Source organism: Aedes aegypti, chromosome 1, assembly GCF_002204515.2.
Source record: "Aedes aegypti strain LVP_AGWG chromosome 1, AaegL5.0 Primary Assembly, whole genome shotgun sequence".
In the NCBI taxonomy this organism is placed as follows: Eukaryota; Metazoa; Arthropoda; class Insecta; order Diptera; family Culicidae; genus Aedes; species Aedes aegypti.
In genome coordinates, this window is record NC_035107.1 from 17,670,674 (window position 1) to 17,905,154 (window position 234,481).

At 39.4% G+C, this 234,481-nt stretch overlaps 14 protein-coding genes and 1 long non-coding RNA gene across 17 annotated transcripts; 8 read left to right on the forward strand and 7 right to left on the reverse strand.

Moving 5' to 3' along the window:
• Nucleotides 1-30,791: 30,791 nt before the first annotated feature.
• On the reverse strand, nt 30,792-32,747 carry LOC5565007. Its single transcript, XM_021857468.1, has one exon. It carries the CDS (start codon nt 32,745-32,747, stop codon nt 31,329-31,331), a length of 1,419 nt encoding a protein of 472 aa, XP_021713160.1. The 3' UTR covers nt 30,792-31,328.
• A 9,480-nt stretch (nt 32,748-42,227) lies between these two features.
• On the reverse strand, nt 42,228-44,117 carry LOC5577924. The gene has a single exon (XM_001656659.2). It carries the CDS (start codon nt 44,115-44,117, stop codon nt 42,228-42,230), a length of 1,890 nt encoding a protein of 629 aa, XP_001656709.2.
• Nucleotides 44,118-46,723: 2,606 nt separating this feature from the next.
• Nucleotides 46,724-48,591, reverse strand: LOC5565008. The gene is made up of 2 exons (XM_021857528.1): nt 48,016-48,591; nt 46,724-47,953 (listed from the first exon to the last, which is right to left on the reverse strand). Exons 1-2 carry the CDS (start codon nt 48,589-48,591, stop codon nt 46,730-46,732), a joined length of 1,800 nt encoding a protein of 599 aa, XP_021713220.1. The 3' UTR covers nt 46,724-46,729.
• A 216-nt stretch (nt 48,592-48,807) lies between these two features.
• LOC5577926 lies at nt 48,808-50,906 on the forward strand. The gene has a single exon (XM_001656661.2). It carries the CDS (start codon nt 48,829-48,831, stop codon nt 50,692-50,694), a length of 1,866 nt encoding a protein of 621 aa, XP_001656711.2. The 5' UTR covers nt 48,808-48,828; the 3' UTR covers nt 50,695-50,906.
• Nucleotides 50,907-67,280: 16,374 nt separating this feature from the next.
• LOC5577927 lies at nt 67,281-69,297 on the forward strand. The gene has a single exon (XM_001656662.2). It carries the CDS (start codon nt 67,300-67,302, stop codon nt 69,151-69,153), a length of 1,854 nt encoding a protein of 617 aa, XP_001656712.2. The 5' UTR covers nt 67,281-67,299; the 3' UTR covers nt 69,154-69,297.
• Nucleotides 69,298-70,204: 907 nt separating this feature from the next.
• Nucleotides 70,205-72,040, forward strand: LOC5577928. The gene has a single exon (XM_021838644.1). The coding sequence runs from the start codon at nt 70,245-70,247 to the stop codon at nt 72,033-72,035; it is 1,791 nt and encodes a 596-aa protein (XP_021694336.1). The 5' UTR covers nt 70,205-70,244; the 3' UTR covers nt 72,036-72,040.
• A 433-nt stretch (nt 72,041-72,473) lies between these two features.
• LOC110681531 (acidic leucine-rich nuclear phosphoprotein 32-related protein-like) lies at nt 72,474-73,173 on the forward strand. Its single transcript, XM_021857556.1, has 2 exons — nt 72,474-72,702; nt 72,929-73,173. Exons 1-2 carry the CDS (start codon nt 72,474-72,476, stop codon nt 73,171-73,173), a joined length of 474 nt encoding a protein of 157 aa, XP_021713248.1.
• A 57-nt stretch (nt 73,174-73,230) lies between these two features.
• Nucleotides 73,231-74,045, forward strand: LOC110681533 (chromosome partition protein Smc-like). Its single transcript, XM_021857559.1, has 3 exons — nt 73,231-73,416; nt 73,515-73,640; nt 73,716-74,045. Exons 1-3 carry the CDS (start codon nt 73,231-73,233, stop codon nt 74,043-74,045), a joined length of 642 nt encoding a protein of 213 aa, XP_021713251.1.
• Nucleotides 74,046-74,566: 521 nt separating this feature from the next.
• On the forward strand, nt 74,567-75,312 carry LOC110681543 (chromosome partition protein Smc-like). Its single transcript, XM_021857585.1, has 3 exons — nt 74,567-74,683; nt 74,782-74,907; nt 74,983-75,312. Exons 1-3 carry the CDS (start codon nt 74,567-74,569, stop codon nt 75,310-75,312), a joined length of 573 nt encoding a protein of 190 aa, XP_021713277.1.
• Nucleotides 75,313-75,546: 234 nt separating this feature from the next.
• LOC110681551 (putative protein TPRXL) lies at nt 75,547-76,496 on the reverse strand. The gene is made up of 4 exons (XM_021857602.1): nt 76,455-76,496; nt 76,264-76,339; nt 75,785-75,953; nt 75,547-75,709 (listed from the first exon to the last, which is right to left on the reverse strand). Exons 1-4 carry the CDS (start codon nt 76,494-76,496, stop codon nt 75,547-75,549), a joined length of 450 nt encoding a protein of 149 aa, XP_021713294.1.
• LOC5577929 lies at nt 76,469-78,481 on the reverse strand. The gene is made up of 2 exons (XM_001656664.2): nt 77,151-78,481; nt 76,469-77,088 (listed from the first exon to the last, which is right to left on the reverse strand). The coding sequence occupies exons 1-2, from the start codon at nt 78,470-78,472 to the stop codon at nt 76,593-76,595; spliced, it is 1,818 nt and encodes a 605-aa protein (XP_001656714.2). The 5' UTR covers nt 78,473-78,481; the 3' UTR covers nt 76,469-76,592.
• A 3,709-nt stretch (nt 78,482-82,190) lies between these two features.
• Nucleotides 82,191-87,840, forward strand: LOC23687389. The gene is made up of 2 exons (XM_011495420.2): nt 82,191-82,599; nt 87,487-87,840. Exons 1-2 carry the CDS (start codon nt 82,310-82,312, stop codon nt 87,815-87,817), a joined length of 621 nt encoding a protein of 206 aa, XP_011493722.2. The 5' UTR covers nt 82,191-82,309; the 3' UTR covers nt 87,818-87,840.
• A 3,745-nt stretch (nt 87,841-91,585) lies between these two features.
• On the reverse strand, nt 91,586-199,069 carry LOC5577930 (NADPH--cytochrome P450 reductase). Of its 3 annotated transcripts, XM_021839037.1 has the most exons (9): nt 198,817-199,069; nt 188,666-188,766; nt 117,544-117,735; nt 117,285-117,477; nt 117,060-117,209; nt 106,179-106,303; nt 92,792-93,887; nt 92,512-92,669; nt 91,586-92,447 (listed from the first exon to the last, which is right to left on the reverse strand). In XM_021839037.1, the coding sequence occupies exons 3-9, from the start codon at nt 117,714-117,716 to the stop codon at nt 92,303-92,305; spliced, it is 2,040 nt and encodes a 679-aa protein (XP_021694729.1). In that variant the 5' UTR covers nt 117,717-117,735; nt 188,666-188,766; nt 198,817-199,069; the 3' UTR covers nt 91,586-92,302. The 3 variants fall into 3 exon arrangements, with proteins under 3 accessions (XP_021694729.1, XP_021694731.1, XP_021694732.1); XM_021839039.1 differs by lacking the exons at nt 188,666-188,766; nt 198,817-199,069 and adding an exon at nt 143,086-143,401; XM_021839040.1 differs by lacking the exons at nt 117,060-117,209; nt 117,285-117,477; nt 117,544-117,735; nt 188,666-188,766; nt 198,817-199,069 and adding an exon at nt 106,402-106,764.
• An 8,917-nt stretch (nt 199,070-207,986) lies between these two features.
• On the reverse strand, nt 207,987-209,200 carry LOC110674764. The gene is made up of 2 exons (XR_002499173.1): nt 208,580-209,200; nt 207,987-208,495 (listed from the first exon to the last, which is right to left on the reverse strand). It is a non-coding gene; the product is annotated as an uncharacterized LOC110674764 (long non-coding RNA).
• A 6,242-nt stretch (nt 209,201-215,442) lies between these two features.
• Nucleotides 215,443-218,307, forward strand: LOC5578729 (acyl-CoA-binding protein). Its single transcript, XM_021839041.1, has 2 exons — nt 215,443-215,608; nt 217,680-218,307. Exons 1-2 carry the CDS (start codon nt 215,603-215,605, stop codon nt 217,932-217,934), a joined length of 261 nt encoding a protein of 86 aa, XP_021694733.1. The 5' UTR covers nt 215,443-215,602; the 3' UTR covers nt 217,935-218,307.
• The last annotated feature ends 16,174 nt before the right edge of the window (nt 218,308-234,481 follow it).

A 234,481-nucleotide genomic window follows, 5' to 3' on the forward strand; every position in this document is an offset into this window, starting at 1 on the left:
GAAGGAACTTCTGATGGAATCTCTAAAGGAACTCGTGATGCAATGCCAGGAGGAATTCCTGATAATATTTCCCGATGGAAATCCAAATAGAATTCCTAGAGGAACTACTTATGATATCCCTAGAAGACATCCTGACGAAATTCCTCGACGAACTCCTGATACAGTTTCTGAGGAACTCCTGACTGAATCTCTGGAGGAATTTTAGGTGTAATCTCTGAAGGAACTCTTGATGGAACCCCTGGAAGAACTCCTGATGGAAACCCTAAGGGCATTTCTGATAGAAGCTCTTATAGGAACTCCTGATGGAATCCCTGGAGAAACTTCAAAAGAAAATCCTTGGAAAAATTCCTAAAGATATTCTTGAAAAACTCCTGATGAAATCTCTGGAGGAACTTCAGATGAAATCCCTAGCAGAACTCCTGATGAAATTCTTGGAGGAATTCCTGATATGATTCCTGATGGGAAATAAGAAAGACTCTTGGATAGAATTCCTAGAGAAATTTACGATGGAATTCTTAGAGGAACTTCCGGTTTAATCCCTAGAGAAACTTCCAATGAAACCCTTATAGGGTCTCCTGATGAAATCCTTCGTGGAATTCATGATAGAATGATGAGAAGTAGGGGGAGATCCCCCAGTACCGGACACTAAGCCACTAAATTCATAATTCCGAAAACTATTGATATATGGTCTCGTGTTACCCATTTATGATAAAAATTATCATTTTTATAGTGTACAAAAATAAATTTGAAAATATGAATATGAATTTTGACAATGTATTTTGATGGTGTATTTGAGTACCAAATTGATCGATCTTGAAAGGTGGCACCCAATACCGGACACGATCTGGAAATGCCTCGAATTCTGTAAATTGAACATCATTGAATGTGTACACTATAGGAATAGTTTATAATTACCAATTCAATGCATTTGCAACATTTACAAGAATAATTGAGTTTTTCTTAGTTTGCAAGATGCTTATCAAAAACCTCTTCCATATATGATGAAAATAGCACATTTTACGATGTTGTTCTGAATGTTCATTCTTCTTAATTTTATTGCATGTTTGATACCATGATCGTCGGAATCCATGAAAAATGAAAGTATTTTGAGACACTGACGCAATAATTACAAAGATATCATATAACAAATCAAGCTGTCCTAAAACTGAGGGAAGGAGGTGCTTAACGAAAATAGGGTCCTAAAGCCCCGAACTAAAACCCCTGTGGTGTTTTGTCGACTAAGCAAACGTCAAACATGATCAAAAGTGTCAAGGTTCATTTATGAACCAATTTTTAAAATTAAAGTTTAAACATGTTATAGCCATTATTGAGCGGGAAAAATTGCTAAAGTAGTTACAATAACATGCTTTTTCGTGTTATTAAATAAAAACAAGATTTCATTAAAAATTTAGGACCCAATTGTAATTTGTCCATATTTAGTTCAATTATGGTACAAAATACATTCATACTATCAAATAAGGAATTATTTCCGATCATGCTTGCGTGATGCAAAGTATTTTTTCATATTGAAAATAATTACTTAATCGGCTCAACATTAAGAGAATACGTCAATTTTTTAAAAGATTTTCCAAACTTTTCTACGTTTTTAAAAAGGCATGCATATTTTCAAAGATGTGTTATTCTACGCAAACAGTAGTCTACATAATAGCTTTCTTTTCTACTAATACACCATCTTGATTGGACCATGATTTCTCAATGTTTCGACTTTGTCCGGTATTGGGTGCTGTCCGGCACTGGGGGGATCTCCCCCTACTCCTGATGGAATTCCTGGACGAACTCGTGTTTAAATACCACAAAATCTCCTGACCCCTAGAAGAAACTACTGATGGAATCTCAGTAGGTACTCCTGATAAAGAATCCTTACAGGAATTCCTAATTAAATCACTGGTAAAAATCATGATTGAAGGAATTACCAATGAAATTCATGAAGAAATTTGGATAGAATTTCTAAAGAAATTTCTTGCAGCGTTACCTGTAGGAATTCCTGGTGAAAATTTAAGGGTCGTTTTCGACCCGAAAATTCAAACAGCTCGCAAAAATCAGTGTGTTGACCGAATTTAGTTCTGTTGGGCTTAAATGAAGGGCACACATGTCTAGTTTCAGAAACCCTCCCGGAGATCCGGATTTGGTCACTGTGGCCACCGGGAACCTGCTACATCTGAAAAAAGTCCCTTTAGAGACCCTTACTTTGACGACCTGTAGTTTCGTAACTAAACAAGCAATCTGAACCGTTCTCATATTGTTGAATAGGTATTCACGTGGACTGGGAATAGAGATTCTCAAATCACTTAGTTATCCATACCCGGTTCCGGAAACCCGGAACATCCGAAAAGTAAGTTCCCATCGCAGTTCTGTATATGTAATTCACATCGGTACTATTCGGTTGATGGATATTTTGGCATAATTTTTTTCTGTAATCAGGAACCAATTACCGGCGCACATTCCCTGAAAAATTTGGTCCAGTATGGTCCATTCGGAACCGGTTCCTGGAGTCCCGAGAGTTGGCCAATCTGGACAATTCGATTAAATTACTAAGATTTGAACCCCAAAATCAAATGAATTGTGTCCAATTCTTTAGGATGTTAGAGATTCTAAAGGTTGGGAACCTCTGTTGTCCCCAACCGGGCTTTTGTCCTGGGCCTCAGGGTCGTTTTGCGGGCTCCAAGAGGAAATTGGGAAATGGGCGGAACGACTTCCCTTATAAAAGATTACTTGGCGTAGTCCTACGTCGGAAAACACCGTGGTCAAAGTGGACCGAACAGCGAAGAGTGAGAAATAAGGGCTTAGCGATTCAATAAGAAAAAAAAAGAAGGTAGCTAGTATTACATTTTAGACGTTCGTTTTATAATTTCATTATTTTAAATTCCACAAAAAGTGATAGGAAGGGATTTTGATCGGATTACACACCTTTTATTGTTGATTGGTGGCTGCAGTCGGCGCTGGACAGCGCAGGGATCGGGCTCCTCCTTCCATCCAGTCTATCCTTGAGACGAAGACGAACATCATCCGGTCAATCGTGGTACTTCCTCAAAACTGGGCACCCCTTGGAATGGCGAAGAGGGATCTGCTGGCACGCCGGCTTCGTTCGGAGAACTCCGATGGGAGGGATCTTGTTGTGCAGGGGCAACTTGGACGTCACACACCCTGATGGCTTCCGTCGCTCACACCGATGGGACCCACGGACCACTTATGGCCCACTGGAGACTTGTGGCACTTCACTTCCCCGGCTGGTTACGGCGAAACCGGTGCTTCTTCGTGGCCTTCACTTTTTCCGGCGAGTAACGGTGGAACCGGTGCTTTATCGCGGCAAACACCACCGACGGAGTCACGGCAACTTTTCACGCGGCACAACTGGCACTACAATGGCCGATTTAGGCCCAACTTTTGGTTCACTATGGGGAGAAATCAGAGCGGTTAAAAACGCGCACCACTTTCGGTGATGAAAACTGTTCACCTTCTAGAGACCGATCCATCGGTGACAAACAGTTTTATCTCCTAGCCGTCTTCGTCATCGTCATCGTAGTCGTGTCCCGAGCGTTCACCAACACAATGACGCGGACGGTTTTGCTGAACTGTGGCTGTGTGGCTGGATGTGACAGCCGTTACGGGAGGTGGGGAATAGGGATGTTCAAGGGAAATGGGAATTGGAAAATCGGTGTTGTTTTTATTAATTCAAATTCTTGTTTTCTTTAAAGTTCTTAAATTCATTTTCTTGATTATTCTTGCTACCTTATTAGTAATAGTAGAAATGATAATAAAAATAATAAAAATAATAAAAATAAAAATACCAATAATAATAATAGCAATGGTAATAATCAAAAGAAAACTATTTACAAGGAATATTTACAATAAAAAACAAATGTAACCTTTTTGGGAGGTTACATTCATCCCCCACTTCGGAATAAAAAAAAACTTGTAGTTTTTTTTTTTTTTTTTTATAAGAGAAGTATGGAATGGGAATTTAGGATAATGGATTTTAGTGGCCCTCCTCTCATTGAATGTAATTTGATTTTGCGAAATGATTTTTCCGTACAGGAGCTCTTTTCCGCGAAATCACTTTACATTCAATGATAGAGACTGTCCACTGGAGAGGAAATCAGTCAGGGAAAAAGGTCAGTGTGGCCCTCCTCTTGTTAAGTGTTAGATTGATTTTGTGCAATGATTTGTCCATGAAGAGGAGCTCTTTTCCACAAAATCACTTAACACTTAATAATAGAGACTGTCCACTAGAAGGAGAAGGTCAAGTAAGGAGTTCTTATTTTGGCAGCTCTCTTTTAGCTGAAGGTTATTTTGATTTAGTGGAATGATTTTTCCGTGCAGAGAGGAGCTCTTTTCCACCAAATCACCTAACTTTCAACCATAGAGTCTGGCTGCCAAACTACGAATCTTATTTCCTCTTAGGGTAATTAGTTCGCAGTAAACCTTTTTCTCTTGTTGGTGACTTCCAATCTGGAAAAGTGATTGATTCCTCGGTGGGAGCTCTTCTTTTCGAGATTAGTAGTCACTGTTTAAGATCAAAGGAATTACCGGGAGAGGCGAACTTTCACGATCCACGATCAAATTAGAGAAGCAGGAGTCCTACTTCTCGAATTCGTGATAGATTCACTGAAAGCTAGTTCTCCTACAGTGGCTCTCTCCCCTGCAATTTAAGTGATAATTTGAAGCAATGATTGATCACGAAAGGAGGCTCTTTTCCTTCAAATTACATAAAATTGCAAAGCGAGCCTGACCACTGTACTCTCTAATTACCATAAGCTGAAATAAGAGGACAATGATTGAGTTGTATCGAAATAATAAGTGAATCTGGAAAATACAGCCTTCCAGAATACAGGTTCGTCAGAATAAAAGCGTTCTGATCCATCCTCTCATCATCAAATCTTTATAAATTAAACTTTTATTTTAAATTAACTCAATTATAACCTATTTTAAAACTAATCTACTATTAGGAGAGAAAATAAACTTTTCGGAAATCTCTTCTAAGAATCATCACCGAGATTTTCTCGGGATTAAAAGTACGCATTCATTCACACATTCATTCCCCCCACCTTTCATACGAATTCATTCATACATTCCTCTCATTCATACGGTTGTCTGGGATAAAACTTGATTTCCCAAGACAACATACAATTCATTCACACGCTATATATGCTAAACTAAGATTCTAGGGTACCCTATTCTAAATAATTTTGAGGAAGCCTAGCGATATCGCTGCAGACCTCTCGGTTGGACCGACGAACTAATCGATCGAAATCCGCCACCGGGGAGGCGTTATGAAAATGGTAAACATTCCCCTTAGTTCGACCCTTGTTAAAAGGGTAAACATGGGGAACGAAAGAAAGAGGAAAAAAGAAGTGGATGATGCGAACTATGTCGACGAGGAGGACAATCAAAATATTATGGTTCTGACGACGACGACGGACAGGCATGAATGAATCAGAAACAAAACAAAGCAAACAGGTGAGTATTCGGATATTTTCACCGATTTATTGAATCCTTGTTAGGGGATTTGAGATTGGAGGTCAGGGAAGAAAGGCGATGCAGATGTTCACCCGGGTTTGAGATGGACGGCTGGCCAAACCCCCAGATTTTTTCCATTGAGGTCTTCCAGCTCGTAGGAAGACGAGCCAATCTTGGCCTTGATTTTACAGGGTAAATACTGCCGCCCTAATTTGGCATTATAGTTTTCAGCAGCCGAAGACTGCTTCATGTTCTTTCGGTAAACCAATTGACCTACCGTGAACGACTTGGCGAAAGTACGCTTTCGCAGGTTATAGCGATCCCTGGAAACCTCATGAGATTTTTCAAGGTTCTTGCGAACAATCTCATGGATTTTTGTGAACATCTGCTTGCGTCTTTCCTCCCTGTCTTCCGCAGAAAGTTCCTCACCGTGTCGAGAAAGACGATGGTCGGATCCCTGTTCCGCTAGCTCTTGTCCGTGGGTAATGAAATACGGTGTGAATCCCGTGGAGGAGTGAACACTTGTGTTGAGCATCAGCTCCACCTCCGGGATCTTGGTGTCCCATATTCGCTGGTCCTCTTGGACGTAACTGCGGACGGCCGCGTTTATACTACGGTTCACGCGCTCCACGGGATTCGACTGGGAATGGTAGCGGGAGTTCAGCCAGTGCGTGATTTTGAAGTGGTCTATTAGTTCCTTGAACTCTTTCGAAACGAAAGAGCTGCCATTGTCGGTAATTATGATTTCAGGGACAGAATTCCTATAGAACCACTGATTTTTCAAAATCACACACATGGCTGAACTATCCAGCTTCTTCACCGGCTGAATCATTACCCACTTGGAAAAATAGTCACAAATGACTAAGATATGCTGATTTCCCTTTCGACTACGTGGCAGTGGACCAATGAAGTCCATGGAAATAATCTGCCACGGTCGGGAAGCACAGCGCATTTTACCCATTTCCGGGGTAGTTTGGACATAAGAAGGCTTGACCTCCTTACAGGTTGAACAGGCCTGTATATAGGCTCTAATATCTTTGGCCATTTTGGGCCAGTAATAGCGCTGTTGGACAAGAGCTAGCGTCTTGTCGAAACCGGGATGAAACTTATCATCATGAGCCTGTTTAAGCACTCCGGAAACTTCCCCGGTTGGCAGAACTTGCTTCCACTCAAACCGAGAGTCGTATGGCACATTTTTGACGGCGATAAACTTGTAAAGTTTGCCGTCTTCGACCTTGAAATCGACATAGTCGTCAGGCCGGCGGGTAACCTTCTCCATCAGAGAAGTGTACCATACTGAAGTTGGTGAATCTTGAACTACAGCAATGCTACGCGACAGGGCATCCGGAACGACATTCTCCTTTCCTTTCCGGTGTACCACTGTCATGTCAAACTGCTGAAAGTCCAAGCTCCACCGACTACATCGAGAGCCGACCTTCCACTTCGTTTTAAGAATGTGGGTGAGGGCGGACGAATCCGTCACCAAGGTGAAGTGGTAGCCCTCGATGTAGCCCCGGAATGCTTCGATGGAGAGGAGAGCGGCCAGAGCCTCTTTTTCAGCAGCGTGGTAGTTCTTCTGCGGGGTGGTGAGCTTCCGGGAGAAGTAGGATATCACCCTCTCACCATCCTCCTGCTGCTGAGTGAGAACTCCGGCGACAGCTACATCGCTAGCATCCGTCTGGATAGTAAACTCCCGGGAGAAGTCCGGGCTACCCAGAATCGGTGCACTGATGAGCTGCTCCTTGATGCGACAGAACGCCCCCTCTGCGGCTTCATTCCAGCCGATGATTTTGGTTTTCGACTTCAGGAGATCCGACAAAGGCCCACAAGTCTCGCTGAAGTTTGGGATGAACCGCCGGTAATAATTCGCCATCCCTAGGAATCTTCTGAGTTTTGTGATCGTGGTGGGCCTTTCATACTCGACAATGGGTCGAATCTTGTCAGGATTCCCACGAAGACCCTCAGAACTCAAAAGATACCCAAGGAAGGGAATTTCCGGCACCCCAAACTGAGACTTCTCCAGGTTTATCATTAGGTTGGCTCTGTTTAATCTGCGTGCAATTTCCTGAAGTAGCTGGACGTGATGCTCAAATGTCTCCGTTACCACGACGATATCGTCGAGGTAAACGAAAACATAAGGCTCCAATACACCGTGGCCCAGAACCCGGTCCATCAGTCTAGCCAATGTGGCCGGACTATTGACAAGGCCAAAGGGCATTCTGGTGTATTGAAACAACCCCTTACCTTGCACGCTAAAGGCCGTATACTTCCGCGAAGCCTTTTCAAGTGGAACTTGAAGGAAAGCTTCAGACAAATCAATCGTAGATAAATACTTCGCTTTTGGAAGTTGGCCTAAGATTCGACAGGGGTGCGGCAAGGGGTAAGCATCACGAACAGTTCTTTCGTTAATCTTGCGCGCATCCAAACAGAGCCGAACCTTATGAGGTTTGACGACTGGTACACAGTTTAGTGACCAATCAGAGTTACTGGGTTCGATGATACCCGCGTCGAGCAATCTTTGCAGTTCTACGGACACCAAACCTTGTGTTTTTGGAGACATGACATACGGGAACTGTCTAACCGGGGGCTTCTTCCGCCATTCTTCGGCGAGCTCAATTTTGTGCTCCGCCAGTGGAGTGGTAGACAGTTTCCCCGGACGAGCGGGAATGAAAAGAGATTTGATGTGATCGATTGTCTTCTGCTCGGAAGCAGCGAGGACAGATGGTGTACGCAACGGAGACGGAGTGATTTCTGCCCCGGTATATTCAACAGTAGCGCACCCTACAACGGTGGGTTGGATCCGGAAGGTCTTCCAGAAATCCATTCCGCAAATGCAATTGATGGCTAGGTTTGGAATAACGAGAGTCGGCACAACCCGGACCACACCGTTCCATGAAAATGGTAGATAGACCTTCCCACGGACCGTGAGCGCTTCTCCGCTCGCCGTTCGCAGGTTGGGTGGGTCTCGCAGTGGAAACAGTTTTTTTGTTTTGACTGTATTGTACACTGCATCATTGATGAGAGTGAGATTACTTCCACTATCTAGTAGGGCAGAAACAGTAATCCCATAAATGTCAACCGATATGTAAGGACGGTTGTCGTTCGCACGTGGGTACGTAATGGTGTACGACGCCGGAGTCTCCGGATAAAGATTCTCCGAAGCCGGTTGAAAATACGAAGATGAGTTTACGCTTAGTAGTTTGGGTTCAGCGGGCGGCGGTTTTGGCTCGCTACCAACGCGTTTTTTACGCAGTATGGACAGTTGTTTGACGGATAACCTCGAAAACCGCAGTTTTCGCACAGTACCCCTCTCGGGAGCCTGCATTGGTCCATCCGATGCCCAAACTTGCCGCAATTGAAGCAATGTCGGCTTGATAATGGTTGATGAGACTCGATCAAGTCTTCCAAAGTGGTTGGTGCCCGTGCTGATCCGCGAGGAGTATCGGTTCCGGTTTGGGAGCCCTTACGACTCTGATTGGTCTGTGTAGGAGGAGTGTGGGCCTTTGAATTTCTCGACGAGGCTTGTTGATGTGGAGTGGGTGGCTTGTTGGGATTATCCTGAGATGAGCCCTTTTTCAGTTCAGAAAACTCAACCGCATTAACCGACTTCTCAGGTCCAAAGACTTTGTTGTAAACTGAGAAGTTTACGGCATCTATTTTCTGGCCTGCAGACACAAGTGTCGGAAGGTCAGCAATAGGAATGAAATTAAGTTGCTTTTTATAATCAATCCTCATATTCTGAAGAAGGATTTGGACCTTTTCGTGTTCCGGCAAAGGAACACTCATTGTCCCAAAAAGCTCTTCCATGCCGTGGTAGAATTGAAGGAAGGTTTCATGGCGTGCTTGCTGCCGCTGATAAACCTTCATTTTTATTAAGGTGTCTAGGTCGGGATGCGTAAACGTCCGCCTAAGCTCTAGCACCAAATGCTGCCAGTTGACTAACCGGCCTGTAGCGCGCATGGTCATGTACCATTGCAGTGCTGGACCTTTGAAAAGGTGAATCGCTGAACCAAACAGTTCAGCTTCCGAAGCATGTTCAGCAACAGCCATCGCATGAACCATTCCAAGGAACTGGTTCAACTTCAGCCCTTGATCTTCACCATCATATTTAGCGATTGTCCACTTGGACACCGGCAAGGTGTGACGCACCTGATTGCCAGACGGAACTGGATTGAAAGGAACGAAGCTAGATGAAGAAAAGGCAGTTGTAGTTGAAGCCGAAGTCCCTATAGGATTGTTCCATGGATAAGTTGGCTGACTGACGCTTGGAATCGGATTCCCTAGCCACGGATTCGAAAACTGCCCACTATTCAAGACCGAAGTCCCGAGGCTCGGATTTGAAAATGGTACTGAACTTGCAGTTGGATATCCTAACCACGGATTGGTGGTTTGCGGATGAATGGAAGGATTATTCTGCAGATAGCTATGCCAGGTTGAAGGAGGCTGCGGCTGTGTAGAGAGATGGCTTTGCGGTAACGAGAAGGTTACACTAGTGATCGGCCTAGAAGGATCGACCGCCACCGAAGAACTCTGCCCCTGTGAAAGGTTCGAGTATATCGGAAGAGAGGGGAAAGAGGAATGAAGAGTTGGAGGAGCTTGATTAGCCAGCGGCACACTCACCACTGGCTGTCGACTTCCACTAGGGAGTTCGGATTCCCTGCGTTGAGACTCTTCCACACGCTGTCCTCCCATTCTGGCCATCTCCTTTTCTAACTCTTTAATGCGAGCTAGTAAAGAGCGCACACAGTCACTACCTTCAAACCGAGAAACCACCGAAGTATTTTCTGAAGTAGTATTCACGCCAGAAACTACTGTACCTAAATCTGCAATCGATCGGGGATGGGCATCAGGAACAAGCTCAGTACGGAACAAGTCCATTAAGGTTTGATCCTCCAGTCCCTCTCGATTATGAGATTCAGGTTCAGTTGTTTCAGTGTGGAAATACTGCTTCAGGAGGTTCACCACATCAACAAGCATTTCCTTGAGGAAGCTTTCTGTTTCCCCCGAATCCCTAACCTGATTCAAAAGAAGGACTATCCGATGACCGAAATGCAAAAGCTTTGCTTGTCCCCTCACCCTTAAGTTTTTGTCATTCTGCTGTAGGCCTGCCGATAATTCTTCGAAATTTTGTCGACAGAACTGGATTGTCTCCTCCCAGTTCACCTGTAATTCTACTTCAATTTGATTTGTGTCCTCTTTCTCTATTTTCATCAGATCCCGAAGGCTCCTTCGTCTTCGAGAGTAGGTGGGATCATCCCGAATAACGATCGAGCGAATTTTTAATTCAAAATCCAACTCCTCAGGTGACAAGTGGTCCACCCTTAAGCTGTGGTACCACTCCCGAATCTTTTCCACAGCGTGTGTGAATTGGATTTCAAGTGATTCAGCCATTTCTCACTTGAGAATAAACAACAAAATCAAAAAAAATGCTTAAAAATAAAAATTCAATCAAAAAAAATATGTACAAAAATTCTAAACCTACCATAAATTAAATCAAAAGCTACTTTTTGCTTAAAAATGCAAAAAAAAAGTAACAATAAATCACAGCTTATTCCTAAAAAAAATTTAAAAAAATGTACAAAAAGCAAAAAAATTCAAATAAATTAAGCATATATTAATGCTTTATCATTAAGCTAGGCACTAATAAATTTAAAAAAAAATAAATAAAATAAAAATTAAAAATTATAATTTTGGACCACTGTGTAAGACACAAAAACATTTAAAAATAAAAAAAAATAATAAAAATTAAAAAAATAATAATTTTGAACCACTGTGCAATTTAAATTTCACTAATTATTTATTTAACTCTACTATTCAGATTAATTTATTCTTTAGCTATAAAGAGATAAAAAGGTTAATTTGTAAAGATGAATTGAAAGGAAAAGAACGACTTACAGCAGCAGTTATCATCATCCGAACGATTCCACGAAAAGAAAACACTTTCACTTATCCCTTTCTTATCCCGATACAACTCAATACAATAAATCCTGTATAAAAGAACAATTGGAATAAAGGATTCCGATTCCTCCCGGAGCTTATCTGAAAAGGGTTCCACTTCAGTATTGAAGTGGAAACCTTTTCTTATATTGTTTTTGTTGGGCGCCAATTGTTAGAGATTCTAAAGGTTGGGAACCTCTGTTGTCCCCAACCGGGCTTTTGTCCTGGGCCTCAGGGTCGTTTTGCGGGCTCCAAGAGGAAATTGGGAAATGGGCGGAACGACTTCCCTTATAAAAGATTACTTGGCGTAGTCCTACGTCGGAAAACACCGTGGTCAAAGTGGACCGAACAGCGAAGAGTGAGAAATAAGGGCTTAGCGATTCAATAAGAAAAAAAAGAAGGTAGCTAGTATTACATTTTAGACGTTCGTTTTATAATTTCATTATTTTAAATTCCACAAAAAGTGATAGGAAGGGATTTTGATCGGATTACACACCTTTTATTGTTGATTGGTGGCTGCAGTCGGCGCTGGACAGCGCAGGGATCGGGCTCCTCCTTCCATCCAGTCTATCCTTGAGACGAAGACGAACATCATCCGGTCAATCGTGGTACTTCCTCAAAACTGGGCACCCCTTGGAATGGCGAAGAGGGATCTGCTGGCACGCCGGCTTCGTTCGGAGAACTCCGATGGGAGGGATCTTGTTGTGCAGGGGCAACTTGGACGTCACACACCCTGATGGCTTCCGTCGCTCACACCGATGGGACCCACGGACCACTTATGGCCCACTGGAGACTTGTGGCACTTCACTTCCCCGGCTGGTTACGGCGAAACCGGTGCTTCTTCGTGGCCTTCACTTTTTCCGGCGAGTAACGGTGGAACCGGTGCTTTATCGCGGCAAACACCACCGACGGAGTCACGGCAACTTTTCACGCGGCACAACTGGCACTACAATGGCCGATTTAGGCCCAACTTTTGGTTCACTATGGGGAGAAATCAGAGCGGTTAAAAACGCGCACCACTTTCGGTGATGAAAACTGTTCACCTTCTAGAGACCGATCCATCGGTGACAAACAGTTTTATCTCCTAGCCGTCTTCGTCATCGTCATCGTAGTCGTGTCCCGAGCGTTCACCAACACAATGACGCGGACGGTTTTGCTGAACTGTGGCTGTGTGGCTGGATGTGACAGCCGTTACGGGAGGTGGGGAATAGGGATGTTCAAGGGAAATGGGAATTGGAAAATCGGTGTTGTTTTTATTAATTCAAATTCTTGTTTTCTTTAAAGTTCTTAAATTCATTTTCTTGATTATTCTTGCTACCTTATTAGTAATAGTAGAAATGATAATAAAAATAATAAAAATAATAAAAATAATAATACCAATAATAATAATAGCAATGGTAATAATCAAAAGAAAACTATTTACAAGGAATATTTACAATAAAAAACAAATGTAACCTTTTTGGGAGGTTACAAGGATTTTTTCATGTTTGGATGTATTTTGCCAAAAGAATGAATGGATGGTTATTCTGGTCCTTTTGGAGCACCGGAATGGCCACCGGGAAACCCGTAATATGGGACCACTAGGTTTTAGCACCAAAACTAGGCATGCGACGGCTCATTCTTCATGATTTTGAATTCCTGTGACTCTGCTAGTTCAATTATCGATGAATGACCACTTTGGTTCTACTGGCCCACCGAAATAACCAAGGAATGGCCACCGGAGATACCCGTATTGTAAAACATTTCAGTTTTTGTACCAAAACTAGGCATGCGACGACTCAATCTTTATGATTTTGAATACCTGTGACTCTTCTAATTCAATTATTGATAAATGACCACTTTGGTTCTTCTGGCCTACCGAAATAACCCAGGAATGGCTACCGGAGATACCCGTTTTGTGAGACATTTCAGTTTTTGTGCCAAAACTTGGCATGCGACGGCTCATTCTTCATGATTCTGGATACCTGTGACTTTTCTAGTTCAATTATTGATGAATGACCACTCTGGCTCATTGTTACCACGAAATAACCCAGGAATGACCACCGGAGATGTCCGTATTGTTGGTCATTTAAGTTTTTGTACCAAAACTAGGCATGCGACAGCTCATTCTTCATGATTTTGAATACCTGTGACTCTGCTAGTTCAATTATTGATGAATGACCACTTTGGTTCTTCTGGCCTACCAAAATAACGAGGGAATGGCCACCGGAGATACTCGTATGGTGGAACATTTCAGTTTTTGTACAAAAACTAGGCATGCGACGACTCAATCTTTATGATTTTGAATACCTGTGACTATTCTTATTCAGCTATTGATGAATGACCACTTTGGTCTTCTGGTCCACCGAAACAACCCAGAAATGACCACCGGAAATACCCGTTTTGTGTGTCAATTCTGTTTTTGTACCTAAATTAGGCATGCGACGACTCATTATTCGTGATTTTGGATACCTGCCCAACTAACAATTCAGAGCCACAAACAAGCATGCATGTTTAATAATTGTTCAATAATGGTAATGGCAGCTGAATAAAAAATTTGCTCTATAATGAGCTGAGAAGGTGCTTTTTTTAACACAAACTTAGATCAATGTTCAACGTTATGCATTAGAATGAATAAAAGTTGAATCGCCACTTATTAAACGTTTCCAAAGATTCTCATTCGACTAGTCAAGATCGTTCTACAAATGAGCTGAACAAGACATGTTTCCCCCGATTAAATAGCCAATATTCCACTAAACAAATGTATATGTATAAAAGGATATTCAGAAGACGAACTACGTTTTACTTGCGTCGCACTTCAGCTATTCCCACATGTTTAACATAAGCATGAATAAGAGCTAAATAAAGATCTTATAAAATCCTAATTCAGCTTCAGTATATTATAAGAACAGTGGATCCAATAGAGGCCAAAATGACGATTAACGAACACATTGTTCAGCAATAAATAAGCCTTGTAAAAGCGATCACACTATAGCTAAATTTCATAAAATGGACAAAATATCCGAAATTCGTGTTGAATTCCCAATGCATTTCAAAGCTCATGAATTATGCTTTCTTAAAACTTTTGAAATAGCTGTTCAGAAAATAAACATGGTCAGTCTCCAGAAATGCAGAATTATTGTGAAAAACAAAAATAAACATTTAAGCTAAGTATTCCGAGTAGGAGCAAAGTACTGACAAACAAAGCGTGATATTGACTTGATTGACATAAGAGATAAAATATCTGAAGACAATATCAAAATTTTGTTCCTGGAACTTCTAAACCTATGAAAAATTTGATGTACGCAGATCTAATGAATAGCTCGCAGCTATTGGTAAAATCTTGCAGAATCTAAATATGACATACCAATTTTGTTCTAGTAGTTTATTTTAGATATCATATTCATTTTATATCATATATCTATCAAGTTAATATCACTTTAAGCTATCCATATTATATGTTCTATTGCTAAGCTTTTTTCGCCTGCTCGGGATGTTTTTCCGTACAAGAAAGATGGAAATTTCCTTGACAGAATTGATTAAATAAATTTCTATAGCCAGCTACATTTGAAATGACATTTCTTCACAACTGAATAAATCCTGCGCTCTAAGAAAAATGATTTACTTGGCCATTTCCGAAAATAAAAATTGCATCAAGATATTCGAATATTTTTCTATTCACGTGGGTTCTGAGGACTAACCCTTCAAATGATTCAAATATATTCATACAGAGAACTTTTACTTCAATGCATATGTAATAGTTTTATGAAAAATACAAAAAAAAATAATGAAACTACAATTTAGAAAAATAATTTAAGTTAATTGATTACTTTTGAACAAACTTATTATGAAGTTAGATTAATCATTTCAGACTGTTTTTACTTTGTGTAAATAAACATTATTTTGACCAACATCGACATAAATTTTCTCACTGTGCGCTAAAAATAGCCGACTGAACTCAGCTTGGGTCAGCACTAAACAGCAGCTGAATAATATGCTTGTTCAGTTGTAGATTAGCGTACCATGTGTTGATTAGACGTTGTCGAATAGAAGCTCGAACATGGTCAATATTAAGCTATGAGAAGTTTATATTTTGCACTGGACGATATAATCATCAATTCTAGGATAGCGCAGATGGCAAGGCATACCACTGACGATTGGAAGGTCTTGAGTTCGAATCCAGTATACAGGCGATTTTTAAATAAGATTGTTATGCTATCATAATAATAGTGGGACACTACATTTATAAAGTGCATAGAATATTTTTTTTGTTTTCATTAGTCTTTAATTATTTTTAGACCAGCCGTATAAAAGCTGACCTAAATGCTTGTGAAACGTTTTTAAAGCCGAAAAATAAAGTTGGTATTCAACGACATGCTTTAAAGTTTCTCCAAATTTGTGTGAACAATGCTTTAACAAAGGTTGGCCATGGAAATTATTAATATGTTATAAAACATGATGCTGGATAAAACTGCCATAATGGTGTTTGTTAAATGAGTGAATGTTAGTTGGGTGTGACTCTTCTAGTTCAATTATTGTTGAATGACTACTCTGGTTCTTCTGGCCCAAAGTGAATGGCCACCGGAGATACCCGTTTTGTGATAAATTTCAGTTTTTGTACCAAAACTAGGCATGCGACGGCTCATTCTTTATGATATTGAATACCTGTTTCTCTTCTTGTTCAATTATTGATGAATGACCTCTTTAGTACTTCTGGCCTACCGAAATAACCCAGGAATGGCCACCGGAGATGCTCGTATTGTATGTCATTTCAGTTTTTGTACCAAAACTAGGCATGTGACGGCTTATTCTTAATGATTCTGGATTCCTGTGACTCTTCTAGTTCAATTTCAGATGAATGACCACTCTGGCTCATTGTTATCACGAAATAACCCAGGAATGACCACCGGAGATACCCGTATTTTGGGACATTTCAGTTTTTGTACCAAAACAAGGCATGCGACGGCTAATTACTTATGATTTTGAATCCCTGTGACTTTTCTAGTTCAATTATTGATGAATGACCATTTTAGTTCTTTTGTCCCACCGTAATAACCCAGGAATGGCCACGGGAGATACCCGTTTTGTGAGACATTTCAATTTTTGTATCATAACAAGGCATGCGACGGTTCATTCGTCATGATTTTGGATACCTGTGACTCTACTAGTTCAATTTTAGATGAATGACCACTCTGGCTCATTGCTACCACGAAATAACCTAGGAATGACCACTGGAGATACCCGTATTGTGGGACATTTCAGTTTGTGTACCGTAACCAGGCATGCAACGGCTCAATCTTCATTATTTTTAATACCTGTGACTCTTCTGGTTCAATTATAGATTAATGATCACTCTAGTTGATTGTGACCGAGAATAAAACCTTAATTTCGTAGGCACAAAAGTCAATTTGGGCATATTGATATGTAAAATTTGTCAAAAATAATGGAATCGTTCTGGTGAGCTTCGATCCCACGACCCCAAATACGGTAGACTGGGCGTGTTAATCAACTACGCCACAGAACGGGTAACGATTCTTTAGCGTCGTCGGTCAACCTGAAACCTGAGGACCTGAGTGGTCATTTACTTATTATTGTTTGTGACAAGTCACATGCCCGAAAAATCAGGAAGATTGAGCCGTCGAATATCTTGTTATGGTACAAAAACTATTGTACCCCAGGATACAAGTTTCTTCTGTGGACATTCCTGGATTCGTTCAGCGACAGCAAAGGACTAGACTAGCCATCCATTCTTTATTATGTGAGATGGATCACGTGCTCAGAAAACTAGGAAAATGGAGCCGTCACATGTCTAGTTTTGTAACAAAATCTGAAATGTCCCACAATAGAGATAACTTCTTCTTCTTGGCATTGACGTCCTCACTGGACAGAACCTGCTTCTCAGCTAGTGTTCATATGAGCACTTCTACAGTTATTAACTGAGAGCTTTCTTTGCCTATGTTGCCATTTTCGCATTCGTATATCGTGTGGTAGGTACGATGATTCTCTATGGCCGACCGGGAATCGAACCTAGACACCTTCAGCATGGCTTTGCTTTGTAGCCGCGGACTCTAACCACTCGGCTAAGGAAGGCCCCATAGAGATAGAGATAACACCGGTGATCATTCCTGGGGGTTTTCGGTGGTAACAATTATCCAGAGTGGTCATTCACTTATAATTGAACTAGAAGTGTCACAAATTTACAAGTATTATAAATCAAGAAGAATAAGCCATCGCATGCCTTGTTTCGGTACAACAACTTAAATATTCCACAGTATGGGTACCGTAATTTCGGGTGAAATTGATCATTTTTCACGGTTTTTCTAGTCTGTTTTCTATAATGTTAACAATGCCAAACAACTAAATGCAGGAAAACAATTACGAAGGTGAGCCTCATCGACTTATGTACCGACATTTTCTAACAAATGTCATTTTAGTGTTAACAAATACCTCAAAAATAAAAAATCAGAGGATCTCATTTCGGGGTGAAATTGATCACTTGTCAATGCCATTATTGTTAGTTTCCAAAACAACTCTATATGATAAATTTGAGCTCCCTGAATCCGAATATGCTTGTAAAATTCTTAACAATGCAATATTTATATAAATAACGAATAGTTAAATTTCAAGAATTACGCGGAAAACGCCTAAATGTATGCAATATCCTAAGGAATTCAATGAAATCTAACAGAAATTCAATTATTTCAACCATATGAGCAAATTGGTACGAGTTTTGATGATGAAATCTGGTTTGGAGATATATCTCAAGCATCCTCACAAACTTTCAGGTTTTTACCATGTTCAAATCATTGCTTATAAATAGAAGTTCATAGGTGTTTGTCAATACTGCACCGTGCACGATTTTGAAATTTTACGTTATTTTCATAATAATAAACATTATTTAACGCAAAAACTTCACAACACACCATTCGACAATAGTTACGACAAGCAACGTTCATTTACTGCAACTTACATTGATATTTGTGCTTCATTACGAATAAATAAAATCGTGTGATACGATGATCAATTTCACCCTTCTGATCAATTACACCCGATTTTACGGTATCTAAGATGTAATTCTTGGGTTATTGTGGTACTAAAGAAGAACCAAAGTCGTGATTTATCTATAATTGAACTTGAAAAGTCACAGGTATTCAAAATCATGAAGATTAGATTAAGTAGTTTTTGTACAAAAACAGAAATGTCCCACAATACGGGTATCTCCATTGGCTATTCCTGAATTATTTCGGTGGTCCCGAAGAGCCAGTGCTTATTCAGCTATACATTACTGACGTGATTTTTTCAGCCCCCGATTTTTTCAACCTATTTTCAATTCGTCAAAACATTGTTTTTGTCATGTAAACGTAAACGTATGAATTAACTGCATTATATTTCACATGTAGTTTGATAAAAACTTGTTCACCATTTTTTTTTATTTGTTCTGATAGTTGTAGTTGCCTTAAAGCCATTAGTTCAGTAAATTTTAATATTAAAACTCATCCGCTAATTCTCATGATTAAACAATTGTTATTTGAACTTAATTTACTAGGCTTCATTATAAAATTTGTATGGGTTCCTGCTCATTCAAAAATTTATGGCAATGAACAAGCGGATTCTTGAGCTAAATTGGGTGTTCGCTGTGGTATTACATATAATCGTAATATTTCCACATTTGAATATTACTCAAAATTGAAAAGATTTTCCTTATTGAATTGGCAAGCATCTTGGGATTCTAGTGAAAAAGGACGTTGGTGTCACTCTATTCTTCCAAAAGTTTGTCTTAATCCATGGTTCAAAAATTTATCAGTTAGTAGAAATTTTATTTGCAGTATTTCAAGACTAATTTCGAATCATTATAATTGTAATAGTCGTTTATAACGCATTAACATAAAAGATTCCAATTTATGCGATTGTGGGTCTTTTTATGAAGATATTGAACATATAATTTTTCATTGTACAAGATTCATTGTACCAAGAAATACATTTTAATACAAATTCAAAATTTAGGTAGTCCCACTCCAATATCTGTTCGAGATATTTTAGGAAATATGCATCTTCTAATTTTGAAACTTTTATTCCAATTTTTGAATGACATCCCTTATTATGTATGATACTGTTTTTTTCCTTTTCGTATGGACATTTTCAACAATCTCTCGATCTTTCAAGACCTTGGCTCTGCTATGGATCAATGCCGTTTGAGCCTTTCATTTTTAAGATTGTTGATTTTGTAATGTTTTTTGAAAAGATAAAGAGGTTTTATGCCTTTTCGAAAAAGATTTCAGTTAGAAATCATTCAAAGGGGCTTTTCCCTCTTTCAAAATTTAAAGTTAAAAAATAAATAAATAAATAAATAAATAAACGTAAACGTGGTTGTACATTGAAACTGATGATGATGTTTGATGTCATGCACACATGGTCGTAGCCATAGGGGGTAATGACAATCTGTATGATTTTTAAACTACATTTAAGGAAAATTTATGTGGAAAACTCCGGATGGAACATTCTTTGAATTATACTTAGAGGAATTTCAAGAAAAGCTTGGAGGCAATTATTGCTGCTATTTTGAAAAAGTATCTAAAAATTTCGGTGTTTTGAGATAAATTCTTAAATAATTTAACGGTCATGTATAACTAGGAATTCAGGTTGGTCCCTTTTGTCTTACTGGCCATAACGAAATTGCTGATCAAACGGACCACAACGAATCGGATCTTCTGATTTTTTTTCCAATAATTATTTCTCCACGAATTAAAATGGTCCCATTACTCAACACTAAAACAAGACACATTTTGAACTTCACTTTACTTAGGTGAAAAATTGGATGGATATCTTACACAGCTTTATCACGTTTTATGTTTCATGCAAATAGGGTGCAGAGGTAGTGTATAATGGTCGATCAGGAGTGAAAATCGTGAATGAAATTTCAAGAACCGATTTTCAACCCCCCCCTTTTTCCTGATAAAAAAAACTTGGCTACACCCATGTCCACCGACCCTTTAAGAGCCCAAGTAAGTTCTTACAGCGGTTCATAAGCAAATATAAGCACGTCAATATTTGAATAACGAAAACAAAAAATTGACCCAATTTTGTCAGGTTTCCCATTTTGTCAGCCAAAAATGCATCGAGGGGCTGACAAAATCGAGTCCTTACTGTAATTGAATTAGAAGAGTCACAGGTATTCAGAATCATAAAGAATGAGCCGTCGCATGCCTAGTTTTGGCACAAAAACTGAAATGTCTCACAAAACTGGTATCTCCGGTGGCCATTCCTGGGTTATTTCGGTAGGCCAGAAGAACCAAAGTGGTCATTCATCAATAATTGAATTAGAAGAGTCACAGGTATTTAAAATCATGAAGAATGAGCCGTCGCATGCCTAGTTTTGGTACAAAAACTAAAATGAACCATAAAAAGGGCATCTCCGGCGGCCATACCTTGGTTATTTCAGTGGGCCAGAAGAACCAAAGTGGGCATTCATCAATAATTGAACTAGAAAAGTCACAGGAATTCAAAATCATGAAGAATGAGTCGTCGCATGCCTAGTTTTTGTACAAAAACTAAAATGTTCCACAATACGGGTATCTCCAGTGACCATTCCTGGGTTTTTTCGGTGGGCCAGAAGAACCAAAGTGGTCATTCATCAATAATTGAACTAGCAGAGTCACAGGGATTCAGAATCATGAAGAATGAGCCGTTACATGCCTAGTTTTGGTACAAAAACCAAAATGACCCACAATACGGGTATCTCCAGTGGCCATTCCTGGGTTATTTCTTGGTAACAATGAGCCAGAGTGGTCATTCATCAATAATTGAACTAGAAAAGTCACAGGTATCCAGAATCATGAAGAATGAGCCGTCGCATGCCTAGTTTTGGTACAAAAACTAAAATGACCCACAATACGGGTATCTCCGGTGGCCATTCCTTGGTTATTTCGGTGGGCCAGTAGAACCAAAGTGGTCATTCATCGATAATTGAACTAGCAGAGTCACAGGAATTCAAAATCATGAAGAATGAGCCGTTACATGCCTAGTTTTGGTGCTAAAACCTAGTGGTCCCATATTACGGGTTTCCCGGTGGCCATTCCGGTGCTCCAAAAGGACCAGAATAACCATCCATTCATTCTTTTGGCAAAATACATCCAAACATAAAAAAATCCTAAAGAATTGGACACAATTCATTTGATTTTGGGGTTCAAATCTTAGTAATTTAATCGAATTGTCCAGATTGGCCACCTCCCGGGACTCCAGGAACCGGTTCCGAATGGACCATACTGGACCAAATTTTTCAGGGAATGTGCGCCGGTAATTGGTTCCTGATTACAGAAAAAAATTATGCCAAAATATCCATCAACCGAATAGTACCGATGTGAATTACATATACAGAACTGCGATGGGAACTTACTTTTCGGATGTTCCGGGTTTCCGGAACCGGGTATGGATAACTAAGTGATTTGAGAATCTCTATTCCCAGTCCACGTGAATACCTATTCAACAATATGAGAACGGTTCAGATTGCTTGTTTAGTTACGAAACTACAGGTCGTCAAAGTAAGGGTCTCTAAAGGGACTTTTTTCAGATGTAGCAGGTTCCCGGTGGCCACAGTGACCAAATCCGGATCTCCGGGAGGGTTTCTGAAACTAGACATGTGTGCCCTTCATTTAAGCCCAACAGAACTAAATTCGGTCAACACACTGATTTTTGCGAGCTGTTTGAATTTTCGGGTCGAAAACGACCCTAAGTCACAATTTGTAACTTTTTTTATGGAAGCTCCCCTAGGGGTCAATCAAAACTTTTGTTTCCGCAAAAACAAAATTTCCCACAAAAAAATAATTGTCAGAAAGTTTCAAATTGCTGGGTTATACCAATCAAAAGTTACATTGATTTGAATTTTGAAATGGGTCGAAAAAGACCCAAGGTCCTTACTAAGGTTAAAATTGAAGGAGAGGCAAACTGCCCATAACTGCAAAACAGTCACATTCGACATTTTTGACAAAATGGAGTTAATACCGGGGAGAGTCAACAAATGGCAAATACTTTCGATCAACTTACTGAAATCTGTGAGATTGCTCTAGAAAATTCGAAAAAAATACCAAGTTGTTTTGTCACATTGGCAATTGTAACCGCATAACAGTCACATTGAGATTGTACATGAGCCTCATAATGCAGTAGCAACGAAATTTCTATCAGAATTTTTTTCTGACTATGCACCTTATATGCGATATGAGTTGTACAAAATTTCAGCCTCAAATAAGCACTTTTGAATTCTTAGTGATTTTTTGAAATATTAGTTTCCTCCCATACTGCGATAAAATGCAAACTTGGTATCCCATTTACTCAATGCCTACTTTTGTCGAATGTTACAAATATGCAGTTATGGGCAGCAAAGGTCTCAGTAAAGCTTAAAGGCAAAGAAGAAATGCTACAGTTACTGGTCCTAGACTGTGAAAATTAATTTTATCCCTTATTGGGGAGAACTTGGCTTGATGTGTTTTATCCTAATTGGAGGCAATTTTTCTCTGCATCCCTAGCGGTTAATAATTTAAAAGACGAATCCAGTAATGATACGGTGGAGATCATAAATCAACGTTTCAGTAATGTTTTTGAAAAAGATTTTGGGCATCCAATCAATGGATTTAAGGCAGAATTGGTTCTGAAAGACGAAACACCGATTTTTAAAAAGGCTTATGAAGTTCCATACAGGTTGAGGGATCAAGTGGCCGAATATTTGGACAAATTAGAGAAACAAAACGTTATTACACCAATTGACACCAGCGAATGGGCATCCCCTATTATCATTGTGATGAAGAAAAACAACGATTTTCGTTTAGTAATTGATTGCAAAGTATCAATCAACAAATCAATTTTGTCCAATACATACCCATTACCTACGGCACAGGATGTTTTTTCGAATTTATCAGGATGTAGCGTTTTTTGCGCTCTTGATTTAGAAGGAGCATATACACAGTTAGAATTGACGGAGAGGTCCAGGAAATTTGTAGTTATTAACACCATGAAAGGTTTATATGTTTATAATAGGCTCCCTCAAGGCGCTTCTTCAAGTGCTTCTATATTCCAGCAAGTCATGGACAAAGTTTTACAAGGCATAGAAAACATCTCATGTTACCTAGATGACGTATTAATTGCGGGAAGAACTCTAAAAGAATGCAAAGAAAAGCTTTCTTTAGTGCTAGAGAGGTTGGCAAAGGCTAACATTAAAGTTAATTTTGAAAAATGTAAATTTTTTGTTTCAGAATTAGTTCATTTGGGACATGTTATAACTGAAAATGGTTTAATGCCTTGTCAAGACAAAATATCTACGATAGAACAGGCAAAAGCTCCTAAGAATGAGTCGCAACTTAAATCTTATCTAGGTTTGTTGAACTATTATCACAAATTCATACCACATTTGTCATCAAAGCTTTATCATTTGTACAATTTGTTGAAAAATAACGTGAAATATGTTTGGGATGACAACTGTCAAAAAGCATTTGAAGAGAGTAAAACCCTGCTGGTTAATACCGATTTTTTAGAATTTTATGAATTTCAGACGCATCAAGCTATGGTTTAGGAGGATTAATTGCCCATGTGGTAAATGGTATAGAGAAACCAATCAGCTTAACTTCTTTTTCCTTGAATGATGCTCAGAAAAAGTATCCCATTTTGCACTTAGAAGCTCTGGCTTTAGTGTGCACTATAAAAAAATTTCACAAATATCTCTATGGACAGCATTTTATAGTTTATACTGATCATAAGCCACTGGTTGGAATTTTTGGTAAAGAAGGGAAAAATTCAATTTATGTTACTAGGCTCCAACGTTTCATATTGGATTTGTCAATTTACGATTTTGATATAGTATACCGACCGTCAAATAAGTTGGGAAACGCTGATTTTTGTTCAAGATTTCCACTACAGCAGGAAATTCCTGATGGTTTAGATACTGATGCTGTGAGGAGTATTAATTTTAGTAAAGACTTACCAATTGATGCAGAGAAGATTGCTGAAGCAACCGGAAACGATGACTATTTACAGAAAATTAAATATTTCATGCACAATGGATGGCCAAAAAAGGTAGAAAAGCGTTTCGCTGATGTTTTTGCGAACCAACAAGATTTGGAAATATTAGACGATTGTCTACTCTATAAGGACAGAGTGATTATACCAGTGATTTACCAAAAGCAAATATTAGAACTTTTGCATGGCAATCATGCAGGAATAGTTAAGATGAAACAACTTGCTAGACTTATGGTTTACTGGTTTGGAATCAATAGTGATATCGAAAAATATGTAGACAGTTGTCTAACGTGCAATAGTATGGCCATTCCCCATACATCTAAGGCGACATCTAAATGGATACCTACAATAAAACCGTTCAGTAGAAGTTTTTTTATTTTGAACATCGGACTTACCTGCTAATAGTTGACAGTTTCTCCAAATGGATTGAAATCGAATGGATGAAGTAAGGAACAGATTGTAATAAAGTTTTACAGAGACTAGCAGCATTTTTCGCTAGATTTGGTCTGCCCGACGTGTTAGTATCGGACAATGGTCCTTCCTTCAATTCTTTTGGGTTTAACAGTTTTCTTGAAAGACAAGGTATTAAGGAAATGAAAAGCCCACCTTATCACCCTTCTAGCAACGGGCAAGCTGAACGCTTGGTTAGAACTGTAAAGGAGGTATTAAAAAAATTTCTGCTAGAACCCAAAATTGCGGTATTAGATCTGGAAGACCAGATAAATCTATTTTTGATTAACTTTAGAAACAACAATATAACGAGTGATGGACACTTTCCATCTGAAAGAATATTCTCTTATAAACCAAAGACGCTGTTAGGATTAGTGAATCCAAAAAACCATTACAAAAAACAGCTTACTGTACCACAGCCAGAAGATGATATCATCCAGCAAGAGTTTGGCGGGAAACTCCAGAGGCAATCTAATGATGCACTGGACAATCTGATGGTGGAAGATGAAGTGTGGTACAGAACCAACAATCCCCACAGTCAGGCAAGATGGGTTAAAGCCATTTTTAGTAACAAGTTTTCTCACAATGTATTTCAGATACATGTTGGAAACGTGGGAATAATGGCCCATCGCAGTCAGCTTAAGAGGAGCAAGGAGTGTCCGGTGTGGTCCCTGCCAAACGTGATTATCAGAAGACTGCGAGATGACGAACTAGAAGGCCTAGAAGTAGGAGGATCAACAAATGTTGACGAGGTCATGGACGAGATGCAGACTGACAATGACCACGAACCAGTAGACACGACTCCAAAGGGAGGAACCCACAGCAGAAAGAGGAAGATGCCGGATTCCGGAACCGACGCCGAAGGGCTCCGTCGGTCCAAACGATCGAGGAAGACCAAGCGAGATAAAAAATATTGCTACGAGTTCTGATTAGGTTTCTGATACTTGTTCTATATTGAACGATCGAATTGTTTATTTTATAATTAAGTAATGTTGTACTAGAAGTTCATTTGATTTGAATTCATATTAAATTGGCTGAGGCCTAATCTGATTCATTAACTAAAAGGGGGAAGAATTGTTATACCCTTAACGATCATGCGCACTCCCCTGCGCATTCGAAATAAAACGTCAATGATCGTTTTTACTTCGGGAGTTCGATCTGCGATCGATCGGTTACCTATGACTATGAAATAAAGCAGAAAGGCAGAAAGTTGTGAGACTCTGAACAAGCAACAAGTGTAATATTTCTACTGCGTAAATATCACCGTGCTCAGGAAATAGTCCGCTGGTTATTCATCCGCTAGTTTCTAAGTCCGGTCGTTCTAAGTCTACCTTAAGTTAGTAAGGAGAAATCTTGAAAATTACGTAATACATGAAGTATCACTTTTGATTGTTTGGATGTTTCAATACTAGTCAGTACGATAATGATTGAAATTTGTGTTGTAAAAATTATTTGATTCCAATGTTTGTTTGGGTAGGTTCAACTTAGGGGTCATGCACAAATTACGTCACGCTCCAAGGGGGGGGGGGGAAAGGGTCAAGCCAAGCGTGACAAGCCTTACAAAATTTTCAGAGGACTCATACAAAAAACGTGACAAAGGGGGGGAGGGGGTCGAAAAAGTCGAAATTTAGCGTGACATAATTTGTGTACCATCCCTTATGAATGGATGTGAAGAAATTCGGGGTAATTTAGACCAATTAAGTTTTCATATATATAAATTATGTGAAGGTTTCAGGCGAACACTCCAGTTCGTTTGGATCCCACCGGGGACTACGACAAGGTGATGGACTTTCGTGCCTGTTGTTCAATATTGCGCTAGAAGGTGTTATGCGGAGAGCCGGGCTTAACAGCCGGGGTACGATTTTTACGAGATCCAGTCAATTTGTTTGCTTCGCGGATGATATGGACATCGTCGGCCGAACATTTGAAAAGGTGGCAGACCTGTACACCCGCCTGAAACGCGAGGCAGCAAAAGTTGGACTGGTGGTGAATGCGGCCAAGACAAAGTACATGCTAGCTGGTGGGGCCGAGCGCGACAGGGCTCGCCTAGGTAGCAGTGTTACGATAGACGGGGATACGTTCGAGGTGGTCGACGAGTTCGTCTACCTTGGATCCTTGCTGACGGCTGACAATAACGTTAGCCGTGAAATATGGAGGCGCATCATCAGTGGAAGTCGGGCCCACTATGGCCTCCAGAAGAAGCTGCGGTCAAAAAAGATTCACGCCCGCACCAAATGTACCATGTACAAAACGCTCATAAGGCCGGTAGTCCTCTACGGGCATGAAACGTGGACCTGCAAGCACTTGGAGTCTTCGAACGGCGGGTGCTAAGGACGATCTTTGGCGGGGTGCAGGAACACGGCGGCGAAGGATGAACCACGAGCTCGCCCAACTCTAATCCAGGCGTCGAAATCCAAGATGGCCGCTAGATTTTTTAACCTCAAAATGATACACCTGCGTTTCGGTATTACGTCCACATTAGAACAAAGCCTGCTTCTCATCTTTCAATTTCGCTATTTTTCACATGTATGTTGGGTGGTAGTAAAAACGATACTTGATAGCTCAGAAAATTAAGGATTTTTTTTTGCTCAAAAAATAAGATTTTCATTCTAAGTTAATGTACTTCTGGCAATGTTTTACATTAAAACTACAGATGCTATCACAAGACTGACTAATGTCCCAACGCGCAATCTATAAACTTCATTCAATGAACAACAATACATATGGTTAAAAAAATGTTTGTGTATTTCAATCTTTGTTTTTGGACGGTTTTCATTTATTGAATTTATTTATTCATTATTCCTGAATTCAAAGATATTCTGTTATCGAAAATCGCATTATAAAAGAAAATTCCTATTTGATAACCTGTATGTATAACTAATAAAGCTCGGTTCCGATAGGGACGTAACGTCAGGAAAATGAAGAATAATAATAAAAAGAAAATACGTAACCTTGTTTTTCTTGGTAGCCTTTAATTCGACATGTTGAGTGCTATCGCGGTGAAATATTCATTCTACTACTTAAAATCAAGATGACGTCAAAATGACGTCATGATTTAGAAAATCGTTCATTTCATAGAGTAAATACCATTGCTCACCTTGTTTTCGTAGACTATCTCACGCATTTTTTTCTCAGCTTTCTGATGGTGATCTCAGAATTTAAAACGAGCGGTGCACTAATGGTGAAAAAACGATTTTTCTATCGAAATTCAAGATGGTGGCCAAATTCAAAATGGCATTCAATTTTTTTTAACTTTAAATGAAAGCTATCCAGCTTTTTACGCTAGCATGCCATAAATGTTTGAATCACCCCCATTTGAAATTTGTTGCACACACTATAATTTATATGGTTTGATCAAAGCAAGCAAGGCAGTGAAAAAATTGTTATGTTGACATAGAAAAGTCAATCCTGCAATGTTATATTTTTGTAAATGGAAATCGATCCTTTTGAAATTGATTATATAATTCTGATCGTTTTACTATTTTAGGTCGATGTACAAAGGAAAGCCATCAGGAATTTTTGACTTTGGTTCACACTCGTGTTGAAGAAGCTCCAAATTGAAGTTTATAAGGATTCAACATCTTCAAATACATGCGGGCTTTCACTGCAAGAAACATATTTGATCACTTTTTGATAATCTGGTTTGAAAAGTACCGTTTAGTCTCAAATTCCGAACAGACTCATTTTCCGAACACTCGGTTTTTGTATGACGATGTGGTTGAAATGTTTCACTGAAATATGTCACCACATAACAAGAAAATGGCAGTCAATTGCAATTCAATTTTAACGTCTCAAATATAATTTATACCGCAGGAGTAGTGATGATGCTCTAGTTTGAAACCAGTAGAACAAGCTCAGATAAATTTATTTGCGAAATTATTCATTTGAATTCGATTTATTTGTGCTGTTCGGAATTTGAATCAAGGTGTTCGGAATATGAGACAGAATGAACACGGTGTTCGGCATTTGAATCAAAATGTTGTTCCATACTTTCAAGTAAAAACAATACTTAAACTAATTAAATCAACATTATTATCGATACACCCAACAACTAACAGTTAGACTTTTTGAAGAAATTGATATTCACACGAATATCAGCTAATTTATGCCAATTAGATGCATTTGAAGTCGCTGTTGGCCTTAAGTGTTCGGAATATGAGTCAAAACGGTAGTTGGGAAAAACTTGGAATCATCCAATGTGTAGTGTGCGAATAATATTTTTCTACATTAATCTGTTCTGTTTGTACGATTTTTGAGGTTCTCGCTCCCTTAGCCATCCATTATTGTAGCATGATATTGTGAAGAACCCTAACTACAAAATATTCAAACAGCCCTATTTTGTGGCGAAGGTTAACCAAATGTTCTCAATAGCAATCGTTTACATTTTCCGATCATTTATTGGATATTTATGAAGATAAGAACCCAAATCGTAAACCTTAATAGTTTCGTCAAGATTCCATGAACAAATTTTGATCTGGGTTAATCGCAGCTTTTGTTATTAGATCCAATTATGAAAAAATGTGTGTGGTTATTGAATAATAGAATTTGCAATGCACGGTGGAAGCTTCTTTACGTGCTCAACAAAATGTGAATTTGTGCTATATCTTGAACGTCGGGAATCTACAGCAGAAGCATTGTGTTTACTGTTGGCAACGACGACAAAAGATTTTTTCTATGGAGGCCACTTTTACAGCATTGGACCAAAAACGATGCATTCTTTAGAATCCTCTTGAAAAACCTAAAATTATTTGAAAGATATTAGTTATAAAAGCAAATATGAAACAAATGAAAGATTTCAAATGAAGCTCCTGAGTACGTTCCGAATGTTGTGAAAATTTTTGACATTTCAATCAACAAACTAGAATTACTGCCTACTTTGATTTAACTATAAAATCTGTACGCAAGAAATGCCAAATCAAATCACCCCTGGTTGTTTTATGGCTAGCCACTTAGTGAAAAAATACCCAATATTTATCAAAAAATGGACTTTTTCTCAAACTGTTTAGTTAGCTGGCGTACGAGGGGTCCACCGATTTGAGAAAACCGAAAGGACCATTCTTAAGTTTTATCGAAAACTAGCGATCAGTTACATAAAATTGAAATTCTAACGATGGGTGCCGATGGGGGCCTGCTTTCAGCGAGAATTGCTCCTATGCTACTTATTTAACGATATTATACAAGTTTCATATCAGTTCTCGTTTTGGATTAACATATTTCGGCGATCAATAGCATTTGTATTTCGTGTTGATAGATTGTGCTACTTTTCTCTGAATGCAAAATGTGACTAATGCTGCATCCATTTTAGATAATTTTAATTGATAACATAGTAGAATTTTATTGATCCAATTGTTAAAGTCATTATTGCTGGCTACCAAACCAACCTTTTTATTGAAGAAATCACAAAACAAAATTGATTGAATGAACGGTCTTGAAAACTGCGGGTGATTTATGATGGTCGGAAGCTATTAATCGATTCTAATTACAATCGACGCAAATCGTATCTAATAAATAGATCTGTAAACATGCAAGCGTTAATGTAGCTATTAGGGTAACGTGTATAATATGGGCATGCATACAATTTGGATAGATTTGTCATCATGTATTGTATTCGTTAGACGCTATGCTACTGATTCATGATGAACATTTTCATAACAATTAAAAAGTGGCTTAAGAATTAAGAACAAATACAAAGTAGCTTCGCGTCAAACGCGAACAAAATCAATGCTAGCGCTGTGGGTGGTGGATTGATCACTTACACTATAGTTGAATCCGCCTTTCAAAAGGTGGTCGATGGACAATGATGAGAGTGTGACGTCTGTTTGTCTGTGATATTAGTAACATTACGTGATAAAATATTGGTATCTTTTGCAGTAAACCGTTCGTTGTTTCCTGGCCTATCTTAAGCCTGTCCAACATACACGATTTACCTTATTTCTATGATTTGCTTTTGTCTGCCTAGTCAACCAAGAAATCAAAACCCCGCCTCAAAATGTGCACCCTCTCCGACAGCACCTCCATTGCAAACAGCCCACATGCCAGCACCAACATAGCAAGCCACGTTTCATAGCATCCCAACAAGTGCTCATTGGTCAGCACCATCGGAATGTGGTGATGAGTCTTCGGCTTCCGGAAGAACCGATATCCGATGTATCCGTGCAGCCAATGTTCGATCAGACCGGCTCGCTGAATCCTCCCGATTTCCACGTCAAACCGTGCAGCCAGACAGGATTTCTGCGGATAGTAAAAGCAGATCGGCGAAGTTATGAGCACGTCCTTCGCCACATGTACGATGCCTCGTTTGTAGAACCGCTCGTTAAAGGCCGCCAGGTGGTCGAACGCCGTTAGCATGGCCACCTGCAGGTAATTCACGCTTTGTTGCCTGAAGATCTCGAAGCGGTCCTCGGTCCTGTCTGGGATCAATGTTGTCCTAGAAATTATGAACTCTTATTGAAATTTTTGGAACTAATCTCAGGGTTTTCGGGTTACCTCTTGCGAATACTGGAAATATCTCTGACGAACATGATATTACCTTGCGACATTATGTACGGCATCTTCTCGGCCTCGATGCGCTTGAGCGAATCCACGTGGCTGAAATTCTTCGATTGCTGCAGGTACTCAAACAGCGATCCCTGGTACAGAGTCCGCATTACGAAACACTGAAGCAACCACAAAAACAGCAAAGCCCTCGCGAAATTTCTCCCCGGAGTTCGACTCATCGCACCACCGAAGAAGATATTCATAAAGTTCATGAAAGCCATCCCCGTACTCCGACCGTAGACAAAGTTCCGCACACTCCACGGGTAGAACTGCAACACGAGGATCACTCCAGCGCCAGCCAACGTGTACAAGGTCACCATCATCCAGGTGACAGCACTAAACGGTCGGAACATCTTCTCGAACGCCGTGTAGGGCCTTCCCGGTGGAACGGCAAACATCATCTTGATCGTGTAGTAACTCGCGCTGGACCTCATCACCGACATGCGTTCACCGCGCATCGAGAAACACCCGGTCGACATGTTGACAGAGCCTTCAACCACCAACTTTATCGCTCCAGTGAACGTTCCGTTCCCGTAGATTTGTCCCCAACGATCGTCGCCCGTCATCTCCACTACCTCGTACGTGAAGTTCAGCTCCGAGGAAATCATGTTCAGCATGTCGCCTTCTATTCCACGTAGTCTTCGGCGACCTCCAATCCATTCGATCATTGTGTACGGTGGGTAGTCGATGGCAGCGATACGGATCGGGCAACCGTGAAAGTTGGAAAGCTTCGGCGGAAACAAGTTCACGGATTTGTCGAGCTTCGTGGACGGGGTCAAGTTATATAGTAATACGGGGTGGGCATGTTCACAGTGATGTTCAACGTATGGGAAGTAGGTGAACAACTGTGTACCTTCAGGGCTTTTCGAACCGACAATACTGGAGGCTGCCAGCACCACGTTGACGATATTGTACGACCACAGATCAATGAACATCTGCTGAATGGTTCTGTTGAACACGGGTCGTGGTGCCGTCAAGATCAGCAGATAATATCCAGAGAAGTCGTACTTGTTTGGGTGAAGCTGGCGCAGAATGCTACGGAATGCTAGGTAGCCGTCGAACAGCAGTATGTTGAAGAACCGAGGTCGTCGCGGTCGGATCGGAGTGCTGAAGACGTAGGCGATTTCACCGGACGTTCGGAGCAGTATGCGATCGAGGATGTCTATTTGGAGATACTCCGTGTAGGTGTCTACCTTGGCGGATTGGGTGATCATCGTTGAAGCGTGATTTGAAACGAAATGTCGCCTCAGGATGGCAATGATGGCGTTGCTGAAGTCATCGGTGGAAGATTTCTTGGGCAGGAGTAAGTGCGATGCCTCGCACGAAACCACGCTTAAGGTTACGAGTACTGTGAGGAATCTCATGGTACGCGGATCTGGTGTGCGATGTAGTCCAACAGATTGAGGATTATTCTTATATAGGATGAGCTAATCAGCCAGTCATCGAAACTAATGCGGTTTGGATAGTAATTGACAACTGCCAACCAGCATGATAGACGAAATTGAAGAAGATGAATAATCATTTTTTTTTTATTTATAGAGGTTTTAAACCAACTGGTTCATTCACCTCTTTAGAAGATATTGTGTTTACAACTTATCATATAATTTACATTTTTTGAAGAATTTCAGTATCTTAACTTCTTCATGCTTGTTGTTTCCTAATGCTATTTTTAAGTCACTACTGATACCTAGCTCTTCACGGATATTGTCGTATTTTATGCAATTTGACACTATATGTTCGACTGAAAGTTCAGTGTGGCAAACGTCACAATTTTTCGAGACTAATTTGTTATACAAATGCTCTTTTGTCAACCTAGTGTGGCCGATTCTAAGTCGAGTCAAGACGCTTTGCTCATATCGATCTTCTCTATCGTTCCACTTCTTGGTTGTTGTTTTACATCGTTTTAAGAACGTTGGGCGGTGTGATTCCCAGGCTGCTTGGAACGCAAGTTGAAAAAGATGGTGGGCCCAGTTGATAACATCAATGGCAGGTATCTCAACTTGTGCTAGATGGGATATTCTTCCTCGATGGGCCGCATGATCAGCATCTTCGTTCCCGCTAATACCGGAATGTCCTGGAATCCAGCAGAAAGTAACGTCCTTATTGAGAGCTTCTCTTTCAACTGCTTGTATAAACGGATGTTTTGATTTTCCTTTATTCAAAGCTGTCAACCAACTTGCGGAGTCGGATAAAATAACAGTTGGCGAGCGGTCAGCTAAACAGACAGCGGTGTGTAACGCGGCTGCTTCGGCGGAATATACGCTACATTGAAAAGGTAAACTTTTTTCAACGGTTATGCCTCTTCCCACAACTCCGAGACCAACCAAATTGTATAGAATTTATCATGTTGGTTATATTTTGTGTGCAGAAGTTCATGCACCAAAGCGATTGCGTTCATGGAGTTCTGTCCTTTCTTAAATCCATGCTTAATAGTCCAATCAACTTTGATGGTTTTGTTGTGCCATGGTCTGATTGTATCACGGTGTAATTTGGCTATATTGGGAATTTGTTCCCCTGTTTCAGCAAAGAGTGCACTATTTGCTGCTTCTCGAAGATGTGGATGGGGATGAGATGTCGATTTTTCTTCTAATCTACAAAGTCTTCGGATAAGAATTTCAGACATTCGCAATTTAAGCGGTAGTTCACCTGCTTCGACGACTAGACTCATAACGGGAGATGACTGTACTGCTCCGGAGGTGATTCTCACAATTTTGTTGTATGTCGTTTGGAACGTGTTACATAGATCCAAACCAAATAGCTCTATTCCGTAAAAAAGCTTGGAAATGCAGGTGGCTTCGGCAATTCACCCGATCGTTGCTCTGTCAGCTTTTGGCGCTATAGCTTTCAAGTATGGTATGCGATTTTGCAGGGATTCCTTGATTTTCGCTCCATGAGCGGAGAATTCACCCCGTCGATTGATCCATACACCAAGAAATCGAGCAACGTTCACTTCAGGGATTCTTACTTTGTCAATTTTGATATGCAGACGGGAGTTACGCCATCTATGTCTACGTTTTTTACAACAATGTAGAATACAGGATTTTGCAGCTGACAGAGAGAAGTTCACACTTTTTGCCCATATGTCTACGGCCTCCACTGCCTTTTTCAGGGAGCTTCGAACCCTTGGAAGATGCTCTGATGTCGATATCAGTATGATGTCATCTGCGTACACAAGTGTGCGGATATTTCTGGGTACAGCATCGAAAACTGAATTGACGGCTAGTAAAAATAAGGTTACAGCGAGTACTGAGCCTTGAGGAACCCCGCTTTCTTGAATACGCTCTGTTGATGTAATTCCACCATAACTAACAAGAAATCGTCTGTTTTCGAGGAAGTCCATTATACAGCTGCGCATGCACTTGCCGATATTCAGCTTCTCAATCTGTTTCAGAATGTTCGGGCTCCAGGTTTGGTCGTACGCTTTTCTAATGTCTAGAATTCCAAATTCGACTGCTCAGCATTTGCTATAATTTCCCTTAGTTCTGCAAAATAGGAAGAAGTACCACGGCCGGCTCTAAAAGCGTGTTGATGATCATTTAAAACCTGGTTTTCTTCCAAATAGGTCATTAACCTATGATTGACCATTCGCTCATAGATCTTCCCTATACAGCTAAGTAGTGTTATTGGTCGGTAGCCATCGGCATTTTGCAGATTTGCCCCTGGTTTAGGAATGGGAACAACTAATCCTTGTTTCCAGCATTCTGGAAATCGTCCAGCTGACCAGACGGAATTATAACTTCGAAGCATTGCTAACTTCCCTGCTAGTGGAAGGCGTCGTATCACAGGGTAACCTACATTATCACAACCCGTAGAATGTCCTTTTGCGGCGTCTATGGCGCGGATAAGCTCCTGTAAGGTGAAGTCGCTGTCCAGATTTGAATTTTCTACGCGTGCCGGAATGGGCTGAGTGGGTTCAGTTGATTGGTGTTCTTTTGCTGAAGATGTTGAAAAGAAGTAGTCTGCAAAGTGCTCAGCTATTTGAGCTGGGTCTTGCACGTGTCTCCCATCGATCGTTAGGCCTCTTTGCACTGTTTTCCTTTGGCCGTTTAGGCGATGGAAGTTATTCCATAGGATATCCGCGGGTGTATTTGGATTGAACGATTGACAAAAGCTATCCCAAGACTCTTTCTTAGCTTTGTATATTGCTTTTCTAGCTAAAGATCGCGCTTCCTGGAATTCTTTGCGAGCTAATTCTCGTTGTGGGTCATTGTTTGAAAGTTTCTTCAGCATTCTGAGAGATTTTCGACGTGCTTTAATTCTCTGTTGTACTTCCTCCGTCCACCAGATTTGGGATTTACCTCTATAGACTCCTGTTGTTTTCGGGATAGAAGAATTATTTTTTCTCCCAGTTGTTCTATCGGTAAAGGCTCTTCACTTGAAAAATTCTCCAGAATTATTTGTTCAAAAGCAGCCCAGTCAGCATCTTTGTAAAACCATCGCTTACGGTGTAATGGTTTCGGGGAGTTGCTTTGGAGACGTATTTCGATGGGGAAGTGGTCGCTTCCGTATGTGTCATTCTCTATCGACCAGTAGAATTTGCTTGCCAGACTTTGAGAAGCCACAGTAAGGTCTATGGCTGAGGTGGTGCCATGCGCTGAGCTAATAAATGTAGGCTCTCCATTGTTTAAGACGACAAGCCGATGGTTGACGAACCACTCCAACAGTAACCACCCTCGCTTTGATGATTTTGTACTCCCCTAAGCCTCATGCGCTGCATTAAAGTCTCCTCCAATAACGAATGGTGGTTGGTGATTTGTTGTGAGATTGTCCAGCGTGCTGACTACTTCTTCATCCTCTGCATTAGGTGGAACGTATATTGAGACAATAGTGAGGTTGTACGGTGCATTCAATCTGGCGACGCAGGTAGGGATGGACGAGCTGATTTGATGCAATTGGTGAGGAATTTCATTCAGTATTCCAAGCGCTGCAGCTCCGCCTCCTTGATTGTAATGACGATCAGCAAGTATCCAGTTGTACCGATTTTTGATAGTATTGGTTAGCGATCTTGTCATCATTTCTTGCAGTCCTATTGCAAGAGGTAGTTCGCAGTCTACAAGCTTTATTAGCTCTGCTTGATTGCACCAAAAGCCACGAATATTCCGTTGCAAAAACAGCGTTTCCTTCTTCGAGTTTTCGTTGATGCTCGTTTCATTTGAAGATGCTCTGCTTCCTGGCGAGGGTCCACGACTGCCAGATATTCGGTAACAATCTGAAAAACGTGACTCGAAAGTATGGTTTGCAGAACTATGAAGTTCTAAAGATGGAGGAGTACTTTCCCAGGTTTGGCAAGGGTCCATGTCGACTGCCGCCATAGGCTCATCGGATAAATCCGGAACATCTCTGGTCAGGGTCGACATGGAAGGCCTCGCACTTGGCGAATCAGATGTAGTCCGATGTGGTTTCCGGCTTGTAGATGGATGCGTGGTTATGTGACGGAACCGATCGTAGGCAGTAGAGTTTGATTTCACGAATTCAGGTAGAGTTGAGTTCCAGTTGCTGGTCAACGGCTTGGATGGTTGGGCGTTATGATTTCGGGCCAGTTCCCGCGGCACCATTACTTCACAATAGGGATGAACAACCGTTGCCGGTTCGGAGGGCATCGCAAGGTCGGTAGTGATATGGGTTGAAAGATGTTCGATGTCATGTGCTTGGTCCATTATTCGTAGAGGTTGTAGAACCATACTCTGGTTTGATTGTGCCTTTTAAACCCAAGATGCCAAATGAACGTTGAATATTTTTCAGATTTCTGAAAGGCGACACGGCGGTAGTATGTGTTGCAGATAAAAACTTTTGAAATGAAATGATACTTGCCCGAGAGTGGCAGAGGTCCATGTCGACTGCCGCCAGGGGCTCATCGGATAAATCCGGAACATCCCTGGTCAGGGTCGACATGGAAGGCCTCGCGCTTGGCGAATCAGTAGGTGCCGGGTATTTATTCCAGCGAGAAGATGACAGAGTAATGATGCATCGAACGTGTTGATTAAATACATGGTTCAGCTTAACGGAGTTCAATAGATGAGTTCTTATTTCAAAAGCGGTTAAGTTGTAAGCTTGATAATCAGCGGAAAGACCAAGGTATCTAGAAGGGAGGTAACCCAATGTGTCAGATTTCCCATTCCGCCATTTTGAAATGCCAAGTGACAGCTGGCGAGTTTGTTTTGGTTGTTTGGATATCAGATGCATGGCGTGACAAAGAAGGTATAGAATGTTTCTTTTACACCCACATCTGTGTGGTATACGCGGCAAAGTATCTGAATTTACTTCACTGTGTAATGCACTGATAGTAGAATGACTTAACTTACGAGATAAAGTTACAAGAATACAACCGTCATCGTCAGACGGCGACCACGTGGCGCATCCTCTCTTTCATCGGTAGATCATCGCTGGTGGGTGGCTCTCACCCGCTGCACTATTCGAAATTTCCACATTTACATGCATTACATGCAATTGTAAACCAATTTTTCAAATAATCTGCTTTTCTTCGACACAAAACACCGGAATACTACATTATAGACGAAAATTTGATTCGCGACAAAATGCTGGAGAAAATTTTCACTTCACTGTGTTTATGTTTGTTGGAATAAACATTCCCTAACAACCCCATAGAAACGGTTGAGTACACAAACCCGCCAGCTAGCCAACTCGTTAGCTGTCACTTCCGCCTTCCCCGCAGCTAACCACACCGCGCACCCACTGACTGCTAAGATCGGTAAACCTGTCATTATAATAATCTTGGGAAAGACTGTTGACGTTCCAAACCATCTGTCCATACGAGCTCGCTGCCTGTTTTGGAAGCGGAATAGGCATTTCGCTTTGCTCTCCTTCAAACCGCTCTGATTGCAGAAGTATGTTGCTTTGTGCTACTTCCAATTGATGTTCAAAATCATTTTCCATGGGGGTTTCGCTACACAGAAAAAAATCCGTTCTCGTATCCGTGAACAGCAGACGTGAACTCGTCAACAGCGAAAATACACCGTGAACTAGATCATGTTTATGTGACCTTTGGTGGTAGTTCATGGTGTATTTTTGACAGTTCACGTTTTCCAGAACTCTTTTTTGAGCGTGTATAGTCTATGCCAGAGAGAGACTCGCAAAGAGGAAAAATATCAACGTCATATGCAGCCCAGATTCCCCTCTCACGAAACGTCAAATGCAGCCCACCGTTTTTATGGCTGAAAAAGTGAAAAGTATTGTGTTCAAAGTTAAATGTTACTAAAAACCTCAGTCAGCGGAGCAGTTTTTTCCAAAGTTGCTGATAAATCTAAGCAGAAGATTAATTATTTCTAATGTCTGCTACGTTTGCTGGCATGCAATTTCACTCAAACGGATATTTATGATTCGATGTGATGCAAACTCAATCATTTTTTGCTGAGAGGTCCATGTGAGGGATTGAACGGCTTGCGCATAATTGGTATAAACACAAAGTGGAATAAGAAAAAAACTCAGCAGTCACAGAAAAAAGAAGACCGTCTTCGCGAGTCTCGTCTCAGGTCTATGCCGTCTAATGATCGTTCTTCCATTATCAGTTCCAGGTACATTGCGTGGTCTGTGGTAGAAAAGTCTATTTTTTGTTCGTCATCCATCATGTGTTAGGACTGATGAGGTCATTTCTGATATGTTGACCTGAAAAGCGTTTACCCAGGTTGCTGTCAGCGGTAGGGGATATATCCATAGAACGTTTTACACTTTTGCTACGGTTTCGAAGGTCATAAGCAATGGCGTCGTTGCAATTAGATTTCTTTGCTGGTGGGGAGATGAAGCACTTGTCTTTTCGTGATAGTCTCGCGTTTGCATTTTTAGAGGATGAATCAGCTTTTGATCCATTCGACGCGGAGGGATTTTGAACTGATGATGGTTGAGAAGCTGAAATTCGAGCATTTGATGTTTTGGTGTTCCTTGGAGCCGGAGATTGGCTATGAGCTCTAGACCTGATAGCACTTTTAAGGTCTGCGAGTTCTTTGGTGAGGACCGCTACTTGTTTTTGCAAAGCTGTGATCATTTGATCTTTCACGGCCATCTCGTTGCTAATACGATCTTGGACAACACTGGCGAATGTTTCTTTCTTAAGTTCGTCTGCGTAGATTCTTCTGGCTTCAGGGAAAGATATACCTTGATCGACTTTGATCTGAATTATCTTTTGCTCAGACTTGTATTTCGGACAATCTCGTGAAGTAATTGCATGTCCTTTATTGCAGTGTAAACAATGTGGAGCGTTATTACATTACCCCCATCCATTTTGCTCATGCGACTGAGAGCAATGCAGGCAAATATCGCAATTTTGGCAATTCTTCTTGGAATGACCATATGCACCGCAGTTGAAGCAGATCATTGGGTATGGGTAATAGACCTTTGCCGGTATACGTAGAAGCCCAAAATACACGAACTTGGGTAGCTGAGTGCCATGAAACGACAGAACTAGCAAAGGTGTATTTTGTTGAAGATTGTTAACACGTTTTTTAACTCTCCGGACCGCGTGTACTCCTTGCGAATTAAGATATCCTAAAATCTCTTCTTCGCTCATGTCCTTCTAATCTGGATCGTACACTGTGCCTTGTACTGTATTCAATGTGGCATGCGAGATGATCTCAACTTGAGTTCCATCGGTGAGTTCTGTTATCTTCGTCAGTTTATTGAATACAGACTTAGAAGAGGTGCGGAGAAGATACCGCGTTCCTCGCCCTTCACGCGTAGCACCAACTTTCGATCCGATTGCCAGCTCAATGGATGTTCCGACAATAAACGGGTTCGGAAGAGGCAATTGCTCATTCCGATCAGCATTGCTTTTCGTGCTGTCATCGTTTGTTCTGCTGGATCTGCGCCGTAGCAGCAACACCATAGTACCTATGTCGTCCGCACTCCTCATCCAATGGGGTTGTCTGCTGCTTCCTGGTGGTTCATGTCTAGGCCCCCCAGGAGGGCCTGAAGAACTTCCGGTCATAAGACCGGAGCCTTGCAACACTTTGTTTCAAAATTGATTTTTAATTTGTCCGTTTCAAAAATACGTGCGATATCGAGATTGTGCGTTGATTAGTACAGTAAACCACTCGGGTTGATTCACCTTTTCACTGCACACTGTGTATAGTCTTTGTGGTGGTATTGTTCATGCGCCGCGTGATATGGCCACTATTTCTGTGTTATTCGGCACTATATCACTGTTTTTCGACCAAACTCAAGTTTATAATGAAATCTCTGGTGACATTTTTTACCGGCTATACCAAATTTAAATTTTCATCTAAAAATGGGTTCGAATATGAACCTTGAACCTTGACCACAAGGGTTTTACTTTTTAACGCTGGGCTTGTTCCTGTCTGACATTTTGGAGGGGACACGGAAAACAAAATACATTCAAAATTTGACTTTGAACCAAGGGGTATGACAAAACCTCAAAAACCAGAAATAAATGTTTGTTGGCCTTAAACGAACGAAAACCATTTGAAAATTGAGTAAACCTATGTTTCTGGCCTAAACTTAAGCGTTTGGTACTAAAATTGGAACAAGGCTTTAGAACAAGCAAAGTCTTCTAACGAGGTTGTATTTTGATGGACAAAGCCGTGGCAATAAGTGCCATCATCTGTTAGAGATTCTTAAGGTTGGGAACCTCTATTGTCCCCAACCGGGCTTTGTCCTGGGCCTCAGGGTCGTTTCAAATTCGCTCCAAGAGGAAATTGGGGATCTGGGCGGAATAACTTCCCTTAAAAAGCTCCAACGTAGTCCTACGTCAAAATTTAATATTCTAAGGGTACAAAATGGGAGGAAATTCAGGGGCTAGCTATCAATATTCAAATATCCAATTAGATTATATAATTCATTTTAATTAGCGTGCATTTTGTATTACAAAAATAAAGGTAAATTGGAATGGAAAAAGGAATGTCTTGTTACATTACCACATCTTCTGGAAGGGGGGGGGGCGTCTATCGTCGCGTTCGGATCTCAGCACCATCCCCCGCAGTGTTGTCTTCGTTCCATCGTGTACCGGGATCTTCAGTTGGTAGGTCGTATTAACCTCGGCCGGGTCAATCTTATTCACGCGGCCGCGTACTCGCAGGGCAACCGGACTAGATAGCGCTCCGGACCAACCACCGGGGAATCGCCTTTGGTTCCATGGCACAGGGGTTCCACAATGGTTCACTCGAACTAACACAACCCCGTCGGAAGAACTTGATCCTGTTGAGTGGCGCACGGATTTTTCCACAGAAAGCTTTCGAGTTTCCACTTTAACACTAGCCGACCGGGCCAAGAATAGTCAAAATGGCACACCGGGGCTTTATCTTTCACTGTGGGAGGAAAAAACAGAAGCGGGAATAAAACGCGCACTACTTGACGAGATGAAATTTGTTCACCTATTAGAGACCGTTTGTCTGTTGACAAACGGTTTTATTAGATCGCTGCTGTCGAATCGCAACCAACGTCCTGACAGTTGTCGCTGGTAGCGGTGGTGTGTAGTGGTAGACGAATGGGAATAGGGATGGTAGTAGAATGGGAATAGGGATGGGGATGTTCATGTTGGGATTATTTCGATGTTTTTTTTTTTTTGTATAATTAATTTTTTTGTAATTTCATTTTATTTCAGGTATAAGTATTTCAATTTCAAATTTTAATTCATATTATTTTTAACCAGCCATAATTTTAATACAAATGATAATAATAATAAGGGTAGTAAAAAGAAAAATAATAATGATAAGGATAATAATAAGAGTAATAATTGGAATAATAACAAGAATAATAATGAACAAAAAAACTATTTACAGGTAATATTTACAAAAAACAAATGTAACCATTTTGAGAGGTTACACATCGAACGTTTATTTCAAATCAATTGATTATATAAAATATTAGGTAAAAATCTATCGAACGAATCGCACACGCCGGCGGCGCCTTGGGCGCGAACGTTTCCATTTATCTATGATGCACTCGATCATCAACACAAGACAACTCGCGATCATTCCGAAAGCCAGCAACTCCAGACAGCCGACGATCTGTTCGACGGTCAACTGCCGAGGACCGTTGGGCTCGATCGACTCTATCAGAAAGATCGGCAACGAAAATGACGAAGCCCAATAGTTGATGAGCCCGGCCGTGTCGATCAGCCCCAGTATGTAGTTGAACGGTTGTAGAACAGGTGACGATCGTTGACTGTAGATGGTCAGTTTGGACGAGTAGACTCGATCGCCGCTGATCCGTAGCACTTTGCCTTGCTTGGTGAGTTGCTTGTTCAGGTAGGCCACCGTTTCAATCGGAATGAGTATTATGTAGCGAGTCGATGGGTCTTGGAGTTCGTTAACTTCGCTGGCCCAGAAGTTGGTCAGATTGGACTGCTGTAGTTTGGCATGAACCCTGGGAAAGGCTTCGAAGATGTAGCTGTAGTTGCGGGCCATCCGAATGTGATAGCCGGCGGAGATAAACTGCGGGATGTACTTCGGGAGGGTTTTGTTCGGTTGTGATTGAAGAAACTTGAAGAGGGAAGCGACATACGAAGTTCGAATTACAATGCTGTAGAGAAGCCAGAATGTTAGCAGAGTTCGGGAGAAGTTCCGTATCGGCAACCGAGAAAGCGATCCACCGAAGAAGATGTTGAATGTGTTCAGCAGAGGTGTGGTTATGGAACGTCCAAATACAAAGTGCTGCGCAGAACGTCCATGGAACTTGATTACGATGATCACCGATACCGCAATCAGGATTATTGCGCTTACACAGGACCATGTGTCAAGTGCGTATGGCAGAAGGAGATGCTCTGCTGAGCTGTAAGACGGTCCAGGAGGAATGATGGTAGTCATCAAAGATGTGTAGTACGGGAAGGTGTGACCCAAGTAACGATTTCTGCGGTAAGTCATCGACCAGAACCCCACAGTAAAGTTCACTATCCGTTGCCGTAGAACCCGAGAAGCACCAGTGCAACTGCCGAGCTTGTCCGTGATGCCCCATTCCGGGGGTTCCATTATGACAATACTTAAAGTGAAGTTCAACAACTGACTGAGAACCCGCGTTAAGATTCCATCGATGCCGTCTAATCCGGAAACCGTTCCATCAAACTCAGCTCCCATAATCATGAACGGAGGAACATCGAATGTAACCATCTTCAGAGGACATCCGTAGAAATTCTTCAACTTCTTGGGGTAGAATGCTCTCTTGGGATCCACGAACCTACCCTTACTGTATATCTTCCACAGCCACGGGTGCACTTGCTCACAGTATCCAGGGCTGAATGGAAAGTACGTATAGTAGAAAGCATCTTCCGGCGAATCGTCGAAGCTCAACAGCACGGCAACGTTGATCACGTAATGCGACCATAAGTCATCCATGATCTGCTGAACGGTGTTGAAGTTATTCCGCGATGAATCCGTCACGATTATCAAAAAGTATCCACTATAGTCGTACGTTTGGACTCTCATCTTGTCGTTGATTTCGCTGAACGCCCTGAAGTCATCCACGAAGAAGACGTTGTGAGCCCTGGATTGGTTCAACACCTCTGCACGGATGGTTTCCAGCTGTACGCGGATTTTCGGTTCGATCCGCGGAAGTATCGCTCCGAGCAGGTCGTGCTGGAAACGGACATTTCGTTTGTTGCTCGCTCGGCGTCGGATGTACAGCTGGCTACATTCAGGCGCGAAGAAATCTTCGATGATGGCGACCGTGGCTCCAACTAGCGGAGACGGTGAGGGGGAGATGGTGGTTGTCCAGTTATATGCCTGGGATGGTAATAACAGGATGGTTGTAATGGCGAACGGGAGCCACATGATTGATGGTGGGAGATTTTAGAATGGCGTGATGTTCTTTCGCAATGCCAGTTTTAAGGCGTCGCAGCTAATAACTGTTCGGTAGATTTTTTGTCAATTAGTAACAGATTGTCGATTAAGATCATCACGCGATATTATAAATGTAATTTGGGAGATACTGAGAAAGTGCGAGCTCACTTTAAAATCCAATGAAGCTTCCTCCTAAAATCCGAAAAAGAAGCAGTGAACAATTTCCTTCTGGGAGTCCACTCAGGAGTCATCCTGGAGTCCGAGTAGAACTATCACTTGAGTCCGAACAGAACTTCTACTGGAGTCCAAGCAGGAATTCTTCCTAGAGTCCAATGAGGACTTCTCCCAGAGTCCGAAGAGGACATCTTCCTAGAGTCCGAACAGGACGTCTTCCTGGAGTCCGAACAGAACGCCACAGAGGACTCCTCCTGGATTCCGCAGGGGACTCCTCCTGGAGTCCGTATTGGACTACTCTTCCTACAGCCCGCAGAGGACATTTCCTGGAATCCGCAGAGGACTCCTCTTGGAGTTCGAAGAGGACTTCCCCTAGAGTCCGCAGAGGTCTCCTCCTAGAGTTCACAGAAAACTCTTCCTGGAGTCTACAGAAAACTCCTCTTGGAGTCTACAGAGGATGTCTCCTGGAGTCCACAGAGGGCACCTCCTAGAGTCCACAGAGAGCTCTTCCTGGAGTCCACAGAGGGCTTTTCCTGGAGTCCAGAGAAGACTTGTCCTGGAGTCCAAAGAAGACTTGTCCTGGAGTCCAAAGAAGACTTGTCCTGGAGTTCACAGAGGACTCCTCCTGGAGTCCGCAGGGGACTTCTCCTGGAGTCCGCAGGGGACTCCTCCTGGAGTCCGCAGGGGACTCCTCCTGGAGTCCGCAGGGAACTCCTCCTGGAGTCCGCAGGGGACTCCTCCTGGAGTCCGCAGGGGACTCCTCCTGGAGTCCGCAGGGGACTCCTCCTGGAGTCCGCAGGGGACTCCTCCTGGAGTCCGCAGGGGACTCCTCCTGGAGTCCGCAGGGGACTCCTCCTGGAGTCCACAGGGGACTCCTCCTGGAGTCCGTATTGGACTACTCCTGCTACAGTCCGCAGAGGACATTTCCTGGAATCTGCAGAAGACTCCTCTTTGAGTTCGAAGAGGACTTCTACTAGAGTCCGCAGAGGACTTCTCCTAGAGTCCACAGAAAACTCTTCCTGAAGTCCGCAGAAGACTTCTCCTGGAGTCCGCAGAGGGTTCTTCCTGGAGTCGAAGAAGGTTCCTCCTGGAGTCCGAAGAGGACTTCTCCTAGAGTCCACAGAGAGCTCCTCCTGGAGTTCGCAGTGGAATTTTGCTACAGTCCGCAGAGGACTCTTGCTGAAGTCCGGGAAGGCTTCTCTTGGAGTCCGAATAGAACTCCTCCTGGAGTCCACAGAGGACTCCTCCGTGAGTCCGAAAATAACTTCTCTTGAAGTTCGCAGAGGGCTCCTCCTGGAGTTCGCAGTGGACTTCTCCTACAGTCCGCAGAGGACTCTGCCTGGAGTCCGCAGAGGCTTCTCCTAAATTCCGCAGACGACTCCTCCTGGAGTCCGAATAGAACTCCTCCTGGAGTCCACAGAGGACTCCTCCTTGAATCCGAAGAGAACTCCTCCTGAAGTCCGCAGAGGACTTCTCCTGGCGTCCGCAGAAGATTCCTCCTGGAATGCGCAGAAGAGTCCTCCTGGAGTCCACATAGGAATTCGCATAGGACTCCTTCTGAAGTCCGCTGAAGACTCCTCCTGGAGTACGCAGAGGGCTACTTCTAGAGTCCACAGGATACTCCTCCTGGAGACCCCAGAGGACTCCTCCTAGGAGTTCACAGAAGATTATTTCTGGAGTCCGCAGAGAACTCCTCCTGGTGTCCACAGAGGACTCCTCCTGATGTCCGTAAAAGTCTGGAGTCCGCATTAGACTCCTCCTGGAGTCCGCATAGCACTCCTTCTGGAGTCCGCATAGGACTCCTCCTGGAGTCCGCATAGAACTCCTCCTGGAGTCCGCATAGGACTCCTCCTGAAGTCCACATAGGCGGCGTCCATTTATTACGTAACGCTAAAATTTGAAATTGTTGACCCCCTCCCCCCCCCCCCTCCGTAACGCTTTTTGTATGATTTTTTTTAAATTTTTGTATGAGCCGTAACGCTTGAGCCTACTCCCCCCCTCCCCCTAGAGCGTTACGTAATTTGTGGATGCCTCCATAGGACTTTTACAAGAATCCGCATAGGACTCTTACTGAAGTCCAAAAGTAACTGCTCCTAGCCTCCAAAGAGGTTTCCTCATGGAGTCCTAACAGTCCTCCTGAGTTTTCCTGGAATCCGGACAAGACTCTCCCTGGAATTTGCATGGGATTACTCTTACATTTCGAACAGGACTCCTGCAGTCCAGACAGGTTTCCTCCTTGATCCGGGTAACACTTCTCCTGGTTTTCTTCAACTGGAGTCCAAACATGTCCTTTCCTACAATCTGTACAAGTCTGCTGTAGCCCAGACAAGGTTACTCCTGCATATCGTCTGATGTTCCTTGAATTCCCCACCCAGACTATGGATTTTCTCTCACATATCAAAACATGTCCAGAATACCCTCAACCATTCCTAACATTTCTTTGCAAGATAGTAACAACAAATCTCCATAAAAAACACCACGCAACTCCCACCAAGCGCAATCGCCCACAGCTGAAACGCCCCCAACAGCTGCCGTACGGTTAACTGCTTCCGCTCATCGGAAGCCTCCGGAACTACGGCGTACTTGTCGTCCACGTAGCGGTTAACCCACGCCCGCACCATCCCATGCGGAATCAACTCGAGCAGCGTGTCGTCGAAGGGCTTCGTGAGACAGGAGTTCAGCCGCAAGCCAATGCTGATCGCGTAGTTGTACAGCCGTTCCTTCAACATCCGCAGGTACTGCCCGTCGGCGAACCTCGCGTTGTCGTACAGGACCTTTTCGTAGTTGGAAATTCGCTCCCCGCGGAGCTGTCCCCGGCGAATGGCGTCGTCGTAGTGTTTAATTTCCGCGTCCGGAATGATTCGAACCTGAGGCTGCAGCTCAGGAAGATGGTTGAAGACATACTCTTCGCTGGATATCAGATAGATCGGGTAACGGCCGTCGATGAGTTGTTTGAGGGTCGTGATCGTCGAATGGTTCGTGGAGAGCTGCAGAAAATTGAACAGGGCTTGTTGGTAGACCGTGCGGGTGATCAAACCGTGGATAAGCCACAGAGTTAGTAGGAAGCGGGCAAAGTTTCGGGTAGGGAGAACGGAGAGGGATCCTCCGAAGAGAACGTTCAGGAGGTTTACGGCTGGCGATTGAATGCGGCTTCCAAACACGAAAGCTTGCATTCTGGTACCCATCCGACTGATCACAGAGATAACCAAAAATCCAACGGATATACATCCCAGGAATACAAACCAAAGAGTGTTGGTGAATGGCAACAAAAGCTTCTCGAAGGCTTCGTATTCCTCGCCGGCCGATACCATCACAACCAGCGCAGTGAAGTGATAGTTGTGAGACAGCGACATGAACTTCAGCCTTAGCTGGTTGTATCCGAAGAAACCTAGCGTAAAGTTAGCTTCTCCTTCGATGACCATCTTCATCGCTCCCGTAGTGGTTCCGTTTTCGAAGATCAATCCGAACCGCAAGCCATGTGGAACCTCTCGTAGAACGGTAGAAAAGTTCAGCTTTGCCGAAATATGCCGCAGCAGTACTGCATCTATCCCATCCATCCCAACGACGGTTTCTCCAGGTCCGTGCTGCAGACGCATGAAAGCGCCATAGGTATAAACTGCGGCGGTCAGTGGACAACCGTGGAAGTTGTTAAGCTTTGGAGGGAAATGTGGTCTCGACGTGAGGAAACGCCCTTCCCGGAAGGTGTTCCACGTACGGATTTGACCTTTTCGCAGGAACCTGGATTGAATGGAAAGTAGGTGTACATGCGGACTTCTTCGTAATCCAGGCTACCGAACAGCACGTCGACGTTCACTACATAGTACTGCCACATCAGTTGTAGAATACGCTCCGCAACGAACTCCTCCTCAGCTTGCTCATTCTCGTTCAAGACAATGATGATGTAATTCCCGGTGAAGTCGTACTGTTTGGGTCGAATCGTTGCGTGAAGTTCCTCGAAGGCTGACAGTCCGTCGACGAAGAATACATTGGTCGTCCGAGGACGGACGGTTTCGACTGAATTGTGGTAGATGATCCGCACTACAATGTGTTCCTTTTCCAACGATCGTAAGACTTGATCTAGAAGTTGCGGAAATTGTTGAACGGGATGATCGTTGGACGTTTCCCAGGAAACAAAGACCGTGTAAGGGACAGTGTCGTTAAATTCAGAACTAACGAAGATGGCTGTAGCGGCATGCACTAGAAGCTGAAGTGTTGGTTGGACCGCTGGTAGCGGAGTCAACGCTTCTCCGTAAACAGCGGACATCTGCAAGTACAGTAAAGTTAGTAACATTTCAAGGCAAAACTCAACAAATCCCACTGTTTGAGACCTTTTATAGATGTGAGCTTTTGCAAAGAGCAACAAAGGATCATTTGTACTGAATGAGCCGTACATCAATCAGCTACGAATCTGTAAAGGTCATTTATAATACCAGAGTGTGAAGCAGGAGGCGTGACAAGGCTGATAATTGCAAGTGTAGCGCCTAATAAATTTGCCACCCGGCTATGACAACCAACCAGTTTCGTCAACATGATATTCGTGTTTATATTGAGTGCGTTGGCCAATGGCTATGTCATAGTTCCATACCCAAAAACGTCAGAGGTTCTGCTCACGAAGGCAACTGCAAAAGTTCTGTCAGACAGTTTCTCTCAGTATGTCGATACCGTTTTTGTAACCGTACTTCTGCAAAGAAACAGAGTGAATCTTATCGGTAAAATACTCACTCATATTGATGAACCTTTGCCGGTGGCCATCCAGACTGTTCCCCAACGGACGTCACTTGCTTTTAAGCAACGATACAACCTGATTCTGTTGGACTCCTGGTTGTCGCTCGGACGCTTGCAATCTTTCCTAACCTCTAAGCAATTCGACTTCACCGGAACATACCTGATGGTCGTGACATCGTACAACACGGATTGCACCAGTTTGGCCGACGCCATCTTGGAATTGACAAGCAATAAGTTCATCTACGACGTGAATGTCCTATTCCGAAAAAATGAGTCTGTTATCATGAAAACGTACTTTCCATATGGACGTCCTGATCGTACCCGGGGTCACATTGCTAGGTGGAACACATATGACCTCCAGGGCTTCATTAACGACAGACCTCACTATCCGAAGAAATTGGAGAACTTCTACGGATCGCCTCTTCGAGTTGCACTATTCGAGTCGGTCCCGTTCATGAAACTGATCCGAAACTCGAACAACCGGATCATCGACTACGCCGGAATTGATGGACATCTGCTCAACAGGATCTCCAGAAGACTCAACATGACCATAACACCCGTCGAACCACCACTAAACGAGAAATGGGGAACACTCGAACCGGACGGGACTGCTACCGGTGCAATAGCCATGGTGATGAAGGGAACTGCAAACATGACCATCACCTTTTTCGGAAACAATCCGTTGAGACAAAAGTTCTTGGCACCTTCGATGAGCTACTACCAAAGTTCGCTGGTCCTGATCGTCTCCCCCGGTAGCGAATACGGAACGTTCGAGAAGCTTCTTCTCCCATTCCAGTTGACACTCTGGATCGGATTCATCATCGTGTTCATCAACGCCCTACTAATCATAGCCATCCTACAGAACTTTCCCCTAGTCGTCCAGCGGTTCGTTTTCGGTCGACGCAACAAAAATCCGATCCTGAACTTCTATCTAGCAACTCTAGGGTACCCCGTAGACCCTCCGCCAACTCGAAACTTCTCGCGCTTTCTTCTCTCGCTCTGGATCTTCGGTACCTTCATCCTGCGGACGGCCTATCAACAAGAAATGTTCGGTTTCCTCCATCGGCCGTTGAACCGCAGCACGGTCAGCGGATGGGACCAGTTCGTTTCTTCGGGGTATCACATCTTCACCGCTCCAACTGCGGAATATCTTTTTGACGACGCCCACGCGAAAATCAAGAGCTCTATCTCCGTTCTCCCAAGTTCGGACAACACCACCATATTGGAAGCCATTCGCTACGGCCGAGCACGTGGAGCTTGTATCAGCTATCCGGAACTAATCGCCTACCTGAACCAACAAGCCTTACTCGATGGAGGCCCCTTCTACCAACAGTTCAGCGAACGTCTCTACAGCTACCCAATCCACGTGTTCTTCCGCAAGAACTCCCCCCTTGTGAAAAGTTTCGATGAACAGATCCAGCCATTGGTAACCCACGGATACATACAGCATTGGGCCCACTCCATTCTGAATCGCAACCTGCTCCGAGGTATTGAAGCTCGAGCTCGCCAGGCCCTTACCGCCCAACCGTTGACGCTCGACATGCTGGCCGGAGTGTTTGGACTCTACGTCAGCGGACTGGCCTGTGCTGGATTGGCATTTATGGCTGAAAATTCTTCGGCAAATTACAGATGGGCAACAGTGCTTTTAACTGCCTTTCGCAAAAACTAACGAGTCCATTAGGGACGAAGCTTTTAACACAATATAAAAACATCGGCTTTGATTGACAGAAAAGCGCACTTGCATTTTATGGATACGCGCGTGTCTCCACGATGTGCAACGAAAACGTGCTCTAATCACGCAACAATTGAATACGAATTTGCCCACATTGTATCTATCTAATCAGTATCGGTTATGCAAGGTTCAAAAAACTATAGGGTAGAAGCACCGGTTTTGACCAACCACAGCCTAAGAGAAAATATTAAAAAAAAATTGAAAGTACTATATGTGCTGAAAATACGTTAAATTAAAACTTTCAATCTACAGGGTTATTTCTATTTCCTGTCAGTAAAGTAAATGAATATGGGAAAAAGATACAGCATTTAAACTTTCAGTGAACATCCTACTTTGTGTTCACAAAATATAGATAGAGTTTTTCTTCATTCACCTCAAATAGTCACACGCGTTGTTCCGAGGGTATTACAGCTGGCACGCACGTTTACCACAAAAATGAAGTTTTATTCAAATTTAAAATAATGATTATTCATTATTCGTTTTTCTACGGTCATTTATTTTTCTGACAGAAAATAGTAATCACGCTGTATATTAGGAACAGTAATATCGTAACTGAGCAAAAATCTTTTCTACGCATTGAAAATCTCGATTGTTAACCCGTATCCACTCAGCGAAGTTCAAATTGGGTTGTTTAGCGACGAAAAAGTATTACACAATTTTATTGCACTTCAATATCTTAGGGGTCTATTTTGTAAATCGAGCAGATTCATGAGACTCGTCTTTAGTCACTGCCGATCAAAGTAAGCAGCATATTTCAGATGTCACGTTACGTTAGCGTCCCATTTCATTTTGCTCCGTTCCATTCGTGATCAAACGTCAACATCCCACCGCAAAATCGCTAGTGTTTGGAGGTGATTTTAACCTCCAAATTGCCAAATAACCTCCAAAACATCACCTCCAAGTTGTTGGAATAGAGGTAGTGTCGCACCTCAGGTAGAAGAATCGTCGGTTGAGAAGCATGCGTCGTCGTAGGTAAAAGTGTGGAAGATTTATCGAGAGGTATGATATTTGGATAAGTGTGATTGAATTGTAAATATATACCTGGAATGAATAAAGAGAGTTGCAGCTGCTGATTGAGGTATCAGTCAGTTAGCTGCCCAGTTGAAGGAAACATCTACTGTATTGTATTTCCTTGTGATTTGAAATCGGATGTGGACGGGCTAGCCTCGCTAGGATCTGCGTGGTCTTAGCGGACTAGCCTTTCAACACAAGTTAGTTCTAATAAATTCCGTGATATGAAATATGGTGGCGCGTCGATCGTCGCAAGTTTATCGTTAAACAGTCAATGAGCTTAATAATGTTTGAACCAAGGTATTTAGAAGGGAGGTAGATCAATGCGTCAATTACAGCGTTTCGCCATATTGGAAAAATAGTTGACAGCTGGCCAACTTGTTTTGCTCGATCGGGTCAGCAAGCCATGAAATCCGAGAAACATTTTCTTCTAAACCCATTTCACATGAAGAAACTTCATTCAACATCTAGCTCTATCCATTTTTGTTTTAGATTCCAGATTGCATTTGATAAATCAAACAACTTTATGTTCAGCTATTCATTTTTATTCAAATATATTTGCATCATATGGAATCATACAACAAATTTAGTCTCAATTCCGAACATTCTAAACAGAGTCCTGTTGGCTTGTATGCATGACCAGTTCAGCCGGAGCTAGCGTTGTACATATTCAGGCATTCCACAATTGGGTCCTAAAATGTTGAATGAAATCTTGTTTTTATTTAATGACACGAAAGAGCATGTTACTGCAACTATTTTAGCAATTTTTCCCGCTCAAATGACGGCTATATCATATTTAAACTTTAATTTAAAAATTGGGGCCATAAATGAACCTTGACACTTTTGATCATGTTTGACGTTCGCTCAATCAACAAAAACACCACAGGGCTTTTAGTTTTAACACTGGGGTTGTTCCTACAGTGATACCTCCATGAGTCGAACAAAATTTTATGGTTACTATGATGGTCCCTAGAAGCAGCTTTCCAAAGGATTGCTGTTCCATGACTCGATATTTCCATGAGTCGATGGTCCCTTCAATATCGACTCATGGAGGGTTCACTGTATCTGACATTTCGGAAGGCACACGGAAAGCAAAATACACCCACAATTTAAGTTTAAGCCAAGGAGTGTGACAAAATCTAAAAAAATGTTTTTTGAACTCAAACAAAAGAAAAATATTGAAAAATTGAGTAAACATGTGTTTTTGGCCTAAACTTAAGCGACCCTATTCGGTATGTCTTTGCCATAGATGATCAGTCTTGTAGTGCTGAAAATGAGATAATACGTTAGTGGTGGGTTATAACTCTCATCTTAAAAATATAGCGAAACATCCCTCACTCAGCACTTGGTCTGGTCAATTCAGCTTCTATCTTCCGATGGAGAGATTCGCACAATTCCAGTCGGGTTTCAACACGTTTTCTTGACTACCCTACTAGCTTCCCAACTAACAATTCAGAGCCACAAACAAGCATGCATGTTTAATTATTGTTCAATAATGGTAATGGTAGCTGAATAAAAAATTTGCTCTATAAAGAGCTGAGAAGGTGCTTTTTTAACACAAACTTAGATCAATGTTCAACGTTATGCATTACAATGAACAAAACTTGAATCGCCACTTATTAAACGTTTCCAAAGATTCTCATTCGACTAGTCAAGATTGTTCTACAAATGAGCTGAACAAGACATGTTTCCCCCAATTAAAAAGCCAATATTCCACTAAACAAATGTATATGTATAAAAGGATATTCAGAAGACGAACTAACGTTTTACTTGCGTCGCACTTCAGCTATTCCCACATGTTTAACATAAGCATGAATAAGAGCTGAATAAATATCTTATAAAATCCTAATTCAGCTTCAGTATATTATAAGAACAGTTGATCCAATAGAGACCAAAATTACGTTTAACAATCACATTGTTCAGCAATAAATAAGCCTTGTAAAAGCGATCACACTATAGCTAAATTTCATAAAATGGACAAAATATCCGAAATTCGTGTTGAGTACCGAATGCATTTCAAAGCTCATAAATTATGCTATCTTAAAACTTTTAAAATAGCTGTTCAGAAAATAAACATGGTCAGTCTCCAGAAATGCAGAATTATTGTGAAAAACAAAAATAAACATTTAAGCTAAGTATTCCGAGTAGGAGCAAAGTACTGACAAACAAAGCGTGATATTGACTTGATTGACATAAGAGATAAAATATCTGAAGACAATATCAAAATTTTATTCCTGGAACTACTAAACCTATGAAAAATTTGATGTACGCAGATCTAATGAATAGCTCGCAGCTATTGGTAAAATCTTGCAGAATCTAAATATGACATGCCAATTTTGTTCTAGTAGTTTATTTTAGATATAATTTCCAGATATTTTAAATCATATATCTATCAAGTTAATATCACTTTTGGCTATCCATATTATACTTTCTATTGCTAAGCTCTTTTCGCCTGCTCGGGATGTTTTTCCGTACAAGAAGAATGGAATTTTCTTTGACAGAATTGATTAAATAAATTTCTATAGCCAGCTACATTTGAAATTACATTTCTTCACAACTGAATAAATACTACGCTCTAAGAAAAATGATTTACTTGGCCATTTCCGAAAATGAAAATCGCATCAAGATATTCGAATATTTTTCTATTCAGGTGGGTTCTGAGGACTAACCCTTCAAATGATTCAAATATATTCACACAGAGAACTTTTACTTCAATGCATATGTAATAGGTTTATGAAAAATACAAATAAAAAAATAATCAAACTATAATTTATAAAATTATTTAAGTTAATTAATCAGTTTTGAACAAACTAAAACTTATTATGATATTAGATTAATCATTTCAGACTGTTTTTACTTTGTGTAAATAAACATTATTTTGACCAACATCGACATAAATTTTCTCACTGTGCGCTAAAAATAGCCGACTGAACTCAGCTTGGATCAGCACTAAACAGCAGCTGAATAATATGCTTGTTCAGTTGTAGATTAGCGTACCATGTGTTGATTAGATGTTGTCGAATAGAAGCTCGAACATGGTCAATATTCAGCTATGAGAAGTTTATATTTTGCACTGGACGGTATAATCATCAATTCTAGGATGGCGCAGATGGCAAGGCATACCGCTGACGATTGGAAGGTCTCGAGTTCGAATCCAGTATACAGGCGATTTTTAAATAGGATTGTTATACTATCATAATAATAGTGCACACTACATTTATAAAGTAAAGTGCCTAGAAAAATATTTTTTTGTTTTTATTAGTCTATGATTATTTTTAGACCAGCCGTATAAAAGCTGAACTAAATGCTTGTAACACATTTTTAAAGCTGAAAAATAAAGTTGGTATTCAACGACATGCTTTAAAGTTTCTCCAAATTTGTGTGAACAATGCTTTAACAAAGGTTGGCCATGGAAATTATTAAAATGTTATAAAACATGATGCTGGATAAAACTGCCATAATGGTGTTTGTTAAATGAGTGAATGTTAGTTGGGTTGTGCACCTCTTGAGTATCGTGGAGAGTTCAGTGTCATAACGGTAGCCTGAAAACAGCAATATTGAACCAAAATTACAAAGATATGTACTTACTACCAAAATCTTTCGTAAAATTTTCCGGGTCAAGACGCAGCCATAAACAATAAACAATTGAACAATCCTATGGAAACGATAGCGGAGCAAAATCATTAGGACAAACTTGCCAGCTCGCTGACTCGCCTGCTGTCATTTTCCTCCCCCTCGCTGTTTACCACACTCCGCATCCACTGACTTCTTAGATCCTTTTACCTGTCTTCTAAATACCTTGGTTTGAACTAAAGAAACTATAAGCAAAGAAGCGAAATGTTCCAATTGGAATTCCAAGTTTACTGTCAATGTCATTCCAATCGAGCAGGAGACTTGTCAAACACTTTTTCACACAAGTTGAAAACGGCTCACACAAAAATGTTACCGCCCACGAAAATTTTACTTCTTCTGAAGTAGTATATTTTCTGAATATATGAGTGTCGGTTGCAATTTTCATGCTTTGCATAAATAATGCTCTACTCATTACATTGGTTTTCCATACATTCAGTCCATTTTTCATTCGTTACCCAAACCTGTGAAAATTCAACACATCAAACCTGTGACTCACTTTTAGCGTGGGAATCAACATTGGCAGTGCTGCGTAATAGATTTGGCATAGTTGCTAGCTGATTTATTTTAAATATGATCAGATTTCGTCTCTTTATAATTTAGACTCTTTAGTTTGAACCATTTTAAATCTGAACGATGTGCAAATTAGCAGGGTACAAACTGAAAAGCGTTCAGATTAAATGTGGTCAAACCAAAGGGGGTACCCGGTAATGAGTTGTGCAAAAGTTCATTGGAAAAAAAAGTTGGGGTCCTTTAACCCGACTTGACCCAGTGACCCACCGGAATAACTCCAAACCGATGGACATTTCCAAAAAAATCCAATCGAAAAACTAGACATCCAGACGATTCAATTCGACATGAAACCCAATCCGTTGCAATTTGAACCCTTTCCCATTTGTTGGGCGGGTACGGACTAATATAGGAAACCAGAATCAATAGTGTCCCAAATTTAGTACCGAACGCTTAAGTTTAGGGCAGAAATACATGTTTACTCAATTTTTAAAGGTTTTTGCTGTTCTAAGTCCAACGGTTTCCAATTTTGTTTTCCGTGTCCCTTCCGAAATGTCAGATAGGAACAACCCCAGGGTTGAAAAGTTGAACTCATGTGGCGTTTTTGGCGACGTAGTGGATGTCAAACATGATCAAAAGTGTCAAGGTTCAAATTTGGACCCATTTTTTAAATGAAAGTTTAAATATGATATAGCCATTATTTGAGCGGGGAAAATTGCCGAAGTAGTAGCAAGGACCCTATTTCAACCAGATATTTAAGGTGAAACATCTCGGTGTTCAATGATGGCCGTCACAATGGCCGACTGGTGACCCTACTCGCGTTTTCAAAGGTACAAAACTGGAGAAATAGTGAGCAAACGTTCCTGATCTTCTTATTTTAAGCTTTCTGCTAGTGCACAAAGCCAAAATAAAAAGTACGCTGTTGTTGGATGCTTCCTTCGCGAGATTAGTGCTCTCGAAGTTTCAGTGCAATCTTTGCAGTTAGATTCCAAACTGTTTCACCTTAAGGCCCAAGTAAAAATGGTGCAAAAGCCAAAACTGAAAAAGCAGTTTTCTCATCTCAAATAAACAAATCGAATAAAATAAAAACACACAGCTCTTTCATTTGGCAAATAAAAAGGCTGTGTGTTTTTATTTTTATCAATTTGTTGTTTTAAAAGGAGAAAACTGCTTTTGCAATTCTGACTTTTGTGCCATTTTTTCTTGCGCCTTAAGGGGGCAGGATCCGTCATTAATTTCGGAATTTTCACAAGCAGTTTTTTCGTTCAAAATCAATAAAAAATTATACGAAAATATGTTTACTGTATTCTATTCTCGACACGAAACACAGTGAACACATTTTGATCGAATAATTTTTAGTGTTGAACAGGAAAACTCAATACAGAGTCAAAATTAGGGCGAATGTGAAGACTAAACATTCTCAGTAAAATCGGTTTTAAGTTTAGAGGATGTAATTTTAATTCTATATTATGTTTCCGATCGATTTAATCGCATGATGCATTTTTGTAGGATCCATTACAATATTACTTTTGTAGCAAAACATTTAATTTATTTACATATTATGAATAACATGTTAAAATAGATAAAAATCCATCATGCGCCATTCATCAAAATTTAGATCTGTTGCGCCCCTCGGTTCTTCTTCAGTTTGACAACAGCGATTGCGCCTTTTGACCTCGTCCTTCTGGTTTGACTATCATCAGCTTCGCCGTTCTGCTACGCTCTGTAACTTGCAGGCCGTGTTACTCCCAGCCTAGATGAGACCCCCGTCTCCAAGCCTCAGGGTCGGCGCTACGCTCGTGACACTCCGCGAAAGAAAACACTTAAAGATCGGCTCTAGTAAAAATCCCTCTATTTCGTGGTCTATGTGCACTTTTATTTCCACTCCCTTGACGTCCTACTTCCTGTTCTACTCCTGACTCTCTCCTAATCTTTCCTTTTCTTTGCTTGCGTCCGTCCTCAACACCGAACGACGCCTCCCACTTTCTTATTCTATCCTACCTTACAGTTCCTTCACTTCTTCGGGGCCCCGCGCACTGCAGCACCTTCTCCACTCCTCTGTCGACCGCTTAAACTTCTCCTTCTCTCCTGGCCAGGGGCGGATGAATGGTCCTTCACTACTCTCCTGCTTCGGCTGCAGCCTCTCGTGGACCTCCTGCCTGTCCCGTGCGCCCCTTGAGTGTGGTGACGGACTCGAGGCTTCAGTGATCCGTGGATTCACTGGAAAGCCTGGGTTCCCAAGCGCACTTGGTGGTCGTTCTGGGGAACAGGGCTTCACGGACTCACTCCTGAATTAGCCGCCTAGGGTCAACGCAGGTAGGTTACGGTGGAATGGCTCAAACCGCAATGGCGTTTTTAAATAAAAACCGCGAGGTCCTGTGGGCACGACGGATTCAAAATGGTGGGAGTTAGACGCGGTACGGTCAGGCTAGGTTCGGGGTTATTTGGGGACGGAAATTTACCTGGATGTCCAGTTCAACTTCACTTCCTTTCTCCTCTTCAAAATATCAAGTCTCTTAAACTTCTTCAAATTTTCACTTATAACTTTATAACTTTTTGGAAAGCACTTCTGCTGTCTTCAACGATCACCAGGCTTATGATGTTTCGTTTTGGTGATCGTTGACCCCGAACCTCTGGCCGTTGACCCATGCCCATCTACGTCATCGATCATCCGCCTCATCATGACCACCCATTTCGCCACCCCCATGGCGGCCCATTCGTGTGGTTTTGCGCAGCCGTGGTGGTGACTAGCGGTACTACTCTCGTCCTTCTATAGGGTGGAACTGTGTTGGCTGCGTTCGTGGGAGCTTTCGGGATATCTTACTTAAACCTATCTACAAACGTTTTCTTTTTCTTTACAACACATTTACGAAACTAAACGCGACAAATCTCATCAACACTAGACATCACACTGACACTGGTTACAGCTCTCTCACACGAACCTTTATCACTATCGCCCTTCTGCACACTCAGTTTGAAATGCGCCCCTTTGTCACACTCAATCTCAAATGCGCCCGATTACCGCAGGGGGGGAAGTTGGGCGAAATTGACATCAGAGTTTGAATCGAAAGATAATGTAAAATGCGCCTTTATGCTTTCCTTACTTATTTCGTGAAAAACGTTATTTCTAAGGAACATATGTGCATTATATGATTGTGATTTATCAAATAAACTGTTAGGTCTTTTAGGTGAATAAAACTCAGTTTGTTTACATTTGTCAGTTAGGCCGTTAATCTGGTACTGTATTGAACTGCTCTAGAAGTTTTGATGATGACGATGATAACGATGACGGATCGTTGAACGTTAACTTTGGTTCCTAAATTAGTAAATCCCATTGATTTCTTAGGGGAGTGGCCAAAATAGGTGTATGCGAGTTAAAAAAGTTAGGCAAAACAATTATTTCTTGTTTGAATCGGTTCGTACGAGTAAATGAATGTAGCTCTATGGTCTACTGAACATGAAATGTTTCATACTGATTTTCTATCTAAAACGATGGAAAATCTACTATGGCTACAACTGATGATTCTGCCAACCCCCATGCTTCTAGCCTTAGCGGAAAAGGGCAAAGTTCAAGCGTGTGCTAGAATAAGGGCGTAAGTCGCATGGTCGATTTCTCTTCATAGATCCTCTCTTCTACGAATAAAGGTGACAAGGTGCAAACTTTTAAGAAGTTCTCCATATCAGGATACTAGACAGTGATGCATTCTTGCATCGGGGGTAGAAAAATTGGCAATAAAGTTGCGTCTTGTCACCTTTATTCACAGAAGAGAGGATCGATAAAGAGAAATCGATCATGCGACTTACGCCCTTATTCTAGCACACGCTTGAGTTATGGAATTTCACACACTAATGTGAAAAATGAAGGTTTTTACAGCACGAGGCTTTCTGAGTATGAAAATAATAGAAATATTTGATTCTATCCCTTCACCTCGAACACCATTACCCGCATGTGGTCACCCCAAATTTCATATCCCCGAACGACTCTAACCCCGAATAAATTTTCCCTTACTTCATAACGCCGAAAATAGCCATTTTTGACGCCATTTTGTAACACTTTTTATGGATATATTGATAATTTTGTATGACCTGTAACATCATGAGGACACCCACCCACCCCCTTTAGCGTTATGAAATGTGTGAATAGGCCCTAATTGCACGATAAATTGGCGTGGTAAAATGAGGCGTTAAAAAATGTTAAGGTTAGGTTTATTAATTCCTTCAGATATGCTTCAAATAAGTTCTCTAAGAATGTTATGTTTCTTCTGTAATTCCTTCACGGATTTCAACTTGAATCATTCCTCCAGAAATTTCACCAGCAGCTCCAACAGAAATTATTCAAAAACAAAATCGCCCGTAAAATGTTTAGGGAAAGTTTTTCTTCTGGATTCAAGGAATTTTGAAATTCTCCTATAGCTTCTCAAAAGATATATCTATAAATTCTGCTACGCCTTTGATAAAGAACCTCATGAATTAATTTGTCCAGGATTTGAAAAAGAATTTGACTATGAATTCTGCAAGTGATTATGCCTATAACTCCTTTAAATTATTTCCGGAGCTCATGTAGGGTTTTGTCTAGATACACCTTCGTAAATCATTCCAGCAATTTTATTAGCGGCGCGTTTCAGGAGCAATCTAGTAATTATTCGTGGAATGCTCTAGGAACTATTCAAAAATATCGTGCAGATATTTGTTCAAAAACAAAAACAAAATCCTCTCAGAATATCTACAGCAATTTTCAATATAAACTTCTGCAGGAATTTTGGGCTGCAAAACGGTGAGTCGACAACTAGGAAGGAGCGTTCAACACAGCTCTGGTCCTCACAAGTTCCTACCTCACGCTTCCACGGGTCAAACGATGACAAAGACCGCCAGCTAAGGATTGCGTACTTAGCTGGTAGTGCAGCCTGGGCACTGTTGTCCTTCTGACATCAGCTAGGTTGAGGAGGTACGTCTCGAGCGTCTGTTCACCAGGAGGTGCGGCTCAAACAGCGTCTGTTCTGGTATCCAGCGGCTGAGTAAGAAATGCTGAATCGCGCACAGCTAAATCCAAGGTGGTAGCCCCATCAGCGCGATCGTCCTAGTGTTAGTTGGGACGTTAAACAGAGCTGGCACGATGGCGCTCCGGCGAGACAGGAGTGTTGGCGTAGGCCCAATAAGCCACCCGTAAAAAACCTTATTGCGAATAACATAGGAGATAATACGACCCGGAACAATCGGCAAAGACCCACGCAACGAAATAAGGATTACGATTGGAAACTTGGAACATGGAACTGCAAGTCACTTGGTTTCGCAGGTTGCGACAGGATAATCTATGACGAACTACATCCCCGTAACTTCGATATCGTAGCGCTGCAGGAACTTTGTTGGACTGGCCAGAAGGTGTGGAAAAGCGGGCATCGAGCGGCTACCTTCTACCAAAGCTGTGGCACCACAAATGAGCTAGGAACTGGCTTCATAGTGTTGGGCAAGATGCGACAACGCGTTATCGGGTGGCAGCCGATCAACGCAAGGATGTGCAAGATGAGGATAAAAGGCCGTTTCTTCAACTACAGCATCATCAACGTACACTGCCCACATGAAGGGAGACCCGACGACGAGAAGGAGACGTTTTACGCGCAGCTGGAGCAGATTTATGACGGATGCTCTCCGCGTGACGTGAAACTTGTTGTTGGCGACATGAACGCACAGGTAGGACGAGAGGAGATGTACAGACCGGTGATCGGGCGGAACAGTCTGCATGCCGTATCTAACGACAACGGCCAACGATGCGTCAACTTTGCAGCCTCTCGTGGTATGGTAGTCCGAAGCACCTTCTTCCCCCGCAAAGATATCCATAAGACCACCTGGAGATCACCCGATAACCTAACCGAGAACCAAATCGACCACGTTCTAATCGACGGAAAATTCTTCTCTGACATTACCAATGTTCGCACATACCGCAGTGCGAATATAGATTCGGATCACTATCTAGTTGCTGTATGTATGCGCTCAAAACTTTCGACGGTGAACAACTCGCGTCGAAGCCAAACGCCGCGGCCTAACATCGAGCGGCTACGGGACTCAGAAGTAGCCCAAGAATACGCGCAGCAGTTGGAAGTGGCCCTACCAACGGAAGAGCAGCTTGGCGCCGCCACTCTTGAAGATGGCTGGAGGCACATAAGATCCGCCATAGGTAGTACCGCAACAGCAGCACTAGGTCCAGCGGTCCCGAATCAGAGAAACGACTGGTACGACGGCGAATGCGAGCAGTTGAAGAATGAGAAGAATGCAGCATGGGCGAGAATGCTGCAACACCGCACGAGAGCGAACGAGGCACGGTATAAACAGGCGCGGAACAGACAAAACTCGATCTTTCGAAGAAAAAAGCGCCATCAAGAAGAACGAGATCGCGAAGCGATGGAAGAGCTGTTCCGCGCTAAAGACACACGGAAGTTCTACGAGAAGCTTAACCGTTCGCGCAAAGGCTTTGTGCCACAAGCCGACATGTGCAGAGACTGTGACGGAAATCTTCTCACGAACGAACGTGAGGTGGTCGAAAGGTGGCGGCAGCACTACGACGAGCACCTTAATGGTGATGTGGCCAGTAGCGGAGATGGCACGGAAATAACTTTGAGAGCACGCGCGGACGATGAAAGACTTCCGCCTCCAGATCTCCAAGAGGTAGAAACGGAGATTAGACGGTTGAAAAACAACAAAGCCGCTGGAGTGGACCAACTTCCGAGCGAGTTGCTAAAATACGGTGGTGATGCACTGGCAAGAGCGCTGCACTGGGTTATTTCCAAGATTTGGGAGGAGGAAGTATTGCCGGAGGAGTGGATGGAAGGTGCCGTGTGTCCCATCTACAAAAAGGGCGACAAGTTGGATTGCGCCAATTATCGTGCGATCACAATTTTGAGCGCCGCCTACAAGGTACTCTCCCAAATTCTATGCCGCCGTCTATCACCAATTGCTAGAGAATTCGTTGGGCAATATCAGGCAGGATTTATGGGCGAACGAGCAACAACGGACCAGATATTCGCCATCCGCCAGGTGTTGCAGAAATGCCGCGAATACAATGTACCCACACATCATTTATTCATCGATTTTAAATCGGCCTTTGATACAATCGATCGAGAACAGCTATGGCAGATTATGCACGAATACGGTTTCCCAGACAAACTGATAAGATTGATCAAGGCGACGATGGAGCGAGTGATGTGCGTAGTCCGAGTATCAGGGACACTCTCGAGTCCCTTCGAATCTCGCAGAGGGTTACGGCAAGGTGATGGCCTTTCGTGTCTACTGTTCAACATTGCTTTAGAGGGTGTGATAAGAAGAGCGGGGATAGACACGAGTGGCACGATTTTCAGAAAGTCCGTTCAGTTACTTGGTTTCGCCGACGACATTGATATTGTTGCACGCAACTTTGAGACGATGGCGGACACGTACATCCGACTAAGGGCTGAAGCTAGGCGAATCGGACTGAACATCAATCATCAAAAATTGGGAGGCTGCGGTGGGCCGGGCATGTCACCAGAATGTCGGATACCAACCCGGTGAAAATGGTTCTCGAAAACAATCCGACCGGCACAAGACGACGTGGTGCGCAGCGAGCAAGATGGGTCGATCAAGTTGAGGACGATCTGCGGACCCTTCGCAGAATGCGTGGCTGGCGACGGGCAGCCATGGACCGAGTCGAATGGAGACGTCTCCTACGTACAGCAGAGGCCACCCAGGCCTTAGCCTGACTGGTAAGGTAAGTAAGTTCTGCAGGAATTTCTCCAATAATTTATTCAAGAAATACGTACTACTTGAGTTTCTTCAAGAATTCCATGTAAAGAGAAATCCTTCACTGATTCCACCAGCAATTTCTTAAGAAAGTTCTCAATTGGTTCTTCCGATAGTGTCTCCGGGATTTTTTTTATGGACGAATACAGATTTTTTTTATTACAAAAATGAATTCTAGGATTTCTCCAAAAACTGATAGAGTTCCTCAAATCTCCAAAAGAATACTCCCGGAATACCGCGAATAAGTCTAACAGCAATTTCTAGAATTTTTGATGGAAAATCCTTCAAAAATATTTTTTGATTTAATCGTCTTATGATTTCTTTATGAATTCTTTTTAACAATTAATTTAATAATTGAATTGGTCGGTGTTCAGACAGACCGGACTAGATGATTTTTTAGCGTTCTAAAGGCATCATCCATATATTACGTAACGCTAAAATTTGAAATTTGTGACCACCTCCCCCCCCCTCCGTAACGCTTTTTGTATGAAAAATTTCAAATTTTTGTATGGTCCGTAACGCTTGGGCCTACTCCCCCCCTCCCTCTAGAGCGTTACGTAATTTGTGGATGCCGCCAAAGATACGTTTAGAACTCCATCATTTCTGATTTTCCGATGCTATTTTGATGCAGATGTATCACCGAATAGATAAATTCCATTATTACAGCAAATAATGTAAATATTTTGATATTTCGAATGCCTGGGATACGTTTTTCTAAAACGATTAATAAACACTTGGTTCAGTCTATCTGAACACCGACCAATTCCTCACAGTAAAATTCTTGAGTTTCCGATATTAACTCCTACATAATTGTTTCCAGGATTCTCGCATTTTGACATTTCTTGCCAATTTTTTATAGCAAAGTCTTGGTAGGCCATGATTTGAGTTTATTGATTGGATTGTCAAAAGTTTCCACAATGTTTGTTATGATTTTTTCGGATAAGTATCTAACAATTAGATTTATTCTTTTATTATTTCAAGAACTTCATATTTATTTATATTTTTTTGGTTTTATGTGTCTAGATAATGAAATATCTTCGGCAGGGGTTGATAAATTTATAAAAACGGGATACTTGCCACATTGAAAATTGAATGATTATCTGGAATGGAGAGACAGTTGTAGACGACTCACAAGCTGACTTTGTCGAAGCATCCCTTTTGACTTTCATAATACGGGATTAGTGGTCTAATGGTTACCGCTTCTGCTTCATAAGCAGAAGGTCTTGGGTTCAATTTCAGGCCCGTCTCTTTCCTCGTACTTTGTTGTTGTATTTTTCACTTGCTTCTATCTTCCACTCTTAATCTATCACACTCACACTATGCTAGAACCAGAGACAGACAAAAAAACATAAGCCTTTGTACGTGCCATAAATTCTTTTGTTCTTTTGACTTTTACTGTGCGCCGTGTGTTGGTGCTGTCTCGCTCTCTCTGACGGACAACTTGAAAACAAGGCGCACAGTAAAAGTCAAACGTTTTATAGCATGCATAGGCTCATGTTTCCCTACGCTTCCATTCTTCCATAATTATAGCACGCCTTTCATTACGCCTGATACATAGGCAGTTTGCTAACCAAAATTAAAACCCTCTCTGGCATGCCTTTGCCCCAACCCATACACTCCTGCATTGACTGGCGTAGATGCAGTCGAACTCCACGGTCTATACAGTAGTATACAGTGGGCCAGCATAAGTGCAACATCAATTCCTTCCCCTTCTTTACTGGTCTACATTCTGACGTAGCAGAAGAGTTACATATTTCTCAGGAGTACATAAATGTAGGGGAAGTGGGGGCAAAATGATCAGGGGTGGTAAAATAAGCACCGTGCCTTTTACCGAGAAAAAAACAATTTGATTGAATTTTTATCACGCACGGACGATTTAGAGAATATATCGGAGTGTTCGGGTTGATACTGCGGTCAATTGAAGTGAAAATAGTAACGAAACTTAAGATTTTAGAAAACGACGTTTGAAAATTAGAACTGACGTAACTTCCCGACTAGAGGCATATAACAAAAATAAAATAAAATTTCATCAGAATATGATTTACATATCTTATTATGATATAATTTTGTTAGACACTGTTATCCACACAAAATATTAAAACAAAAATATATCATAATATGTTATTTTGAACATGATCCTATTTGTTTATTTTAAACAGTTTTATAATAAAATTGAACACGTATCAGTGCTTTTCAATAAGTTATAATATTTGGAAATTTACTGTTTTTCTCGACATACGATTGGTTGGTTTTAAGTTTTTTCATCCATTTAATTTCAGTCCTATTCTTAATTGTTTCAATATTTACACAAATATGTTGTTAATCATATCATATTAATTTTTTGTAAATATTTACTAACTTATGATAAAGATGAGTTGCTTTATTTTCATTTGGGGAGAATAAAAGAAAAATCATCCTGCATCAAAATTGTATCAAACCTTTATATCATAATATCATAAGGTGATATAATTCTGTTATGTATCCATAGTCGGATTTAAGCTTGGGAGTCTTGAGGTTTTTCAGTGAGGTTAATATCGTTATGATATGATGTCAAATGAATGTGCGCTTGCAAGCAATGAGACTATAATATCTTTTTACTATGCAGACGAAATTCTAAACATTATTGAACCATCTCTTTTTTTCACTCTTGATATACAAAACGACGAAACTGCGATTTTCAACTTTCGAAACTAAACCCGAAATTACTACGCTCTGTCATATGGAGAGACAATGCAACGTAACCACGAATTGAATTAGTCAATATGCCGAACTATATTTGGCGGAAGTTCGTTAGGTCAAACACGTTAAGCCGAATGGGTCATTAGGTCGAATCAGCTAAAAAATTCTAGTAGATATCTGCTATCATAATCGATTATCAAATGCCACATTTTTTAAAGCTATCTTAAAATAAGGGAAGGATTATAGATAAAACTTTGCACAAAAGGAGAAAGATACTAATAAATGCATGACAAACTTAAATTTCTATGAAACACTATGACAGCAAAGCTCTAAAGAACAGAGTTATTAAAAGAAGAAGTCTCTGAGTCACATGACGCCAGGTATAAAAACAAGGATTGTAACAACAGTGTAAATCCAAAAACTCTACTAAGTTGCTTTATAGTAATTTATTCTTCGCTACAGGTTTTCCATGAGGTTTTTTAGATTATTTCGGGAGTTCAACCAAAAATTCCACAAAAATATTAGAAATTCTTGAGAATTCTAGATTTTTTACTGAAGTAATGTTTGGACATTCCATACCTCGATGACCTTCCATTGTTCGATGCACTGATGGCCAACAGCAACTAAAACAGGAACTTCTATGCACAGACGAACTGAGCATCCTGCATATTGATCACTTCATTAACGATTTTACCTAATGTCATACTTTTTTTTTCTAGAGTCCAATGCTATTCACCTATAATATGCGCCGTCATATCCATAGTCTTAATTACTTCTATATGCTTTTACAGGTCCAATATAATACAAGCATACTCTTATGTTTGGTAGTTATGGTCGATTGTTCGCGTAATTCGATTATCAATTATCTTTTATGAAAAGGTCCAATTCCACTATTCTACTAAAGTAACTGTGCAACTATTAAAGATATTGCCAAGTGCTCTACTAATGAAGTTAGTATCAAACATCATGATGAATTGCCTCATCTTCTTTGCCTTGCTACCTACTATTCATCTAAACGCTGCTACCTCTGCTGTAGAGTCCTCAAAACGTACGACTTACGCCACAGCTTCGTTGATTGCGGAGATAATTGATGAGTACTACATATTGCATACCATGCCATTACTGGTCATCCGAGAGTACGAACCTGATCAAGCCGATCTGGTCGATCAGGTCATCCAAAACCTTCAACATCGAAGAATAGTCCAACTGGATGCTACCCTCATCGGTTACACGACCTGGTTCTACGGAATCTTTTTCTGTCAGAATTTGTCCAGTTTCCAGAAGCTCATCGAACTTTTCACATTGGAAAGGTACGACATCGTTGGCTACTATACGTTTGTTCTGATAGAGGCTAGTGAAGCCGAAGTCAATGAAGTGTTCAACACCGTTTGGAAACTCAAACTTCTTCGAACTGTGCTTATCGTAGTTAACGGAGATCACCCGCAGCTGTTCAACTACTCTCCCTATTCCAACAATACTTGCGGTGAACCGATAGTTCACCGAGTCCAGGAGCATTCGTCTACGGAGTTGTTCATCCACTTTCTGAATGATTTCTACGGCTGTCCACTCAAACTGGGAACCTTCGAAAGTCCTCCGTTCGTCCACATCCTCTCCGCGGATCAAGGACGAGATTCTCTCATCGATGGTTTCGAAGGGGATCTGGTTTCGACACTTGCCGGGAAGCTCAACTTCCGACTCGTGGTTATGACTCCTCCGGACAATGCACAGTGGGGCGTCCCGTCGCCCAACGGTAGTACCGGTCTGATGAGGATCCTTCAGGATGAGACCGTGGACTTTGGAGTTGGCTGTTTGGGGATTATGGCGCAGCGAAATGAAATTCTTCAACCTGGAAGGGCTCACTACAACTCGCGAGCTCTGTTCGCCATCCCGGAAGGCCAGCCCTACAGCCCGATTGAGAAACTATTGAGGCCTTTCGAGAGAACCGTTTGGATGGTACTTGTCGGCCAACTGATTAGCATTGCGTTTTTGATGCTGTGCCTGAAATTCGCATCGGACAACGTCCGGAACTTTATCTATGGAGAGGGTAATCAAACAGCACTGTTGAACTTGTTCAACGTGGTCTACTCAGGAGGTCTGCACATCTTTCCAAGGCGGAACTTTGCCAGGACTCTCTTGGTGTTGTGGATAGTGCATTGCTTCGTGTTGCGAACAGTGTACCAGGGATTGCTGTTCAGATACTTGCAAGACGAGTCCAGTCATAGCCCGGTGGATACGGTTGATGGAATCGAACGGTCGACCCTGCACTACCACATCAACAAAAACTCGGATCGCTTCTTTCAGCACAATCCGAGTTTGCTGAAACGTGTACGTTACATTCCGCCTGGAAACGACAGTATGGGAGCGGCACTGGACGCCGTAGCGAGCCGTAGAGTTCGAGACGGAGTCGTGCTGGTCACCCTGGAGCACATTGCGTATCACAACAAGCACCGCTTGAGCAGGGGTTTCCTGCGAAGTACTCGAGACAGTTTGAATGGCTTTCCCATGGTTATCTACTACCCTAAGAGAACCTTTCTGGTGCGAGTGTTGAACCGAGTAATTGGGAACATCGAAACCGCTGGACTCATGAACTACTGGGTCAGACGTTACGGAAACTACAATTTTCTACCGGCGAAGTTGACCATGGTTCAGCCGAAGCCTCTGGAGTTGCAACATATGATGGGCTGTTTCTTGTTCATCTGTGTGCAGTGGAGCATGAGCTGTGCGGTGTTCGGCCTGGAGCTGCTGTCGTCGAGGGTAGCATGGTTGCAGAGGGTATTGCAGTTCTTCGTTCACAGATAGACGGGACGCTTCAAGGACATGAAGATACAGGGAACTATTGCCATTGATTAAAACTACCTTGAAACATACTTGAAGCTATTGTACAGTTAACTGCTTATCAATTACTACTAAAAGGATTGAACATTGTTTCATTCGCATCCATAACTGCGGTATTACGTAACTCAGTTGACGCAAATGCACTATGGCTTATCAGGTGGCCAATAATCAAAAAAGTGATGTGCCCCAAATTTCAATTCTTGTTCGCCATTTCATTGTAAACATGTCTGTTAAGAAATCCCCAAAATATTAGGGCATGATTTGCATTGCACTCTCAGATATGAGGTGCCAAAGTTGAGCCTATGGAGAAAAACTTGTTTTTATTAACAAAAACTATGGTTTACTCAAATAAATATAACTTTTTTTCTATAATACTTACGTAAAATGTTTTTACATCATTTGAAAGCTTACAAAAAAAGCTTCCTAGAAACAATAAAAAAAAAATAAAAAAGATTCAAAATAGTGGCTTTAATGATGTTTTTTATAAAGCGGTTAAAAAATCGAATAAGCTTATAGTTAACACATCGAGTACTTTTTTGTCCTAAGTTGTCCCAGGCTTAAATTCAGTTCCAAGGATACTTTGAGATGTAAACTAAAGGATCGTGAAGAATTTAGCTGCACAAATTTGCACTTTTTTAATTTAAGTCTTTTTGAATTTTTCCAATATTTTTAACCATTTTCTATTGAAAACAGCTAAAAACTAATTCAGAAAATAACTGAATGTCGCTAAATCATTTATATCATCATTTCTATGTAATTTTTAATATTTATAATGGTTTGCACAACGTTAATCGCATAAATGGCTTATATGCATTATAAGTAACAAAGTTTAATATTTCGATATAGGCCCTATTCAAAAGTTAGTCTCGAAAACTTGTTTTTGAAAATACAACATCAAGTTTGTATCATAAAACTCATAAATACGACATGAGATGGAAAACATATTTTTGGCCGCCAGTCTGTATGGAAACCGCCCATAGTGAAATGTATTCAAAACTTGATGCGTCAATTATAGCGTTGCTCAATAGCAGTTCCAAACTTGCCTGGATAACATAATGTTACTGACGTTGTCAGTTGTCATAATTATTGGCACCGGCTGCATCTCGGTTTGCCGCACAACCAACGTCACGTCGAAGCTAATTACTGAGATTATCGATGAGTACTTCGTCTTTCGCCAGGTACCCCTTCTTGTCGTGAGTGGTGAGGATACAATGCACTTGGACCTGGTTGATCAGATCATCGGTAATCTGCACAAGCCCAGAGTAATCCAGCTTGGTCCAACGAGCAAGAACTACGCCTCTTGGTTCTACTGCATGTTCTTCTTCACCACTTACGAAGGCTTTGTCGCGCATATTAACGTGCTGAGCTCTGAACAGTACGACCTCTACGGATTCTACACGTTCTTTTTCAACGAAGTTACTGAAATTCAAATCCACAAAGCTTTCGATGCTATTTGGAAAGTCAAAATTCTTCGCGCCCTGATCATCGTCTTCAACGATGACCGTCCACAACTCTACAACTACTTCCCGTACAACATTCAGTCTTGTGGAAAGCCCAAGGTTCACTACATCACAAATCACCAGTCATCGCAATTGTACCTCCAAAAGTTGAACAATTTCTACGGATGTCCAATAACGCTGGGAACTTTCGAAACGCCGCCGTTTGTCCATTTCCAAGGCGATACCGTATATGGCTTCGAAGGAGACCTTGCCTCGACGTTAGCTCGGCAGTTGAACTTCCAGTTGCTCGTTGTGACCCCTCCAGACAACGCCCAATGGGGAGACCCACACCCAAACGGTAGCACCGGGTTGATGAAGCTCCTCCAAGAGGAAACCGCACACTTTGGAGTTGGCTGTCTAGGCATCATGCCCCAAAGGAACGAAATTCTACAGCCCGGTAGACCCCACTACAACTCACGGGTGCTGTTCGCCGTACCCGAAGGGCAACCGCTGAACTCGTTCGAAAAGCTGTTCCAACCATTCGACCGAACCGTTTGGGCTGCTCAAGGATTACTCATCTGCCTTGCGATCACCGTCGTCCTAACGCTGAAGTTCGCCCCGAACTCCGTACGAGACTTCATCTATGGCGCAAACAATCATACTCCGCTTCTGAACACGATCAACGTCTTCTACACCGGAGCTCTTCACCGCGTCCCTAGGCGTAACTTTGCCCGAACCCTTCTGCTCCTCTGGATCCTCCACTGCTTCGTCATGCGAACTGTCTACCAAGGTCTGCTCTTCAAATATCTTCAACAGGAATCCAACCACAAACCGATCGATATCATAGACGACATCGAGCAGTCCAAGCTGCACTACCACATGAACAAGAATGCAGAACGCTTCTTCGCCCACAAGCCAGGACTGTCGAGTCGCATTCGCCTAATTCCACCGGGAAACGACAGCGTAAGTCTAGCCCTGGACGCAGTATCCAGTCGCAGAGTTCGTGACGCGGTGGTCGTTTGTACCCTGGAGCATATTGCGTACCACAACAAGCACCGGCTGAAGCAGGGGTTCCTTCGAAGCTCTCGAGACAGCCTCAGCTCGTACCCGATGGTTATCTACTACCCGAAGCGCACGTTCCTGGTGCGAGTTTTGGATAGGCTTATCGGACAGATTGAAACCGCTGGATTGATGAACTTTTGGGTCCAAAGGTATGGAAACTACCATTTCTTCCCGAAGCGGGTCGAACGCTCGCAACCGTCGGCCCTCAACGTCGAACAGCTGATGGGATGCTTCGAGTGTATCTGCGTTCAGTGGATGGTAAGCTGTGGGATTTTCGTCCTTGAATTGCTTTCCTACAAAATAACATTTCTTAGAAGATTTCTAGCGTTCCTCACACATAACTAGATCGTTCAATAAAGGCACAATGTTCTACTAAGTCACTCCTCATCAAATGGTACAAAATCAATTTTAAAACAAACTTGGACTTGGATTTGGAGGATAGAGGACTTGGAATTGGATGACTTGGATGACTTGGATTTGAAGGATTGGTCTTCCAACTTGGAATTGGAGGACTTAGACTTGGAGGACTTGGGTTTGTAAGACTTGGAAATGCACTTGAACTTGGAATTGGAGGACTTGGATTTGGAGGACTTGGACATGGAGGACTTGGACTTGGAGGACTTGGACTTTGAGGACTCTGACTTGAAAAACTTGGGCTTGGAGGATTTGGACTTGGATTTGAAGGACTTGGACTTGGAGGACTCGGAATTGGAGTACTTCGACTTGTAGGATTTCAACTTGGAGAACTTGGACTTGGAGGACTTGGATTTGGATGACTTTGACATGGAAAACTTGGAAGACTTGGAATTCAAGGATTTGGATTTGGAGGACTTGGAATTGGAGGACTTCGACTTGAAGGACTTGGAATTGGAGGACTTGAATTCGGAAAACTTGGATTCTGACTTGAAGAACTTGAACTTGGAGGACTTGGACTTGGAGGTTTTGGACTTGGATTTGAAGGATTTGGACTTGGAGAACTTGGGCTTGGAGGACTTGGGCTTGGAGGACTTGGGCTTGGAGGTCTTCAACTTGGAGAACTTGGACTTGGATCACTTGGATTTGAAGGATATGGACTTGGAGGACTTGGAATGGAGGACTCTGACTTGAAGAACTTGGACTTGGAGGACTTGGATGACTTGGATTCGAAGGATTTGGACTTGGAGGAATTGGAATTGGAGGACTTCGACTTGAAGGGCATCGACTTGGAGGACTTGAATTCGGAAAACTTGGACTTGAAGGATTTGGGAACTTGAGCTTGGAGGACTCTGACTTGAAGAACTTGGACTTGGAGGACTTGGACTTGAAGGTTTTGGACTTGGATGACTTCGATTTGAAGGATTTGGAGTTGGAGATCTTGGAATTGGAGGACTTCGACTTGGAGAACTTGGACTTGGAGGACTTGAAATTGGAGGACATGGACTTGGAGGACTTGAACTTGGAGGTTTTGTACTTGGATGATTTGGATTTGAAGGAATTGAACTAGGAAAACTTGGAATTGGAGGACTTCGACTTGGAGAACTTGGACTTGGAGGACTTGAAAATGGAAAACTTGGAATTGGAGGACTTTGACTTGGAGAACTTGGACTTGGAGGACTTGAAATTGGAGGACATGGACTTGGAGGACTTGAACTTGGAGGTTTTGTACTTGGATGACTTGGATTTGAAGGAATTGAACTTGGAAAACTTGGAATTGGAGGACTTTGACTTGGAAAACTTGGAATTGGAGGTCTTGAAATTGGAGGACTTGGACTTGGAGAACTTGGACTTGGAGGACTTCAATTCGAAGGATTTGGGAACTTGAACTTGGAGGACTCTGACTTTAAGAACTTGGACTTGGAGGACTTGGACTTGGAGGTTTTGGACTTGGATGACTTGGATTTGAAGGAATTGGACTTGGAAATAGAGCACTTCGACTTGAAGAACTTGGACTTGGAGGACTTGGACTTGGAGGTTTTGGACTAAGATGACTTGGATTTGAGGGAATTGGACTTGGAAAACTTGGAATTGGAAGACTTCAACTTGGAGAACTTGGACTTGGAGGACTTGAAATTGGAAAACTTGGAATTGGAGGACTTCGACTTGGAGAACTTGGACTTGGAAAACTTGGAATTGGAGGACTTCAACTTGGAGAACTTGGACTTGGAGGACTTGAAATTGGAGGACATGGACTTGGAGGACTTGAACTTGGAGGTTTTGTACTTGGATGATTTGGATTTGAAGGAATTGAACTTGGAAAACTTGGAATTGGAGGACTTTGACTTGGAAAACTTGGAATTGGAGGTCTTGAAATTGGAGGACTTGGACTTGGAGAACTTGGACTTGGAGGACTTCAACTTGAAGGATTTGGGAACTTGAACTTGGAGGACTCTGACTTGAAGAACTTGGACTTGGAGGACTTGGACTTGGAGGTTTTGGACTAAGATGACTTGGATTTGAGGGAATTGGACTTGGAAAACTTGGAATTGGAAGACTTCAACTTGGAGAACTTGGACTTGGAGGACTTGAAATTGGAAAACTTGGAATTGGAGGACTTCGACTTGGAGAACTTGGACTTGGAAAACTTGGAATTGGAGGACTTCGACTTGGAGAACTTGGACTTGGAGGACTTGAAAATGGAAAACTTGGAATTGGAGGACTTTGACTTGGAGAACTTGGACTTGGAGGACTTGAAATTGGAGGACATGGACTTGGAGGACTTGAACTTGGAGGTTTTGTACTTGGATGACTTGGATTTGAAGGAATTGAACTAGGAAAACTTGGAATTGGAGGACTTCGACTTGGAGAACTTGGACTTGGAGGACTTGAAAATGGAAAACTTGGAATTGGAGGACTTGGACTTGTAGAACTTGGACTTGGAGGACTTGAAATTGGAGGACATGGACTTGGAGGACTTGAACTTGGAGGTTTTGTACTTGGATGATTTGGATTTGAAGGAATTGAACTTGGAAAACTTGGAATTGGAGGACTTTGACTTGGAAAACTTGGAATTGGAGGTCTTGAAATTGGAGGACTTGGACTTGGAGAACTTGGACTTGGAGGACTTCAATTTGAAGGATTTGGGAACTTGAACTTGGAGGACTCTGACTTGAAGAACTTGGACTTGGAGGACTTGGACTTGGAGGTTTTGGACTTGGATGACTTGGATTTGAAGGAATTGGACTTGGAAATAGAGCACTTCGACTTGAAGAACTTGGACTTGGAGGACTTGGACTTGGAGGTTTTGGACTAAGATGACTTGGATTTGAGGGAATTGGACTTGGAAAACTTGGAATTGGAAGACTTCAACTTGGAGAACTTGGACTTGGAGGACTTGAAATTGGAAAACTTGGAATTGGAGGACTTCGACTTGGAGAACTTGGACTTGGAAAACTTGGAATTGGAGGACTTCAACTTGGAGAACTTGGACTTGGAGGACTTGAAATTGGAGGACATGGACTTGGAGGACTTGAACTTGGAGGTTTTGTACTTGGATGATTTGGATTTGAAGGAATTGAACTTGGAAAACTTGGAATTGGAGGACTTTGACTTGGAAAACTTGGAATTGGAGGTCTTGAAATTGGAGGACTTGGACTTGGAGAACTTGGACTTGGAGGACTTCAACTTGAAGGATTTGGGAACTTGAACTTGGAGGACTCTGACTTGAAGAACTTGGACTTGGAGGACTTGGACTTGGATGACTTGGATTTTAAGGAATTGGACTTGAAAATAGAGCACTTTGACTTGAAGGAATTGGACTTGAAAATAGAGCACTTTGACTTGAAGAACTTGGACTTGGAGGACTTGGACTTGGAGGTTTTGGACTAAGATGACTTGGATTTGAAGGAATTGGACTTGGAAAACTTGGAATTTGAAGACTTCAACTTGGAGAACTTGGACTTGGAGGACTTGAAATTGGAAAACTTGGAATTGGAGGACTTCGACTTGGAGAACTTGGAATTGGAGAACATGGATTTGGAGGGCTTGGACTTGGAGAACTTGAACTGGGAGGACATGGACTTGAAGGACTTGGGCTTGGAGGACTTGGACATGGAGAACTTGGACTTGGAGGACTTCAACTTGAAGGGTTTGGGAACTTGAACTTAGAGGACTCTGACTTGAAGAACATGGACTTGGATGACTTGGATTTGAAGGAATTGGACTTGGAAAACTTGGAATTGGAGGACTTCGACTTCGAGAACTTGGACTTAGAGGACTTGAAATTGGAGGACTTGGACTTGGAGGACTTGAACTTGGAAAATTTGGACTTGAAGGACTTGGAGGACTCTGAGCTGAAGGACTTGGATTTAGAGGACTTGGACATGGAGCACTTGGACTGAAGCACTTGGAATTGGAGGACTTGAACTTGGAGGACTTGGACTTGAAGGTTTGGGACTTGGATGATTTGGATTTGAAGGACTTAGACTTGGACTTGGAGAACTTGGACTTGGAAAACTTGGACTTGGAGGACTTGGACTTGAAGAACTTGGACTGGGAGGACTTGGACTTGGAGGACTTGGACTTGAAGTTGGAGGAATTGGGCTTGGAGGTCTTGGACTCAGAAAATTTGGATTTAGAGGATTTCGACTTGGAGGACTTGGACTTGAAAGACTTGAAGGACTTGGAGGACTCTGGAATGAAGGACTTGGACTTGAAGGATTTGGGAACTTGGACTAGGAGGATTTGGATTGGAGGACCAGGACCTGGAGGACTTAATGAAATCAATGTGGATGTCATTCGAAGCAATCAAAAGCTGAATTACAGAAACATTTTTTTATCAAGATCAACCATGTTGAGCTCATGCAAGGCAAGATAGAACATCGCAAACATTTCTGTTGAACACCTATATGTAATCGTTACAGCATGTCCTCTCGAGTCCATCTAGCAATTCTCATACATCAATGCTTAAGTTCGAAAAACCCGACCTCATTCCCTGAAGTCCCCCATACCGCTCAATCGCTCCAGGACGCTCATCAACCACTCAACCTTCCGGGAGACCAACTCCAGCCCAAAGATCACCAAGCTGAGACCGAACAGGGCACCGCACATTTCGTACATCACCGCCAAGTGCCCATTGCTCAGCTGTCTCGGTTCGGATCCAGCGTTCGTCTGGACCCGTTTGAAGTCGTAGTCCCCGTACAGGTTGATCCAGTAGCTCATCAGCCCCGAAGCCATGATCCACTGGATTTGCCTGTTGAACTGTCCCGTCAGCATCGACTTCTTCGGGTAGTAGATCGTAACGGTGAAGGTTGAAATGAACTCCGGGCAAACGTCGACGCGTCCACCCTTGCGGCCCCACAGCCAATTGTGGTGGGCCATGTGGTCCAAACAGCCCTGAACTACGTCCGGGGAATCCGGATGATGAATCATCCATGCCAAGCGATTGATGATGTTGTTCTTCTCCTGAGGAAGATGTCGGACTCTAGAATGCGAAGAGGTGGATGATGAGATAAGTCAGGAAGTTGCTCATGATGAGGATGTTACCTCAGTAGACGATCCGGAAATGCTTCGTAGTAGCGTTCACCACTCTCTACCACGTAGTACAAGGCCTTCGTTTGGTCGATCTCGGCCATCGATCGCGATGGAGGAAACGTCAATTCCTGCTGAAGATACCGGAACAGTGCACTTTGGTAGAGCGATCTAATGACGAAGCAGAAGTAGATCCAGAAGATCAAAAGAGTTCGGGCAAAGTTTCGGCTTGGCAGCAGGTGCATTGCAATTCCGAAGAATATCTGAACCAGGTTGAGATACGGAGTGTGCGTCTGTTGACCGTAGACAAAATTCCTCACTGATTGGTTTCGGAGCTCAATGCTAGCGATAACGAACGCTGCTCCAGCAATCACAGTGACCGTAATCCACCAAACGTTAGCCTCGAAAGGTCTGAAAAGCTTCTCGAAAGCCGTGTACGAACGCCCTTTAGGCACTGCCAGCACCAGAGATGTAGTATAGTGTGCCAAACCAGCTTTCAATATCGCACTCCTAGCCACGGATATCCCCAAACAGGAAATTCCAAAATCGACCTCCCCTTCCTGGATCATGCGCATCATTCCGGTGCTGTTCCGAGGTAGCGCATAGCCCCACTGCTCACCATTCTCAGGTTCGAGTATTTGAACGGTGAAGTTGAGTTTCTCCTTCAAAGTGTCCAGCAGATCACCTTCGAAGCCACTCATCTTGAGCGGTTCCGTATCGGAGCGTTCCATGATCGTGAAAGGGCGAGTCTCGAATGAGCCCACCTTAAAGGGACAACCGTGGTACATCAATGTCTTGTCCGGATAATGCTTATCAGAGGGCTTCAAGGCCATCAGGTTCACCATAGCACAACGTCCAGCGGCGTATGGTTCGTACGACCACATGTGAGGTCCGCTGTCTCCGTGCCCAATCAGTACAACGTTGATGATCTGCAAGCTCCACAGATCTCCGAATATGCTACGGGCAAGCTCTTCGTCGACCGATACACTGCAGACAATCAAGTATCTCCCGGAGAAGTCGAACTTCTCGACCGACAAGCTCGCGTACAGTCGTTGAAACGCCTCATAGCCATCGATGAACATCACTGTGCGAATGGAAGGCCTTCGAATGCGTTGCTCAGATAATACGTCAAGCCGCAGCGTAACGGCTCCATCCAATCGAACAATAACTTGCTGCAGGATGACTCGTAGAAGCCGATCACCCTCGGAGCTAGTAGCAGCCAGTAGAATGAGCGACGGTGCAAAAGGATGCCGGAAGTCACGCAACATTACGGAAGCAGTAGATTCCCCTAGCGTCGAGGATTCTAGTTGTGCCACACGAAAAATCGCACATATCATTAGCAGTCTAACAAGCATAGTTACGCAAATGAGCCTATCCATCAATCACGGCAGATGCTTTTATACGGACAAGCCCGATAATTAATAGTAAAAGCAATGCCTAAATGGACTCGCTAATTATAGTAGAGGGCAGCAATTAGTCGAAAGCATTACACCACAACTAGGATGGCATTAATAAGGTCGACAAATTTTAGCAACAAAGTTGTCGTTGAGTTCAATCCACAAACCAAAGCTATTCGTTCATAAAGGAATTCTTAAGAACGATTCATTGGAAGCCAATGCGTTGGCCAACAATATTCATCAATTGGTTTTGTACATAATATTACAGTATGGCCCATAAAAAAATGCGAAAATTGTTTGAACGTGAATGTAGCATCCACAGGCGTTATTTTCATAGTTTTTGATAGTGAATGTAATTTCTGATTATTCTGACATAACTTCGCTATCCAGGACAATTGTAATTATATATAATTTTCATCATATTTTTCTTACTGTCCTAAATAATGTAATAAAGCAAATAAGTTCATATGGTTTTTCCGCCCAAAGCTAGAAACAGCGTCTGATTGTCGTATACTCTGGTGCAAGGATGGAAAAAAAAAATCAGCTCTAACGACAAACAACACGGTATCTGACTGGTCCAATAGGGCCGTTGCTCTTGCAGCAACATGATTTCATCACCTTACCACGCACGCTAATCATAGATATATCGAGCATCCGATGAACTGTTTGTCGTAGGACAAAGGGTTTGTCGGATATTGTAACATGTTGCGATTAATGCGAATTAATTTAAAATTCACGGATAAACTTTCTCACATACCATGCACGATTGAATTTCAGATTAAAAATGACAAGCTAGGAGACAAATCGTGGAGTGCAATCAGAAAAATCCCCCAAAATTATGACTGTGATTCGCGAACAATTGATCGTCAGCTCACAGGCCGAGCGATTCATTTTTCGCGGAGCGGAGTTTGTTGTGATGGCTTGACGACTAAGGGTTTATCGTTTGTTGCTATGATCGCATGATAAAGAACAACCACGATGCATCATTTGTTTTATCATGACCACTAGATTTCCATCCTTGCTCAGGTGATAAACATTCCACTTTCAAAAATCACACTTTGTTTTTGAAAATTTTAGTTTGTTTGGTATCAGAGGATGAAGGAGTTCTTAGAGAACGTGTTCTTCAAGATCACAATAAAATATTTTGCCAGGGTCATAGTTTTGAGGGCATTTGCGTCTTATAGGTTTGATATGCCTTTATTTTTTGTTAAAGTTGAATCAAAAATAAATACGGAGGCCTATAACAGATTGTTAAGGATAAAATTAGTTCCTTCGGTTAGAGACAACTTATATCAATACTAGCTCATGGGTTTTGAGCAAAACGGAGCCGCTTATCACACTTATATGAAGGTTCAATCAAAGCTCTCCGGAATGAGCCGTTTTTTTTTCGAAAATATGCTTAAGTCCCCAATTACCCAGGCATGAACCGATTCTATCGTTGATGTTTTAGAAGCTTTCATCACACAGATATTGAACTCGATGTCCGCATGATAAAATTTGAAGGTATGCTTCCAATTCCTCTCTGGTAAGGTGAAAGTACCAGATAAAAATCATGTCCAAAGCAAAAAACTGAGTCTAAATAGATTAAACAATACAAGTAATGAATAATATTTATGTTTCATTCTCATTTTCTATGTAAAAACTACCATAAAACATGATATGACGATTTCCGCATTTTTTTATGGACTGTAAAATCGGATAATAATTCATCAAGATTTGTAACTAAATTATTAGAAAGGAACAGGCTATTGGAAAATGCGTCCATTCAAGTCATTCCTTTAGGATTTCTTTATTGAAGTCCTCCAAAAATTGCAGAAATCGTTCCATCAATATTTTTACAAATTTGGAGAGGAATCCCCGAATGAATACTTGAAGGAAGCCTTTTAAGAATTGCTTAATCGCAAATGCATTCTATCAGAATGTGAACTGAATGGGTGTGCATTGGGCCGTCCCTTATTTTTCGAAAATGCGAAATGTTATAAGTTCGTCATTGTAAAATTCTCGTTTTGGTAAGAAAAAAAAAATCAGGTAAAAATTTGAAGTCAGTACGACGACGCTAAGTGGTCCCCCAACGACCCTAAATCTATTAGGTGTAGATGACCCCCGTGCGCCAAATCGAGCTCGCTGCTCTAGTGTACGCAGCATGATTACGAAAAGCCACTAGTAACAAATTGATAATCAGCATAGAATTTTAAGTAAAGTAATACTTTATACTGTGGATACCTTCATAACACTACACGCTAACATAAAATTCTGAACTACAAAGAAAACAAACTTCTATGCTGATTATAAACGCGCGCAGGACAATTTGTAACTGGTGGCTTTCTGTACTCATGCTGCGTGCACTAGAGCAGCGAGCTCGATTTTGCGCACGGGGTCATCTACACCTAACACCTTCAGATCCGTTGGGGGACTATTTAGCGTCCACGTACGGACTTCAAGCTTTTACCTGATTTTTTTTTTTTCTTACTAAAACGAGCACTTTACAATGACGATCTTATAACATTTCGCATTTTCGAAAAATAATTAATCATTTAATCGTTTCGAATTTAAATTGGAGAAAAAACGGTGAACTGGTTGACAGTTCGATCGATAGATTTGGTTTCACGCTTAGTGCAACTCTTAATTCATAAACTCTGGTTTTGGTAAACAAAAACGGAGTTTCAGTCAGCATGAAAGCACAGACAAACAGACGTAATACAAATTTCTTCAAATCCATCGCCCAGTTTACACCATCATCATCTGGTGAGCATGTTACACGAAAAGGTGTTTCGTGCTACAAGACCGGCAGATGGCGGTAATGTGAAACGTCAAACGCGAAGAAAAACGATGCGCCTCTAGAGGTCCCCAAGCAAACTGCCACGAATACCAACGCACAATCAATCTTACCCAAGTCGATTTCCTCAGAATGAAAACGTATCGATGTTTGTTTGACGTCATTGAGCTTTCGGTCAACGGCAGTCCAACAAGGAAGTGGTTGTTTTGCAGCAATTCTGTTTACATTTGGATTCTCACAGCAAACAAAAGCAATGTTGTGACAGTTCTCACAGCAAACAAAGAAAATTTTGTCAACATTGCACTACTACGCAGGCAACTGGATTGGTCTCTGGTAGTGAGATTTGTAACAGCGAATTTGAAATGACCTTTAAATGAGTGGTCGATAGAAATTTCGTCAGTGTTACGTCTGTTTGAAAGTGTCTCGAGCTGAGAAACGAATTAATCACTTCTCCAGTTGGATAACTCGTAGCGATATCGAAAAAAAAGTACGTTCTCGGAAAGATTGCTCTGTCAATAAAATCTTCCAACGGGAGTACTCTATTTTCGCTTCGAGCTTGTCAATGTAGTACTAGATTATTGTGTGAACGCAGCTTAATTTATGAACGATGCGAATATCAAAACCAAAACAAAAACAAAATTTCCTCAGCCCACCCTTCGTTTATCCCGTTTATCCAATGAGAATATATACCGAGGTGAGGAAGACGACATTTAGTGTGCGTGACATCCGTGTACGGTGCAAAATGTTTCACAACTACAAGCGGGCGAGCTCCCATAAGAAGCCGTGTAAATTAGTGACGTAGTTATTTTTGTTTACGTTTTTTCTCTTTACTAATACATAGCCATTGCTTCTTCTTCCACACCTTAGTATATATTCTCATTGCCGTTTATCCTTTACGAGAACGACCTGTCTGCGTTTTCGCGTGTTCTGGTCCAGACAGTAACATAAATTTCATTCAATTTCCATCAAAAGTTACAGTTAAGTTTACAGTTACTGTAAAAATGTCCCTCGATTTATCCGCGACCGATAGTGTTCCAACGGAGAAGATAGCCCTGGAAAAGCTGGTCACATTCTGCCAGCAACTGGCCCACACTTACAGCCAGATTCGTACCCTAACCGGCGCCGAGCGATCCAACGTGGACAAAACACTGGCCAAAGCTTCACGCTACGAACTGCTCCGGAAGGTGAACTCAGCGGCCGGCGCTTGCTACTCCGAACAGCAGGTGGAACAGATCCAGATCGAATGCCTCCATGAGATTAACAACCGGCTGATTGCCACCGGGCAGCTGATGTAAGTACACGGCAACGCGGATCTACTCAAATCTGAGTTGTTTCAACGCAAAACCGTAGTTGAGCCCAATAACCCAGTTTGGCTAAATTTCCAAGGCCTCCATTACGTACTTTGCCTTTGAAGCCATTAGAAAAAATTTCTTCAATTTGGTTTGATTCAACGCAAAATTGAGTTCATTCAACCCAAGCTTGAGAACAATGCATTTAATCAAATTTGGCTTATTGGGACAAACTACCCCCATTAGGTAGGTGCAGCTCTTTCTGTTTATGACAACATTGGTGGGGAAGAGAGAGAATACCGAGATATTTTGGGTTGGGAGAATAATCGATATACTTATTTTTGAGTAAAGTGAACCCAAAAATTAGGTAAACTGTTTTTTCCGTGTACATCTATATACAGGGTTGGTAGCAGGTCTCTTTTTAGACTGTTTTTAATTCTCTAGTAATTATTGTCTATGGAAGATCTCTGAAGGCACTATTTTTTCCTTTTAACGAATGAATGGTGATGCAAAATTATAGAGGCTTCGAAGATCCTTAGGTGGCTATCCATAGGTTATTCAGGATTTTTTCCCGGGTTTCTCGAGGAAATGTAGGGCTGGTAGCGAGTCGGTATTTAGTCACTAATGTCACTTTTCTCCGAAAGATGGTCACTAAAAGTTGCTATTTTCGTGATTTAATTATGAAGAAATTATAAGATGGGTTCGGCTTCTCAAACACAAACAGCAAGACATAATGTTTCGCAAAGTTTAGCTATTTAAAAGGCATCCATCGACTTCGTTGATTTTGAATTTAACAAAAGGTAAAAAAGGATTTTTCATTAACATCTGTCGGGAAGTCTAATTTTTTTTGTCGATGCTTTTAAGGAAGTTTAAATGAAAATCCGGGCAAAACCGACGCAAGGCTAAATTTTCTGAATGAATAGTTAGTAAAGTTTCTATTATAATCATCAATCTGTAACCTAGGTACTGAAAAAAAAATCAAAAATTCTTCGTAATGTAAGCCAAAAACTCAAATTTCCTACCAAACATTATTGAAAAAATACTATGCATATTTTTAAACTCTGCTAGGACTTTTCATTTACTTTTATTTAGGAGCCCAGTAAGCAATTTATTTAGTTATTTTTCTAGAAATTATTTCCGGAACTTCATTAGAAACCTAAATAAATGAGCAAACATTTATGCGCTTGCTAAGCCGTAACCCTTTCTATTCTGATCAACTATTTCTATACTCAAATTTCGTTTCTGTAAAGAATGCTTAAACAGAAGTTGTTGTACAATTGTTAAGCAATAGGAATAATTCGATTATTATTCAGAATTATTCTCTAATAACTAAAGCACAACCATCATCTGATTGCGTTTGCCTATATTTTGTTGAAAATCAATGGCGCCCTGGAAGAAAAGGTTAAATTTTACAGGAATTTTTCTGCTACGGATTTCGAAACAGATTCCTTTTTCATTGTAACAAGAACTCCATACAGAATCTTCTTAAATTTGTCCACATGTTTTCAAATAAATCCGTCTTCATACATTTTATCCAGAAAGTTCATCAGTAACAGAAAATTTGCCAGAATTTTCATAACAAGTATGACTTTTAAGAATTCGTGGATTTGCAATTTTGCAGTGATTAAAATCAGAGGTTTGAAATAGCAGCCTACAGCATAGTCGTAAAAATCTACAAACCCTAACGCATTTTTTTTTCCTAAGGGACATTAATTACGTAAGACAATTTTCGGGGTTTTTCAAAACCCCCTCCCGCCATGGTGAGATTTTGTGTATTGGAATTAAAAATGAATTGTATGACGTATAAGAACTCTTACACCGCCCCTCCCCCTAAACTCTTACGTAATTCATGGACAGCCCCTAACTTAGACTTTGCACTACGCACTGGGACAAAGAACAAATCAGATTACAGATTATCACTTACATATAACGACTTCTTCACCAAATCAAACACGACACTTCTACACTAATCTGCGGGTCGAACTGAAGTGAGATGGAACCGAGATCCTCGGATTAGGGAAGGTGTCATCGATCGAACTCGATAGAAGTTCGATATTTCCCCCGAACTTCTTCGCAATAATTTGGGAGTGCCACGGTTTATGTTGAAGGCTCGCTCAGGTTCGGCTTCGGCCGCGACTCATTTTCTTCCCCGACTTTCTCCGGAGATTCCAAATTTGCTTGACCTTCGCAGAACTCCTCCATGGCCGTTCAAGAGCTTATGAGCTTTTTATGACTGGTATCCTAGCTTTCAACGTAAAGGTAATTCATAATTCAAATATACTTCGGCGTACCTCAACCTTACTTGTTTTATAGGTGTCTTTTTATCTAATCTGAATTAATTTATTGGTTTCTAGCTTAATTCATGAATTTATCACGGAGCATAACTCCGTATAACTATAGTTAGGTGACATAATTTCTAATCAAACGTAATTTTTGGTTCTCTAATCTGCTAACTGATAAAAAAAATATTTCAAATTACTTCTGTTCACCACATTTAAATATCTTGTTTTATTGTATCTATAGTTTTGAGATCACTTTCTGATCAGTATTTTGATCATTTTAGTCAGTAAAGTCACTATTATTTCGCTACCAGCTTCAAAAGTTCTTCTTGTGATTTCTCCGATGAAGATTTCTTCTAGAATATTTTGAACTCCTCCAAGGATTTCCTCAGCAATATTTCTAAAAATTTATCTACCAATTCTTTTAACAATTCGTTCAGCATTTCCAGGAAATTCTTCTACATTTAGTAATTTTCGCAGAAATCACTCTAACAAAAAATGTCAGAATATTCTCCACTAATTTTTATACCGATTTTTCGAGGTTGTACAGGCGTTATCCAATAAAATCCGTAAATAATTTTGAAATTCGTTTACGATTTTTTCTTGCATCACTAATAGAAATCCCTCCAGGTGTTCCTACGCCTTTATTTTCACTCACTCTTCCAGCCATTTTCATAGTAATCTCTTCAAGAATTCATCTACATTTTCGTCCAGGAATTGCCTAAGAAATTCCAGCAGAAATTATTCAACGAAATCTAGAATATTATCCAGGAAATTAGTTGATTGTTATTTCAGTAATCAACTTATCTAGAATATTTTTTCGGAGATCTTTGCCGGAGTTCATAAGAAATTTCATCAAAAGTTCCATGTGAGATCAGTTTAGCATATTTAGAGATAGGGTGCAGAATAGACTGATGCAAATTTTGAAGTTTTTGCTCCCCTATGCTTAAACGATGTCAATTATGATGAAAACGATCCTCCCTAAATTTGAAGAGATTCGGAAGAAATTTGGCTGTGCACACGCTATTTGAAGTTTGTATGGATATTACTATGGAAAATGCAAACCTTTTGTGTTCAGTCCTCTAACTGCTCGTCATAATAATCTACGGGAAAGTGAACACACTCATCTCATGTGAAAACTTCCCAGCTACAACTTTGCCGAAGGCCACATTTCGATTAGACTTAAGGATAATTTGTTATTATTGATAACAAAGTCTGAATCATGCTGAGATGATCATTCAATTACTTTCAGAGCAACACTGCTTTTTTGCTGTAGAACATAGTAGCCTGGATTACTTTGATCTATTCTCCCCACCAGGAGCACCACTGTTGCCTGCCGAACAGTTGGTGAAGCATGCTACATGCAAACCAACTTTATAATGATGAATAATCATTTATCCTGACGTTCAATCAAAAAGTGGTCTTCGGCAAAGTTGTAGCTGGGAGGATTTCACATAAGAATTTGTTCACTTTTCCATAAAATTTTATGACGAAGAGATAGAGGGCTGAACACTAAAGATTGGCGTTTTCCACAGTAATCTCCATATAAACTTCAAATGGCGTGTGCACAGCCAAATTTCTTCCGAATCACTTCAAACTTTGGGAGGATGCTATTTTCCATATATAAAATCGTTTAAGCATAGGGGAGCTAAAATTTCAAAATTTGCATCACTCTAGTGCAGAACCACTTGGGCACTTCCATGATTCACTTTGGCATGGGTGGCCGAGTTGTCTGAAACTTTGCTATAAGAAGCGCTTCAGTACGACGCATATTGTGGCCAAATATGAACTCTGTGGCTTTCGACAAACCCCACTGCCGAAGTGAATCAAAAGTGCCAAGTATAGGATCCGGCTCCCTATGTAGTTCTCTCTCCAGATTTTTCAATAAAATTGCCTGCGATATCTGAACAATATCCTGGAGATTCGCTGCAGACATTGCTGGATAAGTACTTTGAAGGAATCTTATCTCTGGGGTGACTCATGAAGATACATATTCTTAAAGAAAGTCCTGGCTAAAATATAAGAGAAACTCTAAGATTTTTGTTTTATTTTAAGAAACCGGAAAAATATGTATTGAAATGTATTGGCAAAGTTGGAGGAAATTGCAGAAAAAAATCTTTGGAGAATTTTCTAGAGAAAAAATAACCTGAAGCACTTTCTGGAGCAATTTCTGGGATATACCTTGGGAAAAATAGCCACATTGAATTTTCGAAGGTATCTTGAACAAAATTCCTGGATCAATTCCTTAGAAAGTTTGTTTGAAGGAATCTTTGGAAAAGTACCTCAATTAATTTCAGACGAAATTCATGAAACAATATATACAGAGACACCAGCAGTGGTTCTGGTCAAAATGTCACGAGGAATTCACAAAAAACTGAAATATCATTAAAGTGATCAGATTTTATAAAAAACCTCTTGAAAACTTTCTTTTTATGATGGCTGTTAGATTTCTTTTTGTCTTATTGGTTCATGTTCGGACTCTTTTTTGGTTCCTGTCTGTCCTCTTTTTAATAAATTATTCAGACCAACTAAAGTTCCTATTTTCAAGACACTCAGTCACTACAGCCCTGTACATGTGATCGATTACATTCTACAATTATGAATTTGCAGAAACGAAACGGCAAATGACTTCTACAAGCTACAACACATCTACCAGGACCTCCAGCACACCGCCCAGCAACTGGACTGGACCAAGGAGACAGCCTCCAGTTTGATCAGCGGAAGCGAGAAGCGGAAACCACTCGAGTACTACCTCCAGCACGGATTCCGGGTTGTGTACCAGCTCAACATGGTGGTATCCCAGATCAAATTGGTATTCGGCGCCGTGGACATACAACGGATAGGATCAATTCAGAAACTACGCGACTGCTTGAAGATATCCGAGGAGCTGGATCTGTATCTACGGGAGTTTGTAACGTACACCGCGTTTATAGTAAAATAAATTGATGGCATTATGAGCATTTTTGCGATCTCTTTTTTCTCTTTTTTTTATTAGTATCATTTCAAACATTACATTCATTTCTTATATCTAGGTGTTCTGTGTTATTAGAAAACACTATCATCCTAATTCTTCCTTAGCCGAGTGGTTAGAGTCCGCGGCTACAAAGCACAGCCATGCTGAAGGTGTCAGGGTTCGATTCCCGGTCGGTCCAGGATCTTTTCGTAATGGAAATTTCCTTGACTTCCCTGGGCATAGAGTATCATCGTACCTGCCACACGATATACAAATGCGAAAATGGCAAGTTTGGCAAAGAAAGCTCTCAGTTAATAACTGTGGAAGTGATCATAAGAACACTAAGCTGAGAAGTAGGCTCTGTCCCAGTGAGGACGTTAATGCCAAGAAGAAGAAGAATCATCCTAATTTGGTAAAACAAATTTAAGATTTTATTAGCAACATATTACATTTCATTTGCCGTAGCAGTTCAGATTTTTTACAGGTGAGTGATTTCACCTGCTTATAAGAGAAAAAAAATTAACGTTTTAAATTTACTTAACCTAACTTAACCTAAAAATATAACGCATTAATCGTGGCAATAGAAGATTGCAACGATTTTTGCCTGAAATTATTAATGATTTTATTTGACATTCGTTCCAATGTTTCAACATTGGATATTCTATGTAACTCATTGGTACTATACCAGGAAGGAAGCCTCAGAATCATTTTCAAATTTTTATTTTGAATTCTCTGCAGAGCTTTTTTCCTGGTATTAAAACAGCTAGTCCATATTGGTACAGCATACAACATGGCTGGCTGAAAATTTGTTTGAATATCAAAAGCTTGTTCTTGAGACAAAGTTTCGATTTTCTATTAATAAGTGGGGAATTTATGGGAACCCCTCTCATCGTGACAACATGTCTACTTGAAGGTTTCAAATAAAGAGCTTTTGGTTTATGTGGGAATATTATTAGTTGAGTTTTGGAAGCATTAGGAGAAATCTTCCATTTCTGTTATCATCCATCCTGGTTTAGCATCCGATTGATCAATTATGGCCTTGTTTTCCGTTAAGATTCCTTAAGAACGGAATAAGGACTTGTATAAAACAGAGTATAACTATGATTTTAACTTCGTAGTCGCGAATAGAGAAAGAGGGTTACTAATGTAAGAAAAGGATGGGTGTTTCGTTGCACTTACCACTCACGTTGACCTCGAGCTTGGAAGGGAGTCCCTTTCAGATTTCAGCGTCCGTGGAAGATCGTAGAACAAATGTGAACATTAAGTTCTTAAACTGATCTGCCATGATCGAGGAAGAGTTCTTCAAACTTGCGATATCAACGTTCGAAAACGAGTCTATTCTCCATACCGTAAACGAACTCCCGAGCATTGGATGCCAGAGTTTCGGTGATGAACTCCGAGCTGTCTTACTAGTAATTTACAACATCATCTGCATCTTCATCACTACCAGCGAAAACAATCTGGGTGAGCTACGCACTCGGAGAAAATAGTGGATTACCGATGAAACCTGGAGGAAGATAGAGGAGCGGAGAGAAGCCAAAGCCGCGATAGAGCGGGCGAAAACCAGAGGAGCCAAGACACTTTCCCGTCAACGATACTCGGCTCTAGAAAGGGAAGTTAAGCGCTCATGTAGGCGGGACAAACGAGCGCAGCAACCGGCGACATTCGTCTTCTCTACGATATCTCACGACGCCTTAGCGGGGCAAAGATGAATACGACGATGCCCGTGAAAGACACGACTGGACAACTGTTAACCGACCCCACTGACCAGCTAAAACGCTGGTTTGAGCACTTCGAACAACTTTTCCAAGTGTCAACCCGGCCACCAACACCTCAGCATGATCCGCCTAGGGTTCGGCGTATTAGTCGCGTTAACACCGAAGCTCCATCACTGCATGAGATAGAAACAGCCATCCAAAGTATGAAATCCAACAAAGCCCCTGGGGTCGATCGCATATCAGCCGAGATGCTAAAAGCAGACCCCACAATATCCGCTCAACTGTTGCATCAACTATTCCGCAATATCTGGGACACCGCGACTTTTCCGGCCGACTGGATGCAAGGCGTGTTAGTGAAGGTACCCAAAAAGGGTGACCTCACTGTATGCGATAATTGGCGGGGTATCATGTTGCTATGTATTGTTCTCAAAGTTCTATGCAAAGTGATCCTAAACCGGATCCAGGAGAAGATCGATGCGACTCTCCGTCGACAGCAAGCGGGATTTCGTGCCGGACGATCCTGTGTGGACCATATTGTCACGCTCCGTATCATCTTGGAGCAAGTCAATGAATTCCAAGAGTCCCTGTACATGGTATTCATTGACTACGAAAAAGCTTTCGACCGACTCAATCACGAAAATATGTGGGGTGCCCTGAGACGCAAGGGTGTTCCTGAGAAAATCATCGGCATCATCGAAGCGCAGTACGAGGCCTTTACGTGCAGAGTATTGCACAACGGGGTCTTGTCTGAACTCATCCGGGTTGTAGCTGGAGTGAGGCAAGGATGTATACTATCACCACTACTGTTCTTCATCGTAATTGACGAGATCCTGATAGGCGCCATTGACCGTGAACAAAACCGTGGGCTGCTGTGGCAGCCTATTACTATGGAGCACTTAAATGATCTCGATTTGGCTGATGATATTGCTATACTAGCTCAACGGCGCTCTGATATGCAGAGTAAGCTAGACGATCTTGCCGAACGCTCCTCAGCGGCAGGTCTCAACATCTATGTCAACAAGACCAAATCGTTGGATGTAAACACGGCCGGCCCTTCCAGCTTCACAGTAGCCGGGCAAACAGTGGAGAACGTCGAAAACTTCCAATATCTTGGTATCCAACTGGCGTCTGACGGCGGTACCAAGATCGACATAGGTGCACGGATCAAGAAGGCGAGGGCTGCTTTTGAGAGCTTACGAAATATTTGGTAGAACAGTCAGATTAGTCAACGCACCAAAATTCGAATATTCAATTCCAATGTCAAATCTGTGCTGTTATACGCCAGTGAAACGTGGTGTTCATCAACAGATGCCTGCGGTATATAATTCGGGCATGGTGGCCACACAACTGGATCTCTAATGCTGACCTCCATCGTCGGTGCCACCAGCAACCGATACAAACCGAAATTCGACAACGAAAGTGGGGGTGGGTCGGCCACACTCTACGTCGGGGCGGAAACGAAATCTGCAAACAAGCGCTGGAATGGAATCCAGCAGGACATCGCAGCAGAGGCAGACCCAGAGGATCACGGCGGCGCAGCCTCAACAAAGAAATAAAAGAAGTCGACGGCAATTTGACCTGGCCGCAGGTCAAGGCGATAGCTGGTAATCGCCCAGGATGGAAATCTTTCACGTTGGCCCTATGCACCAGAATGGGTGCCCAGGACCCATAAGTAAGTAAGTAATCTGCATCTTCCAAACATTGTGTTCCGTCATCTGACGATTGTGATCGAAGATTTGCTGGGTTTTCTTCGTCTTCTTCTTGACAATACGGTTGAAAACTAAGACAGAGCCCTCTCAACTTAGTGATGTATATGCACTTCAGCATTTTATCTGAGAGCTTCCTTTGCCAACGTGGACATTTATGCATTTGTATAACGCATGACACTTTTCCCATTCATGTGTTTATCGTGGTGCTGCTCTCACCTTTCAACCGCTTCTATTTCACCCAGAAAAGATAGGTTTACTGTATTTCCTTCCTTCACATCCCTCTTTCATGGCTGTCATCCACGACCAAGCTTAATCACAAAACCACACACTTTCCACTACTTAACAGTAGACGAATACATATCTCCAAAATAGTATATTGCATCCTTCACATCCTTTCGACGTTTGTGTTTTAACAGCTAAGCAACTGCCGTTGCCTTATCTAGCGCACTTTGTAACTTCTCCTCTAGCAATAGCACTGTTCCACATGCTGTCTAACACCGTTTTTTGTTTGTTATCCATTGGGGTTTGTTGCTTGACCCTTTTGTTTCCCGTTTCACCTAAACATTCAACATGATTGTTTAAACGGAAGGGTTCCCCCATTTATTTTCCTAGCACTTTTAATTCCTCCCCCTTTCAAACGAGGGGGGCCAACATAAGCATAATGGAAATATTACTAACCTACAATTACTACAAATTGTTTTAAACTTTATCACTGTCGATCAAAAAAAGAAAACATCAGATTAACAAAAGAAGAAAATAAAGAAACCTAAACTTTGTCCCTTGCAGTTTGCTAAAGCTCTGTGTAGCGGTGCTTGTGTTTGTGTGAATGAGTTGAAAGATGATCGGGGTAAAATAACAACTAGGGCGACTGTCTGTGGGAGAGGATATCGGAATGAGGACAAGGGGACGACGAGATGATAATGGGTGCTGTGTGCGTGGGTGGGAAGCCTTTCAACCTGAGTTTTCATTTCGTTTTGGGATTATAGATAAAAGGGGGGAAGGAAGGGAGGGAGGGACGAGGGAGGTTTTTTTCAGCGGGAGATGGATTAACTCCACACGTCGGCCGAGTATCGCTTCTGGGCTTCCATCTTCTTGATGTACTGGATGGCTTCACTCTCGCTCATGCTGCCCTTGGTCTGCAGCACCTTGAGCAGAATGTTCCGCACGTCGGTGGCCATGTTCTTGGCGTCACTGTTTTAGTGGGGAAGAGAGGATTAAAACCAGTTGCTTCTATGACCAATGGTGACCAACTTACCCGCAAATGTAGAAATGACCCTTGTTCTCCCCTATCACATTCCACAGCAGATCCATGTCCTCCTCCAGCAGGTGCGTGACGTAGACTTTGTGCGCTTGATCCCGGGAGAAGGCCGTTCGCAGCTTCATTATGCCGCGCTGGACGTAGTCTTCCAATTCCTGTGGAAAAGAAAGTAATAGACGTTATAAACTTCCATTAAAATAGTGACCAAGTCTGTACAAAGAGACCTGGTACCAGCTCTGAATGCAGAACACCTAGATATAAAAAAGCGAAACATTACCTCTTCATAGATGTAATCCTCCGATCGTTTCCGACAGCCAAAGTACAAAATGGTCTGTCCCACTTCTTTTCCGTCCTTCTTGTTGAAGTCGCGCTCCTGAATGAACCCGCGGAACGGAGCCAGACCCGTACCGGGTCCAACCATGATGACAGGAGTCTCCGTTTTTGCAGGCAACCGGAACTGGCTCTTACGAATGAAGATCGGCACCCGTGGCAGGGGCTCCCCATCCAGGGGGTGCTTCTGTGATAGGAATGTCGTGGCCACACCATGGTTGACGCGTCCGGTTTTCGTTTCGTACTTGACCAGAACGGCCGTGACGTGAACCGTGGTCGGGTACAGTTTGGACGACGACGAAATCGAGTAGTAACGGGGCTGAAGGCGGGGCAACAGTTCACAGATGTGGTCGATCGGTGGCCGACACGAAGGAAGGTCCTCCAACACGTGCACAATGTTACGACAGCTGTCCTGGACCCATTCCTGATACTTGGCCTTGCCTTCTGGATTCGTCGAGCACATGAACCGCAGGAACTCCTTATCCTTCTCTTCGCTGCAGTATTCGGCCAACTCCTTGAGGATGTGCGTTCTTGGCAGGGCAGTGATCTCCAGGTAGTGCGTCAACGCGGTTCTGTACGTGGTCGGGCAAGGGAACGGATGCTTCTTGCTGCTGTCCGTGTCGGTGTTGATCAGCGAGAAAACCGTGTCCAGATCGGCATTGCAAAGCTTTCCCAATCTCAGCACCAGATCCTGATCGTTGACCGGGTACATGGCCAAGTGGTCACCGGCTTCGTAACGCATCTTGGACCCCTCAATGTCGAATTCAATGTGCATGCAGGACCGGCCGCCAGCTTTGTGCAGTTCACGGTTGACCTTGATCGGGGCCAGGAAGGGATTCTTTGCATCGAAGGGCGGTCGCTGAGTTTGAAGGGAGTGTAGACGAGCCACTTCACCGGTGTACAGTCGCTCCGTTGGAGTTTCCGGCTGTTCCAGCAAACGGTACTGACGCATCAACACCTCTTCGCCCGAGCTCTCGATTCCGAAGTGGTCGCAAACGGCTGGCCAGAACTTGTCCTTCCATGTGATGAAGTCGTCCTCAATGCTGTGGAAAAAAACAATCGATTAGTATGCAAAATTCTTTTAATGACATCCAGTCAAATCTCGCTGTTTCTAAAACCGTTTTTAACAAAAATGATCATCAATCCTGCATCCACTATTCGAAATATATAATATCCTAGAATCTTCTTTGTGAATTTGCAAATATTTCATTCAGGGAAATGAGCGTGATAGTGATTTGAAGACCTTTGATCATTTACCTACAAGGGATGTATTCATTTTTGAAAAAATCCCGTATGTTAATGCTAGTCTCTAAATAGTCTAATTTTATTGTAATGCCTCGAAAAGTCTTTATTTCAACCAAAATACGCTTCCAATCGCAAAACGCAACATGGCAGGTATACTCCTGTCGAATTTTTTCCTAGGTTGATTGATTGTGTAGGTAGTTATCTGGTGTTAGTATTTAAGGTAGAGAGATGCGACGATTTCTTCAGTGGATACGAGTAACTGACACTGAAGAAGACTGCAAGTGGTAGTCGAAATACGCGTATCTGTCAAAGATAAGCATTTAGGAGCGGAATTAAAAGGTACACGGTACTCCATCTACTTTTAAGTTTCTCTATTTGAGATTCTGCTCAGAGGATTCGAACATTCATTATAGAGATATGTGAGGTTAGTTTCATTGGAACTTTCGCCTGAGCGATTTTTGCGCTTGAATAAAATACGCTTCGGGACATTCTCCGCTGCCTCTAAAAATATCATTGGGTAGATAAATGAATTCTCTACCATTGGATCTCATTCAATTTCATACATAAGTGAAGTAAGCGGTGAAAATAAATATTTTGTTCCGAATGTTTTGAAACCATGAATGAGTTTGACATTGCTCTCGTCAACCATTCTCCAGAGTGTTTCGTCCTAAATACATTCAGAGGATCCTCCAGGGATCCATCCGGAATTTCATCTAGATATTCCTCCACCAATTTTCCGAAAAAATCTTCCTGCGATCTTTCAATAGAAGCTTAGAGGAACTGCTCCAGAATTTGCCCAGGAAATCCTTGGGTACTCTCAACGCTACTACATTCAATAATTTCTGATTATTCTGAACAATTTTCCCAGGGACTATACCGGAATTTTCTTCCAGCAATTTCTTCTTCTTTCTCTAGAAAGATCTTTTAAAGGTTTCTACATGGGTTCTTTCAACAAAATCTACATAGGTTTATTCCAGAGCTTTTGAAGACATTTTTACAAGAAATCCTGCAATGATTCCTACAATTATTTTTTCCCATTATTTTCCTAGACATTTCTCAAAGAATTTATTTAAATTTAATTCCAGGAATAGCCCGAAGAGCCCTCCATGGGTTATTTTTTATTATGGTATTCAGCTGGAGGAGCTGCCTGACAGCTTAACTTGTCAAGGCTGAACCCTCGGTCTAGCTTTTGCCAAGTTTCCCCTCTACCAGGACCAATACTCAGACGGACTAGGCTATAGTGCCCACATGAACACTGTTTTTTATTAGTATTGTGACGTGGTAGTTTTTTTTTAAATACCCATATTCCCTTGCTTCTGAGAAAAGGCAGCATTGTGAAAATCAGCAGCTCCATTAGATTTTTTGAAATAGTAGTGTAGTAGTGTCATTACTAATACTGTCTAGTCGAAATGGTTTTGAATAATTTGTCATTTAAGTGCTATTCTGATTACTCCTGTCTTTTACGTATGATTAGACTCTTAAATGTCATTTGTCGTCAAGTCTTAACAAAGTTAGGCTGTTTAGTAGTAGTTCTAGTTAATTTCATTTTTGTTGTTAAAAGTATTTACTGGTCATTACGTTCATATATCCTTAAAGAAAAAAGTCGCTTTCCTTGTCTGTTCAACAATTTTTCGAAACTAGCAAGTGTACCCTAATGATCGATCTCAGCGTCTTACTTCCCATAGTCATTTTTATATTCCTTTTTCAAGAGTAAAGTTACCTTAGGCTTCTATAACAGTCTCCTACAAGATTCACTTTTCGGTGGCAAATGCAATGCTTCACAACGCCTACTTTCTACTTGTAAATTTTGCGAAAATGAAGCTGGAATTAGATTATTTATACCGCTGTTACAAAAGAGGTATTTCTTATTATGGCAATGTAAAAACCATATTAAAATAAGATTGTCGCCACTTATCTACTCAGTGAATCTACTAGTCATTTTCCTCAGAGTAATATTCCCTACGTCGTACATGATAACGATGTGTATAATTAGCTAATAGTAAGAGTGGCTACGGATCATTCTGGTTAGCAAAGAACAAACTGAACGTCACCAATAGTATTAATGTCCACTTCGAATAGATTAATTATTTGAAATGGGCATCAATTCTATCAACGACGCAGAATGTCCGTTGGATCACATCCGAGATATTATTGCGTCTATGCCATATGGATTATGACGCGGCTTTAATCAAAAAATGCCAAAATGTGATACCACCACTACAGGTTACACCTTTGGTTTCTATCATATGGGCTAATGGATTATGTCCTCCCATCGCGGCAAGGTCGCATAACCAAGGGGAGGGTATTGTCCATTATGATGTTTTCAAAAGTTTTTTCATCCACAAACATAAGGACTGTTCATTTTATAAAATGGACACCTTGTACATGTTATATCTTTTTAATTTATCAATGAAATCGGAATCGGTTTTCTGTACATCGATCGACATATATTGTACTATATTATGATAATAAAAAAGCACAAAAATAATAAAATTTTACACTAATAAGGCAAAACGTTTAGAACAGTCTATTGTTTGAAGTTATCAACAACAATGGTTTTTAGAAATTGACTGGAAAATTCGACAATCTATATTTTTATTTTCAGAAAAGGCTTGTTCTTCGAAAGCATCATCAATCAGAAGCCTTCATAAAAATATTTGGTAATTTTTGGAGCAACAATTTTTCAGATATAATAAACTCATTTTTCACTGATTTTTCAAGAGAAAAATACCGTCGATGGGGGTGACAATGGGTCTGGGGGGTGAGATTGGGTCAAAACGGAAAAATATGATTTATGAAATATTTCAGCTAATAACGCTGATATTACTAAAATTAATAATTCATATGTTAGAGAACATATTTTTCCACATAATTCATCACAATGTACATTTTTAGAAATAGTAGTTTTTGTTTACTTTATCTATAAACTTGTATGTTGAAATTAGATAAAATTTACAACATTAAATTTGTCCTGTGCAAAGTATTACGCATGTACTTTCACCTCTATCGTTATATTAGTAGAAGGTTTAAAGTCTTTTCATTACACGTCACACGTATTTTCCGGAATCTATTTGATTTTTCAACAAAAAAATCATTTTTTTCGGTACGGTGTCTAAAACATCAAAAATGGGGGTGAGATTGGGTCAAGCAAGAACGACAGTAAATGAAATTGCATGTCCACTTTTTTGACATTTTACGGTGCCGGTAGTTCTCTTTTTCATTAAGATGTGTTTATTCTTTCAAAATACAGCATCTCTGAAACATCAAACTAGGCTTCTTGAGGATTCCGTGCATTGAATAACAATGCAACGCATTTTGACAACTTCTCAATCCAGCATCTGTGTTTCGTGCGCAGCAACATCGTAAAATTTTATCAAATGAATTGTTTTTTTTTTTTAATTTAATTATTTATCAGTGTTTTCATATTATAGAAACATCTCCTGGAAGTACAAATGAGTTGGAACACTGAAATATCGTGATTATGACGTCAACATCTGCCTGAAATGTATTGATCGTGGATTGTCGCTCCGAAATTCAACTATTTGCGAAGAATTAAAATAATCACTGTTTAAGTACGCCTTTGGGGAAACTGAATAGGCTTCATGGCAATGGGGATGAGATTTTGAAGACAATCCGAGGGGAAAAAATAGAAAATTTATGTAAACTTGACGATGAATGTTGTGTTTACATATTTTTTCTCATAGCTCTTCAATTTTTTGGAATAATCGTTCTTTTAAGTGGGTTTATCATACTTGTGAAACATCTTAGATATCTTTTCATCTTGTTTGCATCGTATTTCATCAATATTCTTCAGCTGTGAATGGTTTTGCAACCATATTACCAAAAACAAGTTATTTCAATTACAGTGACCCAATGTCACCCCCTCTATGGGGTGAGATTGGGTCATTTTTCATTCACTTGTGGTGCCGCTGTGAATAAAAAATTTTCTTCAATGTTTTGAACAGTCGTTAATGTACCATCAAAGTACATACACACCAAATTTGATGTTTATTGGAGTTAAATTGCGATAGTTATTCAATAAATAAATCGTTCACATCCCTTTTTGACCCATTGTCACCCCCAACGACGGTATTTCAAAATCTACTGGAACTGATATGAGTAGAATTTTTAAAATTTTAAGTACGTCCTGAAGTACTAATATAGTATTAATATGGAAAATAAACTACGCCTTCATAGAGTTACTAATCTGGTCCCCACGTAACATTGAAAGTGCAATAGAAAAACAAATGCTTTATTTCCAGAAGACCTTCCAAAGCACAATTACAATCATCGAAGTTGGCAACACTGCAGCAATGAAATCGATTTTTTTCATGTATTGTTTTCGTAATGCGTTATTCTAAGATTACCCATAAAAAAATGGGAGAAAAACGCTTACAATTTGCAGTAGATCAATAAATATCCGTACAAGAGTAAAAGTAAGAGACTTTTAATAAAATGTTTATGGTCATAAATTTATACCTAAAATGGGGTCGCGATATAGCTCTCTTTTAGACAAATATAGTTTTTTTTAGTAATCTAAACCAATTTTTAACACGATTTTTACTTTTCTTATTTGCTGAGAGTAAAAGCACAGACAAACAGACGTAACACCTAGAACAAATCTCGATCAAATTCATAGTCACGAGGACATGTACGCCCAATGCTAAAATCGGTGCGTTTGGCCGACAGGCCAACAGTAGCGGTAGTGTGTAAACGTCAAACACGAACAAAAACGATGCGAGCGCTGCGGGTGGCGGATTGGCCACCTACCATATTTTTTGAATCGACCGTTAAAAAGGTGGTCAATGGACAATGATGAGAGTGTGACGTCTGTTTGTCTGTGGTAAAAGGATGATGTTTTAACAAATTTGGCCATAAAGGATCAATCACTAGAATGACTTAGTGTCAAGGAACTTCAAAATACTTTTGGATTGTTCCGTGAAGTAAAACTGCGATAAGGATCTATTTTGCAAGTCACTGAATATCACCAAAAATGACTTATCTCAAAATTTGCTAAAACTGGTAGGTAAATCTAGATGAAAGTGTATTGATAAAATTTTTAAATATTTTTTTCAAAATTCGTTCGATTACAATGGTATAATGTTTAGAAATAGGAATGATTATTTTATTCGGAAATGGTTTTGGAGCTATTGATCCTTTCAAGCACGAGACAATAAACAATAATTATATTATGTTTTTCTAAGCTTTTTTTTGAAGAACTTCTCATGTTTTATGGCCATGTGCTTAGTGTTGTTGGGCATTAAGCGCATTGTGCTATAGAGTGTGGCATAGATTTCCGCTCCATACTAGAATACTTTTCGTTAGGATTTTTCCGAACATGTCACTGCATGCAAATACATCGTTTATTGTGGTGCTTTATTTACAGGCAAATTGACCACTTCATCTATTTAACATTAAAACATGTTGAAATTATCCTTACATAGGTTATTCACAAAGTTGCTCTGCACAGCTACTAGGATTCGGAAACTGCAAATATATGATTCTATTGCGGGCATTGTAGAATTCGCTCTCATTTGGCACAATAAACAACTCTCGAATTTCCGAGAGACCAGGTTTGGAGCTTGTTTAGAGGGATTTTATCATGCACTGCTATCCCCCCGATCTGATCAAAGTTGTAACAGTATACGATAAACCGTCTCTCGTAATATGCTGCATATTATGTAAGTTACAGAGAGTGATACATGAGAGATTCTCTCAATTTTCTCAGGATTCAATCCCTGTCCTATTGCATGCAAGTATAAAAATCATTCCAAAACAAATATACGATGTACTGAGAGCTTCCAAATAGAATTAATATGTATGAAAAATTTGGCAGTTCAAATAAAACGGTTTGCGTTTGTAGAAGTTCCGACTTGCATAATATTGAAGTAATATCAGGTTTAAATTGAACAATACCTATGAAATTGAAGAAAAGTATCTATGACCAAAATTATTGACAAAATATATAATGTTTTGCTGTTGACAAAATTTACTTTCATTTACAAAGCTCAAATTCCTTAATCACACATTTTCATGATTATCTCAGAAACCTGTCATAAGATCGCTTTCATTGTTATTGGATTTTTATATACACGCCGGAGGAATTGTAGGGCTGTATACTGTTCAATTATTGGCATACCAGAAGTTGCTCGAAAATTGAGTTGAAATTTTGTTCATCCCTTAACACCCCATTTTACGGTATTTGAAAAACCAAGCCAAATGTGCCGAGTGGTCTTAATTAGCGCCATTTTCTAAGATTTTTAACGGAAGAGAAATGTAGTCCAAATTTACAGGATTTGAACGGTACAATAATCTATTTCCAGTTTATATTAACTTAACATATAGATCGCTGTAAACATCAATAGAAAATCTAGATTAGTGTCATTAGTAATTTAGGGAGGAACTATCTCATGATTGACTTGCGATCCTCGAGAAAAATGACTCAAAATAAAATGAAAATGATTTACAAATAAAATGTTACTGCTTTTTATATTTCCCCGAACAATATTTTTGATATCAGTGACTATACAAACTGAACTTTACTGCTCTCAAGGAGAAGACGTGGATTTTCTGAGTTTTAAATAGAAATTTCCGTATTGTGAAATCACGCCTCTATGAATATAACTGCAATTTTTGTCGCATTTTCTGGGAAATCCGCGATTTTTGCGCCAGAATTTTATCCACCCGCGATTTTCGCGCTTGGCTGGTCAAATCCGCTGCAAATCCGCGAGAATCGCTAAATTCGCGCCTGTTGTAAGGGAGCTGTTTTTCGAACTTTATGACGGAACAGAAATGACCATAGAACTCACTGGATTTGAACCGTATAATTTTCTATTTCCAGTCTAACTTGAAGCCACTAACCTGTAGATTGCTTCAAATAATAATAGGACATTTGGATTTATCTCTTTTAGGTTTTAGGGACTACACTTCTCCAGGGCCCAGATAGCCGTAGCGGTAAACGCGCAGCTATTCAGCATGACCATGCTGAGGGTCATGGGTTCGAATCCCGCTGGTCGAGGATCTTTTCGTAAAGGAAATTTTCTCGATTCCCAGGGCATAGAGTATCTTCGTACCTGCCACACGATATACACATGCAAAAATGGTCAATCGGCAAAGAAAGCTCTCAGTTAATAACTGTGGAAGTGCTCATAAGAACACTAATCTGAGAAGCAGGCTTTGTCTCAGTTGGGACGTAACGCCAGAAAGAAGAGAAGAAGAACTTCTCCAGTATGACTAGCGGCCCTCAGGAAAAACGTCCCTGAAAAATTTAAATTCGCCTATCTCAGTAACAAGCAATCATTTCGAAATTTTTTAAAGTTGTATTTTGTGTTAACAGTTAGTTAGTTATCTTTATTAGGGAGATTTTCAGCCCTTGGCTGGTTCATCTCCGCTTGTGTTAACATATAGATGTATTACAAAAGGTACATGGACATTGATTTCTCATTGTTTTCAATGCGAGATCATCTTTCTAATATTTTACTGTTCGGATAATTTGCGGACACCCTGTATTAGTATTCCAAAATGGATTGTATCAGAATGAATTTCAAACACACTTAAATTGGAATGCCGAATCTCGGCCAATTTTAACCGAGATCCGCACAGCCGAGAAGTCGGCAAACTAATTTCCTGGGATCTCAGTAAATAAAAGCCGAGTATCAGTAAATCGTGCTTCGTTGCTAAGCAACCGGACAAATTGTTAGCTGAGTCTCGGTTAAAATCGGAAAACCGAGATTTGCACAGCCGACCTCGTGAAAAAAATCTAAGTGTGTATGATTTTTTTATTATAGATAATTTATAGAAAATAATTTTAGGCTGTGTTTGGCAGTAAACATGAGTTTAACAAAGATTTTATTATGGCAGATCGAAAAATGCTTATTAGCAGCCACGGTTCAATATGTTGTCGTACTATAGTACAAAGAATACAATAAGCTAATGAAAGTAAATCAATTCCAACTAGTGATGTGTATAGGGCCTCATATTTCGGATGAACGGTGAATGGCACCCTAAACTTGTATCATTCTCGTACATGTCATGTATAATAGTACCATACATTTTTCATATTTCAATCTTTTACCTACAAAAACGAATGTTGAATCTTGCGGCTAGTGCAAAAAGTTATCAAACAGCCGATTTGTGACAGAATTTTACATGTTGAAATGGTGTTAAATGAGCGATGAATGGCGTCCTTACGGTAGTATCCTAGCATCTTCTCCGTGAATTTGCAAATACTTCATCGAAGGAAGCGAACGTAATAGTGATTTGAAGATCTACGACCATTCACCTCTAGTCTCTGAAAACCCTTTTGTACTTGTTCTGCTTACAGTGAATCCTAATGCAAAATTTAAGAAACTCCAAATGAACCTTCAAAGTGTGTCACGATTATTCAGTTCTTCAAGAATTTCTTCACATTCATCAGGATAAAGCTTTAGGAATTCCTCTAGTGATTTCTACAGAGTTTTCTCTGAAATACACTCAGAGGCTGCTCCGAATATTCTTCTTGACATTCCTCCATCAATTTTCCCAGAAATTCCTCCTGCAATTTTTCGAGGGATGCTTAGAGAAATTTGCCCTAGGAATTCCTCGGGCACTCTCAACGCTACTATCTTCAATAGTTTCCACAGCGATTAGTTTTTCCCAGAAACTATCCCTGAATTTTCTACCACAAATTTCTTCAATTGTTACTTTACGAAGATCTTTCACAGTTTTATACATGAGTTCTTCCAACAAAATATGTATAGGTATTTGAAGACATTTTTTACAAGTATTTGAAGACATTTTTTTTCCAAGAAGCACAGCAATGATTTTTCATATTATTTTTCCAGGCATTCCTCCAAGAATTCACCCACGGTTAATCTCAGGAATAGTCTGAAAATCCCTGCAGAAATAACTAGCACATTTTTTTCTGAAAACAAACTTATCCAGAAATTCCTCAATAAACTCGATCCATATGAAGTTTCTTCAGACATTTTACTGGAAGTTATGCTAAACGTTTTTCGAGTATTTTTTTATATAAAATCCCCATCAGTTTCTTCAAAAGTTCATTTAAGGTACCATACTAGACAATACTACAACAATTATTCCAAAAAGTCCTCCAATCAATCCTCTACAAATTTCTTCAGGGTTTACGTCCGATGTTTTTCAAGAAATTCCTTCATAAAATCCTACAGAATATTATCCAGAGATTAGATTGATTTGATTGATTTATCATGTTAATGATTGAAGTGTCTTATCTATTTGTCTAAGATTGTCTTGACATTTACCTCAAGATATCCCTGGGAGCACGCCCAAAAAATTAAAGATTCCCTTGGGAATATTCTCTAAGAATATTTGGAGGAATTCCTGAAGAAATATAAGGAGAAATGTCTGGTGCATTTCTAGAAAGTATCCTAGAGGAATGCCAAGAAGTAATTTTAAAGAAATCCTGCACTACACTTGAACGTGTAGAATTTCGTCTGCGGATTGATAAAGTAAGTTGGTTTACTTTTCTGACTTGAGTCTGTTTGAATAAGTTTTCGAGCATTGAATTCTCCATACATTTCAACTAGGAATTCATCCAAAATTTCCTCCTGGCATTTTTTTTTTCAAGAGTTCGATTTATATATTTTTTAAATTACTCAAAAATTACAGTGAAAGCTCTATGAATTCCTGAGATTCTTTTTAATATCGCTCATGATTGTTTAAAGATTTCAGCCAGAAATTTCTTCAAAAATATCTTCAAGAATTGCCCCAGATTTCTCTTGATATTTCTTCAATAAATCTGTACACGAATTATTCCAGGAATATCTCCAATGAATTGTCATGGAAAATCGGGCGATATTTCTGAAGGAAATCCTAAAGTGGTCTTCGATGTAACTTCTGTAAATATTTCTGATGAACTCCTGCAATGATCTCCGAAATAAAATCTAGATAAATTACTAAGATTACATTTTTAGAAACATCGGCCGGCCATCGCTGGAGACTTACCTCACATAATCCATTCCCATTATCAGAATGCATTAATAGCCTTGAATACGCTCCACAGCCACGTGTAAAGAAGTTTTCTACAAAAGCAATTGCGCCCTTTCAAAATGCTGGTGCCGAATTGTTGTATTGAATATTTGCTGGTGCGGAATCTTAAAGAATGTAGACTATACTTAAGTAATTACTCGCGAAATGTTTGGAAGAACTGCATGTAAAGCCGGGCACATTCTTGGAAAAAGGGCTGGGGTAACTTTATGGGGCATCCCTGGTCTAAATTATTGAGGGCATCTTTGAAAAAATCGTGATACATTACACTAATGATCCGAATTTGTCAGCCCCTTTTGGAGGAAAGCTTTTTGTTGGCACCGTTTCAGAGACGATATTTTTTTCAGATCTTTTTTGATCCTGTTCAAGGTACTATGAATATGCATAACTTAGTGTAGAAAGAACTTCCATAAATTGTTTACATTTTAGAGGGGAACTGAAAAACGTTTTGATAAAGGAGCTGAAAAAATCGGGTCATCTATGTATTCTGCAAAATACCTAACGGATATTTTTAAGCAATTCCAGAAAGAAACTGTGGATGAATTCTTGGAGAAATCTTTGTGGAAATGCCTGGAAAAATAACTAAAAAATCGGCGTATGAACTGCTTAGGAGATTCTTGTTAAATATTCTGGAAAAATCTTAAAACTTTTTTTTTTCTCAATAAAATTAACTTTTGGTGATTTTTTTGAAAGAACTCCTGTACAAACTGGATAATCGATGGAAAAATAACTGGAGAAATAACATGAGTAAATCTTAGGATAGTTTATATGAAATTGTTAAGAGTTTTACAATACAAATTTGTAAAACAGTTCTAAAGATTTTTCAGTAGAAAATTCCTGGAAATTTCCTCTGAGCATTCCTTGAGAAATCGCTAGAGGAATTTCTGGACAAATTCTTGAGACAATTGATGGAGAAATCTCTAGAATTATTGCTGGAGACATCACTAAAGGAGTTCTTGAAAGTATTCTGAAAAAAGTATTAGAAGTATTATTAGACTGGGGAATATTCGTGTAAGAATCACTGAAGGTATCTCTGGATCATCTATAATTTGTAGCAGGGTTTATTCACAAGGCGGAAAAGGTAAAAAAAAGTCCTTGTTCGATCTCACACCGACAACGGCATCATCATAGCAGCACCCAAGCTAAGCGCAAATTGAACCATTCAATTTTTGCCCATTGTTTGGTTCTTTTGCTTCATCGCATCGTCAGCCCAACGCAACGATAGGCAGCATCCAGTGCACTGCTGTGCGCACGGGCTACATTGGTTCGTCTCCGTACTGTGTCGCCTATAAAAGGCGACAGTAGTTTGTATGTAATATACAGTTTCATTCCTTTTCCACCGAGTAGGCACGCTGCCTCTCGGTGGCAATAAAGTTTCAATTAGTTACACAGTTGAAATCCATCGTGTTGTTTCTTCGTCGCCGTCCCCGTCATTCCACCACACAACGTAGGGCTCCACCTTGGACGAAACAGTCCTTTAGAGGCTATTTTGGTAAAAAGAGTCTTCGGAGACCTTCCATTAAAATAGACTTGTTGGAGACTTGGGTTAAAATAGAGACCAAATATCTGGATATGAATATTACAAACCATCCACAGGTCTGGTTAATTTGGCATAAACGACATTTGGCATAATGATAATTTGGCAAAACAGTTTTTCCAAAAAACAGGCATCTTTTGAAAGAAGGGATATAATTCTTGTTATGCCAAAGGACCATTATTCCAAATGGCTTGATGTCGAATGGCTCGCTCCCCAAGAACACCAGTCAGTAGCCGCTCATGCCCCTATTTCCGATCACTAGTGTTAAATTGTGAGCGGCCATCAGGCCAGTACCGTGCCGTGAATCGCAAGTCATTCCCATATAAATTTTCGTCAAAATTGAGTTGAGTTCAGCTTTCAACACATTTTTCAGCTGCACTAATGAGATAATATGATTTGGGCTAAAAAGAGACTTTAGAAACCTTCCATTTAAAATAGACTTTTTAGAGACTGCTACCAGCCTTGCTAATGTTGAGTGCAAAATTGATGGTCATTCATTCTCGTTAATACATCGGTTTCAGACACACACGGTGCGAATTCCCCTTACTTGGCATCGTCATCTCCGAGTCCCAGCTCGAACACCCGGTTGGCCCCGAGCTCCTCCAGCCGTTTGTCCACATAGATTCCGACCTTGTTGTAATGTTCGTAGGTTTTGTTGCCAAGCCCGAACACCTGAAAGCGAGAAAGAACAAAGACACACATGCTTTAGTTTATAACTAGCTAACTCAATCTCTGTTATATAATCAGTAGCCCTTCGATCCCAACCACACCTCAATCAGGCTCCTTTTCCGCCGGAACCGGCCACTGGCTTTCGGGTCCTGCCCGATCCTCTTCAGGAACCACCGCAGCCAGTTCCACTTCCTGGCACCGACCCTAGACGAAGGCGGTATTGGCCATATTTCGTGATGTGTTGCAGACGGAGCAATGCAATAAGTGCTCCCCTGTCGCGTCAGAAGCCTCTTGGCTAACTGCGCAGAATTCCACCAGCGGGTCGCCATTGTCGTTCCGCTTCGCAAATGATTTGCGAATTCAGACGGAAATTTTTGAACGAAAATCACCTCATTTTCGCGAAATTCTTATCGCACTCGAATTCGAAATCGCGAAACGCAACAACACCACACGCGATGAAATCGGGAAGAACACTGACGAAAACGAGGCCGGCTGACAGCGAGAAACGTCAACGCAATGAGAATATATACTAAGGTGTGGAAGAAGAAGCAATGGCTATGTATTAGTAAAGAGAAAAAACGTAAACAAAAATAACTACGTCACTAATTTACACGGCTTCTTATGGGAGCTCGCCCGCTTGTAGTTGTGAAACATTTTGCACCGTACACGGATGTCACGCACACTAAATGTCGTCTTCCTCACCTCGGTATATATTCTCATTGACGTCAACGCAAAAGAGAATCGGTGAGAAGTGTTTGGATGTGTGCGTGATCGCTCGCAAGCACGAGGTGAGGTTCAGTTCCATACACACTTATCAGACGAAGTGAAGAATAGGGTGGGACTATATTAAGCGTCAAGATATTTTTTGCTCCAATCTAAATAAGGTTTATGGAAAAATTACTGAAGAATTTTCAGAAAAAAAATATCAAAAACACGGAGTTTTCGACTGCTTTTTAAACGAATTCTTGATGCAGTGAACCTCCATGAGTCAATATTGAAGGGACCATCGACTCATGGAAATATCGAGTCATGCACGCAGCAAACTGGACTATCGAATTTCATACATTTTGCCTTATGAAAGGTGGAACGATTATTGCAATACGAATGCTTTATGTATCGTTTTAGCATCACTACACATCAAGGCGTCGATTGGCGCGTGGTGCACGCTCGGGCCTATCGATCGCAAGGTTCTTGGTTCGATTCCAGGTTGCCGCGTGAAACGTTTTTTGTTTTCAAATTCTGGTTTCATAAGGCAAATTTACGAATTTCAACCCGATTTCTTGTGGCGAATTTTCATAAGGGGTTCCTATGTTTATCGATAGTCCATTTGCCTGAGTGTGGAACAGCAATCCTTTGGAAAGCTGTTTTTAGGGACCATCATAGTAACCATGACATTTTGTTTCTAGTATGGTTCCATGCACGGTAAAAAGAAGCAAGGTATTATACTCCGAAAAATGACATTTGGCATTGACGTCATTCCCATCGCAAACTCGAACGAGTGCAAAAGAAAGCAAGGCCTGCTCTCCTTTACTATCCTCAAGGCACAGACAAACAGACGTAACACTGACTAAATTTCCATCGACCACTCATTTAACAATCATTTCAAATTCGCTATGTTACAAAACTCACACCCAGAGGCGCGCGCATCGTTTTTCTTCGCGTTTGACGTTTCACACTACCGCCATCTGCCGGTCTTGTTGCACGAAACACCTTTTCGTGTAACATGCTCACCAGATGATGATGGTGTAAACTGGGCGATGGAATTTGAAGAAATTTGTTCTAACTGTTACGTCTGTTTGTCTGTGCTCAAGGCCTCATGCTTGACGACACATGTTTTGATGGAAAATCGTTGTTTACACGTGGGAATAGCCTACCTTGTTGTGTCTACCGTGGTTCCATGAGTCGATATCGAGTCTTGGAACATCGACCCATGGAGGTACCACTGTAAATCAAATACAGTTTTTGACAAAACTGGGTAGTTTAGAAGTTTAAGTTGAACTTCTCATAGAAAATTCGCTCTTTCTCGATAAATTTCTGACGCAAGGTTGTTTAAGAAGAAAATAAGGTGGTATAAGAAATTCTCGAAAAACTTCGTTCCACAGACTGTTGTCTGGGCCTTCAGAGTTCGCTTCAGAATCCTTTATTCTCTTCTCAAATTTCTAAAATGATTTTGAAACCTGCTGTACATCTCTCCTCACAGAATTTATTTACCGTGATGCTACCATATTTCACGCACGCTCCTAATTTCGCTCACTGCCATTTTATTCATATTTGATGATACCTATTGGATTACATAAATGCATGTTGGCTGAAGTAGAATTATTCAAAGCCAACTAAAATTTATTTCGCAAAATATGTTTGAAATGTCAATGAATGAAATTAGGAGCGCGCGTGAAATGTAGGTACTTTACGGTATGATCGATATCTTCACAGAAGTCTTAGTTTTAGGATCGTCGTTGAGTGCTAAATCATTCAAAGATTAGCATAGAAACCCTTTTCTATGGCAATTCTTTCTGGCAGAATCCTACGTTTTCTAGTAAAATTACGAGGGGATTTCCCAGGCGTTTCGGATGGATTTTTTACATGTACGAATTATGTCACAAAGGTAATGTGACCAGATGTATCCCGGAAAAAATCCGGGACGCTTGTCAGATCTCATCCCCAATGAAGCGCTGCCTGTGTTGGATGTGCAATTTACATTTATATTCAGTCTAGGACATGTACTACATACTAAAATAATTAAAATAAAAAGTATTGACACTGCACTGTCAAGTTAAAAATTGCTCTGTCCCGGATAATCCGGGACGTCTGGTCACTTTACACAAATTTAAAATAAGATTTCCATTAACTTATTTATGAAACATAAGGAAACAGGCAATCTTCAGTGCTAAGGACATCATTATTCCACATGAAATCATAATCAAGCCAACAAAAGATCATAAACCCATATTATTAAATGTTGGCTAACATCGATATATCTGCCGAAATTGAAAATTTTCAGCTAAAAGTGGGCAGAATAAAAGTCATATTTCGAATTCATGAGATTAATGTGTGAATCTTACAGCCCTGATAAAAATAGGCTTAGTCGACTAGTAAAGTCGTTAAGTATTGGTTTAGTTTAGATTGCAAAGCAGGATTACCGTTGAAAACTCTTTTGAATTCTCGTGGCATATTGAAGTGCTTTCAGTATTACTTTTCTCCAGGCTCTTCGCTCTTCACAATAGTGAAACTCTTGTAATTTTCTTCAGAACATACATGATCCGAGAGAATTCGAAAGAAAGGTATTTTCAGAGAGATATGAAGAGAATAATAAAAGCAGTTAAAATTGAATTGTTGGGACGAAAAAAAAGCTCAAAAATCTGATAGAATCTTGAGCTGAAGAAAATCTTAAAAACTTTAGAGAATTTTGAGAAACATTTCAAAAGTAACAAATGTACAAATTTAACACATTTTCAAATAGGTAAAATATAAGATTATTCGGAATACGACCTCATCGGCAATTTGAATTTGTCTTGGAATCCTCTCAGAATATGAATTTCTAGCGGTATTTCTGGAAGATTTCCGAAAAAAAAGGATTGAATTACTGATAGTTTTCAACGAAACACCTGATGACTTTTTTTATTGGAATTCTAGGGAGAATATCTAATGAGGGCCGTAAAGAAAGTCATAAGAATAAAACCTCAATTCCCACTAAACTTATCGTTTGAAAAATGTATTGCAAATGTGTAGTACACGATGCAATACATTTTCAGTACAGCAGTCTGCGGGAGTACTATTAAATATTAGCAAAATTTCCATTTAAAATGTTCACAAATCTTCATTCGAAATAATTTTGAAATTCCCTTTGTAATCTGCATAGAACTCCCATGAAATTCTCTCTAGCTCTTATGAAAACTTTTATTCAGAACTAGAGGTCCCGGCAAACTTCGTCTTGCCATCAAGTAGGCTGCTGAAAAATGCTTTTGACTGTCCCATATTAAATGACAGTTTCGTTCGCGCTTGTTTTTTCAACTTTCCCGGTGAATATCCTGGGATGTTTGTGTGTATAAAACACGTCGGAACCCTTGACAAACAAAACTAAGAAAGAATCATTTAAATCCGTTGACCCGTTCGTAAGCCATTTCGTGACATACAAACACCATTCCATTTTTATTTATATAGATAGATAGATTCTCCATTCCACGACATCCTCTCAACGTCTACTTTGGAATCCTCTAAGTTGTGTCTCTTCGGATTTTCAAAAACCTTCCTCTGATTACTGGAACATTGAAAATTTTGGACTCTTCCCTCACCACTTCTGTTTATAATCCTCCAAGGAATCGATTAAGAACCCTCTAAATCCTAAGTATTTTCCTCCTAACTCTTACAATATCTGTTTTTAAGTTAGCTTAGAATCATTTTTGAACTCGAGGTCCTTTTTATCTTAAATTTTATACCTCTATTTTAAAGTGTTCTCTGAAGGCTGCCCATTTAAATTTATTAAGAAAATCAAATTTGCTACAGAATTTCTCAAAATTCAAGAATTCAAAATAGAATCCAGATTGATTCGGAAGTGAATCGAATCGAAAGCAATTTGATTAAAAATTTTGAAATTGATCAAAATTATCATTCGGAATTCTCTCAAAACTTATATTTTAAAAGGTTTTTTAGATTGCTGTTCAGAATCTTCTAAAAACCTCTATTTTTTATTTTCTTGAAACTCTGCATTAAGGCTTTTTCTCTTAATGCTACAAGTTATTGTCGTAATTGTTTGTGAGCATAATAAAAACCATAATTATACGCAGAAACGTCAGTTATCTCCTAAGGATTTTCTTACGATCTTTGCTGCTTGAAGTAAACTGGAATCGAATCAAAAACAATTTGTCTTGAGCTTTGAGTTTAGGATAGGGAATAACATTTCTTCAGAACTAATATATGGGACTGCTTCAGAGCTTGCGTAACAGATACTAGAAAGACATAAGGAGATGTCGCAGAATTTGTTTTTGGAATCCTCTTAGTTTTCATCTCGCGTTTTTCCAAAGTTTACAGATTCTTATCAGGTTCTTTCTATGTTTTTCCGAAGTTCAAAAATCGCTCCATAACCAGGGCTGGCATCTCCTCAGTGAAAACAGAAAAACACAAAGAGCGCGCACTTTGTGTTGATCATGAATTTGAGTGCAGTGCGACAGCTACACTTTCTCACTGGTTCTTCCCTCTTTGACGCCTCTTTGTGTTTCTGCTCTCGCTGCAATGCATCCTTCGACACAAAGTGTTGATGGAAAATGGTGAACACACACTCTTTGTGTGGCTCATTGAGTACCTACCGAATGCTTCTATAGGAGCTTCTATTGGAGTATTGTTGGAACGGGACCGACGAGTAGATGACGGAAATCGATGTCTGACGCCATTTTGAAATCCAAGATGGCGACTTCCGGTTTGCAAAAATCCCTTCAAACCCATGCAATATGGGTATTTTTGGAACGGGACCGACGAGTAGATGACGGAAATCGATGTCCTTGTCGTTTTGGAATCCAAGATGGCGACTTCCGGTTTGTGAAAATCACTTTAAACGCATGCAATATGGGTATTTTTGGAACGGGGCCGACGAGTAGATGGCGGAAATCAATGTCTGCCACCATTTTGAAATCCAAGATGGCGAAATCCGGTTTAAAGTGATTTTCACAAATCTTGGATTCCAAAATGGCGTCAGACATCGATTTCCGGCATCAACTCGTCGGTCCCGTTCCAAAAATACCCATATTGCATGGGTTTGAAGGGATTTATGCAAACCGGAAGTCGCCATCTTGGATTCCAAATTGGTGCCAGACATCGATTTGCGTCATCTACTCATCGGCCCCGTTCCAAAAATACCCATATTGCATGGGTTGAAAGTGATTTTCACAAACCGGAAGTCGCCATCTTGGATCCCAAATTGGTGCCAGACATCGATTTCCGTCATCTACTCGTCGGCCCCGTTCCAAAAATACCCATATTGCATGGGTTTGAAGCGCTTTTCACAAACCGGAAGTCGCCATCTTGGATTCCAAAATGGCGTCAGACATCGATTTCCGGCATCTACTCGTCGGCCCCGTTCCAAAAATACCCATATTGCATGGGTTTCAAGGGATTTTTGCAAACCGGAAGTCGCCATCTTGGATTCCAAAACGACAACGGACATCGATTTCCGGCATCTACTTGTCGGCCCCGTTCCAAAAATACCCATATTGCATGGGTTTGAAGGGATTTTTGCAAACCGGAAGTCGCCATCTTGGATTCCAAATTGGTGCCAGACATCGATTTGCGTCATCTACTCATCGGCCCCGTTCCAAAAATACCCATATTGCATGGGTTTAAAGTGATTTTCACAAACCGGAAGTCGCCATCTTGGATCCCAAATTGGTGCCAGACATCGATTTCCGTCATCTACTCGTCGGCCCCGTTCCAAAAATACCCATATTGCATGGGTTTGAAGCGCTTTTCACAAACCGGAAGTCGCCATCTTGGATTCCAAATGGCGTCAGACATCGATTTCCGGCATCTACTCGTCGGCCCCGTTAAAAAAATACCCATATTGCTTGGGTTTGAAGGGATTTTTGTAAACCGGAAGTCGCCATCTTGGACTCCAACTTGGTGCCAGACATCGATTTCCGTCATCTACTCGTCGGTCCCGTTCCAAAAATACCCATATTGCATGGGTTTAAAGTGATTTTAACAAACCGGAAGTCGCCATCTTAGATTCCAAAACGACAACGGACATCGATTTCCGTCATCTACTCGTCGGCTCCGTTCCAAAAATACCCATATTGCATGGGTTTGAAACGCTTTTCACAAACCGGAAGTCGCCATCTTGAATTCCAAAACAACTACGGACATCGATATCCGACATCTATTCGTTGGTCTTGTTCTAAAAATACCCATGTTATAAGGTAAAAAGAGCCAAATTGTGTACACTTTGAGCATGTTTTGCCAACACACTCCGTCTGCATTACTCTTTGCGTAATCGCTTACACTCTCTTTCCTACTGCGTGCCCTCATTGTGTTCGTGTTGTTACACTTTGCGCGCGTCTGTCTCCTCTTTGTGCAGTGGTTAAATTCTGCTCTTTGCGCGCATTGTGCGAGTTGATGCCAGCCCTGTCCATAACCTTTGACTTTCTTGACTCTTACAGTCTCAAAGTTCAAGAATAAATAGTAAAAAAAATCTACGGAGATATGTATATAAGTGAATTGCAGCTTTCCATGTAAGTTATCTCAACAATACAGTAGAAGATGTCTCTGTTGTAGAAGTAGAAGATGTCAACTGTTGTTGTAAGTTTTAGACTTCTTCAAGAAGTGGCATACTTTTCAAAGAAGCAGTTCCAAGCTTTTCCAACTGGTACTATTTTTTTCGAGAAGTTGTCCTTAACTTTATTGTGAAAGCTGTCCACGATGACATTGCATGCTAAACTAAATACGTCTTGAAATTTGCAACCTGCATTGCTTAGAAGTTATCTAAATTGATCCATTGAAATAGTCATTAACCCTTTTCCAAAGGTTGTCTAAAAAATCGATATAAGTTGTTTTGAATTTCTTTTGAAAGTAGTCTGGAACTTTTCCAGGAAGCTGTTTCCAAAACTAACCTGAAGTAGTTTCGAACTTTTTGTTCACTATTTACTATGGAGATTGTATTAAACCTGTCCAACTTTTCTTCTCACAAATGACGGATTTCACGCCAACTCGACAAAGGGATTGGCAGCACCCCTTCAGAATTCAATGAAACTTTCTGGGTGTGAAGACTATGTGAAACTAAGATACTTTACATACTTTGTTTTTTTTTCAAAATCGATCTAGACTAACATTTGGAGAGGGTCAAAGTTTATTTTTACTTTTTTTATAAACACGTATAACTCGAAAACGGTAAGACCTACAAAAAAGTGTTGTATGGGGAACTGTCGTGAAACTTAAAAAATTCGATGTTAGAAAAACTTTTTTCTCTAAAATATGCCCAATTTGCAATGTATGGACGACTTTTAGTAAATTTAATTACGAAACTTTTTGCTTAAGGGTGATCAAAATCTGAAATGGCCGTTTTTTTTAAATCGACTTTAAAGTTTTGAATCATTTTTTTTTTTTCAGTGTAGAAAATGTGTTTTTATTTTTTCAATATTTTTCTCTAAAACGTCAGGAAATTGCCCCCCCCCCATACAACACTTTTTTGTAGGTCTTACCGTTTTCGAGTTATACGGGTTTATAAAAAAAAAGTAAAAAAAACTTTGACCCTTTCCAAATGTTAGTCTAGATCGATTTTGAAAAAACAAAATATGCAAAGTATCTTAGTTTTACATACTTTTTGACATCCAGAAAGTTTCATTGAATTCTGAAGGGGTGCTGCCAATCGCGTGTCGAGTTGGCGTGAAATCCGTCAAATGCACTGTGTATTATTTTTACGATTTCATGCGCTTTTTGAATAGCGCCCAAACCGTTGATTTTAGCGATATAGTTTGTTCGGAGAAGTTTCTTGGTATATTAAAGCGCAACTTTTGACGAAAAAAGTTTTGTGATCAATCTACCTAGCAGTGAGATAGAAAAACTATTTTTTCAAAACATTTAGATTTTCCGTTTTTCTTCGAACAAACTATATCGCTAAAATCAATGGTTTGGGCGCTATTCAAAAAGCGCATGAAATCAAGAAAATAATACACAGTGAAATGTGCCTTAATTTATTTCGAATTTTCCCTGGTAGTTACCTCTTTCCGATAACCTTTTTTCGAAATTGCCATCAAATTTTTTTTGTTTATAATTTGAATGTGACTTGTTTTGAAGTTTCTCCTGAGAGTTGTTCAAAATTGCTTTTGGGAGTTGCTTTAAATATACCATTGAAGTTGATTATGGTCATTGTAAAATAAATCTTCAAAAAAAATGTGCGAAAATTTCATTGAAATTAGTTTTTAGCATGCTTAGTAGTCCCAAAAACTGAAAATTTTCCTCAAAATGTTGAAGACATCCCCTTTTAGTTTTTCAAGCAATTTCTCAATGTTGCCTCGAACTTTCCTTAAAAGTTGTTCCAGACTTCCTCAGGCTATTGTTCTGAACAATCTGCCGTATATAGAGCGAAATGGAGCGACTAGGTCCGTGCTTTGAAAAAGTTGTCGCAAGCTTTTGCTAGAAGTTGTACAACTTCTCAGTAAATTACTAAAATCTTTACCTGGAGAATGTTGCCCAACAGAACCGTTGGAAACCAACTCATGTTTTTTCCATACAATTTTGTTTTCTATGGATACTTCCACCGAAATGTTCGTTCAACTTATATAGAAGTTGGTCCAAATTTTCCATGGATCTTTTTCGATGTCCTTAAGAAGATGATCTCAAACTTTTCCCAAAAGTTGTCTCAATATTCCATTTTAAGTTATCCCAACTTTTTATAAAAAAAAAATGTTCAAGTTTTCAAAATTATTTTAAATTTTCTGTAGGAGTTGTTCAAAACTTGAAGTTTCCAGGAAGTGGTCTAATTTTTCTTCAAGAAATCGCTCCAAACTTTTGGTGCAAATTTTTCTATCAAAATTTCTCTTGCATGTTTCGGCCAGTAGTTTTTCTAAAAGTGTCTTGTAGCTTTCTCTGTACATTTTTGAATAATGTCTCTCAAAGTTTGTTGTCTAAACTATCAACATTTGTTGATGCAAGCTAAGCTAGAAATTGTCTCAGACTTCACCAGAATATTGTGGCACGAGTGTTCTAAATGCTTACCAGAAACATAATAGATATTCGTACATTTCTTCTGAATGTGGTCTAAGCTTTTCCCCTAGAATTTATTTCAAACTTCAAACTTTCAAACTGTCTCTGGATGTTATCAACAACTTCTCTTGGAGTTTGACTGAAATATCTTCCGCAGTTACCGATGAAAAACTTTCTCTGGCAAATGAGTTCCACAATTCTATAGTTTGAGAATTGACCAAAATTCCAAGAAATTTGTCTTTTAATTTGCACTTAAACTTATCCAAAAATCCTTATGAAAGTTGTCTAAAACTACTGGTGGAAATTTTCATAAGTATTTCCTGGACAATGTCTCATGTATCAAACAGTTATGGACGTTGTCCTGAAAAAATTATGGTACGTTGTCCTGAAACTCATCCCGGAAGAAGTTCTGCTGAATAACTCCTGGAAGTATTACAAACTTCGCTTGACGATCTAGAAGTTATTTGAAATGTACTTTAAAATCTTGGCTTGAATTTCTCCTTTTTTCTTATAGTTTTTTGTAAAAAAAATATACCAAGCTTCTTATGGAGGTCCTTAAACTTATCTTGGAACTTGATTTAAACTTATTTTAGAATTTTTTTACGAGTTTCCCTTGGACCAAATCTCAAACTTTTTCCAAAATATCTTTTTAAGTTGCCTCTAATGGCTCTTAAAGTTTATCTTGGCATTTCTTCTGGATGTTACCTCAAACTTTCCTTTAAAACTATCACTAAAAAAAGTGCTTGAAGTGTATGTAATTGTAGCGAGCAAACGCAAGCCGCACCTAATACTTGAAATTCAGGTTTTGTGTTACTTTCTTGATTGTCTGATTTACGATCGAGTGTCATCTTCACATTCTTTGGCTAATAGGTTATGATCATGATGATGCAGACTCATTACCACACTCTCTCAGATTCCTCCCATAAATCTAACGAATTTTCTTCGGAATTCTCTAAAGACTATCTTCAAAATAGTCTTCAAATACACTCGTGACTCCACTAGGGATACTTTTCAGATCACTCACTGCACTCTCTAAGAAAATATTACAAGCGCAAAACCACACAACACTTACCGCATAATTCAGCCCGGAAAAGTCCACATCGTTGTTCTGAATCCAATCGTAAAACTCCATGCAGTTATCGGTGGGATCACCCTCGCCGTACGTAGCTAAGCAGAACACTGCCAACGACTTGTCGATGTCCTTCAGTGAAAGTAGCTCCTCCTACATGGAACGTACGGACAGAGAATCGTGGTTAGATCAATTGTTTCGGTTTCAAGGCACTTTCATGCAGCTTACCATATCGCACTCCTCCGGGTCGGCCACCATGCCCTTCATCTGGTAGCGCAGGCCCTCCTTCGCCAGACGGCCGGCGAACTCTTCCGCCGTGCCGGTTTGCGACCCGTAGAACACCACCAGCCGACGGCCGGACGATTTCAGCTTTTTGATGAACGAATTCTCCGCCATGGTCATCGTGTTGACGGTGGTGGGCCTGAAGCAAGAAATTCCCGAATTAGTTTCGATGACTTCAATCGATTTCTGACGACCGTGAACTTACTGTATCGAGTACGATTTGAACTGACTGGTCTGTGTGTCCTTCTTTTTGCTCTTCAGGAAGTACCAGGCGGCGCCGCCGATCAGCACCGCCAGCAGGATGATGTCCAGTGGGCCCAGGAATGGCTCGTCGCTAATGGGTGCCGGTGGCACCTCCGGTTCCGTCTGTGCGTCCATCGTGACTGACGACTAATGTCTGCGGAGGGGAAGAATCGTGAAATCGAACAATTCGATTAGAATGCAGGTCGCTGAACTACACAGTACTGGGTAACAGGTAAAGAACGTGGTGGTGAGGGGTAGGTTCGAAAGATCGATAACCGGATTTCTAATTCAGCAGACGTGCAGCGCGGCGGTCAGTATATGCGGTCAGTCGGGGCGCGAACCGGTTTTCGACTGCATTCTAAGACAGCTGATATTGGGTAAGGAGAGGAAAGTACTGACCCACCTCTTGATTCGGCGGCGAGTGAAATAATAGACAGACTGCCGGCTATATGTATCGATTGGAATGAAGAAGACGCGATAGTGCTAGGAAGTGCGTGAGACTGAGAACTGAGATCGATCCATCCAGAATGGAGGAAACTGATTTTATGCGCATCTCGAGATGCGAGTTCGTCGATAAGCGTAGGGCACGAGAATTGAAGTTGTTGGCGTACGTGCCGTTAGTTCACACGCGTAGACGGTGAAAGGTGGCAGGGCGAGTTCCACCATCAATTCTAGAACGATTGAGAACGCTTGTTGGATCTGGATGCGATGCGAAAGCATCTCATTATGATTGCTTCCTGGTGAAAATTTTCCAGCAGCTTAGCCTTTCAGATTCGGAATGATACTTTGTCATGGACTCATTCGATTCCTATAGCAAACCAGAATTCATTCTACAAACGAATTCTCAACGGAAATCTCGGAACATCAAATCTCGTATGGTGAGCGTTCGAAATTTATGCAAATTCAAACCATTTATGACTCTACTCGTAGAATGAGGCGAATCGATTGAGGAAGCTTATCCAGAGTGAGTTGAGAGTATTTTTCAAAATCAAGAAGATATGTGCAGAAAGTAAGCTGAAAGTGAATTAAGGTCGAATATATTGTGAATAAGTTGAAAGCAAGTCGGTAACGAGAAAGAGTCAATCAAAGTAAATCAAGAAGAAAATGAATGAGTTCAAAGCGATCAAGAGTATGTTGGAAATCATGAGTCGTAAGTCAGTAGTCAAAAGTGAATCGAGTCTAGGAGTCAAAAGATGCGCAAGTTAACAATAAATCTAGAGTGAGTGACAATGAGTCTAGACTCTAGACTAATTTAATTTCACTCCATATTCCACATTACACAGCAAATAAGAATATTTTAAAACGAGACGGGAATTAAAAGGAATATCAAAAGTGAGTGAGTAAAAGTAAGTGAAAAAAGGTTCGAGAGAAAGTCAGATTTGAATCGTTTATGAGTAAAATTCAAGATGATCTCATGAGCAAATTCTAGTGAAAGTTCAGCCACAGAAAACAGATGTTTATGCTAGAACAAAAATTTTCAGAAAGCCTGTGTAAATATTCAAATGGAAACTCCTTGCAATCACTAGTGCCGCCGCACAGCGAATTGCGTCAATCAGTGGTGAATATCAGTATTTTGAAATATTTCATATTCACCACTGACATCGTCATGGGAACTTAGCGATGACAGCGCCACCACGATGTTGCTACTTGTGTTGCCAATCAAAATGACCATTAATTGTCTTACACAGTTTTACAATCGGATTTCAACGTCTGTTATCTGTGGTTCAGCAGAATCGATAACAAATTGAGTTGAGCCGAGAATGAGTAGAATGTGAGACGTGGTGTGGCAAACGATGTTGCTACTAAGCTAAGACTAAATCGAAAAAAGATTTCGGGTGAGAAAAAATTGCGGTTTAAGAGTGGTTCAGGGTGTCTACTCATTTACAGAAATGAAATTCCCTGAGATTTCCAGGTTTTTCCAGGTAAAAAAATCCAGGTTGTATAAATTTTCCAAAATGCATAAATGATTAACGAATAGTTCATTTTACATGACTAAAATTTATTTTAAAAATGTATTTTTCATTTTGATAAACAAAATTTTTATTTTCTTTTTGTTCTAAACGTGTAAACAGCATCAGAAAAACAAAATTAAAATTCGATGATTTTTTTTTTTATTTCCACAAAAAACAATTATTTTTATCAAATGATCTAAAAATACCTCAAAAACAGAGATGAAGAAAATAGTCTATCCGAACTTAAGGGAAAAAATCTTTCCCTTGAAATGGGATTTTGAATTATGGACATCAGCGATACACCCACAAAAGTTCTCTAGAGGGCGTTTTGTTTTTTTTTTTTTTTTGGGGAAATTGGGTCTGGTAGCGTCTGTTTTTTTAGAATATATAACAGTCATGAATCATGAATACGAAAAAAAAACCAACTTGAACCACGTCATGAGATTTTGGTTCCTCATTTGAACGGCTTGTTTTACTGTGGATTTTTTTCATATCTCACTCCAACAATCTCACGAGAGAACTTTTTCAAGAAATTTCTAAGAAGCTTTTCCAAGAATTTAGTTTTGGATACCTTCAAGAACTCAATCTGGAGCTATTCTGGGAATAACCATAGAAACTACTTCGGAGATTCCATCAGGACTCCCTCCAAAGACCGTTGGAGAAATTTTCAAAGGAAGTCTGAGGTTCTCAAGAAATATATCCATTGATTTCCCTAAGACTTTCTTCAACATTCCCGTTTAGAGCATCTTCAAAATTCAAAATTCATTCAGTAATTCCTGTTATTTTTTTATTTCCCAAAGGAATCTAAAATAAAATCTAGTCTGTCTTCCAGACAGGAAAATGTGAAGGGTTTGATTCAGATTAGTTTGGTAGAAATTTTGAGGAATATCCGCATGGAATTTCTAAAAAAATTTTTTGTTAGTTTCCTAAGTATGCCTTGATGAATTCTTACTAGGATCTCTCAAAATACTACTGTATTCTTGATGAAATTATTCTTAGGATTTTCTAATACGAAACCTTGAATGATTTATTTATTTTTTTTTTAGAGTGATCTTTGTGAAAATTACTAGAGGTAATAATGTTGCAAAGCTCTACGATTTTCTTGACAAAATTCTTGAAGGAATCCATTTGAGCATTCCTTGAAAAATTGCTGATAGCATCCCTCGAGAAGTTTATAAAGATATTCCATAAATAATTACTAGAATACCTGAAGCATTCCTGGAAATTTCCTTCAGAATTTGTGGAATAGTCGAAAAACATTTTTCTGAACAAATTTAGATTGTTTTCAAACAAGTTTCATATGCTCACGAACAAAACCCAACTGTAAATGGGAACTGTACTTGCCTTTTCCAACTTTCTAATCTTAAGTTAGGATTAGAGGTAAGCAAGAAGTTAAGATAAGGATGCAATTATCTACGCATGTTTTATGTCGGATAAATAAAAATCGTTAAACAAAATTTGAAGACTCAACATATCTAGTAGCTTCTTGATAGCGGTGCAGCCGAAAATTTTTATGATTGCAAAGATTTTCTGTCACAAAAAGGATATATTCTACCTTGTATCACTGATTCAACTAAAGTTCCCTGATTCCCTGAGAATTCCAGGTTTTTCCAGGTTGAAAAAAACTCTCTGATAATTCCAGGTTTTCCAGGTTTTTCCAGGTAGTGGACACCCTGTGGTTTGACATTGAGTCGAGTAAAAATTCGAAGTCAGTTGGTAGTGATCGATTCACCTGGCACATGGTATCAGTGTCGTAAAAATTCAGCCGAATGATACCCGATCAGTGCGAAAACGAACAAAAACAAACTCCGCTAGCAAGAAGCCAATCTGACTTCGAGTGCGAATGCGACGATAAAGAGAGTGGGTGCAACACACGCACACATTCAGTTTCACCCACTGTTGGTGTCATTTCAAAATTCAGTTTCACCTAGAGGCACTGAAATTGAAAATTGAATGTAAAAAATTACAAATGAATTTTATATTACTGGTGTAAGAAAACGGCAATGTGATGCCTCCAGTTGATGAATCATGATTGTCTTTTAATAAAAAAATACAACTTTTGCAATTTGCGGATGTTTTGTGGGGTATTCTGACGGAAATGATTTTTTTCACTAGGGAAATTGAATTTGAATGTCATGAGAATTAGTGTAGCAAAAGTAATTGAAAAACTGAATGCACGTTCTACCAGATTCGTGCATGTATTGTCAAACAAACATTCACACAAAGAAGAATTCAACGATGACGGAGCCTACTGAGGATCGGCGTTGTTGACTGTATATTGAAATATGCAGACACTGCATGGTAGAATGAGATTATGCACCGAATGTAAAGAGCTGAAATTGTCCCAAAATCGAATCTATTGCAAATGCGTAGAAAGTGAGTCATGAAATAAATGGAGTGATCTGCCGAAAAACTATCATAAAAGTAGATTTGAGTAGGTTTATACTAGTAATCCTTTATAAGAGAGATTCGCGGAAGCTGTCATTTCTGTCAAAGTGTGACCCAATAGGCCTATTCAGATGACGTTCCAAATCAGCTGATCGGGAAGCACTTTGACATTTCTTCTATGAAAATGACAGGCCCGTGTTAGCACCGGTCCTCCACCGATGTAAACAAATGCATAGACGGATCTGTCACATGAAAAGGCCTATCGAGCAGCGAGAGCTGTCAAAGTGTGAGCCAAACGAACATGCGTTATGTTTGTTTTCAACTTTTCTTGAAGAGTAATGTAATCCGCTTGAAATTATTTCGGTAAAAGTAATTTTGCATGAAGCAAAAAAATGAAATATTTTTCTGTTTTAAATTTTTGTCAATGCGATATTTAGTTGTTGATTTTATCGGCTGTTTATTAATTTGGATATGTAGCTCAATGATCTATAACGAAACAAAATACACTTTCTGGCGATGAGGAAGTCATGTCCGTGTTACAATATTATTCAGAACGCCGAGCAAAATCAGCACTGTTGGTCTGTTGCCAAATCATTCCATTTTACTTCCGCTTATCTCTCTATAAAGGTCACTAGTTTATACCTGCTAAACAAGTAGATGCAAGTGGTAGTCGAAATTCGCGTATCTGTCAAAAGATAAGCAATTAGGGTGGAATTAATGGTGCAATACTCAAATCTACTTATTTGGCTCTCTTTACTGAGAATCTGCTCAGAGGGTTCAAATACGTAAAAGAGTTGATCGACGTGTGGGTTGGAAGCGCTACAAAACTGTGCTGAAAATATTATGATTTCATGATTCGTGAGTCAGCTGATCGAAAGCGAATCGGGTCTAGAGTGAATCAAAAGACGCTCAAGTGAGTTGACGATAAATCTTGAGTGAGTCAAGAATGAGTCTGAACTCGTTTTATCTCATTTTAAATTCCACTGTAAGCTAAAAGTGAATAGAGTATAAATTAAAATAAGTTGGGAATTCAAAAAGAAATTAATATGCGAGTGAGTTGATCACAGAATGAGTAGAATATGAGCAAAGCGGCAATTGATATTGGTGCGAGAGTGAATCAAAACTAAATCAGATTAATTCATTTAGAATGAAACGAGAAAAAGTTGCGATTCAAGAATGTTTTAAGTTTAGGTCGAGTAGGAATCCGGAGTAAGTTGGTAATTACCGATTCAGTTGTTCGTCGAATGAGTCGAAAAAGGGTGATTAGAAAGGAAATCGAGTGAGTTGAAAGCAATTCTGAAAAAAAAATCGGAAGTAGAAAGTCCAAATTTCATTGATTGTTCATGTGTTTAAGTTGAGTCGAGAAACGGATTGTTTGTTCTCCAGAGCCATGTAGGCATTGAGAGAGTCAATAGGGACCGATCAAGAGTGTGTTGGAAATCATGTGATTTCAATAATCGTAAGCCGTGGTTAATATGGATGGAGTCTCGAGTGAATCAAGAGATGAACAATTGACAATAAATCTAGAATCAATTTAAACTAAAGTTATCTTGATTATCGAGTTAACCTTAAACGCAGAGTGAGTACAAAATAAATCAAAAAGATCAATATCTTGAGAGAACTTAGATGAGTAAACAAAGACACAGATACAGGTCGTAATTGAATCGTAAATGTGTGAAATGTTGAGAAGTAGGCGATAGGAATGCCAAAAGCCAATCAAGGATAATTCGAAACATTAGTTACGAGTAACAACCGTTGAACAGTATCAAAATATTTAATATGAACCAATATAACCATCAGACAGCTGATGGTAGGTAGTAAACATCGAGAGAGCGTCAAATTTGAGTCGAAGTCTGGAAGTGGAATTCTAAACTCTGTTTCCGAATTTCTGTTTCCCTTTAAACTTAGTATGATTCAAGAATGGTTCGATGATGATCCAAAAGATAGATTGAAGGGAAGTCGAGAAGGAGTTAGAACCTGTCACTACTGGATGCGTAAAATGAGACTTATAGAAAGATGAGAAAGGGCGATTGGAAAAATGAGTGACTAAAATTAGGAAGGAGAATTAGAACTTGTCACCACTTTGTTGGTAAAATGAGACCTGTAGCAAGTAGGCGATTAAAAACCTCATGACCTGTATAAAAAAAGGGTGATAAAAAACAAAATGAGTGACAGTCGAGAACACATTGAGAGTAGGTTGAGTGGATCGAGGGTAAGCTTAAAATGAATCAAAATCGAATTACTTGCGAGTGAACTGAAAGGGAGCCGAGGATGATTTAGTATCATCTCAGAAGCAGGTTTAACAGAAACTCCTCTGCGATGCAAAAATGAGACGATTTCGAGATTTTTCTGAGGAGTAAAAATTTAACTCAAAGTTCACAACGCAATCCTCGAACAATTCGAGCAAAAGTGCAACAAATGGCGAAGATTCTTTCTGGTACTCTTTCGCTCTTACTCACACTTCAAAAGCACTTTTGAGTGACCCGCCCGAACAAAACAGACCTCACAGAGTTGTGATGGCACTCATTTTTTATGGAATTTTCTTCTGTTTTGTTTTCTGCCGCATCTATCTCACTCATTTTTCGTTGCCTCTCTTCTTAGTATCATTTCGCTCCCTCCCAAAGAGGCACATGCTCTCGAGCATATGTCCGAACTTTGGTGATGTTGAGGAGTATTATCAAGCCTGCTCAGAAGTACATTAGACATCGAATTAGTTGAGAGCGATCAAACATCCGTTGGAAATGATTGTGATTTCATGATCCTCGAATCAGTTGGTCAAAAGCGAAACGAGTCTGAACTGCAAATGAATTGAATACTAATGTAATTCATGCAACTCAACAGCCATGACTTGGCTCATCCGTTTGACTCACTGGCTTGGTATTTCCACAGTTTTTTCACTCACTGGTTGAATAAATTTTGACGGCATGAACGGTGAGCAAGTGATTTTGCATCGAAATCTCACGCGAAAGTTTTGCGAAGCTGATCTCAAATGAATTTGCCCTCGCGGTAGAACTCAATGATTGAGATTGGAGTGTGAGTCTACCCACCCTGTTCTAGAGTGAGTCGAGCACGAGTGTCGAGGTTAGTTTTATCACATTCCAAGTTCTCTGTCAACAGACAGTAAAAGTGAGAAAAAACTATTTTAACGAGTTGTGAATTCAAGAGGGCATTGAGAATGAGTAAAAAGTAAGTAGAAAAAATGTCCACAAGGTCGAAATTGTGTCGAAAATGAATAAACGTTGAGTCGAGGGGCACGCGATAGTAATGTGAGAATCGATCGACACTAAAACTATTAGTTGTGTGTGGATCGGACTTTGAACCTCCTCGTGATGGATCGAAGGTGAGTTGAAAGTGAGTCAAACTCGAATCAACTGTGAGTGAATTGAAAGGGTGTCGACAAGGAGTTACAATCATCTCAGAATTACAGAAGAAATCGAGTGAGTTGAAAGCGATCAAACGTCTGTTGGAAGTATTGTGATTTCATGAGCAGTGAATGCGTTTGGTAAAATGCGAAACTAGTCTAGACTGCAAGTTAGTTGACAATGATTCTAGAGTGAGTAAAGTACGAGTCGAGGTTCATTTTATCTCATTTCAACTTCACTCTTAACAGACATTAAGAGTGAGAAAGAATAATTCTAAACGATTCGGAATTCGAAAAAGAATAAGGAGTTAATAGAAAAAGGGTCACTAGGTCGAAATTGTGTCGAAAATGAGTAAAACGTGAGTCGAGGGGCTCGCGATAGAAATGCGACAATCGATCAAAAGAATAATTTGAAGTAACAAGTAGACAGAGGGTCCTAATTGATGAAAAAATCGAGTCAAATCAAGGTCAAAAGAGAAAATTTTAGAATGGCTCGAAAACGAAGAGTAATTAATAATAAACTGAGGCTGGTTCGAAATGAAAATGAATGAATAAATCGAGAACGAATATAGTGGGGTAAAATGAAGTAGAAAATGAATCGAAAAAGTTGTAAAATTGGGTTGAAGTGAGGCTAATTTGAGAATATGAGTCGAGAAACAATCGATAATGACTCAAGAATGGGCTTTGAGTGAGAGGAGAATGAGTAGAAAGTGAGTTGAGAATGAATCAAATGCTTTTTGATTTAACCAAAGGCCGGCGCGGTCATATATGACCGCAGTACAAAAAAGGCTGTAAAAAAGAACCAATGAACAAATGTATATACTGTCTTCGGCAAAGTTGTCCCAAATATACTCTTTTATCAGAGAAAAATATGAAGTATATGCCTTTATGACCTAATTGACAACCTAGAACATCCTGAACATCTTGAAGATTGGAAAATTGAACTATAAGTACATACGAAGCGTGAAATGCTGTTTGTGAACATAAATGATGTTCAGGCTAGATAATACAGAATTACTATTTTAACGAAAACACTATTTCACTTACTTTGCTATGTCATGGGATGTTCTAGGACGTCCAAACTGTCCTGAAGCTCACTCTTTGAAATCTACAACCGTAACAGTAATTGTTTGGATTAAAAACAATAACATTACAAATTCAAATAGAATCTACCAACCTCTGAGAATCTCAAGACCTATTTTAAGGAACGTTTGGGATATTCCAGGCCCTCCAAATTACCCTGGAGTTCAGAACTTCAGGTCTACACTTGTTCCAGTAGTTATTCTCGCTAAACTGAGTGAAGTTATATAATCTACAATGTTTACTGAACCTTGTCACGGATCAAAAGGCTACTTCAAGAAACGTTTGAGATATTCCAGGCCCTCCAAATTACCCTGGAAATCTGAATTTCATGTCTACATTTATTTCAGTAGTATTTCTTGCTAAACTGGGTGAAGTTATATAATCTACCATGTTCACTGAACTTTCGCACGTATCAATAGGATGTTTTAAAGAACGTTTGGAGTATTCCGGGCCCTCCAAATTACCCTGGAGTTCAGAACTTCAGGTCTACACTTATTCCAGTATTTTTTCTTGCTAAACTGAGTAAAGATATATAACTTACCAAGTTTACTGAACCTTGTCACGGATCAATAGGCTAATTCAAGGAACGTTTGGGGTATTCTAGGCCCTCCAAATTACCCTAGTGTTCGTAACTTCAGGTTTACATTTGTTTCAGTAATTTATGTCACTAAACTGAGTGAAATTATATAATCTAACATGCTCACTAAACCATCTCATGGATCAATAAGCTCTTTCAAGGAACGTTTGGGATATTCCAGGCCCTCCAAATAACCCTGGAGTTCAGAACTTCAGGTCTGCACTTGTTCAAGTAATTTATCTCGCTAAACTGAGTGAAGTTGTAAAATCTAACATGTTCACTGAATTTTCTCACGGATCAATTAGCTGTTTCAAGGAACGTTTGGGGTATTCCGGGCCACCCAGATTACCCCGGAGTTCAGAAATTCAGATCTACAATTGTTCTAGTAATTTTTCTTACTAAACGATAAAGTTATTTAATGTTCACTGAGCTTTCTCACGAATCAAAAAGATATTTCAAGGAACGTTTGGAGTATTCCAGGCCCTCCAAATTACCCTGGAGCAAGCATGGGAAACATTCACTCGAATATTGCATTTCTATCGCTCACATCCACAAGCGGTCAAGAGCGAGATTGCCGTTTCTCCGACCAAGCTGAGTGTTTCAATTTCCAATGCGCTTTCTTCTTGTTCGCCGAGTGACAAGTTAGACAAAAACGGCAACAGAATGATCACTACCGACTCCTTGTGCCGAAGCGAATGATTCTTTACATTCCGATTCCGCACGAGCGGCATTCGTATTTGAGAGCTAAAGAGCGTTCACTGACTGGTAATACACAAGGCGAAATGTTTCAGTGAACCCAAAATCTGTACATTTTGCAGGAAGCTTTCAGTGATCGAATGGCGAACGCGTTCTTTCGTGTCTCCAATTTAAGAGAGGATAGGTGCTCTCTCCGCTCCGTATAACTTTTCATTTTCGGTTTATCTCAATCGTTTACGATTCGTCGGGATTGCGCTCACCCTAGTAGCGTTCGGCAGTCATTGAACATTCGGTGGCAGCAGATACTTTGCAGATATTTTATCGGTAGCGTTCGGATGAGTGAGTGAATATTCCCATGCTTGCCCTGGAGTTCAGAACTACAGGTCTTCCCTTGTTCTAGTAATTTTTCTTTCTAAACTGAGTGAAGTTATATAATCTACTATGTTACTGAACCTTCTCATGGATCAATATGCTGTTTCAAGGAACGATTGAGGTATTGCAGATCCTTCAAAATTTCCCCAGGACTTCAGAACTTCAGGTCTACTATTTTTCCAGTAATATTTCCTTCTAAACTGAGTGAAGTTATATAATCAACCATGTTCACTGAACCTTCTCACAGACCAATTGGCTATTTCAAGGAACGTTGGTGATATTCCAGGCCCTCCAATTTACCCTGGAGTTCAGAACTTCAGGTCTACCCTTGTTCCAGTAACTTTTCTCGCTAAAATGATCAAAGTTTTCCCTTTGGGGCCGGCACGGTCATTTATGACCGCAGTCGGAAAATGGCTGTATAAAAAGAACCAATGAATAAAATTTACTGTCTTCGGAAAATTCCATGCAAATATACTTCCCTGTCAGGGAAAATTTTTAGGTGTATGCCTTAATGTCCTACTTGGCAACATAGAACATCCTGAACATGCAGAAGACTGACAAACAGAATAATTAGTATAAAAGTAGCTTAAAATGCCTTTTGTAAATACAATTGATGTTCGTACTTGAGAATACATACCTATTATGTCGATAAAAACGCTGCTTCACATGCCTTTTCATGTCCTGGGATATTCTACGACGTTCAGACTATCCCGAAGCTCAATTCTCGAAATTTACAGCAGTAGTTGCTTGCGCTAGAAATAATCAGCGATGCCAGATTTCTTTGGAAATCATTCCGTAGACGCAAAGCTCGAGATTTGTATGACGATTACCGGATCTTTTCGTAAAGGAAAGAGTCTTGACTTCCTTGGGCACAGAGTATGGGCGCATGTCTGCCACACGATACATCCATGCAAAAAGGTCATTAGCTGAGAAAGATCTCATGTAATAAATGTGGAAGTGCTAAACTAACACTAAGCAGAGAAGCCAGCTTCCTCCCAGTGGGAACGATATGCCAAGAAAAAAGAAGAAGATTCGTCGACAAACACATATATTCAAAACGTGTTTCTACTCGTTTACGCATTTAGACTCTACTGACGTTTTCACAAATTGTTCTCAAACAAAAGGTGAAAAGCAGGGGGTTGAAAATAGTATATTTTAACGTGACATAATTTATGGATGCTTCCCAATAGATGTCGCTAATTATGACTGGAAACTTTGTCGAATACACCATGTTTCGGAAGTGCTTCGTTTCGTGGTTATTAATTTATTACCACTAAATCCTGACTCTCATCGCGTTGTAGATCTTATGTACTGAACATCCTGACAAGTTAGATAATCTAGAACATTCGAAATGATCTGATAATATTTGCTGAACACTCAGAAGGTTCAGAATATACGGTAGATTACAATTCATCACCTTGTATGATGAACAAGGTTGTTATTACAAGCATAGACTTCAAGTTATAAACTCAAGAGCAGTTTGGAAGACCTAGCACCTCCCAAAAAAATATTTGTCATCATTTCTTGTTATGTTTAGCATTTTGAGCACCAAAACTATTGAAGGGCGTTCAAAAAACTGTATAATAGTTCTTGGAAAAAATCAGGCCCCAAAGGGTTAAGGTCTATAGTCAAAAATAAGTTGATAATGAAAAAATAGTGTTTACTGAGTGTCAATTTCAAATGTGTCTCTAAATCGAGTATAGGTTGAAAACGAATTGAAAGTATGTCGCGAAAGATTCGGGTCCGTGACGATTAAGAGAAAATAGATGAATGAAAGTTATTTGAGAGATTTGAGAATGCATCATGACTGAATAAAGACTGAGCCAAGCATAGATCTAGAATGCAACGATAAATATCAATACTAAGCTATCGTAATGAGCCGGAACTTGAACGAGCGCTATTATAGAGTGATTCAATAGAATGAATCGAGTTTGAATTAAAAATGAGAACAAATTGACAATAGGTCAAAAATAAGTCGGAAATAATCGTAGACATACACTCATGTTGAGTTGAGAGTAAGTTTGAAGAAAGTTGAGAGTAAGTCGAAACTGTGGCGAAAATGATTCAATCGAACAGTGTCTATTATTGAAAGCATTTTTTTAAAGTTAAAAAAGATTCAAGTATTGATTTCCAACCAAGTTGAGAGCTAATCGAGAACTAATACTAATCTACTACATCAACCAAAAGGGATTCAGAAGAGGGAGAGTAGGAACACAGAATTGAAGTAATATTGTGATTGAAGAGGAGGTAAGAGTGAGTGAACAGTATAAGCTAAAAGTGGATCATAGGTTAATCAAGAATGATCATGCCAAGTCAATAATTGCAAACATATCTGAGAGCAAGTTTAAAATAAAGAAGAGGAACTAGAAATTGATTCAGAGATAGATGAAAATTAATAAAATATGATTCTAGTCTAGTCAATTACAAATAAATCATCCAGAAACAGTCGAGAGTTGGACAATCGAGAGTGAATCAATCCTCTCAAAATGTGTGTAATGAAAGTTATAAAAATGGTTTTATCGTGTTTTACTCTACACTAAATTCACAACAAAATCAATAACAGTAAAAGCAAAAAGTCGAAATTCTCATCGATTTTTTAAACTAGACGTATCGCGCCCAATGCTACCGACTGTTCCAATCCAATACAAATAGCCCGTAATTACGGCCGCACGTTGTTGCCTCTGAATATAGTTTCGCATCGCATGCGCTGTTTTATTGATAGCAAAGCGTGACTTGACGCAAAGGAAAATAAAACCGACCGGACAGAAATTTAAATTTTCGCTAACGCAAGCTTGTCAATTATAAGTTCCGCGAATGTCTACCAGTAACCGTTGCATGCACCATTAAAGATCGACACTCACACACGTGTGCCGGTTTTTTCGTATGCGAGATTTGTTAACAATTGCAACATTCAAAATACTTGGTGACCTCAAGTTTGTTGAATAAAAATTATCAGCGCCAACTTCGATGAACGGTTATCGATTTTTTATCATTCGCATGATTTAAAACCGCTCGCGACCTTGCAATCAAACCAGATAAGATTCCACGAACGTGGAGCAAAACCCACTATTACAATATTATGGAGTTTAATTCTCAGACCTGTTCGAACTGTTCATCGCGCCGCCGCGGAGAAATGACGTAAAAATAGCAAGCCATGTCGCTCGCAAAAATGAGAACCCCAAGTAGGTACATAGTTGAGCAGCTAGCTCTCTATAGTAAATGATGCCGCACGTGCTGAGCCCGAACAGTTATTTAGTTGTAAACAGAGGAGCGGGTAATGTGTGTGTACACAAATTGTTGTTTCTGGAAAAGATGAATTGATGGGAACGTCACTTAGCAACATTGTTGGCGTAGTTTGTCATGTGAACAGCACTGATTTAAGTCTAGGGAATAATTGGAGTTGCAGGCCATTAAGATACCACTTCCAGGTTGCGTAGAAAGTTAACCGAGCAAGCTTTGAAATCAGATCGATTGTAGGTGTTACAACCTAATCAATCTTTATTCTAGAATTACTTCATCACGAATCGCCATGGAAACCTTGAACCCCAATTAAGTTTCGATTTCGCTCCAAAGCGTAATCCAGTGTTCTTTTTTTGGACTTCTATCAGAGAAATTCACGTATAGCTGTCTCTGTCACTAATGTTCACAGCTCGTGAGCAATCAATTTACCACTTTATGCTTGGAGCTTATTGTACTGCCCTTGTAGAACAGCGGCGGCGGCGATGACACCCGGCTCGCACCGGGGTGTCAACGATCATTGAACGGAGGCCAAGGTCTAGAGGTAGGATCTCTATAGAAGTTGAAGCTAGAAAATCAAGAGTAGATGGAAGAGGTGTACAGTGACGTCTCATTGTTATAGATTTGCATAAACAATTCCGATCTCCGGGAGCTGTTGATTGCCTTCGAAAGAGTCTGGAAACGTACAAGTACTTGTTCGGAGATTTGCCTAGATTTTTACGAAACAAGGCAATTGATCGAAAACCCAACATTTTCGACAGATCTGAGGCAAGATGAAAATGTATATTGTGAGAGTGAAAATTTAACGTAAAATATGTCAAAATCATTTCAAGGAGTTCTCAGGCCGAACATGTTAAAAAATCAAAACGGTTGTAAGGCTGGAATGATGGTTTGATCTTTGCGATTGTTAGGCCGAATCGGTCTCTAGAATCCAGTTTGATAGAATGATAACTCTTTCGGCCTACAGACATTTTTAGTTAATAATCACCTTTTCGGACAAATGACTTTCGAACTATCGTAACCCTGGTTCATGGCGTTCGGCCATACAGTTTCTTCCTATTACGATCTTGAGGCCTAGTGACGTCTTAGCCATTACTATGCTTTCTGTCTGGGTGCCTACGATAAAACCTGATCAACCCTCTCCACCTAACGTACTTTTCGGCCTATAAGTGTTCAGGACATTCACCTAACGGCCTGCTGAAACTGCAAACGCAAATTACCTGCAATGAGGCTCTGCACCGAAATCAGTCTCACTCTTTCACTCCTTCATAAAATTAGTAAACAACAAGGCCAGTAAACGTCAAAACCTCATACTAAATCAAAACAGTGCAGAGCCCCATTCTGTTTACATGACCATGAGTTCAATTCCAGACCCGTCCAATCTATAAATGACTGATCTGATCTGTAAGCAAACTTATTGTACCACCGTTCACCGTATCACTAATAAGCAACTCCATTAAGTAGGTTCGTACACTCCAATTTTTGTAAGGATATGTCCAGAGGAGCTTTAACAACTTCGAAGAAATTCGAAGAACGATTTAGAAGAAATTGAGAGAGCTGTCCAGAAGAACAATTCCAGACGAACTCAGGGAGCATTTTTTTGTGAAATACGCTGTACAATTTTGGAAGAATCTTTTTAGCGGTTCTGACGTGGAGTGATGTTGCAAAGGAATTATAACAGTAGTTTAATTTTAAGAGAAATCTGAGGATTTTGGGGAGTGATTTTTGAGGATTTTAGAGGATAACAAATTTAAAAGTACCTGGAGATCGATGTCGAAGGAATTCAAAGATTGATTCTTTGGAATTCAAATAGCGGAACTGGAGTGACAGTCAGGCAGAAACTGAATCGATTGGCTGATTGAATCTGCAAAGAAAATTCAACCAAACTTGCTATACAACTTGCCGAGAAATTCAAAAAGATAGCCAAGAGGAACCCGGAAAGTTAATTTTAGCGGACCCGAAGAGCATTCACGGAAGAATCTGGAAAGCTATTCCCGTAGAGTTCGGTAGACATTCCAGGGCTTGTAGCGACTAAGTGTACTGAAAATATCAACTTTAGAGGCCAGAAGGCGAGAAAATTGATCTCTCACTTATCGCTCTCTGTAACAATAATGATCCGCAACACGTCATGAGAGGTTGTTTGTCGTCTACTGTTGCATCTCTAATCAGATCGGGAGATAACAGTGCATAAAGCTTCAAGCCTAGAGATACTTTTGATATTAGATGTTCGGGGAGTATTTATCATGCCAGTAGGGTAAAACACCTACTCCCAATAATGCTAAATGAGCGAGAAAATGGGTTTTTATCATCGCGCTCTCTCTTTGAGGCTCTCCTTCGTTGCTGCTATTTATCAAGCTCGTTACAACTTGCGAAACATTGCCGATCATGCACCGGTACAGATGCGATGTTTTCCTTTGCTTGCTTTAATTGTGCTTCGAAATCAGTTGCCTGGGCCAAACAGAAACCAAAAATAAAGTCTGTTCCACTTAGAACTTGGCCGCACAAATTGAGTGATTTCTCCAAGAAGAAAAACCGTACAAAAAAGTCTCAGCGCATCATTTTGTAGCATGTTTAGTGAGCTTCATGGAAAGAATAGAAGAAAACAATATTTCTTAGCTTTTCAGTTGAGTTTTCGAAATTTTTGCTGGATTCAACCCATACGTTCTTAGCGTTAGCGTTAGCGTTAGCGTAGTTACGGTATACTTCGTAGATTGGATACTAGCAACATTCATGTTTCTTTTTAATAATCTCATTCTGACTACTTTCAGGAACAAGGCAGGGGAGTATACCTTGTTCAAATCATAAACAAGAATACTAAAAGCATGAATATCGCTATTCCCGGCCACGCCCATCTTTACCGTAACTTGGGATAGGGGAAGGAAATGTTGATGTAGCACTTACTTAATGAGAGGCCACCGACTCAGCGACACCCTCATAAGTGCTACGGAGTTGGAGGTTGGGGAAGGTATATTGTCAGGATTCGCCTAGAAAGCTGGCGATAGACCATAAATATTTGTTGTTTAAGCGTTTTCAAATTAATCTTTTGAATGCCGGCAATCAAAAGAGAAAAACAATAGCTTATTTATAGTATAAAGAGTATTTCGCGAAATGCTTGTCGATTGTGCAGTAATATTTTTGCTCAATAACCAGTAAAAAGCAAAACCGATCCCTCTAGGGTCATCGGATTGTATAAAATAACGATACGCGTAAAAAAATCACGCCTATTGAAAAACTGTATTGTGCCCATTGAAAAACTGTACTGGGTGGTACTGTATTTTTAGATAATCGAAAAACGAAAGGAAGCGCGTTCGAACTAAACACCCTAGGATAACACAGTCGGTTTTTCTGCTCAAAATTATACGAAAAGCAGAATCGATCCCTCCAGGGTCATCGAACGGTTAAGAAGCATCCACGACCGATTGTTAGTTGCGTAACACCCGCCCGGACAGAATGCGCAATCTGAACATAATTATCAAACTCCGAAAATAACATTTTCCGTTCAAGAAACGATCAGAAGTTCCACGACGCGGACAAAAACGATCCGGAAGGCTCACAAAAGTATCATACTGGAACAAACTCACCGGATTGATTCTCTAAATTTATGTGCTGCCTTTCACTTCCGGATGGTTCGATGAACTTAGGGCAGCCAAAAACCAACAGTACTGAGGACACAAATCAAACAAATCACTTTTCATTTTTCACTTTTCACTATTCCATTTCTGAATGTAAAAACTGTCCTGCTTGGGCCTCACGAAGCACTACCCAGCAAGACGCTCCAAAACAGGGAAGAAAAAAAAAATTCTCCGGCGACGAAAACGCGCGAAATCATGAGCAAAATTATCGGACGACGCAAAACCGAACTGTCCTGCTTGGGCCTCACGAAGCACTCTGGATTCAACCCATACGTTCTTGCATCATTAACTACCTTATCTGCCGTTTTTTCAAGAAAATGTCAAAAAACAGATTTTGACTTATTTAGCGTTAGCATTAGCGTTAGCGTAGTTACGGTATGCATCGTAGATTCGATACTTTTTTTCTGTTTCTGTTCGGGATGAACCACTGCGACCAGTTTCCTTTGATCTTTTATGGTATACCCGTGTCCTTTGTTTAGTGCATGTCAATTACTATTGAGAAATAATGAAGAAGTCGTTTTTTTTTTAAACAATTATCATTCTTTACCATTTTGCATAAATTCCTTCTAGATATCGAAAGATAATCTCTTGAACTCGGAAAGAACTTGTCTCATTAGTTAAAACCAACCTCAGATGCTGATTGAGCCATTTTTCCACTTCGACCTCCTCATCATCTAGGACAAATAGGTGGGTCTTAGTGGCTTGTTACTCTCTTATACTCTTCCGGCCGTACCTTATAAGTATTCACAAGAACAGATACAACAAGAGAATAATGTGGTAGATCTTACCCTGTAACGCACCTCGAAAAGGTGATCTACCCGCGTTACAGCTGAAGATTCGATACTAGTAATACTCATGTTTTGTTTTTTTTTTTTTTGTTTATCTCGATCAGACTGCCTTCAGGAACAAGGTTGGGGAGTAAAACATGATCTAATCTTGAACGAGAAAACCAAAAGCATGAATATAACTATTCCCGACCACGCGCATCTTCACCGAAACTTGGGATTGGGGAAGGAAATGTTGATTCAAAACCAGATTTTGACTTATTCGTTAGATTAACGCTTAATTATCACCAACATTTTTTCGATCTGTCGGATATATGGACTAATGGATTTTTGTGATAATTCAATAGACCATACTATTCTATGACGTCAGGCCTGTAATAGCAGCTGGCTTAGTAGGGTCAGAACTTCACGGGACCTTTGTTCGATTGAATGAATGGGAAAACTCTATTTTAAAGACACTTTTCTTTGTAAACTTGTCGATATTGTTGTTCTGGTGATAAAAATCAGTGATGTTTTCTTACATAACCGCAGATAGCTTTCCAGATCATCAACTTGCAAGTGAATTTATTTGCAAACTTCTATGACAACTGTTAGACCGACCAAACATTTCTCCAAAGATATTTCTAAAAGTTTTTAAAGGGGAATAGTGGTTCCGTTTCTAAGCTGAAAAAAAATCAAATACAGTTAACTCTCCCTTACTCGATATTCTGTATCTCGATATCGAGTTAGAGAAACATAGTAAAAGTTGGTTCTTATGACTAATTCGATGGTCCCTTGGATCGCAGTTGCACTGATTTTGTGTTATGTAACTCGATGGTTTCTTCAATATCGAGTTGGAGAGAGTTGACTGTTTCCGCATTTTAAGCAATTATACTGCGGAACACGTTTTTGTCTCAAGCACCGAAATATCGCTATTTACTAAATTAAGGGTTGCTTAATCCATTGCCGTTTTCAAAAATATCATAGCACGTCCAGTTTTTGAGATATTGACTATTGAAAATGCAAAATTTGACTATTTCAGTTAACTTGCCTGCAATTTTGCCAGCTTGTTTGGCAGTTTATTAGCTTAATTTGTCACAGAATTCAAACTTCATGTGTATAACAATTATTCTCAACAAATTTCATAATAATACTTTCGAAGCTCAAAAGTTATTTTTTGATGGCTTCGATAAGTATTGTATTTTGCCATATAAGAGAAACGAAGTAATTTGTATGGAGACTGCAAGCATGTTGGAAAAATCTATTAAATCTTAATTTAATTGTGCAATTTAAACCAATTTATGTCTGAAATGAAAGTCAAAGTCATATATTGCATGCTTGGTGGATTGGATCACAAAAAAGTTTGATAAATCATACCTTAAATCTCATGTAAACATCGATGAAAACAGTGTTTTATACAACTTTGGCGAATATATAAGATTTTCATCACAGAATCAAAGCTGCCATCTTCCTTGATGTTTTTTTAAATTCCACTTGAAAATACGACAAATATCACACCAATTATTACTAAATGTATGTTTGCATGTTTTACTCTCCCGGAACTTCATCAAGTATCAGCTCAAATTTTCCTCCAGACATTATTCCCAAGATTTCTTCAGAAGCTCATTCAGTTATTCTTTTACGCACTTTTGGAATTTATTTGGGAAATTTCTTATTGACCATTGTACGAATTTTTAGATTCTAATGAAATTGTTCATGTGCTAAATATAATTTGCACACTCCCTAACATCAGTAGGCTTATGCTTAGAAAGCTATTAATGACGTTTCAAAATAGTTCAAAGCAGTCAAACAAATTGCATCAAAATGTCTTTATTGTTATGTTTATTTAAAAGTAATCAGCATTGGTGCAGAAAAATATCCACCGTATTACCAGCTTCAGACTTATTTTACCGACGAACGGGCTTTGGAATCGTGAACGACAACCAATTGCCAGCAGCCGTAAAGCTAATCGGGAAGTATTTCCTTTGAGAAGCTGTTGGCTACTGGATCCATAATGACAGAAGCATCGTCTTCAGAATCAGATACGTTTCTACAGATTCGGGACGTAATCGATTAGCGATTCGGCATTCCTCCTAACGGAAGAACTTTCAGTAACTTAATCTTAGTCTTTGTCTATCGATTCACTTAGGTACTCCACGTTGAGAAATGAACTGAACTCTTCATCTAGAGGTCTTCTGGAGCATCTGGAACATTTTGCCGATGGCGTTGCTGGAAGTGTTCAGATTGCATTCCTAGACCGAGTGAATTTGCACCGGTGGATAAGTCAATTATGTCAGGGGTCATGCATAAATTATGTCAAAGGGGGAGAGGTCAAGCCAAGCATTACAGTTCTTACAATATTTTTGGAAGGCTCATACAAAAAACGAGACAAAAAGGGGTGAGTTTTCGAAAAAGTTAAAATTTAACATGACGTAATTTGTGTTCCATCGCTTATGCTAATCGTCGCAAACAATCAAAACAAGGATGAAAAAGTTAACGTCAAAGCACGCTGTAAAACAAGAATGTGAGTGTAATTGAGAGGTGTGCAAATGTTCACTGTGCAAATTTTCTGCACTGTAGTCTAATAAGGTGCAAAATGCTCAATAATTATATAAATTTTTCAAGGGCGTATAAAGATTATCTCCAGATATGCCTCCCAGTAATTGTAAAAAATTTTAGAACTTACTACACGGGAAAAAATTTTGTGGTAATAATTACTATTGTAGCTGACTACGCCCATTCTTGAAACTACCATGGAATTTTAGACCAATTTACTATGTTTGCGGTACATCCCACCATATTACTGGTACATTCGACAGAAATAATTTACAACAATCTGATTTCGACTACAAACATGGTAAAATCAAGCGCGTTGCTGGTCTGCTGAAAATTGCCGGTGCGAGCGCTTAAGTTAACCCCCTAAAATAGTAGTTCTTACCGCACAATTTTTTTGCGTGTATGAAACTTTTAATGAACTTTTGAAGAATCCATGAAGATTTGACTGGAAAAATTACTAGAGAAATGTTTGAAAGAATTTCAGAGGGAATCCCTGAACAAAATGCTGGTAAAACTTCTAGTTCGGTTTTCCGGAATAATCCCTGCTAGAAAGGTAGAAGAGGATTGGCTAAAGCGTTTCAAAAGGGGAGGGATGATTCTCAATTTTAGCGTTACGCATTAAATAGGTGCTGTCCTCAAGGATTTCCTGGACCAGTTCCTAGAATCAACTGTATATGAATTCTTGGAAGAATTCCTGTAGGAATGTTTGAAGATCTTCTAGAGTGACAACTGGAGAAATCGGTGGAAGAGCTAGTGTAAAAATTACTGAAGGACATCATGGGATAATTGCTTGGAAAAGGTGCTCAAGTTTTCCTTGAGAAATAAAGAAATTCCTTGAAAGACCACTGCAGGAAATGCTGTGCTAATAACTTTAAGGATAGGTAAAGGTATTTCTGGAATGATCCTCAAATCCTCTAAAGTTTTCAAGAAGAAATCTCTGGAGAAATCACTCAAAATATCTTTGAATCTTTTCCCAAAGGAATCTCCGCAGAAATTTGTGGAACATTCGCGTAAGAATCTAGAATTTCGTACCAGCATTCAATGCAAGCGAAAAAACACACGCGCAATAAGTTAACTAATTGAATTATTATTAGGATTGGTCTACCGAACAGCTCTTAATGTGTCAATATATGAAGAAAAAAGGAATAAGCGATTTTAGAGATTATTTCGGGTAAAAAGAGACTTTAGAGATAATACATTGACAATAAGGAATTTTAAGAGGGTTGCTTAAATAGTGATCAAGTCTCAAATAGTATCTTATTTAGTCATAGCTGAGTTGTATTTCAATTTCACAATCAAGAGAACCAGACAGCTGTTTGCGCTTAAAATTCAATCGATTAGTCATTACCTACGAGAGATCAAGTTTCTGCTTGATCGGTAATCTAGTTCTTTAGATTTGTGCTCTTGAAGACTTGTGGTGTGGTTTGGTTCATCTTCACCTTAAGACAAACCACGAAATTCGTGTAAGAGATGATCCGATAAGTGCTTTATGGCCCCATGGTTTAAAATTTGTAGAAGAAAAGCTGGAAAATGGTCGATTCATGTTTGGTTGTTGTCATTCTCAATTTCTTCAATATCGAGTAACAGGATAGTTGACTGTAATTGTAAATTAAGTACCTTTTAAAAATGTATGAAACATTTGCTTAAATGAATAAATAAAAATCCTTCACAACTGTTCAAAAAGGATGTAAATGTAAATTATTTTAAAAGCTAATCCTAAAGTAATCTCTGATCAAGTCTGAATAAATTCTTGATAAACTCCGGCAAGGATCTGAACGAACGCTTGAGGAAGTCTTGAGGATTTTGCTAGATAAATTTGGAAGATAATTTGTACAAAAATACTAAATCAAGTTTCTGAATTTGCAGGATTTTATAAAGGAATTCCTTGAAAACATTGGACAGAATCCATGAAACAGAATGTAAACTAATGATCTGAAGCATAATTGGAATGATTGCAGTAATATTAGACCTTATATAGTGTTAACCATACATGAACTTGCGAAGAATTAAAGAAGAATTTAACTTAAGGAATAACTCGGAAAAGGTTTCGAAAAACTGCGTTAATAATCGCAAAGTGGAAAGGCTAGAGGAATCCCTTCAAAAGTTTCTGAAGCAACTTCACGGAGAAGCCCTGGTCGAATTTATTGAGGAATTTCTTGTAGAGTTCTCAATAGATTTCATAGGAAAACACCTTAAAATAGACGCAAAACTCCTGGAGACAACGACCAGATAGACAACAGACCAGATCTTTATTGTACGGCAAATTCTCCAAAAAAGTCGTGAATATCAGATCCCAACGCATCACCTCTTTATCGACTTCAAAGCGGTATACGATAGTATCGACCGCATAGAGCTATGGAGAACCATGGACGAGAACGGCTTTTCCGGGGAGCTCACGAGACTGATAAGAGCAACGATGGAAGGTGTGCTGTAATTCAATGTTGCGCTAGAAGGTGTAATGCGGAGAGCCGGGCTTAGTAGCCGGGGTCCGATTTTCACGAGATCCTCCCAATTTGTTTGCTTCGCGGATGATATGAACATTGTCGGCCGAATATTTGAAAAGATTAAGATTCATGAAACCAAATCTTAATTATTTTAAACAGCGTAATGGCTCAAAGTTGAAAACTCGTCAAATTATGTTTGGCGCTGTTCTCATTCTTATTCTTACAATAAAGTATCTATATGAGATTTGAAAGCAATCATTGAACAACGTAAACAAATCCGCTCAGGAAAGGCTTAGTTATTAGCCCTTAAAGAAAGGTGTCCTTTTGTGGTCCTTATCGAACTCTATACGTTAGCTGTTTGGATATATTTGAAATCTTATAAATGCATCGATGGTTTGTTGTAGAAATCATTTACTATATTATAATTCGATCAATTTAGAAGAACAATTACATTGACAGAATTATTCAATAACAAGGCACAACGCAAAAGAATTACTCCTTTGCTAGGCATCACAACCTAACTGAAACAAAAATGATGTATGGTCAACTCTTCAAAGCTCGATATCAAGTTATAGAACCCTAGAAAAACTTGGTTTTCATGGCTACATCGTTGGCCTTTTGAACCGCAAATTGCTTTGATAAACTCAATATCACCTCAACTCGATGGTCTCTTCAATATCGAGTTATAGAGAGTATATCTATAAAATTGGATGAAACATTCGTTAAATGAAAATTCAATCACACTCTTTAAAAATGATAAAGTAAGTTTCCAAACTAAAACCAAGATAAATACTGTCGCAATTATATAAAAGAATACTTTCCCACGATCGATTCCGGACTCGATCTCAACCGGAACAGATCGCCCAGTACTACCCGCCAAACAAATAAACCACTCGTACTCGACGACGTCTACGTATATGCAAATTTGCGCATGCACGTCACGCTCCGCTCGTTCGTCAATAAATAAACAATTTGACTCATAACCCCACCCAATTTGAATAGTTTTCACCGATTTTAATTCTGTTCCATGCACCGAACGAAGGTACCGGGGGCCACCTTTGAGTTTCCGTTATCACTAGAGTTCCTTATCAGGGGAGGGTGTCCCACATCTGAGAGAGGGTGTAGTGTAATCTTCCTCGTTGCTTCACACAATGACCAACACAAACACACCAATATCACACGGGCACGATAAATGGAAAAATATAATAAAGCTGATTGGCAAAGACCTCGACCAAGACCTCCACACGGATCGCGCTCCGAATTCGAACGCAAGGTTACGCAACGCAACTCCAATCAATCGCGCACAGTCAGTCAGTCGGTCTTCTATTCACGCATAGCCGACATTATTCGAATCAAGATGCAAAATTTCCATTATGCGTAGGAAGGTGGACCGAGCGGTGCAGTTGCCCTACAGTTATGGATTCAGTTTTGAATTAAAAACGTAAACTAACAACTGCGGACCATTTTTTTTCGCAAGCACATAAATACTGTTATTTACTTAATTGAAGGTTGCTAATCTATTACTGTATTCAAAAATGTGAATATAACGTTGCCACGATACAAATTTGTATTATAATTTACATGAAACGAGCTCACCAGTTGGTAATCCATCCTCCACTGGACAGTCTCAACTTCGGCCTAAACACTCACTCCAATGGCCGAAAAATGAATTCGACAGTTTGAGCCTTCGCAAAGCGCTCTTCTATCAAACTATGTTCCATACAAAAGTCCTATATTCCATACTCTTTAGATTGAGTTACTCAAAAAATAAATCAATCATACCTTAAATTTCATGCAAACATCAATATAGTCAGTATTTCATACAACCTAGATCACAAAATTGTAATGTGCTGAAACATTTATGATAGCAGGAACGGTCTCAGCAACGCCATTAATTATCATTCCTTACTTGGATTCTTAATCAATTATAATCAACTTTTACAGACTTCTCATGGTCAATTGTCAACCATATTATTTTAGATATGTAGTATCAAAAAATGTGATTCCAAAAGAATCGCCAAAAAATATGCTTTCACTACAGCATCTTTTATTTTCCTCGCGGTTAAATTGCTGTTGTAGTGTTCTGATCCATAATCAAGGATAAGGCTGTTCTAGAAACGCCAAATCGTACGCTATCACTAATACACTTCGCGGATACATCGCTTTTGTACAGTTCATATCCACTTGTTTCATAATAAGGGACATCCTCTTTCATTGATCCACATCTGCAGGACGGAGAACTTTTGAAAATTGTCTTGAAATCGGCACTTTTTCGCATATAATCGTGAAAGTTGAGGTACATTCATAAAAACAATTATTATTCTGCAGTATAAGGGTAGAAATCCAGTTTAATGCAGAGTCACCATGATTTTCAATCATATTTTGTTCCGATACATGACCCATAGTTGATTCATAACTGTGGGTTGACTGTATGATACATACACAATTATCAGCGGATGTTTTACGGTTTAAGCTCTTCACGCAGCAGCTGAGCAGCAATGGAGATCGGCGATCGGCACTGGGGAAGGTCAAGTACGCACAGAGCGTAGGAAATGCGGCCACCGAAACGCAAAGCGTACGGCGGGATCAAAGATTCGCAAACGCGATCCACGGGCAGCACAAGCAGCGCTTTTCTTAGACACACTAACTAAACACACTACTTATGGGGCTCCTCCGTCGACAGATCCGGATCTGTCCGCGTGCGCTCTTTGCCTGACGAACACTGGAACAGTACTGACGGGCGGATGGACGGATTACGATGGAGCAGCGGCGCCCAACACACAGCACACGCTCTTCTGCCTGCCTACTACGACGAGTTATACGACGACCACGGGCACAGCACAGCCGAATGTAACGCAGACAGCGACGGCTCATTTTTATCGGTCGTCGTTTAGTATAAGTATATGGTTGCTGAGATGTGCCCCGTGTCGGTATTCCATGAGGTTGCAGAAAACGCGCCGATTCGCCGCTAGAGGGGGCGCCAATGGATGACGGACGAGGGGGCTCGTGTGTTTGTGGCGGCAATCACGCTGACGATTGGACCAGCAGAACAAACAAAGCACACGGTGGCCGCAGAGTGCGTGATTTACACGCCGGCACGGTACGGCTACTACGGGGCCGTTTGTTCGGGGACATCCATCGCTGAGAAGATGTGTATTGAGGATTCGCGCGAACGTGGAGCTTCAGTGACAGAAATCCTGTAGCGTGACGCAGCAAAACAGGTTGCTTGGATGAGTTGCTGTGATAATTCCGAGAAAGGTAAGTTGTTATGTTTGACCAAAGACGGAATAAAGACAGAAGGTGAACTAGATACATTCGATCACTTGGTACTACACTCGGTACCCAAGTTTGATAGATAGTAGTACACTTTACACCTCATTCCAGATTTTACTCTATTACCTCATGAACCAAGAAAAATTGGGCAACTGCAAAATATAAACGCTTTTTTCGTCATTGGTTTGACTCGCTGAATCGGCGACAGCTCACCTTGTTTGCTGATCAAGCGCTGTTAAACAAGAACATGCTAATGGATTGTTCGATGAAACTTTGACATCGTTGGGCTGAATTTTATGCCAAACATCCAGACAGCACACATTCAGAAATTTGCAAAAGACTTGGAATGACTAGGGTAGGTGTACCAGTTATGGACATAGTGGTTCCCTATTTCGCCATACGTGATTAATTTAATGTCTCCAAATTTTGAAAATTTTTGTGGGTTGTAGCAGTTAGATTTAAGATATATATTGATGTTAAAACATTCAAAAAGATTTAAAATGTGAAAGTTATCAAAATTTCACATATGGCCAAATAGGGAACCACTATGGCCATAACTGGTACACTTTCCCTATTTGTACTTTTCTTGGTACTAGCTTTCTAAACATCTGCGAGAGTCAGTGATTGTTACCGATCGACACTGAATTCCATTACCACATGGATTTATTGGATCCTTAGGATAGTTTTATGACGGCCACAAATAGAGATCATACAATAAGCCATGAAAAGCACTAAAATCTGAGCTGCGAAATCTTGGTTAAACATAGCAGAGTGTTTGTTTTGACGATCTTTTCGTTTTGTTTTGATTGATTTACTGCAATGATGACCCTAATAAAACCAATTGGAGGTGCCATTATTGTAGCACATTTATTTACTTTTAGTATGAATTGATTTTTTTTCGTATGTCGATAGTTAATAGACTGTGCAAATCAATTTACAGGTTTTCTGGAAGATAATTGGCATGGTGTCTACTCATTTACAGAAATGAAATTCCCTGAGATTTCCAGGTTTTTAAAAATAATTCAAGGTTAAAGGAATTCTCCAAAATATGTAAATAGTTAATTTTAGATTATTAAAAACTTTTTTTAAATGAAAGGTATCTTTGAAAATAAACTTATTTAACAAAGTATTTTTCACTCCAATAAAACAATAATATGTTTTGTTCTTAACGTGTAAACATATGAAAAAAAATCAAATAATTTTGTGATTTTTATTGAATTGACACGAAAATCAAGTGCTTCTCAAATGACCTGAAAGTGGTTTAAATTCAGGTATGAAAAAAATAGTCTTTTCGATCTTAAGAAAAAAATCCTTTCCCTTAAAATTGGATTCAGATGTATGGACATCAGCGACGGACATGCAATATTTTTTTTTTTCTGGAGAGCGTTTTGTATTTTTTGCTTTGGGGAATCAGGGCTGGTAGTATGATCGTATTGTAAATAATAACTTTAATGACCTCTTGCTTAAGAAAAATTAATAAATTGTGAATACTAAAAGAAACCTATCAGGAAGCACGAGATGAGAGTTTGATTCCAAAGTTGAACACACATTTTTCGAAGTATAATTCCAATGCCTTTTTTTTTTTTGATTTCTTATGACATTACGACAAGTATAGCAGCTCGATTTGCTTTAGCTTTTTTAACATATTATTTCGCTGATTTCTTTAAAAGTTTGTTTTGAGATTTTGCACGAACTTTCTAAATAATTCTTTCAAGAATTTCGTTTTATATTCCTTCATTAATTCAATCTAGATTTTTTCTAAAGATAACCACATCAGGAATCACCCATCCAAAAATTATTCCATTGATTTCTCTAGGACTACCTCCAGCATTCCCGTTTAAAGCATCGTCAAGAATTCAAAATTCCTTCAGGAAGTCGAGACGAACCAGCCAAGAGCTGAAAGTCTCTTTTATAAAGACAATAATAATAATTCCTTCAGGAATTCCTCCAACTTATGTTTTGGAAAAATTTCTCAATAAAATCATTAAATATTTTTTCAAGTCATTCATCCGGCGAAATTTCAAGGAAATTTTTTAGATTGTTTTGGAGAAATTTAAAAAAAAATCTGCGGTGTTGAATTTCGAAAGACAATCCTGGAGTAACCTAAGATGAAACTTGTGTGAGTTCTAAGTTCGTCTTGTTGAATTCCTACCAGGATCTCTGAAGGTGAAGATGCATCTAAGACAAATCTTGAATTTTCATGAGCACAAAACTAGAGAACCCGACAACCATTCACACTGAAAATTTGATCGATTGGTCACTTCCAGCGAGTAACCAGTGAGTCAAACGGCTCAAACAAACACAACAACACAAGCACAAACGGCTGTCTGGTTCTCTAGACTTGTACTCTTGAAAATTCGTGGCTGTGCTTCGATGCATCTTTACCAGAAAGACCTCCTAAATTTTTCATGAAATTCTTCCTAAAATATTAAAAAAATAGAATCTATAATAATTTTCTACAAGACGTTTTAAAGGAATTGCTTGAAGAAATTCGGACAGAATTCCTGAACTTGAATAAAGTTTTGAATAATCCATAGAGATTGGGCAATTATAATAATTATTAGAGAAATGTTTGAACCACAGCAACAATATTTTGAAGATATGATGGAGACATTCCAAGAGAAATTTCTGTAGGAACCTAATGCCTGGAATATATGAAGGAATTTGTGGAAAATGTCGAATCGATTTTTACATAAAACTTTGAAATAATCTTTTGTGGAAGCTTTGGAGTGCTCTAGAATTTTTGGACCAAATTCTGAGGAAATTCCTGTAACCATCCATTGAAAAATCGATGTTAGCCTCCCTGGAGAAATTTCTGAAAACATTCAAGACGAGATTACTGGAGAAATTACAAGAATTCCTGAAGTATTCCTCTAAAAAAAATTGCTTCTCTGCCTGAAAAATGTAATTTTTTAGTGTTTTCAACTTATCAACTGTTCATGAACGACACTCAACTGAACTGTATTTGCCTCTACCAGTTTGGCAATCTTGTATTTTGATTACTTGTCTAAACATTGTTTATGCTGATTAATTAAAAATTGTTATAAGGACTGATCAAATCAACTAATGTTTTGATAGCGGCGCAGCCGAAAAAATTTTTGATTGAGGAAATGTTTTGTCACAAAAACGACATATTCTACCCTTTACTACTGTTTCAAAATAATTTCCCTGAGTGTAGCCGAAATTCCAGGTTTTCCAGGTTTTTCCAGGTAGTAGACACCCTGATTGGATAATTTGGATATTTGAATTTTTGGTTTGAATAAGCACTAAGCTTACCGATAGAGTTGTGTTTGATCCTTCGACCTTGACGCTAGCTCCTGCGGGGGCCGGCGATGAGGGCAGGATCAAACATGTCTCGCGTCGGTCGAGTGAAAGTGAAAAAGTGCCGTGATCATTTAGTTGTGTTTGATCCTTCGACCTTGGCGTGATCGGTATGTTTGGTTAGGGTAAGTGAAAAAGTGCCGCGTTTGATAAGTTCTTTTTGATCTTTCGACGTTGACGCTTGCTCCTGGGCAGTGCGTCAAGAAAGCCCGAGCAGTCGTCAGTTGTTTTCCCTCCCGGGTCGCGCGCCTGTTTTCTCTGTGTGTTTTTATATAGCCGAGCAAACGAGTGAAGCTGAAAGTGGATTGTTGCTGCTCAAGGATGACGGATCAATTGGTGAGCTCGTTTCATGCTACTATTTCTAATCTATAAAATATGTATGATTGAACCATTAATCGTTACAACGGTGAGACTTAAATATGATTATTCAACAAACTATGAAAGGTTCGTCACTGTGAGTGTCGACATAAACTCTGATTCATAAATTATTTATGTCCAATTTTTTTTCTCAAAACACCTTTTTCCTTTTACTTTTATTTTTGTAATTGAAAAGAAAACTTTGAATGGTTCGACACTACGAGTGTAGACTTGCGAAAGGTTCACTTTATTCAACAAACTTTGATAGGTTCGTCACCTCAAGTGTCGGCATATTTTTTTTAATAGATATTGTTCATACCAAATGAAAATATTATATTTACATATAAGCATATTTATAGCTCACAAATAATTATTTACCATGGTCTAATCGCTTATCAAAGTGAATCCTGTGACCCAACGATCCTCCCCATTAACAAACATCCCTCCCAGTAACCTTTGTGGAGATGCAGAGGCAAACACGGTCTCCAAATAGCAAAGGTTAGACACTAACATTCCTTCCCCCAATCCCACCTGACTGCAAGGACGTGGCCGGCGCCGTTATTGACCATGTATAAATAAAGGCACTGAATTATGCACACTGAAGAAGATTATGGCCAATCCCAGCCGATCTTCTAGTTGATTCTTTGTGCATTTTCACTGACCTCGGTCAATCACGGAATAGCAACCATTGATATGTGTAGTCAGTCTAAGCTAAGCTAAGCTAAGCTAAGCTGAATAAGCACTAAGCTTACCGATAATTAAACTAGAACAATAAGATAAAATAAAGTTCCTAAAGAAGCTAGTGAAGATTCTTAGTGGACCTCATAGTTATGTCTTCCTACCGTTTCTGCTTATTGCATCATCCTTTTTCACTCCACAGCTATCGCATGGATGAGTCCAGAGCAACTCTCGACTCTTTAAGAGTACAATCTTATCGAAGAGCCTGAGATTAGTCCTAAATTACTGTCTTTCCTGGGATTTCCCAAGAAATCTCGCGCAACTTTTCAAAAGGAATTTGAGAGGCTTTCTTTGTATACTTGCCCTAACTGAGCCACATTAGCCTCTTCTGTTGCGTTTTTTGTTTGAAACGCTAAGCCTAGGACATTGTCTTTCGATCTATAGCGAGAAACTTGTAGTTTCTAGTTCCGATCTATAGTGAAAAACTACTAGTTTTAGAGGAGCCCAGTCCGAAAAGATCCGGAGATAGATTCTGAACGGGTCTGGTTAACAATTCTGGAGGAATCTGAGCCCACCCTGAGTGCATTTCCAAAGGCATTCAGAGAACAACTTTCGAGAGTTTTACAAACATCCAAAAAAGAATTCGAAAAAGCAATGCCAGGAAATGAATTACCGGTTGTTAACGGTGAGTATTTTCGGAGACATCCGAAAAGAGCTAGTCCAGACGAATTCGGAAAGCAACTTCACGGAATGCGAAAAGCAATCCCAAAAAAATCTGAAAAAAAGTCAAATAACGATACCAGAGTAATCCGGTAATGAATGTCCCAAACAACAAAACAGCAATTCCCGAAGATTCCACAGTTATCTGGAGAACAATTATTGATGAATACAGAGATCGATTGCGGAGGAACTAAGAGGGCATTTCTGGAGAAATTATACGGATAACATTTCCGAAGTGAATAATTCTGATGATTATCGCCATTGTAATCTGGACCAGTGTTGTGGAAAACTCAAATTCACTATTGATTTTTTTCATGCGTGATTAGTCAATCACGTAACTCAACTGTAGGAAAAATCGTGGATGAGTAAGCTCATCTGTTTAACTCACTGCATCGTATCTCCACAGTTTACTCACACAAAGTAATGATTTCTTGTTAATCTGGTAGAATTATAGTAATCTTTTCTAAAGTACACAACAACTGAGGGGCTTTGTGACTGAATCATTTTTGACGGCATGAGTGTGATTTAGTGATTTTGCACGAAAAACTCAAGGATGTGATTTACGAAGAGAGCTCATTAATTTAGATTTGTCAACACTGATCGGGATAGGAGGAATTGAGAGAAAATGATCGAATGATCGAAGTAATCACGAGAAGTATTCTGGAAGAGACTACCAGACGAATACGGGCGGATTTTCGAAAGAATTCATAAATAAACGATTTTCTTACCTATGGGAAGCAGATTATGGTTGATGACCGAAACGTATTCCAGAATTAATGTGTAGGAATACGGATCTCAAGCAATCAGTAGTATTTTCGAGCAAACTCAAAGCGGATTTTCAGACAAATTCGGAGCGAAATTCTCCGCTGAATCCAAAGTAGATTTCCCTAATTCCAGCACAAATTGGAAGTAGATTGTCTCATCAATCCTGACGGAGCCCCGACTAATTCCAAACGTATTAAAAGCATGTTTACGAATTATTCTAGAGCGTGTTTCTGGACAATGTTCGGACTCTAATAAGAAACCGAAGCAGACTTCTGGACGAGTTCAAAACGGATTCCCAGATAAATCCAAAGCAAACTTCCAGATGAATTCGAAACGAACTTCCTCCGGAGGTATTTGATGTGGATTTTCAGTAAAAACTAAGAACTGTTTTATTTATTGGAAAAATCTTTAATAGTTTTCTGTATAAATCCAGAGTGGATTTCAAAAATTGGGATGGATTTGCAGAATAGCCCGGATAGTATTCCCGGACAAATTTCTGGAGATTTTTCAGTCGATATGAAGCAGATTTTCTGCTTCTAAGCAGTGCTGGGAATGGTAATAGTAGTAGGCTTGAATTTCGCGAAAATCACGTGGCTCTCTCACTACAGTAGTTTAAAATCGTGAATCACATCAAGTAGCCTATATTGGGTACATGAATTTCTTTAAATCAGTAGTGTCATTGAAGGCTCTAAATGCGGGAAATGCAGCGGGAAATAGAACATTTTTCTACAGTAATTTTGGGTTGCCCTTAGCAACGGGTATTTTGCAATTTTTTGCCTACAGCAGCGATAGGCGTGAGTTTCACTGGCTTCGCTGACTGTGATTGGCTTTGTTTGACTACTGTAGAGTGAATTTCAGATTTTTTCCCAACCCTGCTTCTAAGTAACGGGTGTTCAAACCAATCCACATTACAGTACGAATCCCGAACATGTTTCGGAACAACTTTGGGTTTGGTTTCGAGAGAACCCGGACGGGAACTCCAGATAAATTGGAAGAGGATTTCATTAACTGCACGAAACCGGAGCGGATTTTAGAAATCATTCGGATTGAATCTGCCAAAAAATATGGACAGGTTTCCCGGAACCATGCGAATTTCCATACAGATTTGAAGTGAATTTCCAGACAGCTTCCAAACGACGAATGTTCAAACGAGTCCAGGATCAATTTTCGGATGAATTCAGAGCGGATTTTTGGTTAAATTTAAAGTGGGTTTTTAAAAGAATCATAGAAATATATCCAAAAAAATTGAAAACGATTTCCAACGGAATCCAGAATGAATCCTAATCGAATTTTTGAAAAAATTCAGAATGATTCCGAATATAATTATGTACAAATTTCAGGTTCGGTCTACGGAGGGGACTATCCAGCTTTTTAAATGCGCTAATGGTAGGTATTGGCTTTGTGGTAGGTATTGGTCGATTTGACGTTTGGCTTGGGTCGTTTTATAGTTCTTCTTCGGAAATGACAGTCCCGTGCATGCACCGCTCTTCGCCAGATGTAAACGAATGCATACACAGAGCTGTCAGGCCTATTGAACGGACCCAAGCCAAACGCCAAATCGGTTGATCCCTACCAGAAAGCGAGCCTGTTGGCAGCAGTGATGCCACATACACAGATTTTTCTGTAATTACACAGATTTTTTCCTGTTTTCGCCTACAGATAAAAATTTTTTTAAGGTTTTAGGATATTTCACGAGTTTAGGGCACAGTTTTGGGAGATACAAAGCAGAAATGCCTTTACTTAGTTCATTTTTTTTTTCAACTTATTTTTTTTTTAACTTTCAGAAACAATTTTGCATCCTTAACTTACTTTAAGTAGAATTTGTTCAAATTAATACTTGTTGACATGCCAAATACAGCCATAATAATTTTGCAAAAACTCTTTTCGATCTAATAATGTATTTTTTTGATTTTTGCACAACACAGATTTCTACCAAGATTTTTGGAGGTTGACTCAAGATAAAAAAGATTTTTTCGGTCGAAAACACAGATGAGATTTGGAAAAAATGTGGCAACACTGGTTGGCAGCAACCTTTAGCGCTCGTAAAAAGCTGGATAGTCGTAATTCTAGCACAACTCTAAAATAGATACAGGCAAGATTTTGAGCAAAGACAAATTAAAGACCCCAGTTGCTCAAAATTTTATGATTCATAAGGTAATCTAGAATGCCGTTCAAAGTGTACTGCGATCTGTCAAACTTGGGTACCTTTTGCACTACCGAGGGACCAAATGCAGTACTAGAAGTGGTACCCAATCTGAGCCCGAGTGGGACGGACCTGCCCAAGCCAAACGTCAAATCGGTTGATCCCTACCAGAAAGCGAGCCTGTTGGCAGCAACCTTTAGCGCTCGTAAAAAGCTGGATAGTCGAAATTCTAGCACAACTCCAAAATAGATACAGGCAAGATTTGGAGGGAATGAGCAACCTAATGGCTTGTAAACGAATTCAGCGGAAACTCAAAGTATCTTCCAAAGAATTTGAAGAGGAAACCTACATAATGCTTCAGATAGAATTCAGCAAAGTTTCTAGTTGAGAACAAGCAATGTTTTTAATGGGAATCGGTCAATACTTTCTGTTGAGGAGTTCTAAAAAAAACTCCGCATAAGTTTAGTAAGAAATCGAGCGAGAGACTGATTAAGAATTTTTAAACAAATCAATTAAGAATTTCTTAGTTTAGCAAATTTTTCATAAAGGATCGGAAATGCGAGCGAGAATGTCTGAGTGAGTGAGCTATGGAAATTTCTTGACAAATCTAGAGCAGGATTCCAATCCAGTCAAGATTCTTATAGGATCTTCATAAGCAGGGTTTGGAAAAAATCTGAAATTCACTCTACAGTAGCCAAGCAAAGCCAATCACAGTCAGCGAAGCCAGTGAAACTCACGCCCGTCGCTGCTGTAGGCAAAATGCCTTGAAAATAGCAAAACACCCGTTGCTAAGGGCAACCCAAAACTACTGTAGAAACATGTTCTATTTCCCGTTGCATTTCCCGCATTTAGAGCCTTCAATGACACTCATGATTTAGAAAATTCGTGCACCCAACATAGGCTACTTGATGAGATTCACGCTTTTGAACTACTGTACTGGGAGAGCCACGTGATTTTCGCGAAAATTCAAGCCTACTACTATTACCATTCCCAGCACTGCTCATAAGCTGAGAGAGACTCGCGAAGAGGAAAAATATCAACGTCATATGCAGCCCAGATTCCCCTCTCACGAAATGTCAAATGCAGCCCACCGTTTTTATGGGTAAAAAAGTGAAAAGTATTGTGTTTAAAGTAAATTGTTATTGAAAACCTCAGTCAGCGGAGTAGTTTTTTCCATAGTTACTGATAAATCTAAGCAGAAGATTAATTATTTCTAATGTCTGCTACGTTTGCTGGCATGAAATTACACTCAAACGGCTATTTATGATTCGATGTGATGCAAACTCAATCATTTTTTGCTGAGAGGTTCATGTGAGGATTTGAACGGCTTGCGCATAATTGGTATAAACACAAAGTGGAATAAGAAAAAAACTCAGCAATCACAGAAAAAGAAGACCGTCCTCGCGAGTCTCGTCTCAGCTCATAAGTAAAACAACTCATCTGAGTTCTGAGATGAACTCGATGTTTGGTCCGAATGAATAGAGCGATAAGATTGTACCCCGTTTGGCATAAGGTCGTTTGGCATAATGGTCATTTGGTATAATGGCCGTTTGGCATAATGATTGACTTAAAATAAATATCGGCATTTTTTAAGCTTTTACCGAGATCAACACCACCGAGCCCATACCAAAAAATTTTGGTAGGTTCTAAACAAGCGTGGTGTTTGTTCAGATATTTTCCAAACTAAGAATTTAAAAAAATGTTGTGACATTAGAGAGCATTACTCAATAAAATTCGTGACGGGTCTCTGCATCTCAGAATATTGAGTATCTTTGATCTTGTTACGATATACATATTTGAAAACAGTAAATTGACAAAGAAAGTTCGCAGTTATTCATCAAGGGAACGCTTATAGAATATATCGCTGCAGATCAAGCTCTTTCCCAGTTTGGACGTAACACTCCATGAAAATTACTTGATAAAAGAATGGATTTTTTTTTTGCAAAATATAAAAAGCTCTAATCCAAAGATCTATCAATGCGACTTAATGCCTATATACGAGAGCAGATTATTTTTCGTTTAAAATGTTGTTGTTTCAGCATAGCTGAACAACACATCTTTAAAAGAAAATGTTTGTGGCAAAACTTTTCAACGGTTCAATATAAATTCAAATATTGGAAGTGTACATCAAAAACATCGTCTATTATGGAGAGAAGGGAAAATTTGTGATTGAAATAATATTTTTTCCAGCATATCTCGAATCACGGAAGGGGATCACGCGTTTGCCCCAAAAAAGTATATGTTAAATATTGGCAGGTTCTAAAGTAATTATCATTCTAACAACACATCTGGCAAGAATTGATAAAACAGCAAAATATAAAAATGGTTAACATTCAGCTTTACTAAATAATATAATTTCAACCAGTATAAATATAAAGAACAGCCAATAGAAAAATGGACGCAAAAAAATATTGGAGCATAATAAACCAAAAAGACATAAAAAAGTGCTTCAATCATCGAAGTAATTGTGCTACTTTTCTCAGAGTGACTGATTTCCCCGAAAAGAGGTGACGAGAAATAACGATAAACAGTCAAAAGAAGGAAGTATTCTGTCATTCTCGGCTATACACATGTTGGCAAAAATGCTGAGGACGGTAAAACTCGAAATAACCGCCTATTAAATAAAGAAATACCCTTTAATGCATTACAAGCGGAGTCAGCCAGCGACAAATCAGCAAACACGTCAATTTCGTAAGCCATATTGAATTTCTGATAGTGAAATGCCTGTACCGAGAAAATTTGTCTCACGTGGTTTTTCACAATGATGAGCAATGGGTTTCATAAGCGTTATTATAACATTGACAATTGATAATTATGAAAAAATTACACTAGTTGTATAAATCTCAATCTCTCAATATATGTCTTATGAACCAACAAAAATAAACAATAAAAATCGCGTTCAATAGCGTGATCTTATGGAAAACATGCAAGATTTTTGCCTCAGTGTAGATCTAAATATTCTAGTAAAACATTTTATTATAACCTTGAAGTGTTGTATTTGACTAAATCACAGTGAGCTGTTAATTGTGAGGCGAATAAAAACCGATTGCGACCGAAATGAAAATGGATAAGACGAATATCGGCAACGGTAAGTAATAATGTTATTGCATTATTTCCAATGAACGATCAAGATTTATCAAAATCTTATTGCACAATGCGAAAGTCGTCTTGGCAAAGAATTGTTTGACATCGGTTTGTTCCAGCATTATTCACTGTAAAACTGGGAATAATTGCAGATTATCGCTGATCAAAGCTTAATACGATAGAAATTACCACATCACTCGAACTTGAAAGTGGGTATCGCGACAAATACGAAGCGGATTTCAGAGATAATTTGAGGTTTGATTCCGGAGAAACCTGCAGCAAATGTGGTTACCTGGCAAAACGAAAGAATCCAGAGCTGAGCTTCCGAGCGGATTCGACAACGATTACGTTGCTAAACTACATTTGTAAGGTTTTCGTGCAGTTGGGATCGGTGGCAACCGCTTTGGGTCATATAGCTAAATGTCAGGATTTGAATATCAGCCTGTGGATGCTTATGCAAGGACATGGCTGATGTATATCGAAATTATATATATTTTGTGTGAAAAAATTTGGAAGAAAACATTATTCAGCACTCCATAAAACAGTCATCAGAAACTGACAACACTGCTGTCGAAGTTATATTTACAATAAACAAGCCCAAATAGGCTCTCTTCTGTTTTACAGCTTAAATAAACCAGTTGTGCTTCTCTAGAAGAAAAATCCTAAGTGAACTAGTTCCCCATGATTAGCAGTAGTGACTAGTGTTCTAATCCTCCATGTTCGGTTTGCCGTAACCGTTGTAGTAAGTGAAAGTATCACCCCCAATCCGGCTAGGATCTGGACTTAAAATTAAACAATGGCCAGAGCAGCTCTCGACGTTGAGGGCATGAGTCAATCTTGACCAAAAAGTAGAGAATAATTCCAAATATCTGTCTCTCATATGATTCTTTGAGAAGACTAGTAACGATTTCTCCAGGAATCCATAGAGATATTAGGGAAACGAAGGAATCACGAGAGCAGCTTTGAAGGATTCCCGAAGATAGATTTCAACAGCATTTGCAAGTGAATCTGAAGAGCAACTTCAAATGAATCTAATGAGCGATTCTAGAGGAAACTGTAGATCAACTTGAGAGCTAATAAGAGAGCTACTTCGGAAGGAATCGAATAGCGATTCTTGATAGATCTGGAAAGCAATCCTGGAGATTTCTGAGGATATCCGAAGCGCTATTCTGGAAAAATCCGAAGAACCAACCGAACAGCAAAACTGGTGTAAAATGGAAGGAAAGATGGATAATTTGATGTGATTTGGAAAGTAACATCATAACAACTCGTGACGGGATTCAGAGAGCACTCCCGGCAGAATCCAGAATAGAATTGTCGGAGTAAAGTGCCAAGGTAGATGAAGCGAACTGCACGAACGGGAAGCTAGTGAACCGCCTGAGCTTAGTACCAAGGCTCGGAGAAATTCTTTGACGATGTTTAGAGAAACCCAGAGAACGATGCATATTCGATACCAATCAAAATTTTGAAAAGAGATAAACTCGTTTGCATCCCCATCTAAAATTCAATTTGTATTCATAAATTAGGTTACATTGTCGAGGAAAAATAGCAAAGGGGAGTAGATTTGTTACAGATTACGATAAAATGCGATCAATAAGTAAATGAGAGAATCCTGAAGTAATACTCAATCGTCTTCTATGACTTACGGATAAAGTATTGCTTGTCGTATACTTGTGGCATCTCGAGGTTAGTAGGACGTCCGGCAGAAGTCAAACAAGATTTCGAAAGCAGTTTTCTCAGAGACTAGGCAGTGATGGAAAGTTAAACGGATCAAAATTAAAACAAAACGCTCGCGAGCATCAGAGTGCTGATTTACTCACATCTGTCGTACTCGCAAGTAAACGAAGCTTAGGTGAATCATGATCGTGTTGTGTGAAAGCTATCCCCATCCCTCCTCTCCTACGAGATTTCTGACTTTCAAAGGTTTTTGACTACAAACTGGTAATTTACTGTCAATTTGATAGATCTACAATTGGTTTATCTGTCAAAACCATAATAAATCACATCTCGTTCGGTTACTCGCGAGTAAAGGTTCTCGAACTTTTTTGCTATTTCTTTAGGTAAGTTCTTTGCAACTTTGAATCCGCTTCAGTGAGCATTATAAATGGAATCTCTCAAGTGTAATCATTGTCGATCTAATTCGTCTCTAAATGCCGTGGTGAAGTAAACTTGCAAATCGATCGCGATCGTGCCTCTCGTATTACAAGGGCATTGACCTATCTTCGGCAATGTAAATTCAATTAGTTGAAATTCATGGATCTTCTTTTCGGTGGTATTTCTTGATTCCACCGAAACGTCACTTCAACATTCGGGAAGTCGTGTTGATTGTAACAGTCATTCCCCGTACGAGCACGACCTAACATTGCAAGTAGCTTCGAATCGTCAAAACCATTTCATCGGAACTCAATTAAGGGATTCGGCTATTCCGTTCCGACACCACTTTGAATGAGCATCTATTTGTCGACATCGAACAGGCAAACAACACCGAATCGATTCCGGCCCAAGTGAGGTGCAATTTCCATTCTACTAATTGAAATTCAATAGCGTGTCAGAACGAAACGACGACTGTCTGACACGGTGATGTAGCCGCACAGGCAGAGAGGGGAGTTTGGTACGAACTGCCGATGCGCATTGTTATTACAGTAAACTCTCGATAACTCGATGGTCCCTCAAAACAGAGTTGCTTTGATTTTGTTTTCTATAACTCGATTTTTGCCTAACTCGATGATGCCTTCAATATCCAGTTATGAAAAGTTGACTGTATCATCACCGGCATATCGTAGTTCATTATGCAATTCGCTGTTCCGTGTTGAAGATCACGCACACGTCGTAGGATCGTCGATCAAATTCGATCGTGCACCGCAGGATTCTACCCAGAGCAAGGATGACCCACTGACCTGTTGTTGAGGAACTTTGATCCACGACCAGTTCCTCATCCAACTCTACAAATCGACTCGTCGCGTGTGATTCACTTCCGTATACTAGACAGCGTTCGCGAGATCATTTCCTCGTAAACCAATTACAAAAACCTCCAGCCCTTTTTATAGCCGCTCATTTGATTGCTAAGTCTGGGCTACAAATTGCTACCTTGATGGGTGGAATGTTCTCGAAGTTCTGGATAGGTGGAATCGAAACCTCAACGTGTTTATATCGCTGTGATCCACCGTCCAGCGGGGACTACTATGAGATCACTATCTGATGGAAAACCCAACCCAATCTCAGCCTACTTTGACGATAGAAAAATCGGCGCCTCCTGTGTGACTGTGAACTTTCACGTCACCAAAATCGGAGCTCTTGGATTGGCGACAATTCCGCTCGATGACGACTACGACAACGATCCAAGTCAGCGTTACCTGGTTGAAAGCAGTTTTCAGTGCCTACGTGATCCTCGGTCGTCGTTTTTTTTGCAGTGTGGCGCTTTGATCGTCATGACGCCTCGAAATGCTCTTTAACCTCTCGCCACCCTGTCTGCCGTCAGTCGGTGCTAATTGGAATTGTATATCGCCGTGAACCGGTAGTTTGTTACCTGGTTCCAATAGCGGGGGGATGGATAACGTCACTTGCCCTATGCGTGATACCCCTTTGGAAGATGTGGGTAGTGGAGCTTCGCAGTGAACAATCGTCGAAATAGGTCAGGTATCGGTAATTATATGTTGGAGGAAAACAATTTGTAATTCATTGTAAGGCAGTCGAAGGGGAAAATTTTCCGGTCATTAACAGCAATTCAACGTAGACAAAAGGACGTTTAACGATTGTTTGAAGTTCATTCAAATTTTACGTCAAATGTCATTGACTGTGAACAGATTAGATTATTCTAAGACGAAGGAGAAGAAATCTCACAAGATTAGAATAGAATTCTCTCACAGGTTTCTGAGAAGAATCTTCTCACAGCATTCAGAGAAGATCCCATTGAAAGGATTTTGCGAGACATCCCCACAGAGTTTTGAGAGGAATGCTCTAGGGATTCTCAGAGGAGTTTGAGAAAAATACACAGGATTTTGAGACTTCTCATATGATTCGAAGAAGTATCTCTCACAAGATGTTGAGAAGAATCCTCACAGGATTCTGAGTGGATTCCTGACAGAATTCTCAGAGGAATCTACACAGGATTCTGAGAGGAATCCTCACAGGATTCTGAGATAAATCCTGAGACGAATCCTCACAGGATGTTGAAAGGAATCCTAATAAGATTCTAATGACTCACAGGATTTTAAGAGGAATCCTCATATGATTCTGAGAGAAATCCTCACAGGATTCTGAGATAAATTCCCACAAGAATCTGAGAGGAATCCTCACAGGATTCTGAGACGAGTCCTCACAGGATTTTGAAACGAATCCTCACAGGATTCTGAAACGAATCCTCACAGGATTCTGAAACGAATCCTCACAGGATTCTGAAACGAATCCTCACAGGATTCTGAAACGAATCCTCACTGGAGAATACTCACAGGATTCTGAGAGGAATCCTCATAGGATTCTGAGAGAAATCCTCACAGGATTCTGAAAGAAATCCTCACAGGAGGAATTCCTCATCGTATTTTGAGAGGAATCCTCACAGGATTTAAGATGAATCCTCACAGGATTCTGAGAGAAATTCGAATTTTGAGAGGAATCCTCATAGGATTCTGAAATAAATACTCACAAGATTCTTAGAGAAGTCCTCACAGAGGTTTGAGAAGAATCCCCAAAGGATTCTGAAAGAAATCCTTATGGGACTCTGAGAGAAATCCTCACAAGATTCTGAGAGGAATCCTCACATGATTATGAGAGGAAGCCTCACAAGATTCTGAATCGAATACTCACAGAATTCAAAAAGGAATTCTCATAGGATTCTGAGAGGAATTTTCACAGAATTTTGAGAGGAATCCCCACAGAATTCTTAAAAGAATCCTTGCAGGATTCTGAAAAGAATTTTCACAGGATTCTGAGAGGAATCCCCACAGGATTCTGAGAGAAATCCTCACAGATTTCTGAGAGAAATCCTCACAGAACTCTGAGAAGAACCCTCACATGATTCTGAGAGGAATCCTCACAGAATTCTCAGAGGAATCCTCACAGGATTCTGAGAGGAATCTTCACAGGATTCTGAGAGGAATCCTCACAGGATTCTGAGAGGAATCCTCACAGGATTCTGAGAGGAATTCTCACAGGATTCTGAGAGAAATCCTCACAGGATTCTGAGAGGAATCCTCACAGGGTTTTGAAAGAGAATCCTCACAGGATTTTACGTGATTCCTTACAGAATTTTGAACGTGATTCCTTACAGAATTTTGAACGAGATTCTGAGGAGGAAATTCTGAGAGGATTCTTCACAGGATTTTGACAGGAATCCTCACAGGATTCTGAGAGAAATCCTCACAGGATTCTGAGAGGAATCCTCAGAGAATTCTGAGAGGAATCCTCACAGGATTCTGAGAGGAATTCGAATTTTGAGAGGAATCCTCATAGGATTCTGAAATAAATACTCACAAGATTCTTAGAGAAGAACCTCTGTGAGGGTTTGAGAAGAATCCCCAAAGGATTCTGAAAGAAATCCTCATGGGACTCTGGGAGAAATCCTCACAAGATTCTGAGAGGAATCCTCACATGATTCTGAGAGGAATCCTCACAGAATTCTCAGAGGAATCCTCACAGGATTCTGAGAGGAATCTTCACAGGATTCTGAGAGGAATCCTCACAGGATTCTGAGAGGAATCCTCACAGGATTCTGAGAGGAATTCTCACAGGATTCTGAGAGAAATCCTCACAGGATTCTGAGAGGAATCCTCACAGGGTTTTGAAAGAGAATCCTCACAGGATTTTACGTGATTCCTTACATAATTTTGAACGTGATTCCTTACAGAATTTTGAACGAGATTCCGAGGAGGAAATTCTGAGAGGATTCTTCACAGGATTTTGACAGGAATCCTCACAGGATTCTGAGAGAAATCCTCACAGGATTCTGAGAGGAATCCTCAGAGAATTCTGAGAGGAATCCTCACAGGATTCTGAGAGGAATCCTTACAGGATTCTGAGAGAAATCCTCACAGGATTCTGAGATAAACCCTCACAGGATTCTGAGAGGAATTCGAATTTTGAGAGGAATCCTCATAGGATTCTGAAATAAATACTCACAAGATTCTTAGAGAAGAACCTCTGTGAGGGTTTGAGAAGAATCCCCAAAGGATTCTGAAAGAAATCCTCATGGGACTCTGAGAGAAATCCTCACAAGATTCTGAGAGGAATCCTCACATGATTCTGAGAGGAATCCTCACAGAATTCTCAGAGGAATCCTCACAGGATTCTGAGAGGAATCTTCACAGGATTCTGAGAGGAATCCTCACAGGATTCTGAGAGGAATCCTCACAGGATTCTGAGAGGAATTCTCACAGGATTCTGAGAGAAATCCTCACAGGATTCTGAGAGGAATCCTCACAGGATTTTGAAAGAGAATCCTCACAGGATTTTACGTGATTCCTTACATAATTTTGAACGTGATTCCTTACAGAATTTTGAACGAGATTCCGAGGAGGAAATTCTGAGAGGATTCTTCACAGGATTTTGACAGGAATCCTCACAGGATTCTGAGAGAAATCCTCACAGGATTCTGAGAGGAATCCTCAGAGAATTCTGAGAGGAATCCTCACAGGATTCTGAGAGGAATCCTTACAGGATTCTGAGAGAAATCCTCGCAGGATTCTGAGATAAACCCTCACAGGATTCTGAGAGGAATTCGAATTTTGAGAGGAATCCTCATAGGATTCTGAAATAAATACTCACAAGATTCTTAGAGAAGAACCTCTGTTAGGGGGTTTGAGAAGAATCCCCAAAGGATTCTGAAAGAAATCCTCATGGGACTCTGAGAGAAATCCTCACAAGATTCTGAGAGGAATCCTCACATGATTATGAGAGGAAGCCTCACAAGATTCTGAATAGAATCCTCACAGGATTCAAAATGGAATTCTCACAGGATTCTGGAAGGAATCTTCACAGTATTCTAAATATCCTTTCACAAGATGTCTCAGAGGAGTTTGAGAAGAATCTTCACACAGGCTTTTGAGACTTCTCACAGGATTCTGAGAGGAATCCTCACATGATTCTGAGAGGAATGCTCGCAGGATTTTGAGAAGAATCCTCACAGGATTCTGAGAAGAATCCTCACAGGATTCTAAGAGGAATTCTCACATGATTCTGAAAGGAATCCACACAAGACTCGGAGAGGAATCCTCACAGGATTCTGAGAGGAATCCTCAAAGGATTCTGAGAGGAATCCTCACAGGATTCTGAGAGGAATCCTCACAGGATTCTGAAAGCAATCCTCACAGGATTCTGAAAGCAATCCTCACAGGATTCTGAAAGCAATCCTCACAGGATTCTGAAAGCAATCCTCACAGGATTCTGAGAGGAATCCTCACAGGATTCTGAGAGGAATCCTCACAGGATTCTGAGAGGAATCCTCACAGGATTCTGAGAGGAATCGTCACAGGATTCTGAGAGGAATCCTCACAGGATTCTGAGAGGAATTCTCACAGGATATTGAGAGGAATTCTCACAGGATTCTGAGAGGAATTCTCACAGGATTCTGAGAGGAATTCTCACAGGATTCAGAGAGGAACGTGATTCCTTACAGAATTTTGAACGAGATTCTGAGTAGGAGATTCTGAGAGGAATCTTCACAGGATTTTGACAGGAATCCTCACAGGATTCTGAGAGAAATCCTCACAGGATTCTGAGAGGAATCCTCACAGGATTCTGAGAGAAATCCTCACAGGATTCTGAGAGGAATCTCCACAGGATTCTGATTCTGAACGTGATTTCTTACAGAATTTTGAACGAGATTCTGAGGAGGAGATTCTGAGAGGAATCTTCACAGGATTTTGACAGGAATCCTCACAGGATTTTGAAAGGAATTCTCACAAGATTCCCAGAGGAATTCTCGCAGGATTCTGAGCGGAATCCTCATAGAACTCTGAAAGAAATCCTCAAACGATTTTGAAAGCAATTCTTACAGATTCTGAGAGGAATCCTCACAGGATTCTGAGATAAATCCTCACAGGATTCTGAGATAAATCCTCACAGGATTCTGAGAGGAATCCTCATAGGATTCTGAGAGGATTCCTCACAGGATTCTGTGAGGAATTCTCCAAAATTATGAGAGGAATCCTCACAGAGGTTTAAGAAGAATCCCCACAGGATTCTGAGAGGAATCCTCACAGAATTCTGAAAAGAAACTTCACAGCATTCTGAGAGAAACCTTACAGGATTCTGAGAGAAATCCTCACAAGATTCTGAGAGGAATCTTCACAGGATTATGAGAGGAAGCCTCATAAGATTCTGAATCGAAACCTCATAGGATTCGCAAAGAAATTCTCACAGGATTCTGAGAGGAATTTTTCAAGATTCTGAGAGAAATTTTCACAAAATTTTGAGAGGAGTCCCCACGGAACTCTTAAAGGAATCCTCGCAGGATTTTGAAAAAAAAAATCCTCAATAGATTCTGAGATGAACACAGGATTCTGAAAAGAAGCCTCACAAGATTCTGATTCGAATCCTCAAAGGATTCGAAGAGGAATTCTCTCAAGATTTTGAGAGGAATCCTTACAGGATTCTTAAAGGAATCCTTACAGAATTCTTAGAGGAATACTCCAAAATTCTGAGAGGAATCCTCATTGAGTTTTGTGAAGAATCCCCACAGGATTCTGAGAGAAACCCTCACAGTATTCTAAGAGGAATCCTCATAAGATTCTGAGGGGAATCTGAAGGGAACTATTGAATTAGTAGCACAGCAAGGATTGCAAGAGAATTTTGAAATGATTGAATAATTTTGAGCGAGAATCATGAGAGGATTTTAAGCAATAATCGAGCTGAATGCTTTCATTTTAGAAGTACAACACATTTGTTCTAAATTTCTAGCATTTAGAACAAATGGCTTGTAAACTTCTCTTTCTAAATTAGAAAGTTCTCTCTAAGAAGCCGAAAAGCAGCTTTTTCAGAAGTCCAAAGCTTATCTCTCAAAGGTAGCCTCAAATAATTTGAAAAATTTACAATCCTAAAGCTCTTAGGAACTGCACAAGCTGAAAAGCTTCACTTCCAAACGTTCAAAAGCTTCTTTGGAAAAAAAAAACAAACAAGTTTTTTTTTCAGATGTTTATATTTTTTTAATCTAAAAATCTTGTCTAATAAGAAGCTTTTTTTATCTGAAGCTGAAAACTTCTGTATCAGAAATTAAAAAGCTTCTCGCTCAGAAAGTGAAAGACTTCTCCCCTAGAAAATGAAAACTCTTTTTTCGCAGAAGTTGTAAAGCTATTTTTTTTTTTCAAAAGATGAAAAACTTCTCTCTCAGAAGCTGATAGCCGTTCTCTTAGAACGCATCGCTATTCACACAGAAGCTAGGAAGCTTATCTCTTATACAATTGAAAAACTTCTCACTCGGCAACTTAAGGCTTCTCTCTCAGAAATTGGAATGCTTCTTCCTCAGAAGCTGAAAAGCTGTATATTATCAGAAGTTACAAAGCTTCCCTTTCAGAAGCTGATAAGCTCATTTCTCTAAAGTGAAAAAGCTTATTTCACAAAAACGGAAAAGTTATTTTTTCTCAAATGCGGAAGTTTCTCTCTCAGAAACAGAAGAGTTCCTCTCTCAAAAGATGAAATGCTTTTTTCTCAGAAACTAGAGACTCTTTTCAAGAAGCTCAAAGTTGATTTTTCTCAGAATAAATGAAAATATTCTCTCCAACAGCTAAATGTATCATTTTCAAAGTTGGAAAGCTTATCTCTAAGAATCTGAACTCCTTTTTTTCTCAAAAGGTGAAACGAATAACCTCTTTCTCAGCAGCTGAAGAACTTCTCTCTCATATGCTGGAGAGTTTCCCTCTAAGAATATGAAAATTTATTTCTCTGAAGCAGAAGAGCATCTCTTTCAGAAGCTGAAGAACTTCTCTTTCAGAAGCTTAAGAGTTTCTTTCTCAAAAGCTGATAAGCATCTTTCTCGGAAGCTTCTACCCTTTTTATCTTAATGTTTCTTTCTCAGATATAGAAAAGCTTTATTATTAGAAGCTGACAGGCTTCTGTCTTAGAAGTTTCTCTATCAGAAGCTGAAAAGCTTATTTGTACTTACTCTGAAGCTGAAAAGCATGTCTGTCGGAAGTAGGGAAGCTTATTTATCAAAAGCTGAAAAGCTTGATTCGCAGAATTTCTGAGATGAATTCTCACAGCATCCCGAAAGGAGTCTCCGAGATCTTGACAACATTCTGAACGAGAATCCTGAATGGGTTTAAAACGACGATCAAAAACGAATCTGAACAAGAATACTCACAAGATTTTAAACAAGAATATTCCAAAAGAATTGTGAGAATATTTTGAACGAGAAGCATGAAATGTTTTATAACTAGAATTGTAAACGAAAGTACTGAAAGGATTTTACGAGAATTTTGAAATGATTCTGAACAATAATTTCGAGCAAGAATCCTGAGACGATTTTAACCAATAATCGCGAAAAAAATTGTGTACGAAAACTTTGAAAAGAGTCCTAAGAGCACTCTGAGCAAGAATCACATCCAGCTTAACGGTATTACATAAGTTTGTTCAGTTGATTGCAAAACTCATTTCTTTCTAGGTACGTTACCAATTATAGTTAGCAAATTGACTGACGTATAATCACCTGGGAATTAATGATGTCATTGAGATCAGCAAATTTCACACCTGGGTCTGACACCTAAAGTGAACACCTAGGGGGACCGGTACCAGATGATAAAATGGGATAAGGAAATCGCATCATTTCGTTCCAAATTCCACGAAGCTAGTGTTGTTTATTATGATGTCGCCATTTCGAACAACATTATCATCATTATTGTGAAGCTTCACAACCCGGTCATGTCGGCGGTGATCAGCACTTTTTGTGGTCTACTCGCTATCTCGAGTGTCGCCCCGTTACTCATCAAGTACCTCTAGAGAGGTACAGCAGGGGGGAGATATCACCCATAGAAGGTGATGTACTCAGAAGATTAGCTCCGGTCTGACATATATGGGCATGGCATACTGTGTCGGTCATTTCCTGCGCAGAAAACATTTCCAATCAAAACTGGATCCCGGGCTATCTTATCAGTCAGCGAAGAATTTGTGAGTGTAGTGACACCTTTCGGCTCGAAACGCCAGTGTATTGAACTTCCATATCGGGCGCTTACCTTAACATTGAACTTTTTCGGCAGTTAGCAACCGATATGGGTGATAATTAATAGGCAAGCAATAAAGCATTTATCATTGCATTTGCTGGATATTAAAGTATCGGAATGTGTAGAAGCAGATAAGAACTGAAGGTTCGTCAGCTGTTGTTATTTTCGAATAATGGATAAGTGCATCAACACCGCGTGAAACACGTGCCATGACGTGCTTTGATGGCAATTTGTTGTGCACTTCACGTACACAAGCGCAGCCTGGCTTTGTTTGCAGGTTTACCTGTGACGTTTTCACGACGTCCGTTGGCAAAAACAACAAAGCACTTCTAATACCGGAACGGAACCCCCCCTCCGTTCTGTTAAATATTTGCCCGAGTGAGTAGCTTTTTGCCACCTTTGGCTATCTCAGTTAAATATCCGGGTAAATAGATTCACGTGAAACTGAATGATCGACCGGAGTGGTCGACATTCGTTTAGCCGAGTTTCAATTTTTATCTAAAAAGTGGCAGAACTAGATATTAAAAGATTGTACTATTTCTAGAAGCTGTTGTGGTGCTCCCGAATTTAAATAGCTGGTGTAGTGTTTTTTCATCTGTGAAACATTTCAAAGCGGTACTGACAGACAGACAATTCTGAGATTTGCCTTATGTGCCCTTGCGCGACACTAGTTTAATTGTGAAAACCGCCCGAAAGCAGGAGAAAATGTGCGATCGGTAGATAAGTAAGTAATTTCAATTTCGGAATTTCCACAACATCCAAAGCCAGGTGAAAAGTTTGCATTTCTTAGCGGCTACTCAAATAAATACACTAAACATGCTGCCTCAATTTTCCATATCTAGGTGTTCCCCTGTAGTAGCCTAGCAACGGCATGTGCGGCGAGTGGTGGCGCAACGGCCTACTAGCTCTACGGGCGGCGATTGCCTAGCTCGCTGCCACCACCAACCTCAGCAGGCCAACACCGAAACCGGTCTTTCACTCTGACGGCATGGCGATCGTTCTTTTGCAATTAGCAAACCAGGTAACCATCGAACCCCAAACGACGTTTGTTGAGGGGCACCTTCTAGAGAGTGCGAGCCAAACGCACCACCATGCCAATCTAGAGAGATCGTAAAATTACCAAAGATTGGGCCCCTGGTCGGATTGGCTAATCGTGCGAGCTAGCTGTCGTCAATGCATATAAAGGGAAAACCGACCGGCTGGTCACCTCGTTTGGCTAAAACGAACTGGCCGAAGGTTGACCGGGGGTTGACCATAGTAAGGCCTAGAGCGTTGCAAAATGCTTCCATTAGCTGCTGGCTTAGGGTTGTCGTTTCGTTCGCTTCGGGGACATTTTCTCTTGAGTCGTTCTAAAACACTAGAGATGTCATGCATTCTAGACATTTTGATACGAAGCTTTAAAGATCTCTGAGTTATCGAAATATCTGACCGGAGCAATCAAACTCGATGTCTACAAATCAATATCATACGGCTCAATAATGCCTAATGGCACTTGAGCCTACAAAGTAAATAATTAAGGTTAATAAGCTCGATTTCTGCTACCATCGGTCATTTTCATGAGTTTATTTGACAGTTAGCTTACAAACACTTTTGATAACTGACATTACCTTGTAATAATTTTACTCTTTTTGAGACCACCATTCCAAAAACTAGATTTCCTTGTTTGTTTCCTTAGACATAGCCTACTTAGCTCAGAGATGGTAAGATCATCACATCGTCGTCTTCCAACATCCATTTCTACCCGAAATGAGATAACATCCCCAGATGATAGCACTAAATTGCCATCTTCCAACAAACGCACACGCACACATCGAAGCGAAATATTGCTTTATCATCGGAACCATTACCCAATTATTCTGCCGTGCGGTGTACACAACACGCGAGATGATGGATCTTCGCGCCGGTGGTGACATCCTCCACCATCCAAAAACGAGATCACTTCCATAAACCTCAACGAAACTGGTAGTCGGATCGCATCGTCGTCGTCAGAGTGTGGCCAAGGAAATCAACGAGAAAACAATAAAAAAGAGCACTCAAAAAAATGTGAGACGTTGTTTCAACTTTCAAGGTCGAACCCAGCGACACATAACAGTGGTGGCCCTCTGTTGATCTGTGATGTCCGAGCAAGATGCAAGTTTCGCTCGGAAAACGGTTGTTTTTGTATGCAGTTTTTATTGGGATTGAGTTCCTGTTTCAAGGTTTGCTGTCGCGAACTTTAAAGAGAGCTCACTCACAAGCCCAAGAAATGAAAGAGATCGTTGTTTTAAACCAATATGTAGGATTTTTTACAATGTTTGATGTACAGTACAGTAACACAAACGATAAGCAGATTTGCCATTTCTCTGGAATCATTATGACATGGCCTTCTGCGAATCCTTCGAGTTATGAGTATTCTTCTTCTTCTTTTTGGCATAACGTCCTCATTGTAACAGAGCCTGCTTCTCAGCTTAGTGTTCATTGAGCGCTACCACAGTTATTAACTGAGAGCTTTCTTTGTCAAAGTTGCCATTTTTGCATTCGTATAGCGTGTGGCAAGTACAATGATACTCTTTGCCAAGGGAAGTCATGGAAATTTCTATTAGGAAGAGATCCTGGACCGACCCGGAATCGAACCCAGACACCTTCAGCATGACTTTTCTTTATAGTCGTGGACTCTAACCAGTCGGCTAAGGAAGGCCCCACGAGTTATGACTATGATAGATCCCTAATACGAAGGATTTGAACATAAATTCAAGAAACCTGTTTTTTGCTTCTGTTTCTAGCTATAGTCTCTTATATATTGAGTTCCCATATTGATCTAGGCTACACGGAGATGGAATTTAACTCAATTTTGGGTTGTTCCAACGCAATTCCGTAGTTGAGCCCAATTATTCAATTTTGGCTAAATTCCCAATGTCCCCACTAGGTAGTTTGCGTTTAATTCCATTAGAAAAATATACCCAATTTTGAATTGATTTAACGCAAAACTGAGTTCTTTCAACCCAAACATAAGAAAAGTTATATTTACCCAAATTTGGCTAATTGGGTCAAAGTACCCTAATCGCGTAGATGCAGCTCTCTCTATTTTTGACAACATTCGTGAGGGAGAAAGAGAATACCGAGAGATATTGAGTTGAAATTCTAATCGATATACTTAATTTTGGATAAAATAAACTCAAAATTTAGTTAATTTTTTTTTTCTCCGTGTACTTAAAAGCGTAAAAAACAGGCTATGAACTAATCTACGATGACGTCACGCTGTAACTTCTAGCGGGAAGAAATCCTTTACTGCGGGCCGTGTATACAGAAAACGAACGATTTCACTACACATTCATCCACTTCATGTTCATTCGGTGAACATTCCTTCACTGGATGTTGGTCCGGATGTCATTTTATGTAAACACGGCCCGCATTTAGAGCGGAAAAGAAAAAGAAAATCGACAATAAAAGAAGATCGTGGATAAGTCCATCGACATGGATGGAAACATCATCTTCTATGGTGACAGAGGGCCCAATTGGCTTGTCAGATGGATCGGGCCCGGGACATCCTGTCTACTGCGAATCGCTGCAGTTGATATAAGGCATGTCCATAGCCTGCAAAAAATGAACAATATTATGACTATCAGGGCAGTTTTGACGTAGAACTACGTCATTCTTTTCTATAGAGGGATTCCACGGAGGCATGCAAGTCGATTCTGATCGACCATTTCAAAAATATCTGAAACTTTGCACAGTTTTCCAGTTCCATCTAAATCGTCATTTTCCGATATCAAATCTTCAAGTTGAATCACGACTAACTTTTCAAAAGGGTGTATGTGAAAATGGTTCAAAAATATTCAAAAAGCTGCACAGCAAAAACGGTTCGTTCGATTGTTAGACAACTAAAGAAACAAAGTTAGACAACTAAATAAAGATTCCAAAAAAAATACACAGCGAAAAAAAATTTTTTTTTTGCATTAAAAAACATAATTTTTGTCACAAAAACTCAAATATCTCAAAACCCTATCGGAATACCAACGTAATTTTTTTGAGGGAAAACGGTCCATTATATTAGCTATCTACCATAAAAATTTGGTGATGGTAAGTCAATAAACAAAAAAGTTATGACATTTCAAATATTTCACAAATTTGACACTTAGTGAAAAAAAAATTTTTTTTTTTCATTGTTATTTTTTTAGGACCGCAGTTTGTTGCTGAATTTTTTGTTAAGGGTACCTTATGAGGTTAACAAGTTGTTTTCATGATATTTTATTTAATTATTCATAACTATTATAGCATCTATTAGAAAGTTAGACGCGATCCAGTGTGTACGTAACTGAAGAAAAATTCTCTCAATAGTGTTGAAACCTTTTGATAAAAGAAACCTATAAGAAATCTAATATTGAAGACAAAAGCTACAAAAAAAGTTTTCTATACAGGTATACGACTAGTTTACCTGCAAAAAGTTTACCTCGTAGAGAACAAGGCGGGTCTATACCCAGGTGATCTAGTATACGTAAAGCAGGTCGGTTTTCTCGGCGCTGGTTTTCTCCACAAAGTTAAAATCTGATTACACCTGGGTATAGACCCGCCCTGGTAGAGAATAGACTTTGTTAATCATATTTGGGAGAAAGCGAGTAACTTCAACAACATCAAAAACATGATAGGTACATACCATGAACATACTCACGAAAAAGCTAAAAATATACTACCACTATGGTTATAAAAGATTTAATTGTAAAATTTTTCTTCAGTCAAGCAAACGACACCAAACTAGTCAGTAAAAACTTAAAAGTGATTTTGTTTATTAAAATCTAACGAGCAACATGAGTAGTCGCTTTCTCAACTGTTGCAGGCCGTTTGCAGAAAAAAAGTGTTCGAAAGAGCTACGAAATCTCACCGAAAGCACCATAGATAAACTGAAAGCAGCTGGTTATGCTCCAATGTCTACATTGAATACAAATTTACGCATTTGTACGTCCTGCCGTTTAAACGTTGACAAACGGGCAATCTGTACATCATCGGTGGATCAGGTTGCAGGAAGTTCGAAAACAACAACAACTGAGGAATTACTAGATGCACCGACAACAACTGAGGAGTTACCAGAAGTACCAAGTACAGATAGTCTTGCCACGGTACCATCAGCGACATCTGTTTCAACAAATCAATCAGAAGATGAGTGCATCCAGAAGGTCAACATCGAACGCTTCAACGAAGGGATAGCTGGAATAAAAGTGACTCCGATTAAATGGACGAAGATGGGTTACGTCAATTATCCCGAGAAAAAATACCGTGAAATCAACGAAGCTGTACGAAGAAACCTCTTCAAATTAGGACCTGAGGATGTGGAAAATACAGACTACGATGAGGTAATTATGAATATGAAGGAAAGGTTCTCGAATCTAGCCACGACAAGGAAAGAAAAGGAAAGGTCTATTCAAGACGCCATTGATGAGTTCAAAACCAATAGAAATACAGCAAAAGAGGCAAAACAATTCAAAAATAACTGTCTTGCAACCAAAAATGCTAGGTCGAGTACTTCATTAACAGATGAGACAAAAGAAAAAATAATTCAATATTTTGAAGACGATGAAGTAAGTAGAGCTATGCCTGGCCAAAAAGATTATGTATCTGTAAAAAAAGATCCAAAAACGATTAATGATGACTACTTTGAAAGAAGCGTATACACGCTTCAAGGAAATTAACGAAAATATTAAGGTAGGTTTTTCCTCATTTGCAAGCCTTCGTCCAAGGCAATGCAAGCTTCTATCCAATTCAGGAACACATAATGTTTGTGTGTGCACAACACACGAAAATATTAACCTAATCTTACATAGTTTGAAAAGAATCAATTTATCAAAGGATATTAAAATGTTAACTGGTAGTCTTTTGTGTGAAAATACAACATCAAATTGCTATCTACGATCTTGTTCTGATTGTCCAGATTCTTCATCATTGGAAAATAATTTATTCGCTGAGTTTGATGAAAATTATATTGATCAGTTATCATTTGAGCAATGGGTGACCACGGATAGGTGTGACCTAGAAACTATTGTAAAACCTGTAGATGAGTTTGTGTCATTTTTTTGCTTGAAATTAGAAAGTTTAATTCCTCACTACTTTATTAAAACAGAGCAATCCCGCTTTTTAAAAAATACGAAAAATACATTGCAAGATGGTGAATTTTTAGTCATTTGTGATTTTTCTGAAAACTATAGCTTTATATTGCAAGATGAAGTGCAGTCCCATCACTGGAACGTACAACAAGCTACAATTCATCCATTCGTTATTTATTTCAATGGAAGTACGCAAATTGAACATTTTAGTTTTATTGTAATTTCCGAAGATTTAAGACACGACTCAGTATCTGTAAATTTGTTCATTGCCAAAATGATTAACTTTTTACGCGTTGATAAGGATAAAGAAATCAGAAAGATATATTTCATGTCTGATGGAGCAGCATCGCAGTACAAAAACCGTAAGAATTTTTCGAGCCTATGTCAATTTAAATCAAAGTACGGAATTGATGCAGAATGGCATTTCTTTGCTACGTCACATGGCAAAGGTCCTTGTGATGCTATTGGAGGAACCATAAAGCGCATGGCCACAAGAGCAAGTTTAGCCAAAGAACGTGAGCATCCAATTAAAACTGCAAAAGAACTATTTGATTGGGCGAATCGCAGAAAAGAAGAAGATTTAACAAAATTATCATTTTGTTTTACTACTACTGAAGAGTACGAATTAACGGCATCAGAGCTCAGCGAGCAATATAATAACGCGAAAACGATCCAAGGAACCCAAAAATTTCACTGTTTCATTCCATTGTCAGAAAATAAAATTAAAGCAAAACTATACTCGAACTGTACTGATAATGATGCAAAAGTGTTCGATATTGTAAAAAAATTGAATTACAATAAATAAATAAATAAGTATTAATAAAATGTTTTCATGATCTCATAACGCATACCCATATCCAAAACATTTAAAGTTTATATATAACATTTAGAAACTCATCGATCATACTCTAAAAAAAATATCCTGGTAAAAAAAAAAATTATTTTCGTGTAATCTGTTAATTCATTTTAATTTATACATATATACATATACATATAATATTTATACATATACATAATATTTATACTTATAATATACATAATACTAATGAATACATGAAAACGACTTGTTTAATTCACGCAAGGCCCTTAACCCTCTCTTTCCCATGGTAGCTCCAGAGCTCCACTAGTTTTCGACGAACTGGAGACAAACCGAATTAGATGATTACTTAGTAATAATTACTAGAATATTTTTATATACTCATCAGATTAATCCAAGAGTAAACTGACTGTTTCAATAATAAAACTATTGATAAACAATCAATTTACTATTGAAAAACAATCAAAAACTTTTTTACCGAATTCGGAAAATTAAGACCATTTGCAACATTGTTTGTTCAAGTACTTTTGATAAAAACGCTTTTTTCGTAAAGAAATAGTCGATCAAAGTCGTGGGAAAGAGAGGGTTAACAATAAAATCAGCAACAAACTGCGGTTCCCGTAATAATTTACACCGAAAAAAAAAATTCTTTTTCTACTAAATGTGAAAATTGTGACATGTTTGAAATGTCATAACTTTTTTGTTTATTGGTTTACCATCACCAAATTTTTATGGTAGATAGCTAATATAATGGACCGTTTTCCCTCAAAAAATTACGTTGGTATTCCGATAGGGTTTTGAGATATTTGAGTTTTTGTGTCAAAAATTATGTTTTTTAATGCAAAAAAAAAATTTTTTTACTGTGTGTTTTTTTTTTGGAATCTTTATTTGTCTAACTTTGTTTCTTTAGTTGTCTAACAATCGAACGAACCGTTTTTGCTGTGCAGCTTTTTGAATATTTTTGAACCATTTTCACATACACCCTTTTGAAAAGTTAGTCGTGACTCAACTTGAAGATTTGATATCGGAAAATGACGATTTAGATGGAACTGGAAAACTGTGCAAAGTTTCAGCTCAATAGAAAAAAATGAATTAAAAAATTTACCAAATTTTGGTGCTTGGAATCACTGTATACAGGAGTGAAATTGGAATTTCAAAACTATGAGCGTTACGTTGGCATGAAATATTTTAAACGTTTATAACTTTTTGCTGGCTTAACAAAATTCCTTGATTAGCACCTCAATCGAAAGACAAGACATCAAAGGTTCATGTCGTTCACTTACTGAATCCCACATACCTGTCCAAATAGTTTAGTAACTGTTTTAAAAGAGAACGTTGATTTCAAGCAAATCTATAAATAGGGGTGCTAGAGAAAATTTGACGTCATTTGCTTTTCACTCTCTGATTGGCTCGCATCTCAGCAGGCTACAGATCGGCTTGCTCTGACCGGGCGTGCTTCTCAGGCACAGACTTCGATAGCGAAGAACCCTCCCGCTTCTGTTGCTTCGCTCAAATCAAACTGTCGAGCGAGCGAGAGAAGATGCCGTCCGAAGCCAAAGCCATCACCCAAAGTGCCACCAAGAAGAAGGGGAACGGTCGGGCGAGCCATTCTCGCTTTGTGGTTCACCGCTTGTTTGCGTTCACCCAGCCATCGTCATCACCTCCGCAAATTTCATCAGCCGAGGAGCTGTTGACCCGCGCTTCAAAATTTCGACTCGTGATGAAATCATCATTGGTGGTCAAGAAGCAATCCCGTTAGGAACATATACCAGAAACCCCCTGTGTTTTGCTGGTCCGAGCAGTGTTATTTATCTGTAACAACATCGAAGCTAACAAAGCCATCGGTTCTTTTCAGAGCCATCAAATTTGTGGAAAAGAGTTAAGGCGAAGTAGGCCGTCATTGGAATTCGTACGTGTCGTTGATGATTGTTGCTAAATCATGACATAATTTCGAATTAAGGCTAAGTAGCCCGTCATTCGTTTTGGCAACAATGATGACTTTTCAGCTTGCATTTCAAAGTGATAAAACTCAGTCTTGATAGTTTATATTGACTTGAAAAAGTATCACTGTACGTGCTTTCATGCATAAAGTATGCTGATACTTTTTCAGCTGTGTCAGTGTAAAACCAACTGATTTTCTTTGATTCGAAATCGTGAGATAAATTAGCAACAATCATCAACGGCGCCAACAAATTTCAATGACGGCCTACTTCGCCTTAAAGAAAATCAGTTGGTATTGCACTGATGCATCTGAAAAAGTATCAGCATACTTTCTGCATGTCAGCGAATGTAGTGATACTTTTCCGGATGAATATGATCTATGAGGACTGAGGTTTATCACATTGCGAGCTGCTTTGTTAAAACGAATGACGGGCTACTTGGCCTTAGAAGAGAAATATTTCCGACTTTATTTATGACTTCTAATATTCTTAAATCTATTTCACGGCTTCATTCAAAATTTAATTTGTCATGAATAATTTATGACGCAACAATTTGAGACTGTATTCGCGGACGATGCTGCAGTGCCGTCGGGTTGAGAGCTCAACATTTCACAACGATTGTAAAATAGAGTGGCATTTCCAACAGCGCTTTGATGTTCCATATTTTATGGTAACACTTTGATTAGAAAAATTATCACATGTAACAAAATTGCGACATATTTAGAATGCTTTTGAAAAGACATTCTCATTGAACAATTGTAATAATTTTGGCACCCATGGATCAGAAATTTACCTTCATAATTAGGAAAACTATTGATTATCAATAGCTCGTATTAAATATTTAGTTAATGTCGTCAACCCTTCCAACAATTCATGTTCGACTAATTTCTCACGCATTAGCATTCTCCGCAATTTCAAGTAATTCTAAGCCCAACACATTATTGGCACATACCCATTTCCCAGATTGGTCGATCAGAAAGCGAAGAGCACAAAGGGAGGAGCATCATCTGCTATTCAAAGGTTATAAAACATGCTTCCTTCGCCGGTTTCAGTTTCATTCCATTTCCGCTTTCGAGCTGGAAAGAGCTCCTCCGAATTTGTTTAGCGAGAAGTATTTCGCTGCTGTTAATCTGCTGAGCCGTTAAAAACTCAGCATCGGTAGTGCAGTCAAGAAACAAGCCCGCTCGGATACCAGAGTCCCTTGAGTTGCTGATCCGAGGAGCTGCTTATCGAGCGTCTGGCTTGTGAAATCGCTCAAGATTTCAAGATTGAGCTACGTTTACAGATTTCAACTAAATCCCTGTGATCCGCTACCCTGTTGCTGTTGTGCACCCATGAAATATTCAGCTGGTTTGTCGTATAAACAAAGAACTTATTCACATATACACTTTCGTTGTGGTTTCCCTGTTTAACCATGGCAATCAACTGATAACATCCCATAGTGCTATTCATCTGTGACAGCATACAAGCTCAATCGGCCCTTTTGAGGGCCATCAAACGTTCTTAAAAGAGTTTGTAGAATAATATTTCCTGATGTATCTATCATGATCTTAATCTAGCGGTATTGTACAAAACTTGATTTGGTGCACAAAATTTATACCACATAATCTCATGAAATTTGAGAATTTACTCGTGGACGCCGCTGCAGCGCCGTCGGACCGTAATACCATCATACTACTCAGCATTGTATGGCATTTCTAACAGCATCGTTGATTTATCATATAGTGGGGGAACACTTCCTAAATTCTCGAGTACGGAAATTGGGAAATGTATTAAAATCGCAACAGATTTTAAATACTGTTCACTAAACTGTCTCTTGACCAGTTGTAATAAGCATCTATTAATCTGCAATTTTTCTACATGATAGTTTCAATAAAGAAATCCATTGAAAATGGCATAGTAAAGCAGAGCATTCATATTAACGCTTGTATTGGGTTTCGAATTCAGATTTCCAGAACTTTTACGCACATTGATCAGAAATATTTAAAATTTGCTCGAAGGCAAAACATTCGTGATTTTCGGTTGTATGACATTTGCCAGAAAACCATTTGCCAGAAAGCCGTTTGCCAGAATCAATTTGCCAGAATGGACCATTTGCCAGAAAACCATTTGCCAGAATGGACCATTCCCCAGAAAGCCATTCCCCAGAAAGACCATTCCCCAGAAAATAATATTTCTTCATTACTAAGCTTCACATAGCAATACTTAGGCGTGTAAGTAAGTGTTTCGTAAGATTTTCACCTTTTTATGTGATAAAATGTTTAGCAAATTATAGTAGGGGAAGGGGTGGTAAGGATATCATCCTGTTTTTGATAGAAGAACGAGGAAATTGTAAAGTTCTATCGCACAACATCAAAAATAGGGATGTTTTCTATAGCAGTATCACAAATTCAGACTGAAATAGTTAAATTTTCACATATTTTTATCGCTAGCAAAAAACGATGCAAATGTTCATTTTACCTGCACTATGCGGGTAAAATGAACAGCTGTTGGTGGAAAAATGAACATCATGCAAAAAACGTGGGCAAAACGAATATTTTTGAGAATTTTCATTGCATTCCCGAAAATATATCCATCAATGATTGTAACCCATTCAAAAAGAAATCCAAAGCTCTCAGATTTGACTTCATATCATAACGATATTCACCTCACTAAAAAACTCAAGACTCCCGAGCTAAAAGTTACGTCAGTTCTCATTTTCAAACGTGGTTTTCTATAATCTTAGGTTGCGTTGACATTTTCACTTCAATTGACCTCCTTATCAACCCGAACAGTCCGATTCATACTCTAATTCGTCCGTACGTGATAAAAATTCAATCAAATTTGCTTTTTTTCTCGGTAAATAGCATGGTGTTCATTTTGCCACGGGAAAATATCATAGGCTTTCGAGCTTTTCATAATTTTCGCAAAATTACTATTTTCCAATGCTGTAATGATCATCTTTCAGACTATTCTATAACATTCATTAAAGACAATTCTATTTTCAATATTCTATTGAAGATGTTCCCTTCTGTGAGTATTAAGCTGTTCTTTAGAACTAATTTACACAAGAACTTATATGCTTCATAGGAGATTCACCCTTCTTTATATCATTGGCTGTTCTTCTTAATTGTTCTAAAAACTTGTTGAACATTATATCAACAATATTCTGTCATCACAGTTTTCAATAAATACAGTGATTGAAAATATTAAATAAAACACAGGTGGGAATAAAAATTCTGCATTGTGGATTGAAACAAAATAATGAAATGCAAAAATCGTAAAATTGAATCAATTCCTGTCTCCAAATAAAGAAGCCATGTTTAATTTTTTAACCATGACATTCATATGATTTGTAATCTTCAAGCGAGTGATTCCGAAAACAAAAATCTCAATTACCTACCAATTACCTACCCACAAAAAAAAACAAAATCTCAATTGACTGAATATAACAAAAAATGCCGACGTGGCAGTCCTCCAAAGGATTTCTGAATATATACGGTACCAGATAGTTGAAACTTACAATCAGGGCAAATACTGAAAATTGAAGAATTTTTGAGCAGTCTGTCGCAAATGATATAAATCTATCTTATAACTAAAACATACGTGGTTTAAAATTATTTTCGAGATAACAAAAGTTTAACGTTATTATTTTTTTTTTTTTTTGAATAATTCATTCAGATATATGACTGAAAGGACGTTTAGCTGAATTTTGTCTTCTTTATTTGAGTTATACAAATAATAATTGGCGCCAGGCTGATGATATTTCAAATAAAATTCTTTCTTATTTCAATGAAAGACGGTTCTTTTGATTGTTTTGCGATATTTCTCAAAGATATACTCTTCAGTCAAATATCCATTCAACTAAAAGTATGTTTGCCTAACATGTTAGCTTTTTTTTCTCAGGTCAGTTATGCAGCAAAAAATGGAAATCTGGTGACAGTTCCCCCATATATCTTTCACGTTATGAAAATTGCATAAAATTGTATGCGAAAGATTGTAACAAAATTTTATTTAGTTACAACATAGTTCGACGAATCACGTTGTTTTATACTTGTTTTTATATTACAAGATTGAAATATGATTTGACGCAACATCCACGACGCGAATGTTATGTTGCTGTAGTAGGGATGCTAAAGTCCAATTCAGTTTTTGCAGTAGCTATGCAGTGTTAGTAGTCCACTCTTCTGGATTAAATTATCTGAAAATTGGTTATACACTGTTTCGTGCTATAAGTACAAATAAGGAGCTGGATCCTATTCGCGATACTTTTGATTCACTATGTAGTGTTTTTTAAAGTTACTGGGCTCATATTTGGCCACAATATGCGTCGCATTCAAGTGCTTCTTATCGCAAAGTTTTACATAATTCGACCGAGAAACACTTTCTTAACCAAAGTAAATCATGGAAGTGCCCAAGTAGCTCTGCACCCCAATGTAAGTACATATAATCAAAATACTCAAATAACAATTTTTAATACTTCGGTGGCCTTAAGTTTTCCATAAATTTTTCGATTAATAGATATCATATCAAAGTTGAAAATTTATTGCAAAAAATGATTCTGGGGAATGGTTTTCTGGCAAATGGTCCATTCTGGGGAATGGCTTTCTGGCGAATGGTACATTCTGGGGAATGGTTTTCTGGCAAAAATCATTCTGGCAAATTGATTCTGGCAAACGGTTTTCTGGCAAATGTCATACAATCGTGATTTTCATTTATCGTAAACTATTGAAAAAATGTTTTATCGTCCATCCGAACGAGTCCATGAATTTTCAAAGATATGTAAATCCCTAACCAAGACATCAACTGTATATACTTTATGTCCCAGATTGGTCGATCAGATGAAGGCGAAGAATACGAAAGGGAGGAACATCGGTTGCTATTCAAATTGTGTAAAACATACTACTTTCGACTGATTCAATTCATTTCATTTAAACTTTCGAGCTAGTAAGAGCTCCTCGTGATAATCGCAGCATCAGAACAGTCAAAATACAATCCCGTTAGGCACCACTACAAGAAGCTTCATGATCGGCTGATCTGAAAAGCTGCCAATCTTCGGGTATGTGGAACTGCTCAAGATTGAGCTACGTTTCCAGATTTCGACTTAATCCTTGTGGTTGTCATATAGCCTATTTCCCAGATCAGAAAGCGAAGAAAAAGACTAAATAGGAAATAAGCTATATGAAATTGATGTCTTGGCAAGGGATCCACAAGATGAGCATTATGCTGTTATTGCATACCGACGGCACTGCAGCTGCGTCCTCGGAAACATCCACAAATTATCGTATTGTCAATTATTCGTAATAAATCAGATATTGTATGATGCTACGAGATGAATTAAGAGATTATAGCAAGTATGTGGTAAACATATTAGGAAATGTTGCACAAACAACTCTTTAGAACACATTTGTTGGCTCTGAAAAGGGCCGATTGAATTGTTGAATTCGAGTCACACGGACACATTTTGACGGCGCACTGGTTGAAATCCTCCTCGCCCGATGAGGTTTGCGGTGGCGGCTTCTTCGGGGTCGTCTTCATCACGGTGGTCTTTGAAACTTGGTGGGGTTTTGCTGAGGAACTGCCTTCTTTTTCTCCTCCTTTCTCGCGGATACCAGCCACACTCTCAGTTTAGGACTGCGATGGCGGTCACAACCATCTCATTCTTCTGTGGACTGCTTCCTCTTTTTCTTGGCGGCGGCAGTGGTGATGGCTTTGGCTTCGGACGGCATCTTCTCTCGGTCGCTCGACAGTTTGATTTGAGCGAACCGCGACAAACGGGGGGTCCATCGCTGTCGATGTCTGTGCCTGAGAAGCACGCCCGGTCAGAGCAAGCCGATCTGGTGCCTGCTGAGATGCGATCCAAGCGGAGAGTGAAAAGCAAATGACGTCAACTTTTCTCTAGCACCCCTACTTATAGATTTGCTTGAAATCAACGTTCTCTTTTAAAACAGTTATTAACCCCTCTACCGGCAGCTTCATTTTTTACCGCCAAAGTTTCTCGATATTTTTGCACCATTTTTTCACAAGATCTCAAAAAACTCTTATAGTTTAAGAAGCCGTGTCAATATTAATCATTGGTGATCTGGTTTTGAAGATATTTCGATTTTTCTTGGGGGACAGACATTTTCCATATAAAATGTATGAATATTTCAACTGCAACAACGTGTGGTACTTTATCGAAAGCTTTAGCAAAGTCAACATACACAGCGTCGACTTGCTGTCTTTTCTCCATTTTTTCCACAAGAGTTGAAACATAGCTCAACATGTTGGTCGTAGTTGATCGCTTCTTCATAAAACCGTGTTGATCAGCAGATATGATATTTTTGACGGACTGATACAATACATCATGTACTAGGCTTTCGAAGATTTTCGGTATACAATTGAGAATATAGATCCCACGATAATTCTCCACATCGTTGCGAGAGCCTGATTTATGAATCGGTGTTATCGATGCTGATTTCCAAACGCTGGGAAAATGTTTCTCATCAATTGAGCGGTTGAACAAAATGCTCGCAGGTAAGGCGAGCGAATTTGCACAGTGTTTGACGAGAAAGGGAGGCAGTTGATCAGGGCCAGGGCCTTTCGTCGTGTCGATGGATTGCAGCTTGACCAGGACATCGTGTGTTGAGAAAATCATCCGGGGCACATTCACGTCATGTTGCTGAATACTGCTCAAGTACGTTTCTGACAAAGGTGGTGAGTTGTTACTTGACACACTTTGAAAGAAAGACGAGAACATATTCGCTGACTCCAGCGGCGAGTTAACAGTCACTCCACGGTAGCGCATGTTCGGAGGTATTCCGTTCGTCGACTTTCGGTCATTAACGTAAGTCCAGAATGATTTCGGATCAGCTTTAACATTATCTTCTATGCGATGGATGTAGTCACGAAAACATCTTGCGTTCAAAGAGTTATATTGGGCCTATATTTCCCCCATTTCAGTAAAACGTGTCACATTCTTCCGTTTGAAGTAGCGTTTCCTAGATCTGCGTAGACGGTTGCGAAGATTTCGTAAATCTGCATTCCACCACGGCTGCCTTTTGTGAGAATTCCATTTGCATCTTCGCATCGGTACATATGCTCGAATGATACCAAATAGTTCATCGTAGAACCGCTCAACTGCCTCATCAACTGAATCTGCGATCGATAATCGACTCCAATCAGCCTGAAGAAGTCGCTCATTCAACACTCTCAAATCACATCGTTGAAAATCAAACCGTTCAAATTCCTCTTCAATGAGTCTTTGCTCAACATCCAGCTTTAAACAAATCGGTTTGTGATGTCTGTCAACATTCATCAACGGGATAGGTGGTTCAAAAACGTCTGCATATGCTATACTATTAGCAAACACCAAGTCAAGTAATCTTGGTACGTAATAAATGGACGCTGTCTTATTACCCAGTTGCAAATTTTGCGTCTTTCAAATACTTTTAAGCCGTGACCTTCTTTGTTCCTTATAATTGTGATAAAACTGGGAAATTGGAATACTGGGAAAACCTTCAATGTCACTCTGTCGGCTTACATAGCAAGCCAGAGAAGATTACTTAACGCTGATCCGTTCCAGGTCAATTCAGTGTGATCTTGAAAATAGCTTAATTCTAGGTGGATTAAGCCAGCTTCCAGGCAAGATCCTCCAAAAATTTCTCAGAACTTTGTTGGTTATTGGAATTCACTACTTCCAAGTTTTAAACAGCTCTTACAAAAACCCATTCGCGGAAGTCTTGTGAATTTTTCATTCAGTTTTCAAGTAAAATTTTCGATCGATTTTTGTCGCAGTGATCTTTGGTAGATTTCTGCAAAGATTCCTCACGGATATCTTACAATGGTTTCGAAGATTTCCTGGCGAAACTTTTGACAAATTCTCCCCACAGCAGAATATAGCAGAGCATAGAAGCCCATTTGTAAGTCTCTTAAAATATTCAATGCAGAGCATCCAGAGCTGACGAGTTCTGATAAAATCTTCAACTGGGTCCTAAAATGTTTGATAAAAACTTATTTTTATTCTTTTCTTGTTATTATTTTCGCAAATAACAGCTATATCATATTTATAGATTAATTTAAAAAAATGGGTTCCAATTTGAACCTTGACACTTTTGATCATGTTTAATGTTAACTAAGTCGGCAAAAACGCCACAGGGGCTCAAGTTTTTAACACTGAGGTTGTTCCTATCTGATATTTCAGAAGGGACAAAGAAAACAAAATTCACCCGAAATTTCAGTATAAACCAAGTGATGTGACAAAATCTCATAAATCAGGAAAAAATGTTTTTTGACCGTAAACCAATGAAATGCATATTGAGTAAATATGTGTTTCTGGGACAGAGCTTTAGGACTCTATTGACTCGTGGGAATATTTTTTTTTTTTTTTTTGGGAAGCTAGTGGTATTTGGAATTTGAAGAATGTATATTATTCTTTGCACTTTTGTTTCACGGCGGCAGGATATTTTGAAAACTACTGATCTCATATTTGGGCTTAAAAGCGTTGTTTTGAGGAAACGTTTTAATTGCAAAGTTTTGGCCGAGAAAAAATCTGGATAGTGATCAGGAAAGTGCGTATCAATAAATGCGATTTACTGCAGAGTTTCAGACTTTTAGATTGAGAAAAATCTACAATGTTGAAGTGAAAGATGAAAGCTCCCAAGCAGCATTATTTTGTGTTGGATTTTGTCAACATTGTTTATGGAGGTTCTTTGCAATACTTTTTAAAATATGCTAGTAGTCAGAAATCTACATTCCTGGCAATTATTAGTAAACTCTTCTAACGGATCATAGCAAGATTCTTGCATTTGATTTCAAGAAAATTCACCTTTGAGGGTCCGCGAGACGTTTATAAAGCTCCAAAGGGGGTCGCAGCACCGCAAAGGTTGAGAGCCACTGTATTAAACTATTTGGGCAGGTATGTGGGATTCAGTAAGTAAACGACATGACCATTTTATGCCTTGTGTTTTGAATTTCGTTAAGCCAGCAAACAGTTATAAGAGTTTAAAATATTTCATGCCAACGTAACGCTCTTGGTTTTGAAATTCCAATTTCACTTCTGTATAGAGAATTATTATTTTAGTATCAAACTGAGCGGCATAATCAAATGCAAACGCATTCAGCTTCCGGTGGTTAGTGCCTGTGCTCTTATTTTTCATAAGCCGCAAGGTAGAACTTTCCCCGAGATCGTGTACGACTATGACAAAAGCCAGGATCAGCAATATGTTGGTTTGTCGCGGGTTACTTTACTGCAAGGACTATTTTTGACAAACTCTACCAATTCTTTCAAGTTCCATCACGCCTAAAGCAGCAATTCTCCCAAGATGGTTGACTTGAGGAACGAGCTGCAGCGCTTGGGCAATCATCGATTACGGACGCTTGGAGACGAACTGCGTGAAATACTGGATCAAAGCGATCCTGCCTGCATTTTGGTGAGTATCAAATTACAGAGCCTAAATGCTCATGCAATGGATATTTCTACAGACAAAATTCTGGCCAGTGTAGAATTCCTTGCACTGAGTGAGACTTGGCTAGAGGATCACCCCTCCGTCGACCTTGCTGGCTACAGCTGCATAACCAGTTCAAACGCATAACTAGTTAATTAAAGATAATTGTTGGCAAAATAGTCATTCGAATTCCTGGATAATGTTCTGCAGGATTTTTTGAACGGAATTCCTGAAATAATTTGTGTCAAAATGTCCAGCGGAATTACTGAACTGGATGCTGTACTATTTTCTGATGTGAAACCCTAAATTAGCTTTTGAAGAGTCCATAGAGATTTAAGTTGAGAAATTACTCGGGAAATGTTTAGAAGAACTGCAGAAGTATTTCAGGAAGTGGAATCCCTGGTCAAAATTAAGTTCTAATCAGATTTCATTGAATAAACCCATTAGAAATTTTTGGGAATATTTTAAGAAATAACTGAAAAAAAAAACAGAAAATTAGGAGTAGAAACTACTGGAGAAACCTCGTAGGGTTCATCTAAAACTCTGAAATAAACCTTTGTGGATTTACTTGGACGAACTTCTGAAGCAATCTGCGTAAGATATCTTAGAGTAACAACTGGAGAAATCGGAGGAAGAAATAGTGAAAAAAATAGAATAAATTCTGATACAGCTCTTGGGGCAATTTTCTGAATACAGTCGAAGCGCGTTAAAACGACATCGCAAGGGACCGTCGCAATAGAGAAAAGTTGTTATAGAGAATAGTTATAAAATCAAAATGTTTTTCATGCGACCGAAAAAGAGAACTTGAGAAATCTCTGAAGGAATTTTCGGGAGAATTGGTTGAGGAATCTTTGATGAGATTCCTAGAAAGTATTCCGTAAACGTAAAAGAAATCTTTGGAGTAAACCCTTGAGAGGAATTTATGATGTTATTCCTCGAGAAATGTGCGAAAAAAAATTGTGACGTTTTTGTGTTATACGATGCACAAATGCAAGCAGAAAAACGAAAAAAGTGCCCTCTTAAAGTGCCCTGTTTTATGGTAAAAAACAGACTTTAAGAGACCTTCGATTAAAAATAGAGACTTTCTAGAGACTTACAATAAAATAATGACCAAGTCTCTAAAAAGAGACCTGCTATCAGCCCTGCGACACATGGATATGTGACTGCACTATTTGAAATGAAATTTTATCCAGAAATCTTGAAATTTACTCCTTTGATTATACATCAACTGTAGACAAAGATGTCCTACAAGCTGCAGTAGATAAAACCCCCTACACTAAAGTTCAGCACGATAGGAAAGTATTGCAACCATTCAGCTGATAACCCACATCGTCAGAGTCACCTGCCCAGTCCAAACACACCTTCCAAGGTTAAGGTCGTTCCCTGGCTGCAAAATGCACTTTCTCAACCATCCAACCCGAAATCGGTGATTCTGTTTGCTCCCATACTCTTATCTCGAAAAAAAAAAGCAAGTCGGTCGACCCTGTTCGCAGGTATGAGTGGAAGGCAGCATAAACGCCAGCCGGTCAGCAACAGGTGAATGTTGTAGGTAGCTCTAGAAGCATGATTGCTGTTGTTGGCTACAACAGGTATTGATGGGTCCATTCCACACTGCGCCGTTGCTTTCGGACAGACAGGCAAGCAGGCACCCTAAAAAGCCACCGAAGCGAGAAAAGCCACGGACGAAACGAATACTTTTATCGGTTCGGTAGAAGGTCCACTTTACGGCTCACAGGGGAGTAACTAGGCCAAATTTTTGAACAAAAATCAAGATTTGTGAATGAATTCTTGAAGGAATCCCTGGAAATTGCATGGAAAAATAACTGGAAAATCCACGTATAAATTCTTGAAGGGTTCCTTGATAAAATCTATAAACAAATTTCTTCAAAAACTCTGGAGTAAACATTTACGAGTTTTGTGGAAGATATCTTAGAGTACCAAAGTAGTATCGGAGTGCTTAAGAATTATCTTACAAATTTTGAAGAAATTTCTCCAAGGATTTCTTAACAAATCTCAACTAGAATTGGTGGAGAAATTTCCAGATAATATTCAGGATCCCTCAAGGAGTCCCTAACAGTATTCCAGAAAACTCTCTTGAGAAATCACTTGAAGTATTTATGAAGCTTTTCTTCGAGGAATCTGAGAAGAAATAACTTGAAAAAGCTTTGGCTCTATGATGGTCCCTTCAAACAGATTTCCAAATAATTTCTGTTCCATAACTCGATATTTTCATGATTCGATGGTCCCTTCAGATGTGGACTCATGGAGGTTTTTTTAAGGGCATTGAATTAATTCACGGTCTTTCACTTGCTGTTTACGAGTAAAACAACCTACAAAAGATTGCAATTTCATTAATAAAGGTTAACAAGCATATTTTATTCATTGCAGTCAAACCTCCACGAGTCGATATTGAAGGGACCATCGACTCATGGAAATATCGAGTCATGGAACAGCTATCCTTTGGAAAGCTGTTTAAAGGGACCATCATAGTAACCATGATTTTATGTTTTTAGTATGGTTCCATGAGTCGATATCGAGTAATGGAACATCGACTCATGGAGGGTTGACTGTATTACTCTTTTTGCAATGTAATTTAATGACCTACTAAAGGAGCATAATGATTGCTTCTAATTCAAAATGTATTCAAAACAATATAATCTATGCCATAGTTTCCCAAACTGTGGGTCGCGACCCCCAGGGGGGTCGTGAGCTAGTCTTTGGTGGGTCGCGAAAAAATTCCAAAGTACGAATTTATTTACAAAGTTTTTTTCTATGTTTCATTAAACTTAAATTCTTACTTTATGACAAAACAAGTTTTTTCCAATGATCAGGAATTCAGTCAGTTGGCACTATCTATATTATTCTAAGGTTGAGGTCTAAGGCTGAGAAGAACGTCGCCAATACAGCCTTCTTTAATCGTTCTTTCTTAATAAGCCATACTCGAACTTCCATGAGTTGAAGAGAATATTGGCCCATGGAAATATCGAATGTGATGAACATTATAGTTCTCAGGTTTTTTTTTTTAATTTTCAATATGGTTCACGGTTTCAAAATCTCTATTATCATCAAACCTGCATGCTTCTCCGATATTTCTACGAAAACGTTCAGCATTCGGTCTAAGATTTTGTGGTTAGAAGGATAAAAAATATTCTGTCGAAAAAAAATTCACATACCTACAATTTTAGCTGCGAAATTGTCTTTTCTTGGATTGAGTTTGTAAAACAATCCTTAAACTTGAAAGTATTCCATTTTCTCCAACAAAATATTTTCAAACTTTCAGTATGTGAAGCAAACTTTCAAGGTCGAATAGTTATTGGTGGTGCATGCAACTTCGATTATAATCGAAATATTGATTCCGTGTGGTTCCGTGAGTCAATATTGAGCAATGGAACATCGACTCATGGAGGTGTGACTTAATTGGAAAAAAAAATGCTAGAATATAATCAGTTCTATATGGAAATTTGATTGATGTCGAGACATTCAATCAATCCTTAGTGTTGTTAAAAGAATTTTCTATATTGAGACAGAAATCTTGTAACGAGCAGTTGCAAGTACAAAAGTAAAATAAATGATTTTATTCACTGTTTTTTTAATCAAACATAGTGCATGTCAATGTCAATTACGTGTGGTATTGTGATATTGTGATCAAATCTCATTCCCATCATAGTAATAAGTGACCTCAGAAGCTTCAGTACAAAACTTGTTTCTGTACAATTTTTCACTGGTGGGTCGCAAAGAATACGCTTGTTGGATAGGTGGGTCGCGCAACCAAAAAGTTTGGGAAGCTATGATCTATGCGTTTACAAGCTGATAAAAGTATAGCAGGTCATTTAAACAATGTTTTAGCCATGAAATTTGTCCTGTAACTCCTATGTGTGGCCGCGGCAGCCAGACACGACCGAACGCACTAACGAAGAGAGTGAGAAAGGAGATAAGGGAGCTGTTTCGATGATTGCATTGGAGTTGCATTACTGCTACCTTGCAGAGCGCGGAGGCGACCATGTAATCACCACATCTATCCTTTAATACAGCCAACTCTCCAAAAATCGATATTCCGTATCTCGAAATCGAGTTACAGAACCATAGTAAATGATGGTTTTCATGGCTACCTTGTTAGTCTCTAGAATCGAAGTTGCACTGATGTTGTGCTCTATAACTCGATGATCGCTTCAATTTCGCTCTAGAGAGAGTTTACTGTACAACCCAGACGCGACGAGGTTCGATGTTGAGAAAGGTGAAGGTGCATGTAATGAAGGGGCCAAGGAAGGTATCAATTAATAGGGGCTGTAAGATACTTACCGAAATTGGCGCTGAGTCGTAGAAAATCGGCTTCGGGTCCTTATTGCGCCTTATCTGCGAGACTGCTCGCTAGACGTCCACGATGATGATGGTGATGTCCTCTTTTTTCGGGGCACAAGAAAGGCAAAAGATAAGAGGTTGGATGTTAGCTCAAATCACTACCGCCGCGGTTCGTCACTAATTTGTAATATGGGTCACACTCCTGCTCTGTATGGGGCTAATTACGAAACAACACTTCCGTAGGAGAACTGTACGCGCGTTGGATTTGGACTTTGGAACCGATCGGACAGAAGAACGCGTTGATCGCGCATAAATTTTCGAGTTTCTCTTCGAAAAAGCGGAGTTGTTCACTTGGGGAGCTTAGTAAGCCGATTGATCGAGACGAGACAAATCGCTGCCACTAGAGTGGCGATCGACGAGATCGGGCAGCCTAGTAGTGTTGCTGCTGCTGCTGTACAGAGTGTGCCAATAGAAGTAGTCGAATCTTTTTGATGAAATGAATTACTGTTTTGTCAGTAAATATATCGAAGAAAATTTATTTTTCATTTATTGCAAATAAATAGGAAAACAGTGCTATCTACTGTATTGGATAACACATTTACAGCTTTTTTTAATTTTCCATACAAAATGGTCAATATTAGAGTTTAGATTATCAGTTATTCATGGACCGATTCTAACATTCCTCAGCAGGTGTCAGTCGTAACATGAATTTTAGAATACATTTTCGAGGATTTTTTCCAATCACGAGTTCAAAAGTAATAACAATTAGACAAAAGTGAAGTTTTTGACGAAAAATAAATAAACGATTAACCTGAAAATAGAAAAGTCTTAAGCTAGGTATGCTGTTCCGCTCAAGAAATGGTCAAGAAATTTCCTACAGTGAGCTCCATTTGAATTGACCATTCTTTTCAACTACGTACTGCGACCAAAGAAAAATGCTTTTCTTGAGCATTTCTTGCAAGAAATTTCCCATCGAGATAGGCGATTACTTCTGTTGAATAAAAACCGTCTTTAGCAAACCTGTTCATCTCGATTAGATCGACAACTTTGCTGAAGCTATTTCTTTTTTAAATTATATCAATTATCAAAGCTTGCCAAAAATAGCAAAAGTTATGTGAAAATTTAAGTTACGTCTGAAGAACTGTGAAAATTTCACTCATGTCGGCCCAAAAATAACTCAGATCTAAGCCTCCAAAGTTGACTATTTTGTATACAATTTATGGAAAATCAAAAAAGTTGCTCATTGTTTTGTACAATACTGTATTTTCTCGTTGATTTTAGGCGTATGATGTTTTCAGAGAAGTTTTTCGTAATCGTTAATTAAGTTTTGCATTTTCTTAGAAAAAGTTGAATAGGATGGTCGTTACTTGGGTCTTAATTTTGAAAAATTTTGAATCAAACATTTTGTTCGAGGAAATTTGTGGTTGCGTTCTTCAGCAAAATTTTAGAAAATGTTCTTATGAACAACTTGACCGAAGACCATTTTGATCAAGCTCTTCATTTGTAAAACGATTCTAAAAGTTTAAATTCAAGGTGAACCAAAAAAAAAAGTTTAAGGTTTATTTTTTTAGTTTTATGTGAACGTGGTCTTCATAAGAGTTGTAGAGGAAGTAAAGATACACATTTTTTCTAAACATTGCAAGTTTGTGATTCATATCACTTTGAAGTTATAAGTAAATTTGAGTGAAAAACTTGCAATCTTTAGACGCCCATAACTCATGGGATTGATACGATAAACATTTTCTGTTAGCTGCTTTCGAATGGTTATACATTAGGCAGTTTTTTCTGCAATAACTGTGAGAACGTCATAATGTTTGAACTGATAAACATTTTCGCTTCAAAATTATCCTTAAGAAAATTCGAAATTTGCCTGTAACTCACAGAATGTTGAAGTTATTGAAGCTGTTTTAAGGTGATTACAAAACGAAGCCAAACTTTGAATTTACAAGTGCACAAGACTGGAGAATCTGACAACAGTTCGAGTTGAAAATCAATCAAAATACTTGCTTGCTGGTTGTGACCTGGGAGGAAGGCACCGATACTACACACGAAATATAGAACAATGTTTGTTTGAACTTTCGATTTTTCCTGACAAACATGGAAAAGAGGCCACAGTTTTCTATGCACTAAATATTAATTTTTATTGGAAAAAGTAAAACGATGCGTTTTTCAATGCTTTATATTCAATCCGATTGAAAGGTGCTCACGTGACATTACTTGCATTGTGTGCATGAAATGATTTTCATTCGATTTTTGTCACTTTTGATGAAATGCGAAAATGTGTTTTAATCAGTTACGCGCTTTTTCCATGTTAGTCCAATGTTTGAGATCTGGGCTCACAGTGACAGTTCGTGACAGCGGAATCCCGGCTCACTATGACGTACAGACATTCTGTATTGGTTTCTCCCTCCCAGGTTGTGACCAATGGGATATGTTTTCAACGCGGAGCACTGTTTGGTGTTCATGTCTTGTGCTTGCTACCACCACTAATTGTGCAACCAAGTATGCAATGCTTTGGGTGCGCAACCAAGATGACAGCGAAAAGCAGAAATGAAGATAATTCAGTTACAAGCCTTCAATCAAGTAGACTTATTTCAATAAACAGTTAGAAATTACCACCTCGTTTCACTCGTAACAGTTTGGCGACGAGTATTACTGAAAATCTTCCGGAAAGACTTCCAAAAATGCCGCGCGGAATTGATGGGCTGCATCAAGGCTGTCGGTGATCAAGGCGAAGTTTCCAATCAAGCGATTATGAACAACCTGCTCCTGCTTCTGGACCGGTTCAAGAAACACGCCTGAGCAGATCATCGAGTCACTTTCCGCAACTATTAAGGAGTTTCATCATGACCCAGCTGCCGGTATGACGTTTGATAGATGGTTCTCGAAGTATGAAAATTTGTTCAGCACTGACGGGAGAGAACTGGATGACGCAGCAACAATTCGCCTACTCATGCAGAGTCTCAGCGTTCCAGTTCATGAAAAGTTTTTGAACTTTCTCCTCCCACGACACCCACGAGATTTCACCTTTGAAGAAGTAGTGAAGAAACTGGAATCTGTTTTCGGACACCACCAGTCCCAGTTCAGTCAACGGTACGATTGCCTCAGGATTGTGAAGAACGAAGCAGACGATTACGTTACTTACGCTGGCATCGTCAACCGCCAGTGTGAGGACTTCGAACTGAACAAGCTGACCATCGACCAATTCAAGGGACTAATTTTCGTTTGCGGTCTACAATCATCAAAAGATGCAGATGTCAGGACAAGATTACTGCCGAAGCTTGAAGCAGACACGGCGGCAACGGTAAATCTTGAGAATCTAGTCACCGAATGCCAGAGGCTGTCTAATCTCAAACACGATACAGCTCTGGTGGAGAAGAAGCAATCACCTTCGTCGGTCCAGGCAATTCGGCAACCCAAGCAGCCGAAATCCTCTGGTTCTCAACTTGCAAACGAGAAGACTTCTCGAACACCGTACTGGCAATGTGGAGCCGTGCATTTCGTCAAAGAATGTCCATTTCAAGCCATCACCCTCCCCTAGGACGTGTAATCTTGCCGCGATGGGTGGGCTTACCCCATTAGCACTTATATGGGAACCAAAGACATATCCAGTCGTGGTGGTATCACATCAGGAAATATTTGTTTAATGCCGCGTCATCAACCATCTGGCATAGATGCATCAATCTTACGGATGTGATCCAACGGTTATCCTGTTACCAGGCATCGGAGTAACAGGAGCCGTAGCCACGCTTTGATGCAGATAGGTTAGATTTTGTTTAAATGGTTATAATATTGACTAATGAGGAGAATGACTGAGGATCCATCGAGTAGAATGTGACACAAATGTTAATTTGTTATGCTTCTCTCATTAGAATCATAATAAAAAACCACATTTATTATGTTGGTATCATAACAACTTCATTCTCGCAAAATTATAATAAATAGATAGGGCTTAGGCGCGATGAAGCTTTATTTTGTCACCGAAAAGTGGATCCGGACAATAAAAAATGACTTTCTATTTCTTTATTATTTCTAGTATAGTTTTTAACACATAAAAATGTATTTACGACGATTCTAAATGAAAACAGACGAGACCAGATTTGAATATGAATAGATGTATAAAACAAACTGATCAAAATCATTATTGACCAACATGACAAAAGTAGTAAACTTAAAATATTCAACTTGTCCAAGTACTAATAAACATGTTAAAAAGGACCTTTAGCAATACTGACCAACGGGACTGAGGAAAAACTAGATCAACAGTCAACACATAAAGTTTCCGATGTCGTTGACTATAATCAGCGATGTAGTCAAATGTAATTCAATGAAAACTCACTAAATCCTGTTTATTCCTAATACTAATAACTTTCTTTCTTTCTTTCTTTTCATGTATAACAACTAACAACAACACCATCACGAGGGTGCAAGTCGTCTGTCGTATGTATCAAACGTCGTGTTAGGAGCCGAAGCACATAGATCAGCACGGACACGGATCGAATTACCATCCAACTGAGTTAAAAACGATCCATATGCGTTGGTGGGTATACTAAGAAAGGGGTAAGTAACATTTTTAGTTCTTAGCGAACACATATTGTATATCATTTCAGCCCCCCTATATATTCATAATACCGTACCAATAATACCGTACCAATAACTTTGTCTATCCAAACTGTAAACTAACTTGAGACATTATTCAATTGAATTTTCATTTTGAGAAGACCTCAGAACAATAACAATAAGACGAACATAAAGCACATCGATGACCACACCAAACACATTTACAGTACATTTAGATTTGATACTTCTCCTCATATTAATTATCTACAACTTGGATTCGGTACTACAAGATGGCAACATAGACAGTCATCTCTCCTAGAAAAGTATTGTATTGATTAGCATTCCAGTACGACCTTCGGAAGATAAAGACTATTTAAAACCAAACACTTGATTCATATTTTGAAATTTATTCATATAGTATAACACATCACGTTTCAGACTAGTAGCATAAACGACTAAAATACTAGAGAATACATGACGTACAATGACGAGGCACTTCAGATAGTTCTTGTTCGCGTATAGATGGAAGTACATTTCATGTTTTTCACTTCTATAACCTTCATTCCATTCGGGAAAAAGGATCTCCCTATCGCTATCGTTTGATATACGACCGCATTCTGTATAATTAACATTTTCTGTCTATCATTGTCAAAAGATGCTTGGAGTTGACATCTGTGCTACAATTTGTCAACATAGACTACTACAACATAGCTCTGTATGTTATTTCCAAGAAATGCATTAATTAATAACATATATTTTTCATGTCGCTTCTCCATGCGTAAACAAGAATCCGATTGCTCAGAACAAAAGGATGACTATACAAACATGACTACGGGAGGGAAACTGAAGCAAAAACAATTTAATAAAACTACTTCTGCACAATATTCATCCAAAATAGTGTTAAAGCGGGCAACATAGCCCAGAGTCTATGAATGGAGAGTTGCGCGAAGAGTGAAACCAAATCTACCTATCGAACTGTCAAACCGTCTACCTATCGAGCAGACCAGCAAAACAGATAGGGGCTATTTTCGAAGACGAAGAAGAACAACCATTCAAAGAAGCCTCTTCGCGCAACTCTCCATTCATAGACTCTGACATAGCCTATTCCGTCTAAATATTGGCAAAAGTAGAGGTAAAAATTTGCACTACGGGGTCCAGCACAGACAACGAAGCTGTCATACAGCTCCAGCTGAATACACCATAAAAAAAAAGAATGTCCATTTCAAGCCATCAATGCAAACAATGCAGCAAGACCGGACACAAGGAAGGCTATTGCGGATGCTTCACCAAGCCAGGCCATCCGGATCCTCAGTGAATACCGACCATCAAAAGAAGAGAAAAGGCAAACATCAAGGCAAGCATTCATCTCAGTCAAATCACATTCTTTCCGTCAACGCAGTAGCAGCACATACCCGTAAGTACGTCACCGCAGCACATCAACGATAAACCGGCGCATCTTCAGCTGGATTGTGGTTCGGACATAACGGACATAACAGTCATCTCCGTCCGATCATGGAAGAAGCTTGGTTCACCATCAATCACCTCCTGGGACTGAATTTTATCGAAGCATTCGATCTTTGGAACAAACCATTTGCTTCCATCTGCAATCAAGTAAATCAACCCCATTTCAATCCAGCAGCCTACTGTCCATTTCCTCTTCGATGCTAACTGCAGCAACTACGATTTCTTCATCTGGTTTCTGGACGCCCGCGTGCCCAAACTGGTCAGTAGGAACATATTCCACATAAAAATCAAATCCCAGAAGCGTTAATGCCCATCTCTGGAAGCGATTGGCGATATGAAGTGGACAATCATGAGAAACCAGATGAAGAAATCGTAGTTGCTGCAGTGAGCATCAAAGAGGAAATGGACAGTACCCTGTGTGAGACGTTTAGCAACCTTCCAGTCACGTTCGAGATGGTTCGTACAGCCACGAAGAAAGACAAGCTTTTGCAACAAATAGTCAGGTGCATCAACGAAGGCTGGCCGTCCATCAAGCAAATTTCTAATCCAGCTCTCAAGATGCTCCATTCCCGGCGAGAATCTCTTTCTATACTCTACTCAGACGAACCCTAGTTCAGAACCAACTACCAGTTCGCAACACAGTCAAGCAGTTCCAGTAAATGATTCATTGGACAGCTTAGATGAAACCATGCGGACAGTAACACCGACTATATTTGCATCAACACCAGTACCCGTAGCTCAGCCTAATGAAGAAGATACACCTCGTCCAACCAAATGCTTCAGAATACCAAGAAGATTGGAGACTACATCCGGTGCTGAAATAAAGGGGGAGATGTTGTGCAACCAAGTATGCCATGCTTTGGGTGCGCAGCCAAGATGACAGTTTCACTCGTAACAGTGCTCTTGAAAATTTGAGGTGTGGCTTCGTTCTATAATCACCTAAAGCAAAACTGTAGGTTTTAACTAGATCTACAACTTTCCCATATATAACTTTCGGGAGAAATGTGAAACAAAACATGTAGAAACGATTTAGATGTAGGTCACATTGTGTTTATTTCAATACGTAATGTTTTACAGTAATTCATTAGCCGTTTCCATAAGCTTGTTATCATAAACTTAGTATTATTTCGCGATTGTATTATTATTTTATTGATACTCAATAATAAGTCACTTGTCATTCGAAATTGAAAAACTTGTGCCAGATATGAATTTTTCTCTTAGTGATTCGATTATCCGGAGTGAAAAAAAAATCGATACCCCGCATAATCGAGTCCAATCTGTATTTATTTTCAGAATTGGATTGTCAATTTTATACAACTTTAAATTTTAAGTTAGACAGGTTAAAAGTGATTCCCCCTGATGTAAGGGTATTTTAAAGTAAATCTACTCAATTTAAATAATGTAAGCTCTTTTGAATGCCGCTCAAAAAAAAAATACAGAGCCTACTCCAAGAGTTATGGATCTCTAAAATTTAATAGTTTTTTTTTTTTCAATTAAATTTTAACTTAAATTAGCTTATTATAAACTTGCAATGTTCAGCAAAAATAAGTATAATTACTTACAACTTTTTACTTGTCACTTACAACATTACTACAACTTTTTTGGAATATTACAATAAAGTAAAATTGAATACAAAAAAGGGAGACATAAAGCTGATGTTTTTGAGTCTACCCCATTAAGTTAAAACTTTCAGAATCAATTTACTAAGTTGGACCAAAAGCAGTGGAGTGAAGATTTGGACCAAAAGCACCTTCGGCAAATACCAATAAAAAAAATACTCAAACAGCATAAAACATATGGTGTACAATAGAGTCCATACTATTGGGATTATGAGAGGCTTATGCTTACTTTGAATTTATGCTGCTCAGTATGGGAGAAAAATAAAGTTGTATGATTCTACGGGGCACCCCCCAGGATTATATTTTGGGGTTAGAGGAAGCCTTTCTGAAAAATTCAGCTCATTTGGTCGTTCCATGAGCTGGCGCATTTGATTTGAAGTTAATATGGGATTTTCAGCTCAAACATATGAGCGACAGCACATCATCTACTGTTTGGTTCAAGAAAATTGATGATCGCGCTCAATTGGACTCAGAATGTCAAAAACACTTGATATAATAGCGAAGAATATTGTAGAAGATTGTATCACGATCAAAATTAACAAAGTTGGTGTTTAACCATCTGAAATATATCATGCAATACTGCTTGTATTTCTTCAACATAGCTTGGAGGTAACCACTAAGCGCATCATAGCCACCTATGACGCTGGGCGAGCTGAGGCACATGTCGCATGCATATAAGTGACTGTACGGGAGTGCTGATCTAAGCCTAACTTTCAACAACTGAAAAAGTAATGAAAATGAGATTAATTCCAGATACAACCTTCTGCAATTATGTTCATTAGGGTATCAACTAGTGTATTTGTCATTCTGGGCTTATTTGAACGCGAACAATTAGTATACGGAACGAAACAGTGACAAAGGGTCAATTTTCAATATATTTGAGACGAATATCCCATACAAACTTCATAACGATTGCGCCAGCTGGTGGAGCAACCAATTGAGTTGAAATTTTGAGAGAGCGTTTTTCTTACCCTAAGGCTCATATCTAGGGGGTGCCCCGTTAAGTTTTACAACTTTTTTGTTTAAGGGCCAGTCTAATGCTGAGGAATATTATGGAAGTTACAATGCTTCCAATGTAATTCAATGCAACTTAGAACAACAGATAATATCCTTGATTTTTTTTTCTAGGAGAGGTTGCTATCCAGAGAAGAAACAATTTGAATCAAACGTTGAAAAAACGCAGTTGCTGATATCTTCAACCGTAGTGGATACAAAAAAAAAGGAACTATTCAAAGAGTTCATAAAGCTGTTTGGGGAATACAAATTTTACTTTTGTCTTCACATGATCAAATCAAGATTCAAATTAATAGTGTTATAACAGCCTTTTAACATGGTCCATTTTACACACTCCCGATCACGCTTTCTTTCGATTTTCAATCGAGTTATACTAAATAACTGGGTAACACATTTCTTCACCATTATAAAAGCACAAAACTGATACCTCTTTTCCTTTCGTAAACCTGCGCCTACTATGATCCGAATTGATTAAATCAATTAGTTATGAAATTTTCATCATAACTCGATATTGAAGGGACCATCGATTTAGGTGGTATCGAGTTACAGGACACAAAACCAGTGCAACTGCGATTCTAGGGACCATCGAGGTAGTCATGAAAACTAATTTTTACTATGGTTCTCTAACTCGATATCGAGATACGGAATATCGAGATAAGGAAGAGTTGACTGTATACTAAAACCTAAAAATCATGTTTACTTTGTTGGTCCCCTCAAACAGCTTCTCGAAGAATATCTGTTCCATGACTCGATGATGCCTTCATATATCGACTCATGGAGGTTTGACTGTATACAGTAATGCTAGCATTTTATATAAACCTTTTTTTGTAATGCATAAATTGCAGCCTTTTTTTCTAAGATGATGCAAAACTCAATTGCTAACAATAAGATAGATCCTTTAACATGTTTTAGAAGGAAATCTGTAAAAGATTATTTTAAGTGGCTTTCATACTAGCGCACCCTGCAGCGAGATTAACGTCGTCACGACGACGAAAGAAATCTCTCAAGAGAACAACTTGACATGATTTAAAGTGTAAATACTAACATGTTATCGTATTGCCAATAAATTACAATTACAATTACAAAAAAAAACATGAAAATTGCTGCCGTTGTATACGCGTAATCAAAAATCTTGGCCGTGGTCCGGTCTAGTAGGCTGAGAGGGCACAGTTGGCTGTGCTGTGTGACACAACAGTTTAGTTCAGTATTTCTCCGCGGAGATCGCTCCTCTCTCTCGAATCGGAACAGGTTTTCACGATCGGATCGATGTGCGAAAATATGCAAAGGAACGCGATTTACTTTTTCCCCTTCTGACCGCGGTAGGATTTCGACACCCGGAGGTTCTATGGCAGCATTCTATACAACTTGCACCCGATCGAAGTCCGTTCGGTACGAAATTAATCCACTAATTACAGCTGCCAGTCCCCCCTAGGCGCTTAATTACACACCACACGATTGCCACGAGCACGAGAAAGGAACGGAACACACACGTACCGGAGAGGGTTATCAGCAGTAGGCCACTCAACTTGTCGCTCTGGTACTAATCCGGAGCACAGAACCACCAACACGGAACACTCTTCACTCTAAACACTACCAGGATAAGATGAGGAGGAGGAAACACGACCAGTCCGAACCGAGACCAAAACTTGAATGATACCACGGCGACGACGGAGGACGAAACTAAGCCCGCTTGCTGTGCTGGAAGTTGTAAACTCCGCACTCCCGCAGCCCCTACCACTCTCACACCATAACTCTTCCGCGTGCACTTCACCCACGAAACAACAACACAAATTTATGCTTTCGAGTGGTTTTATGCTCGCGGAGCTGTCATCTGCTCGAACATGAGATACCAAGATTAGCAAAGGGCTTATCTTTAGCGAAATTTTCGCGCGGACATGAGCGCGCAAAAATTTCGCAACCACGCGAAAAAGTTGTGAAATTTTGGCACCGTGCGTTTGTCGGGAACAAAACGTAGTGGAAAATTTCATCAGTGTATTTAACATAATATTGTGACGAATACGGAGACCAAAATTGTTTATTCAATTGTAATATTTATTTTTTTTAATTTGTTATTTGAACTTTATTATAAACGATAACCTGTTAGCTGAACTTTACATCGGGTCAAGGAAAATACTTTAATAATACTTTTTAATTGCAAGAGCGCTAACCCTGATAAATAAATATGAACCAAATCAGTACAGTTTCCCGTAGTATCCATAATAGAGTGGTTCAAAAAATAGTTTTTGCTCCACACCGCTCATTCGATTCTAAATCAAATTCTGAGTGTCCTTCCAAAATTTGAGCTCATTTGGATGAAAACTGAGACTATTATTTATCTTTATTAGGAAGATTTTCAGCCCTTGGCAAGACTGAGACTGCACAAGCCCTTCAAAGTTTATATGAGAATTACTATGAGAAAAGCAACCAGTTCATTCAATCGGTCATAGTGTTTTCCCACGTGCTCTTGGGGATTGACACTATGACCTAAGACTAAGACCGTTTTCAAATCGGACGCCTCAGTAATTAGTTATTGATTTATATCCAGTCACAAATTCTTCGGCAGTGCTCATTTAACTTCTGAACAGGCAACATTGCTGCACCTGGCGCGAAAGATAGCACGCACAAACCATGGCTACTATGTTTTACTGCATATATCAAGTGATGCCTGCAGATCAGCCCAATAATTATAGCCAAAGTTTTACAACTCATTCAAAAATCAATAACTTATTACTGGGGCGTCCGATTTAAAAACGGTCTTCGGCAAAGTTGTAGCTGATTATTGTATCTCACAGTATCAACATAGTGTCAATCCCCAAGAGCAAATGGGCAAACATTATGACCGATTTAATGAATTGCTTGCTTTTCCCATAGTAATTCCCATATAAACTTTAAACGGCTTGTGCAGTCTCAATTTTCATCCAAATGAGCTCAAATTTTGGGAGGACACTCAGAATTTGATTCAAAATCGAATGAGTGGTGTGGAGCAAAAACGATTTTTTGAACCACTCTAATTCATAACCATTCTTGACTATAGTTTTTAGGAGCTTATAATAGGCCCTAACTATTCACAGATTTCATAATGCTAAAGGGGGTAGGGGCCTATAAACAAATTTCATAACGCTTTAGGGGGTGGGTGGGTGTCCTAACGTTGTTACGGCTCATAAAAAAAATATGTACTATCAATACAAAAAGGGTCACGAGGGGGTGGATGGGTGTCCAAAATGGCCAATTTAAGCCTGATTTGCCTACTGAAAAGGAATCGCTAAAGACATTTCTCGCCGATTCCTTGCAGAAATTTTCTACAGTGACTCCCTTTTGAACTGACAGTTCTTTTCAACTATGTACTGCGATCAGAAAAAAGCGCATTCTTGATTGATTCCTTGCAGAAATTTCCCATGCATCAGGATAGGCCGAGAAATTACTTGTCAGCTGCGAATCAGGCTTTAAGCGTTGGGCTTATTCACAAATTTCATAACGCTGAAGGGGGTGGGTGGGTGTCCTCATGATGTTACGAATCATACAAAATTTGTAGAATATTCATACAAAAAGCGTTACGAGGGGGTGGGTGGGTGTCAAAAATGGCCATTTTCGGCGTTATGAAATAAATGAATGAACCCGTTATAAAATATATAAACCAGCCCTAGGTGGGTGTCCTCGTGATGTTACAGCTCATACAAAATTTAAAGAATATTCATACAAAAAGCGTTACGAGGGGGTGGGTGGGTGTCAAAAATAACCATTTTTGGCGTTATGAAATTTTTAAATAAACCTTTAGGAGGGCGTACCAAAATTCCGAAAATGCCTTCTAATTTGTTTTACTTTTCAATTAATATCCGAGACAAAATCCAGGATTCATAAAACAGTCATTCAGTTATGGTATAATGTTATTTCCAGTCAAATTCTCCACTCATTTTTGTCCCCATCTTTAGCGTGTTGGGCAGCTCTTTATGGTAAGGTTCTTCATAGAATGAGAAATCGAACATTTTCCGACAAATAGTTTACAGACTTGCCTTAGCTGGTCAGCTTGTGGAGTTCCTTGCCTCAATAGACCATTTCCGTCGGATCAAACCCCCTAGTTTTTATATTTTTCATCGAAAGACAATAAATTTTAAGTAATATTAGTGTCGGTATTTTTTATTTTTAAGTATGCTAGAATTTTGTAGAAAATTTCAAAAATTGACAATTTCACCACTTTTCAAGAGGTGCGGAACGAAAATGGTAACTCTAGATGAGGTGAAATTCATTTTCACCTCTTTGGAAAAAAGCAAAAAAACCGTTAAACTGGTAACCCTATCATCAGCTGTTGTTTACTTTTCAAAATGTCAAAAAGTTTAATCGCGAAAGAAATCCGGAAGTATTTCTGATTTTTATTAAAAAATGTTAGATTCGTTACGATGCAATTTTTATGTGAACGGCTTTTCCACTGTGCAGATACACATCAAGACATAATCTTTACCCTTACCTAATACGAGCTGGAGGAGAAATGAGGTAGGTTTGAAAAAATGGTTGTTTTGTTTTCGGACATGGAACTGTTTCATTTTATTCACATTGCCTCCCAGAAACAGCAGAGAAGATATCCCTTGAACTATTCAACATCAACTCTGGAAGAATCATGCTACACCGGGCCCAAATAGAGCACCCATCATGCCATCAGCTCCAGATTCATGCAGCTTCCGGCGGCTAACCTATATACTCACGAATTCGGCGTATACCGTATTGACTCTATAAACAGTTCCATGAGCTCCAACACGGTGGACGGCTCTGCATTAAAAAAACGACGATCCGGACGGTACAAAGAACGCACCGTCGATTAGGAACGGTACGCAGCGGTACAACCCCGGGAAAACGGCCAAATCCAGGCAGTCGCCGTACTGAAGCCTAAGCAAAACATGCAATAACATTCTTCTAATAAACCTGCGACGTCCAAGGGGCTGTTAACACTTCATGCATAACCGACAAGCCGACGTCAGTCTGTAAATATTGAAGTGAATCTCTGAGATTATTCCAAATTCTAAGTAATCCAATATTTCAAACTTTTAGCCTGCTGTTTCCTGATCTTAGATACAGATTTTTTTAGGACCATGGATCAGTTTGTACGTAGGTATCTAACTTCTAAGTTATGGTTCCAAGAGAAATCTGTGAATTCGACAGAGAACTAATGGATGTCTCTGTAAAAATATCCAGATATTTACCCAGAAATTTCATTCATGTTTTCATCAAGATTTTTTTAGGGATTCCTTTAAGAATTTCAACCAAGATATTTCAAACATTTTATAAGATATTTTTTAGTATTCCTTCCTTTTTATGTCCAGGTATTGTTTGAAGGATTTTTTTGAATTCCTTCAAAGATACTTCTGGGTAATTACCAAGATTTATTCTCTAAAAATCTCAAAGAGCTTCAACTGATACTTCTTCAAAGAGCTATTCGGGGAGTTCCTACGATTTATTTATTTTTTTATATCAGTTATATATCGAAATTGTGACTGGTTGGTGCTTTTCCATAAAAGTTTTTAAAGGAATTGCCCTTAAATCTAAATATTCATCCAGAAAGTTTCTAATGGATTCTTTCCCATTAAATCCGACAATTCTTTGTGAAATTTATGGAAAAGTCTCTTAATTAATTTCTGGAGAAATCCGTGCAGTATATCTGCAGGGCTGGTAGCAGATTTTAAAGATTTGGTATCTATTTTAATGCAAGCCTCTAAAAAGTCCCTGTCCTTCGGTTCACGAAGAGGTATGGGTGCGTTCTGCCAAACGCGGTCGAGGTAGATTTCTTGTGCGAACAAGTCACAACATGGACGTTTTAAAGTGCCAGAATGAAATGAGCACTTGAAGATTTGTTTGTCCAAAAATTTATCAAGAGATTTTTTAGGGAATAATCAAAAGAATTTGTCCAGAATTTGCTTCAGGATATCAACGGAGAAAATCTTTAAAAAATTACTGAAAATGACCAATTTTGACACACACCCACCCACCCCCTCGTAATGCATTTTGTATGAAGATTCTACAAATTTTGTATGAGCCGTAACATCATGAGGACACCCACCCACCCCCTTTAGCGTAATTAATTTTGTGAGTGAGCCCTTACTAGTTGTATTCTATTCAGGAAGATCTACTGACGATATTGATAGAAAAATCACTTCATAATCTCTTCAAAGATTTTGAATTTTCTTAAAGGTACATATCTTGAAATTAATCAATGAAGGTCGTTAAAAATCAATAAATGATCCCCTGATGAAATCAGCAAAGTGTCACCAGAAATAAATATTTTAATTACTTTCTGAAGCAATCCCTAGAAAAAATCTTGAAAAATGCATATGAAGAACATGGGGAAAGTGTGCCACCTCTAATTTCAAAGAGCTCAAAACAATTTTCTAATGTTAAATCCAGGATAAGTATTAATTGAATTCTAATTGAGGTTTATGTAAATTTTACAGTCGAAAATTTGTACTACGAAAAATTAAGAAAATGTCTAACTCGCCAACGCGGAAATTGCAAAATATCATAAGAATGTAAATACTGTAAAATAAATACAAAACATAATTAGCTTTTTGCAAAGTATTAATGATTTACGATTGTTAAATATAATAGTTATCAAAAAGTTCATTTGACGTTTAATTTTAATAGATTAACAGCATATCTTATGGGGCAGGAGGAATACCGCAATTTCTCATGTAAAAAACAAATGAACTTTTGTGTTTTTTGTTATTAAATATTGCATTTAATCAATAGGGTCCTAAAGCCCTGTCCCAATTTTAGTGCCAAACGCTTGAGTTTAGGCCAAAAACACATGTTTACTCAATTTTCTAATGTTTTCCGTTGGTTTAAGCCCAGAAAACATTTTTTTTAGATTTTGTCACATCCTTTGGCTTAAACTCAAATTTTGGGTGTATTTTGTTTTTCGTGTCCCTTACGAAATGTCAGATAGGAACAACCCCCGTGGTCGAACTAAAACCCCTGTGGTGTTTTTGTCGACTAAGCGAACGTCAAACATGATCAAAAGTGTCAAGGTTCATTTATGGACCAAATTTTTAAATTAAATTTTTAACATGATATAGCCATTATTTGAGCGGGAAAAATTGCTAAAGTAGTTACAGTAACATGCTTTTTCGTGTTATTAAATAAAAACAAGATTTCATTAAAAATTTTAGGACCCAATTTATCCTACTATTTCAAATCAAAATAAACCATCTGAGACATTCAAAAAATTTGTGGGAAGTTTTAATATTATTCCGACAGCCAAATAGGATGACAACTAATCTAATTTAATAAAATTACAGTCTACTATAAAGTTAAATTTCTACAGTTATTATCTGTACTTACCTAGTAATGTTTGTTGTAGTGTCACGAGTAATACTTGCGCAATTAAAAAAAAACATAAAAATATCCAAAAATAATTGTTTTACCAAATTTTTGGAAAAAAAAAAATCTTGTAATATTTTTTTTATTTTCAGCTTTCCGTTTACGTAGACGTAAACCATAATGGCCTCTGTTTGTTTCCTTTTTTGGTCTCTTTTTTCAAGCAAGATGTCTCTAAAGTTTCGATTTTTTAAGAAACTTAGTCGCTGCCAGCCCTGTATCTGTAATATTACCCTCAGGATTCCAATGAGAAAAATGAATGAAACATTTATGAATTTATTCTAAAATAAGTACTGAAAAGATGTTTCTGGAAGAGTCCCTAAATAAATAATTGCTAACCATAGTAGAATTTTTGAATAAGTTCTTGGAAGAATTTTATAACTTAAGAAATCAATAATTAGGAAAGAAATTACTATTCCAGACAAACGGTTAGAAAGCGTTCTCGATAAATTAATCATGAAATATCTCGAAAATGTTTTTATAAATCTCAGTAGTATGACAAACTTTGAGAAATCGTCTGATTTTTTTTTATTATTTTGTTGATATCTGTACTGCCCAATGGGCTACTTTTAATATGGGTCGCACATGATTTGGGTCGTGGGTTCGAATCCCACCGGTCGAGAATCTTTTCGGGTTGGAAATTTTCTCGACTTCCCAGGGGCATAGAGTACCTGCCACACGATATAAACACATGCATAAATGGTCAATTGGCAAAGAAAGCTCTCAGTTAATAACTGTGGAAGTGCTCATTGAACACTAAGCTGAGAAGCAGGCTTTGTCCCAGTTGGGCCAGAAAGAAGAAGAAGAAGATTCATGGTACACTAATAGTAAAATGTATTATGAGTTCTACATATTTTTGATTCACATTTCTCTTAAAATTGGTGTATAGAAAAGTTATAGATCTAGTTAAATTCTACAACTTTGCTGAAGATAGCACGCCGTTAACTTTAAAATCTTGTGAGTTACAAGCAAATTTCGAGTTTTTTTTCATAAATTTTCAAAATTGATGAAAAAAATTAAAAATGGTTGTTACACTAATAGTAAAATGTATAGTAAGTTCTACATATTTTTGTTTCACATTTCTCTTAAAATTGGTGTATGTAAAATTTAAAGATCTAGTTAAATTCTACAACTTTGCTGAAGATAGCACGCCGTTAACTTTAAAATCTTGTGAGTTACAAGCGAATTTCGAGTTTTTAAGTATATTTTTGAAGTGAATTTTCTCAATTTACAAAAAATATGTTCTCACAGTTTTTGCAGCAAAAGTTGCCTATTGTATGGCCTTTCTAATGCCACTTAAAGAAAATTTTTATCGAACCAACTCAATGGGCATCTTAAGATTTCATATTTTTACACTTAAATTTGCTTATAACTTCAAAATCACACGAATTACAAACTTGCGATATTCAGCAAAAATGTGTATCTTTACTTTCTCTACAACTCTTCTAAAGACCACATTCACGTAAAACTGAAAACAAAAAAGTTAGATCAAAATAACTGATTTTTTGGGTCCACCCTAAGTTAATACTTTCAAAATCAATTTACTTAGCTCAAATGAAGAGTTAGATCAAAAGTGACTTCGACAAAGTTGTTCAAAATAACATTTTCTAAAAGTTTGCAAAAGAGCGCAGCCACAAATTTAATCAAACAAAAACTCTGAAGACATCAAACGTCTAAAATCTACGAGAACAGAGATAACACTTTATTCCGGCTAAATTGTCGATTCGGTCCATTGTGCCCTGGAGGATTTCTTCGATATTATGGATCTATGATAATCTTTATTGTATAGTTTTTTTTTATTATCGCTAGGAATTACTAAAATAATTCCCTCAGCAATCGAGACGAAAATCTTTAATTCAATGGATAAAAAGAATAATGCTAAAAAATCTTCTTAATCCATGAGAGACAAAAATCCTCGATTGCTAAGGGAATTATTTTAGTAACCACTGGGGAAAATTAAAAAAGAACTGGTACAAATCCGTATTTAGGGATGAATTAAAAATGTTCGAATTTCACATTTATCAAACCCGGACCCGACTCGAACCCAAAAGAATCACTAAGGCCAAACCTGAAACCATCTTTTTTTTTAAACCCCGACTGAAATCCAAGTTTGAATAAACGATAAATTCGTCTGACGAATAAGAAAACTTTCAGCCCACCAAACCATTCAAACCCGACCCTAATCCGAATCCGAAAAAAAATTAAATTGTCAAACCCGAAACCGCCTGGTTTGGGTCTAGTTTCCGAAAGAATTTTTGAGAAATCTTTAGTGAAAATTGTTGGATAAATCTCTTAAAACATTTTTCTTGCAATTATTGCTTCTTTTATTGTTTTAAAGTATCCGCGATATAAAATATTTTCGTAAAAATAATGCCAGAGAAAATAAATTAAGTTTTCTTGATGGAAGTAATATTTTAGAGCTGTTTTCTGAAATACGTCAAATTTCTAGAAAATGGGTGAGAGTGTTTGGAAAATATTAATTTTTGTTCAAGAACTTTGAAACCATATTAATTTTAGATTCAGCTAATCGATTAGCTGATCGTTATGATGTAAAAGCTTCCCGAGCAGAAGAAAAGTTCTACTGAATAAAAAAGCTGAGGTATTCTATACCAGATAATTTCTAATACTAACAACCTGAATGAGGTACGAATGAGCCCTGCATAAGAGGTAAAATACCTTAAATAATATCTCATGATAACTCTAACTCATATTTAGATTAAGCTGAAAAGTAGCTCCTGTGCAAGTGGATACGTTACGTCAGAAAGATTTAAAAGCTTTCGAATGTATAAGTATTGTGGTCGTATTCAATATAATTTCTCTTATAATCTTAACACGAATCCTGCCAATGTTTTATCACAATATCCTGTTAATGTTTTTTCACAATATGCTTTCTTTTGAAAATAATTTCAGTCCATGGGTCACAGTTTGGTGACCACTGCTCTAAACATTCGACGTGAACCTTATGAAATTTTTCCTTATTTTTTCTGGATTTTAAGGTGAAGATGAATCGAAGCCAAAGTTAAAAATTTCAAGAGCACGGATCTGGAGAACCAAATATCCGTTTGAGCTGAAAACCTAATCGATTGGTCACCACCAGCTAGTGACCAATCGATTAAGTTCTCAGCTTTAACGGATGTTTGGTTCTCCAAATCCGTGCCTCTTGAAAATTTGAAGTTTGGCTTCGATTCATCTTCACCTTAATTAGGTTTTTACAGGCGGTTGAAATCGTAAAAAGATTGTATTCGCAAACCTCACATGACTAAAATTCATTTCTTTTTTACTATTTGAACTTTCAGTACAACAAATTATGGAAAGCACACATTTTTTATCATTAATGTTTAATAGTAGGAATTATAAAACTTATGTCCCGCATTGTAGTAAAATATTTCCGGTAATTTAAGACTTTGAAAAATTGCAATCGCTAAATATTCCGTTCATTTAGTCTCATTCTATCTTTAAGAGAAAAACACAGAAAACCCACACTAAGCATAGTCATGCACACCAGTTTAATGTTCGAACATTTTGTTCGTCCATGATAACATAAAGATCTGGTTCAGCGGTATGTTAGACGAACTACCTTGCTCGGTTTCAATGTGGCATGGAATTGTTCCTAGTGCTTCTCATGCCACTCAGCGTCTGAAAGTGCAGTATGATCGTCGACTTCGTTGAGGATATGATGATATTTCGATGGATTCGGGTCAGAGGGCGATGGAGGAATGCTTCATGGTTGGAGGACGGTGTCGAAACTTTGCCCCGTTGTCAGATTTGTAAGCCGGTTACCAGTAGTCGACAGAAGCGGAACTTCTGCTAACAACTAAAATCAGAAGTTTGTGAAAACACCAAGATTGTCGTGAGAACGGAGAATAATTTAAATCTTTGATATCTCGTTGAAACTTACCACGTCGTCGCTGCCGAAATGTACAGTGACCAGTATCTTCTTTGCGTCGGATTAGCTGGTTCGTTGAATGGGTTCTGCAGCTAGGGCGGAAGCAGTATGCTCTTCAACTGCTTCTTCGATTACACCCTGTAGTTTCATTCTCAAGTACCTCTACCGGCGTTTTAATCGGCCACCAATCGGCTTCTTTCTCCAGTTCTATAACTGTCTCTGTTGTTTCCGGAACCCATTTGTTCCACACACTCGTTTACACGGTTTACACATGTTCCAGTCGTGCCTCGTAAGAGCACCTTGAGCTTATCAAAAGTTTTGTAAATATCAGGCTCACGTTAAAAAAAATTAAAGGTTTCACATCACAAAACTTTTTGGAGCCTCCGATATTTGATAATGTAAACATAAACAAAAACTCATCTGTCATGAACAGCATCAGCCAGGCGCAAGTCAGCTGATCGAAAATTCACCACGTTTGTGGTAAAATCATGTGGAGAAAAGGGGGTCGGGAGGGATATCAACAAGAAATATTTTTTCGGAGACCGTGGGGTAAAACGGCGTTCCGCCAGTTTTTCATTGTTTTTCAATAGTTAGAGGCTTCAAAATATATGTGTTCCTTAGGAAAGTTTGTTCAATAAATTGATAGAAAGCTTATGAGACAATAAAAAATTTTCACGGAAATGGTCTATTAACTTCTGTCTCAATATTTATTACGTTGAACATGCAACACGCGATGCAACTTAACCTCAAGCCAGGGGGTGAGAAATGTTGGGATTGTAGTGCCGTACCCGTAAGTAGAATATACGGGCATCGTCGGTGGTAATGTTTAGATTTATACTATGCTGTGCTTACTGGAAATATATGAATTGTAGATACCTCGATGAAATAAAAGGAGTAGCAGTTGCTAGTTGAGTTATCAGTCAGTAGGGCCCATTCACAAATTTCATAACGTAAAAGGGGGTGGGTGGAGGTCCTTAGGATGTTACAGCTCATACAAAATTCGAAAAATATTCATACAAAATGTGGGGGGGGGGGGGTTGTCAAAAATGACCATTTTTGGCGTTATGAAATTTGTGAATAAACCCGTAGTTGTCTGCAGAGAATTGACTAGCTTGCTTTCTTCGTGCTTAGAATAGCTTTCCTGGAGTTGTGGCCACCAGCTGTCTAGGTGTTTGGTCATGACATTCACGTTTAAAAAAAAGTTACGCAGCTCACACGGGGTTGCTGGATATTTCCAATCAACTTTGAATGCCATAACATGTAGGAAAAGAAGAAGAAATAAGCACAGAAGCCTGGGCAATTCGCAGTTGAAAAGAAATGTCAATTCAAATGGGGCTCTCTAAGGAAATTTCTTGACCCATTCAGTCAAGGAATTTCTTTACTTTTCTGGAGCGAAACAGCATACTTTCATTTAAACAGAGATACTTGAAATACACTTGCGCTCAACCCAAAACAAAACAACACTTTTTTCCGTTCAACGACAATTCAATTCAGCCAATATTTTTTTATGGTGACACTAGCGATAAAGTGTAAAAACCGGCAAAACCGGAGGATATCGAGATATGGAGAGAGAAATCGTATGCAGAATGGAGGGACCGAAGCAATCATCGACATAGGGAGAGATATTGAGATGTAGAACGTCGAGATGTGGAGAGTCGACTGCACATTGAAATGATCAGTACAAAGCTTCACACACGCTGACGATTAAAGATGAACGTCTGTGCTCTGTGGTAACATGTTCTTTCGTGTTATTAAATAAAAACAAGATTTCAACAAACACTTTAGGACCCTATTATTCCAGCTCTTCCGTAAAAACTTTTGAGATTCACCCGGAAATACCATAACATCCAGATTTCATTCAAGGATGCTACCGTAAGTTTTGCAGGGATTCTTCAGACAATAATTCTGATACTCTTCCAAATAGCGTTCTGGGATTCTTCTTAAAATCCTTCTGGGAAATTTTTGGGATTGTACAAAGATTTCCGGAAGAATTCTAGGATTATTTGCGAAATTAAACGACTTCTGAATCCATATATCCAGATCCATGACAACCATATATCGAAACACAGTGTTCTTCGTAGCCAAGATGTCCCGGGCGATAAGTGAAAATCGCACACTGTCAGTTGTAAGAACTGCAGTTCTTCACATGTGAAAATCGTGAAAATAAAGACCATTGCTTTGTTTAATTGTTTGTTATGGTTTCATTATCATTTTTTGATATTGTTAAATCAGCTAATACCGTGGTGCATCAATACCCGGACGCTTAAGTCGACACAAATGTTCAAATGCTAATATCAAGGTGTTGTTTCAGAAAACCTTCAATGTAATATTGTTTCGAACCTTGTTTAACTCAAGATCTTAACGCTACTGATGAACTTTTTCGTAAAAATCATGATTTCAACATGAAAATCATTCAAATACTTGAGCATGTCTTGTCCATAAATCCGGACTACTGATGCAAACGGTGTATTTAAATCCGGACACTTATGAATCAAAATCCGGACATTGTGGAATATCACATAACATTCTTTTAATTTTAATTAAAATCATTTCAAAACACAATAAAATATAGATATTTAAATAGCTTGATGGCTGCGTTTGCCCTATAATGTCAAAAAGGATAGCACGTTTGTAATATTAGTGATTTGACTACCTGAACCGAGATGCGTGTGGCTTGAACTGCAGTCGGTGCAGATCAAACAGTTATTATGAAAGTTTAACACTATTTATTTCACATCAAGTTAAATGTTGAATACTCACAAAGCTTCCGATAGTTATTTTTCAAGTTTTCTCTTATATTTTCTTGCACAAAACTCTCTTACACTAATTATACCAGGGTCTTTTAGAAGATGTCCGGATCTTAAAACACTGGCTCGAAAACCCGGACAGTCTCTAGAAGCACCGATAAATTCCCGACTTATTCACCAACATTGGAGTCACCAAACTTTTGAAATATCTTTTCCTAAACACTTAGGGATGGTACACAAATTATGTCATGCTAAATTTCAACTTTTTCGACCTCCTCCCCCCCCCCCCTTTGTCACACTTTTTGTATGAGCCCTCCGAAAATTTTGTAAGGCTTGTCACGCTTGGCTCGACCCCCTTCCCCCCCTTGGAGCTTGACGTAATTTGTGCATGACCCCTTATGGTTAAAACTTGATATTGTCGCCCCGCCACCAAACCGGATCGCGCCAGTGAGACTCGCGACGCGTCTCAACTCGTGCGATTTTGAAATCAGTTTTTTAGTGTGGCGCTGCATTCTTACGATTTTTATGAACACAGCGCACTACTCACATATTATCACTGATAAAAATCCACACGCTCGATCTGTGTGTTTAAAATTATGGATCGATTCATGAACGTCCATATCGATTTGCTATGATTTTCTTGCAAACTTCGTGTGTGTTACACATTAAATTCCTGTGTTTTGCTTCATGGATTGATTCAACCATGCATTCAACCATTCAATTTTGCTTCATGCATTGATTCAACCGACAACAGGGATTCCATATTTTTTCCACATAAGTTCCCGAAGCTTTCTCTTCAGATTCGTATGTGTCAACCTATGGACGCATAGATCATCACTCCAACACGGATTCAGTGTGTTTTGCTTATGGTTATCTTGTGTCATAATCATCATGTTCAAGTTGGTCGATTCATTGATTTGCGCAATGAGATTGTTATGATGAAATCCATGAGCTATGCTATCGATTTCCATGTTCAAAGCTTCTAAATTGTTTGTGATCAACCCATGGGATGCATAGTGAACTGAATTGCGGTTGGACCTCATGTCGAACGACAGTCATCATCATGCTTCCAAAGAGAAGAAGCAAATTTTGAAGCTGAAAGTGTTAGATGAAAATTTGTGAATTCGATTTTTCTCTTATTAGTGAAGTTGATCGATGTACGAGAGTTCTACCTTTCTATAAGAAAACATTGATTATAATGTATAGTTTAGTAGAAAAATCGGATTCCACTAACAGATTTTCCTGGCTTTCAGTTTCGAAAAAATGGAATATGCTTATCCCTGGCTTCCCAAATTATGGATTTGCGGCGCCCCGCTTGTTGCTGGCTCACGGGTTTGAAAAAAAAAATCAAGAGAGCTTGCGACAAGCAGAGGAGCCTCGGATCCATATTTTGGGGAGCAAAAGTTTTTCTACCAAATTTCTTCTTTCAGTCCCTTGACATTTATGTTCTATCACACATGATTATCTAAAGCTACTACATTTCGAATTCAATAAGCAAATCAGTTGGTTTTCATGAATTAATATTAGGAAGTTCATGTTTGTTTCACATGACAACCTAATGTTGATACACATGTTATTATACCGTGAAATCAATGATGAAATCCTTAAGGCTACCACACTCAAATCATGTGGTTTTCCTCATTGCGCAAATCTATAAGTAAAACACACGACCTTGACGTGTAGATTTTTCTCAGTGTAGCTGCGACGCACGGGGCCCGAGAAAACAATCAGGGCCCATTCATAAATTTCATAACGCTTTAGGGGGTGGGTGGGTGTCCTAACGTTGTTACGGCTCATACAAAAATTGTAGAGTATCAATATAAAAAGCGTCACGAGGGGGTGGGTGGGTGTCCGAACTGGCCAATTTAAGCGTTATGAAACATATGAACCAGCCCTAATTATAAATAAATGTTGGTCTTGATTTCTACCGGATACATAATATAAAATATAGTTCACAAACTGTTCCTTCAATCAAACAATGTTCGCGCGGTCATCGATCGTTAAACTTGAGTTGGAGTCATCAGAACGCGGAGAAATGACGTTCAGCATGAACAAATTATTTGTTTTTAGTTTTATTAATTGTTTGACGATGGTTACTAGATTAAACATAAATGTAAAGTTATAAGCATTGTTAATAATCAGCGGAGTGAATAAAAACTCAACATATTGTCATTCAATTTAACTCTAATTGACTAACATAATCAGAGTGTCCGGATATTGGTACCGTCCGGATTTTGATTCACCACGGTAATGTGCCAAAAAGTAGAAGCACATTCAACATTTCGATGGTTTTGGAAGGATAGCATACATTGAAAGGCATCCTGCAAGCCTCCAAGCAAGCAATCAGTGATTTTATTGCGACACTTGCTCGATTATGGATCATAAACATCAAATAAAACTTCGCATTCTGCTTGCACTCTCGTTTCAAATTACCCGAAAATGAGTAAACACATGGAGATGTTGACTACGCTAAAAGTTGTCTAGAAAATTACCAGTAGGATTTCCAAACAATTTCTGATGATTTTTCGGAAGAATTTCTGAGAAAATTCTTGAAATATTTCGGATGGATTTCCATAAACAAGACTGTTAAATAAAATCCCGAGAGATATCCGGAAGAACTTCAACAGGATTTCCGAAAGTATTCGATGGGGATTTCCGGAAGAATCCCAGTATTGCAAATTTATGTCCAATTCGTTTTTGAACCCTTTCTGAATCACAGTTTCAACCCCAACCCGATTTAAATTCGACCGAACTACAATTTGCTTATACGTTGTTTTTTTTTATTTATGTGTTGATCACAGACCAAGGGGTGGATCACTTCTGATGCATCTGATAAATTTGAATTATTTCATGCATTTCAATGCATTTAAATGCACATTCAGCAAATTCGCATTTCATGGCATGCTCCAATGTTTATTTGCTATCCCAGTCTTAATGTCAAACTTATTTTTAAACAAGATGAAGAAAAGCTGCTGCTCACTTAAGAAAATCACTACCTGTAATACGTCGTGTCGTGACCGATTCTGATAATCCTTCGTTCTGATTGGCAAAGGACTGACTCGCTTAGGACCCGCAGTGAGGAAAACTCCAAATACTTTACTTTTTTGCCGGCTGCGGAATGGACGCTTCTGACCAGCTGCTGGCACTCGTCGGATTCATTGGAACATCGGATATTAACATTTTGGCCTTTACTCTCATATGTGGAATAAAAATAATCTTAATCATCATTCCGCAAATGACCTTAGAGTTTAATATCAAGTACTTTTTTCTCCCGTCAGTCTATAACTTAAACCACGCAGAGCCAGAGTAGCTTAATTTATAGTGAGAGTTGCGGTCTTGGAGAGACGGTTAGTTATTCGACGACCCATACACTATTTAACTCCTTTACCTACACTCGTGTCTCTTAATTTAATCTAAACGTTGCAGTGATTCAGTCCCCGAGATCCCTGGTTAACACTAAAGAAAATGAAATAAGTAATTAGGACAAATAATATTATATTTGTTTTATTTGGATTTCCTTCATTTAAGAATCGATGAGAATTTCTATTTGTCCCCAATTAGCTAAATACTGTAGGTTTATCGGTAAGGAAATCTTGAGGGATCCAATTAATCCTGATTAGTCACAGGAGTACTGCAGTCAATCATAATTTCCCCACTGTGCATCTAATATATCTATAGATCGTTTTTGAAATCCTGAAAAAATCAGATGCCTAATGCACTAATCAGGCATCTAAATTTGGGGATATCTTGATCTCGATCTGAAACGAATAAAATTAGTTATTAATTGAACAAAATTAGCGTAGAGTAAAATAATATTGAAATTTCCAAAACAAACAATGACTTGTTGCTATAGCATGACACAATGGTATGTTCCAGGGCTAAGTTGATAAATTTATCGAAAAAATGCATTTAATGCAAATCGATGTACATTAGATGTGCATCGAACAAGTGATCCACCCCTTGTCACAGACCCAGTTTTTAAAAACGAAAATGACAACAGTATTTTCGTTTTTCTCCGTGTAGTTTCCTGAGTGCGTCGCATCGAAAAAATCCCGGTAGGGCTGGTCGCTATCACATTCGCCATATTCGCCCGATGTTGCGATGCCTTTTCGCCCGATGCTGCGCTGCTGATGCGAACTCAAACCGTCAAAGATCGCCTCATCTTCGTTCGAATCAGACGTGTGTGTTCTCCAATTAGCCGACTGCCGACATCTTATTGGAATTGCTAGTATTTATTATCAATTTTATTTGAAAACTGCTTAAAGTACAACCAAAGTAATTGCGCAATATGTCGGTAAGTATAGCTGGATTTAATTCCAAAATATTACAGATTTGAATCACTCGATAAAAAAGTATCGACCTTGAGAAGATGCATCGTTAAAAAGTAAGGTTAGGTCGGTCTTTTTTAAAAGGACCCAGGGCTGGAAGCGAGACACTACATTGAACACAAATAATTATTCACTAAAATTATAAATTTCAGAAAAAATGTTAAAATCTAAACTGCTTGAAAAAATCATTATTTTATATCTTGATGCATAAATAACCGTGTTCTAATGGGCTGTTAAATTATGTTTCAAATTTCTACAAATCACTACTCTCCATTATTCATTTTGGGTCCATTCACTAATTTCATAACGCTAAAGAGGGTGGGTGAGTATCCTGAAAATGTTACAGTTCATACAAAATTTGAAAAATATTCATACAAAATGCGTTGCGAGGGGCTGGGTGGGTGTCAAAAATGGTCAATTTTGGCGTTATGAAATTTGTGAATAAACCCTTTTGTTTTCACAAACACGTTTTGTTTTGAAGTTACTGTTTTGATCATTTCAGTCACTACATTCAACTCTCCCTTACTCGATATATCGTATCTCGATATCGTGTTAGGGAACCATAGTAAAGGTTGATTTTCATGGCTAACTCGTTGGTCCCTTGTATCACAGTTGCTCTGGTTTTGTGTGTGTGTGTGATCCATCTAACCCCCACTGTCCGGCAGTGGTATTATGGAAAAAAGTTTTCAACAAAACTGCTTTGGCATAACATTTTTGCAAAAAGCTTCAGTCCGGGAGTTAGAAGGCGATAGCTCTATTGCAGATCCAGTGACCCATTTCAGAATGGCTGGAGAGACACGTCCATTCAGAAGTCACTTTCACTAACAACAAGCCCCGCATGTATGCATAACCGTTATCAAATGGATAATGATTATGCATACACACTTCCTGTTTCAAAGATGGTTACTTTGAGACTGGCGCGTATTTAATAATTGGGTATCGATAATAATGTAATCAGAACAATCTCACCAAAATGCACCCACGCGGCGTTGTCATCAAATCGAATCAGCAACTAATTGGGTATTCGTCCCTTCTTCTTGTGACACACATATCACAGGTTAATTCTAGACCACATTTTTATGCCTTATTTCACGCATTTTTCATGTAACACAATAAATTAACAAAAACACTTATTTTTCTTGAATCTATCTGGTGGCGTTGTACTGTCGGCTATAATACACAGTCGCGAAAAATATCACGTGGAAACAAAATTAATGAGCAAAACCAAGGGTGGAACTGGCGGCTCTTTATTGCTACCCCGACGTGTCGCTGGTTCTAAAATGTAAACAACCATACAAAATAACGACCAAACAATGGTGACGGCGTAATAAATTTTCTCGCAAACATCTTTTTTGGGAATTTTGCAGAATTTTCTGATTAAATTGCCAACAGCGCACTGCAGTAGCACGTAGCAAATAACTGCTTGCAAACAATTTCTTTCAAGCGCATTGATTACCTGTAATTTTGCGAAGAATGATTTTTACTTTTCCGCGTTAAGCCTTAAAACTGGTTCTGGACTTAGGTTGGCGGCTTTTCAATTTTACTCCCAGTTGACAGCCGCCCTCCACCCTTGAGCAAAACCAATTGAAACCGGTCATAAAACATCCCAACACACGACATTTTTGATCACACGGAAAGCGCTAAAAGAATTTTTCACTGCTTGATAGTAAGGTTATTTTCAATATACACCTCCGAACTACAATCCGGGTGGCGTAGCACCAGCCAACTCGTCGGCAAAATCGAGGAAAACGAGAACACGAAAAAATATGTGGCAAGCAAAACAAAACACGACCGTTCGCGGCAACGCCTACTGCGATCCTTCGTATCACAGTTGCTCTGGTTTTGTGTTCTATAACTCGATGGTCCCTTGAATACCGAGTTATGGAGAGCTGACTGTATTATTTAACTGGCTGGCCGCTACCATCCCTGAGGCTCTGTCATAAGTAAAAGCGTCCCACACTCTAGTAACGTTTTTGTTCCATTAGCGTCAATTAGCATCTCAAGGACGGTTTTTTATTCTATTCTCTCCTCTCGCAGACCTTCGAACAAGCCGCGGAAGATGTCAAGAACCTGAAGGCCACCCCGTCGGATGCCGATCTGCTAGAAGTTTACGGCCTTTACAAACAGGCCACCGTCGGCGACTGCAACACCGACAAACCCGGCCTGCTGGACTTCAAGGGCAAGTCCAAGTGGGAGGCATGGAATGGGCGCAAGGGCATGTCCCAGGACGATGCCAAGCAGGCCTACATCGCCAAGGTGGCCAAACTGGTGGAGCAACACGGGCTGAAGTAAAGATGATTGGCGCGCGAAGGCATATTAGATGAGACGCACAGAATGGGGCACTCCTCTCTGCGAGGTGGGGGAGGGTGCCGGACCTTATTCTTCCGGAATCTCACGGACCGAGGGTAGGCATTATTACGGAAAACCTTCGTACTTTTTGTTTTTAGAGGGTAGATTGTACGAACTTCGGATTGTTTCGATTATGAATCACAAAAAAACAAACGCTGAATTAGTTCTCGTCAAGGGTTTTGGGTTTTTTATAAATACAGTTCATGTATTTCGTTGAATGCTCTTTTGAATTGATAATACTAGTTGCTAAAAGCTATGATAACACGTTTAGGAATAAGTTGTTTAACAATAAATTATTAAGGATTCCAAACATAAATTGGCTTTTTGAAACTGAAAATCTTCTTCCTTGCTTTATTATGTAACTTTACAGGGCGGTTAGCAAGTTTTTTTTCTGAGAGACTTGGTTACTATTTTAGTGCAAGTCTCTAAACGTTATCTATTTTTAATATAGTATCTTTTTTAAGCAAAATGTTCTCTACGTGAGCATGAGCATCGATGTCCACACAATTCGTAGTTGTTACTCCGTGATTGACCAGAATAATCGAAATTGCACAAGGAATCAACAGAGGGAGCTTGAAACGGGGTTAGTGGTCTACTGGCTACCGCTTCTACTTCATAAGCAGAAGTTTATGGGTACAATCCCATGCCCGTCACTTTCCCCGCATTTTGTAGTTGTATCTTTCACTTGCTTCTATCTTCCACTTACGAATAGATTATCGTTTATAGCATATAGCTAGAACCAGAGACGGACAAAAAAAAAGTTTCCCTACGCTTCCATTCTTCCATCATTATAGCACGCCTTTTCTTTACGCCTGATACATAGGCAGTCTGCTAGCAAGCCTCTCTGCCATAAAAAATTACCACCTCTTCACCCTTCCCGCATGAACTGGCGTACTCCTTCCCCTTCCCCTCATTGGTCTGCATTCTGACGTGGCAGGCGCCATTGTTGCCTAAAAAAATAGGAGACCGCCAGCACTTATACACTGAAAGTTTCTGTCAGTCCCATGCATCCCAATCATCTTTTTGGTTCCTTGTGTAAGTGCAGCTGATCTGGAAATACTAGCGTAGCAACCACGGGCAGCCAATCAAGATCAAGCTCAAGGAATCAACAGGGAGAGCTTGGGAGTTGCTTACCATCTTCGATCGATATCGAATTTCGATAATTCCAAATATTGAAAAGTCGACAATGTAGTACGCCGGTAAATACATAAATGTAGTATTTATGCCGTTTCCAAGATAAAGATGTGTGTAAACTGATGTTAGGGTTACGTTCTACTTCGTCGTAAGAGCTACTATTCGTCGTATCAAACTTAAAATGTTCCACTACGGCGGATATTCCAACTTACCTGCAACATAGATTCATTTTCCGAATGTAATTTTGTGAAAGCTTATGATTCGTCCACCTGTACACCAAAAATGCAACGAAACTACTGTATTTCGATAAATAACTTCAGTTCAATTATCCACTTTACACTTTTTCACCGAAATCGCATGGACGAACACGATTTGAGAGAAATGCTTAGCGATCGACATCAGTCACACCACTTTCCAACACAAGTTTCTTCCCGCCCCCCTGTGTGACTTACATCGCCGTGCACTTATTTTCACTATGGAAAACCTTCGTACTTCTTTACTGAAGGATTTCATTCCAATCACACGCCGTAAAACTTCAATAAATCCCCAAATTTAAAAAAAAAAGTTTGTACGCATCAATGTGTGGGCGACGCTCGATGTAAAAATACGGTTCCTTTGATTGTGTTGTTTTCGCTGTACTGTGAGCAAATGCCATAATTGTACGGTCAAAAGGAATTGTGTTCATATGTTTGGGCTGAATTTTGATGACGAACAATGAATTTTAAAGGAAATTAGTATATTCCATCATGCTGAAGGAATGGAGGGAGATGCCCGTAGATCTATATATTCTAGTAAAACATTTTATTATAGCGTTGATATGTTGTGTTTTAACCATTCAATACACACAGTGAGCCGTAAGTTGTGAGACGAATCTGGAAACTGATTGCGACGGAGTTGAAAACGATACGACGGACTGAGAATATGGTAAGATGCATTTTCTTTGCATAATTTCCAAAAAGAGATCAAGATTTATCAAAATGTTATTGTACAATGCTAAAGCCGTTTTGAGAAAGAATTGTTTGGCATCGGTTTGTATCAGCATCATTCACTGCAATACTGGGAAAATTGCAGTTCTCACTGATCAATGCTTAATACGATGGATACTAGCACATCACCCTACCGTGTGTAGTATATTTTTCTCATGCTTGCCTGAACTTGGGGATAAACCGTTCTCGTGGGAAATTTATGCAGCACACAACAGCTGAGCTACTCGAAAAAAGCTTCCTTTTTCAGTATTTTATCACTAACCGTTTTCTGCGTCACAAAAGATCAACCACGGACTTTATCGGACCAATTCAGTCAAAACCAGTCAACGCCAGTAAAAACGTAATTAGATGCACAACGGAACGAGTGAACTAAATTAAACTACATCACAAAATCAAATCTTCCGCAATGTTTACCTTTTTGACAGCACTAACTTTCCTGAGTGCATTGAGTTTAAGCCAAGGCTCCCAAAAAACCTATTTGTCTTACTGCAGAAAAAATAATCTGATTTAAGAAGCTAGAGGAGGATTTTGTGCAAGGATTCTTAAGATCAAAACCTCTCATGAATGATTATTTATTCCGTGTTGGATAGCGCAAAAGATTTAATACCGCTAGTTGTGCTCAACAAGACTATACAATAGCTCTTATGTATGTTTTAACGTACACTACAAGGGTAGATGTATTCATACTATACAAAACTAAGAAGTTTAGAAACGGTTTTATGTTATAGTTTTAACAACCTCCTGTAGTGTGGGCCTCTTGGGGTTTAACGGAGTTTTATTAAGGTTATTGAAACTAATAAGTTCTAAAATGAGTTTTAACGATATGGTGGTAACAACAGCTTGTAGTATGTGAAAAAACTAAAAATGTTACTTGGGCTCCTTTGCCTAATGGAACGAATTTGATTAAATGCAATGCTATTTACAATTATGCCAAACGGCTATTATGCCAAATGGCGATTATGCCAAACGACCGTTATGCCAAATGGCATTATGCCAAACAGCTATTATGCCAAACGACTGTATGCCAAACGGCATTATGCCATATGGCATTATGCCAAACGGGGTAGACCCGTTCTATCAGTATATGCCATAACTCATTTCTCTTTACTGAATCGTACGCCGCCTTGAAACCAATGAACAGATGGTAAGTCTGCAAGTTATATTCTCGGAACTTATCAAGGATTTGTCGCAAGGTAAACATTTGATCCGTCGTTGATCGGCCCTCACGAAAACCAGCTTGGTATTCGCCGACGAAGGACTCCTCCAGCGGTCTCAATCTGTTGAACAGAACACGCGACATTATTTTATACGCCGAATTGTGGAACGTTATTCCTCGATAATTGGCTCAGTCCAGTCTGTGTCCCTTCTTATACAGAGGGCAGATGAGTTTTATCAAACATTAATTAAGGCATTTATCCAAAGTTTCCTTAAGTTTGATTCTTTCCATTGTTCATTGATTCTTTCGCGGATTTTGCAGGGATAAATATAATAATAATAATACTCAAACTCAATAACGATCCATGGAAAATATATTGAGAAATTACTCGAAATCTTTGGAAGATACATTTGGGCTTATTCTACGAGTGGCGTGATGTGAGAAATGTCGGTCTCGTATAGCGAGGTGATAATTTCTCAACTCGAGTGAAGTGACTCGCCGTGTAAATCAAATGAAGAGTCACTTCACTCGAGTCGAGAATTGTCACCTCGATATTATAATACGAGACCGACAATAAGGAATAATTCCTGGATGAAACTGTGGAGAAATCCTGGAAGAACTTCTGCAATTTCTTTGAAAAATCCTTGGAAGGTTCCTAATACATTCCATGAGGGAATTTCTGGAGCAATTCTTGGGAGAAAAGAGATACTGATCCCGTGAAAACAATTGGAAAAAATGCTAAAAAAATAGCCTAAGAGCTCCTGAGGAATTCTTGAACGATTTTCAGGAAAATCCCTAAACGAATCTGCCAAAGAAAAAAAAAAACAGGATTATACCTTTGCGGGTTCTGTTGGAAGAATCTCTTTGGGAATCTTTGCAATATTTGCCGGACTTCTCCATGAATTTATTCAACGCATCATTCAGATCTTGTGTCATGATCTCCACTTATAATATCTGAAAGGGTTTACTTCAGAAATATGCAAGAAATGAAAGGATATTATAAAATCCATAAATTTACGTTTATCACAAAAATGCAGCATACACCCAATTCTATTTTTGCACGGGGGATGCGTACCGTGCAAAAAAAAAAAGTTTTCAAATCAAAATTTCAAAAACCATGCAAAAAAATGTAACACCAGTTCTCGACGTTTCATGGCGAAAAATAAAATGTATGAAAGCTTTTTTTTTTGCACGACCGTGTAAAAAAAATCTGTGCATAAACAGAATCGGGTGTAATTATAAAAAGGATGCGAAAGGGTTAGAAAAAGCTCAAAATAGTCGTTTTGCGTTAAGCAAGGCTGGTAGCGAGTCACTTTTTAGTGACTTGGTCACTTTTTTGAGGCCAGTCACTTCAAAGTCTCTTTTTTGAAGACATTTCAACTAAAGTCACTTTTTCCGTCAAAAAGTCACTTTTTTCAACTATTTTGAGCTAATTTTCGGGAGAAAATTTTGAATCGGCCTTCTCAATTTAGGCTAAGTTTTAAGTTAGCAGGGTGTCTACTACTTGAAAAATCCTGGAAAACCTGGAATTATCAGGGAATTTCATTCAACCTGGAAAAAACCTGGAATTATTATAGGATTTCGGCTATACGCAGGGAAAATACTTCGAACCAGTAATTATTATGGCAGAATGTGTCCTTTTTGTAACACAAAATTCCTTCAATCAAAAAAAATTTCGGCTGCGCCGCTATTATAACTTGACTATTCAGTCAATTCATTTTAAGTTATTTTTAATATTCCAAATAAAACTTGTTTAAATAAGGAAGTAGGACTTAGGATTGCTAAAATGGGAAAGGCAAGTACGATTTCCAGTTCTAGTTGGGTATCTTTCATTAGCATATGAAATAAATAATATTTGTAGGAAAAGATTCAAGCTCACAACAACTACGAAAAATGGTATATTTTCAGGTAAGCAGATCTTTTTTAAAGGCATGAAATATTTAAATGCATATTTCTAAAAAGTGTTTATTTTTAGTTAAGGTATCTAAAGACATAATCAATATGGTATCTAAAGTCACTTTTTTGCCTTAACCCTCTCATTCCCATGGTAGCTCCAGACTTACTTTGGTTCTCCAACTCGATATCGAGATACGAAATATCGAGTAAGGGAGAGTTAACTGTAGATTATGATTCTATACTTATCAGATTATTCTAAAAGTCAACTAATGTTTTGAACAGTAAAACTATTGGTAAGCAATCAGTTTACTATTGTGAAACATCCAACAAATTTTTGAACTGATTTTGCAAAAAAATGACCCTTTGAAATATTGTTTTTTGAATTACTTTTTATAAAAACGCTTTTCCATAAAGAAACTGTCGATTAAAGTCGTCGAAAATAGATGGTTAATCTGCTTGCAATGAATTCTGGTGCAACATTCTAGAGGCTCCAGACAAACCTTCAGATACTATTACGTAACTATTTATCCAGAGATTCCTTCTGGAACACTTTCAAGAACTCCACCAGAAATGCCACCAGCAATTTTTCAATAGAAGCTTAGAGGAATTTCTTCTCAATTTGGTACTAACAGTTTTTAGAGCATTCCTACGCTTCTACCTCCAGTAATTTGCACAGAGATTACTCTCAAGAAAAAATCTCATTATTTCCTCCAGATTACTGATTCTTTCACAGATTTCATCAATCGCTACTTGTAGGATTATCCCCGCAGGCTCTACAGAAGTTTTTTTTCCAAAGGTTTAGTACAGAGTTTTCGAAAAAAAATCGACATTTTTACAAGAAACCCTGCAATAATTCCGACGCCTTTTTTTCATTTAATCCAGGCCTTTTTATAAGGATTCTCTCAAAAATTCATCCATAATTACTCTCCGGAATTGCTCAAAACTTACTTAAGGTATTATTGGATAAAATCTTTTCCAAGAATTGCTCGATGAATTGCATCTGGGATTCCTCATTAGATTCCTCTAGAAATTTCTCCAGCATTTCTTCAAAATATTATTACTGTGGCTCAAACACTTCACTGATATTTTTTTAAATACAGTTTTCAAACCTCCATAGATTCTTTAAAATTTCATTCAAGCTTCTACACAAGTTAATATTACAGCAATTATTACAGTTATTGCTCCGACCATTGATGGATAAATATGTTTTTATTATCATAGCGATTTATCAAGAAATATATTCATCAAGAATTCGAGAGATCATTCAGTAATCCTCGTAGTTATTCATCATTATGACTCACACAAGTTTCATCAGAAATTACACTAGGTTTTTTTTTAGAAATTCCTCGCGGATTTTTCAAAATTTTTCAAAAAAATATGAAATTTTTTCCTAATATTTCCCTGAAGACAACCCGACCAGTTGTAGGAGTTATTAAAAGAAGCTTCTTTATAACGTCTGGTTTATTGAACGGCTCGATCAGTAATGTACAATTATGTGTCAATCTGAACCTATGCTAACTTGATCTATTATAACCCTACGCCTACTTGATCTACCTAACTGCTACACAGTGGATTACAAAAGGGTTAGTTATCGTATTTTCTCTAACAAAATATGTTATAATTTTGGTGGGTTGTAGTTAAAATAATAAAAATTTAGAACACAATTTCTTCCACACTATACAAAATTGAAACAAAATCTGTCATAATTTAAGCAAAAATATTACACATTATGTTTCAAATCAAATAGAAATATAACTTGTTTTGTTATATTCCATTACTGCACTATAACAAAATTTGTTATTTTCTTTCCTATAATTTTTTATAACAAATTGTGGATTAATTCAGTTTTAAATTACAATAGCTTTTGTTATTATAACTGATTTTGTTTTAATTGTGTTATAATTTCCTCCATCAACTCAAAGTGCTTCTAACGAAAAAAAAAAAATAATAATTTGTAACAAATCTTGATATAATTTTGTTGTTATCCACTGGTCGGGAATCCAGGATGAGTAACTGGAAAAATTCTTTGAAGATTTCCTTGGCTTCTTTTTTATTTGGAGCAGGTCCTAGGGAAATCAATTAAAGAATCAATTGATACATTTCCGGGGAACTTGGGACTTCCATGAAACATGTCTGAAACGATCTTCGGAGCAGTTCTTAATGGAATCATCGAAGTAATTTCTTCACCATTCTTTTGAGCTAAAACCATGGCTCGCATTAAGAAAATTGTAGAAAACCATCAGTGATAAATGTAGGAGAGTATTTTAATGAAACAACGTGGTCTTTCTTTAGAAAAAAAACCGATTGGATTCATGAAGGTATTTTAACGATTCTTAGAAGAATTACATAAAAAGTTCGTAAAAATCACAAAACAAACTCCTGAAGAGGTCTTCGAAGTAATAAGAAATTTACGGTAAAACGAAAAGTTACTTGTCGTTATTTCACGAGGAAGTCTTAGAATGTGAATACCTTCCACTAAGCATACTGATGGAAAATTTCTTCCTTATTTGGCGTTTAAACGACGCGGTTTAAGCAGTATTTCAATCAAATTTGATCTTCTGTCATTATTTTTTATTTGAAATATTGATTAGTACATAAAAATGTTGACCTTATTAGGTAGAAGAGCGGTAATTTAAATGAACACGTGAAATGATAAAAATTTCAATTTTACAAATGTTCCAAATTTTTATTAAAATTTACAATATAAAATACTTTGGTAATATAAAAGACACAAAATTTTTAAAAGATTGAAAATCTACTAAAAAAGATTATTTACGTAAATATAAACTACCCTGTTTGAAAAAAATTCTAGGCGATATCTTGTAATTTTGGAAGCCCAATAAAAATGTCCAAATATGGTACTCAACTAGACCTACTACCAGCAGAAGATCATATGGAATATTCCCAATCATAATTGATATTGATCGTAAAACAGTATACTAGAATTGAAATAAAATTGATTACGGCTTGCTTTTCAAGCCACTTTTAGTCACTTTTTCAAGAATCGAAAGTCACTTTTTAGTCACTTATTTCTCAAATTTGGTCACTAAAATAACTTTTTTCGGTACCAATTATTGCTACCAGCCCTGGTTAAGGTGCAGATGCATCGAAGCCACATCTCAAAATTTCAAGAGCACAAATCTGACGAATGAAAAGCCATTCACGTTTAAAATTTGATCGATTGGTCATCCCCAGGTATTGAAAAAGTTCAGCTCATGATCAAAAACCGGACGATTTCAGGCCAACTTGATGCACATTACAGAGGTAGGCCGTGAGCAACACCGATCAGTGAACTTTGACGTTCATCTTCAGAGCCGCATGTGATCGTCGTCGCTTATCAATAAAAAAAACAACTGATCTTATTGGCAAACTGCTAATTTTTGGCTAGGGTGCGGCCAGCCTAAGAGAAATAGTCGATAAAAATTAAATGGGAAGCCGTATTTAAACTACAAATATGTCAAATGCAAGCATTCAATCCATATTATGTGTGTAAAATATCAAAACTGAGCTAAAACCCTTTTTTCGCTTTGAAAATCCTGTTGGTCAATATAGGCCAACGGAACCAGTTTCGGCCAGAGATTTAATTTCGGTTCCTAAATTGGCCAATCGCATTGATTTCTCATAAGAGTGGCCACATTAGGAGTGCCCTGGCCAAATTAGGTGTATGAGAGTTAAAATTATAAGGAAAATTAATTGTTTTTCTTGTGTTTTGAATCAATTTAGACGAGTAAATGAATGTAGCGATATCATGTGAATGTGATCTACTGAACACAAAAGGTTTTATGCTGATTGGCTATGTAAAACGATGTATAATCCCCTATGGCTACAACTGGCGTATGGCCAAAACCGGTGCTTATACCCTAATTTGAAAGCATCAAATGGTAATTATATTTTGGAATAAAATAATGCAGCCCGTCCCTTCAACTTATTGTTCATCTTCCCGATATTACTTCCTTTTAAACGGAAATAATTTGGTTATATGGAATCTGCCCAAAACGGACCACCGGGTAATTTTTGAAAGTGGTGTGAAACCGGTATCAACGATTAATTTTCCCTGATTGATCTTAAATCGAAAAGGTTTCCGATCTAGACTGTGCCTACGGCTGAAAAGTTAATACTGATATGTCAATTTACTACGTGAGCAGAACAAGGAGCGGATCGATCCCAAAATTCTTTGGTAAAGTGAGCCTTCGTATATTCTCTTTTATATTAATTATCCTCCTTCTTGATGTCCATGGGATGAGGCCATTATAATGCTAAGAAAAAAAATCACAAAATCTAAACTTTGTAAATGTTTAATTTGTAGAAAACAGTATCTTGCAGAAAGTTCGAAGATAGCATTGTGAACATTCACAATTACTTTTGAACCGTTTTGCAGACAATGTAGCAATACGTTGGTCGTGAATACATTATATAAAGCTAAATATTACAAATTGATCGGATTAAATAAAACATAAAATACAAGTTAAGTTGATTTTTATTAAACCAATCAAACGATAATGTAGACAAACAATGGCGCTTCGCTAGTACTATCGAAACGCTGCGGGTTTTTTGGTGGTTGTTCCCCTGCAATATCGCTTCATGATATTATAAACTACGGATGAAGGACCTAGAATTGGCATACAAAATTCATCAATTTGTCAGTCTAGACAGTAAGATTATATTGGGGCAGAGCTAATAAAAGACGCGTGTGGTCTAGGTGACGGTCTAACAACTTATTTAGTTTTTATTCAAAATCAATCTTAACACTAAAGTCATGGGTTGCTTCGATTGCAAATTTGCATTCGCTAACACTCCTCCTCAACCCATAGGCAGTGTTGATAGACTCACACTCAAAATCTCAATCAATACGCTCTCCCGTGAGAGCAAACTCATTAGAGATCTGCTTCGCAAATCTCACGCTTGAGATTTTGATGCAAAATCAACTCAATCAACTCAAAGCGTAAAAAATGATTCAGTCGAAAAACCCGGCAAAAACATGTGAAACCCGAATGTTGTTGTTTACGTTAGAAAGGATTACTATAATTTTACCAGACTAACAATAAATTATTGCCATGTGTGAGTAAACTGTGGAAATACGAGACGATGAGTCAAAAAGTTGAGCCAACTCATCCTTGATTTTTTGACTGCTGAGTTGCATGATTGACAACTCACGCATGATAAATTTCAAGCGTGAGTTGTGAGAAATTGAGTTTTTCACAACACTGCCCATAGGATTTTGCAGTCCCATTACTTCACGGCAAATCTTCATCTTCACGGCAGGTAGTGGTTTAGTCAAGCCGTCCGCGATCTTTTTGTCAGTGCCAATGTACGCCACTTTGACTTCGCCTTTCTCCCACGCATCACGAATGAAGTGGTGGCGAATGTCGATGTGTTTAGTCCTCGGTTGATAACCACCATTCTTTGCGACGGAAATGGCACTTTGGTTGTCGCAATGAATAACGATTGCTTCCTCCTTTTCGAACAGGCCTCGTAATCGCTTCCACCATAAAGCTTCCTGTACCGCAGCCGATAACGCCATGTATTCGGCTTCACATGTGGATAGAGCTACTGTTTGTTGCCGCTTGCAGCACCACGATATGGCTCCTCCTTGAGCGGTAAATACATACCCTGTCGTGGACTTCCTGTCATCATGGTCTGATGCCCAGTCAGCATCGGAGAATCCATCGATAGTAGAATCTTTACTGCGATGATAGATCAAGCGAAATTTGGAAGTTCCTCTCACGTACCTTAAGAGATGTTTCACCGCGTTCCAGTGCTGTTCGCCAGGGTTGGTGTTGAACCGGCTGAGCACGTTCACGGCGTAGCAGATGTCCGGACGAGTACTTTGGGCGAGGTGCATTAAACAGCCCACAGCTTCTCTGTATGACACGTCTCTCATACGCTCCTCTTCTTCAGCTGTTGACGGACACATTTCCTTCGTCAGCTTCTCGCTCGTATTCATCGGAGTAGTAACAGGGTTGCACTTGGCCATTTGAAAACGGTCAAGCATGGCATCAATATACGCTTCCTGGTCCAGAGAAACCGCTTCTTTGGTTCTGGTAATCCTGATACCCAGGGCGTATTTTGCTGGTCCAATATCGTTCATTTTAAATTCCTGATTTAATTTACCTTTTATTTCATTTTTCCAGCGTTTGCAGTTGCTGAAAATGAGGACATCATCGACGTATACAGCAACGAATAGCACCTTGCCACCCCAAGTAACAATTTAGATTCTAACTGGCTTTATTTATTTTTATGATAGTTTTATTGTAGATTTGCATATTCTTCTCGGATTTAAAGTGATTTTCACCCAGTAGAAATGACCTTGAACCGTTTTTGGTTTTAAATACTTCTTCAAGAACACTTCGGATGCATCGCATAAAACTTCATTTTCAATAAGAACAAGTGACCTTGGCAACAGTTTTATGAAACTCTCGTGCTTATCTGTAAGAACGCGCTCGAGCGAGAGTAAGAACTCTTGGCCGAGAACATCATAAATTTCTCCCCCATCAATCAACGCACTAATTTGTACATTATTGATTGTAGTATTATGAATCATATCATTTACGGAGTGCCTTACGTGGATTTTTGATCTGTTCTTCACAGAAGTCGTTGTTGAACTCACGGCGCACAACTTACTAATAACGAAAACAACCAGTTCCAGTGGTCTTCCTCCTCTTGGCCATGATATGGGAGCGGAACACTGAACACCTCCTTGCAAGGTGGACTTCTAGATGTGGTTAAATGTCCGATTGCGTTTCCTGCTCAACATCTGGGCCTTATTAAGAAGTTATCCACAGCTGGAAATACTTACCTTTAGTCGTTTTGTAGGTTTAAATTTCATGCCGTAACAAAATATAGCATGAACGCTTTTCTCCAAAAACGAAAAGTGTAAATAAACAAACGTCATAATGTGCTTCTCTTGAATAAAACGAACGAATCTTATCACGTTCTTCACGAAGATCAGTTTGTCTTCATCAATATCGCCTTATGCCTAAAAACTCTCAAGTGATATTTGTTATGCTTGTGCGAGTTCAGCAAATTTTATCATGATTCTATGATGGTGTTGAGTAAAACAACCGCCATGATTGTAATTATCGATGCTTTGGCAAGGGAGCCATGATGGAAGAATCCATGTCTGCTGGATTGTTCAATATTTTCGGGCACCAAATTGATGAAATTGTTTTTCTGAAAATGCAATATTGTTGAAGCGCATTGTGCGTTTCGGGTGTTTCATGCATGATATTCACGATGTAATAAGCGTGACAACCGAAATCACAGGTAGGTATCGAAAAAAAAAACAGAAAGTTATCATCACAGATATTTTAATTTGCATTTTGCTTTATTATTGATGGATAATTTTATGAAGAAGTATTTATAAATTCGTAAGCCAAACCAACATGATAAACATATTGTGAGTTTAACTTGTCTTGAAAACTACTTGTGGAAAGTTTATGGAAGTGTTGAAGATTGTCATAAGTGATAATTACAAGTTTTAAGAGATACTTGACAGCTGCTCTCCAACACCGTCTCTAGTATGGGCCACTTTAGTCTTATAAGAGGTTTATCATTGGGTTTGTGTAGGTTTATAGAATTACTGGTTTTATTTCTAGTTTTATAGAAATGGTGTAAGAGAATACTTCAAGAATAGCATAAAATTAACTTTGCTACTTGGGACCGCTGATACGATAGTATACGCATGGATCGTACACAGTAGATTCCAGTCCAAATTTTCGAAGCGCTGCATCCAATTTAGAATTCCAGACGCGGCTGGATTGCTTCAACCCGTAGAGGGCTTTGTTGAGGCGGCAAACTTTGGATTTCTTGCCACCATCCACGAAGCAAGGGGGTTGCTCCATATAAATTTCCTCCGCTAAATCGCCCTGCAGGAATGCTGTAACGGCATCCATTTGGTCCACTTGCAATCCCCATCTTGCAGCCAGAGCGAAAAGGTATCGCAGCGAACTATATCGGACGACCGGGGAGTAGGGAGCCGGATCCTATTCTTGGCACTTTTGATTCACTTCGGCAGTGGGGTTTTATGAAAGCTTCTAAGCTCATATTTTGCCACAATATGCGTCGTATTGAAGTGCTTCTTGTTGCAAAGTTTCAGACAATTCGGTCGAGAAAAACCCCCCATGCCAAAGTGAATCTTGGAAGTGCCCAAGTGGCTCTGCACCCTAGGTGTCCTCGTAATCCACCCCCTTTCGTTGCGAGTATCCTTTGATGACCAGCCTGGCTTTGTACCTGTCGACGTTTCCGTTCACGTCGAGCTTGGTTCGGTACACCCATTTGCACTTGATCGCCTTGCGTCCTTCCGGCAAATCGGTCAGCGTCCACGTCTCGTTGGAGATTGAAGCATCATATTCATCGATCATGGCCTGTTTCCAGTGGTCAGCATCGTCTCGGCTAAGCGCTTCGTTATGCGTCACTGGATCATCCAAGAACGTTTCTGAAAAATCGGCACCAGTATCGGAACATTCGTTGTCACTATCATTCAAATACTTGCCTTGGGGCAGGCGCCCCCTATCGCAGAGCATCAACCGCTGTTGCGTTACAACGCTAGCAAGTCTTTGATTTGAGCACGACGGGAGCGCAACGGAATCCTCAGCCACGGATGTGGACGGCATCGGGCAATCATCTTTGGAGTCTGTAAATTTTGTAGACGGCAAGCCTTTGTTCACGATATAAAAATCTTTATACTTGCCTGAGAGAAAGCGCTCCCGACCGCTGCGCCTCAACGCCACAGGCGTGCTAGAAGATTGATGCGGCGGGAGCGCAGAGTCGGCCTCCGTGTCGTCAGCATCTTGAAATGATTCATCGCTTGAATTCACGTCATTTGCTTGAGCTGCATCATATTGGTCAGCCGGCGTCGGCAGGGGCTCGTCCAACACGTTCTCGCTGAATTCCAACCTGACATAGCTGCGCCTCTGGTCGTCGGTTGTTCCAGCTGGTGTGTTGTCTCGCTTGATAATTCCTTCGTCGATGAAAGTTACGTCCCGGCTCTTGAAAATCTGCTTGGATTTCAAGTTGTACAGGCGGTATGCCTTCGTCTCGTCATCGTAGCCGGTAAGAATGCACTCGTCAGCCTTCTGGTCCCACTTCTTCCGTTTTGGCTTCGGCACATGGGACATCACGGTAGTTCCAAACGTTCGGATATGCGACAGATTTGGTTTGCGACCTATCCATGCTTCTTTCGGTGTTGTTTCGGTACCCTTCGTTGGTGATCGGTTGATCAGATAGACTGCTGCGGCCACAGCCTCTGCCTAGAACGGTTTGGTTAGTTTGGCTTCATACAACATGCACCTCGTGCATTCCACCACCGTTCGGTTGACTCGTTCAGCGAGTCCATTCTGTTCCGGTGTGTACTCCACCGTGGTTTGATGACGGACACTCAATTGCTTGAGATAGTTCTCGAAATTCCAGTTTTGTACTCCCAGCCGTTATCCGTCCTCAGCACTTTCAGCTTCTTTCCAGTTTGACGCTCAGCCATACTGTGGAAGTCCTTAAACTTTTGCAGCACCTCTTCTTTTGACTTGGTGCGCAAAAAGTAGACAAAAACTTTTCTAGTTTTGTCATCGATGAACGACAGATAATAACGACTGCCTCCCAGCGAGTTCTCTTCCATCGGACCGGCTATGTCCGAATGAACAAGCTCCAGAACTTCGCTCGCACGTGATCCCTCGTGATCGAATGGAAGCCGGGTTTGCTTCCCCATTGCACACGTTTTGCAATTTCCGAGGTCGTTACCATGGAATCTCACTCCGTCAACCATGCCGTTTCGCAACCTTACCAGATTTCGCGATGCCAGATTTCCCATGCGCTTGTGCCACAGATCTGCCGTATCCGGGGATGGGCACGCCAACGCCTTGGATGGTTTTTGCTCCAACTTGAATAGTCCATTCGATCGCTGCCCAGTAGCGATGATTTTGCCAGTCGGATTGATGACCTTGCAGCCTGTTTTGGTGAAAGTAACCGAATGACCCTGATCGACTATCTAACCTACCGACAGTAGGTTTACTGCCAGCTCCGGAATCAGCTCGACGTTTGTCACATCAATCGTATCAGGGTTGCACGTGGGTCGCAGTTTTGCGGATCCTTCCGCGACAATCTTCATGATTCCCTTATTTGCCGCGTAGATGCTACCGTCCGCCGGCCGCATGTGCTCCAGTAGCATTTCATTCTTCGTGAGGTCCTTCACCGAGCCAGAGTCGAAATACCACTCATCGTCCTCTCCAGCTTCTCGCACAGATAGCACCGTGCAAAAAGCATCTCCTTTCTTGTCCGATTTGTTGCGCTGAGCCGGTTCCTTGGCATTGCAATACCTTGCAATATGCCCAAATTTTTCACACCGACGGCATTGCGGTCCCTTACCTTGCGTGGTCGTTGCCTTGGTTACCTTACCATGCTTGCTTTTTGAATCGTGTCGCGAAACGAATGCAGGCTCCGTAGTAGGCTCTGCCAAAACGGTCTCCTGTAGCAACTTCGTTTTGATGATGTCACCTGTTATCTGTATTCCAGAATTTTCCAGTCCCATCACCATGGGGCGATATTCCGGCGGTAGGCCAGCCAACAGTAACATGCCGATCCATCTGTCGTCCAAGGGAAAGCCAATTCCGATGAGCTGATGCGCTGTCGAGATCATATTTTATTTAGTTTTTATTCAAAATCAATCTTAACACTTAAGTCATGGGTTGCTTCGATTGCAAATTTGCATTCGCTAACAGATTAAAACCATTTTTTAGAATACCTGCAGTGGCAGCTTTCAGCATCGCTTCCCTTGAGCAACGCGTGGATTTGCGTGACATTTTGAACGTTCGCTGTTTTTCATGCATCTGATGTCAGGTTAACTGTGTGTAATTTGAAAAAGCCAGAGGCGTCGCGTGACCTAATTATCCACCTGTGCACCGCTTACTTAACTTTATCTCTTTTTTTGTCATGTCATGCTAAGTTTTTCGTAAGAAGAGCGTAATCATCATTCTGGAATATGATTTTTTTCACTTAGTCTTTCAATAGAATCAAAACATGTGACCGCTCACTTTTAGGTCACAATAAAATATTTGTTGGAAAGGCCAGTTAGAAGTTTAGCTCAAAGATTTTGTTATTTATGTAATGTGCCGTATTAAAAAGTAAATGTCTAAATTTGAAATAAATGTCTGTCTCCATCATTTATTGATGTTTGAGTGACGTTTATTTCATATTTAGTAGCTCCTTGGTTGATGTCTTCTTAGAATAATTTTAATTTGTTTATTTTGCTCACTCCGATAGTAATTTATTTATTTATTTATTTATTTATTTATTCATTTAGCTATTTATTTGTTTATAAAGTAATTATT

What these genes read in the sequence shown, in the direction of transcription:
- LOC110681543 (XM_021857585.1), top strand. Translation starts at nt 74,567, where the DNA reads ATGGACTTGGAGGACTTGAACTTGGAGGTTTTGTACTTGGATGATTTG. An exon ending in TGGAAAACTTGGAATTGGAG is followed by an intron (nt 74,684 to 74,781) that starts GTCTTGAAATTG and finishes TCTGACTTGAAG; the next exon opens with AACTTGGACTTGGAGGACTT. An exon ending in TGGAGGACTTGGACTTGGAG is followed by an intron (nt 74,908 to 74,982) that starts GTTTTGGACTAA and finishes TTCAACTTGGAG; the next exon opens with AACTTGGACTTGGAGGACTT.
- LOC5565008 (XM_021857528.1), bottom strand. Translation starts at nt 48,591, where the DNA reads ATGTTACTAACTTTACTGTACTTGCAGATGTCCGCTGTTTACGGAGAA. An exon ending in CCTGCGAAAAGGTCAAATCC is followed by an intron (nt 47,954 to 48,015) that starts GTACGTGGAACA and finishes TTCCCTCCAAAG; the next exon opens with CTTAACAACTTCCACGGTTG.
- LOC110681531 (XM_021857556.1), top strand. Translation starts at nt 72,474, where the DNA reads ATGGAAAACTTGGAAGACTTGGAATTCAAGGATTTGGATTTGGAGGAC. An exon ending in CTTGGGCTTGGAGGACTTGG is followed by an intron (nt 72,703 to 72,928) that starts GCTTGGAGGTCT and finishes TTGGACTTGAAG; the next exon opens with GATTTGGGAACTTGAGCTTG.
- LOC110681551 (XM_021857602.1), bottom strand. Translation starts at nt 76,496, where the DNA reads ATGTTTGCGATGTTCTATCTTGCCTTGCATGAGCTCAACATG. An exon ending in CCTTGCATGAGCTCAACATG is followed by an intron (nt 76,340 to 76,454) that starts GTTGATCTTGAT and finishes AAATCCTCCTAG; the next exon opens with TCCAAGTTCCCAAATCCTTC. An exon ending in TTCAAGTCTTTCAAGTCCAA is followed by an intron (nt 75,954 to 76,263) that starts GTCCTCCAAGTC and finishes CCTTCAGCTCAG; the next exon opens with AGTCCTCCAAGTCCTTCAAG.
- LOC23687389 (XM_011495420.2), top strand. Translation starts at nt 82,310, where the DNA reads ATGTCCCTCGATTTATCCGCGACCGATAGTGTTCCAACGGAGAAGATA. An exon ending in ATTGCCACCGGGCAGCTGAT is followed by an intron (nt 82,600 to 87,486) that starts GTAAGTACACGG and finishes ATGAATTTGCAG; the next exon opens with AAACGAAACGGCAAATGACT.
- LOC5577926 (XM_001656661.2), top strand. Translation starts at nt 48,829, where the DNA reads ATGATATTCGTGTTTATATTGAGTGCGTTGGCCAATGGCTATGTCATA.
- LOC5577928 (XM_021838644.1), top strand. Translation starts at nt 70,245, where the DNA reads ATGTTACTGACGTTGTCAGTTGTCATAATTATTGGCACCGGCTGCATC.
- LOC5577927 (XM_001656662.2), top strand. Translation starts at nt 67,300, where the DNA reads ATGAAGTTAGTATCAAACATCATGATGAATTGCCTCATCTTCTTTGCC.
- LOC5577929 (XM_001656664.2), bottom strand. Translation starts at nt 78,472, where the DNA reads ATGATATGTGCGATTTTTCGTGTGGCACAACTAGAATCCTCGACGCTA. An exon ending in TTTCCGGATCGTCTACTGAG is followed by an intron (nt 77,089 to 77,150) that starts GTAACATCCTCA and finishes TTCGCATTCTAG; the next exon opens with AGTCCGACATCTTCCTCAGG.
- LOC5577930 (XM_021839037.1), bottom strand. Translation starts at nt 117,716, where the DNA reads ATGGACGCACAGACGGAACCGGAGGTGCCACCGGCACCCATTAGCGAC. An exon ending in ACCCGGAGGAGTGCGATATG is followed by an intron (nt 117,210 to 117,284) that starts GTAAGCTGCATG and finishes CGTTCCATGTAG; the next exon opens with GAGGAGCTACTTTCACTGAA. An exon ending in CTCGGAGATGACGATGCCAA is followed by an intron (nt 93,888 to 106,178) that starts GTAAGGGGAATT and finishes TTTTTTCCACAG; the next exon opens with CATTGAGGACGACTTCATCA.
- LOC110681533 (XM_021857559.1), top strand. Translation starts at nt 73,231, where the DNA reads ATGGAAAACTTGGAATTGGAGGACTTTGACTTGGAGAACTTGGACTTG. An exon ending in TGGAAAACTTGGAATTGGAG is followed by an intron (nt 73,417 to 73,514) that starts GTCTTGAAATTG and finishes TCTGACTTTAAG; the next exon opens with AACTTGGACTTGGAGGACTT. An exon ending in TGGAGGACTTGGACTTGGAG is followed by an intron (nt 73,641 to 73,715) that starts GTTTTGGACTAA and finishes TTCAACTTGGAG; the next exon opens with AACTTGGACTTGGAGGACTT.
- LOC5565007 (XM_021857468.1), bottom strand. Translation starts at nt 32,747, where the DNA reads ATGAGATTCCTCACAGTACTCGTAACCTTAAGCGTGGTTTCGTGCGAG.
- LOC5577924 (XM_001656659.2), bottom strand. Translation starts at nt 44,117, where the DNA reads ATGTGGCTCCCGTTCGCCATTACAACCATCCTGTTATTACCATCCCAG.